The 263,145-nt window shown below is 35.1% G+C and overlaps 8 protein-coding genes, 1 long non-coding RNA gene and 1 pseudogene across 19 annotated transcripts; 5 read left to right on the forward strand and 5 right to left on the reverse strand.

The window, feature by feature from the left end:
* Window positions 1-2,084: 2,084 nt before the first annotated feature.
* Window positions 2,085-17,040, reverse strand: LOC138325596 (uncharacterized). 2 transcript variants are annotated; one of them, XM_069271368.1, is made up of 4 exons: window positions 16,925-17,040; window positions 14,491-14,610; window positions 5,207-5,299; window positions 2,085-3,828 (listed from the first exon to the last, which is right to left on the reverse strand). In XM_069271368.1, exons 1-4 carry the CDS (start codon window positions 17,033-17,035, stop codon window positions 3,664-3,666), a joined length of 489 nt encoding a protein of 162 aa, XP_069127469.1. In that variant the 5' UTR covers window positions 17,036-17,040; the 3' UTR covers window positions 2,085-3,663. The 2 variants fall into 2 exon arrangements, with proteins under 2 accessions (XP_069127469.1, XP_069127468.1); XM_069271367.1 differs by lacking the exon at window positions 16,925-17,040 and having other exon boundaries at window positions 14,491-15,078.
* Window positions 17,041-27,954: 10,914 nt separating this feature from the next.
* LOC138325608 (uncharacterized) lies at window positions 27,955-121,421 on the forward strand. 8 transcript variants are annotated; one of them, XM_069271380.1, is made up of 13 exons: window positions 27,955-28,614; window positions 100,538-100,689; window positions 101,079-101,196; window positions 102,981-102,998; window positions 107,037-107,672; window positions 108,008-108,129; window positions 108,748-108,792; window positions 109,141-109,303; window positions 110,339-110,439; window positions 110,942-111,272; window positions 112,848-112,862; window positions 118,371-118,476; window positions 118,925-121,421. In XM_069271380.1, exons 1-13 carry the CDS (start codon window positions 28,156-28,158, stop codon window positions 119,083-119,085), a joined length of 2,427 nt encoding a protein of 808 aa, XP_069127481.1. In that variant the 5' UTR covers window positions 27,955-28,155; the 3' UTR covers window positions 119,086-121,421. The 8 variants fall into 8 exon arrangements, with proteins under 8 accessions (XP_069127481.1, XP_069127479.1, XP_069127482.1 ...); XM_069271378.1 differs by lacking the exon at window positions 112,848-112,862 and adding an exon at window positions 114,154-114,264 and having other exon boundaries at window positions 27,956-28,614; XM_069271385.1 differs by lacking the exons at window positions 27,955-28,614; window positions 112,848-112,862 and adding exons at window positions 51,523-51,992; window positions 114,154-114,264.
* A 1,512-nt stretch (window positions 121,422-122,933) lies between these two features.
* Window positions 122,934-155,067, reverse strand: LOC138325607 (dihydropyrimidine dehydrogenase [NADP(+)]-like). The gene is made up of 23 exons (XM_069271377.1): window positions 154,749-155,067; window positions 149,315-149,425; window positions 141,930-142,012; window positions 139,869-139,956; window positions 139,534-139,695; window positions 137,729-137,925; window positions 137,305-137,386; window positions 136,977-137,064; window positions 136,474-136,581; window positions 135,835-136,004; window positions 134,878-135,088; window positions 134,105-134,289; window positions 133,500-133,715; window positions 132,782-132,946; window positions 130,563-130,631; window positions 130,043-130,126; window positions 129,445-129,565; window positions 128,905-129,167; window positions 128,148-128,327; window positions 127,436-127,582; window positions 126,370-126,453; window positions 125,999-126,110; window positions 122,934-124,991 (listed from the first exon to the last, which is right to left on the reverse strand). Exons 1-23 carry the CDS (start codon window positions 154,788-154,790, stop codon window positions 124,849-124,851), a joined length of 3,111 nt encoding a protein of 1,036 aa, XP_069127478.1. The 5' UTR covers window positions 154,791-155,067; the 3' UTR covers window positions 122,934-124,848.
* Window positions 144,645-147,402, reverse strand: LOC138325612 (uncharacterized). Its single transcript, XR_011208809.1, has 3 exons — window positions 146,290-147,402; window positions 145,346-145,451; window positions 144,645-144,785 (listed from the first exon to the last, which is right to left on the reverse strand). It is a non-coding gene; the product is annotated as an uncharacterized lncRNA (long non-coding RNA).
* Window positions 155,068-157,677: 2,610 nt separating the features above from the next.
* On the forward strand, window positions 157,678-171,584 carry LOC138325610 (uncharacterized). 3 transcript variants are annotated; one of them, XM_069271387.1, is made up of 6 exons: window positions 157,713-158,154; window positions 160,953-166,205; window positions 166,486-166,784; window positions 167,182-167,316; window positions 167,867-168,062; window positions 168,506-171,584. In XM_069271387.1, exons 2-6 carry the CDS (start codon window positions 166,111-166,113, stop codon window positions 169,026-169,028), a joined length of 1,248 nt encoding a protein of 415 aa, XP_069127488.1. In that variant the 5' UTR covers window positions 157,713-158,154; window positions 160,953-166,110; the 3' UTR covers window positions 169,029-171,584. The 3 variants fall into 3 exon arrangements, with proteins under 3 accessions (XP_069127490.1, XP_069127488.1, XP_069127489.1); XM_069271388.1 differs by having other exon boundaries at window positions 160,957-166,205; XM_069271389.1 differs by lacking the exon at window positions 167,182-167,316 and having other exon boundaries at window positions 157,678-158,154.
* On the forward strand, window positions 163,978-164,796 carry LOC138326450 (uncharacterized). The gene has a single exon (XM_069272556.1). The coding sequence runs from the start codon at window positions 163,978-163,980 to the stop codon at window positions 164,794-164,796; it is 819 nt and encodes a 272-aa protein (XP_069128657.1).
* On the reverse strand, window positions 169,968-172,443 carry LOC138326452 (uncharacterized; annotated as a pseudogene).
* An 8,141-nt stretch (window positions 172,444-180,584) lies between these two features.
* On the forward strand, window positions 180,585-195,161 carry LOC138325597 (GPI mannosyltransferase 3-like). Its single transcript, XM_069271369.1, has 8 exons — window positions 180,585-181,322; window positions 182,149-182,542; window positions 183,676-183,793; window positions 184,271-184,497; window positions 185,688-185,837; window positions 188,298-188,555; window positions 189,061-189,702; window positions 191,610-195,161. The coding sequence occupies exons 2-8, from the start codon at window positions 182,217-182,219 to the stop codon at window positions 191,902-191,904; spliced, it is 2,016 nt and encodes a 671-aa protein (XP_069127470.1). The 5' UTR covers window positions 180,585-181,322; window positions 182,149-182,216; the 3' UTR covers window positions 191,905-195,161.
* An 862-nt stretch (window positions 195,162-196,023) lies between these two features.
* LOC138325598 (DNA excision repair protein ERCC-8-like) lies at window positions 196,024-206,654 on the reverse strand. Its single transcript, XM_069271370.1, has 5 exons — window positions 206,334-206,654; window positions 204,819-205,044; window positions 201,552-201,772; window positions 200,967-201,067; window positions 196,024-200,130 (listed from the first exon to the last, which is right to left on the reverse strand). The coding sequence occupies exons 1-5, from the start codon at window positions 206,501-206,503 to the stop codon at window positions 199,622-199,624; spliced, it is 1,227 nt and encodes a 408-aa protein (XP_069127471.1). The 5' UTR covers window positions 206,504-206,654; the 3' UTR covers window positions 196,024-199,621.
* A 7,016-nt stretch (window positions 206,655-213,670) lies between these two features.
* LOC138325599 (chromosome partition protein Smc-like) lies at window positions 213,671-216,219 on the forward strand. The gene has a single exon (XM_069271371.1). It carries the CDS (start codon window positions 213,976-213,978, stop codon window positions 214,798-214,800), a length of 825 nt encoding a protein of 274 aa, XP_069127472.1. The 5' UTR covers window positions 213,671-213,975; the 3' UTR covers window positions 214,801-216,219.
* Window positions 216,220-263,145: the final 46,926 nt, after the last annotated feature.

Consider the following 263,145-nt stretch of genomic DNA (forward strand, 5'->3'; position numbering starts at 1 on the left):
CGTTTTATTCTTGTTCTGAAATACTTCACTTAAACATATCTTTCTTCTTCCCAATATTCCAGATCTATATGCCAACTTAAATATTTGATGTATTTTGAAAATGAACATTTTTCTTGTAAAAGGAATTCTAAATATTACTAAGAATTTTAAATATTAATGTGAAAAACCTATGATATGATAAATAAAACAAATAAATCAGATTTTAATAATTTAGAAAATCATTATCATAGCAGTATTAACATAAAAAAGCTCGCCTTTGGAAGTTTTTTTTTATTTAATCAGGTTCCTGGTAATTTACCAGATTTTATGAAATATAGAAATGCAATTACATACCTTAATTTTTGAATTATTAAAATCCAGTAATTGGCTCCATTAATTGATTGTCAATACACATCACATAATTATAATTCAAAATTATTGTAGAAATCAACGTCAGTGTGATTGATAACAATGCATGCAACAAAACCTTAGCCTTGCTATTTCGACCCATTGTGCCTCTTGTGATTCTCAAAATTCAGCAGTTTGCTCCTTTAAATGATTGTCCTTACCCATCACAAGAATTATAATTTGAAATCAATAAATTAGTCAATCCATTGTTATTATACTTCACTGAAACCTACCCTTACTCTTTCCAGTATCCAAGACCTAATTGTAAACTAAATATTCTATGTTTTGATAATGGATGTTTTTCTTATAAAAGACACTTTCTATTCTACAACTTCTCTTCCTGTTATCCTGGATTTAGATGGGTGGGATTGGGAGTGGGGGTGACGGTGTTGGAAGGGCAAATGGAAAATATTTATAATGATTTAACAATACCTTTTTATGAGATTTTAATGAATGAGGTCTGCTTATCACAAATGGTCCGGACCTATCACAAATGCCTGCCATTGTTTCACTATCCTGAGTGTGTCACTGACTGACTATTCTGATGGTTGTCACTAACCTTATGGAGACATTATTCTAAGATATTACCCTTTTTGGATTGCCAGCAGGAGTCCCAAACTAAAACTAAAAGTCGAGATTCTCACAGGTCACCAAAAGAGGTCCATATGCTGGAGCTGCCATTGAGGAGAAATAGTGAAAACATTCAGCATGGTGGAAAACATATGATATGCTGATTTAAACCAGGTAATACATAGTTTATCGTTATAATTTCTATCAAATTTGCAGTAAACATTAAAATCCTTGTCTTTGTTACGGAAATAATGTTAACAACAATTGCTCTTGGACAAATTGAAGTTTAATTTTATAATTCAAATAAAACTTTCTATGGTAGTTTTATTGTATATACCTTTTTCAATGAAGCTTGGCTTATTACTATACCGTATTACTAAAGGTCGCTATCAAGGAAGTCTGTTATCTGGCATCGCTGTCATGGTAGCACTATCCTGAAAATAGGAAAATATTTGAAACAATTACGACATCCTGAATTTTTTTTTATTTACGATTTTTTTTTTAATTTTATTTACATTTTTTTTTATTTACATTATTTACATTTTTTTGTTCTTTTTTTTTTTTTTTTTTTTTTTTTTTTTTTTTTTTTTTTTTTTTTTTTTTTTTTTTTTTTTTTTTTTTTTTTTTTTTTTTTTTTTTTTTTTGCTTTTTTTTTTAAGATAAAATGTTTTAATACCCCAGAACATTAGAAGGCTGCCAAGGTTGGGGCCTTGGGGTCAGCCTTTTAAATATAAACAGATGTCCCCTCGCAGGGGGGCTTTCATTCATCACACGTTGTCACTAGAGACTTTCTATCTTTCCTTCGTTCTCTTTTCTTTCTTATTCTCTCTTTCTTTCTTCCTCTTCCTTTCTATCTATCTTTCTTCTATCTCTCTTTCTTTCTTCCTCTTTCTTTCTATAAACAGTTGTCCCCTCGCAGGGGGGCTTTCATTCATCACACATTGTCACTAGAGACTTTCTATCTTTCTGTCTTTCCTTCTTTCTCTTTTCTGTCTTTTTTCTCTCTATCTTTCTTTCTATCTATCTTTCTTCTTTCTCTTTCTTTCTATAAACAGTTGTCCCCTCGCAGGGGGGCTATCATTCATCACACATTGTCACTAGAGACTTTCTATCTTTCCTTCTTTCTCTTTTCTTTCTTTTTTCTCTCTTTCTTTCTTCCTCTTTCTTTCTATCTATCTTTCTTCTTTTTCTCTTTCTTTCTTCCTCTTTCTTTCTATAAACAGTTGTCCCCTCGCAGGGGGGCTTTCATTCATCACACGTGGACACAAGAGACTTTCTCCCTTTCTGTCTTTCTTTCTTTCTTTCTTTATTACTTTCTATCTTTCTTTCTCTTTCTTCCCCTTTCTTTCTATCTATCTTTCTTCTTTCTCTCTTTCTTTCTATAAAGGGATGTACCCTCGCAGGGGACTTTCATTTATCACACTTTGAAACTAGAGACTTTCCGTCTTTCTTTCTATCTTTCTTACTTCTTTCTCTTTTCTTTCTTTCTTTCTTTCCTTTTTTACATTAAATCTTGATTCTACAACTTTTGTCTCTTCCTGTCGTCCTGGATTTAGATGGCATGTGGTGGGGCGGGGCAGGGCGGGGCGGGGCAGGGCGGAGCTGGGCGGGTGCAGGGCAGGGGTGGGGCGGGGGGGGGGGGGGCAGGGGGGGGGAAGGGGTAGGGATGGGGGCTGGGACGGGGAGTGGGGGTTGGGAAGGACAATTTGAACATATTTTAAATGACCACCATCTAAAAGCAAACTTTGAACTTCTTCTTAAGTTCTATCAATACATTTAAGCTAAAATATGTCTGAAATAATCCTTAAATTGTCCTACCCAAGTGTTCTTAAAAACACATTTTGAATTTCAAGGATTGGCGCAAAAGTCACCATCTTGAAAAACGTTTTATTTATAATCTTTTCCCATTTCACTGGTGCTAAAAAGATTGTCCGATGACCATTGATAAGGGGCCATTCAATTTTGGGACTCCATTGCCAGGTAATGACCTATGGTCAGCGCTTTCTTTCCATCTTTAACCCTGACATGTACATAAATGACCCAGGCTGTTATTAAGACATTAATTTAAAATTAATCAAATCAAATCAATTATTTACAATGTTTTTGAACACGTCAACTGTGAGTGTACATGTAGAAAGTAGTTGTTAGAATGTTAAAGATAAATGCATGCTGTGTTTGTGCTAGGGTATATGGGCAGGGTAATATGAGTATTGTTAGGGCCTGGGGGACAAAAAAAACCCTATTGACTACTTTCTGTACACTTCAGTTGAGTCAAAATTATAGCATTGAACACAAGTACTAATTTTAATTGGAACATTACATACACACTGTATGAACCTCAAATAACACCACAGTATCATTGCATGTGTTCATTGTCCCTCAAAACTTAAAGTATGAATTTAATAATTTACACCAAAATCAAAGAAATATGTTAAGAACAGAAAGTGGACTCCAACAGCCATCTTCTCTATCTTGAAAAACCGTTTATGCATACTCCCATGAGTATTCCTGTCAATTTTCTGAAAAATTGCTCAAAACCCTTACAGATATATTGTTTACCTCAAACAACCTCGTAGTAATGTATCACTGCATGTATTTAAGAGTGTACATTTTTGGGATTGGGATTGGGGTTGGGACGATTATTGAGGGGTTACCACTTCCTCAAGCGACATCAGTCCATGGACTTAACAAGGATATTACAGTACATCACATGATGTAATCCTTGTGCCAGACTGGTGCCCTCCTCACACGGCCAGACCTACGGACAGACACAGGGACCGGGGCGGGTGGTGTGGCTGGCTCATCATCGACATCTGCAAGGCTAAGGCTATCCTCCCCTCTGCAGTCAAATGAAGCGGCGAAGTACACAACCTATAAGAACACAAGCTACATTTCAGTAAACAAATAAAGACGCCTAATACATAATATTCGGTAGATATACAAGTGCAAATTTGGCCTAAACAATGATCAGATATGTGAACGTGTTTAACTGATATCACCAATATATATATGATACTAAGATTCTTGAATATGTATTTATATACGTAGGATAAGGAAAAAATGTCATTTTTATTTATCTGCACATCGCATTATATTTCAATACTTACATTTTGTGATCCTGAGTTCAGAATGTCCCTATTCTTCATGTATTCCATACAGTACAGTGTATATGAAAGGGTACATGGTTTCTATCATACCTCGATTGACGTTATTTTTACAGTACATAAATATTATGACATTTTCTAAGAAAACCTGAATCCAAATAAATTCCCCAAACATGAAAATTGTGTTATGTTTTAAACATGAATCCAACTGATTGCCTACTTTACAATAATATCAGATTGGTGTCAAATCAATCTAATTTATATTAGGGCTGGGTATTGGAAGGTCTAAAACGATACGATACGTATTGACAATACACTGAAACAATACACGATACATATTGACGATACAGTGGACCTCTTTTTTCAAATTCAGTTGACCATTGTATTTCGAATATTGTGACAATAAAAGACAATCTTGATAAAATTTTCTATAACCAGGAAAAAAATCTACCAAACATTTGATTCGGTTTATCATCTGTGTTAATTAATTTCTGTCAAGTCGTATTCTTAGTTATGAAAAGGCATTTCTAATCCATCTAGTTGACACAGATGCTTTAAACACTTCCTTTTGATTGAAATGCTGTTACTTGAATGATGTTTTAGAATAAATTTTTTTTGGAATTTCCTATGTCTATAACAAAAACAGTAGGGTGAGTTGTTAAAACGATACAGCGATATACAGCATGTTTGTGTATCGATAGTCGATACACTGCCAAAAACCGATATGTATTGGTATATCGATATATTGATCCAGCCCTAATTAATATACAGATCCTTATAATCACTCTCTTACATAGCAATAGAGAAAATTCACTTTCCAGATTCTGGAAGCAGCAATTTGACAAGTTGAATGGTTACCAGAGCGTGACCCCTACTGGGATGTTGCCAGATCCTTATCAAACGGAGTGAAACATGTAATAAAGATATACATTTTAATTGTATTGGTCTGAAATTGGAGTTCCAATTGTACAGAGAAAACTGTATGGTATACATGTACATTTACAGGGCCCTGACTACATGTATGCTTTAAAGATGACATCATTATCTGTGTAGAAATCTTTTAAGCTACAATATTACAGCTAAGAAAAAAAATCACAGCAGAAAAATAACATATTCTACATAAGAGTTAAAATGTAACATCTTACCACGGCCTCCGAAAGAGACAGACGCTGGCCAGCCGCAACAGCAAGCGATGTTGCCACTCGGCTAACCAGGCTAAGGCCACGGAAGGACACAGCCTACAATAACAAAAGCGACAGAATTTCAGAAACAAATAAAGACACAACACACAATATTCTGCAGATATTTATAAGTATGAATCTAGTTGAACAAATTGATCAGGTATGTTCGCATGACTAAGATTAATTGATATCAGTAAAATAAGACTACCTAGTGGATAGAGAAGTTGGTAATATACGAAATGGTAGCTATATATATATATATGTAGTTTTCTCTTACCTCGATCAACAGTACCAACAGACTTGTTATTTTCATTTTCCTCCAAGATAACCATGTTTATATATGTATATATATGTAATACAGTATAAATCTATAAAGAGATAAATATATATAGAGAGAGACAAATGCTTGTGGTCCAAAACTGATGGCCACTAAAGATGATTAATATGGCACAATTTCTGGCGAAGTGATAAAAAATGTTACACTTTCCATCTAATACAAGCCGATTGATGACCTAGACTGGTACCCTTGTTATATGATTATATGCACCAATATTTAAGCTGCAATTGCTTTGATCAGATTATATGAAGAAACATGAAGATTTTACTTCTGAAAAAACGAAACGAAAAACGAGAAGACCAAAGGGGCCTTAAATGTCAGCTGCCAATTTTTCAAAGTAAGAACAACAAGAGGCCCATGGACCTTAACGATCACCTGAGTTCAGATACAGAATGAAACAAAAACATATAAACACTATATATTGGCCCATCATTGAAGTCAGTCAGTGATTTTATAAATTTGACTTTTTAATCTATGAAGAGTTTTTGGTTCCATCAAATCTGTGAATTCAGAAGAAAGATTTTTGAAATGTTATCCATTTTGACCCCTTTTGGCCCCACCCCTCTGGCCCCTGAGGGTCGGCCAGGACCAATATGGATATGACGTTAAAATGCTATCTCAGGCTAATAATTCTAACTCAGTTTGACTAATTTCCTATGAAAACTCAGGAAATAATGTTCATAAATGTATTTTTCCTATATAAACTATCGTAAATTTGACCCCTCCCCAGGAGAAAATCTGAGATCCCATGGCCATGAAATTCAAAATTTTTGAAAAGGGCCTTAAGACCTAGCTTCCAATCTTTGAAGAGTACCTGGTTCCATCAAATCTGTGAATTCAGAATAAGATTTTTAAAATTTTAACCATTTTGACCCCTTATGGCCCCGCCCCTCTGGCCCCTGGGGGTGGGCCAGAACCAATATGGATATGGTGTTAAAATGCTATTTCAGGCTAATAATTCTAAACCAGTTTGACTAATTTCCTATGATAAATAAGCAAAATATGTTCATAAATATGTTTTTCCAATATAAACTATAGTAAACATGACCCCCTCCCCAGGGGGAAATATGAGACCCCAGGGTCATATAATTCACAATTTTTGCAAAGGACCTTATGACCTTTCCATCTATGAAGAGTATTTGATTCTACCAGTTCCAGAATTTCAGAAGAAGATTTTGGAAATTTTAGCCTATTTGACCCTTTTGGCCTCACCCCTAAGGCCCCCGTGTTAATAGGATTCAATGGCCATCTCATTGGGATAATTCTGACATCATTTGTCTAATTTCCTATTATAAATGACCAAATAATGTTCTACAAGAGGCCCAGAGGGCCTGTATCACTCACCTGGATTGTAATGTCAATTTATGTTTTGAATACAGGTTCATTGTTTCTTTTCTAAAGGAATTTAAATATTGACCTCTATTTCCCCTATCAGTTCCAACCCCTCCTGACCTCTGGAGTTCAGAGTCAAAATTTATACGAACTCTATTCCCCTTCCCCCAAGGATGTTTCTGGCCAAGTTTGGTTACCTTCGATGCAGAACTGTATGACTAGTAGTAATTTAAAGGATTTACCTCTATTTCCCTTTAACTATGTTCCCGTTCCCCAAAGGATGTTTGCAGCCAAATTTGGTTACATTCCATACAGAACTCGATGACAAGTAGTGATTTATATCTTTACCTCTATTTCCCTTATTGGGCCTTGCCCTCCTGCCTCCGGGGGGTCAGTGCCAAAATTTACGCCAACTCTGTTTCCCCTTCTGTAAAGATGCATGTTTTTGGCCAAATTTGGTTACATTCCATGCAGAACTGTATGACTAGTAGTGATTTAAAGGATTTATCTTTATTTCCCCTATTGGGCCTCGCCCCTCCTGCCCCCGAGGAGTCATACTCAAAATTTGTACAAACTATGTTCCCCTTCCCACAAGAATACTTCTGGCCAAGTTTGGTTACATTCCATGCAGAACTCTATGACAAGTAGCGATTTAAACGTTTACCACTATTTCCCTTATTGGGCCCTGCCCCTCCTGCCCCGGGGGGTCAGAGCCAAAATTTACACAAACTATGTTCCCCTTTCCCCAAGAATGTTTGTGTTCAAATTTGGTTACAATCCATATAGAACCCTAGGACTATTAGCGAGTTAAAGGATTAACCTCTATTTCCCCTATTGGGCCCCGCCCTTCCAGCTCCCAAGGGGTCAAACCCAAAATTTATACAAACTATGTTCCCCTTCTCCAAAGGATGTTTCTGGTCAAGTTTGGTTACATTCCATGCAGAACACTATGACAAGTAGCGATTTAAATGTTTACCTCTATTTCCCTTATTTGACCCCACCCCTCCTGCCCCCGGGGGGTCAGAGCCATAATCTATACAAGTTCTGATTCCCTTCCCCCGAGGATGTTTGTGGCCAAATTTGGTCACATTCTATGCAGAACTCTAGGACAAGTGGTAATTTATAGGATTTACCTCTATTTTCCCTATTGGCCCCCCCCCCTGCCCCCAGGGGGTCAGAGCCAAAATTTATATAAGTTCTGTTCCCCCTTCCCCCAAGAATGTTTGTGTTCAAATTTGGTTACAATCCATATAGAACCCTATGACTAGAAGCGATTTAAAAGATTTACCTCTATTTCCCCTATTGGGTCCCAACCCTCCTGCCCCTGTGGGATCAGAGCCAAAATTTATACCAACTCTGCTCCCCTTCCCCTAAGGATGTTTTTGGCCAAATTTGGTAACATTCCATGAAGAACTGTATGACTAGTAGTGATTTAAAGAATTTAACCTTTATTTCCCCTATTGGACCCCGCCCTTCCAGCCCCCAAAGGGTCAAACCCAAAATTTATACAAACTATGTTCCCCTTCTCCAAAGGATGTTTCTGGCCAAGTTTGGTTACATTCCATGCAGAACTCTATGACAAGTAGTGATTTAAATGTTTACCTCTATTTCCCTTATTGGGCCCAACCCCTCCTGGTACCGGAGGGGGGGGGGGGGGGGGGGGGTCAGAGCCAAAAATTTATACAAGTTCTGTTCCCCTTCCCCCCCCCCCCCCCCCCCCCCCCAAGAAAGTTTGTGATCAAATTTGGCTACTATTCATGCAGAACCCGAGGAAAGCATTACCTCTATTTCCCCAAGTTTGTGTCTGGCCAAATTTGGTCACATTCTATGCAGACCTCTAGGACAAGTAGCGATTTATAGGATTTACCTGTAATTCCCCTATAGGGCCCGGCCCCTCCTGCCCCCAGGGGGTCAGAGCCAAAGTTTATACAAACTATGTTCCCCTTCTCCAAAGGATGTTTCTGGCCAAGTTTGGTTACAATCCATGATGAACTCTAGGACAAGTAGCAATTTATAGGATTTACCCCTATTTCTCCTATTGGGCCCTGCCCCTCCTGCCCCCGGGGAGTCATACTCAAAATTTATAACAGTTCTGTTCCCCTTCCCCCAGGGATGTTTATGGCCAAATTTGGTTACATTCCATATAGAACCCTAGGACTAGTAGCAATTTAAAGGATTTACCTCTATTTCCCCTATTGGGCCCTGCCCCTCCTGCGCCCAGGGGGTCAGAGCTAAAATTTATACAAACCCCTAAGGATTTTTCTGGCCAAATTTGGTTACATTCCATGCAGAACTCTATGACAAGTAGCGATTTAAATGTTTACCTCTATTTCCCCTATTGGGCCCCGCCCCTCCTGCCTCCAGGGGTCAGAGCCAAAATTTATACAAACTATGTTCCCCTTCTCCAAAGGATGTTTCTGGCCAAGTTTGGTTACATTCCATGCAGAACTCTAGGACAAGTAGCGATTTATAGGATTTACCTGTAATTCCCCTATAGGGCCCAGCCCCTCCTGCCCCCAGGGGGTCAGAGCCAAAGTTTATACAAACTATGTTCCCCTTCTCCAAAGGATGTTTCTGGCCAAGTTTGGTTACAATCCATGATGAACTATAGGACAAGTAGCGATTTTTAGGATTTACCCCTATTTCTCCTATTGGGCCCTGCCCCTCCTGCCCCCGGGGAGTCATACTCAAAATTTATAACAGTTCTGTTCCCCTTCCGCCAGGGATGTTTGTGGCCAAATTTGGTTACATTCAATATAGAACCCTAGGACTAGTAGCGATTTAAAGGATTTACCTCTATTTCCCCTATTGGGCCCTGCCCCTCCTGCCCCCCGGGGGTCAGAGCTAAAATTTATACAAACCCCCTAAGGATTTTTCTGGTTAAATTTGGTTACATTCCATATAGAACCCTAGGACTAGTAGCAATTTAAAGGATTTACCTCTATTTCCCCTATTGGGCCCTGCCCCTCCTGCGCCCAGGGGGTCAGAGCTAAAATTTATACAAACCCCTAAGGATTTTTCTGGCCAAATTTGGTTACATTCTATGCAGAACTCTATGACAAGTAGCCATTTAAATGTTTACCTCTATTTCCCCTATTGGGCCCCGCCCCTCCTGCCTCCAGGGGTCAGAGCCAAATTTTATACAAACTATGTTCCCCTTCTCCAAAGGATGTTTCTGGCCAAGTTTGGTTACATTCCATGCAGAACTCTAGGACAAGTAGCGATTTATAGGATTTACCTGTAATTCCCCTATAGGGCCCAGCCCCTCCTGCCTCCAGGGGTCAGAGCCAAAATTTATACAAACTATATTCCCCTTCTCCAAAGGATGTTTCTGGCCAAGTTTGGTTACATTCCATGCAGAACTCTAGGACAAGTAGCGATTTATAGGATTTACCTGTAATTCCCCTATAGGGCCCAGCCCCTCCTGCCCCCAGGGGGTCAGAGCCAAAGTTTATACAAACTATGTTCCCCTTCTCCAAAGGATGTTTCTGGCCAAGTTTGGTTACAATCCATGATGAACTATAGGACAAGTAGCGATTTTTAGGATTTACCCCTATTTCTCCTATTGGGCCCTGCCCCTCCTGCCCCCGGGGAGTCATATTCAAAATTTATAACAGTTCTGTTCCCCTTCCGCCAGGGATGTTTGTGGCCAAATTTGGTTACATTCAATATAGAACCCTAGGACTAGTAGCGATTTAAAGGATTTACCTCTATTTCCCCTATTGGGCCCTGCCCCTCCTGCCCCCCGGGGGTCAGAGCTAAAATTTATACAAAACCCCTAAGGATTTTTCTGGTTAAATTTGGTTACATTCCATGCAGAACTCTATGACAAGTAGGGTTTTAAATGTTTACCTCCATTTCCCTTATTTGACACCGCCCCTCCTGCCCCCGGAGGGTGGGGGGGAGGGGGGTCAGAGCCATAATCTATACAAGTTCTGATCCCCTTCCCCCAAGGATGTTTGTGGCCAAATTTGGTCACATTCTATGCAGAACTCTATAACACTATTGGGCCCCGCCCCTCCAGACCCAAAGGGGTCAAACCCAAAATTTATACAAACTATGTTCCCCTTCTCCAAAGAATGTTTCTGGCCAAGTTTGGTTACATTCCATGCAGAAAACTATGACAAGTAGTGATTTAAAAGATTTACCTATATTTCCCCTGTTGGGCCCCGGCCCTCCTGCCCCCGTGGGGTCAGTGCCAAAATTTATACCAGCTCTGTTTCCCTCCCCTAAGGAAGTTTTTGGCCAAATTTGGTTACATTCCATGCATATCTGTATGACTAGTAGTGATTTAAAGGATTTACATTAATTTCCCCTTTTGGGCCCCGCCCCTTCTGCCCCGTGGGGTCATACTCAAAATTTATACAAACTATGTTCCCCTTCCCCAAAGGATGTGTCTGGCCAAGTTTGGTTACATTCCATGTAGAACTCTACGACAAGTAGTGATTTAAATGTTTACCTCTATTTCCCTTATTGGGCCCCACCCCTCCTGCCTCCGGGGGTCAGATCCAAAATTTATACCAACTCTGCTCCCCTTCCCCTAAGGATGTTTTTGGCCAAATTTGGTAACATTCCATGAAGAACTGTATGACTAGTAGTGATTTAAAGAATTTAACCTTTATTTCCCCTATTGGACCCCGCCCTTCCAGCCCCCAAAGGGTCAAAACCAAAATTTATACAAACTATGTTCCCCTTCCCCAAAGGATGTGTCTGGCCAAATTTGGTCACATTCTATGCAGAACTCTAGGACAAGTAGCGATTTATAGGATTTACCTCTATTTTCCCTATTGGGCCCGCCCCCCCCCCTGCCCCCAGGGGGTCAGAGCCAAAATTTATACAAACTCTGTTCCCCTTCCCCCAAGGATTTTTCTGGCCAAATGTTACATTCCATGCAGAACTCTATAACAAGTAGCGATTTAAATGTTTACCTCTATTTCCCTTATTGGGCCCCGCCCCTCCTGCTCCTGTTCCCCTTCCCCCAGGGATGTTTGTGGCCAAATTTGGTTACAATCCATGCAGAACTCTAGGACAAGTAGCGATTTATAGGATTTACCTCAATTTCCCCCTATTGGGCCCTGCCCTCCTTCCCCCAGGGTGTCAGGGCCAAAATTTATACAAGTTCTGTTCCCCTTCCCCCAAGGATGTTTGTGGCCAAATTTGGTTACAATCCATGCAGAACTCTAGGACAAGTAGTGATTTATAGGATTTACCTCAATTTTCCCCTATTGGGCCCTGCCCTCCTTCCCCCAGGGTGTCAGGGCCAAAATTTATACAAGTTCTCTTCCCCTTCACCAAAGGATGTTTGTGGCAAAATTTTGTTACAATCCATGCATAACACTATGACAACTAGCAATTTAAAGGAAATGTTGACGGACGGACGGACGGACAATGGATGACGAACGACTGACGCCACGCCATGACATAGGCTCACCGGCCCTTTTGGCCAGGTGAGCTAAAAATGTGTTTTCTCTATATAAACTATAGTAAACTTAACCCCCTCCCAGGAGGAAACCTTAAACACAAGGGTCATATAATTCACAATTTTCGTAGAGGGCTTTAAGACCTTCCAATCTATGAAGAGTATCTGGTTCCATCAAATCTATGAATTTAGAAGAAGATTTTTAAAAATTCAACCATTTTGACTCCTTTTGGCCCCGCCCCTCTGGTCCCTGGGGGTCAGCCAGGACAAATATGGATATGGTGTTATTTCAGGCTAATAATTCTAACCCTGTTTGACTAATTTCCTATGAAAAATAAGCAAATAATGTTTATAAATGTGTTTTTCCTATATAAACTATAGTTAAATTAACCCCCTCCCTAAGGGGAAACCTGAGACCCAAGGGTCATATAATTCACAAATTTTGTAGAGGGCCTCGAGACCTTTCTATCTATGGAAAGTGTTTGATTCTTCGACATCTGTGAGTGGAGAAGAAGATTGTTGGGGAGTGGGGGTCATATAATTCACATTTTTGATTGGCCTTATGCCTTTGAAGGTTTGTGCAAAATTTCATTGAAATTGCTTCTGCAGTTTTGGAGAAGAAGTCTGTATTTGAGTCATTCTCAGAAAAGTTCCAATTGTTTTCTTCTCTATATATTGTCTTTTTAGAAATATCTTAATAGGAAAAGATTTATGTTTGAGGATTAAAACTGACTATATGGAGCAAAGAAAGCAATTTTAATGCACTTTGTTAAGAAAATGACGTTGATTTTTTTTTTCAATTCAAAAAAGGTCTACCACAGGAAAGGGCTTGTCATCAGAGAAATAACCCAAATTCATATTTGAATAAGATGTCCTCTAAGGCGACACCAATTTTCAAACTTCAACTACAAATTACATATATACAGATATACATAATGTTGTCATTATTTTCAGAAGTGTTCCATACAGAGAAGAGACAAAATCCTGTGCGAGTTATTCCCCTTGTAGTCAGATAAAAGTGAGATTTATAAGTGGGTTTCGTTTACTACCTATAGCAACTTGTAGCATTTTCAGGGGACACTCTTTAATTTCCCCTGCGAACCAGAAGTTGGATAAAACAGTTTGTAGATCAAAATGAAATCCATCGTGTGTATTTTATAAGTTTTCAACATTTTCTCCGCACACCGTTTTCGGAAAATGTGGCGTCAGGTAATAAAATGTATCTAAAGACTTACTGACAGGGAATTTTTGTCAGTTTTACTCTTATGACCTTCAATGAATGTTTAGGTCATTCATTTGATAACCTGGTGTAGCCTTTCATCCAAACATGCTACCAATTCATCTTATTAAATCGCCTGTCAGTGGTCTCGTTTACTATATGTATCGTTTCGACTGGAGCAGAGTAAATTCCGCGATTTTAACCACAGAAAGATATTTTTATCAACCCCAGAAGAAATCCCTTTTTTTCAATCTTTTCCTGCGTGTTTATGCAGAGAGTAACAATTCAACTTTGAACTTAGAATGGATCTAGATTTAGACCCCCAAAATGGCCCCATACAATGTATCCTAAACGAACGTCTTAAAATAGTTAAAGGCCCACTACCTTTCCGGAGGAAAACATAAAGGTTTCTTAAAAGCATTAATAACATCAGAAAAATATATACCAATGGCCTAAGATGAGGTTACAACACCAAACATATGCAAGATTCCCTGCGTAATGTTTGATAACAGTGGAGAGTTATTTCGCTGTTTTACCGTCTGCCGCAGTGATACATGTAGTCAACTACCGCGCGGTATTTAGGACGACGGCGGGAAACATAAGACGACCCGCGTTATGAAAATTAACATTTTATTTATTTTAATCAAATTGTCCAGAATGTGATGACACGTTTAGTATTAACGGTAAGTTAATAACTTTAGCGACTATACAAAAATATCGATCTCGTTTTACTTTCCCATTTTAGAAACAAAAAGCCGTTTCGGAAAGGTAGTGAGCCTATAAGGACACTAATCTTTACTATATATAACAATGTACTATTTGCAAATATTAATTAGCATGTTGATTGGAGAAAGCTTTGTAAGTTGTGGGAACTTATGCCAATCCCATGATTTTCTTGTTCAGACAATAAAAGACTAAAAACAAAAACTTAGATTACATACCTTTCCGCGAACAATAGCCCTGTCTAAGCAATGGAAAATCAATTCCATGGCAATGAAGAGAGCGGTGAAAGACTCCATCTCGGATCGATGCAAAATGCGTGCGTATGGTTGAAAGATTCTCTGAGGAATGGACGGAGATTTGAATTGAAATTCGAAATATGAACCAATGATATCCTTCGTTTCTGTCATGTGACCAGCATAATCGTACAAGGGCACATATCGACAATGAACAGTGATCATCCCACCACTTCACACGTGGACTTGTACCTGTAGTTTATATGAGTCTATATATCTACTTACATTTAAGTTACATGACACACATCCTCGATATTCCAGGGGTTACTATCACAGTTGTTATAATACATATTCACGACAATGAAAGCTAGTAACCCCTAAAGTATCGAGGATGGAGGGTAAAGGTTATATACAAATATATATAAACGTGGTAACTATCACTCAAACAAACGATTCTTTAAATTATCATTAAATATGAGGCTTGTGGAGTTTAAACATAACTTACTTTCTGATTTCTAGTATACGTATTTATTTATGTTTTAATTAATACGACTTGAGCTAGGTCTAATTTATTAATGAATTTTATATGCATGGTCTGTGATACACGCATGGTTACTTATTTACTTCTTTGTAATATCTTGTTTACTTGCCATGTTTTAATTAATCTTACAACTGTATAATGGTGCTACAGCACCCAAGTTAGTGTTGTACATTGTACCACATGCGTTTGGCTCTAGAGCCAAGCGCCTGTAACATTGTACAAGTTTCGTGTATCTTGTAATTAACATTGATTTGGTTCAATTCAGTTTATTTTTCTCTTACCTATGCCTTCACACTTCAAAGTTAAGTTAACTATATCTCTTTATAATAATGAACATTGGTAGAGAAACAAAGACAGGTTTGGGACACTCCCGTATATGTGGGATAGTCCTGTATTAGAGTATACACTCCTGTATTTGAGGGATAAGTTTGTTACGCAAATGCAGGATTGTCTGAAATAAAAATGGATTAAGTCCTTCCGAAAATTGTATTTTTATATAGACATAATTGTACAACCTTTTAAACAGAACTTTTATCATTTTTTTTGTAAATAACATCTTTGAGGAATGAAAGAATTGATTGTTTATTGATTGCAACGGAGAGTTCCACTTGATCCAATAGGAAGGTTTATAAAATTTCTGATCGAATCTTGCAATATGTTTATTCATTAAATTAATATAAAGTAACCATGCCGCTAACTGGCAGCAAAAGTTTGGTCAACATTTCAAGATATTTAAGTTAAACAATTCAGTAAACACAAAAATTCAAACATTTGTGTCTACATGCACGTAAGGTTTAACGTGTAGGGAGCAATTTATGTCCAGTTAAACCATACAACAGTACGTAGCCACCATTAACTCCCGTGTCATACAGCATATATATCCATATAGCCCAAAATGAAGTATGGGTAACATTGTGTATTTAACTAAGGATTGAATCTTGCTTTGCTCGATTCCATGGGGTGATGAATTGAGTTCCTCTTGAAACAAATTGAATGAATAAATTTGTTTCAAGAGGAACTCAATTCATCACCCCATTGGTCGATTTTTTTAATGAATTGAAATATAAGGATTGAACCTTGCTATGTTCGATTTCATGGGTTGATGAATTGAGTTCCTCTTGAAACAAATAAGTTCATTGCAGTTCATTCAATTTGTTTCAAGAGGAACTCAGTTCATCAACCCATGTTCGATTTCATGGGTTGATGAATTGAGTTCCTCTTGAAACAAATAAACTGCTTGCAGTTCATTCAATTTGTTTCAAGAGGAACTCAGTTCATCAACCCATGAAATCGAACATAGCAAGGTTCAATCCTTATATTTCAATTCATTAAAAAAAAATTCCCGTCCTCTGCGGTTATGCAATTTTTTAACGAAATTTAGGATGAAACCCATGCCACTTCATTTTTAAGTGTTCCGTTAATTATACAGTGAGAACAAGTTTCTGTAATAGTCATAAAGATGTGATTAACCATCATCTAACAGATTTTGAATATTTGATACGACTCTTGTCTTCTAATGATCTAAAACTTCTGCAGGATTTAGACCTTAAAAAGTCATTTGAACTGGGGAAAGCTGGCTTGATAAATGTTTAAGTTGTTGTTTTTATTTACTTTGTGTTATGTACATATATGCTTTGCTATCGATCCCTTTTGTAGTGTTTTGTATGGATGTAGGAAGGCAATAAATATAAAGTTTAATTAATTAAAAAGCCTCTGGACTCGTGCAAGTCTACAACGAGAGACATAAGAAAATAGTCTGTCATTATAATACAACGAATTAAAATAAAAAGTGAAATATTCAATGATGGATACTGGAAAAAGTCACTATGTGCTAAGAGTTTGACTTATGTAAAGAATAATATCTCTAAAACCACATACCTGTGTGCATGTACAACAACTCCTGATCCCAATGAAGCCAATGTGACAATCTACTATCATATGTAAACATACTAGCTCCTTTGTTTGATTGTTACTGAAGATATTACCCATTTCAAGGCACGGCGAGCACGCATTACTAACCTGTTTGGAGCGCGTGCGCGAGTCCGTGCATAGCTACGTGTATATGATATAGTAAAGGACCGAGACCACAGGGCCTTGTTATGTCGAAAGTAGAAGCGGGAGATAATGTATTGATGACTTCTCAACATATATGTTATATGCCCGTGATATTGACGGTAAAAAGGAAAGGTAACTATAAACAGACTTAAGAAGTTCTTGTCTGACATTATAATGCATCTATGCAAAAAAAAGAAGCGATTCATTTCGTTTTCATCAATATAAAACAAATCTTTGAATCTAAAATAATTACCTCAGGAAATCACAGCAGTTCTACCACTAGGCTTAGAACATTCAACGTTATTCCAGATCGCATATTGTAGGATTTTGGGAGCAATAAAGAAATAAGACTTTAAAATTATATTTCTTACAACTTTGACTCTACCAAACTGTTGTAAAACATATAGGCCCCATATGGGCTAGGAGGGTCCCATATGCTCCCCTACCTCCGACCCAATATTTTCTGAAAAAAATGTTAACATTTCGTAAATTGGGATGAAATTCTGGTTATGAAGTCATCAAGATGGCCTTCATCTCAAATTTCGCTAAAAGGTAAAAAAAAAAAATAGTCATAACATTGTCATTTTCAACAGAATTAGACAAGTGAGGTATCAAAATAACCACAATAGAACAACAAATATATATCAGGACCAATAATCCAATATATACAGTAATTTCTACGCAGGAAATGAACAAGATCGGATTTTAAGCTTACAAATGGTAATTTTTTAGCATTTTTTTCATATTTGGCCTGACGCAGCAAAATAGTTTCCCAACAGCAAACTCCTCTATCTAATTAGTTATTGGACATCTTATCAATCAGTAAAAATGACACCCTTATATTCCTACGGCCTAATAGTCCAAAGACCCGTTAGTCCGAAGTTCCAATAGTCCGAAGGCCCTATAGTCGGAAAGCCCGTTAGTCCGAAAATAAGTACATATAAGTTATATAGTTGCTATAATTAACGTATTTTGACGAAAACATTTTTCGGCATTGCTGATCTGACAATTTCTATAGACGGCAAGTTTTGCTATTTTGGACCTTTCATTTTGGGATTTTTTTTCGTTACCATTGAAAAATACAGTAATGTACCAAATTACTGTTTCCCTTTGTTTCCGGACTAGAACTCCAAAACCGTTCAACGCTGCTCCTTGAAAATTTCTGTATACATCAGACAAATGCCATAGTTATGCCATTTTCTATTGCGGACCTTCCATTTATGGAATACTTTCCGTTACCATGGAAACACTTAGTCAAAAATACCAAAATTCTGTCGCCTTTTGTTTCCGGACTGTAACTCCAAAACCGTCCAACGCAGCTCCTGGAAATTTTCATAATATATCAGATAAGTGCCCTTGTTGTGCCTTTTGCTATTGCGCACCTTCCATGGTTAGTGTTTTTGTTACCATGGGAACTTAGTAAAAATACCAAATTACTGTTTCTTTTTGTTTTCGGGTTATAATTCCAAAAAAACATTCAATGCAGTTCCATGAAACGTTCTGTATATATCAGACAAGAAAGTGCCCTATTTGTTCCTTTTGCTGTTGCGGACCTTAAATTTTTGAATTTGTTTTCTGTTACCATGGAAACTCAGTCAAAAATACCAAATAATAGTTTATTTGTTACCTACTATTATTCTAATTCAGTTTTACAGTACTCGCATACATTTAAATTTATACTTGAATAATTGTTACTTTGACCATGATATATTTGGGTTTTATTCCAACTGCGGGGCGCGGGGGATAACGTCACGTAACGTTTGCATCGAACACTGTAGTAAACGTTTGTTTCATTTCGAGTACTGTTCCAATATAAATTCCAGTTATATGATCTGTTTTCGGAGTAACGAGCCTTCGAATTATTGGGCCTTCGGACTAACGGGCCTCCGGACTAATGGACCGTAAGGAAATAAGGCGACCAACGTAAAATCGACAACAAAAACATAAAACAATGTTAACATTGCATAAGTTTGGATGACCTTCCGGTTATGACGGCATTATGATTTCCGCCATCTTGATTTTCACAAAAAATGAACAAGTACATTGTATTATATAATTAGCTTTCCAAAAAGCTAAGTGGACTACTCGGAAGCTTAACTCTTTGGTTGGAAATAATATGGAAATTAAACAATGATATGGTGATATTGCTTAGCAATTTTAATTGTTCTGTTGGAAGCCATTTTATAATTTGAGACTAGTACAAACGAACAATTTTATTATACTTTTGTCACCAACAAAATAAAAAAGGGTTTTATGCAGAAATTGCTAAGCTCAGAAAAAAAGACATAAAAAATATTGAACTTTATCTCGTATGTTTCTGTGTTTTCTATGCTCCGTTTCCATTCCCCTTATAGTATGTATTTTTGATATACAGTTAAAGTATGGGGTTGAGGGATATAGCAAGTTTCTGGTTTCCCGAGACTTGGCTATTTCCCGAGGCGGAGCCGAGGGAAATAGGCAAGTTCGAGGGAAACCGGAAACTTGATATATCACTCGATCCCATACTTTAACTGTTTTAATATACCGATACATACAAACGCTATGATAAGACAAAAAATATATTTCTTTCATACGCTAACGTTCTCTCTATTCCTGTCGCGTACGGCAATGGCCATTGGAGATTGAGATAATTTTACATTGTAATCGATCTACGTAATCTTATCTTCAAACATACAAATTATTCTGAGATGATAACTGTGATTCTATGTCCGTTTTGTTTTGCTTCTATTCAAACCGCAGGTTATAATTTGATTCCGCTATGATTTCTCAATATCTTAGCATTTTATACCAGTAGACATACTACTTAATTTATATATTCCGTTAACCACTTACCGGTAGCCTAAAAATGTACATAACAACTGTACGTACATGTACATATTAAAGGTATTGTCCTCTGACCCCATTACATTTTCGCAAGCCTCTCACTTACAAGATAAACATGACGACGTGTTCGGTAACAGTTTCCGATCGATACTAACGTCGTCTGAGTACGTCAACGGAGATGGCGTGATCGGAAACTAGCTCCGTCCAATTGTTACGTCACCTAGCAACTCATGGCGTGGTTGGAAACAAGTCCCGCCCACCTCAAATCTGATTGGTTAAACGGAAATACCCGAGTGCAAGGGTGTGCTAGCTTCCAGGGGTGTGCTAGTTCGATGACTAACACACAGCTGAGAGAGGTTTTTGGAAAAAGCAGGGAGCTAGTAAATTTAACAAAGTATCTTTTATATAGTGTAAATAAAGTAGATGTATATTGTATACTGTCAATCCGCATTCCACAATCTAGTACTCCGTGTTCCGTCAATTAGCCATTCTCGATACCCTAGGGGTTCCGATCACTTACGATCTCTACACTTCTGGACTCATAGTATAACTTAAAGATGCTCAACCGCCGACAGAGCATAAATGATATTCATCATTTGAACAATAATTGGTGTTTAATCGTGCATATATATGTCTAATTAACACAGAAAAGAATATAAAATAATTCATTTTGCCTTTGGTGCATGCGCAATCAGTACTTCATTCCATATAGGATATAGTGCCATGGATTTTTTTCGGGATGCAAATAATTATTTTTCATATGTTTAACTTGAAGTAAAATTAGAAGCTCGACCTTTTCAATGGTGATAATGGTGTAAAGTAAGTATTTTTTGTAACCGAAGAAAAAAACTAAATCGTCTGCTCCTGTTTTAGATAGTGAAAAAACACAATTTGTCAGCGGTGGAGCATCTTTAAGCAGCTTAGAGAGAAAAATCTAATCAAAGGTCAGCAAAAAATTCCTTTGAAGACTACAGAGAGAGCGACGCCCAACTTTAACGCCAGACAGTCAACTACAGTGTTCCGTTATAAGGCTCTTTTGATGTGCATCAAAGGACTAAATTACCTGTTCTGTTCTCTCTAGTTTTACAATGATATACAGTGCTGTCGTCCAGGGGTGTAGAGATCGTAAGTGATCGGAACCCCTGGAGTATTGAGGATGTTAATTAGCATACGCATTGTCTGATATTTATTGTTACACAATGCATGGTGTTCTAAATAAGAAATATGTTGGGCGCTCGCCCATGTGAGGTAGGCTCTGAGTTCTTTACCCTGGCCGAGACGACATACCAAAGTCAATAAAAGTGGTATTTTCTGCTCCTGCTTAGTACTCAGCATACAAGGAGTAGGACGACTGGTTTGCCCGTTGTCAGTATAATGTGAAGTCCTATGTGGGATGTGTTGCTTGGTGTCTTCGGCAGCATGCTTCAGTGATATGGCACTATAAAAAGGGCAAGAGTTTCACTATACAAGAATACATAATACCTCGCACTACATACACACCGCATACATGGGAGACCATCCTTACATGACCCTCGCTGTTAATAGGACGTTAGTTAATCAAACAAACTATAGCATGATCGTAAAAGGCGACTAAATTTATTATCTTCTCTTTTTCTTCCTAACGTACTTCCTAAATTCCTAACCTTTGTTTGGTTGATTGTTTGATTATTTTAACGTCCTATTAACAGCCAGGGTCTTGTAAGGACAGCCTCTCATGTATCCAGTGTGTCGCGTGTGTGAAGTGCAAGGTGCGTGTTTTGGGAAACTGGCATTTTCGTGTTAAATGTATGTCTTCTTGTATAGTGGAATTGTTGCCCTTTTTTAGTGCTATATCACTGAGGCATGCCACCGAAGACACCAAGCAGCACACCCCAGCCGGTCACAGTATACTGACAACGGGCGAACCACTCGTCCCACTCCCTGAATTCGGAGCGCTAAGCAGAAACAGAAAACACCACACTTTTATAGACTTTTATTCGTCTCGGCCAGGAGATAGAGCCCAGAGCCTTCCTCACAGGGGCGAACGCTCAACTCAAGGCCAAAAAGTGAGGTCAGTTAGGAAGAATAGAAAAGATAATATCCTAAATTTAGTCGCCTTTTACGATCATGCAATAGGGGCAGCAGATACAATTCTAACGCCCAACCTGCAGGGCAACATCTCCCTTGACACTACATCATTTTTGGCCTTCAGTTGACCGCTCGGCCTTGTGAGGAAGGCTTTGACACACCATCGTCTATAATTTTTGGTTTATTTATTTTTACGTCCTATTAACAGCCAGGGTCATGTAAGGACGTGCCAGGTTTGTTGGTGGAGGAAAGCCGGAGTACCCGGAGAAAAACCACCGACCAGCTGTCAGTACCTGGCAACTGCCCCACATGGGATTCGAACCCGCATCCCAGAGGTGGAGGGCTTGTGGTAATATGTCGGGACATCTTAACCACTCGGCCACCGCGGCCCCTCATCGTCTATAAAGGTGAAAGTTTCTGCTCCTGCTTAGCGCTCAGCATTAGCGGAGTGAGACGACCGGTTCGCCCGCTGTCAGTATAACACGACCGGGTGGGATGTGTTGCTTGTGTCTTTGGCGGTATGCTTCAGTGATATCACGGTGGGGAATCACGTGGTCTGTAGTTGGTGTGTTACACGAATCAAAATGGCGGCCGCCAGCAGTTTTACTAGAAAAGGAGGTAAATAATTAAAAATACCCTTGATATGGACATTTTATAGTGACGAGCATATGCTATACATAATTCTAGACAAACCGATACCTTAGTTGTGTTGCAACGCTCTGTACTTTTCTGTAACATTCTGACCAAAGTTTTGAATCGGAGCGATTTTGCTCGTAGTAGAATTGGTAGTATACACGAACATACATGCTTTTCGTACGTTTTCTGTGTTTAGACGGGGCCATTCGCTGTAAATGTGATATTGTCTAAATGTTATAGTCTACATTCAATTGCACATCTAACCTTTCTGGCAGAAAGCGTCATGTTCATTGTTAATTCTTTGGTTTTGTAAAAGGATGAGTAAACACGGTCCGTTTTGGACTGATGAGTTGACACGAACTGCTACATATTTCTGTCAGTTTGACTAATCTGGCAAACATTGATAGTGTGTGTTCAAGTATGTAAGATTAACTTATACCAGTTAAAAGTAAGAATAGTATACTTATTTAATTGATTAAACTTTAACACATAACATTGGAAAGTGAGAGGATATACCCGTTTGAAGTTCCGCAATTGACCGGAAGTGGACGTCGTTTGCAGCTTCAGTCAAAATGGCGAATATGTACGTTGCTTTTTTACGACAAATATGCCATACAAAACAACAGGAATCTGTAAAATATGCCGTACAGTCATTATTGGCTTACATCATGTTGATCTCCAGTGACTGCAGTCCAAAGGAATTTAAGCACTGTCGTTGGTTAATATATTGATCAATTACTTTTACTTTTTAGAGTGTTGAATATAACAAATAAGTGATTAATTTCTTAATTGTCTTTGAAATACAAGGGATCCCTGGTGTTATTCCACATACATGTATATGTGTTTGACTATACAACTTCAGAATTTAAGTGAGATATTTTTAGGTCTTATTTCTGAAGGAAACAGTCATGACATTGAGTCTTTCCTTAATTCACAATCTTTATTTCTTTATGCAAAATGACGAGAATAGTTCCCTTTGTTATAACCGTAATTCTAATAAAAAAATTAGACACGGTGCTCACAAGCATTCCCATGTTCCAAATAAAGACGTTCCCTACAAGTTTCGCGAATGTGAAATACACTGTGTGTGGTGTAGCCCATATTCCCTTTTAAAAGCCATTTTACAAATTTTGTATATTATCTGGCCTTCTAGGCCTAATACAGCATATCAACATATAACGATATGATACAAAGAATCACTACGGAACCGAATTGCTAATGAATGTTTGGAAGATCTCATGATTGATAACTAGTATAATTTACGTATATTGTACTTGTTTGTTTATACATTTGTATTTTTAATGTTAAGACTACTGTTTTTAAAATACTCAATAAATACATATTGAATCATGGGTTTCGTTCATTAGTTTTATTAATACTATTCTGTATAGTCCTATTTTAATCCGGTAGTATTCTTGACTGACACACAGGAATCTTTTTGTATGTCAACACGCTAAACATCCCTTCTTTCCGTCGTTCTGATAGGCGTTTTCTTCCAGTCTTGTTAAGTGATCTCTGAAAAATACCAAATGTGTGCTATTGATGTTGTACAAATTACTTGTTTGTTGTTTATAAACTTGTTTGTGATTTTCCCTTTGGATGAATAAAGTTAAGGTAAGTATTATGTCAGCCTAAATTGGTTACGAGAAACCATCAATGTCTTTCTGTGACTAAGTTGTAGGTTCATTCTATAACATATTCATCTATAAAACTGATTAACAAACAAATCTCAGCATTACCAACACTTAAAAGCATTAAACATGTGTGTTAGATACCGTATATATCTATAGTGATCTTCTAGAAATGGACGGACACAGACAAAAAGTGTTATGACATTCCCCAATCTTCCCGTTTGTTTCCATAACCAGATGATATGCATTCATGGCTTTGATGCAGTAGGTTGCGAATGTCCTGGATATTATAACAGTTGTCATAGATATTGAACGATATTCCATTGAACGATAGTTTGTTAACATATTCCGTTAAATTTTAACCGCTCACATACTACATCATGCGGTTGATTCTAACTGGGATAAGTTAATCATGTAAACATACTTGCAACATAATTATTATAATATCATTGTTTGCCAGCTTAGTTAAAGTAACGGACATAGGTAGCAGTTCGTGTCAACTCATCAATCCAAAACGGACCGTGTTTACTCATCCTTTCGTAAAAAAAAAGAATTAACAATAAACATGATGTTTTCTGCCAGAAAGGTTAGATGTGCAATTGAATGTAGACTATAACTTATAGACAATATCACATTTACAGCGAATGGCCCAGTCTAAACACAGAAAACGTACGAAAAGCATATATGTTCGTGTATACTACCAATTCTACTACGAGCAAAATCGCTCCGATTCAAAACTTTGGTCAGAATGTTACAGAAAAGTACAGAGCGTTGCAACACAACTAAGGTATCGGTTTGTCTAGAATTATGTATAGCATATGCTCGTCACTATAAAATGCCGATACAAAGAGTATTTTCAGTGACTTACCTGAATTTTCTGGCAAAACTGCTGGCGGCCGCCATTTTGATTCGTGTAACACCCCCAACTACAGACCATGTGATCCCACGGTGATTCACCCACGGTGAATAACACAGTCTCCAAAACACGCACCACGACTTCCATATAGCACCCTGGAGGTTATAAACATTAATTTATCAAACAAACCCACTGAATGACACCACACACTCACTGGCACCCTGTCACATTATACTGACAACTGATGAACCATCCCCAACTCTCTTGATGCTGAGCGCTACGTAGGATCACCGGGGCTAAACGTACAAACCAGGCTAAGCTATTTACGCTCGTAGAAACGCTTATTTTACATAGAAAAATGACGTCTGGGGAGCGTACGTGATAAATATCTGCTCGGTATTCAACTCGCGGCCAATAATCCAAATATACAAGTTGCCCACGGAACAGTAGAGTGTTTCACCAATACGTAGAAGCAAAATTGATGTTTTATTGTATTGTACTTTGTCCTATATTTCGCGCACACTATAGACAGGTATGTCATATTATGGTTGAAAAGTTTAATTTTTGTCGTATATTCAACCAGAAATATATCTAAACGAGAGACAGAAATAAAACTGGATTTATTTCATAAAATTGTCACAAGTTTCAATGATTTGGTGACCTTTTCTTGTTGAATGTTACTGCTATAACTATTTTTTTTTTTAAATTACTCGTGCGGAAACGCTGCGGACTGGTATAGCTGTACGCACATGGAAGACTTAAAACAATATGCAAGGCAGTAGATATTAGTTCTTAAAATATAATTTCTTCAGTCAAAAGCCATTTCCATGACAACACATATATGTATACATGTGATATTTTATTAGTTAAATTGTTCGAATCTATTTAACCTCTCCTTCCCAGTGAATCCAGCTACCCTGCTGTCTCATACTGACTGCCTTCACCTGCCTAGCCTCCTTATCTATCGACCTGCTCTCTGCTTCTGCCATGTCCCTGCATGTCCGCTGGTTCGCACTTTCCTTTCTTGGCCTTGTGATGGTGCCTTGGCCAAGACGCACTGGTACCATTGTATCAACAATATCCCCGTGCCGTAGTCTTGATTCTGCTTCCTTCAAGGCCTGTTTGGCGTCCCATTTTCTTCTTGCCCATTTGGTGACCCTCGCTTGGACTTGGCTGGTTTGAATTTCATACGGGCCCAAGTGATCATCGCTGCTAGATTCCTCAGGGCCAGTCTGCCTTCTACCACCGTCTTCGTCGTCACCGTCATATCGTCCATAAACGCTCTGGTTAGTGGTTGCCTATTACCTGCTGACATGTGCACACTGTGACAATACCGACTTCCAGTCTGGTTTTTGCCAAGCTGTTGTATAAATCTCTACAGTGAAACGCATCTGGAAACTGTAAAAATAATCTTTAAGAAACATTCTGAATATTCCGGCACGTGATACCGTTCCATGGTCAGTTCTATTAACTTGTGTGATATGGATCCATAGGCGTTGGCTAGGTCTAGCCAGAGCACTGCGATATCAATATCTTGTTCTCCCCTGCTTTCCTGATGATCTGGGTAAGTAGTACGCTGGTATGCTCTAGACATCCAGATACTCCAGGAATGCTTTCCTTCTGAACCGAAATGTCTATATATCTTTGGTCGAACATGTACTTTGTCTTTCGCCTTGCCAGGATGGCTAGCATGACCTTCCCTTCTACACTCAGCAAAGATATGGTCCTGAATTGGCCGATGTCTCTGGAGTTATCTTCTTTTAGTATGAAGCAACCATCTGCTCTATTCCAGTTATCTGCCAAACGCCCTCTCATCCAAACTTTCCGAAGAAGTAGCCACAACTTTCTTAATTATCTGGGACAGTTCTTTTAGGCCCGATAAGGTACTCCGTTGGGTCCCGGGGTAGGTCATGCTCTTGCCTTTCAGATATCATCCCGGACCTCCGATAGCTTTGGCTCGCTCTCATCAAATGCCTCTGACAATTCTTCTATCTCTTTGTGTTCCTCTACTGTATCTTTTTAGCAGTCCAATTGTCCAGATCCCTTGCTTCCTAATCGGTTTGTAACAAATTGAAAAGGATTTGCCACAAAGCTTGCCCTACTCCTGCTCTTTTCTTCAGGTTAAATATAATCACAATACAACCAATTCTCAATATTTCGTGCATCATTTTTGCGATCATTTTACTATCCACAAAATCGTTTTCAATTAAGTTGTTTCAAACTAATGTCCCTACTGGGTAGATCTTATTAGAATTGATTTATATATGCTTATAGGTATAATTAAGGAGCAAAGTCGAGACATGTTTGTTGAAACAAACTATGTTTTATCTTACTAAGATAAATGACGCTTGAAGAAACGATCAACACTTGTCTCTAACAATTAAAAACAAAACACTTCTTGTGAGTGTTAAACTGTATCTGTATACTGTACCGTGTTCAAATTGATTTAAAACAATCGGAGGAAAATCAGTGACGTTATTACGTGTGAAATAAGTGCACACACACGGGCAAGCTGTACGCAATTGTACAACAAGATGTTTATCATCATTTAAAGTCCAGGCTTCTTTACCGACATGCATAAACAATATAAATTGTAAATATATATGAGATAAAGTCGTATTCAAATATTTATTTATACCTATCACTTCAAAGTGTGCTCATAAATTAAATGAATTATTTAAAAGACACAAAGGTGTTTTTTTTCAAAATACAAATAGAATGATAAACTTAACCCCAACACGAAATTTCAGTTTTAGAAGAGGTTTTGATTGTAATGAATGATTAGTAATTGTATTGGATCTTACGGCGGTGTATTGTGACAAATCTTCGGCTGTGTTCGGAGATTGAGTTTCCGATTCACCCGACAATAATAGATTACCTGCCACATAACAAAACTACATGCTGGTATCACACGGGCAATAAGACTTGAGTAGGTACCAAAGGAACCACATACGCTGTCATAACATCGGTATCCATGACAACAGGACATTCGTATTAGTGACGGATTGTGCGAGTGTTCTTTGGTAGTGTAAAATTCGAGAATGGGTGATGGACAAAGAGTAGTGCGAGATGTTTGGCGGTACCATCACTGGCCTCCCCATGGACCCTTTACAGAGAGGGACGGTAGCCCTATCGAATGGCTGGAACGTCCAGTCGAACCATTCCAAGATGAAACCCCAATGAATGCCTGGCGACAGCAGGTACAGAGGGGAGAAATCAAGAAAGGCCTTGACCCAAACTTCATTGGATACGATCCGTCGATCAACCAATATAACAGGGAGAAACTTCGATACCACCACTGGCCAGAGAAAAAGAATTTGAAAAACAAACAGAGACCACAAACGAAACCTCAAACAAAAGAAGAAGAAAAACGTCAACCGGTACAAGATGAAAAGGGGGAGGGGGAAAACTCTAGTGAGAAGAAAGAAGAACAAAAAGGAAATGTTTCTTCTAAAAAATCAACCCCGCAGGAAAAACCGAAGGCGACACCTCGTCCTAAGGTAAGGGAGACCACTCCAATGACTTTGTTATCTATCATGCGTTATTCATATACATGCACTGTCTTTGATTGGCATGTAATACGTTTTGGTGAGAAATGACCTGATATTCGTTAGCTATGATGACCTTATCTGCTTCTCAAAGAATGCCTATTATGTTTTATTTGTTTCATATTTCAAGTTTGCCAATACACTGCATACCGAGTTTGGTAAATGTCAATTGTCTTGAAGACCCCGTGGATTGTACAGACTTATAGGGTCAGGCGTCACGGTATACGTAGTATTCCGTTACACCAATACACAGGGGATCGAGCTAAAACAATGAAATCCTATACTTAGAATTGGCCAGATTTAAATATAATCTTACATTTTGTTCCACACTGCTATCATCTTCTCTACATCGTGTGTTATGTTTCTGCTGATTTTTTTATCTTCCGATATTTATACTTCTCAATCAAAATAAAATCACATTGGTTATTCTTTCTAAAATGGGCTTAATTGGCCTCATAATGAGCGACACACGAGTACAAGTTAAGACAGAAGACAATAAGAGAATGAATATCGAATTCTTCTTCTTTTAATAAGTGTATCGATTTATTTATTAAGTACTCATATGCAATGAACATTTTAATATTTCAAACCAAAGATTGTGGGTTTTTTTCATATTTTTTTGAAAATGAAAAGCGAGCAATGTTATTGTATGCAGTAACTTATGTTTTAATGTTTTAAATATTGTTTGAAACAAACCATGAAGTAACGTTGTATTAAACTATATTATTTGGAGTTATCGTTCTTCTCCTACCATGATAAAGCCATTAATGTCAGTAAAAGTGGGTAAAATAAAAACATAAACGAGAACTGATATGCCTTCTTAGCCTCCTTCACTTACATAAAGCTTACTTCGAAGGTCTTCCGTTGCCTTGGTCGGATATATTATATGTTTTCTAAAATACATAGATTTTATTTTGGCATACATGAAATTGTTAAAATTCATTCGTTTTAATTTTTCTATCTACATGTATATACATGTATTTGCTTTGTAACAGTTTTCTTTAACATGTATCTTCATTCTTTACTTTCCTTTTTGAGGATGCCCCCTGTCTTAACATCACAGCAAACACACAAATAACTCTCTTTGGAAGTGATTTTATATTCGCATTATAATTCTGTACGGTTGCTGCTTCACATCGCAGACATGCTCACACCTTCTCATAGAAACAATAACAATCTAGGTTAGGTTTCCAAAGAACAATTTGTTTTTCGCAACTAAATAGCTATGACACAACCTTATTTAATCCATCAATTAAAACAATGCCACGAGCATAATTGAAATTATAAATATGTTTGATTATGTTTCATATCGTGGCTTCATTACATTACCACAGTTGACCGATTTTGGATTATAGTGATTATTTGGCATTATGTAAGTGTTTTTGTAACGGTGACACCCTTACATCCCTACGGCCTAATAGTCCGAAGGCCCGTTAGTCCGAAGGTCCGAAGGTCCAATAGTCCGAAGGTCCAATAGTCCGAAGGCCCTTCAGTCCGAAGGCCCGTTAGTCCGAAATTTAGTAAATATTGCAAGTTATATAGTTGTTATAATTAACGTACAGTTGTATTTTCACGAATACATTTTTCTGCAGTGCTGATCTGACAATTTATATGGACGATTGGACGGCAAGTTGTCATTTCTTCATGGAGCATTGCGAGTTCAAAATTACATCAAAATAAAAAATTAATGCTTAAACAGGTTTATATGTTATATTTTATAAGATATCTCACAAGCATACAAGCTTTAAAGTTGTCCGATTGTAAGCCTTATGTACACTGTAATTTGATTGTATCAGGGTTAACGTTGCTCCATGAATAAATGTTATATAAAATCAAAATTTACCGAAAAATGACCTTTATTATACCTTATATAAGTTATATTTTACAATATGTACATGTATTTTGCGTTTCCTTCCCCTTTCTTTGACTTGTTTATTCTACCCTTAATGACAGAAATGGTCCGCATAATGATATTTTGGGGGGTGATGTTAAACGTGATTGCATTGTAAATTAAAATGCATATACTCTTCAATATCAGATACGTTTACGTATTTCAAGATTATGCTCTTTTTTAAAATTCGCAACATTTCGTTTTTTTATTATCATTTTTCATCAAATCTATAGTCACATACATGTAAGTATACCTTAGCAAATTTACAACAAATCTTTTGCATCGAAAACCGTAATAAACATTTCGAGTACTGTTCACATATAAATTCCAGTTATATTATTTTTTTTCGGACTATCGGGCCTTCGGACTAACGGGCCTTAGGACTATTGGACCTTCGGACTAACGGGCCTTAGGACTAATGGGCCTTCGGACTATTGGGCCGTAGGGATATAAGGCGGTCACCGTTTTTGTAACTATGTATCGCAAAGATATGAAGAGGCTTATGCCATTATAATAGTGTATAATGTGATAACACAATTCTCTCAAAACGTGTTGGAAATCTTTGATATGGAGTTTACAATAGTAAAATGTAGAATTTACATTTAAAGCATAACACTCCATTTCGTAATAATGTCGAGTTCGGAGGGCAAAACACATTTTAATTTCCGATTTGATATCAAACCTATCGATAAAATATTCGTTATAACACGGTTTCTATACTTAATTATCTAACATTGCGTAGTTAACATGTGTTCTTTAATCAACATAATAACAAAGTCAATTGAAATTTCCGGAAGATTCACACCTGTGATGTGAGGTTCACTGACTTCCAATTTCAAGGACAACAGAGTGTTGATTTCAAGCCTTAGGGCACGATGTATATTTCAATATACAACAAAGTGCTTAACATATTGCCTTATCTTATTAACCGTTAACATTGTACTGATTGCAATAAAAATGTTGTGATAACATCTATTCAATAATGAAATGGAACGGTAGTATTAATTTACAGAGGTGACTCACATTAGTTCTTCGTCTACGTCTATCTCAAGGTAATCAATTCTGTTAAGCTAAAGGAGTGGTAACACATGCTTTAATAGAATTAAAAAGTATACAATCCGTTATTATGTGTCACAAATTTGAGGTTGATTATAATGTACAAAGAAGTGTCATTTGCAAGCTATGACAGTGGCTACTCAAAGTGGCTATACCTCCGATGTTAGTTTTATCTTTTAAAAACAGGAGCAGACGAATAAGTACGTTTCTTCAGTAATAAAAGTACTTACTACACACTATTACCACCATTGAAAATTTTGAGCCTTTTATTTTACATTAAAATAAAAGTATCAAAAATAATTAATAGGCAAAAAAAAAACCAAATGGTTATAAATGTATTTTGTCTTCAATTTCACATTTATACACGATTAAACATTAATTATCGTCCAGATGATAAATATTGAGTATGCTTTGTCGGCAGTCAATTTATCTTTAAATCTTTATATAAAGGCACCTGGGAAAATAGGGAAACACTTCTTCAGGAAAAGCCGTCATCTGCCATACATCCACCACATTTAAAGTTCTATTAAGAAGATATTTCAAGGGTGCTCTCTCTCATGTATACGGTGTGTTGCCTATTATGACTGCTTGTTTCCTTTTAGCGGTACGTTCGTAGTAGAACTATATCACAGAGTCAATTTTATAGTGCTATCTCACTGGAACTTACTGTACAAGACATCTTACAGCACATAAATCAAAAGTTTAAATTAACAGTAGGACATGTCAATCTTCTTTTGAAGTTTAAATTTTTACATGACTGTAAAGCGTATTGTACTTAGGTATCGTAATTACGGCACAATATTGAAATGATTAAAGGCATTTGTTATGATTTTTATTTTGAATGCATCTTCGTTGAATTTGATGTCGATCAGCCTTAATTTTTTCTGTGACAGCCTTCTGTATGACATCGATTGATTCTTCCCCGTAGAAATATAAATGCAATTCATTGCATTATTTCGACAAATAAATTATTGAGTCATTATCTTTCCCTTCAAGACGTATGCATTATTCTCTGGAATGTGTTTTTTCTTTCCGGGGCATTAAATCTTATATAGTTTGGTATACCATGAATATATGAACTATTTATAATTAGCTGTAAAGGATGTGCATATCGTGTACTTTGATCAAATCAACATCGTCAATGAATAGGTATTCAGAAATGACACTATACTACCCGTGAAATCCAGACATGTCAGGTAGTCAATGTTTAAGTACTGTGTTAGGTAAGTACAACAGTAACAAATGGTTCCCTCGTAAATGTCAATTAACTAGCATTACAATAGTATCAATGTAAAGTTCAATATGTCTCTAAAAGTCTATTTGAGTAACAAAAGTCCAGCCTTGATCTAGACAATAGAACTATAATAATAATAGCATTGTCAGCTTCGTGTACGGTAGCTCAAAATTTACAGAGGAACATTTATTCATAATTATGAAAATAAAATTAAGTTTGATTCTGAAAAGCTTTCTGTATGGTACGGAATTGAACTGGCTTGATATGTTAATTAAAACAGAACTAAATTTAACGGACATTAAAATCCGGAACATTCCCGAACAGGGTCACATTAAAGCTTATAAGGTACGGGTAATTTATGTGATAGCATGCCAACAGCGTCACTCAGGGTCAGTTATACCGCGCAGTGTTAATTCACACATCGAATTTGAGCATTGACAGTTAATTAACACAAGTCTAATTAGATCAGTTTACCTGGTCGTCATGGCTACGACCTTAATGTTCAGGAATATATAAGAGTTGTCATTCTTTAAATAAGTAAACGTATCGATTTAGTATACAAATTCAATGAGGACGTGACTGTCATTGAACATCATCAATACATAATTACGAAGAATAGAATAAATCAACTATTATATACAGTACAATGTATTACTATCTTCCTGAAAATGAAGTAACAGTCATGCATAAAAAATTCAAATCAATATATGCAGGTAAATACTGATACAACAAGCCATCAGATAGTAAAAAGTTTATAAATACACGCCAGTCAAAGAAATATGAAAGAACAAAACGATGGTAGCCTTTGATTGGAATACCTGTAGCTGCATACTAATTAAAACCGTATTTCATTAAAACATGTATGCGTATCTCTTGTTAACACATGAAGGTACAATGGAATTGAATTTACGCTGTATTTTAATTCAAAGATCCGTATCTGTGATTACAAATACAATGTATCTGTTCATCTTGAGTGTAGTAAATTTCCATGTTTTTTCTTAAAAGTAGTTCCTAACTAAACAATGTTATTGTAGTGTAATACCATAATTGTGTCCCTTTATTTTGAACGAATTTTATCCATGTGATCACATAAACAACAAGCTAGAATTAATAGCAACAACGAGAAAAAAAATAAAAAATACAATATAGTATTATGTAATAGTATTTTCAATTTTCATTAAACGAGAGAGAGATCAGTATTCATTTCAATTTTCAAAGGAACCTATTGACTGATAAATCTGATCAATATTCGATATACTGATATATTATATAGAAAAATATAATTGAAAAATATGTAATAAGAATATATCATTAAAAGCAGTACACTAATTGGTCGGTTATTGTTGAAAAAGTGCCTGGACGATAGAGCATTTATACATTCACTAACTCTACAGACGTGTTTGAAGTCATCGAAATTCAATAATTAGTATTTACCGAATGTGCTGGAACGTTTAAGTGGCAACAGCCTAGGGTTCTATAGATAGATATTTACAAACTACAGACCATGCTGTTCTGAATTGTGTTCACAAAAGTATATTGTAATGCAAACAAACGCCGAAATTTTTAATGGTATGTTTTATATTTTTATCAGAGTTTTTAATATCTGTGTATATTTTTTATCAGTTGTTTCCATAGGAAGAAGATTGATTTATTTTCCTATAATAAAACTTTTATTCCCACCTACTTTTCGTTTAGAAATGATAATTGCTACGTTTAATCCATATCAACTTTCTAACTACACATTATACCAATAATAGTTTGGTTCAAGCTCCACTGTTAGAGGGTAATTAATAAATGCAGCAAACATATCGCCATGATTGAGTTCTAGCCGTTCTATACCATTATGTATTTACCAATGAAAATATAATTTCAATAAACATGCGCCGTGACTCAAAACCCAGGCGTGTCTATCTCGAAAACCTGAATAGTTGAAGTTGACTAAAACGTTACAAAATTTACTAAGTAATAGCTGTACTGATATACGTATTTAATATAGAAATGGAATGAAAGCCTTTCAGGTACTGCCTCTCTTTATCTTATTAAAGAATTATTAAGATCCTGTTTTGGGTTTCCCTAGTAGAGACCTGCCAATCATTCCTTAACATGTTGAAGTGAGTATCTTTACCTGTACACTAACATAAGCCATCTCGTAACTGTCGCTCTGTATAGAGTTTATTTTACTCCAAAGTATCTTTTATGGCTGGCAATAATCCAAGAACATTTTTGACTCTGACTTGATGAAACATTCATCGTACAAGGTCTGCATATGTTACAAATTATCAAATGTATATGTACGTACATAGTATAATAATGTTTTCGGGGCTTATAGTTATGAATCGATCGTTTTGACAAAAGCAAACATTTGATAAAGTAGTTCCACTCGGTTGATTTCGGTATCATTTGGATGCGAAAACATAAATAATGAAACATCATGTGTGAATTTTAAATGGCACTTGTTCATATTCAATATAAAAAACTATTATTGTCGTTCAGTAATAAACATTTCACAGAAATAAACAAGAATAAAGCTTTTAATATTTATTATTTGAATATAATTCATCCACCACGGAAAACCGAAATGTATTTATGCCATCAAAAATTTGTACTGAATGTCAAATTAGATGGACCATGTAAGGGCCTTACAATAGAACTCATGGTACATTTACATTAAAACACGATTTATTTGATGTCTATTGACGAATCCATATTTCTCTGGCTAAGTTTCGAGTAAAATATATTACAGGTAGATTTAATATTAGTTTTCAGGTTTGTTCCTACCGCCATCGATAGGCTAATATTTGCACTTTTCGATTTTTTTGTGTTTACCTAAATAGTGTAACGGCGATAAGCACTCGATACTATAGTGCTAACGACTAGTTACGTCATGTTTGGGATGTAAATATCATAAGCCGATAAAACAGCCTGTCATTGTGGTGCCGAGCTTCGTTGTCTAAGGGAGCTATACATCACAACACTAAATTGTGTTGATATAGCGAAAGTACTCTATGTAGAAGTCGAACTATTTCACTGGAATTGAGTAGTTATTATTTTACCTTTATATAAGTAATATCATGAGTGTTTTCAAAATATCCTGATAAAGATATTGTACTTCTAACTATACTCTAGGACAACTTCCGTGTTTAACAATCCTTCGTGTAGTGTATAAAACATAGAACGTTAAACCTTTCCTTAAAACATATTGTAGTGGTCTTTTTCTCATAAAAGGAATTCGATTCAATTCATGATTTAGATTAAAGTGTTATAAGGTATAGCAGAATACCTCTTAAACGAAAACATTTACAAATAAAACATTAATTTTAGAAAAAGAAAGAAAAATTAAAGCTTGTTTCCCATTCTTTGAATCTCCATTGACCTTGTTTCGACCTACAGTTGGACGTTGGCTTGTGCATGTGAGTCTGGTTCCGGGTTTGCTCGCTGAAAGAGATATACCACAGTCTGTCCAGAAGTGTCTTCTTCTGTTGTTTAGCGACCAATATAACGGAAGTGCTAGTGATAACGGGTTACACGACTTGTTTGCCCGTTGTCAGTATAATGTGACCGAGTGGGGTATGTTGTTCAGTGGTACAAGTATATTTCAGTAAGATAGCACTTTAATATGGGCATGAGTACCACTATATTGCACGTGCCCATCTCTCAAAAGATACGACACCGCATACATATTGCATATAGAATGGACCTCGGTCCTTAAATGACTTAGTCGTTTATAGGACGTTAAGAAGGATACAGGTATCCTAAACCATGCGTTTCAGAAGAGAAATAATGCATTACTCTACGTTGATATAAGTCATAGAGCGTGGTTAATGTCAAATAGTTCTTAAATGAGATACACATTTGAAGGCTGACAGGAACAAACCGATCAAGTAAAATGATGTTCAACAATGTTTTACAGTTTAAAACCTAGAATTACAACTTAAAACATTGATTTATCCTGTTGGTCACGTCGACAATGTATAGGATACCATTGTATATATAAAATACAAAGATTTCAGGCTTTAGGAAGTAGATGCTTAAACGTATATATTTATAATTAAAAACTCTGAACTGAGAAATAAGATGCCAAGTTCACCATTACGTTGATCATACAGCGCTATTAAAACTTTTAGCTTTGTGATTTTTCATATAACATTTGCTAAACCTTTTCAGTGTGTATGCACCTGTTCCCTTCAAACGAATATACGTACCCGGCCTACCATGCTTTCCGACCGAGTACGACATGATACCTATGAGTGCTAGTGGTGCACTGCCTTAGCGAATACATCTTTATGTTTCTAAAACCAACATTACAATAATTGATAATATCTATCTTACCGTTTGGAAATGCACTACATTTTTCCTTTATAAAGACCGCCATATTTATATCTAACTTAAATCCTGTATATCTCGCCTGGTAGGTAAGGGATATAAAGCTGACTCAATAACACGCACATAAAGGTATAAATAGCCTTTTTCATTTTTTAAAACTCTGCTCCACTAGCAGTGATGGACACCAATTGTAGCTCTGAAGACGACACTAGTATTAGTCTAGAAGTCCTGTGAGCTACAATATTGCAGCTTCTGATCTCTAACCAGTAACTGAATTGTAAATACGAATGATGTAACACCATCTAACAATAGTTAAATTAATTGTTGTAAATCTTTTGATTGGCATTGTAAAGCAAATACTGTATTGTATTCATCACAATACAATGGTAGATTCCGGAATAAATTGTTTGGGATTGTATTCAAAATGCAGACTTCATGTCGATCATGGCCTCCCTTACAATAACCATATCACGTTTTTGTATTGATAATACTATTACCTTGCACTTATCTGCGTGTAATTTGCTATATCAACACAACACAGTAATGTCCTGGTTGAGAACAATACATCATGACGTCAACAAAGCAACATAGGATCAACTTTATTTGTGATAAGGGAATATAAACTTGAATTCTTCTTTTTCTCTCAAATCAGAGCAAACCTTTTCTTTTATTTCCAGGGCACTTCCATTTCTGTTAACGTGAATACTATCACACCAGCAGTTTGTCTGTTTAAAAGCATTCGACACTAAGTAAATAAGCTATTTCATAAAAGGGAATACATTTGCCCTTTAATTGAAATTTTCAATTGAGATGAGATAGTTCTTAACTCATCATGGCCTTTAAATGACTACGTGTACTTTTTCTAACTATCATTTAAACTGCAAATTGTAAGTCTGGTTCATGTATGATTACTGTCGCGGGGTGCTATCTTATTGTGAACTACAATTGTCTTACTTCTTTAACCCGTTGACTTTGACGTCATACCCATTGTTGTAAGCTAGAGTCCTCCTCACACACGGCGATAACCCCCCAAATTCCTTCAACTGATAAAAGCCACATTCTGAAAAAAGATTGAAAGTACCTTCCATGTCGCTATTCAAATAGTCTGTTTAAAAAGCTTTTGATATGTCATTTTTATAAAGTTGTTACATTTGAACTAAAAGTGCTATTCAGTTAATCTTTTGACCGACTTAGTATGACCTTTTTAAAACTGGTACAATTGAACTGAAATTACATTACTATTGGGACTATACTGTCACCTTTTTGGTAATAGATATGCCATACACTGTAACATAGCTGGACTATAACTTTGGTACGGTAGATTAAGCCATGACATAGCTGGACTATAACTTTGGTACGGTAGATTTAGCCATGACATAGCTGGAATATAACTTTGGTACGGTAGATTTAGCCATGACATAGCTGGAATATAACTTTGGTACGGTAGATTTAGCCATGACATAGCTGGACTATAACTTTGGTACGGTAGATTTAGCCATGACATAGCTGGACTATAACTTTGGTACGGTAGATTTAGCCATGACATAGCTGGACTATAACTTTGGTACGGTAGATTTAGCCATGACATAGCTGGACTATAACTTTGGTACGGTAGATTTAGCCATGACATAGCTGGACTATAACTTTGGTACGGTAGATTTAGCCATGACATAGCTGGACTATAACTTTGGTACGGTAGATTTAGCCATGACATAGCTGGACTATAACTTTGGTACGGTAGATTTAGCCATGACATAGCTTGACTATAACTTTGGTACGGTAGATTTAGCCATGACATAGCTGGACTATAACTTTGGTACGGTAGATTAAGCCATGACATAGCTGGACTATAACTTTAATACGGTAGATTAAGCCATGACATAGCTAGACTATAACTTTGGTACGGTAGATTAAGCCATGACATAGCTAGACTATAACTTTGGTACGGTAGATTAAGCCATGACATAGCTGGACTATAACTTTAATACGGTAGATTAAGCCATGACATAGCTGGACTATAACTTTAATACGGTAGATTAAGCCATGACATAGCTGGACTATAACTTTAATACGGTAGATTAAGCCATGACATAGCTGGACTATAACTTTGGTACGGTAGATTTAGCCATGACATAGCTGGACTATAACTTTGGTACGGTAGATTTAGCCATGACATAGCTGGACTATAACTTTGGTACGGTAGATTTAGCCATGACATAGCTGGACTATAACTTTGGTACGGTAGATTTAGCCATGACATAGCTGGACTATAACTTTGGTACGGTAGATTTAGCCATGACATAGCTTGACTATAACTTTGGTACGGTAGATTTAGCCATGACATAGCTTGACTATAACTTTAATACGGTAGATTAAGCCATGACATAGCTGGACTATAACTTTAATACGGTAGATTAAGCCATGACATAGCTGGACTATAACTTTAATACGGTAGATTAAGCCATGACATAGCTGGACTATAACTTTGGTACGGTAGATTTAGCCATGACATAGCTGGACTATAACTTTGGTACGGTAGATTTAGCCATGACATAGCTGGACTATAACTTTGGTACGGTAGATTTAGCCATGACATAGCTGGACTATAACTTTGGTACGGTAGATTTAGCCATGACATAGCTGGACTATAACTTTGGTACGGTAGATTTAGCCATGACATAGCTGGACTATAACTTTGGTACGGTAGATTAAGACATGACATAGCTGGAATATAACTTTGGTACGGTAGATTAAGCCATGACATAGCTGGACTATAACTTTGGTACGGTAGATTTAGCCATGACATAGCTGGACTATAACTTTGGTACGGTAGATTTAGCCATGACATAGCTGGACTATAACTTTGGTACGGTAGATTAAGCCATGACATAGCTGGACTATAACTTTGGTACGGTAGATTAAGCCATGACATAGCTGGAATATAACTTTGGTACGGTAGATTTAGCCATGACATAGCTGGACTATAACTTTGGTACGGTAGATTTAGCCATGACATAGCTGGACTATAACTTTGGTAACGTAGATTTATGACATAGCGGACTATAACTTTGGTACGGTAGATTTAGCCATGACATAGCTGGACTATAACTTTGGTACGGTAGATTAGCTGACATAGAATAATTGACGTAAGCATGACATAGCTGGAATATAACTTTGGTACGGTAGATTAAGACATGACATAGCTGGAATATAACTTTGGTACGGTAGATTAAGCCATGACATAGCTGGACTATAACTTTGGTACGGTAGATTTAGCCATGACATAGCTGGACTATAACTTTGGTACGGTAGATTAAGACATGACATAGCTGGACTATAACTTTGGTACGGTAGATTTAGCCATGACATAGCTGGACTATAACTTTGGTACGGTAGATTTAGCCATGACATAGCTGGAATATAACTTTGGTACGGTAGATTTAGCCATGACATAGCTGGACTATAACTTTGGTACGGTAGATTTAGCCATGACATAGCTGGACTATAACTTTGGTACGGTAGATTTAGCCATGACATAGCTGGACTATAACTTTGGTACGGTAGATTAAGCCATGACATAGCTGGACTATAACTTTGGTACGGTAGATTTAGCCATGACATAGCTGGACTATAACTTTGGTACGGTAGATTTAGCCATGACATAGCTGGACTATAACTTTGGTACGGTAGATTTAGCCATGACATAGCTGGACTATACTTTGGTACGGTAGATTTAGCCATGACATAGCTGGACTATAACTTTGGTACGGTAGATTTAGCCATGACATAGCTGGACTATAACTTTGGTACGGTAGATTTAGCCATGACATAGCTGGACTATAACTTTGGTACGGTAGATTTAGCCATGACATAGCTGGACTATAACTTTGGTACGGTAGATTTAGCCATGACATAGCTGGACTATAACTTTGGTACGGTAGATTTAGCCATGACATAGCTGGACTATAACTTTGGTACGGTAGATTAAGCCATGACATAGCTGGACTATAACTTTGGTACGGTAGATTAAGCCATGACATAGCTGGACTATAACTTTGGTACGGTAGATTTAGCCATGACATAGCTGGACTATAACTTTGGTACGGTAGATTTAGCCATGACATAGCTGATATAACTTTGGTACGGTAGATTAGCCATGACATAGCTGGATATCTTTGGTACGGTAGATTTAGCCATGACATAGCTGGACTATAACTTTGGTACGGTAGATTTAGCCATGACATAGCTGATATTTTGTACGGTAGATTTAGCCATGACATAGCTGGACATATAACTTTGGTACGGTAGATTAGCCATGACATAGCTGGATATAACTTTGGTACGGTAGATTAAGCCATGACATAGCTGGACTATAGCTTTGGTACGGTAGATTTAGCCATGACATAGCTGGAATATAGCTTTGGTACGGTAGATTTAGCCATGACATAGCTGGAATATAGCTTTGGTACGGTAGATTTAGCCATGACAAAGCTGGAATATAGCTTTGGTACGGTAGACTAGCCATGACATAGCTGGCCATGGAATATGGCTTTGGTACGGTAGACTAGCCATGACATAGCTGGACTATAGCTTTGGTACGGTAGATTTAGCCATGACATAGCTGGAATATAGCTTTGGTACGGTAGATTTAGCCATGACATAGCTGGAATATAGCTTTGGTACGGTAGACTAGCCATGACATAGCTGGCCATGGAATATAGCTTTGGTACGGTAGACTAGCCATGACATAGCTGGACTATAGCTTTGGTACGGTAGATTTAGCCATGACATAGCTGGACTATAGCTTTGGTACGGTAGATTTAGCCATGACATAGCTGGAATATAGCTTTGGTACGGTAGACTAGCCATGACATAGCTGGAATATAGCTTTGGTACGGTAGACTAGCCATGACATAGCTGGAATATAGCTTTGGTACGGTAGATTTAGCCATGACATAGCTGGAATATGGCTTTGGTACGGTAGATTTAGCCATGACATAGCTGGCCATGGAATATGGCTTTGGTTCGGTAGACTAGCCATGACATAGATGGAATATAGCTTTGGTACGGTAGATTAAGCCATGACATAGCTGGACTATAGCTTTGGTACGTAGATTAGCCATGACATAGCTGGAATATAGCTTTGGTACGGTAGATTAAGCCATGACATAGCTGGAATATAGCTTTGGTACGGTAGATTTATCCATGACATAGCTGGAATATAGCTTTTGTACGGTAGACTAGCCATGACATAGCTGGCCATGGAATATGGCTTTGGTTCGGTAGACTAGCCATGACATAGCTGGACTATAGCTTTGGTACGGTAGACTAGCCATGACATAGCTGGACTATAGCTTTGGTACGGTAGATTAAGCCATGACATAGCTGGACTATAACTTTGGTACGGTAGATTTAGCCATGACATAGCTGGACTATAACTTTGGTACGGTAGATTAAGCCATGACATAGCTGGACTATAACTTTGGTACGGTAGATTTAGCCATGACATAGCTGGACTATAACTTTGGTACGGTAGATTAAGACATGACATAGCTGGAATATAACTTTGGTACGGTAGATTAAGACATGACATAGCTGGAATATAACTTTGGTACGGTAGATTAAGACATGACATAGCTGGACTATAGCTTTGGTACGGTAGATTTAGCCATGACATAGCTGGACTATAACTTTGGTACGGTAGATTAAGACATGACATAGCTGGAATATAACTTTGGTACGGTAGATTAAGACATGACATAGCTGGAATATAACTTTGGTACGGTAGATTAAGCCATGACATAGCTGGACTATAACTTTGGTACGGTAGATTTAGCCATGACATAGCTGGACTATAACTTTAGTACGGTAGATTTAGCCATGACATAGCTGGACTATAACTTTAGTACGGTAGATTTAGCCATGACATAGCTGGACTATAACTTTAGTACAATAGATTTAGCCATGACATAGCTGGACTATAACTTTGGTACGGTAGATTTAGCCATGACATAGCTGAACTATAACTTTGGTACGGTAGATTTAGCCATGACATAGCTGGACTATAACTTTGGTACGGTAGATTAAGCCATGACATAGCTGGCCATGGAATATGGCTTTGGTACGGTAGATTAAGACATGACATAGCTGGAATATAGGTTTGGTACGGTAGATTTAGCCATGACATAGCTGGAATATAACTTTGGTACGGTAAACTAGCCATGACATAGCTGGTCTATAGCTTTGGTACGGTAGATTAAGCCATGACATAGCTGGACTATAGCTTTGGTATGGTAGACTAGCCATTGACATAGCCGGAATATAACTTTGGTACGGTAGATTTAGCCATGACATAGCTAGAATATAACTTTGGTACGGTAGACTAGCCATGACATAGCTGGGATATGGCTTTGGTACGGTAGATTAGACATGACACAGCTGGACTATAGCTTTGGTACGGTAGATTTAGCCATGACATAGCTGAAATATGGCTTTTGTACGGTAGATTTAGCCATGACATAGCTGGCCATGGAATATGGCTTTGGTTCGGTAGACTAGCCATGACATAGATGGAATATAGCTTTGGTACGGTAGATTAAGCCATGACATAGCTGGAGTATAGCTTTGGTACGTATATTAGCCATGACATAGCTGGAATATAGCTTTGGTACGGTAGATAAAGCCATGACATAGCTGGAATATAGCTTTGGTACGGTAGATTTATCCATGACATAGCTGGAATATAGCTTTGGTACGGTAGACTAGCCATGACATAGCTGGCCATGGAATATGGCTTTGGTTCGGTAGACTAGCCATGACATAGCTGGACTATAGCTTTGGTACGGTAGATTTATCCATGACATAGCTGGAATATAGCTTTGGTACGGTAGATTTATCCATGACATAGCTGGAATATAGCTTTGGTACGGTAGACTAGCCATGACATAGCTGGCCATGGAATATAGCTTTGGTTCGGTAGACTAGCCATGACATAGCTGGACTATACCTTTGGTACGGTAGATTAAGCCATGACATAGCTGGACTATAGCTTTGGTACGATAGATTTAGCCATGACATAGCTGGAATATAGCTTTGGTACGGTAGATTAAGCCATGACATAGCAGGAATATAGCTTTTTTACGGTAGACTAGCCATGACATAGCTGGAATATAACTTTGGTACGGTAGATTTATCCATGACATAGCTGGAATATGGCTTTGGTACGGTAGATTTAGCCATGACATAGCTGGCCATGGAATATGGCTTTGGTTCGGTAGACTAGCCATGACATATATGGAATATAGCTTTGGTACGGTAGATTAAGCTATGACATAGCTGGACTATAGCTTTGGTACGATAGATTAGCCATGACATAGCTGGAATATAGCTTTGGTACGGTAGATTAAGCCATGACATAGCTGGAATATAGCTTTGGTACGGTAGATTATCCATGACATAGCTGGAATATAGCTTTTGTACGGTAGACTAGCCATGACATAGCTGGCCATGGAATATGGTTTGGTTCGGTAGACTAGCCAAGACATAGCTGGACTATAACTTTGGTACGGTAGATTTAGCCATGACATAGCTGGACTATAGCTTTGGTACGGTAGATTTAGCCATGACATAGCTGGACTATAACTTTGGTACGGTAGATTTAGCCATAACATAGCTGGAATATAGCTTTGGTACGGTAGATTAAGCCATGACATAGCTGGACTATAACTTTGGTACGGTAGATTAAGCCATGACATAGCTGGAGTATAACTTTGGTACGGTAGATTTTGCCATGACATAGCTGGACTATAACTTTGGTACGGTAGATTTAGCCATGACGTAGCTGGAATAAAACTTTGGTACTGTAGATTTAGCCATGACATAGCTGGACTATAACTTTGGTACGGTAGATTTAGCCATGACATAGCTGGAATATAACTTTGGTACGGTAGATTTAGCCATGACATAGCTGGAATATAACTTTGGTACGGTAGATTTAGCCATGACATAGCCGGAATATAACTTTGGTACGGTAGACTAGCCATGACATAGCTAGAATATAACTTTGGTACGGTAGATTTAGCCATGACATAGCTGGAATATAACTTTGGTACGGTAGATTTAGCCATGACATAGCTGGACTATAGCTTTGGTACGGTAGATTTAGCCATGACATAGCTGGACTATAGCTTTGGTACGGTAGATTTAGCCATGACATAGCTGGAATATAACTTTGGTACGGTAGACTAGCCATGACATAGCTGGAATATAACTTTGGTACGGTAGATTTAGCCATGACATAGCTGGAATATAACTTTGGTACGGTAGATTTAGCCATGACATAGCCGGAATATAACTTTGGTACGGTAGACTAGCCATGACATAGCTGGAATATAACTTTGGTACAGTAGATTTAGCCATGACATAGCTGGAAAATGGCTTTGGTACGGTAGATTTAGCCATGACATAGCCGGAATATAGCTTTGGTACGGTAGACTAGCCATGACATAGCTGGAATATAACTTTGGTACGGTAGATTTACCCATGACATAGCTGGAATATAACTTTGGTACGGTAGATTTACCCATGACATAGCCGGAATATAACTTTGGTGCGGTAGACTAGACATGACATAGCTGGAATATAACTTTGGTACGGTAGATTTAGCCATGACATACCTGGACTTTAGCTTTGGTACGGTAGATTTAGCCATGACATAGCTGGAATATGGCTTTGGTACGGTAGACTAGCCATGACATAGCTGGACTATAGCTTTGGTACGGTAGATTTAGCCATGACATAGCTGGAATATAGCTTTGGTACGGTAGATTTAGCCATGACATAGCTGGACTATAGCTTTGGTACGGTAGATTTAGCCATGACATAGCTGGAATATAACTTTGGTACGGTAGACTAGCCTTGACATAGCTGGTGTATAGCTTTGGTACGGTAGATTTAGCCATGACATAGCTGGAATATGGCTTTGGTACGGTAGACTAGCCATGACATAGCTGGAATATGGCTTTGGTACGGTAGACTAGACATGACACAGCTGGACTATAGCTTTGGTACGGTAGACTAGCCATGACATAGCCGGAATATAACTTTGGTACGGTAGATTTAGCCATGACATAGCTAGAATATAGCTTTGGTACGGTAGATTTAGCCATGACATAGCTGGAATATAGCTTTGGTACGGTAGACTAGCCATGACATAGCTGGCCATGGAATATGGCTTTGGTTCGGTAGACTAGCCATGACATAGCTGGACTATAGCTTTGGTACGGTAGATTAAGCCATGACATAGCTGGACTATAGCTTTGGTACGATAGATTTAGCCATGACATAGCTGGAATATAGCTTTGGTACGGTAGATTAAGCCATGACATAGCAGGAATATAGCTTTTGTACGGTAGACTAGCCATGACATAGCTGGAATATAACTTTGGTACGGTAGATTTATCCATGACATAGCTGGAATATGGCTTTGGTACGGTAGATTTAGCCATGACATAGCTGGCCATGGAATATGGCTTTGGTTCGGTAGACTAGCCATGACATAGATGGAATATAGCTTTGGTACGGTAGATTAAGCCATGACATAGCTGGACTATAGCTTTGGTACGATAGATTAGCCATGACATAGCTGGAATATAGCTTTGGTACGGTAGATTAAGCCATGACATAGCTGGAATATAGCTTTGGTACGGTAGATTTATCCATGACATAGCTGGAATATAGCTTTTGTACGGTAGACTAGCCATGACATAGCTGGCCATGGAATATGGTTTGGTTCGGTAGACTAGCCATGACATAGCTGGACTATAACTTTGGTACGGTAGATTTAGCCATGACATAGCTGGACTATAGCTTTGGTACGGTAGATTAAGCCATGACATAGCTGGACTATAACTTTGGTACGGTAGATTTAGCCATGACATAGCTGGACTATAACTTTGGTACGGTAGATTTAGCCATAACATAGCTGGAATATTGCTTTGGTACGGTAGATTAAGCCATGACATAGCTGGACTATAACTTTGGTACGGTAGATTAAGCCATGACATAGCTGGAGTATAACTTTGGTACGGTAGATTTTGCCATGACATAGCTGGACTATAACTTTGGTACGGTAGATTTAGCCATGACGTAGCTGGAATAAAACTTTGGTACTGTAGATTTAGCCATGACATAGCTGGACTATAACTTTGGTACGGTAGATTTAGCCATGACATAGCTGGACTATAGGTTTGGTACGGTAGATTTAGCCATAACATAGCTGGAATATAACTTTGGTACGGTAGATTTAGCCATGACATAGCTGGAATATAACTTTGGTACGGTAGATATAGCCATGACATAGCCGGAATATAACTTTGGTACAGTAGACTAGCCATGACATAGCTAGAATATAACTTTGGTACGGTAGATTTAGCCATGACATAGCTGGAATATAACTTTGGTACGGTAGATTTAGCCATGACATAGCCGGAATTTAACTTTGGTACGGTAGACTAGCCATGACATAGCTGGAATATAACTTTGGTACAGTAGATTTAGCCATGACATAGCTGGAAAATGGCTTTGGTACGGTAGATTTAGCCATGACATAGCCGGAATATAGCTTTGGTACGGTAGACTAGCCATGACATAGCTGGAATATAACTTTGGTACGGTAGATTTACCCATGACATAGCTGGAATATAACTTTGGTACGGTAGATTTACCCATGACATAGCCGGAATATAACTTTGGTGCGGTAGACTAGACATGACATAGCTGGACTATAGGTTTGGTACGGTAGATTTAGCCATGACATAGCTGGACTATAGCTTTGGTACGGTAGATTTAGCCATGACATAGCTGGAATATAGCTTTGGTACGGTAGATTTAGCCATGACATAGCTGGACTATAGCTTTGGTACGGTAGATTTAGCCATGACATAGCTGGAATATAGCTTTGGTACGGTAGATTGAGCCATGACATAGCTGGACTATAGCTTTGGTACGGTAGATTTAGCCATGACATAGCTGGAATATAACTTTGGTACGGTAGACTAGCCTTGACATAGCTGGTGTATAGCTTTGGTACGGTAGATTAAGCCATGACATAGCTGGAATATGGCTTTGGTATGGTAGACTAGACATGACACAGCTGGACTATAGCTTTGGTACGGTAGACTAGCCATGACATAGCCGGAATATAACTTTGATACGGTAGATTTAGCCATGACATAGCTAGAATATAGCTTTGGTACGGTAGATTTAGCCATGACATAGCTGGAATATGGCTTTTGTACGGTAGATTTAGCCATGACATAGCTGGCCAAGGAATATGGCTTTGGTTCGGTAGACTAGCCATTACATAGATGGAATATAGCTTTGGTACGGTAGATTAAGCCATGACATAGCTGGAGTATAGCTTTGGTACGTATATTAAGCCATGACATAGCTGGAGTATAGCTTTGGTACGTATATTAGCCATGACATAGCTGGAATATAGCTTTAATACCGTAGATTAAGCCATGACATAGCTGGAATATAGCTTTTGTACGGTAGACTAGCCATGACATAGCTGGAATATAGCTTTTGTACGGTCGACTAGCCATGACATAGCTGGCCATGGAATATGGCTTTGGTTTGGTAGACTAGCCATGACATAGCTGGAATATAGCTTTGGTACGGTAGATTAAGCCATGACATAGCTGGAATATAGCTTTGGTACGGTAGATTTAGCCATGACATAGCAGGAATATAGCTTTTGTACGGTAGACTAGCCATGACATAGCTGGAATATAGCTTTGGTACGGTAGATTTATCCATGACATAGCTAGAATATGGCTTTGGTACGGTAGATTTAGCCATGACATAGCTGGCCATGGAATATGGCTTTGGTTCGGTAGACTAGCCATGACATAGATGGAATATAGCTTTGGTACGGTAGATTAAGCCACGACATAGCTGGACTATAGCTTTGGTACGATAGATTAGCCATGACATAGCTGGAATATAGCTTTGGTACGGTAGATTAAGCCATGACATAGCTGGAATATAGCTTTGGTACGGTAGATTTATCCATGACATAGCTGGAATATAGCTTTTGTACGGTAGACTAGCCATGACATAGCTGGCCATGGAATATGGCTTTAGTTCGGTAGACTAGCCATGACATAGCTGGACTATAACTTTGGTACGGTAGATTAAGCCATGGCATAGCTGGACTATAGCTTTTGTACGGTAGACTAGCCATGACATAGCTGGCCATGGAATATGGCTTTGGTACGGTAGATTAAGCCATGACATAGCTGTAAAATGGCTTTGGTACGGTAGACTAGCCATGACATAGCTGGAATATAGCTTTGGTACGGTAGATTTAGCCATGACATAGCTGGAATATAGCTTTGGTACCGTAGATTAAGCCATGACATAGCTGGAATATAGCTTTTGGTACCGTAGATTAAGCCATGACATAGCTGGACTATAGCTTTTGTACGGTGGATTTAGCCATGACATAGCTGGACTATAGCTTTGGTACGGTAGATTTAGCCATGAAATAGCTGGAATATAGCTTTGGTACGGTAGATTTAGCCATGACATAGCTGGAATATAGCTTTGGTACCGTAGATTAAGCCATGACATAGCTGGACTATAGCTTTGGTACGGCAGATTAAGCCATGACATAGCTGGAATATAGCTTTGGTACGGTAGATTTAGCCATGACATAGCTGGACTATAGCTTTGGTACGGTAGATTTAGCCATGACATAGCTGGACTATAGCTGAGAAAGACCAGTAGCATATTATGGAGAAAAAAAGAACAGGATATACGGTAGTAAGGGTGACAAATTTTGATTCATTTTTACAACAAAAATCTTATAAAAGAGCGAACATTGTGACACACATTTTAAAGAACTGCGGTTGAGTGAAACTTGTACAGATTTATCTGGATAATGAAAGAAGTTGACAAGGCTTTGTGCGCTCTTTGTTCATTTCTCCAGTTCTCAAGATTCTCAAGGAGAAGTATCTTATTTTTAGCATGCATGTTGTACAACGGTGCTAAATGATGATTTAATCGTTCGCAATGTCAATATGTATTCAGCTTCGAATTGCTTTCGAAGTTTTGAATGATGATTTTTTTATGCCTTTATGAGTAGAACGTTGTGATTTTGTAAATTATGTTTTGTCTACGGATATTGCAATGTTATCAATATTTTGTATCACTGTCGAATCTTATCAATAATGTATTGCGATAAATAATAAAAGGTAATGAAGGACTTGTGTGTATTTTGTGCAAACTTTACACTTTTTTTTACAAAACAACAATTAATGCCCCAAAAACATCTTATACATCTGAAGGCTGTCAAGGTTGGATTACAGGGAACAGCCTTCAAAAACATAAACAAATGTCCCCACACAGGAGGGTTCTAAATCACTACAACACTTATACATGGCTCATCTCTTTTATCCTCCTAAATGTATATCACATAAAAATAACATAATTTCCACTCATTCTTTCATAAGAGACCTTAAATTAAAGCTATAACATAGAATCATTAAAGTGTAGTATCTGGCCTGTGATGATACAACTACATGTATATATAGTATTTATTTATATATTCAACATCACCGTATTACTGATAAACTATTATCCGAAATAGAACGAACGTTTATTGAATAAATGTGAATACCCTCCCAGCACATGAGCATTAGGATCAATGTCCATTTAACACAGTGTTTCAGAAGTGGTCACTGATATATAATTGTTCTAAATTATTGATTAAGTCCTCTAACAGCCATAGTGACACTTTCACATCACAGATGTATCACAAAGGTAACCGATTACAATAACTGACGATCGATTAGCGTGTGTTTATCTAAGTAAGTAAAGTAAATACATAACTGTGTATAAAGTTTAGGAAATTGATTGGCATAGACAGAATAATGTTTATACAATCATTTGGTGTAACAAAGTTGTGTTCCGATGTTAATTGTTAATTTTTGCCGTTATGAACGTAATTTAATGGTTTCCATAGAAAGGCATGAGTGAAAAGTTTTGTTTTTACAACTTTTTTCACTGCCATAAAAATGCATGAATGAAAATTTTCCATTTCACAACTTTACACTGTCATCCGAGGTTACACCAACTGTCCTGATTCCTTCCGTTTATCCTCTGATCAAAATAACAGTTGTGGTATGATAATTGTGATATATTTACGTTATATTCGAGTATTCTCCGACTGGTTACCGATACTTGGCAACATTTATTACTTAATGTGACCGAGTTGTGTCCCTTCGGTGCCTCCTTCCAAGCTGAACGCGATATCGGTAGATAACCGTGTTTAGCTGTCAAAGGTTTTGTTTTAGACTATTCCGTCCTGTGTGTGTGGCTCCGAGCGACTAGCACTATGAACTTGTCCCGAGTCAATAGTTGGACTTTAAATGGATCTCGGTTTAAAATTCAAACAAACGAACAGATATCATACGAAAGTGCGGCTAGTAAATTCTGGTGCTACACAGTGACAGTGTAAATAGAAGTGGAGATTGTACGGGTGACTGGCTACGTATAACTGACGAGCTCTAGTCCTTTCAGATGTAAATGGTTTTCTTTACATAGGCGATATACAACGGTAAAGGTAGTGCCGGGCGATAGCGGGTTGGCAACCTAAGTGCTTTTCTATCTGGTTAATAGGCGCTGAGAGCAACACTAAAATAATTTTCATGGTAAAAAGTGATTCTCTCTCGAAATGAGATGAATTAGAAGAATTATATCCACGGATAAAAATAAGGAATTATAATTCTCTGACCGAAAATGCCGAAACTTGGACGAAGGGTAAGTTTATTTTTGAATTTATATTTCTGATTAGTTGATCTGTCGCTAATCTTTGACCCACTGTTAATCTTTATGAGATCGACGGCTAAGGTGTTTTACTGCAGTAAGGACTTTATATCATTTTAATTAAATGCGTGCTTTTCAGATGTTAACGAGAACAAGTTGATCATTTCAAGTCTGAATTGAAAGTGTTATATGTAAATATTTAGAAGACCTAAGCCTTAAGGTATATTTACAGAGCTAACGGATTTAGCCTTTTCAATGTTTAAGACTGGATGTTTAAACAACAATTTGAATAGCAATTCACCTGTATATTCCTACCTGTGTTACCAAGGTATTTGTTGATTTGATTGGCTACTTATTGGGAATTACTTGTTGTGATATACGATAGGAAATAAACAATGGATGAAGGGTAATTAGGGCAATTACAAAAATCTCAAAACTGACAGGGTTCAATTACAGAAGTTAACAATCATTCAGAGCTATTGTTATAAAGTCATAATTTAAACACAAAACCTGACGTAAACATATACAGGTTTTGTGTACATATTGTTGGCTCCTTTCTATAAAAAACACATTTATCATACACGTGCATATATGCTACCCACTTTGATGTTATCAACTTGGCCATACACTATATATGCTGGAACTTTAATGCTGGCAATAAAACCTGTATATTTTGCTTCTGTGATAGTAAATTGGATTTAACAATATCTTGTGTAGTAGCATGCTGGAATATATGTTGGCTGTCGTCTGTTTATTCAGCATGGCCATGGAAACACGATTTACACACCTCCGTACGTCTATCATGGACGGGATTTATGACATGATAGTCAATATATTGAATTTGTATTGTTTTATTTACTCAAGCATATGGGTAATACAGACAATATGATATTGGTTTGATTCACTTTTCATTCAATAAGAGAGATTAGGGAGGACGGTCTCCATAAACACATAGCTCATTTAAATAAAGACTCGACATTCTAGCAGATTCTTTTGCTAATGGTCACTTTGGAAAGACTAAATCATTGAGTTGTCAAGAGCTCTCCAAGGAACAAACAAAGACCAAAGTTTCTCCTGTGAGTCGGCCACTCCAATCTACTTGGACCTGTATTCAACCCCTTGACTTCTGATGATAACATTTGGCCTGTAGAGTTGACACAGTAGAGGCTTATCATCTTTAAACATTTTCATAAAGTAGCAACCACCTAGTCTATAATAGATTAACCTGACATGAAACTTCAAAGCATAAAACCAAACGTTTTGGAAACCGCTTTCATCTGTTTCTTTAGGTCATGTAATTTGTCTTTTTAATTGAGTATTTGAAAACAATACAGCTGAATGAATAACAGGTAGATATAATATTGTTTGGAGCTAACCAGCCAAGACTTCTGGACATTGATATGTCGAGTATGCAGCGTTGATCACATTACCCACTAAGAGTATGTATGTACTGTATACCTCAATACCATGTACGAGGACAACATTATACACTTCAGAGAACCACTGAAGGAATCACTGCAAATTAGTTTACCCAGATCTCCTACAAATCAAACCTCTATCACAGAGCTAATAATTACAAATGTGTATGGTTCATGTACTTCTCCTGGGAAGGGACATTTTGATTCTTTAATATTCTTCCGCATGTCGCGTATTGACTTGGTCGGTAACCATTATAGTGATAGATCTATACATACCGGGATTAATCTGTATAAATTTGTTAGCCTGCTCTGATACTAGATAGCACAAGCGCCACTTTGAAAGCGACACTCTGTAAGTTTTTGACATCTGTCCGCTAACGACCATATCCGTGTTACTATCCAGGCAGGTTGTCATGGAGCCAATCGGAATCCATATTAAATGTGATTTTATACATCAAATGTCAATGATATCTATTTAAAGTTCATATTAAATTAAGTAAAAGCAGAAAATAAGGCTCCAAGTGTGTCAGTCTACCTAGGATAATGTGACCGAGTATCGATCTCAGCCTAACTACCAGGGTCAACATTTCATCGAACACTCAAATATGGTTTAAACTACCCAATTCGCACTTATCTTTTTATTCAAATGGTTAATTTTTTTTTATACAAAGCACATGCTTATGGTCCTTGAGGTCTTTGACAGGTGCGTCTAAAAACTAATCCTTTTCTTACACTCGAGAGGTACAAAAGTATTTAGGATTTCAATAAAACATACATAACCTGGCGGACTTCGTTATGATGAGGCAAAAAGTGTAGCCAAAGGATTATACAAAACACAATTAAGTGATTGACACCTTTAGAAATCAATTGAGTATTAGTACTGTATATTATATTGTATCCCATAGAAAAAAACCGTACTACTGCATCAGCTTGTGTTAGGAGCCAGGACATTTTTTGAAATTTGAGAAATCCGATAAAACTGTGTTGGTAAATGGTTGCTTTCTGTTTCCACTATTATACTATTTCCTCCGTGCCTAAAGTATATGACCCAACAATAATAGGTCGATGGCTTTTATTCGGATACTCCGGTTTTTCTGTGTTATAATGGCATGTTTTTTCTATAGGCCTTAAAGCATAAATTAATAGAATGCCGACCAAATAAGCATAAGGATAGCATAAATCAAACGATAAAGAAAAAGACGAAAGGAATCGTGAACGTTTTGTTATGTGACCTTATGTCGTCTACATTTTTTTCATGAATTGTTGAAAAGTTATAGTTGCTACTATTGGTACTGGAACATTTTTCTATATGCATTTTGTCCCCGTTATCTTTTGTTATTTTAGTAAGTATACAATAAATAGTTCGCAAACGGAAAATATGAGTCTTGGCAGTTAGGATAGAACACAATTACAATCATGTAGATATATGTGTACAATATATAACCGATATGCAATTACATGACTGAATACATTATAATTTACCACTGTCATCTCTACAAGGTGAAACGGGAGCGCTATCTATAACTACCCATCTGTAGTAAGTATACTAAGGTGTTGTCGCCAGTCTGAAGTTTAAAACACCTGGCCATAGCAATGTATAGTACCAAATACAAGTTTTAACTCTCTTCTGTCTCTTCTGTCCTACCTACTGCTACATGTATTCTACATCTCAAGTGGAAACAGCCGAAATTGTCAACACACATAATTTTAAATGTGACAATTTAAATTTGTTTGACTTGTGAACCAAATAACCAATATCCCTGTCGGTAATTCACTTTACATATGTAAGAGATCGTTGAGGGAATTTTATAGTTATTGCATGCAAGTGCTTGAATAAGAGGTTTTTGTACATAGAGATCCATTAAGTGGTGTGACTGTGTGTAGAGTTTGATAGGCCTAATTGTGCCGTATAAACAGGGAACTACTTGAGAATAATTGAAAAGCAAAGCAACAGTAGTTAGATAAGCACTTCGGGAATGGGGCGGGAATGTATGTCAAATGATAATGCGGTGAAATCTAGTTATAGTACCTTATTAGCCTGGTTTTCTGTCACAAAATGATATTAAAGAAACTTGAAGTATTCAGTCGTCGCTTCGTTTGGATTTGCTTTTGTGTATATAAACAATAATACAAACTTTAGTACTACATGACAGAGGTATTTGTAACTTGTTTCCCAGACTCTTAAAAGTATATTTTCAAGTGAAAATGTGTGGTAACGATACTTATATACTATGTGCATCTACAGACAAGTTGGATGAGATATTCCTGATAATAGATAAGTAATTGTTTGCAATTGTAGTGAGTTGTTTGTATATTTATGTGGTGTTGTGAGTGTGTAGGTGCGTTTGTGTTTTGGGAGACTGCAGTATGTTCGTGTTATGTGTGAGTAGGTGCGTGTGTGTTTTTGGAGACTGCAGCATGTTCGTGTTATGTGTGAGTAGGTGCGTGTGTGTTTTGGGAGACTGCAGTATGTTCGTGTTATGTGTGAGTAGGTGCGTGTGTGTTTTGGGAGACTGCAGTATGTTCGTGTTATGTGTGAGTAGGTGCGTGTGTATTTTGGGAGACTGCAGTATGTTCGTGTTATGTGTGAGTAGGTGCGTGTGTGTTTTGGGAGACTGCAGTATGTTCGTGTTATGTGTGAGTAGGTGCGTGTGTGTTTTGGGAGACTGCAGTATGTTCGTGTTATGTGTGAGTAGGTGCGTGTGTGTTTTGGGAGACTGCAGTATGTTCGTGTTATGTGTGAGTAGGTGCGTGTGTGTTTTGGGAGACTGCAGTATGTTCGTGTTATGTGTGAGTAGGTGCGTGTGTGTTTTGGGAGACTGCAGTATGTTCGTGTTATGTGTGAGTAGGTGCGTGTGTGTTTTGGGAGACTGCAGTATGTTCGTGTTATGTGTGAGTAGGTGCGTGTGTGTTTTGGGAGACTGCAGTATGTTCGTGTTATGTGTGAGTAGGTGCGTGTGTGTTTTGGGAGACTGCAGTATGTTCGTGTTATGTGTGAGTAGGTGCGTGTGTGTTTTGGGAGACTGCAGTATGTTCGTGTTATGTGTGAGTAGGTGCGTGTGTGTTTTGGGAGACTGCAGTATGTTCGTGTTATGTGTGAGTAGGTGCGTGTGTGTTTTGGGAGACTGCAGTATGTTCGTGTTATGTGTGAGTAGGTGCGTGTGTGTTTTGGGAGACTGCAGTATGTTCGTGTTATGTGTGAGTAGGTGCGTGTGTGTTTTGGGAGACTGCAGTATGTTCGTGTTATGTGTGAGTAGGTGCGTGTGTGTTTTGGGAGACTGCAGTATGTTCGTGTTATGTGTGAGTAGGTGCGTGTGTGTTTTGGGAGACTGCAGTATGTTCGTGTTATATTTGTGAGTAGGTGCGTGTGTGTTTTGGGAGACTGCAGTATGTTCGTGTTATGTGTGAGTAGGTGCGTGTGTGTTTTGGGAGACTGCAGTATGTTCGTGTTATGTGTGAGTAGGTGCGTGTGTGTTTTGGGAGACTGCAGTATGTTCGTGTTATGTGTGAGTAGGTGCGTGTGTGTTTTGGGAGACTGCAGTATGTTCGTGTTATGTGTGAGTAGGTGCGTGTGTGTTTTGGGAGACTGCAGTATGTTCGTGTTATGTGTGAGTAGGTGCGTGTGTGTTTTGGGAGACTGCAGTATGTTCGTGTTATGTGTGAGTAGGTGCGTGTGTGTTTTGGGAGACTGCAGTATGTTCGTGTTATGTGTGAGTAGGTGCGTGTGTGTTTTGGGAGACTGCAGTATGTTCGTGTTTATGTGTAGTAGGTGTGCGTGTGTGTTTTGGGAGACTGCAGTATGTTCGTGTTATGTGTGAGTAGGTGCGGTGTATTTGGGAGACTGCAGTATGTTCGTGTTATGTGTGAGTAGGTGCGTGTGTTTTGGGAGACTGCAGTATGTTGTGTTATGTGTGAGTGGTGGCGTGTTGTATGTTGTGGTGGTGGGAGTGCATATGTTCGTGTTATGTGTGAGTAGGTGCGTGTGTGTTTTGGGAGACTGCTGAGTTATGTGGCTGTGTTATGTGTGAGTAGGTGCGTGTGTGTTTTGGGAGACTGCAGTATGTTCGTGTTATGTGTGAGTAGGTGCGTGTGTGTTTTGGGAGACTGCAGTATGTTCGTGTTATGTGTGAGTAGGTGCGTGTGTGTTTTGGGAGACTGCAGTATGTTCGTGTTATGTGTGAGTAGGTGCGTGTGTGTGCTAGTGAGTTGTTTGTAGTGAGTATGTCGTGTTATGTGTGAGTAGGTGCGTGTGTGTTTTGGGAGACTGCAGTATGTTCGTGTTATGTGTGAGTAGGTGCGTGTGTGTTTTGGAGACTGCAGTATGTTCGTGTTATGTGTGAGTAGGTGCGTGTGTTTTTTTGGGAGACTGCAGTATGTTCGTGTTATGTGTGAGTAGGTGCGTGTGTGTTTTGGGAGACTGCAGTATGTTCGTGTTATGTGTGAGTAGGTGCGTGTGTGTTTTGGGAGACTGCAGTATGTTCGTGTTATGTGTGAGTAGGTGCGTGTGTGTTTTGGGAGACTGCAGTATGTTCGTGTTATGTGTGAGTAGGTGCGTGTGTGTTTTGGGAGACTGCAGTATGTTCGTGTTATGTGTGAGTAGGTGCGTGTGTGTTTTGGGAGACTGCAGTATGTTCGTGTTATGTGTGAGTAGGTGCGTGTGTGTTTTGGGAGACTGCAGTATGTTCGTGTTATGTGTGAGTAGGTGCGTGTGTGTTTTGGGAGACTGCAGTATGTTCGTGTTATGTGTGAGTAGGTGCGTGTTTGTTTTGGGAGACTGCAGTATGTTCGTGTTATGCCTACTTGTAATAGTATTTCGCTGGCCCCTTTTTATACATTGTAGTACTCTCATCGAAACATACAACCAGAGACACAGAGCATGTACACCCCACCTGGTCATATTATACTGACAAAAGGCAAACCAGTCGTCCCGTCCTCTTTATGCTGAGCACTAAGCAGGAGCAGAAACTACCACTTTCATAAACTATTTTAAATAAAGATAATAATCATGCAATTGGGACAGCAGGTATAATTCTAACACCTTAAATGCTCGTGTTGTAGGTGTTAGTGGAAAAGCAGTTTAACCGAATATATCCTTCTATCCTTGCCCTGCGACTGTGAGCCTTGAAGTGTGTATAGGTCTGTCCACCCCAAATATTGACCATGCTAATCTTGATCGGGTAATCTGAATATGGTATTATATATAGTTATATTGTATGTGTGGTGGTGTGTATTCCCTTTGGATTAGTAAATATGGACCAGTCAGTTCAATTCTGTGGTTATCGGAGAATAAAATCTACTTATTATTTACACTCACATACTATTAATGATATTTAGTTTACCTTCAGGTTAACTAAAAGGGGAAAATAATGAATACTCTGAATACGAAAAACAATGATAAAATTGTATAAATTTCATTAGTATAGGCTTAGTAGTTAAGGAGTCTGACATGCAATCATTAGCCTGATACTTCTTTATTATGATTCCAATGAAAACCTAACACACTTGTCAGGTGGTAGTCGGAGGTCGGTATTGTTTCTCGTGGAATCCCGGCTTTTCACAATCATCAAAGCATAACGCATCTTTAAATCACAACAGCTGTAATAATAGTGCAAAAATACTAAAAGAAAACAATATGTCTAACTTCCTACGCGTATTGTTTCAATTTGTTTCCTAATAGTGCATTTTTATTTTGGATTTTACCAAACCCATTATAACATATAAGCAAAAACATTGTATAACTATTAATCTCATTATATTGGCTTGAGTTTAATTTAACATCTTCGTACATAGAATATAAGCTATGGCGAATACACAGAAAAATGAATTCATTTCATACTCCATTGTCAACAGGAGACTTAACTCTTCCGAAATGTTTGTTAAGTAAATATAAATTTCAAAATACATAGAAATGTAAATATACTTTACAGCATGAAATACAATTAATGGTTTTGGAAATTTCTCATTCTTTTGTTCTAGTTACCAATGTGAGTATAATATAGACAAATGGTCCCCGGCATTGTTCTTTGTACAGTTACATTCTGAATATAGTTGTATTAAAATAAATGATAACGTATTTCTTTTTACCATGTGATCTGAAACCTTTAAAAGGTCGGCAAGATGACATCAAAAGGGTTAATGATATGCAATTAAACGAGGAAAATTTGTGTGTAGTTTAACGGTATTTTAAGAATAATGACTATACATTAATGTAAAAATCTCAATCTATGACATTAATTTCTGTATTGTTCCGTTGCTTTCATTAATAGGTAAAACTTTTATTTTAAAATACCATTATCCGATTTGATTGATAAGTCATGTTTATGTTTTTGACAACTATCACTGTTTAAAGGTAAAAAAAACCCACCTAAAGAAGTACTCAAATATTCACAAAGTTTTCCTTGTGCTGTTGCTGCAGGAAGGTAAACATTTTCACACACGTACTCTACCCGTTATACACATATATAATTTTAATGTAACATCAAAATATCAACTGCAATAATTTCTTTAAAGCACTCGAAAAGTGATAAAACATCTATAAAAATATATTCAGATGACAGCTGTCGTTACTCCAATGACAAATACGATGATTAAACAGATGGTATGTTATGCTATTTCTATGGTAGCTATCTGTTTGTTTGTAAACAACACGCAGGAACACTTCAGATTAAGCCTAACCCTTACTATCCGTTCAATACTTATTCTAAACGGAACAAAATCATATTCATTAGAACATTATTCAGTTTATGATATTAAATTCACTATTTAGTATTTCAAATGATTTAAATCATTTACAATTATTTACTTTGCATCGCATCATTTGTCAAATAAAATTATATTTGATTAGAATAGATTCACTTACATCCGTGTTTTGTATGTGAGAGAGATTATAGTAAACATGGGGAGTTTCTACCAGGCTGACGTTTGACCTTTTTTGGTAACCTAATCTGACTTCTGTCGAATGCATAAGTGTTTCCCGTGACTTTTATATATAGATAAAATATCTAATACCTTTACTGTGTCTACCACAAATGCCTTTAATAATTACCGATCTAGTCCCTTTGCCTTTACTTATAGGTGTCTCTGGTTCGTCATATCAACACTAAATAGGCTAGGAAATAAAAGCCACTAAGTTATAGATCCTCATAAATCACCATTAACTGCTTAGTTAGTTTAACACAACAGGTACTTATAAAACGTAGCTTTCAAGTCATCAAACACACCATTTCGCACTCATACTGGTTCAGTTATGCAACTGTTAATGGCGTCTATAACCAACATTGACTATTTAAATGTAATCTAAAATACAAAAAATAAACAACAACAAAGATTTAACATTTCAGGAAAAAATAATCTTGAACAACCACACAATGGTAACAGATGGTAAAAACAATACTTTCATTATTGTTTTTTATTTCACTTGTAATTGATAATACTGTTAATCAACTTCCTTTTACGGCTTTTTTTTAATTTCGAGACATTTCAAAACAACTTCACGAAGATTTCCTTTCGCGGATTTAAAAAATCATGGAACTACATAATGATATGTTGAGGGAGATATTAATTTGCGGAGGTAAAATTTCGCGAATTTACTTTGATCGCGAAAATCGTAAATGGAAGTTGGTTTATATTGGTCTAAGCGCTGGTGAAATGTTTGGGTTTTGAGATATCGTGACAGTACAATACTGTATGCTGATAGTTCTTTTCGTTGGCGCCGTAGTTTGAACTACGTTTCCCTCGTAGGTAGGCCTACATTTGTAAATCTAACAAAACGTCTTTTGCCATTACCATGTCTGAAGAATGTGAGAAGCGGTCTTATATTTATTATATTTATATTTATCATTTACTGACCGCAAACTTCAGCTTTCGGGCGTCAGCTAGTGTGATAGGTGGGGTAGCAGTAACTCATAAGGACCAATCCGATCTTCAATAACTGCAAGTAGACTGGCTTTATAAGAGTAAACACAGGAGATGTGCAAGTTGTAATCATGGCACACTTTACATAGGTCAGAATCCATAGTCCACAAAATACCTTCGAGGAGGCGTCTTTGAAGTCACAACATGCTGTCAATCCAACAGATTAAATCGATAAATTTTAAAAAGTAAATATTGAAACTATCGAACTTATGGGTATATGCATGATAAGTAGGTGATAAATACGTTTGAGGTTTAAAAAGTATTTCGGTTTGCGGTTGTCGCAATTCCTACGCAGGTCAAGGTCATCGCCATGGCTGCGTGTCCCGGAACCAGCCTCAAAAGGCAAGGCTCACTTATTTTTGTTAATTTGAAGCTATAACGGTTATTTTATAGTGTCACATGGTTTTTTTTATGTCATGGTTACCAAGATATTCGATTGGTATAATTTCTGGTAATTATGGTTGCGAAATATAAGTTTAATACATGTGTTGACATCACATAACAGAAATGTAATCATAACATTGTCGTATCTGACAATATTGTAGCAAGGGTGGTGGCGATAATCATAGTAAATCAATGCAGCATAACCATGTTATGATATTGTTATACTACTAAGTGCAAAAAGTTCATACTAATATAATTCTCGGCAAATTTTGTTTACCTATAATGAAATATATTTTGCTCAATCGATACGCGCATCTTTAAAATGTATTGTTGCTTTGAGGTTTTGCATAATTCACATCAGAAGAGAGATATTATTAAATGCTAAAATTAAAACCAAATTATGCACAATAATTCATCCTAGCAAACACTAAATAACGAGTTGTTACTTGAGGTGTACAAACAGAAGTGGTGATACTAATGTTGCCGGTAGGACTATTTCCCCTAGGGTTTTGTAGGAGATACGATCTCAGGAAAAGGGGTGTCAATATAATTTATTGTTGGAAATGGATCTACCGTGTCTCTCCCGGCAACCAACAAATCCAACAGCGGCTAGGGTTGCTGCCCACAAGGTCACAAAACGGTGTTCATTTCAGTTACATTGAAATACATTCAAAGGAAGTAAAAAGGCACTGTTAGTAATTTGGTAATCCATTCTAATATCTGTTCAAATAAAGAATGCCAATTCAAAAATCCATTTTTGTACGTAAAAACGTGTTATATAGTATTGAATGAAGTACCAAACTTTTCAAATACGCATTGTCATGACCCTGCTAACGACTATTCCGAGTTATGACAATGCATGCTGGCCCATTGAATAAGTTCCTATACTATAACAGCACTTTAAAATGTGTATCCCCAACCCCTCCAGGCAAGAAGGCCTTATTAACAGACAGGTATGTTTTATATTACCCGTCACTGATATATAGGTAGTAATAATTTATTTCTGTCATTTAATAGTCAATTGTCTTGTTTGACCAGAGGTTAAATCAAGCCCGTCACACATGTTGTGTATTGCAACGTTTGGTGTTTGTCTGTTATGTGATGTAATGGGAATGGGCATAATACTTAATTGTATAGTCTGTATAATTAAAATTAAAGTAACATATAAACATCGTATTGTTTTCGCATTTCATATGCCCGAGGTTAGAGGTAAACATTAGACGGATCGTCAGTATCATGCGAACCTTGCAGACAATTCCTGTATTTTCCTGTATCAATCTACTTAGGCATATTCTAGTGTTACAGACATAGCAGAATAAATTGACTGTGTTTTGGCAATTGATTAAAATTTAGGTTCTTGAAGTTTTTAAACTGTACGAGCATTGAAATACATCCAAAGGAAGAGAAACGTCACTGAGAATAATTTGGAAATCCGTTCTTAATACTCGTTCAAATAAAGAATGTCAATTCAAAAATCCCCTAATACGAACATACCACAGGCTTTCAAACCACACTTGTACTCATCTTTCCCCACACAGTGTGTACATTATAACATTACAGATATGTTAATAGGAAGTTCAGCAATTTGAAATAAAGGGGCCGCGGTGGCCCAGTGGTTAAGATGTCCCGACATATTACCACATGCCCTCCACCTCTAGGATGCTGAATCCCAAGTGGGACAGTTGTCAGGTACTGACCGCTGGTTGGTGGTTTTTCTCCGGGTACTCCGGCTTCCTCCTCCAACAGACCTTGCACGTCCTTACATCACCCTGGCTGTTAATAGGACGTTAACCTAATAAAAAAATGAAATTAAACCATTCGTATTATTGACAAGTTTAGACTGATCGATCAAATCGACCAATTTGATATTGGTCAAGGAAGGGTAAACCTAAATTATAATTGTGTAAGTTCATCTTTGCCTAGGTCCTAGTTGGCAGACGTGTATTGAAGTCTGTGATTAGTACTGTTATAAGTCTGCATGGTATTATGACCCCGTGGGAACCTTGCCACTGACTGACACTTGTGCTGCCAAGTCCTCGCCTCGTGGTATGCTCAAGGCTCCAAAATAGTGTCAGGAACTCGGTAACGTATCCAAAGACAAAAGAGGAATTGATTCCGTGAGTTCAATTAATTCGACCAACCGAATCGCATGAATAAATAGTCGTAATTACGAACGTTTAATACAGGGGGAAAATATCAAACATTTAGTACCAGAAGGAATCATTGATAACATAGAGTTTGTAATTTTGAAATTGCAGAAACGTTATTTTGTTATTTCTTACGTTATGGCAGAATGATAGCGCTCTTCTCCTTAGGCCACAAGGGACTTTTGCCGTTACAGCTGTACTCGTTTCTTCATTCAATTATACTGCAGGTTTAATTAAAACTGGCAAAGTAAACATTTTCACCGCAGAAACTAATGACCTTACAAAATTCTGTATATAAGAGCACATAATTATGAATGGATGAAATGTAATTTGTTGATCACACATTTCAGACCTAGCTTGGGAAAATGCATTATAGATGTATATGTATATTAACATATTTGTGGAATTTAAGTATTAACCCTATGGAATGAAAAGTAACTATAAATCTTGTAATCAATAATAGCGTAATATTGTATTGTAGATGTCCTTAACAACGATCCACGTTCAATAAGATTGACATTGTTTTACAAAATCAATATTCATCTTCGCTCTCAAGTATTTATATCAAGATAGTCCAAAATTTTTAAATACTGATATGAAATATGATAAACATGTAGTTTTTAGTTGATATTACCAGAGTATTTATATCAACATCGATAAACTGTCCCCTAACATACTCGTTAAGTGCCATTCTATAAATGGAAGAGTTGGAATGGGTAACAATCACGTTGACAGTTGCAGATTGTATTCGTGTATAGTTTGTGTTGCATGGAGAGTCAAATCTGAAGTATCTTTTTGATTCGTGTCGAGTTTGTTTTTATCATTTCCCTTTATCTTACTTCATTATTAAACTCTTTAAAGAAAATGAATTATTTATGCTTTAAGCTGTACTTCTCGGAAAAGTCATTATTATCTTCAGATTATACTCTGTCCTATTCTGTATATTACCACATACACGGAAGTAAAAGTTCATCTAAAAAGCAGACTGGCGGTATCTATTCTTCATAGATTCTGTCTTTCAGACGTTTGAGGTCACAGTGGCGACTGGACATGTGGTCAGTCTCTGAGAATTTAGATTGAAATTCAATTGGTCTTGTTTTGGGTACTTTGGCGGATTTTCTCCGTCATCATATCAGGGGGTGCATAGAAATGACATGGTATGTTGATTATTACATTTTAGTAACAGCCAAGTTCAATTCGGGACGTCCCAGGTTTAAATCAGAGACAACATATTGACCTATATTCAGTTCCTGGCAGCTACCGCCTAGGCGAGTTTCAAACTCCAGTGGGGGAGATAAGTGGTGATGTGTGGACGGATACCTGAACCATTCGGTCGTCGTGGTTGTGTTGATGGAACTGAAAAGAGAATACATTCTTATAAGTTCTTACATTGACCAAAAGGGCACTAATGGGACTAGAGATTTATAAACAACACAGGGACCCAATCAGCTCAATAGTTCTGAAGTAACCTTTAAGTGTCCTGGTGTGACTTGTACAAATATACAGATATACAGTGTCATATGGCGGGTGTTGTTTGTTTACTTCCTTCTATGTCAATAGTAACGTTATTATCAACCTCAATCTCATCTGATATGAAATCCAATTTCGACAAGTCCATCGTAATTACCTTTGCTGCATAGAGGAGATATGTACTGCCATCCAATCCAATAAATCATTAAATCATTTTCAAATTTTCAAATTTGTTCAAAGTTTGACATATTTCATTTTTTCAGTCGTTAAATTTGTAAGATAAACGGAAACGAATGAGGATGGTATGTCTCGCTACTCAGTAACGAAGGCTATTGAACAAATGGGGGAGTGTTCTGGCACCTGATTTAAACATATTTATATTATTAAATTGTACATAATGAAAGTATTGTGACTTATCTGAAATAAACCTGAATTGATCATTAGTGAATTGATTCAACAATTTTTAACTTATAAAGGAGCGTTTTGCTATGGTTCCAGCCGATCTTACTGGTGTATTGAATCAGTTCTTTATATCGTGAAATATGTCAGTCGTTTTGAGACTGAACTCCTCCATAGAAACAGAGAGATATCTAACAAATACTACTACTATATATAGTGCCTAGTTATTTTGCTGTATAGCTTGGCTATTCGACAAGCACTGTTAAAGTATTGGTACAGATATCGGTTGTTGCGAATACTTCCCGATATCCTTTAAAACGTCGTTACAAATCGTGTAGAAATAAAGTAGACACATAACCTGCTGTAGTGTAGCCATTGGTTAATGTGCACTTGTTGCGTATGAAAGTGACATATTTAAACCCATTTCTTATGTGATACCGTCGTACCTGTTACCTTCTGTCCCCTAAACGTCCCTCGGAGGGGTAGAGACGGAGGTATACACTGACGCGTTAATGCTAAAGCTAATGCGTTTTCAATGCTGATTAATACGTGTTAAAAGTATTCTGTTGTAAATCCATTATGTGATTGTAATAATGGGAAATAGGCAGGAAAGGTCGGACAATGGAATCGGATAGGTTTTTACTTAACCACGGTCTCTGTGGGAAAACTATCTACATTTATCATTCACCCCTTTGTATGTAAAGTCACATTATTTTGTTATATATTCTACTTTGACATCCCAAATCGTGTCAAAATTCAATATCAGCTAAGCAAGAGAATAGTAATACATCTAGCAAGCGTATAATACTTTATTAGTAGACAATAACAAAATTGTGAATGAATAATTTCAAAAGCACTTGAAGTGTCAATTACAGTGAAACAATACACTGTGACATTGATTACATGTTGTTTACCAGTATGTTTTCCCGTACTATTAAAGTTCACATATTTCGCAGGCGGTTGGAAGCCGTAAAAATATAGTAATGGACCTGTTCTTAGTGTCGGTATAGAGTGGAACTGCATGAATCTAAATCTCGATATTAAATCGTCACGAAAAAAGTCAATAAGCATAATAACGCGCAATTAAATTACCACAAAAATAGGTTGGTTTAGAGAATATGCTTTTGAAATAAAAACTATACAAAGTCTTAAAACTGAGTATTTAGGTTGATATAAAAAGGTTGGCTTGACCATAAAGAAGAGTGCTTTTAGTTCATAGAACATGCTTTCCTTCCCGCCAAATCCTATTAACTAGTGATTTCTTGTTTACGACTGAAGTGACAACTGTTCTCTATTAGGAAAACTAGCTTTATATTTCGATAATATTCCTTTCTATATTTCATAGAAATGTTTATGATAAGAAATTATGATACGATGTATATGGGTCGTGTTACCCAACAGAGGCAGAGTAATCTGGAACTGCTGGTCTTATTTGTGTTCATATAATGTAATAGGTATTAATTTTATAAGTTCAGTCGTTCACCTGTAAGATATGTTTTAATATGTGTTTTTTTGCTTTTATTGTGTGTTAATGTTATCGACGATTGTAGTCTCCTTGCATGTAACTACTATCAACTTAATACTCTAAATAAAAGGTCTTGACTGAATTAAAAACAAACCTTGACATGTTATGGTTGAATCTATTACGTAATCAACGACAAATCAAATTATAAGTAGTTTTACCAAATATCTCTAGGTCTGTCATGTTCGCCTTAGTTACGTTATTCAGACACGAGTACTGTTCTTACCTCCTGTGGCAATGCCAACCCGGACCATTGTACTACGACCTTCTTCAAGGATGACCCTTGACCTTGGACCACTAGCGCTTAATCACTGTATACCCCTGGGTATATTACATTACTTGTGCGATATATAGTATCAAGGTTGTCTTTACTCTCCTGATAGTCCTTCTACGTCATGTTAGACATAAAGGAAAGAGTTACAAGAGGACTCCAAGACACTCTCAAGTAGTTCCAACAATGGTGGAGATCTGTGTTTGATAGACCTGACGGTGGGTACATTGTGGAACCCCACGGACTAGTACGTGACCTTCACATATATCACCTCCAGTCAACACGGTGACACAGCAGTACTGTGATAATAACAAAAGTGGGTTATTGTAATAAAGCACCAATGGTCCAAATTTGAAATTTATTTGTGATCAAGCGTTGATTAAGTGTTTGATGAAAAAACTAACTAAAATATCAAATTGAAAGCTTCAAAATACTATTCATATAGATTAATTTTTACATTTCCCGCAGAAGACGTTTATTACATTATTCTAGAGCTCACGTGTAATATTAATTGGGGTACATGCTTTAAATGTGGCTTCATAACGGAGCTTCAAATCACTGTCAATAAAATTTGTAATTCGTCTTATTTTTAAGGTATCACCGAAATAGTTGTATTTAAAAATGGGACGACGAAAAGAAAATAACAAAGATTACAGAACAGTTGAGATGGTTTAGAACAAAACATTTTATTTTAACATCGAAAACTGAAATAAAACATTCCATATGTAGTAACACCTACAGTGAGTGAATTTCCACTATCACAAAAGGACACAAAATGAATATACCATAGTCTCCCAAAAACAATCACATAGAATTGTCAGATCGAATAAAGCTGCATGTATATATCCATTAAAATTTCTGACTTTGATTGTGTAATTGAAAGAGGCATATTGTTGGACTTTACAACTTGAAACATTTTTATACGAAAATTAAATTTTGGTTGTCGTTTGTACAATGACTTTTAAAATTGAACTTGTGGATTATCATTGTTAGGATGCTGAAACTTCTGTGTTTTGTTATTAAATTTTACATACTTGTTTTTATTTAAATTCAAATTGAACAACCTAATTAAACCTTATCTGTACAACATGTATCATTGTTGCTAGTGATAGTTAACCTTGTACTCGTTTCTGTAATTCGTCCAAGCATTAGATTCCGGCACTCCACCTTTATGTGCCTACATTTTAATGGCAATAGATTATATTGAGTGTTCCATATTGTATGACTTTTCGTCGTCATGGCTATAACATCGACCTGTACCCATGACTATTAGACTGTACTGGTCATTGCTATACTAGCTCCCTATTGTTACAGTGTAGATACATGGCACCTATATCCAAACTCTGTCAGTTGTTAGTAATTGATTTCTAACCGTAGAACGGGCTACGAACAGACTTCGTTCATTGGACTAGCAAATCAACTATCGTTATGTATTACCGAATATCTATTTGACACACTACGAAACAACTATTTATTGAAAATGACTTTATTAATAAATATTTCTTTAAAGGTCCGATCATTGGCCCATATAATGTTTCTTGGCTGAATAGCCACGCGCTGAATTCGACACTTATTATTTTGTTTTCTGGTGTTTGTAGAATTCGAACTCTTTACACGAAAATCGATAAAGAACTTGTTAAGATGTATGCTAGACAGGAAGAAGTGTGAATTTTCTTTCTTATACAATTAGCATATTCATTTTCGTTTTGTCCTTGAAGATCCAAAAGTTGCTTAACACAGGGTGCGCAACGACGATATAAAGAAAATCTTTTGTGTATCCTCGTGACTAGGTAGAAATACTGACATGCTTATCCTGAAATTTAAAAGATTATAATGAATCGTTTTAAAACGACGAGTGCTTGTTGTAAAGATAGGCATGGGGTAAATATTGGGTCAAACCTGTTCAGAGCACCCGAAAAGGAATTTATTTATTACTTTTTAGTTATTCATTTACTTCTGTAACTGCACATTTGTCTATCAACCCTGAAATATCATATATTAGTTATTCTGTTCAAAACGTGGGGAGAGTTAATCTGAATGGTATTGGCTTAATGGTAGAATGCTTACTGCAAGCAAACGCAGTATCATGTAAAGCTATTTCTTTACAATACATTGGCGGTTCGATGGCTAATGACAGACAGTGCACTCCTTTTGAAGGGGTTCTTGCTGCAGCTGTCAATGTTTCATATTAACCCATTGTAAGCAAGTTTACAGCGTTGTTTTCTATCAGGATTGATCTATACATCAAGTCACGACCAGAAAACGGCCATACTAACTACAATATCTGTTCTAGAAAACGCCATCTCCACACGTATATTTTACCTGTGACAAGAAATTTTGTTTACATGATAAACACAACACGCGTGCTCACAACTAAATACTGCTAATTATAAATGAAATTAAATGTTCTCCAGTCTGGGGAGGTTTTCACATGTACGAACGAACACTTAACATTCCCATACTACCATCATTCCCTTCAAAACACCAGATCCAAATCATCCCAAGGAGTAGAAATCCAATATCCAACCAAGTCTCGACTTATCTTGGAGTTGGATCTTTAATCACTTATAAAATGAAACTTGTCGTCAATACACATGTAAGTTTCTTTTATTCGTCTGTCACAGGATGATTTTGGGCGAAATGATAAATATGTAAGGGTTCATGTTCAGGGGTATTCGACTCGGTTAATTAGCTTTGTGATGTCGGTCGTGTTACACTGGGTGGACGATAACTGGTTTGACGGTCATACCCTGTCAAAGCTTCACCGATCTGTTATCACGGGATCGCTTACTTTGATCCCGGTACTGTATAACACATTATAGGTATAAAAAATATATTAATCTGATCCCTTCTCTCATAATTAAACTCAATTAACAATGATTAGTTTTGATACTGGATTTCACTTACGATGTTATCATGAACTAATGCTATCATTTTTATATCTTCAAAACAAAATTAACTAATCCAAATAACGTTAAAACTTATATTTCTTTGTCTTGTCTTAGTGTTTAATCGAGCACGCTTACATAACTGCTTTTAAGAAGATAATATTGGGCCTTTCATGATTTTGATTTGATACAGAGGGATTCTTTTATATCATATAAAAAATCAATCACCCTAATTGATCGCAAAGATTAACAATATACAATTTACTACAATAATTACGGTTGATGAGTTTATGAATATATTATGCAGACTTTTTATTCTTTTGGCGCCACTCAGAATAAAATAAAAATTAAAACATACATTGTAAGTATATAAGAAGTGCACATCCCAACTATTTTCTCAGTACTCAGTAGGACAAAGTAGAGTTGTATAGGCCTACTATGAAATGTAAGTTGATTTTAGTTTGTTCATCAAATTCATTAGTTGCATCGAAAATGTACAATTTCATATAGATGAAAGTACTGTTTGAAAACTTACGGCTACCAATAAGAGATCAGTATTGTGATTCTCCACGATCTTCAGGGATGTTACAAAACGTGAAATGATCAACATTCTGTTTGATTTTATATTGGCGACAATTAGAGCTATCATCATATTAGGTGATAACGGATGTAATGGATATATACATACATATATATATATATGCAGCTTTATTCGATCTGACAATTCTTTGTAAATGTTTTTGGGAGACTATGGTATATTCATTTTGTGTCCTTTTGTGCTAGTGGAAATTCACCAACTGTATAGTGCTTTCTCACTTAAACATACAGGTAAAGATTTAAAGCTAAATTGTAGTCTAGTCCTACTTCGATAATCTAGACACTATGCACAAACATTAACTATATGAAGTACCATTTCTCTAGTAGCTGCTGTTTCTCGGTAAGGAACAACACGGAAACACCATTGGTTACGTTACATAGAACACCCTATAAAGAAACCGGGGGCATTTTTTACTTACTTTACCACCTGTACAACTAAAAGTCTGATATCATTTAGTGATTACGATATGTTAAGGTCATGGATGCTGATATGAAGTAATAACGTTCCCCTCCTTACATTACAAACTTGCCAAATTCTAATTAAAAAATAATTTTTAATAAAAGCAAGAAATTTGAACCATGCCACTTATTTCGGTCAGCAATTTAAAAGGCTGAAAATTAAACCGTTCTTCCCAATATAGCTCAAATAGCCTGTAATATTACATCCTGTGTGTTGTTGATATTAGTTATTGTACATTTAAAATGTAAATATAACCAAAGAACCACAATAGTGGTTTAATCCGGCCCACATTACATGACCGACAGCTCTACTGACTGTAATCCAACCTCGACATAGTTCCCTTTAAAGGATTAACCAAATCTATTTCACGATTTTAAGCTGCTTTGGAAATGCTGAAACACCTAGCTTACAATATATTACTTGAAGTAAGTTGTTATTCCACTCGACTACACAGAGATAGGTCGGAGAATGTCGCTCAACACTCACTTTAGACCGACAGGCATCGTGGCGTTCACATAACTAGTCATTTAAAAATCCCATTAATAATATATAGAGATAGGACATATTAATGTGTCAGTTAATTTAACTGTGTGGTGATAATGGGGGGATTATACCCCTGGAAACATCATCAGATACATCATAATTCCGGAATAAACAATACAGTTCTTTCTCGGGGGTCCTTGTAGCAAGCAAAACGGATTATTACGGTGATCTGCGGGGATAAATATAATAATTACCCAATTAATGTTCTGTTCCGGAAAGGGCGTCCTGATGCTACCTAAACAGTACATGAATTTTCAATAACAGACGAATTCGCCAAGGCTGAATGTAAAACACTATTTAGCTGATGTCGGTACCATGGAAACAGTCAATATTGGTTATAAATGGATGTGATATGCATGATATGACAGATATGTATACAGTATGAATCCTATGTATAATAGTAACTAGGATTAGTGTGTTAAAACAATAATGTCTCTATATGTCACTTCAATGATTTGATGCAGGGAAAAAAGTTTTTTTTATAAACACGAGAAAAGTTATTTCGTAACAGGAAAAGAAACGAATCAAAAATTATTAAGACTTTAAAAGAAACTAGCTACGGACTCTTAGAATTAGCATAGAAACACCTCTTCATCAACAAATAACAGAGAAAAAAACGGATTAAGAAAGAAATATCTGTACTTATTTTAAAATTATGTAATCGGTAATCGTCATTTCAAAGCATGACATTCTTAAAATAAATAGCTCCAACATTTTCTTTTTTGATGTTGAGATTCCCAAAACCTATCATGACTCATTTTCGAAAATAAAATGACTGTCATGAATCGACGACTTAAGGGCATCTATTTGGAAAAATATCACGTATTGCCTTTATAGTCAAGTTATTCATAAACATGGATTTGTGCTGCTTTTGTATACTCAACTGTCTGTCGAATTAGTATAAATATCTTTTTACATCGCGCAGCGCTGCTCATCTGGCTCATTCTCAGTCATACAAAAAAGGTTGTACAGGTGAAACAGGCGTGAAAGACCTGAGAGAGTTTACGAGCACTTCTGTCAGTTATTGCCATTTATGTATCGACTTATATTTTTAAAACCTACAGGCGTCGAAATCAACAGAGAAATGTTTTGTAGCGATGAACCGCTCACAAGGACTACAATCAATGGAATCACCATAAGGCTTGAGATCACATTCAAGTATATGGCAACAACTATCGATATCTTCCATGACGACCAGAATTCAATTCGTCCCTAGAATCACCCCACGTGCCAACATTCCATTTGAGCTTCCGTTTCACTCACACGTTATTACATGAAGTCTGACAAAATTTAACTACAACACTGTTTGCGGTCTATGTGGGTTTTTTTTAAATATCATCATTTATTCAGCGATCTATCTGCAAAGATATAACAAAAATATATATTTTATTAATTGACACAAGTTTGTTGGTGTGCAATTCCAACTGATTAAATGTCGTATTACTACATTGTTAGCCATAGCAACCTACACTCGTAAACTGAACAGTGGTTTGTAACCATTGGTAACATTATTCGGGGTATTATTAACCGATCAATGTTTATTGTAGATTTTATTAATAAATCAATATATAAATGACTCGTTGTTTTACAGGGGGTTTCCTGTAAAGTAATCAGCATGAACGCTTTAATTTCCGATGATATGGGAAATCATTACATTTAGATATAGTTCCTTCCTTTTATAAAAGGGCGATAATGTTGAATATCAACGGTCATTTAACAGAGGCAAGATATCAACGCTCCCGGAGATAGAATTGAATTATCATAATTCGGAACGCCTTTTTATATATTGATAATAGAGGATTTGTTACAATCGCACATCCTACATAATCTTCTACAGCTAAAAATAAGTATTATTGAAATACAAAGGATTATGCTATTGTTTAAATATTGACATAAAATTGGCATCAATGGACAAGGCAAACATATGCAAATACAACTTTAAAAAAATTTACAACTACATTTAATAGGCGTTATTAATGGCGCATTCGGTTAATATAGCATTCTGTTACTATAATAAGAAATTACAGAATTACATCAAAATGATAATGATGATAAAAATATTTTAAAAAAGTATTAGGATACATTAGCTATTAAACTTCACAATGCACAGCATTTCCCTTCCTGTAGGACTGGTCAATCATGTTAGAGTCAAAACATAATAGGTTAAAAATATGGGAAGAAGTCAGAGTATAAGTAGTAAATAGTTTGAAAATTATGTTTAAATCTGATATTTTTATTTTTCACTTTAATTAAATTTTTCATCTATTACAATAATATCCTTTTATGGGATTTTGTGTCTAAAGACACATATCCAGTCATGGAACCATCTTATAGCAAGTTAATTGAATAAATAAACCATTAGGTCACATTAACCTTCGATATTTTTATCTGTAACTGTGTTGACGTGAAGGCCATTTCAGAGAATATCGCAATGTCGTAGACATTAAGAAGCAATGTGAATATTTCGCCCTAATTTAGTGGTAGAGATTTCTTAAGTGGTTCCCCAGTGGTAAATTTGGCAATTTTATGACGTTTATCTTTTAAATGTAAAAAAATTGTAAAACTATATTACATATGGTGAACACACTTCATTGACTGCTGCCAAGAGTAAACTCGGTGGTGAAATGGAATTTTATTTTTTCATCGCCTACAGTCGAGTAAATATATATATGTATTTACTACAGATATTTATTACAGTTGTCAAGTTCATGCAAACATTTTACAACAATTTTCAAGTTCATGTATGATTTGAAAAAAATATTGCATATATAAGTATGTTTCTATTACTTGTGCTGGTATACGTACGATGGAGTTAAAGGTGGTACGCTGAAAGTGGTCATTTATGTTATCGATGATACCTTAAAGACAGCAGCTAACCATAGCTTCTAGTATGACAGTATGACTTAAAGAGAGCAGCTAACCATAGCTTCTAGTATGACAGTATGACTTAAAGAGAGCAGCTAACCATAGCTTCTTGTATGACAGTATGACTTAAAGAGAGCAGCTAACCATAGCTTCTAGTATGACAGTATGACTTAAAGACAGCAGCTAACCATAGCTTCTAGTATGACAGTATGACTTAAAGAGAGCAGCTAACCATAGCTTCTTGTATGACAGTATGACTTAAAGAGAGCAGCTAACCATAGCTTCTAGTATGACAGTATGACTTAAAGAGAGCAGCTAACCATAGCTTCTAGTATGACAGTATGACTTAAAGAGAGCAGCTAACCATAGCTTCTTGTATGACAGTATGACTTAAAGAGAGCAGCTAACCATAGCTTCTTGTATGACAGTATGACTTAAAGAGAGCAGCTAACCATAGCTTCTTGTATGACAGTATGACTTAAAGAGAGCAGCTAACCATAGCTTCTAGTATGACAGTATGACTTAAAGAGAGCAGCTAACCATAGCTTCTAGTATGACAGTATGACTTAAAGAGAGCAGCTAACCATAGCTTCTAGTATGACAGTATGACTTAAAGAGAGCAGCTAACCATAGCTTCTTGTATGACAGTATGACTTAAAGATACTTCATAAGGGTAAGCGTTGTCTTGAATTAGAAATTCTCCTATTATCTTATCTCTGGTAAGAACCCATTGAACATTATATGAAAACAACCCTTAGATATATACATGATGTCTGTAAACATTCTGGCATGTCATGTTTCCAGTACAATACGTTATAAACTTTGCGTTCGCAATACCTGAATGGGGGAATTAAGTCTAAGCGTGCATTCGAACAAACAAAAATATGTGTGTTTTATTTGGTAATAGAGAATATCAGAAATCAACCAGTGTTAATTAATGTTGGAGACGTTCGTATAGCCAACTTGTAACCGTAATTGGCATCAAAATGAATTTCCAATGTTATAACTTACACTGTTTTGCCAGATTTGTTCGATATAACGCATAGCGCGCTTATTGTCCTGAAACCCCTGGTTTGTGTCCTGTAATGTTTTCTATGGTATCTTGCCCCGATTGCTAACCGCCAACTTCAGTCATATAATGATATAACTTAATTTAAAATGTATGACTTACGTATGATTTCGTTTATTATTAAGTAGGGACCTTTTTCGAAAAATGAGGGCCTAAACGTCATTTGATTTGATTTCCTTTCTCTCCTATTCAATATTGTGTGTTTTAATCTCTAAATACTTGTCGCGGTACGCGTTCTTTTGAGATACATTACAGAGGTTATTTTTTGTTATAAGTTTTGAAAATAAATCCTCCGGGTCACGGTGTTATTTTGAAAGTAACCAATTAATTTGACAACTCTGTATGAAGTTTTCTTATCCCTTAGACAAGCAGATATACATTATTAGCTCTGCTTCTTCATATGTCTGACCTTGAAGCGATCCTATATCCTTTATGGTGAATTCTACATTCCATTTCCTCGACTTCCACACACAACACCACTATACAGAAATGACCATGACAAGTACAGGTGAGTTAATATATATACAAAGTAAAACTTCTATATTAGATCAAACGTCAATACGTGACCAGTCAGAAATTAATGATATGATATGGTAATTGGGTACAGAGGTTTGTCTCTTGTGAATGGCAGGTTTTTATCAATCGATGATCAGTGGGAGACGAACAAAAGGGTTCCCGGTACCGATTGAAATGTTTGTGGTGAAAAGTTACTAGATATCCATTTAGTCGCTATATAACGCCTGGGTATTCAAGGATGGTTTAACCTCGGAATAAAGTCATTATCAAAAGTTCTTCTATTAATTTGAAATATTAACATGTCATATCAGTAAGGCGATATTTAAACTGTACTTTGATACAGTTTTGGGTCGCCAACGAAATGCGTTACACTCCTCAACGTCAATGGAGTCTGATGATTTAAGAATGTTTAAATAAAATATCTGATAAAATGTGTAACCTCTATCCAGGAACGAGTTTGTATTAGTTCATAAATGTCTTCAAAAAATAGGACAAAACATTATAAAAGAATTGAACCCAAGACAGGGGTTAAAGGAGCCAATCGTAAAAACAACCAACACGACATTTAATTATCGAAATGAAAACTTCATATGTTGTAACATGTTATACGAGTAAGGAGTAAATGTTTTCCCTTACGACTAAGACCATATGTCTCTGTAGGTATGCTCACCTTAGGTGGACTGTTTAACACCCAACACTGACACGAGTCCCCACTATCATATTACATTGTGACAGCGTGTGTGTTCACAGCCATACTATTTCAACGGGTGGATTATGATACGACCTTCCGACACCAGAGGAACAATATTAATATTTGCAAGCGTGATTCCATAAGCTCACCAGTTAGCTGCAGGAGAAGCGAATGGTTTGCATTATATAAAAAGTCTTTAAACCATTAATTTTGTCCTTCTTGCTCTAGTAAGTAATGTATCAGTGCTTTATCTCTAGTAAGTAATGTATCAGTGCTTTATCTTAGAGCCATCAGACAGTTTGCGCTTACTGGTAGTGCTCGTCTGTGGTGTTAGAGTAAAGTTGTTTTGTCCTTCTAGGAATCGTCAGTAATGTTGAAGCATGAATAAATTTTCTTCATCCTTGAGCCCCTCAATGATGTTCAAGGTCACAAAAAAAATTTTGGTGGCAACCAAATCGAAAATCTTACTAACTGCTTTATAGTAATAATAGTTTAAATTTTGTGATTAAAAATGCAAAAAAGAAACAATCAACAAATTAAAACAGAATTCAATGACTAACTTCTTGTACAATTACACATGGAACCTATGACATCAGTATGTAAACAATACCACGAAACTGATATTACCTAATAGACATTACCTAACATTACTCCACTAGTCACTTGACTTGAAGAGGCACTTCATCCAATTTGTAATGTGTGTTTGATGTATTGGTAAAATAAATGTGCTGTATACATGTCATCAATGGTATGTTCCACTTCAGTCTTGGTTCCTCGAGTGGTGTTTACATGACTTTAATAGTCAATGACTCCAATTCGTGTCTCCTCAAGGCGTGCTCTACACCCAGGTAAACGAACCAAATGTGCCGCCGTATGTTTTCAACCACTCGAGTTCATGACGCCGAATGAGCAAAAAGCTGTAAAATGTCTTTGATTTGAATACTTCCCTACAACACACACTGTTCAAATAGAATAAACGTGTGGAACTGTTAGGACCCTCATGGTAAGGTAAAGAGACATGCTGGACGTAAATATAAGTCGGTCAACATTGCCAAATGTACTACTTCATGTTCGTAATAGATTTGTACTAACGTAAGAGATGGTGCCCTAACTTAACACTTAAACACATTGGTATGACATTTTCTCTGCTTTTTGCATTACCAGTTATATAAGACATGGCATGGAAATTTAACTTTGTAACTCGCCTTTGTTATTTATAGGAAGCATAGAAGATATGGTAATAAATAACTACTACAAATGTACTTTGATAATGTAATTTTATAGGTTACTTATTCAGTATATCTTTTAAGTTACCTTTACTCAGATTTAATGAAACTCATTTGCATAAATACGTGAACCTGTACAAAACTGATTGCCATGTTGCTTGAAAGTTGTGATATGTGTTAAAATCGTTACAGGATTTGCTCATCACGTCAATCTAGATCTCCACTTAAAATCTTAACTTGCCACGTCATGACAGGGGTTTGCTACATGCATGCTCACTATACTACCATGGCGTCTGTTTATTCTTTTATCGGCACACATACTGCACTTTCTCTTGATCTTAAACTGATGACGTCTTTGACCTTTGACGGCTTCCAGTGACGTTCTGACGTCATCCGACAGAGATTAACCACATAACATGTCACGTGACTTAGCCTAGATTATCTACAACCTGTCATGCTATGTTGCCTGCTGACAGAGATCGAAACCTGGGGCACAGACAAATCGGATGTGATGGCGTCTAATAAAGATCTTATACTACATCATCACCTTCTTATGAATCTTCTCAGAATATGTCTTTATTCAAACATTTCCAACAACGACATTTTGAATTACCTTGAGGAATGACCTTATCGATTGACGTGTAAAACTCGATACTATTTTTCGGTAACAGCTGCATTGTCATGATTATTACAGATGTTCCATATGCACCGTATACAAAAGAAGTGTCCATGACGTTTTGTAAAATTAGAAAACAATTTTACTAAGACGTATTTCCATACACCTGTATGTATTCGCTATGTTGGGTATATTGATCGCCAGCTTTTAGAAGCATAAAGCGACTTAACTTTGAGGATAAAACCTCTTTCTGCATTGATTGATATCCGGTGAGAAGTCGATTCCCGGACTAGTGCAGATGTATGACAGCCATTTGGGGTTAAGGTTATGGTCTGGCATCAGAAGGTACCGAATGACCTTTAGAATCGATGGAATTCCCTTATTGACTGGTGTAATACTTGTAATACCTAAGGTGGGGTCCAATCGACACCTAGTCCATTCGTCAATAACCCCCCTATTGGCGGCCTGCTGATTTGCCATTTTCAGGGAGATATCCCCGTAATCCGTTGAAGGGCAAGTATTTAAAATTAAGGGCAGGTGAACTTTTACGGTACCATATACCATGTAACAACAAGTTAATGTTGGTCTATAGTGTAACATCTCAGCATATCGGCGTATTGTACACATGTACCTTACAATACACATGCAATGAACAATATGTCGACTAGCAATGCATGTACAGGGATGCAAGGTACGATATATCAGATTTCCATTATGATTAAAATGTGAAAGTAAAGTTTGGAAGGGATAGTTGATGTTTGAAAGTAAACCTATAAGATGTTTAACTTTATCAGCATAAAATGTAGAAATGCACGTACAATTAATAGTGTATTCTACAATTAATAGTGTATTCTACCATTGACCACCAGACCAGCATCGCTAATGATACATGTAGTTATTTAATGCACTAGGTTGTGAAGAAATCGGAAAAAAAATATTACGTTACAATAAAATCATTAAAATATATAATCAAGTATGAAAAACGATCTATAGATGTTCTCCTCCGTTTGTTTCCAGCATAGCAGGTTTATAGAAATGACAATAGGATTGATAATGAATATCGAACACAACAGGAAGGTTTTTTTCTGTATGTATTACCTGTCTATCAATGAGGGCCACAGTGATACTTGATAGCTGTTGTTAGGTCCCTGTTAAAATAGACTAGTACATAAATTACTAAATACACGGTTTTATTCTGTTTGACAATAGAACGACAATCACTTATTAGAATTATATATATATATATATATATATATATATATAGCAATAAATTACGAATGATTGTGATGAAGAAATCCTTTGGCTAGCGGATTCTACGAAGTCTTAAACTGGAAGGCAACTATCTAGAACCAGAAAGACAACTATCTAGAACCGGAAAGACAACTATCTAGAACCAGAAAGACAACTATCTAGAACCAGAAAGACAACTATCTAGAACAAGATAGACAACTATCTAGAACCAGAAAGACAACTATCTAGAACCGGAAAGACAACTATCTAGAACCAGTTTCAGTTGAGAGTTTAGTTAAACAAGACGAGTCTGTCTTGTTCTCCTTATAATAGAAAATATGTCCATATTACTTGATTTTCTTTGCCACTCCTTGATTGTCAAATTAAAATGATACAGATACCCCCCAAAACACCGATACCATACTGAATACCATGGCTAAATGGCCCGGTCCCACTGGCGTTAAGGAAGTTTTGCGAATGTATTGCGCACAAAATTGGTTGATAATAGTTGAACATAAGCAATATTCGTAAATCGTACTTGTATCTATCGCCTAACATCCGTACACGTCCAAAATTTTGATTGCGGAAATCATTCGCATTATATACGCTATTCGTACCCAATATATCAATACTCAATACATACTTGTACAGCCGTCTCATGTTTACAATTGTGGAGAAAAACGTAGTTTTAGGATAAAAAACCGACCGACGGTTTGAACTGTCCTAGCTAGGAAAATCAAACTCATTACCAAGGAAATAGAAGATGACGTGGTATAGGATATCATGCATCTTACCCACCCGACCACAAACATCTCCAGGTGGAAGGCGTCAGAATGCCAGACACATTACATGTAAGCACTAAGACGCCGTGATAATGTTATTGGAATATTAGTATATGATGTATAGAATCACAATTTACAAGCAAATTAATGAGAATTCTCTGTAGAGATCAATGATTATACCAGTAATATCCATAAATTGTTTGTCAAATATTGGATTAAATGGACGGTACGACCAATTTAACACCTTATACCTGCATATCGCATAACTATTTACTCTAGTAGATGTTTAAATGACCGATATCAATTTTTGCGTTGTATATTTTTAAACAAATATTTGATTTATCTTTTTTATATCCACGACTGCACTATAATTTGACATGACAATTGAAGCGATAATTTGCTGGTCTGTCTCTCGTGTGTGGTATGATTAATTAAATATCTATTAGAGATCAGTTTTCTATCATGGTGTTTTGCTAGGCAATAAGCGTGTACCCAACACTTAAGATATGGAGTTGATTGTTAAACATTTCACGGCTTTTAGGCGGGTAAACGTATATACATAGCACTTGATGTATCTAGAATCTTTAATTTGCATTAGCACCTTCAGCGCACTACACACTTCATTACGAAATTTGATCGTATATCGAATACTAATGTAGGTGTATTCGGTATACTAACTTTTACTTTAGTAGTAAGTATTTTGTATAGGTAGTAGTCTTTTATAAAGAGTATAAGCGCTTAGTGCAAACTATTTAATGTGTGTATGAGTGTCGTCTATAGCTGAGGAATAGTTTTTTTTTCCTGACAAGTACATAGGGAAGATGTTGCATTAACTCCATGGTCATATAAACCATCATCGTCAGTAACCCACGAGTCACACTTTCTTAAAACGTTGTCCGTTATCCACATTCCGTGAAAAACATAACTCTGTATATCTATTTGAAACCCATTCCTTTCCTTGAGAATCATTCAACCTATTGGTAATCGTGTGTTGTTAGATTTCATTTCCACATGAGAGAAAGAAATCAATCAATTAACTGGAGCATTGTCTAGGTTAACTTCAATAAATATTTTCTACAATATATAGGACAGTAAAGAATTAGATAGAGGTTCATTATAACTTATATAATAGGTATATTACCATACAAGGCTAGTCCCTATGCACTGTCTCCATTTTGGGACATATGATAAGTATGCGTTTTGTATGGTAATCGTTTGTTAAGAAAGTGGAGTAAAATGGTGAAAATCTCGTACAAAGGGTTTGTTGATAAAAGGTTAATTATACGTCGTATTGTGGGTTAGTATGTAATTTGTAGTGCTCAATTTGCCACCTGCCAAATATTTCCTAACTGCACAGGTAAAGTGCTTAGTGTGTATTACCCAGGTGAGTGCAATTAGACTGGGCGATTTAAATGTACACAACGATAAGTCGTTGAGAGACGTAAGAATTGTCTCCCCTCCTTAGTACAGGCTCCAGATGTTCATCGGCTCAAGGCCTTTAGTACATGTGTATAAAGACGATAGAACGACTGAAAATACGGTGGTATTTGGCATATGTTTCGTTCGATTTCACAAAGTACACAATCAATGTTCTACAACATGATTTTAATATAAATATTGATTATGACAATTGAAATACAACATACACGTATTTATTTAACTGAAAAAGGCAGCGTCCACTGAAATTTCCATAAACTCTTTGTTTGTCTGGTTTGTTGTTAGCTTTGAGATGTACACAGGTACAAAGTTGTAATTTAAGGAAGCAATTAATCCAATATATTAGACGTCGACATATTGAGAAACTTCTGATGGGCTACCCGACGTAATGATCAAATGTGTCTTGTCGTGCTACATGTATGCCTTTAACATTGATGGAATAGGAAGCAACACATTGATTTAGTCAATGTTAAGTTTCAGAATGCATCTGTAGATAGATTATATATCTTTGTGTTATAGTCATATTTAAGCAGAAATTCAATCAAAATGACTTTATTAATGATGTAGAGAATAGAAGAAAATAGATTTTCCGGCCTGTTTGTACAGCTTGAGGGCCAGGCGGGAAAATACAAGAGTTAAAAAGAGTGATCGTCCTTGATAAACAGAAGATTGCCAGACTTGGATACGGTAACTTGTTTAAAAATATATGAGACCACGTGCATGATATACATGTGTAAAAGATCCATGGATACTGTAGGTCTACTCACTTAGGGTGAGAATTTGTGAATAGATCCATTTCTTTTTATCAATTACTAGATACAAACGCACAAAATTGAACATGATTTCATTATGGGGCTGTTTACAATATATTGATGAGATTGTTGTAGAAAGACTTCTCGGCCTCTAATTATAAGTCCCCAATACTGAATAGAATCTCTCTCTTTATCCATACAATGTACACATTGTACAATTTTCTGCTAGACAGAAATTAGTTTGCCTGTCCTACTATTTAATAAGGTTATTTGTAAAAGAACTGAATATTTATAAAGAAAAAATATCGAAATTGAGTAATTGCGTGCAAGCAGTTATCCAGTAGGCTCTTTCTGAAGAAATTTATCAATATTGTTATTATTTGTCTTCATTTGTTCACTCCAATTGCACCATTTTAACTACATGTACTTTATGGCATAGTATACACAAAGTTCAAATGATAATATTTACCAGAAAGATTACATTGAGAATATTACATGTACATGCAGACACTACATCTACATATACATTGTACTTCAATTTGCTCATACATACATGCAGTAAAGATCTACCATGAAGCTAGCATTCAAGTATCCTTGAAACATTTGTAGATATACAGGAAAGTCAAACATAGATTTTATACTGGTAACAAATCTAAAAATATTTTACACATATTGTTCATGCATGTTGTTCCAAAATCTCCAAATATGTAGACTGTAACTTTTTAGTGCAATGTAGAGGTAAAGGACTTGGTTTAAGGTAGAGATTAGCATATTTTAAAAGAAAACTGTCTTCAGATTTTCTGTTTTGATTGTTACATTCATCTGGATCAATGTGGGGTGGACCCTGTGCTTTGGCTGTCACTAAAACATAGATCGTCTGACATGAACTATGATATGTGATAGTCCTATATTGGAAACCAAGATGAAGACAATCTCTACAGATTTGACCCTAAAGGTTAAACTGTAATCCTCTAATACCTTCTTAACAAAATAAACTCATGATCAAATATTTGACCATTAAGTGTTGTGTAGCAATATGGCCCTATCTCTTGGATAAATCACCCAAGTGTCATGTCTGTAGATTTTATCTGGGATTAAGGGCAGGTCTCTTCTAGATGTTGTCACTTTAGAATTGTGTATCTGTATGTAGCCCTATAATGTATACAGATGGGTTCTGATTTAGAATGTGGTTTGAACCCCAATGGGAGGTATAGATATGTTCACCTGGTGGTCAGGTGGCTCAGTGCTAACACATGTACACTCCAACTTTTTATAGAGCCAGCTAGATGTAAAGGGTTCTTCTGTTTTGAGACATATTTCATGAAAAATAGTTCCTCATTAACACATCCATGTACAATATCTTTTTATAGAGCCAGCTAGATATATAGGAATATTTGCAACCCCTGTGCAGCACTGCATTGTACGTTTGTCGCCCTGACCTTATAGTCAAGAGGCAAAGTCGATTGTTATTTTTCTAACAATTCTTTTCCAAGCTTAAATTTTGAACCATCACAGATAAAGTGATGAATCTGTCACATCTGTATTCCCTGTATAGACAACAACTAGGATAAAGGCGTATTGTCAAAGGTGAATCTATTGTCCCCCTGCTCACTAAAGCTTAAAAGTTTTTAAAAGTTCTTTAACACACAAAAAAAAATGTTGCTTTATAAGTATGGTATAACACTTGTTGAAGTCATAGTGGAGTGATCCTGGATATTGATAAATATTGATAATGTTTGGTCATTGTATGTATGTCTATCTTTTCCCTAAAGACCAACACTTCAGAGTTTTCTTCTCCCTAATGCCTCCCTTGACACCACCTCACTTTTGGCTTTGATATGAACTCTTGTCCTTGTCAGGAAGTCTATGGTTTAGTCCCCTGACTGAGCCACCATTGTCAATAGCAGTGGTAGTTTCTGCTGGTGTAATGTGACCAGCTGGTGGGGTGTGGTGATCAGTGTCTTTGACAGTATGCTTCAGTGAGATAGCACTATAAAAAAGAAAAGAGTGAGACTATTGCAGGGAGACACAACATGAATATACCACAGGTCCCTAAAATACAACATTCACACACACAACATATTGTGAGGCAATCATTAAATGACCATAGCTGTTAATGGCGAACTTCGAGAGTCAAATACAATGGAATAGACTACTGATCGAATAAGTTATGTGGATTTTTGTTAGAATAACCTTATTGACAGTTGACAATTGGCCATATGTGTTTGAATATCAGACTACAATGAACATGTACATGTATACTATACAGTCAGTTTTAAAGAAGGCTGGGCGTTATTAGAGATAGTAGAGAATATTTAGATTTGAAATATTTGTGTTGTATATGTCATCTCACACTTCAGATCAAAGAAATATTAAATTCCATAGTAGATTTTATCTTCGATATTCATTAATATTTATGATTTCACACCCCCCTTACTTCATTGAAAATGTTTACGTTCAGAGTCAGGAATTTGATATAGATCTTTAATTGATTAAAAAGTAATAACAAACCATATGCTGGGCGCAATATGTAAGTACAGTTTCCTTGTTATCTGGATAGCTAAAAACGTATGGTATGGGAGATTAAGTATAATGAAACATATTGGTTTACATTGAATTTCCATTAATATGTCTCATTAATCTTAGCAGTTACTGGAAGTTAAGGTTCATCTGTTGCTTCTTATACAGTTCATTCTCATAATTGCTGACTTAATTAAGCATTGTGTACCTCTTGAATATTGGTGGATAAGGAAACTTGCAGTTTGAACTTGTATCGGTGATGTGCAGTGTACATGTAATAATAAGCTTGGCTAATGTCACTACACTGACTTAAAGTCCAGTAAAAATACCTAACCTCCAAATAATTGCAACAGAATATGTTTTCTGCTTTTTGATTTGGAGGATCTTAGTATTTTACCATGAAAAAAGTTGCCAAAAATCATATGTTCGGAAAGTCCTTTTTTCAACACCCGAAAAATAAGAAAATATAAAGAAATCACACTTTTGACCACTTTTAAAGTCCAATATCTGCTATTTTTGCAATACTTAAAATATGAAATCGGTTATATAGTAAGCAAACTTTAGGTTAGTACAAATAAGTTGAAATGATACAATAATTTCAGTCAATCCAAGGAATAAAAATGGCAAAAAAGGATGAAAATGGCTCAAAACCATTTGGATTTAGCTAGCATTACCATTTTTGTTCTTTTTAGATGCAAACTTTTATAAAATAATACCCTGAACAATATTAGTTTATGTTTTATGTCTTAAAGGATTACTTTTTCTTTGATATTAATGCATGATCGATAAAACATTAGTTAGAAAAAACTAAATATTAACCTGTCAAGTTGACTGATTGTGCCAATTTGAAGTGTTTTTTATACTTAGATTTTTAGGTTACCTGAGACGAAGTCTCAAGTGACCTATTCTTATCGCCTTTTGTCCGTCGTCGTGCGTCGTCCATCGTGTGTTCCTAAACAATTTACATTTTCGACTTCTTCTCAAAAACTACTCTAGCAATTTCAATGAAATTTTGCACAAATCTTCTAAGGCATTAGGCCAATCAACATTGTGAATTACATGACCTCCACCTCCCAGAGGGCTGTGGGAGGTGCCAAAAGGGGTAAAATTGACTGAAATTTCAAAAATCTTCTTCTCCACTCACAGATGTGGTAGAATCAAATACCTTCATAGATAGAATGGTCTTAAGGTCCTTTACAAAAATTGTGAATTATATGACCCTGGGGTCTCGTGTTTCCCCCTGGGGAGGGAATCAAGTTTACTATAGTTTATATAGGAAAAACACATTTATGAACGTTATTTGCTTATTTTTCATAGGAAATTAGTCAAACTGGGTTAGAATTATTAGCCTGAGATAGCATTTTATCGTCATATCCATATTTGTGCTGGCTGACCCCCAGAGGCCTTAGGGGCGGGCCAAAAGCGGTCAAATTGGCTAAAACTTCAAAAATCTTCTTCTGAATTCACAGATTTTATTGAACCAGATTATGCTCTTCGCAGATTGGAAGGTCTTAAAGCCCTTTACAAAAAATGTGAATTTCAGGACTCTGGGATCTTAGATTTTCCTCTAGGGAGGGGGTCAAATTTACTAAAGTTTATATAGGAAAAATAAATTTATGAACATTATTTGCTTTGTTTTCAAAGGAAATTAGTCAAACTGGGTTAGAATTATTAGCCTGAAATAGGGACCAGAGGGGCGGGGCCAAAAGGGGTCAAATTTGAAAAATCTTTCTTCTGAATTCACAGGTTTGATGGAACCAAATAATTTTCATAGATTAAAAAGTGAAATTTATAAAATCACTGACACTGACTGACTTCTAGTTTGGTTTTGTTGATTAACGTTGGCAAAGCAAATTGAAATTTTAAGTATAAGGTTTGGTAACATAATACAATACCTATCAAAATGAAAAACAAAAAATAAAAATTCTAATAGGAAGGTTCAACTTCAAATTTTATTGTCATTCGTAAATACTTTTTACAAATTTGAACCAACTTTGCAATGCTCTTTCTGTGTCAGCACTCAGGTGACCGCCAAGGCCTCTTGGGCCTCTTTTTGGCAAAACACCTATTTCGGTAGATAATATTTAGGAAAATAAAAAAAAAACACTTGTTATTTTGATCATTTGTTGTTAAAATGGTATAAATATGGACATCTTATTTAGTAGTAAAAACTACCTATCATGTTAATTTGGCTGAATATCAAAATATGTCTAAGTCCATAAATCTGCAGTACCAAAGTCTTATATATGCTTTATTTGTTTGTCATAAAATTTTGCCAGTAAGTAAATCAGAACTGTGATGATTGTCAGCTATAGAATTTAAATTAAACTCTTATTTTATTTCTGCATCTCATTGAAAATTGTGTAACCCCCAACCGGTTCCATTATGGAAAAATGAAAAACTGACCTATTCAAATATTTGATTAAAAAAAAACAACCTTCAATCTCGCTTTTTAAAGAACACTCCATTATGGTGATAATATCTGCCAAAGGATTTTGCAATCTGATTAGTCACAAAATAGATATTCACATTTTTGATATTTCAACTTAAGGACTTAACCAATTTGATAAGTTTACTCAAATTGGCACTAAATGAGGATTTAATCGAACTCGCGTCTTTTGTATTTGTGGATATTTTGATATAGTTGTCTCTTTTAGGTGAGAATAGCCTACATAGAATCTGAATTAATAACTATCTAAACACTTGAGATGGTACTTACTGAATAATTCTTGAATAAAAAAGACATATTATTCAATTTTGACTTAAAAACATCATTGGAAAAGGCCAAAACCAACTTTGAGCAACCATGTTATCTCAGGTAGTAAAAGTAATTTTTTTTTACTTTTAAAGCCTTTAATCAACAAGTTTTATTTAAAAAGATTCCACCAAAATGAGTATCAATGGTTTTGTTGATAATAACAATTTTTTATCTTAACTATCCAACAAAAGCATTTTCCCTGTGTTGATTTCAACTTATGTTTTTGGCATTCTGTGCTATATCCATATAACATTCTTGCCATACAGTAGATTTTCTAAAAAGTTTATATTTGGCTTCAAAAAAGGCAAATTATGCAAATATCCCTATTTTCTGATTTTTTGGGGTCAAGAAAAACACTTTCCCAAACTTTCATTTGTGGCGACTTTTTTTCTTGTATAAAGTCAGATCTGTATGAAAAACACAGAAAAAATTCTGTTGCAATTATTTTGGGGTAACACCCTATCCTTACTACACTTTTAGTGACCTTGACCAAGAGCATGTAAACATAACTATTCAGTAGTTGGAGAGTCCCAATTTGATTTGTGCTCTTCTTTGAAGAAAAGTCTTCTCAGGAGATCTTCCAGAAAATCTCTGAAGTTATTCTAGAAGTATAAAAAGACAAACAGAATTGGGCTCAGGGGATAATTTGATTTGATAATCTGATAATTGAAAATTATGAAACTTTTTCAATATGCTGAATCACCAACATATGCATTCCATTGTCATACTACATGGTTTTGACTCTTAAGATAGGAAAAATCTTTTGTAAGTATACCTGTTCGACCCGTTATATGACCTTTAACCCAACAGGTGATATGTGAAAGTGGCCTGATTGATGGACATGTGTAAATTGGACTTTTCATGGATTTAGATAAAATATGTATTAATAGGACACCCAACATTGATTTGCCAATCTGTCTTCTGACCCTCCCCTGTGTTCTGGTCATGATTTATGTGATCAGTGTTTGACACTGGTATCACAGTGTTCTTTGACCTTCACCTACCTAAAGGATCATGGATGTAGAACAGACAACAATGATATAAGCAATGGCCAATTTTCATGTTTTTCTATGAAACATTGCTAGTCACCTTTTTACTGACCATGATGTTTAGGATGTTTGTAGCACAAATCTTACCGTGCAAATGTATTTTGTGACTGCGAACTTGACCTTGAAAAAGTTGCTCACATATAGCCAGATTTCCTTACAGATTGTCATGTATACTATAATAATATCACATATAGCCAGATTTCCTTACAGATTGTCATGTATACTATAATAATATCACATATAGCCAGATTTCCTTACAGATTGTCATGTATACTATAATATATCACATATAGCCAGATTTCCTTCAGATTGTCATGTATACTATAATAATATCACATATAGCCAGATTTCCTCAGATTGTCATGTATACTATAATGATATCACATATAGCCAGATTTCCTTACAGATTGTCATGTATACTATAATGATATCACATATAGCCAGATTTCCTTACAGATTGTCATGTATACTATAATAATATCACATATAGCCAGATTTCCTTACAGATTGTCATGTATACTATAATAATAATATCACATATAGCCAGATTTCCTTACAGATTGTCATGTATACTATAATGATATCACATATAGCCAGATTTCCTTGCAGATTGTCATGTATACTATAATAATATCACATATAGCAGATTTCCTTCAGATTGTCATGTATACTATAATGATATCACATATAGCCAGATTTCCTTCAGATTGTCATGATATCACATATAGCCAGATTTCCTTACAGATTGTCATGTATACTATAATAATATCACATATAGCCAGATTTCCTTGCAGATTGTCATGTATACTATAATAATATCACATATAGCCAGATTTCCTTACAGATTGTCATGTATACTATAATGATATCACACACACAGTTGCCCATTTCACAACCTCTACATTGAATATAGTGCTAAGATGTTGATATTGTAAATTGTCTCATTTTATTACCTTGACATTTAAAGGATGTCAAGCAAGCTGTGAAGTAAATTATGCCCTTGATTTATTCAAACACTGACATATTATGTGACCTTAACAAAATACATGGATACGTTCAGACTATGACCTTGACATTGAGATTGTAATATACACAATGGTTATCTCTGTGACCTTGTGCTGGGTGTATAAGATATGTCACTTTGACCCTGTTGACTGTTAACATAAAGAAGGCTTTACAATGTAGAAAGAAATTTTGTTTCGCTAAACCAGCAACGACTCTTACCTGTTTCATTCAGGTAAATATTTATATATATCCCAATGTACAGATGTCATAATTACTAATAGTTAAGAGGTTAATGGGGTATAAAATGATAAATCAATAATTGAGCTTAAGAAAGGTGTGAGCTCCAAACAGGCCACTTGAACCTTTTGTTAGCTAAACAATATTATTGTACAGGTGATGAATGGCCTAATTGAATTACAATGATTTATTTATAGTGAAATCAACATCATTATTAACGATTAACTACAGCTTTAAATTGAATTGTGAAATATGACATTTGTAAAAACATAGCTCCCATTAAGTTGTTGAGACCATTTTCCTCAGGAATGATGCAATGCGGTTAATTGATTTTGTTGATGTTGGTAGCTGTTTAGCAAATCACTGTTGAAATGAGAATGGCACGCCATGGAGTTTCTGTAACTTTGAAACCCTGGAAGATAACCTTATATACCAGGTAGTAGGTCCCTGTACAGCCTAAAACTCAGGCCAGAGAAACGGGACAGGACACGAAGTAGAGATACCCATACCTTTCAGAATTTAAATGGCATATGTTGGTGTGTTGTAACTCCCACTAATACTTTACTCAAATGTAATCGATGATAAATTTCTTCCGCTGAATGAAACATGTCATTATTGATGGTATTGGAGAGGGATGTTAATCTTTCGTCGCCATGAGGACCATGGAGGTTAGGTTCAAGTTCCTTGTATATGTTCGTATAGGGTTTAAGGGGGTTTTTGTAGACAACCAATAGATATCAGCTAGCCACATAAATATTGCACTATGTATAACAGTTATTGAATTCAAAGCGCGGCCTGCATGGGTTATTTTTCTTTCACCAAAATCAATCGGTCTGACAATCTGATGAATCTAGTGTTTATTGTTGGATAGGCTTTATAGTGTATGGTGTTAAGAATAACGGAAGGTGTAGATTTGTATGTAACTATTTATATATACACGGACAGGCAGTACGGTGGTGCCCGCACCAACAACACCTACTTGAATGTTTGTCAAAGACTAAAGTTTGTCAACATCTCTACATGCCAGTAGAGTAAGGGAAGACTTACCATTCGCCTTTATAAAGTTTACATTTCAACAGTCCACCTAAGATAGCCAACCAAAGGCCAGAGGGATCTGTGGTTGCTATAGCGCATTTCAAGCGTTTGAGTTTTAATAAAAATGGTGTAACTGAGAAGGACTTGGCTACAGTGTGATACAATCTGTGGGAGCTAGGGACGTATACCTGTGTCACTAGCCAGGGAGGAAGGTTTAACTGACGTGGGAGTATCTTGTCCATCGGTATACTGACCTAAATATGGCCTGGGTGTGGCCGGAGGAACGTCTTCCGGGGGAGGGGAGGCAGAGGAGACCAGGAAAACAGAATATAAATAATCAACCACCGAGACAGCCAGAACCTGCACCATCATTCTCCAAAAAGAAGGTACCAGTAGTCTGTTCACTGTGGGTCCAATCTAAGGCTCACAGATGTTGTTTATAGAGGTTCTAAAGGCCAGGTTAATTTTATATCTACAGCATTGTCTGATAAAGCTTTGTCTTAAGGATGCATTGTCAAGTCACAGGTATTGTTTACAAGTAAACATAAAAATCCTCAAAACAGGTAATGACTTTAATCTGGAGAACAAAACAGGTTTTTGAAGATGTATAACCTTATACCTGACATGATCCAAGTTAATTAAAGGTACTTCCATGTATGCATGGTTCAGATGACCAGAGTTGTCTCCCCATTGGAGGATGAAACAATGGAAATTTTAAATTCAATGTCTACATGGCAGTCTTGATGGTTTTATATGTTTCAATAAACATTTTAAAAGTCCAGGGTTTGTCACGGAATGTAATAAGGCTATTGGGCAGGTTTTTACGTAGTTGTCACGACGATGAGTTTGTTTTTCACTACAATGGATTGACATCCCTGGTTTGGTCTCCATAACAATCATGCCTTTGCCGCTTTATTCTTTGGATAAAGTTTATCCTGGACAAAAAACGGGCCGCCGGGTGAGTGATAATATACCTGATCAACCCCATTTTTTCTGTATTAATACCTATGTGCCTATTCCTGGTAAAGAACAGCAAAAGAACCCGCTAGGAAATATTTACAGTCTACATATAGTTGGACTAGTCCTGTACAACATTTCTGATTCAAATTTCACAAAAAGAATATCTAAGCTTAATTTTGATACATGAACCACTAAAATGTCTGAAAATGTATAACACATATATCAATGTACACTTTTTACTGAAGTTTTAATCTTGATCTTATTCTATAAGCATTTGGAAGGTCCAAAGAATGTAGATTTACTTAATTTTCTGGTCACTGTGGACAACAATGGTCAGATTTATGTCAATTTAATATTCATAAATAGGGCTGTATGTACTGTACAAAGATGGCTATATATTTACCTCTGGTAATAATGCAAGTCTTTGGGATTTCAGTGGTGTACTGATGTTATCATCATTAAAGATGCTCCACCGCTGACAAATGGCATTTTTTCACTATCAAAAACAAACAGTAGCAACGATTTAGTATTTTTCTTCATTTACAAAAGTTGCTTACTTTACACCATTACCACCATTGAAAAGTTTGAGCTTTAATTTTACATTAAGTTAAAAATATGAAAAATAATTAATTGCATCCCGAAAAAATTCCGTGTCACTATATCCTATATGGAATGAAATACTGATTGCGCATGCAATTAAGGCAAAATAAATTATTTTATGATATTTTTTGTGTTAATTAGACATATATAAACACGATTAAACACCAATTATTGTTCAAATGATGAATGTCATTTATGCTCTGTTGAAGGTGGAGCATCTTTAAACTGACTGTGTAATGAAATAACAATGACAGGCTGTAATATTATTTGTCAAATATTTGTCCTGCAGATAGAAAAAATATATATATATATATATATAGATATATGTTATTTTGTATTTTAGTTTCTTTGTTCTTGAAATTTCATAGTTGCTAATCAAAATAACTTGTACTTTGTATATGTTCAAATTTGTCTATGCGTTCCATGGTTACTGAAATGGTCTTACATGCTTATTTGATAATATGTCACCATTTCTGTCTATAAAATGTCTCTGATGAATCTATTTTAGATTCAATGTCCGTACTATGGCGTTTTGTTCTGTTACTGATATATTATTGATTTCTACACTCAAGTACGTTTTGGTGGAGTCACAGATACTTTCATATAATGTCAACTGTTAAGTTTATGTGTTGAATTTCTTGGTAGTTTTTAATGGTCACATAAGCTAAGGAATACAACAAATGATCAAAGTAAACGTTTGCTTTCGAAATTCAATTACAAACATATGAGGCATTTCATAAATCTCTCAAATGTACACCCAAAAATTGATTTGCCGCACTTGATATTGAGCCCACAGAATTTTCATGATAATATCAATTTCATGTAGATAACAAACCTGAATGATCTGACTGATACCAGACGGGTTTCACCATTAACATCTCATATTTTTAACTCTAAAATATGATAGCATGATGCATAAAACATGGTCAGGTAATCCCCCCTCAATGTGGTGTACTTGCACAGCCAGGTAATGGTATTCATCATATATAGATACATGCACATTGAGAAGTCAATATAACAGGATGTTTTCAATTGTAACAATTTCAATTTCAATTCAAATTCAGATATTCCGTTTTGAACAGCTTTTAACATATTATCTACATGTACATCACTGTTTGTACTATGTACAAGTGGATGTCAAAGTTTCATAAACAGAGGGTCACACAATGTGATAATAACAAAGGCTTGCCTTGGGTTTTATAACATTTTGTAATTCTGGTTTGTTAATTTGCTGATTTGTAAATTACACAAATAATTAAAACTTGTCAAGAAAATCATTTTTAGATTTAATCAAAAGACAAAAATCTCCTGATGTTGTATGGTTATATAAAATATATATCAGGAAGTATGTAAGATTAGTGAAAAAACTATGAATCTGAAGTCATAAATTAAAGCTCAAATATTCTTGTCTCACTAATGTTACGGTTCTGGATTGGATCGATCACCAGTGACCAGGTAGTCCAACTGGTAGAGTTAATTAGCAAGTCTTCCGAGGTGACGTTGTCAAGTCCCTATCAGGCCATGCATTTTTCTGTTCCTTGCATTCCAGCACTTACCACTTAATTGGTACACTACATTAAGAAGTACAAAAATGTCATGATAATTGTTCAATATAATTTGTTTTTAAAAAGAAATTTACAAAAAGTTGACATACATACATATTACCTGGAATTAAAAATTTGGCTGTTGACAGTATGTATTGATACAGTTCTTTTGACCTGGAACAATATTGACATGGATTTATAAATTCTACTGGGTGGCTATTGAAATTTGTAAAGAATCCATCTTTTCTTTGATCAAACTGTCATTTCTTTAAAAGACTTCACACTAGATGATATATACTCGACTTTTATGTCAACACTCGTGACATACACTGATAAACACGAAGTGGAACTCTTCGCTGTCAAAGACTGTTGTCCTCTAGCTAACATCAAATATTTGTTGTCAGAACACACATCTTGTACAAGGTGTGCATTAATAGGTTAATTAATAGTTAAATGAAATGCTCAACATTTACATAAGTAAATTTGAACCACTGAAAGGCTTACAACATGGCCTTTTCTTGTTGTTGTCCGGAGGTGATAAGGAAACCACTATGTATCCATTTGTAACTAAGACATACGCCGTAAGACTGTAGACGACATTTAAAGGTTAAATGTCTGCGAGTAATACACTATAAAGCGTGTGTGATTAGTCAACCAGTTACTACAGGACACTGCAAACATAAACTCTAATAGGATAGGACACAACAAATTTGTACAGGAACTATTTTCATTTGTGGACAATAACTTCCCGTTTGTAAACCCAAGAAAACGTCTGACTTGGAATCCTATTGACAAATACTAGACAACACGCTTGGTGATTTGACATTCACTTAATATTGTCTTCATCAACTGTCGACATTTGAATGAATAATGGTAAATTTTCTAGATTATGTTTGTGCTTGTATGAGTTTATTTTCTTATGGTTTTGCTTGAAATAATATTTCTGTATGTGAGCGAAAAACTTTATCTTTCCAAGTACAAACTGCGATTTGTAATTTAATTGTTACATTTTCAGTCTGCTTCTGATCAAACAGATTATTTTTACATTATAAAATACAGAAATATAAGTAATAATATGTTTATACCTCTGCAATATGTAGTTAGTTTTTATGTGGGACCTTTATGTTTTTCCATGGCTATATTAATGTGTAACATTTACTGTCTTTACCTATGTGAAGAGCTAGCTATGCATTTCACAATGTTTTTTTATTGATTTTTTATGCATTTTTCCCTACATTTAAATTTGAATTCAAGAGCTGACAAAGAAAAGATATAAAATCAATACTGAACAAACAGACTACAAATAGGTCAGGGAAACTGAACGAAACATGTCTTCTATGACCTGACAAATGGGTCATTCAGTGTATGTGATATCATCTGTCATATTTCTTCAGTTTGAGGCTGAAGCTGTCTTGGTATGTTCAAAACTCATATTCATGTCATATTCTATGGAATTCCGCTTGTGTCCTTATTGCCCCAGTGTCCTAGCTATGGTATTCCTCAGTCTGAATTCCACTTGTGTCCTTATTGCCCCAGTGTTCTAGCTATGGTATTCCTCAGTCTGAATTCCACTTGTGTCCTTATTGCCCCAGTGTTCTAGCTATGGTATTCCTCAATCTGAATTCCACTTGTGTCCTTATTGCCCCAGTGTTCTAGCTATGGTATTCCTCATCTGAATTCCACTTGTGTCCTTATTGCCCCAGTGTGTCCTAGCTATGGTATTCCTCAGTCTGAATTCTGCTTGTGTCCTTATTGCCCCAGTGTTCTAGCTATGGTATTCCTCGATCTGAATTCCACTTGTGTCCTTATTGCCCCAGTGTCCTAGCTATGGTATTCCTCAGTCTGAATTCTGCTTGTGTCCTTATTGCCCCAGTGTTCTAGCTATGGTATTCCTCGCTCTGAATTCTGCTTGTGTCCTTATTGCCCCAGTGTTCTAGCTATGGTATTCCTCGCTCTGAATTCTACTTGTGTCCTTATTGCCCCAGTGTCCTAGCTATGGTATTCCTTGCTCTGAATTCCGCTTGTGTCCTTATTGCCCCAGTGTTCTAGCTATGGTATTTCTCGCTCTGAATTCTACTTGTGTCCTTATTGCCCCAGTGTCCTAGCTATGGTATTCCTCAGTCTGAATTCCACTTGTGTCCTTATTGCCCCAGTGTCCTAGCTATGGTATTCCTTGCTCTTCTGTCTATTGCTTATACCATGTAGATCTATAGATATGTCAGGATGGCACTACAGATAGCCAGGTTCACCAGTCTAGTGGTGCCACATGGGTACAGAATGTACCATGTAGTACCAACTTTGTGTGTAATAAACATGCTGGCCTTGACAAATTGGTCGGCCTATACGCTGGGTACATAATAATAACAACAATGTACATTTAATGTTAGAGATAGAAAGATAAACATTCAACACAAGCTCATCATTATTAATTACTGATATAGACTGTGAGGAATTCCAAATTGTTTGATTTTTTGCCAGTTAATTTTTCAGAGGATATATCTTTAATTTCTATGTGTGTCATCTTCAAATGGCTGAGTGGTTAAAATATCTTACACATTAGCACTTAATCTTCAGTAGTGGGTCCGAAATCTTAATGTGGGGCAAAATATACGAGGTACTGTGCATCAGTGACTATCAGTCATTGTTTTAATTCTCTGGATATTCCAGTTTGTCTGTGATCTATTCAAGTACAAAGTTTATAAAGATAAGTGGAAATATACATACTCAGTTATATACATATATAGCTGTGCTCATTCCTAAAATGTACTGATATTTTTTGTCTGAATATTTAACTTTCAAAGTTTATCTTAATTAGATTATACTTGCATCATCTAAAGCCAATGTACAGGATAGGTAACTATTCATGGTTAAAGGGTAAAAAAGGGCTTTTAAAAGATTTTAAAAATATTCACCAATCATGGTTTTTTGTTTATATTTCAAAATATATTCCCTCAAAATAAAGAAGAACTTGGCATATTATTAAATAATATTGAAATGTTCCACAATATCTTTTAACTACAGTTTTAAACCATTAGAAAGATGGAATATCAACACATGTAAATAATCTGTATATTTGTTACAGTTATTAAACCATTGTATACATGCAGTATTGACTATTCCATGTTAAATGTTTAGGTATACATGTATAAGAAAGTTCTGGTAAAGTTATTGATTAACTCAAAGACAGGTAAAATCAACATCATTGGAATCGTTGGCTGCATATGATGCTCTCGGTTAATTTTGGTAGCTGTAGCATGTTTGTTACTAGAACATACCGTATTCAACCCAATAAGCGCCCAGGGCGTTTAAAAAATTGAAAAAAAATGACAAGGTGCTAATAAGACGAAATAATTGCAAATCTAGACAGTATTATGTAGCTTTGGTCATTATAATTTATGTGTGGACAATTGAAATTGCGGCCTCAAAAAGGGGGAGGACGCTTATAGGGACATGGGCGCTTATTGGGTCGGATACGGTAATCCTAAACTTTAAATTTGTCAAGTAACTGTGTAAGTATGATGTACATTACACAGCTGTTGGATTGGTTGTGGTTTGTAAATACGACCGACATCGACCACGTATTTATTACCTGTGGTATAGAACAATGAACTATGTTGGAATGGTCTGTACCTGGTAATTGTTCTAACATTTGTAGATATACAGGACTATAGTTTAAATCACCATTGATATGAGGTTCAAGTATATGAGATCTAGTTTTAAGTACGTAGATCTGTGTGTGGGGGTGTACACATATGTATCTATATGCTCTTTATATTGTCTATATGTATGTGTAATATAAATGAACTCTCATTCATACTTATACAAATATAATTTCTAATTAAACAAATGAATTGCATGTTTAAATAGGGGAAAAAAATATCTCTCTATGGGAAATGTGATCAAAAATGTATGTGATACAACAAACTGTCTACCTTTACAAACATGCTTGATGTATGTTATATACAATGTAGGTATATACTGAAGGATGAATAGATTGTCTCCCCTTGTTCCTGAAATGGTGACTATATCAATCAACATATATTGGGTCTTTCCAAATTCCTGGAAAATAATTTAGAGGTTGATAGAGAGTGCAACCTTCCATATATAGCCTATACTTAAAGAATCTGAGTAAATTAAACAGAACCATATGCCACTGTACTGAATTTAAGCATATTCAGGTCTGGTTTCTAAACATGTATTATTTAAAATATATAGGTATGTAAAGGTTCTTGAAAATTATTAACCTGGTAGGTAGACACATCTGAACTCTTCTGATTCAAAAGCTGGTCGAGCTAATTATAAATGTTCAGGCTCGGAAATAAGAGTCTAACAAAAGCAGGAGAGTAATACATGCTTATTGAGTGATCAGTTTTAGTCATTTATACATTATACTCAATATTATTAGGCTATTATTAGACAGTTAAAATAAAATATTATACAATTGAAAAAAAATAAGACAATGTAAAATGATTCACTAAAAAAGGATTATGTAATCACCATATAAGTTGAATATTTAAAGGTTGTTTGACATGTTTATTTTGCTGTACAAGTTACAAAATTAGCCAAGATCTTGTTGACTTGGAATTGTTCCCGTGACGATAAATCTCGCTGTAAAACTCGGTTCCATTACATCTTTGGAATGTCATGTTAGTAAATCTTTATGTTTGCCAAGGTATATATTGAACCCTTTTATACTTTCTCGATCCACAATGTAAACACCGCTGTGATTTTCTATCGTCAGTCGCCAGGCTTAATCACATTTTGTTAGAAAACAAATTAAACACTGATGATTAGACTATTGTGAAACTGTGTAGCTACTGATACAACTCGATTTTTTATCTTCTACGGACGATTACAGGCGGGCTTGGTTTGCGTTGACCTTATTGTGTATGAGTGTAGTGTAATTTAGTTCGGAGAATTGTCCAATACATATAAAATTAAAGCCAAAACATACATTTTAAATACACTGACATATGAGTATATACATTTATATCAAAGTTAGATGGCTTTTGAAATGATATATTACGTAGAAATTAATTATGACTGAGTTATACATACCATTGTCCATTTAATCATGAGGATCATAGTACTGACAACTTTTCTGATAAGAGTATTATGGTGCCAAATCCAGTCTGATGTGAACTTTCTTTGTTGATATATATGTTCAAAGGATCCAGAAATATATCTTTAATACTTGAATAAATAACTAATATAAGATAGCACTTTGAAAGGTTTTACCTTTAATTCTAAAACAAATCACATGTTAGCTGCTTTTGACAACAGAACACAACTTTTTATATAGCTAACCAATTAAAGCAAATTTGGGAATGGTAAAGGAAAATGTACCAGTAGCTTAGTTTTCAGGAAAGCTAACAAAGCTTGTGTCTATAACATAAGGGACTGAGAAAGTTATAACTCAATCGATATTTCTTTCCCTCTCAAACTTTTAGATTGGGAAAAATTCTGATAATATAATATATAATAGTTTATACTTTCTTGACATACAAAAATTTGTTCCAGGGTATATGTTTTTTTCGTAGTTGTTCCAATGAATTACACTCAAATTGTAATCACTAGATAGATATGTGCCATGTTAGAATTTTAAAAATCATGTTAATTTTTTATTTATTCCAGAGTGAGCAGGGTGGAATAGACTTCCAAACCTATGAGAATCTAACCACGCTGACGGCACCTTTCGGAACCAACAACACTCCAGTGCTTGGAACTAAAATTATCGGTGGCCAAGCAGTTACTGTATTGGAACATCTATCTCCTAAACATGATCAGTAAGTTTTTCTACAGACGTATTTATCAGAGACGTTTATCACAAATATAAATATAAGTAAATTTACATTCAAATGCAGTTAGTAAGCTATAATTCATCTACCCGTAATTGTAATTCCTCAAATACAAATTCATCTACCCGTAATTGTAATTCCTCAAATACAAATTTCTCTGTACAAATATGAGTCTTTTATGGGTGTAGGTAGCATATTTGCATACTAAAGTTATGGTTACGTATTACTGAAATGAAAATGATCTCTCAAATATTATCACTGATAATATGCTTGGTGAGTTTTCTTCCAGACTTCCAAAACTGCATGTCCCTCAAAAATGATGATTTCTCACACACATGATCAGTATTGTAAACTGATGTTCACTTGATGTGTTACAGATACAATGGAAATGGAGGATTCAGTATCACAAAGCTCAATGATATCACAGACAAACCCAACAATGTCAATCCAGATCTTCTGAGGCGCGGTGCCCGCACGTATTTCAGCACACAGCAGGTTAGTAGAGATCAGAGCAACAGGTTCTCAGGTATCTAACTGACCATGCTGTACTACTATTCCTATGGAGGGAAAGTGGATTGCATGCATGGTGATGGATACCATGGAAATTCATACATGATTATTTCAGTTATTGAATTAAGTTATCTGAATTCATTGATATGTCAATTCTCCTGAAAAGTTTTATTATTGTTGATTGGATTTTTTTAATAATTGTATATGACCTTAAATGTAAGAATTTTGTAAGAGAATTACAGTTACAAATACAGTTATCTACCATTATAATCTAAATGTGGTTGTCTACCATGATACGAGATCTAAATGCAGTTGTCTACCCATGATACAAGATCTAAATGTAGTTGTCTACCCATGATACAAGATCTACATGTGTTTGTCTACCCCTGATACAAGATCTTAATGCAGTTGTCTACCCCTGATACAAGATCTGAATGTAGTTGTCTACATCTGATACAAGATCTAAATGTAGTTATCTACCATTATAATCTAAATGTGGTTGTCTACCCCTGATACAAGATCTTAATGCAGTTGTCTACCTCTGATACAAGATCTAAATGTAGTTGTCTACCCCTGATACAAGATCTAAATGTAGTTGTCTATCCCTGAAACAAGATCTTAATGCAGTTGTCTACCCCTGATACAAGATCTGAATGTAGTTGTCTACATCTGATACAAGAGCTAAATGTAGTTGTCTATTTTGAAACAAATACTAGTAAGAAGTAACTTCAGTTGTATGAAACAAGATGAAATGGGCCCTATTTCAACATCCCTTATTCATTTCAAGATATTCCTTTCAATTTAAAATTCTTCATAGGAAAGCATTCTAGATGTAAGGAAAGTTCCTTATCTGAACATTTTTTCATTAACTTCTGTAATGATTTTCTATGGAAAATTTCATGTTGAGGAATTCCTTACATTTAAGGAATATTGGCAAAGTGGGGGCTGGAATTCATCTACCTTTAATGGAGTTACATACCTTTAACGGAGTTATGTACCTTTAATGGAGTTACATACCTTTAATTGAGTTATGTACCTTTAATGGAGTTATGTACCTTTAATTGAATTATCTACCTTTATTTACCTTGATGAAAACCTTAGTTCTATTTTTTAGTAGTTTATCAATGGATGTCTATTGAGACTTTTATTGAATATCAACAAAGTTAATTTCTTCTTAATATCTTGCAATTGCTGTGATAGGTAATCCATGTGCCATGGCATTTCATGTACATTTATCACCTGCATCATTAATATATATGGCTCATTCACTACAAAAGTCATGTAAAATCATGTAACACATGTAATAGTGCAGATCAAGTCTTATTCATAAGCTGCCTTAACTAAACCTTCATCAATAGCTACAACTCATATATTTAATTCATTTTGATGAAGAGATTTGGGGACAAGTGTTGAAAATGAAGTAAAGGAGATTAAAAAAGGATACTTCGAAATCTTTAGAATTAATTTGCAGAATTTAGAATTTGAGGTTGGCTGTACAATATCAGTCCTTTATGATTATATGCTTAGTCTTTTCGACTCTTAATTTGAACCATGATTGTTTAATTACCATAATATTACTTGAGTCTCCATAATATATTGATGAAATTTGAAAATTGAGTTTAAACTCTTATTATTCAAACAAGTAAATTCACATACAAAATATTATAACTTTAAAGGTATGCATGTACTCAACATGTACGTGTTTTGGGTTATTTAGGTATAGGGAAAAAAATCTTGATGTTTATGCCGACTCATTTATATATCCACAGAAAGATGACTTTGACCAGGTAGGCTGTCGGCTGATTGGCCAGAGATTTGTAGACTTCATTTAATTAAAACCCTTTCACTGATCCAATCAAAATTCAGAATTTAGGCTTCTATAACATTTTAAAAGATCCAATCAGAATTCACATTTTGTGTTTTGATAACTTTCAAAGAACAAATGCCTGATTGAGACACTATTTTGTTTACATTATCCAACACATATTGCTTGTTTATGCTTAAAACCAAATCAAAATGGTAGAATTTTATGAAAGTGTGTCTAATTTTGATGAATTATTAGAAAAAATATTAGAAGGAGTGACTCTTGCTAGTTCTTATGCCAAACTTCTTATTTTTGATCAGTGAAAGAGTTTTTTTGGTTTTTCATATTGGTCCTTCCAGTTCCTGTTGTCCTTGACATTGATTACTTTAATAACTCTCCGTCTCCATGACAACATTCTCTGTAACCCAATCACTTGCATGCATTGTCATCCAGAACAAAAGTGTTGTTTCATTTCAAATTTTGCATTTTTTACATGCTGAAAACTTGGAATTTGCCAGGATGTAAGTGAACATATAGGGTCTTTCTTAAGTTACTGTACACTGGTGAAATTCCAGTGAAACTTATAATACTTCTGTAAATGACAACACATTATAGCTGTTCAAATGCATTGCTTGTGTGGAAATGAACGTTGCTGTTTGTTTTTGTTGCTTGGGCTTAATTTTCTTGTGCTGATTCATTACCTTACAAGTTACATGTATGGCCTAATAAGGAGCAGCTAGAGTGATTGGTGCACATGTCCACTTATTAAGCCATATATGTTAATCACATTCATGTAATATACCTGAATATACATAATATTTCACAAAAGGTTTGGTGGGTTCTCATTTCTAAAGGAGCTGTGATATTAGATTTTAACCCTCATTTCTATACAAATCAGATCCATTTGTCTAATGAATTCCTGCTGCATCATTATTTGTTGTGCTTTTGTTTAAAAACATTTCTCATTTAAGTCCGTCCTCTGAGTTACACGTACTAAATATCTGAAATTTAACTTTTTGATTTCTGAATTGTTAAAAGAAAGTCCCATACCAAGGATATTGATGTGCCCCTGTTTGATTTGTAGTTCTAATTTTTTACATTAATTATTTTTCATCATATCGACCAAAAAATCTAAGTTAAAAAATATCACATTAAATAATAATACAAGTAATTAACTGACTCACCCATGAGCATATCGTCAGAGAGGACTTTAAACTAAAATTTTCATGCGAATACTAAACATCACTGTGTCTTAAGCAGTTACATTTTCATGGTCCTAATTCAGACATTAGGAAAAGGGCATACTTTTACCAATGAAATGAAATGTATCAAAATATGCCCGTCTATTTAAGATATTGTATGAATTAAAGGAGAAGAATTCGATCTATTGGGACTTCAGACTGATCGTTGTATAGTGGCTGCTAATTTATCTATTTATTGTAGTTATCATTTTTCTGTGAATTGCTTATACTTTTTACAATATTTTCAATCATTAAGCTTTTTTGGTCTTGCCTACCTCAATAAATAGTAAATAAGTAAATAGTATTAGCAATATGTCAATCAAGAACTTGATTTGGCTTTTTTACATTACTATAAGGAACCTCATTCCTTTAATCTGAATTGGGTAAGTACTGATGGATTCAGATGATGTCACAAACTCTTCACTTCACAGAGTTAGAGAGAGTTGTCTCCCTTTTGTAGATGTCACAGGTTTTATAATGCACTGTCACTTATTATGCACTAGTAATTCTTCTTTTCACAAAAAAAGGATTTAGAAAAAAATAATCACAGACTTCACGATGTTGTTTGCTGTATTCAAAGTTTGATAGATCTGCTTGTTTTTTAAATGATAGCTGTTGTTACTTAAAGCAAATCTAAAATAAAAATCTTCTCTAGTATTTTATATTTGCCTATATAATGCTGAGTTATTGTATGTTCTGGGAAGTATATTCTGTATTTGCATATTACAGAGTTATCTGCCCTTGTGGCTAGGTATTAATTGTGGCGTCATGTATTTGCAAGACAACATCATGGTCTTTTCGGAGAAAACAAAGTGAATTTTACTCACATAATAAATACGTCATAATGGATACCTACCCTCAAGGGAGGCAACTCTGTAACCTGCAAAGACAGAATAGTTATTGATTGTTTTATACGTCAGTTGCATGTCAAATCTTTGTGAGTGTTTAATGCCATATTTTTCAGGGAAAAAATGCATTTTTTTTCACACGCAAACTGTTAACATATTTAAAAATCCTCTGAAGAGTTAAAATTCATAGTTATATGGAAATGCAAATATAAGAGCAGAAATAATGTCAAAAAATTGTTCACACAAGAGAAGATAACTCTATTCAACAAAATGACAGAAAATCACACAGAAACTCTGTCATTGACTGCCTGCTTAGAATTTTTGAGTTTCTTTTTAGACATAATCTTATCCTACAATAATATTGTGCACTGAAGGTTTGCTTTTTACTGCTGTTGTTTACTCATCCAATCTTTGTTTCCATTCACTGTAGTCCTGTTTTATACCTAAGTTTTCAGTAATCTGTATTAATGACTATTCTGTATTTGCAGATTACAGAGTTATCTGCCCTTGTGGGTAGATATTGATTGTGATGCCATGTGTTAGCAAGTGCAACATCATACTTGACAGAGAAAATGATGAGAGTTTCGTTTGAAAATAATGACTTCACCATGGATACCTATCTGCAAGGGCAGATAACTCTGTAATATGCAAATATAAAACAGTTGTCTTTGGTCAGTCAGAACCAGCTGATTTAATTCAATTGTAAACTATTAAAAAGATCAAAATGATTTTGTACCATAAATCTAAGTCTGTACATACAGCTGTCATTAGTTCATTGATTGAGGTCACTGATCAATGAAACAAGATCAATGTCTTTGTTGGTAATTAGGATTAAAGTTAAAAAGTTAATCAAAGTGTCCTGAATGAAAATTATAAATTCCATAAGGTTAAAACTGACATCACAGAATTATTTACTTTCTCCGAGATCACAAAACAATTATTGTCTTATTGTTTAAACATGTACCAAACTTAATATAAATGTTCTTAAATTTTTGTGATAACTCACTAAAAGCATTAGATCAAATCATAAAATCGAGAAACTTAATTAATTTAATTCATTAGTACCAGTAATTCTTAATTGGATTTCTTCTTTTAATAGATATCACATATTTTCATGGTGAATTCACTTATTCTAGTTTTAAAGTAGGTGATATAATATCAAAACTAATTAGTAGTTATAGACTATTGACTAGGCCAGTAAAATGGCATACAATCTGATATACATATAGGAAAAGTAAAGTGTGCTGTGGTGTAATTAAGGTTCTGGGATTAACTTAATTAAGCCAATTGGTTTTTTGTGTAAGTGTGTTGGAATGTATTTTAATGGAGAAAAATTTATCACTGTAAATAAATAGTTTCAATCACAGGTAAATTAGGACCTTTACATGCAAGGGCACCAATTCTAAACAATTCAGGATTTTTGCCTATAAAATGTTAAATCAGGTTACCTGAAAATTGTTAGACTATCCCCCCATGCAAAAATTAAGTATGGGTAAATGTTAAAATATGGCAGTTTATAGCAAACATGATATGAAATGTTCTGGTATCATTACTTAACTTGTGAGCAATTCATACTTATTTCATCAAATGCTTCAAATAACTAAATGATAGTTTACTATTGTTTGACAATTTGGCATCGTTTGATAATTTGGCATCGTTTGATAATTTGGCATCGTTTGATAATTTGGCATCGTTTGATAATTTGGTGTCATTTGATAATTTGGCATTGTTTGATAATTTGGACAGTGATCATTAACCTTGAGCTACATCTGATTCTTTGTGGAGTCCAGATTTATCATATTTTGTTTCTAATATGTCTTGCTAATTGTCAGTTTGTGTATACATAAACATATATATCATATCACTGCTAGATTCAGTTATTAAGCACTAGGTACAGCTAGAATACTTATGATGAGTTTCATTTATTTGTAGGACAATTTCCAATCACACCTTCATGGTAAGCCAACCTATATTGGAAGAAATCGTCCAGATTCAAAATCTTTATCACGGGGATTGAAGTTAGACCCGCTCCAAACCAACAAAAATAAGAACCAACTGTCCACCATATTTGAACCCGAAATAGGGAACCCCAACGCTTTACAATTGGAAACGGAGTACGGGGACAAATTTGTGAAAGACACAGACTATGAACGGCCAGTTAGTGATCAAAACCGTATGAAATCCAATGGACAGTATGAGTCTGCCAACTACCCCAAAGCTCTGAGTGATATAGGACCTGTGTCTAGAGACAAATATAGCCAGCCTCCTGCCAAAGATGCATACTCTCACAATGACTTCAGTGAACAGACACCTCGTACAGTGCTAAACGAGGAGCGAAATAAGCTATTAAAGTATTTATGGAGCTCAAACCCTGGAGCTCTCCCTCAGAGGAAAATCGAGCTCTCCTTACTGGAGGAGGAGAAGCTGGGTCACATTGTCAGCGTAGAGCTGGATGGAATACCACGTAAACGCCTCGACAAAGTTCACGCAGAGGTCATTTCATCAGATTGGGCACAGAATGGAACATGTGCCCTTGTGGCGATGAAGAAAGCTCTAGAAGCCAATCAGGTTGGTTGTTATAACTTATTATGTTCTTATAATGATACACAATATAGAAAGTTTGTTTATCTTAAAATCATAGTTATCTCCCCTGTAAAATCATAGTTATATCCCCTGTAAAATAAGTTACATAGTTATATCCCCTGAATCATACTTATTTCAACTTGAAATCATAGTTATCTCCCTTGTAAAATCATAGTTATCTCCACTGTAAAATCATAGTTATCTCCACTGTGAAATCATAGTTATCTCCCTTGTAAAATCATAGTTATCTCCCCTGTAACATCATAGTTATCTCCACCGGACTAAATATAATACTTATACTTGTGTATTTTCATTTTCAGATACGTTTAGACCCTGATACTGTACGATTGGTAGCAGCTAAATTTGTTGATCATAATCAGAATGGATGGATATTTTATCGTGATTTTGTTAGATATCTAAAGAAATTTTTGCCTAAGGAACAGTAAGTATCTGAAGTTGTCACTTGTCTATTTTTTCAAAACACATTCATCAGATTGATTTTATCAATTATTATTGAATGGTTCCACACCTTTCCATGCCATATTCTTTGTATAGAATGTGCATGGGCTGAGAATTATATACATTGTACCAATCAACATCATGAGTTCTATATAAAGGTGAAGTATGGATTCTTCAAGTACTGTATCCATTCTTAAGTTCTGAAATTTATCCTTTGAGTGCCTTGCTTGAAAGAATTCAACATATTTCAGCAATACTAAGTTTCCACCTCACATAATGATCAATTGGCTAAGATACAGGGTATCTGAAATTCTACATTTGTACATCTAGTCTACCACCTCTTGAATGAATGGTCATGATACTGACCATTTAGTTTTTTGCTGTATGTTCTTTCAACCAATGTCTTCGGCTTTATGACGGTAAAACGTACCTAGCTAGTTCATTCGCCAAGAAGAAGTTTGCACAAGGCAAATTGACATGGTGGAAAACTATATGCAATATATCTTCTAACCTTGCTACACCTATAAATTGTATACCCATATGTTCCCTGTTGTTATTTGTAAGATGTAAAACCTTACCAATATGTCCACTTCCTTTCCAGACAAAGTAGTACTGACCATCGACACCAGAGCCTACCACACTCACCGTAAGTACTGCATGGGTTCATTGGAATCAAACTTTGAATGTATTTATCTGCAATGACTTCATTTGGGCCCAAAGAAAGGCCCCTTCCTCTATATACACAAATTGCTGTATTTTCACAATTTCATATGAATGATTTACCAATGCTAGAAAAAAAGTTTGAAATACAGTTCGTCGTGTCTATAATGACCACTGAAGGGGAGACAGAAAAAATGTCACTATAGACAGGTGCCTTTATAAACATATATTGTTTAATATTAAGGGAGAAAAAATATACTATTTTTCCTATACATAAGGTCCTACAAGCCCTGAAATTACTGATCTGAAATCTGATTTGTTTCCTTTTCACCAGGATGGATGACCTGAATCCACAGCTCCACCGGACCCTTGGAAAGACGTTACAGATAGCTAAACAACAACTGGACGACAAACACATCAAACTTAACATGTCTGCAATCAGGAGGGATTTCGAATCAAAGGACAAACCCCACACTGGACGACTGAATGAATATGATGTATGGGCTGTTTGTATATATAATTCTGAAAAGTTTAAAAACAGTTGCTATTAACTACAACACAATAACTTGTACATGAAATATTGAAATTTTATCTTAAATGACCAGGAATTTATAGGTGACTTGATGAGATAGCAGAAACATGCCTTCCTCCCTGTCATCTAACCCGAAGGGTCTGCTTACCTATAGTCATCATGCTTCGTCCGCCATCGTCCACCGTCAGTTAACTTTTTACATTTTGAACTTCTTCTAGTTCTACTGGTGCGATTAGGCTGAAACTTGCCTGAAATGATTCTGACATGGTCCAGACAAAGTGTTGTTATTTTTTGAGTCAATCCAAAATCCAAGATGGCAGCCACAGCCACTATCTTGAAAACACATTTTGAACTTCTCAAGTTCTACTGGTGCTATTAGGCTGAAACTTGCCTGAAATGATTCTGACATGGTCCAGACAAAGTGTTGTTATTTTTCGGGCCGATTCCAAATCCAAGATGGCCGCCACAGCCACCATCTTGAAAACATATTTTGGGATTTCTCAGTCTTCTCAAGTTCTCAAATCGAAGATGGCTGCCATAACATGGCTCACATATCTTATTAATTCCTATAAGACAATTGCCAAGGTAGTCAGATGACTGTTAAGGCATATTATTTAGCTCTCCAGCTTCCGTGCTTCATTACAGGGAATCCCTCACATCCATCGTGATACTTGAATTAAGAGGGGGAATTTTTTCCATGTGTGATTTATTTTCACATTTGGTGGGTGATAGGAAATTAGAGAAATAAATTGAAGAGAAATAATTTCAAATACAAGTCAAGTAGAATCATAAGTGTGCAAAATTAAATTGTCATGAATAAGTGGTTTGGGAGAAAAAGTTGAAATAAAGTCCCTACAAAATTACTTAGTTGACCATAGTATCTTCAGAAATTGAATTTATTGTTACAGCCCAGAAAATGAATCTCTATAATGATATCTTGTCTCTTGAACAGAGCTTTGATGTAATGTATAAAATGTAATGATAACTTACTCTTGAACAGATCTTTGATGTAATGTACAAAAATGGTGTGACGCTGCCCAGTAATGTATTTAAGGACCTTCTATACATGAAAAGACGACCTCCACCCGATGGCCTGCATGAGTAAGTTAAAAATATTTGTTATAATCTATATAAACATTTCTCTCATAACGCACGTACAGAGAATATAGTGAGTTTTATCCTGTTCAGAGAATATAGTAGTTTTTATCCTAGAACTATTGTACTAGCAGAAAATCTTCATTTGTTTTATCAATAAAAGGAGCAATGCACTGGTCTGTGCTGACAGAAATTATCCCGTGTCTTTATCTCTGAGCACATACGTTACAGGCTTGCCACATATGTGAAAATACCACCATTTAATGAAATAATTATGATCCACACACTTAAAAAATGTAATTTTTTGATTTATTGATTGGTTAACAATTTCTTTTTTAATCTGAAGTCAGTCTCTTTGAAATTTTTAAAATTTCTTACAATACATACACCTAATTTGTATTTTATTTCATGGTTTTAGAATATACCTGTGTCTGAGTACTTGGTTCTAATTGTCCGAGAAGACTGCTTGTTGTTTCCTTCTGTAGGAGATAGTTGCTTTATTTTACAGCTGGGAGGCATTCCTTAGTGTACTTGAGATGCTACAACCGGACGCCACAGGTCTGGAACTCCCACGCAGTAAGCGTCCATTAGAGTATGCCAAACCCACACTGGAGATGTATGATACATGGCCGACGAGATCTCCTCGCCGTGACAACCCGCCCTATGATGGTTACCGACAGCAATCAGACCATCCACAAGAGGAACACTGGCAGCGCAATGGCTACCAACCTTCTTTTAGCAACGGAGACGCATATAACCAAGGTTACAATGGCAGCCAGTCCTACAGGCGGGAACCATCACCAAGTCGCGCTCAACAGATGTCTTATCGGGGCGATAATGTAAGGATGCCCCACCTCTAACCAAATATATTGTAGTTTATATTTAGTTTTGTTTGTCCTTCCCTGGCTGCTACTCTCTTCTTCTGTTGTTTATCATCTCTTCCCCTGGCTCTCTGTCAACATTATATACACACACTACTAACACACAGATTAACAAAAATACTCAGTTACAGACGATGCACATTATTATGTACTACACTGAACAAGTTTCCCCATCATAGGACTTTATAGTTAGAAATAAAGTCCTATAGTATTATCTTTTATAAACGCTATCAAATCACAATCATTTTTGATTGGAGACTTTGAAGACTATATTATACTGTCAAGATCCTACTTATTCCAATTTGTGTTTTATAAGATCAATGCACACTGTTAAACATCAACATTGTAGATGTTATTAGAAGACACATCTTATAATGAAATAGCACTGAAATACTGTTAAGGGGAGATAATTACATTACTATTTTGTATATATAGCCATACAGAATATGTCTGTTTTATATATACACAACACATATAAGCAAAATACCATGGCCACACTTTTTATAATCTGATAATTAGCAGAATGTTATGACAAGGATTATAGTCTATTTCAGAGAAGTAAACCTGGATTTACCTGTGTTTTACCTGTGAATTTCACCTGTGCTACTGTACTTATTCCATAAGGGTATCATTTATGCATAACATGTACATGCATGAAAATTTTATTACATGGAAACATCTATTCATATGTTACTCTTTTTGTAATCTCAGTTATGTTCTTGATGTCTGTTTTATATATACACAACACATATAAGTAAAATACCATGGCCACACTTGATATAGAAATAACAAGGTCCATCCTTGGTTTTTATACTTTCCCTTGTGTGATATCCGCTGTGTGTTTTAGTCACCGGCTAGACTGCAGCCACACCAGGGACCACTTCATTGTGTGTGTATAGAGTGGGATCTGTGATCGTAGAAAAATGGTTCGTTTGGTTGCTAAAGTTTTTTCTTTGAACATCCAGGGTTGTTTTGAGAAGAACATTTCTTGTAGTAGATTGTGGCTATTTAAGTTTTATGTTGCATTCAAAGTACGTAATCAGGATAAAATGTCTCCAAACCACATCCACAACAGCACGGACCATTCTCTTACTTAGAACCCCTCTCCACCCATCAAAAAAAACCGAAAACTTATGAAATGTTCATAGAGAATAACAACTACAATTCATTCATAAAATGCAAAAAGAAATGAGGAAAACGTTCCTGAATAATCTGATAACAACTTCACCTTTATTCTAGTCGCACAACTAATGTACACCACAGTTAGATTGTCTATACATCATCCAAACACAGCATAACATTAATATCTTCTTTGTTTAGCTAGCATGTTGTAAGTCCATAAATTTTGTTCCTATTGAGTCCTTGAGTTTTGAAAAAAAAATATCAAGATTGTTTCATTTCTTGATTAAGGTCTATGTATATCTATGTTAACTGAAAATTAAATATTAAGTTATCAATTATCTAAATTTAACTACATGTATAACTTGAAATATATTAATATAAATGAATGGATTTTTTTATTCATTCCAAAAGGGTAAAAGAAATCAGGTGGGCAAATGTTGTATCACTATAAGATATGAATTACCAACTACTCTGTATAAATTAATTTTATCGATTAAATTTTGCACGCTCCACTTTCTGAACTTAACCTGAATTAAACTTTATATCATAAAGCATGCTTTTAAAGTATGGTTAATTAATGAACTGCAATTAATTTACACTACCAGCTAAAAAGATCAAGTAACTCTGAGCTTCATTCACATCAGAACAAAACTGATGAAATTTAGACAACCATTCTGATCTATCAGATGTAGAGTTACTTCCCTTCTTTTCACACCAGCAGTGATATAGGGCTAGATATACTGATAACATATAGAACTATGGAAAGGTTTCAACTCATTCACTTCTGGAGACACATTTAGGATCTTCCAAATCAATGACTAGACCAGTCCATTATGAAATTTCAGGGTTGAATATGTTGACTGGTTAATGGTATACAGTGTCTCTCATTTCCATTAGCCTTTAGATGATGTAAACATATTAGATAATATCCTTAATCCTTATTTTATCATTGATAATAAGCGTAAGTGATAGATTCAAATCACTCTTTGAATATCAACATGTATAAAAAACTCATGCAAACCATGATTACACTGGAATGCAAAGTGAAATTATGAACACTGGAATACAATGTGAAATTATGAATACATAAGAAAATTTATTGATTATTTGGAGAAATAACACGAGATATTTGTTTTACTTTATCATTAAAATGAAGGTCATTATGAGTATACCTAAGCATATAGATCTAATTGAGTTATTGATAGTTATATCATTAATTTTGGTGATCAAAACTCTCCCAGAATTCGTAGATTATGGTCCCTTGTTCACCTCGGTCAACGCTTCACAGAATGACCCTGACCTCTTAAACTCTGCATTTTTATTGTTACCTCATCAGTTTATGCCCAAACATTTACGTAAAAATAGGACGTTATGCTCACAAAATTTTTAACAATCACAAGGGCAAATAATTTTGTGCCATACAATGGGGGAATATTCTTTGGCAGAACTAGTAGTGATGGTCTTCAGTAAATAGAAGCGAGAGAAAAAAATGTAATAAATTGAATGTTCCTTGTTTCTTGATGAAAATATAACTGGTATTCATCAAGAAACAGGGAATATCCTCTATTTAATTATAATGCATCTCAAATCTTGAAACTCCTTTGAGCCGTTGACAGAGGTGAAACTTAGTAAAAGGAAAGACAACTCTGGTAGAGAAAAAGAATTAGACTTTGGGTGTGGAACGTCATAGTAACGAGCATCGTTGTCTAACACACAGGTGAGATACCCACCTTTAGACAATTTCCCCCAACCACAGTCTCCCAGACAGTTGCAGGATGAGATAACCAAGATGGAAAATGAAATTAAGGCATTGCAAGAACGAAATGAGGTAATTCTCTCATGGAGTTAGTGGGTTTCTAAATAATCTGGTTTTGACATACTTCATACATGTACTTTGTTTTCTCTAATTGAAGAGTTCCTAGAGGTTGTTTTTTATGTTGACTGTCCTAAAATATTTTAAATTCAGATTGGTTTTCAATGAGTTTGGTGATTTAGATGACTCAGAGATTTTTTTCTACATACTAATTAGAATGCATGATGTTAAAATGAAAGTGTGACTGCAATATGCTAACAACTAATTAAATGTCTGCATTTAAAATTAATGATTAAAAAACAGTTATATAGCACTTTTGTTTTCATTGAAATTTTCTTTTGAATGAAAAATAACATTATAATTAGTATTGAAAAACTTTAATTACATGTAATTCAAAGATTTTTTTATCAGTCAAGTGTATTCTTGATTGTGCCCAAATGTTACAAAAATATTGAACTAGATTATAGTTAATTATTAATTTGTTGAAAAGTCAAGGTCATCATCAGAGACATTGAATAATTGATCAAGGTCATAAGATCAAATACTGTAAAAACATATATCTATATATTGTGATTTTGCCATAAGAAATTTGATTCAGATGTTATTTATTAGTAACAGTGCTTTATGGATAATAATAGATTTTAGAATCAATAATCGAGAATGAAGATAAAGAGTCATCTCCCTTCAACGCGACCTTAAGCTTTTAACAGTGTGTTTTTTGTTGTGTATGTGTGTATTTGATTTTGTCACTCACTTAGGATTGAATTGTTGCTATTTTATTTCATAATTATCGGTTTATAAGGAGATTGTGAGTATATATTTATAGTGTAATGTGTATTATGTGTGTCACAAAAGGAACTCTTTCTTAACATCTTCTGGGTTAATGGGTTTCTTCAATATATTTTCTGTATACTTTTGCTTGCTATCTAACAGTGATAAACAGTTTCTGGAAAGTGGTGGTTTTATGTGAAATTCTTGAATAAAAAACCAGCAATGAAGTTAATGGATTATTGAAACAACGTATGGGAGAACACATGTCATGAACAAGAATTTCAAATGAAACATGGCTAGCATATAGAGGTTTTATACTAATTTGATTTTCAAATCTACATTATGCATATTTAGGGTTCAATTATCCAACAACATTTACTGATCAAATACTGTACATGTAATGCTTACTATCAGAAAATGCTCTGGTAAAATATCACTAGTAGTAGTAAGCATTACATGTGTTTTCCCTACAATTCAGAAAGAAGTTTTTCTTTTCTTTTGAAAATGATATATATATTTTAATAAAGGAGGACATTATCCTATGATTAGGACATAATCCTATGATTAGGACATAATCCTATGATTAGGACATTATCCTATGATTAGGACATTATCCTATGATTAGGACATTATCCTATGATTAGGACATTATCCTATGATTAGGACATAATCCTATGATTAGGACATAATCCTATGATTAGGACATTATCCTATGATTAGGACATTAGGACATAATCCTATGATTAGGACATTATCCTATGATTAGGACATTATCCTATGATTAGGACATTATCCTATGATTAGGACATTATCCTATGATTAGGACATTATCCTATGATTAGGACATTATCCTATGATTAGGACATTATCCTATGATTAGGACATTATCCTATGATTAGGACATTATCCTATGATTAGGACATTATCCTATGATTAGGACATTATCCTATGATTAGGACATTATCCTATGATTAGGACATTATCCTATGATTAGGACATAATCCTATGATTAGGACATAATCCTATGATTAGGACATAATCCTATGATTAGGACATAATCCTATGATTAGGACATTATCCTATGATTAGGACATTATCCTATGATTAGGACATTATCCTATGATTAGGACATAATCCTATGATTAGGACATTAGGACATTATCCTATGATTAGGACATTATCCTATGATTAGGACATTATCCTATGATTAGGACATTATCCTATGATTAGGACATTATCCTATGATTAGGACATTATCCTATGATTAGGACATTATCCTATGATTAGGACATTATCCTATGATTAGGACATTAATCCTATGATTAGGACATTATCCTATGATTAGGACATACATTATCCTATGATTAGGACATTATCCTATGATTAGGACATTATCCTATGATTAGGACATTATCCTATGATTAGGACATAATCCTATGATTAGGACATAATCCTATGATTAGGACATTATCCTATGATTAGGACATTATCCTATGATTAGGACATTATCCTATGATTAGGACATTATCCTATGATTAGGACATTATCCTATGATTAGGACATTATCCTATGATTAGGACATAATCCTATGATTAGGACATTATCCTATGATTAGGACATTATCCTATGATTAGGACATTATCCTATGATTAGGACATTATCCTATGATTAGGACATTATCCTATGATTAGGACATTAGGACATTATCCTATGATTAGGACATTATCCTATGATTAGGACATTATCCTATGATTAGGACATTATCCTATGATTAGGACATTATCCTATGATTAGGACATTATCCTATGATTAGGACATTATCCTATGATTAGGACATTATCCTATGATTAGGACATTATCCTATGATTAGGACATAATCCTATGATTAGGACATTATCCTATGATTAGGACATTATCCTATGATTAGGACATTATCCTATGATTAGGACATTATCCTATGATTAGGACATTATCCTATGATTAGGACATTATCCTATGATTAGGACATTATCCTATGATTAGGACATTATCCTATGATTAGGACATTATCCTATGATTAGGACATTATCCTATGATTAGGACATAATCCTATGATTAGGACATTAGGACATTATCCTATGATTAGGACATTATCCTATGATTAGGACATTATCCTATGATTAGGACATTATCCTATGATTAGGACATTATCCTATGATTAGGACATTATCCTATGATTAGGACATTATCCTATGATTAGGACATTATCCTATGATTAGGACATTATCCTATGATTAGGACATTATCCTATGATTAGGACATTATCCTATGATTAGGACATTATCCTATGATTAGGACATTATCCTATGATTAGGACATTATCCTATGATTAGGACATTATCCTATGATTAGGACATTATCCTATGATTAGGACATTATCCTATGATTAAGATATAGATTTTCTGACTTTCGTCAAATAATAAATTCAACATTCAGATGCAACATATAATTATTCTATCATTCACATAATTAAGACGTCATGTTCTAGCTGTCAACTTTTCATATCACGTCTATTGTAAGGTTTCTTATCAGATTCAGTTAATAAACTTATATTATGTATTTGCATATTACAGAGAGTTCTTTTTTTGTTTTGTATTTGTCCTTGCGGGTAGTCATTGTGATGTCATGTGTTTGTGAGCGTAGTGTCATTACTATACCTTATCAGAGAAATTGACATGAGTTTAGCTCACAAAATAATGATGTCACAATGAATACCTATACCCGCAAGGGAAGTAACTCTGTAATATGTAGATATGGAATAATGCTATCATTTGATCCTCATGTAGTTTGTTGACTTTTTCTCTCATAGATCCTAGCAACATGAAATACCCAGGTATTAGTAATTGTTAATCGATATATTGCTGAGTGACCTTCGACCTCTTGCAAGATAACACTGGTTGATATGTCCACTTTGGTGTTAGATATCAGACTGCAGTTCTATACAGTAAACCCATGAAATGTTTATATAGATCATGTATGTTGTATTTGTAATTACTAGTAGTCAAAATTTCCTTTAACAATCAATCTTAAACACATCTTTAATCATTATCAATGTAAAATTATTTTCTTGCCATCATGATCATCATCAATTTGTAAATATCATCTTTTCTATTCAACAAATTGAAGTTTACCTATGTACTCACACCTATAGTATACTAGCTATTACACTAATACAGGAACACACAGACTACAGACAAAAAATAGCCTGCATTGACATCTACAAGATTCTTGTTATGAAACATAAACATGAGTGTGTAGCAATTAATATTTGACAATATGAAATATTAAATTTACCTTTTTTATTCATTTAGGAACTGATGCGCAATAAACGTGAGGAAAGGCAGGCCGTTTTATCCACGGTCACAAATCTAGGAAAGAGTCTGTACGGGATTGATGAAAGGAGCTATCGATCATCAGGTTTGTCTAGTATAGTATCTGGTATGGTCTATAAATAGTATCCTGTGAGGTTAACTTATGCATCCCTGAAGACACATTTAAATTATTCCAAAACTGGAACAGTTCATTATAATATTTCAGGGGTGATTAAATTAAATGACATGAATAGTAAACATGTATTGTTTGTCAACAGGCTTATGTCAGTTATACATCTACATAAAAAAAACTCATTAAAACAATTGGTACCAACACCATCAAGAAAATATTGTAAATGAAATGAAGCGGTTTTAAAGTGTACAGGATTGTGGTAAACTTATAAGCTTAGACTTATCCATCAGTTTTGTTAAGTGAGATACAGTGCAAAGTGTGAAATCAAGGGAAGTAAATGTGGTGGGTCAGAATGACTATAGAATCAAAACATGATATATATGCTCCACAGTACAACGAATATTTAATCTCTGATCTCCAGGCCGAGTCCATATCTCCGAACTGATAGAGGAATCGCTCAAACACAAAATCCCACTCCGCAGGGAATACATGGAGGACGCTGCCAACCAATGCAGAAACTCCAAGGGAATGGTAGACATTGAGAGGTACCTGGACCTGCTAAAAACACTGGTTCTTAACTAATCAGGGGTTACCATGGAGATCAGTCTCCATAGCAACAAACACTCATTATTGAAGATCTGTGATATATCTCTTCTCCGTCCACTAATCATGAGGCCAGGATGGCTGACCAACCTCACATTGTACTAAAAGTGCATAGTTAATTTATTTTAAATGTATGTAGTGAGATATTTATATACATCTTATAATCAGCAGTCTTAGTGAAGATTACAGTCGACTTGTAATGATGGAAAACCATAGAATTGAGGAAGCATAGAGGTGTACAGCAAACTTTACAGACAAAAGGAAAAGCTCAACATTTACTGAGAAATCTATAGTCTTTTTCTGTTGTAAATTATTATTATTATATTTATAGATCAAAGGTCAAGTCTTGGCTGACCTCTGGTTTAAATTTGTATGACCTCTGACCTGTAGTTATGGCCCCTGTTTTCTACTACCTGTGATTTTCTCTCTAAAGATCCTATTTATGTAGAATGGGAGTGCATATGTAGAGATTTGCTGAAATTTTCCAATACAGTTTACTTAAAACAAGGAAATATACCAAGAAGATGCATTCATAGTGCTATGAATAGACACTTTTTTCAAAATCTGACATAAACATATTATTCAGATGTCTTTAAGTAAGTACATATCAATAGATATTAAATGTCTCATCAATGCCGTATCCGATACAACTTATACCTACATACAATGTGATATCATAGAGAAGTGCTAGTAAATTGCCTCCTAAACCCCCGTTCTACTGTGTCTCTAATTATTGTGCCATCGGTATACTTCTGTGTTAAAAATAACACTAATAGGTTTGTTTAACATCAGATTTCTCTAAATAATCAACTAAACATTGACACAAAATGTCATGCTGTATTCTGATATATCAGAATGACTTTCCTTCATTTCACTCCATCCATCATTTAACCAACAGAGTGAACCAAAGGGAAGTCACTCTAATAGGTTAGAATGATTTTGTTGCAAAATGCTGTAAACATTCCATTGAAATTGATAGGACTCATAATTAATGTTTCTGAATTTATGTTGTTACTTTCACATGTTACATATTACTCTTAACTATATATAGTTTACTATATCATTTTTTCATGATCTGTTGTTTATTTAATTTTACATAAGTTGTAAATTTAGTTCATTTTTTGAACATGATTATTATGCACATTTGTTTCAAATGTATATGAGAACCTCTGTGAGTTTTGTTCAGATGAATCCTCATTATATAGCTAAGGTTATTCGTGAATCATTACATGTTTTTAGTTTTGCAGTAATCTATTTGGATTAATTAGATGTATTGATTGTTATGTTATATCAGCTGTTTGGAAAGCATCATCTGGGAGGAATAATTAATGCTCAAATTATTTTCTTCTGAAAAACTTAAAAAACTTTAAAAGGTAGAGTGGAAATTGCCTTTTCTGAGGGACCCCGATATATGCCTAGAGTTTTTTCTACCTACCCAACAACAGCTATTGACACATAATTATCTAATCGTGATATATGTGACAAATGAAAGTCTATTAATGTATAGATTGTGAACTACTAAATGTATTTTACATTAAGGTACAAATTCTACAGAATGTAGATATATTACAAGTATCTCGGAGGAGTCTTGAGTGTCCCAATCTAATATACAGCTTAAAATTAATTCTAAATCAGGTATAAGAAATTAAATTCTTCATTTCATAAAATATATTAATATCATGCCTTTTTGACCTATCTTATCAAGGTGATTACATGTACTAAGAAAATAAAGTTAGAAACAACTGTGGTAGTATTTGATAGGTATACCTATGAGCTGGCTTTTGTGTATTTCATATGTGCAAACATATTTCGATAAAGCTAACATAGATGGACCTGTAAAGATGGAGATTATTAATAAGTAAAACATACACAAGGATATGAAATTGTTAAATATTGTGCTTTTGAGAAAATTTCATTTGTTGTTTGTACAAAGCTGAATCATACTTTGTGACTTATTCTAAATCTCATTGTAAAACTTTTAAAAATTGGGTATATTTAATGTGTATTATATCTGTGATCAATATTTATTTTTACACATCACACATGCATGACATAGGGTAGAAATCATTGTGTATATATATACATGTAGATTTCATAAATCATTTATCAGAAAAAATATAGATGATGGTTCAATTTAGATCCCTTTAATCAAAATTCACAAAGATGCCTTTAGTCAAGAAATTACCTCTCCTTTTCAGTAGAAGATCAAATATCTCCCCTAATTATTATTATTATTATTTTTTTTCAAATAAATTAATGGATTGATTTTGGCTGATTTGATTTGGAAACAGTTTATGCCTGTTCATCAGGTAAAAGAGAATATTTAATTGCCAGGAAGTATGTTCTAGTACTGGAAAGTGTAGTATTTCCCAGATTAAGATATTATTGATCTTCTGAATAAGAGTTATCTGCCCTTGTGAGAAAATATTCATCGTTAAGGTTTCAGTAGGAAAATTACTTATCAAAAGTTGATGACATAGCCCTTAAAGATATATTGCATTGAATTGCAAGTATATCATGCATGCACCAATTGCAAGGGCAGACAACTCTAGATAAATCATAATTGTCATCTTTAATTAGATTTTAATGATAGTGATAGTGAATATTGTGTCATACATGACAAATAAAAATCCATTTCGAGAATACATTTTTTAATATACTTTAACCAAAGTATTTAGTATTCCTCAATCATTGAAATACTTAATGGTATTTGGCCTAATTTCCTTGCAAAGTGACGTAACCTGAGTTAGATTTCCTTATCTTATGCTTTTCCCTTGGAAATTTGGAGAACGTTATCTTAAGAAGGGATTTTGTCATAAAAATGTCCTACATTGTGTACCATTGATAAGATAACATGATTTTTTTTAAACTATATGATGCAGATTTTAACTTGAGTAATTTTTCATATTGATCACTATCAGCTGCTAGTGATATTTGTCTTACTTTTATTTTCCCGATACTCATAGTGATACCTGTGTTTAGTCTGTTTACGTTTAATACATTACTAGCTATACTGGATGTTTTAATTTATATAACATCATCTAGAAAGGCCTGTGATATTTACATCGAACTATTTACCAATTAATAAAGATTTAGATTTGTCATAAAAGTGTTTGTCTTTTTGTCATCCTTGATACTCCAGGGTTTACTATCACTGCCTCTTATATCTACCCCTGTACTTTGTCATAGCAAAACTGAAGGCTACATCTCACACACAGGTAATTTCAACTGAATTTGGTCCTGTGATGTAAATCAAAAAGAATCTGTAATCAGCAAAGGAAGTCTCTGCAGGCCTGTTATTGGTCAATTTTTTTTCTCCTGAGCTGCCAACAGTTTCACTACGAGATATATATCAGGGATAGTAACTCCTGGAGTATCGAGGATACTGTCCTGCTTTCTTTGAGTGGTTTAAGATCTCTTGACATATTGCAATACCACCAGCCCTCCACTTCTGGGTTTTAAGTCTAAATACCATATGGTGTGTGGGGCATAAGTTTTGCAGGTTAAAGGTTTTTTTCTCAGTGTACTAGTTTCCAATCGTTGGTTACCCACATTTAATCAGCCTGGAGCGTAGTGGAGTTTAAACACTGGGTTTCCGAGGGTGCAGTTTTCCTCCACCTCCTAAACCTAGCATGTCCTTAAATGACACTAGCTGTTAATAGGACATTAAACTAAAGAAATCAAAGCTATTTCCATGACTTATTGGTGAAGAAATGTCACCATAATCTTATATGTATGGAAGTTTTGACCCGTCTGCCAACTTTCAATGTGGAAATATTAGATCATATATCGATCTGATCATAGCACTCAACAACAAAACTCAAAGGCCAACTAGCAGCTACTTTATTATCGATTAAATTGTGTATATTTTTCCAAAAATGAACAATTTGATATATATCATTCACATCACATTCTTTATGTGTAAAACTGATATACAATATGTGTGATTGTCTGACTGCCTGATAATACATTTGGATGTTCTGGATAATAAACTTAATAATGCATGCAAGGGAGACACCACAAAAATACAGCCCTGACTTAGATAACATTTACAGAACATGACTAGAAGAATATGAAATAGAAGTTTCAAAATTAAAAAAAATAACCATAACATTCATTTTGATCAGAAAAATAATGGAACTTTGACGAAGAATACATGAATGTTGATATGATTTGATTTTGTTTGAAACTAATACGTCACTTACTGCAACAAAAATACACAAATTCAACAGTTTAATACAAACTCTAGAGATATCTTCACAACATTAAAATGTAATGACATTAAGAAAAATATAATGGCACATTTTGATATCATTTTACCCCATTTTAACACTGAGACAGGAAACCTTTGGAAACTTTCAAATACCGAAATAAGCAAAATTAAAGGCATTTCTTTTCTGAAGCTACATGTATAATAGTAAGTCACATGATATTCAGCAATAAATCATGATTAAATATCTCACTTGTAAAGCTAGAGTTAAAAGATGCTTTAATAAATGATAGGAAATATTAAAACAATATTTTGAATATATATTGATTGACAAAAATAGGGTATAATTCTGTCTCTACATTTTACTGAGTTATCTGCTCTTGGATACAGGTAAAGATTGTGACGTCTTTAATAAAAGTACATGCATGTCTTTTTCTCAAAAAAATGTAATGTTTCACTCACAAAAACCTAGTATATGTCACAAATGCATACCTACCTATATTATGACATAAGGACAGATAACACTGTAATATACATACACCCAAAGCTAGTTCACATATTTACATGTATATATCATAGCAAAAACACTTGTCACATCAATTGATTGTTTGCTGTTTATTTTAATGCTTTTGATTATCTTCTATGAAGTACATGTACATAGAATACAATAAAACTTTGTACATTATACATGTGAATGCAACTGAATACAATGTTCCAAAACAACTAATTAATATTATACAAAAGTTGTAGATGTACATGTAGGTATATGTTCATTTAAAATTAACCATATTAGGTTACAATATGGTTCTTACTCACTAAAGTGTATAATGTATAGCATTTCAAAATTTTTTTGAGAACATTCTTTTTTTTTTTTTTTTTTTTTCTCCATTAAAATAATTATAAAATTTAGCTGGTAATTAATTAAGATAAGAGAATAATGGCATTTTACAACATTATTGTCAAAACAAAACCTTTAATCTCCTGGTCCCCTTTCATGACACAAAAGATATTGATTTCTAAATCTATGTTTAGTAATTCTGTCTCGTATATCACAGAGTTATCTGCCCCTGAAAGTAGAAATTGATGCTGCATCATTTAGATCGTGACTAAAAATAAAATTGTTTTCTGTAGAAAATAATTTTTTCACTCACAAATTTGGGACCAAGCAAAAAGTTCATATAATTGAGGTTTGATTGTACATGATGTAACAATTAATATCTAGATATTTATGTAAATTGTCGCTGATTAAACTGGCATTCCTAGTATAAGGGACATAACTCTTGCCTATCCCATAGTCAACTATCAGAGTCATGCTAAACTACTCTCACAGTAGCATTCTCCCTTGTAGTTCTCTAAGATCCTCTCATACAGAGTTGTGTCCCTTGTTGAGATGGATCCTTAAAAAAACCTTGAGTATTACACTCAGTCTTTAGGAGAACACCTGGCGAGGTGCTACATCCTTTGATAAGAGAGACGTATCTTTCACAAACTCAAAATCCAGAGAGGAAGACCTCTATCTAAAGCTCAATTTCCTAGTTGGTCTCCATAAGGACCCCTGGCATAGTGTTGTGTCCAGTGTTGAGTGGGATTCCACGTTTGGGTATGTAAGGTTCTGTACGCTTCACCATGGAGATACAATCGATGATAGGACACACAGACAGACACAGGGTACATCCTGGAGAAAATGGAAAAGACTTAATTAACAAAGTGTATACCAGGCTTCACACAACGTCATGAATAAGAAACCTAAACCATGCTGCCTTTACATGTGGGGCCAATGGACACAAATCTAAGTTTTAAAATTCATACTGATAGTTACATGGTATAAATATCTTTGACCTCTATGACCTTGTCAGAGGTCAAGGTCATTGAGATGATTAAACAATATTCAACTGTAATTCCTTAATAGCACCGATTCTATTTTATTGTAATGAGCATCTTTAAACCTAAACCATGCTGCCTTTACATGTGGGGCCAATGGACACAAATCTAAGTTTTAAAATTCATACTGATAGTTACATGGTATAAATATCTTTGACCTCTATGACCTTGTCAGAGGTCAAGGTCATTGCGATAATTAAACAATATTCAACTGTAATTCCTTAATAGCACCGATTCCATTTTATTGTAATGAGCATCTTTAAAATGGAGGAATTAGAAGTTGAAAATGTGACTATAGCCGAAAAGGGACAAAACCATCTCTTAAAGTCATCTGAGACTTCATCACAAGTGACATCAATACCATGAGCATCTCGATACTCCAGGGGTTCCAATCACTTACAATCTATACACCCCTGGACTATCTCATAGTAAAACTGGAAGCAACAGAACAGAACAGATAATTTAATCATTTGATGTACATCAAAAGAGCCGTATAACAGTACACTGTGGTTGGCTGTGCAGCTTTGATGTTGGGTGTCTCTCTCTCTGTAGTCTTGGAAAGAAATAATCTTTGCAGGCCTGTGATATTTTCCATTGAGCAGCCTCCATTTGTACTATGAGATAATCCAGACGTGTTGAGATCGAAAGTGATTGGAACCCCTGGCGTATCGAGGATACACCAAGAGTTGATCAACTAAGATTAAGCCTAACAGAATATGGCAGATACAGCTTGCTACACTTTTCATGCAATGCTAGAATACAGTCATAGTATTCAACAATTTTAAGGAGCAATGTTCATACCTGTACAGTCCTGTGTGACATGTGGAAGGTGAGTCTGGGGGTCAAATTTGATGGCTTGGTATCCCGAGTCATTACACGTCATGTAACATTTACCACAGTTGATACACATGTCCTGTAAATACAAAATAAATGCAGATTTTACAAAGATACCAGGTTCGAATACAAAGTGTTTCTAACAGCACATCATGACATAAAATTTTAAAATACAAGAAAAGACATTTTATGCAGTAAATGACTACTAAACAAATGTCACAATTTTTTGGTTACAATCTAAAACATAATTGTAGCATATATTCAGTGTTTATAGAGTTTCTAATTCCATTTTATGATTTACAATATCATTTATAAGTGATAATGTCAATATATCTTACCTCATCTATAAGGGCCACCACTTGTTCCTTGTTGTTCAGATCACCATACGATCCAATCATAGGCAGGGCTTTACCAATGACCTCCTGTAATGGTCAAGGTCATACACATTATCAAGGTCATTTACAAGTTCAAGGTTATATACATGTATACATATTATGGCAAAGTTATACAGAAAATCAAAGCAATACAGATCTAGATTGACAGGGTCATATATATGGACAATATCATATACATTAAACTTTGTGATACACAGATTAAAACTTATACACACTATAAAGCATATAACATTGTCAAGGTCATAGTCTAAATAGGTTCATAATATAGATAAGCTAGGTCAAACACATGGACAAGGTCATACACATGGACAAGGTCATACACATGGACAAGGTCATACATATGGACAAGGTCATACACATGGACAAGTCATACACATGGACAAGGTCATACACATGGACAAGGTCATACACATGGACAAGGCCATACACATGGACAAGGTCATACACATGGACAAAGTCATACACATGGACAAGGTCATACACATGGACAAGGTCATACACATGGACAAGGCCATACACATGGACAAGGTCATACACATTCAGCATTGTTAAACGGAGAGTCAAAGATACCGGTAAGGCTGTATACATTAGCTTGGTGCTATTATATACAAAATCAAGACAATATCTGTAGGAAAGGTCATGAGTCAAGGTCATGTATATTCCATATCATATGTAATGCCACAGACGTTTGTGACAGCTAATCATTTTGAAACAAAGGGGAATTATTCTGAAAGGGGAGTATCTTTTCCAATTTAGAATACATACATCTACATTGTGTAAGGATTATTGCCCCCAAGTTTGGTTGTAAGCCTTAGGAGGAGTAAGTTGATCGTTGTGTCTACAGGCAGACAACCTGAATATCCAGTATACTCCCACCCATAACTTTGTGTATTACAGTTTACATGTAAACAGGAAGGGAACCGACTGCCCTAAGATTTTAAGGAATTTTCCAAATAGACAATATGTTATACTAGGAATGTGTCTATCATATGACATCCTGATGACCCACCTGGATACTAGGTACAGGTTTCTTTGGTGTGTTGGCTGGACGGATTGGAGCAGGCTGGAAATCTTCTCCTAGGATGTCTGTGTCTTTTAAATGTTTGGCCAGAATTTCTGCTCTCTTTTGTGCATATGGACCAAAAGAAGGCAGTTTCTGAAAGATATGTTTATTCACATTTAAAAACCAAAGTTCCTGACCAAAAACCACCAACTTACCACTAGCTAGCTATACCAGCTGACAACATGCTCAAACTAAATCAGGTAACTCAAGCTATGATGGAGGATCAGTGATCATGAAATAGAGAATGATAATAATCACTGGCCACCACAATACCGTGAGCTATTCTGTCTTCGCACATTACAGAGTTATCTCCCCTTGTGGGAGATATTGATTGTGAGGTCATGTGTATATGAGCATGACATCATATTTAAGTGAAAACTATGTGAGTTTTGCTAAAAAAAGAAACAACATCTACCAGCAAGGGAAGATAATGTTACATATACAAAGACAAAATAAGTTCTTTGTGCTAATTCAAATCAGTAAGATTCAATTGTTCAGTGAGATATGTTTTTTTCTTTATTTAACTGAATTAAATTAAAATGCAATATGACTGAGATAAGTCAAATGAGGAAGTTATGAAATTCTACAAATACACAAAAAAGCTTGAACACCTAACTTTTATAGATCACTCCTCGCTCCCTATGTCTTACTAATTTACCTGTCCTACAAGATCTGCTAGTTTGACGACAGGTTTCCCATTCTGGTGTCGCTCTGTAGGGGGACTCTGGCCCTCCCAGTTAGACAGATCCTCCAGACTGTTGAGGTAGAGAAGTGTTTTAAGTCCCAGTACATAGTCCTCGATTAGAGTGAAGTCCTGGTTCTGTACAGCACTACACACCTGTAATTAACATATATCAGAAATTTAAGTATCAACCGATCATCAATTATCTTTGTTTATGAAATGCCAATAAACTTAAAACTCATCCTTGAACAAACTTTCTATAATGTCAGTAAATAAAAAGTGTGTTAATCTATTATAAAGTAGACCAAACAAGATGTTAATTTTTATCTTTGATTTATTTATATATACATTGTATTTTGTATGGTTACCAAAGCCACTAAAGCTGCGATATTTGCTTTAACACTTTCTTTTGAAATTCAACAGATTATAGGGCTGAAGTCAGGGAGCCAACCATATAAATAGCCCTCTGCATTGATTTCATACAATACCTACATAAGTTTAAGATAAATTAAACACTGATAAAAGAGCCTATATTTGTGATACATGAGGAAAAATTATGTAGCGGCCAGATCGGTGTTCAAACTCTGAACCCTAACCAAATGCTTTACTGATTTAGCTACCTAAAATTTCCGATGATCGGTCCAGACCAGTCCCACTACATATATACAACAGAATTGGTTTTTATAAACATTTTTACTTATCATTAAGAACTGAATATTCATGAGACACTAACTTGTAACACTGAGGCACCAGCCTGCAGGAACTGAAGCCCCGCCTCAGCAGAATCTATTCCTCCTGTAGCTAGAATGGGGAACCCTGGGATAGCATTAGCGATGGCTGACACAGCACGCAGGGCAATCGGACGGATCGCATTACCAGAGACCCCACCGTATGTGGTACGGTGAGACTTGCCGATGTTTGGCCAGGCAGCTCCGCCTGACTTGAGTCCCATCAGTCCAGACACAGTGTTTGTAGCTGTTACTCCATCAGCCTTACCTACACAGCAAAATAGGATAGTGTTTAGTACAAATGTCAGATAGAGAGTTTGTTAGCAAAAATTCTCATGAAAAGTGTCATTTTTTATTTTTATATTTCTGAACTCTTAGGAAAAACTGATTATTTTACAACTGACCTCTAAATTTTACTTGCTAAAAATTGGCTTATAAATTCAACTTTGACTCACTTTTGTGACACAAATATTTCTATTTTGATGCCTTATCTTTAAACCTTTTGATTGAAGAAAGTTAAAGAATGTGAAAAGATGTTTGTTTACCTTCGTATGCGGCCTTTGCTATATGGACAATGTTGGTAACGTTTGGTGTTAATTTGGCAAAGAAAGGGATCTTAATGGCATCTCGTACCCAGCGACAGATATTTCTCACCATCTCTGGATCCTGTTAGAAAATTTATAATATAATGGCAAGTTACCTTCCCTCTATGCAAACTTTAAGCTCTACTGTCTTAATGTAGAGAGAGTTTTGATTATCATGAATTACCTCCCTTTCAACCTCAAATGTTTTTTAAAATGCATTATCTCAAATTGATTAGAGCTAGAGTTTCTAAATAACATAATGGTAATGAGTTATCTTCCCTTTAACTGAACTAGTGAGTAACTCCCCTTTATACAAACTTGAAGCTTTAAAATTATTATCATGAATTACCTCCACTTCAACCTCAACTCTTTTAATACATCCTATTATATTGTTTTATTAATGCAAATAAATGTGAGCTTAAGTTTCCAAATGATATTGTAGTTATGAGTTATCTCCCCTTAAACTGAACTAAACAGAGAGAAACCTTAACCATTTTATTAGCCAGAAACCCCCCCCCCCACCCCACCCCACTGGAAACTTAGACATCTATTAACATACCTGTCCACAGGCCAGACCCATTCCTCTCTCCCCCATACCGTGGGGACACGATAAGTTCAGTTCAAGGGCATCAGCTCCAGAGGCCTGTTTCAAAAAAAAATATGTGAATGAACTTGTACAGTATTTCATAGAAGGTGCACAAAATGCATTATATTCTTATTTATACTCAAATTAACATATTTTGATGAAAACATTTTAATGAAAAACCATGAACGATAAACGATACCATTGTTTACCTAAAACAATAATATAATTTATTTGTTTTTGTAAGTAGTAATGAAAGTGTAATATAAAATATAATACATCTGATGATGACTCTCGTCTGTTCTTATAAATGATAATAATAACTACTTTTTGTAATCTAAATTAAATTATGTTATAATGCAAGTTGTATGCAATATGTATACAATGCATATATACAATGTTGTACTGATGGATCATTGACCCAAAGTCAATAAAATATTGAATTGAATTGAACCAGCTGCTTCTCATGAAATATAAAGGTTGATGATCGACTTACCTCTGCCATCTTTGCGAGTTCCATCCAGTCGTCTTTACTATAAGCACACATGATACTGGCTATTACGATCTGTTGGTGATGAAAGGAATAATCACATCAATCACCCTCATAACAGGATAGATGATGGTAACACTGCTGGTCCCCACCCTCATAACAGGGTGGATGATGGTAGCACTGCGGGTCCCCACCCTCATAACAGGATGGATGATGGTAACACTGCGGGTCCCCACCCTCATAACAGGATGGATGATGGTAACACTGCAGGTCCCCACCCTCATAACAGGATGGATGATGGTCACACTGCTGGTACCCACCCTCATAACAGAATGGACCATGCTAACACTGCGGGTCCCCACCCTCATGACAGGATTGACCATGGTAACACTGCGGGTCCCTACCCTCATAACAGGATAGATGATGGTAACACTGCAGGTCCCCACCCTCATAACATGTTGGACGATGGTAACACTGCAGGTCCCCACCCTCATGACAGGATGGATGATGGTAACACTGCGGGTCCCCACCCTCATAACAGGATGGATGATGGTAACACTGCAGGTCCCCACCCTCATAACAGGATGGATGATGGTAACACTGCAGGTCCCCACCCTCATAACAGGATGGATGATGGTAACACTGCGGGTCCCCACCCTCATAACAGGATGGATGATGGTAACACTGCGGGTCCCCACCCTCATAACAGGATGGATGATGGTAACACTGCAGGTCCCCACCCTCATAACAGGATGGATGATGGTAACACTGCAGGTCCCCACCCTCATAACAGGATGGATGATGGTAACACTGCAGGTCCCCACCCTCATAACAGGATGGATGATGGTAACACTGCAGGTCCCCACCCTCATAACAGGATGGACCATGGTAACACTGCAGGTCCCCACCCTCACAACAGGATGGACCATGGTCACACTGCGGCTCCCCAACCTCATAACAGGATGGATGATGGTAACACTGCAGGTCCCCACCCTCATAATAGGACGGACAATGGTAACACTGCAGGTCCCTACCCTCATAACAGGACAGACAATGGTAGCACTGTGGGTCCCCTCCCTCCTAACAGGATGGATGATGGTAACACTGCAGGTCCCCATCCTCCTAACCGGCTGGACCATGGTCACACTGCTGGTCCCCACCCTCATAACAGGACGGACCATGGTCACACTGTGGGTCCCCACCCTCATAACAGGACGGACAATGGTAACACTGCAGGTCCCCACCCTCATAACAGGATGGACCATGGTCACACTGCGGGTCCCCACCCTCATAACAGGATGGATGATGGTAACACTGCAGGTCCCCACCCTCATAATAGGATGGACCATGGTAACACTGCAGGTCCACACCCTCATAACAGGATGGACCATGGTGACACTGCGGGTCCCCACCCTCATAACAGGACGGACGATGGTGACACTGCAGGTCCCCACCCTCATAACAGGATGGACCATGGTAACACTGCAGGTCCTCACCCTCATAACAGGACGGACGATGGTAACACTGCGGGTCCCGACCCTCATAACAGGACGGACGATGGTAACACTGCGGGTCTCCACCCTTATAACAGGATGGACCATGGTAACACTGCAGGTCCTCACCCTCATAACAAGACGGACGATGGTAACACTGCGGGTCCCCACCCTCATAACAGGATGGATGATGGTAACACTGCGGGTCCCCACCCTCATAACAGGATGGACGATGGTGACACTGCATGTCCCCACCCTCATAACAAGATGGACGATGGTGACACTGCGGGTCCCCACCCTCATAACAGGACGGACGATGGTGACACTGCAGGTCCCCACCCTCATAACAGGATAGATGATGGTAACATTGCCGGTCCCCTTTACAAGGTTTATGTGAAAATTTGGAATTGTCAAACAAAATCCCTTTTCACTTCGATTACATTCTTACAGTTACATCTGTACTTGGTTGAAAGTTAGAAGTACATATTTACCTAAGTTTTGGATTGTGTATGTTTCTAGGCAATTTTTTTTCAGTTTGCTTTATACTTGTCCTGTACTTGTTTAAAGTAAGAAGTTTATAAGCCATTTCAGGAAAATCCCACTTCACTTTGGCTTAATCAGTTTAACACCTTTACAAGGTTAATAATTTGAGTTTAAATTGTCTACCTTAGTGAAATCCTTTTTTCATGTTAGACACACTTTACAGGGTTTAAAGTAAGTTTTTCTACCTACCTTTTCAGGGAAATCCCTCTTTAGTTCGGTCACACTTTTACACCAGTAGGCAGCAGTTTTCTCACTGATTAGCTCAATGTTAAGGAAGGCTCCCTGGCCAGGACCAAACAGGTGTCCAGAGGTTGTCCCTCGTACAATTCGTGGGGAGACGTTGGTTACAATGTCCTGTAATAATAACATATTTCCAGTAGTATGAAATAAAGAGAACAACATTCTGATTTTTTTCTTATTAAGAACCTATTTTAAGTGGTGGTTGAAATTATGACTTTTCTGAGAACAAGCATCAATTAACCTAAGCACTTGAAAAATACCAATTGTTAGTCTCAAACTTACAAAAGAAGTCAGTTATACAACAGAAGATCCTATTGAGTACCTTTACATTGCTTACAGCTAATTCCCATTCAGTACTTAGTAAAAACAATAATACGTTTAATAAAATTGCATGTGTGATATTTATAAATCAGTCTCAATCCCAAATCTGCTTCAGACGACACATAAAAAAATTTGCATAATACAGTCTGACAAACAGTAAAACCTATTTTTACAATCTCCTTTGTATGAAGATCTGTTTGATAAGACGGCTTTTCAAAGGTCCCAAATGACCATTTTAAACACAATTCAACCTATGTTTAAAGACCACCTGGTTATAAAGACCATTTTTCCACCGTTCCTATGGTGATCGTTATAGAAAGGTTTGACTGTATGTTTAACTGATTACCTTGTCCAGTGCGAAGGTTTTGGTGAGAGCAAAGCCCCACCCTTGTTCAAAGCTGCGGCGTATCATGGCACTACTGGTGGTCGGTGGGGCACTAGCCAGACCATACGGGTTAGGGAACTTCAGACCACACACTTCTACGGAAATGTCCACGTTGTCGATGGCCGTGAAGAACTTTGGCAGGGTGGGGACTGGAGGGATGGGAAGGCCATGGAGGGACTGTCAATATATATAGTGTGAAAACATGTAGTAAGGACTATCAAAATATAGGGCTAGCATAGTTAATGTAGTATATATACTAAAAGTATATCTAAATGTTATATGATATTGTTGCATGTAGCTTGGAAGAGATTGAATTGTAATTTTTAATGTCATTCGCTCAAAGTGATTTCTAATTTTCGTTTAGTATAATTATCTTTTTTTCCCATTTTTCCTATATATCTGTGAGATTTCAAAGAATCTTCTATTGAAAAAAAAATGAAACATGTTTTAAAGTCTAAGGGAGATCTATTGTCTGCTATCTTATTGTATTAGTGTATTCATATGATTATAGGGTAGCAGATTTTGACATCTTTCAAAACTACTAGTGTATACACTTAAGTACCTACTTGTAGATATTTGTGGATGTACCAGGAAGCAGTTTTACCATCGTTGACAGACTCCACGGTCGTCTGAGCTACCCCGGCCAAGTCTCCTCCACAAAATACCCACGGTTCACTGGTCGTCATGGTGTCCGTATTCACCTCTGGTAATCCCCATTTGTTCATCTTGATAGGTTTCATGGCGTCCACCACTACAAGTCACAAATACTGTTATATATATAGGCGTCATGATGTCCCCCTCAAACTCTAACTATGTGTTGGATACCAGGAACCAGTTTCACAAACATTCAATAACTTAAAGGAATTCCTTAACTTAAAATTCTTCATAGGAAAGCATTACAGATTTTAAAGAAGGCTCCTTCACTTAAGCAGATTTTTTCCTTATATTTTGCAATGCTTTCCTGTGGAATTTTAAGTTAAGGAATTCCTTAAAGTTAAGGATTGTTTTTGAAACTGGGCCCAGGAATTATAGTGTTCACCACATAAGTGAAGTAATACACGTACATACAAATATCAATCACTTGTTGCGTACCAAGTAAGTGTATTTTACTAAAGGTGTTATTCAATAATTACACTTAAAAACTGACATCCCTCAGAAAGAGTCTTTCTACAGTGATCCAATACAGAAGTGATTTCTAGACCCCTTAAAGCTACAGCCATGGTATTCAGTGTCCTCAAGAACCCCTGTACACTGCTTTTCATTAAAATTGGTTGTCTTCTAAAAAAAGAGATCATGACTGTCCACAAGACGAACATGGTGATTACTAAACAATACCCACCATCTGACTCAGACAGTCCAGATCCAAACGCAGAGATGACATAATCTGCCTTGATCCTGATCGTCTCCTCTTCGTCCTCAATCCAGTTGCCGTCGTCGTCCTGTTCTGTTCGTACAAACTCCATCCCTGACACTCGTCCTCCTTTCTTCATCACCTGACGTGGTGACATGAATGGAAGGAACTCACATTTCTCTTCCTTAGCTAGCTCCATCTGAAAACAGATTGTACGTCATTGGAGGATCAGCCTGTGTAATTGTAAAAAATATTGTATTGAGTGCTGTAAAAACAATAATTTTAGCAGTCAAATTTTAGCGTATATACGAAAAAATATAAATTATGATTTATTAGCGAAGATATAACTTTTCAATGGTTCAATAGTAAAAATACCATTTACAATATTTAGCACTGTACATGAATTAGCTCTTCAAAAACAGCAGGAAAACCGCTCAAATGAAAATACTACTAAAATATGTATATTTACAGTGTATTTGAAAATTATAAAATTGTGATTGCAAAAGGCATCAAGAATATTGCTGAGTAGTCACCCATCAAAGAGCTGATCGATCCTGCGTGTTATATTGCTTAATTTTGGTGAATCAACAAATTATCAGTTCATATAATCAAAAAAGCTAGCTGTCTGTATCAGCACAGAGATACAATTCTACAGTAAAACCTGACTAAACAACCACCTCTGTTACAGACCACCTCCTTAATTAGACCACTCACTCAACGTACCACATGGTCAAAGTCAAAACAACATAAAAGACAACACAGCTATAAACACCACTTTTTGTTTGACTATACAGACCACACAGAACCTGTTGTTTACACAAAGAAAATGTCGTTTACACACAGAAGTTGTCGTTTACACCCAGAAATTGTCATTTACACACAGAAGCTGTTGTTTACATATATACAAAAGCTGTTGTTTACACACAGAAGCTGTCGTTTACAAACCTCCTCAGGTACGGCCCTGATGTTGGTGAACCCCTTCCTAAACACCACATACACTTTCTTGGCCCCACATCGTAAGGCAGATGTAGCACAATCAAACGCTGTATCACCAGCACCAAGGACGATGACCTTGCCCTTCACGGCTGGTAACTGGGACTTACAGGCACACATACCTAAAGGATACAGAATGTGATTCAAGTTTGTTTTTGTTCAATGGAGTGAAAATCTAAAAGGTTATTTATGTCAATATGGATCTGGGTGTCTTATACAGCTTTAAATTAATACAAGAGCCAAGGTGTTTAATGCTCGAAAATACTACAGTAGCTAGGTGTTTAATAACATAGTAATGTTAAATACTTAAAGTAGTAGTGATTTTTTTTTCTAAAATGCTGTGCATGTATTTCCTTGTACTCCAAAATTTAATCCACATTTACGAGATAAAATTCGACGGAATTGACATTAGTCAAGAAAGTATTATATATGAAACAACAATATAACCGTGAGTGTTAGTAACAAAACATTCAAAAGGTAAAACCAAATTAGAAGTACAGATCAATTTGAAATTGATATCTATTATGACAATGAACAGAATTTGACATTTTTTGTTAGCCTCACTCTGTATCTAATATTTATAATACATACCCGCCTTGCTGGCTTTGGCTACTTTTGGGAGAAAATCTTTTGAAGTATAAAATCCCATTTCTTCTGTCAGGTCTTCGAAGATTGGAATTCTTTTGGAGTCTGGGAGACCTGTGGATTCAAAGATACAAATCGTTAATTCAAGATTTGAAATCTGTTTTAATTTCATCATGTGAATATGGCAATATCAATGTTGTATCTTTATGTTAAACAACTTTTCACAATGATTTAATTTCCAAATTTTTATTCAGACGGTTTTACTTTATATGTACAGCGTATTTCAACTACATTTGTATTTGTATTAATAATATTGTCACATTTTCTTGCTCATACCCGCGCTATTCACGAAATCTAACCACATACAAAAACAAGATGATTTAGGTAAAGTATGTCAATAAAGTACACTTTGGCAAATGTTTCTTCTAGCAAATATAATTTATGGCACTCTGATACATAAACATTACACTTATAAACAGTTCAACGAGCAGAAATCACCAGGAACCTACCAATGCCAAGGAATACAGCTTCGTACCCCTGCCCCTTCAGTCCCTCCAGGGTAAGATCTTTGGTTGAGAGGGCTTTACCATTTACAACCTGAATTCAGAATCAAAATTACCTGACATGTTTATGTTCACAGAATGTGAACTATATTCAGTCTCCATTAAAGATTTTCAATCAAACAGTTTTAAATTTCAATATTGCAGACTTAATTTGCAAAGATCTGACATTGACCCAAAAATGAAGTTGATAATGTTTCAGCACACTATCAAATGAACTTGACCTCAACATCCATTCATTAGTGACCTTAACATTACAAGCCCATAAGACACTGACCTTGACCCCAAGATCCTTCATCAGCTCCACTTCAAAGTTAACAACACTGTAGGGCAGACGGTACTGAGGAATCTCAGAGGAACTAAACAAAAAAGACATTAATTGATAAATATTCTTATCTTAACATATATTTCACATTTTAATACTTTTGAGATATGAATCTTCCCATATATTTTTGATTGACAAGTGTTTTAGCAAATCAACAAATTTCATTATTTCAAAGGTTTTTCCATATCCCGCAAGCACAACAAAATAATTAATTCATGACTGGTTGGATTTTCTTCCTTCTAAACTTTCCATGTATTTTATCGCATCGATTCTATTGCAAAACCTATAATATTTTATATATTGTACTAGTGTAAGAAGGTTTAGACTTACAGATATTTAGGAATTTTTAATAAAACCTAACACACATATCGCTTACCTAAGGCCTCCAATGTAGTCGTTTTTCTCAAACACTGTGAGATTGGTGTAGCCAAGCCGGGCCAGGAAGGTGGCACAACTAATACTGGCCGGACCACAACCTACCAGCGCCACCTTGGCCTGAAAACTCTCAGGCAGCTCGTCCAGGGGAGCCAACCCTGGGTCACGGATCTGGGGAATCTTCATAGCTTTGAATACCTGATGAAGAAGGTTATACCACTATTTGATATAACTTCTACTGGTATATATATCTAAAAGTATTTTACACTGTTCTTTTCGAATATTCTAAAAAAAAAAATCTGCTTTTTTGCTGACTTGAAAACAGAACAAGTCTATATAGATCCCAGAGGGATCTTGGCGCCCACCAAAGAATGATCTATGTCTGACAATGGAAAGAGGGATCTTTTCTCTGCTTTTCAAACTTTTGCAAACATACTACATATAAAATTTGAGACAGATCGCTTCAGTACTTTCTGAGAAATAGCAGTAACAAACTTCAACTATCAAAATCCAAGATGGCTCCTTGGCGGCCATCTTGTAAATCGATCGGTCCCAAATCGAAATATGCACAACTAGGGCCATAGAGGAACCTATATATGAAATTTGAGACAGATTCATTCAATACTTTCTGAGAAATAGTGATAACAAACTTTAACTATCAAATTCCAAGATGGCAGCCTGGCGGCCATTTTGTTGACCGATCGATCCAAAAACGCATTATGCACAACAAGAGCCCTAGGGAAACCTACATATGAAATATGAGAAAGATCCCTTCAGTACTTTGTGAGAAATAGCGATATTAATCTTTAACTATCAAAATCCAAGATGGCTGCCTGGTGGCCATTTTGTTGACCGATCGATCCAAAAACGCATTATGCACAACTAGGGCCCTAGGGGAACCTACATATGAAATTTGAGAAAGATCCCTTCAGTACTTTCTGAGAAATAGCGATAACAAACTTTAAGTATTAAAATCCAAGATGGCTGCCTGGCGGCCATCTTGTTAACCGATTGGTCCCAAAATGCAATATGCACAACTAGGGCCCTAGGGGAACCTACATATGAAATTTGAGAAAGATCCCTTTAGTACTTTCTGAGAAATAGCGATAACAAACTTTAAGTATTAAAATCCAAGATGGCTGCCTGGCGGCCATCTTGTTAACCGATTGGTCCCAAAATGCAATATGCACAACTAGGGCCCTAGGGGAACCTACATATGAAATTTGAGAAAGATCCCTTCAGTACTTTCTGAGAAATAGCGATAACAAACTTTAAGTATCAAAATCCAAGATGGCTGCCTGGCGGCCATCTTGTTAACCGATTGGTCCCAAAATGCAATATGCACAACTAGGGCCCTAGGGGAACCTACATATGAAATTTGAGAAAGATCTCTTCAGTACTTTCTGAGAAATAGCGATAACAAACTTTAAGTATCAAAATCCAAGATGGCTGCCTGGCGGCCATCTTGTTAACCGATTGGTCCCAAAATGCAATATGCACAACTAGGGCCCTAGGGGAACCTACATATGAAATTTGAGAAAGATCCCTTCAGTGCTTTCTGAGAAATAGCGATAACAAGAATTGTTAACGGACGGACGGACGGAAGGACGGACGGAAGGACGGACGGACCACGGACAAAAAGCGATTTGAATAGCCCACCATCTGATGATGGTGGGCTAAAAAGTCTTTATAGTTCCGGACTGTTATACATATAGACTCACTACACAGGGGCCCTAGATACTGTAATTTGGTGTGATGTGGGGCCTTAATTACTCTATTTCTCTATGATGCAGACCAGGTTCTTACTTCTGTAGCATACTGCTGTAATCCTCCAATGTTGATTGGTCCTTCCTCTGAGGCGTAAAGGTTACATCCGCCCACACAGAGGTCAGAGGTCGGACAGACCATTCCACAGGTCAGACCCAGGGGGTTGTCAGACAGAATCGCCTTGGCGGCTCCATAGTAGTTCTACAATGTAACATTATACTTTATATTTAGTGTACTTCGTAGCTTTATTATTCAGGCATCCATTCAGTTGCTTCACCAATCTTCAGCAGTTAAGAAACAATATGTTGTGATAAGACTGGTGTTCAGTAACTGACCACTATACTTCATGAGAACATTAGGTACAAACAACAGACCTTGTTGGCTATACTTGTGATGAATGTCTTGATGTCCAGTTGTGTAGGACAACTTTTCTGACACGGAGCATCTGCACATTTTAGACATCTGTAAAATAATTAAGGCTTGTTTTAGATATCAAGCGTAAGTGTTTTTCAAAATTCAAAATCTTATTATGACAGAATTCATCCACAGACGTACTCCTTTGAAATGTTGGAGTAAAGTTGTTAATGAAGCTCAAACTACATGTATTTACATGTACTAAGCAGTCAAGCTGAAAGTAATTCCTACACTAATTCTTACCATAGATTATCTCCCCCTAGTTTGAAACACAGACAGGATATAACCTCATCACCTGTATCTATTGTAGAATTGTTCAGCTTCATGTAAGCACTATAATTATAACCATTATCGCCCCCTAGTTAACAACAGGTCTTGGCTGGAAGACCTCTGCAATACTTCAGAAGGTTATAGTGAAAAGTCTACTAGTGGGATTAACTAAAAGCAACTTTTAGTATCACAAACAGAACACATGTATAGAAGAGTGTCAAATCAACATATATCCGGTACAACAGTAAGGGTATTATAGGTAATGTGTTCTGGCCTATCTGTATCTCCCTTTTGATCTTTTTTTACAGTGACATTTTGGAACACAGTCACTTTGAATAACTGGTGTCTATAATATATATTGCTACCTACTCCACTACAGCAAAGACTGGTCTGTTTCTCATGAGAAAGCACTGATTCAAGAATTCACAATTGATAGATAAGTGAGAGCTAGTAGTGCAACTCCAAATAAAAGGTTCCTAATCAAAATTGTTGCAAATTATGTAAGGTCTTCAAATTATTCAAATTTCACAAAACTAGGAATTTCTGTAAGGCAATATAAAATGCCCCATCATCCAAATTAAGTCTGGATCAGCGACATGCCAAAGAACAGGAAAGGAAACCAAGGTCAAAAATACAATGGTTACACTATCAATGTACGTCCTCATTCAATGAGGGGACATAAGATTGAATTACTAAATGACCTTGAGTAGTTCTCAGAAAGAACCTCAGAAAGTTTAGGTTGAGTATTTCTTAAAACCTAAGAAAGTTTAGATTGTGATTATTAAAAGTGTTACCACTTTCATTCACTATACATATAACAGTGACAAAGATTTGTTCCTTTATCTAAATCTTATAGACATCTCACATATTTTTAATTTCAGTATTTTAATCCTATGCATCTTGTGCACTTTAACAAATATATTCACCCCTGGAGACACATTTAGACTCTACTAAATCAAAGATTAATCCAGGAATGAATGAATTTAGTTTAATTCAGATTTTTTTCAGAAATATTTGTTTATATGAAAAATTTCTAAATATATTCAAAATGAAATTTCAGAAACGTCCAGGTGAGGCCAATAAAGAAGACATGAAACTGCATACACACAGGTATATGTGTACCACCCACAAAACCATAAGGATAATACAAACTCATAAATAATTCATAAATGTCCTGATATATATAAAACCTAACATAACATCACAACTGGTTAACAGGTGATTTTGAAATAAATATAAATATTTATACAGGTAAATATAGAGCTTGTGATGCAGATCGTGTGAAAGACACTGGTAACTTTGTTATCAAGAAATTTTTATCCATTGAATTTTATTACTCTATATCTCGATCAGTCATTTGCTTTGACAGTGCAGTGTGTATGATAGCACAACGATCTCAAGTATAAAATCATTTAAATTTATAACACGAGTTTTCCTTTTCATGATATTGCCAGTGCCAGTAACTCAGTTACTACATGTATAATGTAAGTGACAGATGTTCTCATAAAGGTAAGCAATAACACAATTTTTCAAGATGCGTTTTCCAAAAGAGAAAAACATGTTAACGCTGCTTTCAAAATTTGTATACTAATCTCAGTTATGTTGAACTGTAAATGGATCAAAATTAATAAACTCATTGTAAAAGTTTATCAATTATCTTAATCACCATATATAACAGGGTAGCTGAAGGATAGAGGGAAAGAAGAAATAGTGATTGTGATAGAAAGAAGGATTAAGGGAGAAATACCTACCTTGCCGCCTCTCTTAAAGCCCCTCTCTCACTCAGAGTTGTGTGTTTGATATCAGAAAAATTATTCTCCTTGGACTCACAAGACTGAAAATGAAATTTGAAATATTTCAAGCTGATAATCACTTTCGATAAGAAATTTATCTCTAACTGAGTTTAATATATGTATGTATATTTCATATAATTGAATATTTCCTTCAACCTTCATATCAAAGGTTTATTCATAACATTTAATTACATCAAAAATACGTATGTACAGGGCTAGTGTCTCTGGTAGTAATGGAATGTAATTCTTTGCGATGTTCCTTCTGAAATGACATTAGCGCGGTATATCTTCTTGTGATGTCATTACACCATCAATAGAAACAATAGTCCAGCACATACATTATCAGGTATCACATGGTATGTGAAATTTGGTGATATGTATCAAAACCCCTTTAACCCCTTAACTCCCAAGAATTTTTAGCAGAGTTCCCGAAAATCCGACATTTTCTTTCAAAGTGATTTTTCACCCTTTTGCATCAACAATTTTGGTAATCAACCCATATATATTTAGAAACTTTAGATCACAACCTTTTCAAATTTTGTAAGAAAAATAATGTTTTCACATTAATTATGTTACCATGGCAACCGAAACTTTGGAATCTGACAAAAAAGTTAAAGTTTCCTACATTTATCACTCTTAAGATAACGAAACTTATTTAAATGTCCATTCTTCAACCTGATCATCAAGTATATTATTGCAGAAGGGTTGAACATTTTATTGAATGCCATAATTTCAATTTAATTTTTAATGTTACCATGGTAACCAACAACATTTAAAACCGAAGATTTATGAAAATGTTAAAATCAGTGTTTTACCTGTCTTGCTTCGACTACAGAAAGTTTAATTTATATATCAGGCTTATATATATAATTAGTAATCTTTTAACTTTCATATTAATTTCAAAAGAGGACGTGGCCAGAATGAGTATCAAATCATTATTTTTTTGCGTAAAAAATGTTACCATGGCAACCAAAATATAAACTACGAAAAAATGCAGTTTTGCGCTGATAGAACCATTTCCATGGGTTTCAGTCGAATAACACATCGAAAAAAATGTATTGTGTTGCAAAATTGTTTGTTTGACATGTTACTGTTTACAACATTAAATATTTATATTCATACTCAGATCAATTCATTTTTTTTGGAACGCCAACAATCACCAGTATAACATTATTTCATATCAATCATTTCCTTTGTCATCGTAGCAAGACGACTTACAAATAGGTATGCGTGTGTTCTCCCAAATCAAGATGTTTAGATAAGATGTCTAAATATATATGTACTCGATGTACGAAAAAATGCAATGCAAGACATACCTATACTGCAGTAATTTTAAGTTAACAAGGCAACTATTTATCCATTTATATAGTGTCAGTTTCTTTAATTTATCCACACAAAAGTATCAATATCCATCAACAAAATAAATCAATTCAGATTTAAAAGACAAGTAGACAAGTGTGCTTTCATGGACATAAATTGTGTATTTTACTTTTACATGCACTCATGATAATTTGCATGTACATATCTTATATTGATAGGAAAAAACCCATCTCTATTCATCATTTATTATCTGTGTGTTCTATGTCCGGTCCTATATTGCTTCATAACCAAAAAGACAAGTTTATATGGTAGAAACCCCCACTTTCCCCCAAATATACATGGATGCATTTACAAACAAAATGCAGCGTGCATATTCGTGTGTATATGTGTGATATACTTTGCCATTATTGTAGACACCATGTAATACATGTACCATATTATAGATCCATTGCATGCAGTGTCTACAAACATGTATCTTTACCATATTACATTGTATACATTGTCTACAAACATGTATGTGTTATGTCTTTACCTTATTGTAGATACACTGCAGTATCTATACAAGTATGTTTTATGTATAGTCCATATTGTAGATACACTGCAGTATCTATACAAGTATGTTTTATGTATAGTCCATATTGTAGATACACTGCAGTATCTATACAAGTATGTTTTATGTATAGTCCATATTGTAGATACACTGCAGTATCTATACAAGTATGTTTTATGTATAGTCCATATTGTAGATACACTGCAGTATCTATACAAGTATGTTTTATGTATGGTCCATATTGTAGATACACTGCAGTATCTATACATCTATATACTACATATACATGTCCATTGTAATTTATAGGACAGGAGCCCCCATCCACTAAATCCCCATATACATGTATACAAATGTACATACATGTACTGTGATATGTCTTGTTTAGTTTGTAGACACTGCACCATATATATATGTCTTGTCCATTTCATAGATACACTGCTGTATTTACAAACATATACATGTACATGTATGTTGTCTTGATCATATTGCAGATATATATATATATATTTATATATGGCGTCTACCACAGGCCTTAGACACCTCTTTTTACGGGCAATACTAGTACTGTATTACATTATGAGGTGTCCGTATATCTATACATGCACATGTGTGTTGTGACTTGTCAGAATTGTAGACACATACATATATCTTGTATCTTTGGCCTTTGGTTGCATTATGTATGTATAGAATATCCATGTGCATGTATCTATATATTGTGTCTGTCATGTTTTATTTTTTTAACACAGTAACTTGTAAAAGTTCACAACTGTATGAATTAAATCAGAAAGAACTCAAAAGTCAGATACAGGTATGGTATTTTTAATAATGCAGATTGGAAAATGGTGATGAACTGGCTGAGTTTCAGTTTCATAACAGGAAATTGGTTATCTTCCTAAGGTTGTCACCCACTGATGTCCATATACATGTAGTCCAAACTGATGTACCTGTAAGTTTTCAATAAAACAAACATTGTAAAAAACATCCAGAACCATAAAATCATTTGAATGGCAGTCCCTGGTTGTACAAACATCAAATGAAATGTATGGTACACTCTAAGTAACTAAGTATAAATACATGTGTACACATGTTATATGTATGTAATTAAATACCTTTTTAAAAAAAAATCTTGCTCATATTGAATACACTACAGCTTAGAAAGTTACACTTAAAAATAGATCTTAGACTAATAAAGATAAAACTTTTGGTATAAATTCCAAGGTGTGATAATGAATATAAGAAATGGTGAAAGCACCTTTTTATATATATATATATAAAATTATCCAAAATAAGTTTCCAACCCCCCCCCCCCCCCAAAAAAAAAAAAAAAAAAAAAAACAACTCTTGACACAGGGACCTGGTACGGATTGTTTTTTACCCAACAGACTGAGTATACCTATTTATGATAATATAATTTATATATGTATACTGTTGGTTAAAAATTTTGTGCCAAGGCCCTGTGATCCATTACTGATTAATTGAACTTAAGAAATATGTTTGCTCTTACCTTTGCAGTAATACAATCTAGCAATCAATCTTTTCACTAATCTTCCATTAAAACTTCTGGTTGGCAGTATAATTCGATAATTGATCATTACAGGTAAGAAAAAATTCTGAAAAGAAGATGAAATATTCATGTCAGATTTGATTTTTTTTACATTACTCTCATTTCAAAAGGCTTGGACATATTAGAGACTGAAAAACATAATACAGTATGAATAATCATATTCAGCTATTGCAGATGCATTGGTGTTTTTAATCTGGTCAGGTATTCCATCCATATAATTATATAAAGTTCAGGTACAGAATCTCTTACAATGTTTCAAATTAAAAATAAAATCACCATTCCAGTTTCCATCTGCATAACAAGATTATTCTGGTTCCAATGACTCTAGATCTATTGCCAGGCTAAGTGAAGTGACAAATCATACTATAGAATGGCTATTATGTGGTGTTAGAGTTGGAAGAAACTCTGGTTACTCTGAGCATCAGGTGCAGATTACATGTATTTTAATTTTATCTTTTTCTTCACAATTTAACTAATGTAATATAACATGTTTTTCTTGCACATAAATCCTCTGGGTATCAATTTCTGGTATTCTATAGTAAATAATGAAGAGACAGATCATTGAAGTACATGTATGTAAACCTTGAACTGAGGGATTGATCAACTTCAAGTTTGAATACCGCCTACAAATGTATACATGGTCCATGTACACAGTACTTATACATCTTACCAGTTATACATAAAATATAACTGAAACCATTTACAATTGTGTGTGTGTTGGGGGGGGGGGGGGGTGTACCTATATTTATAATATGAAACATGCTATACTTTATATACAATGAATGATATCACAGTGCAGTTCATGCTTATGAATTTTGCTCTAGAATTACAACCTGATAATGCATTTTGTATATTTTTGTAAAGAGAAATTCAAATATACTTACTCAACATAAATGTGCCTTGGAATCCTTGGTGCAGTTACAGTATAATTCAGCTGTCAATGTAAGTTCATAACAACTGTTATGTAGGCTTGTATCATCAATAACGTCGATATCACTTCAAAGTTTGTTTGTTGAATATCCTAAACAGAAGGTTGGTCATGTTTTTTTTGGTAACGATTTAGGTAAAATGTCCACATACATTTGCACATGGCCCGTGTTGTAAATCGAAAGTGGCTGTCCTGGTCAGGAAATACCCTACTACTATAAATAGATATCGCTGTCGTCAGCATCATATAATTCTTGTTCTTCGTCAAACAATGTTTTAAAATTCATTATTCTAATGATAAATTTAATATATTTCTTGTGTAAATTTTATCTTATATTTATATCGTTTGAAAAAATCAACTCAGAATCGATGCCCATCTTCCTCGCACAGGTGCTTGTTTTGTACCGATGACGTCAACATATTAGAAATTGTACCGGACCGCGATTTTCGTCGAAACTACTAGCAGATTTGTAGAGGCAATAGAAAACTTATTTCGGCATGTAATGAATTAAAAATTTGTGTATTTTGACCAGTGGTTTCTCGGCTTTCTTGGTATGTATGGTAAATAGACATTTTGCTTATTTTGTATTAGGATTTCGTCGAAGTTTACTGTGTAGTACACATGGTACTTATTACATGTACTAATGCTACGAGAAAAAATAATGTTAGAACGAATTTCTTTCAATATAATTAGTCACACATAAAATTGACATTATCAACTACAAAATCCGTGAAATACAAGTATTATTTCTTGCTACTTGTTGCATAATTCGAGATACAATGTCGAATCTTCGCTCCGGCGATTACGCCGTCTGACACACGACGTCAACAATTTAAAAATGCTCGGAATTAAGTTGGCATGAATTTTTAACTCATTGAAAGAGAAAAAAGACGATGCCATATGATTTTTTTCTCAGAACAAAAGTTGTCGGCTATTTTCTGTAGTTTTACAGGATGTAAACAGTATCCCGATAGCTCAACAAATAAGGGAGATATTGCGATTTTTCTAACACCGACACGAAAATGCGTAGAAATGCGTAGTTGGGAGTTAAGGGGTTAAATGACCTTGGCTGTTAATAGGACGTTAAACAAATAAAACAAAAAAGGGTTAATGTAGAAGGCGCCGTAGTCCTAATTATGGTCCATGTCAAACTTTACCTTCAAGAGAAGAACTAGTCTGACGATAGAAGACACTATCTTATAGTGATTGATCGTCTAATGGTATGTTGGTGATGATGTATGTATTTCCCTACCAGGGTTGATATGGCGCATTGTTTCCATATATTGTATACATACGAAAAGGATGCATCGTTAAATTAAATGGGCAATTTTGTTCCGTCTGACATGTTTGCATTTTCACTTTTTATCTATATTTATTCTGTATTCAGAAACCTCAAATTCTATTGGTTTTTGTGAAAGCTGTTGCCTTTAGATCGAAAAGGGCTTATTTGTGAATTTATCCCATTATATCTTATGGACAAATATAATCCTCATGCTTCTGTCCGTGAAAAAAATACATGCAGAAAATTTTTGAAATTTAAAGTTATTTTTAATAGAATTAACGGATCAATAAAAATATTTTTATCACAACAACAGGCCTTCCTTTGCAGATTACAAAGAGAACGACGTATATATATTTCTCACATAATCCTCCTGATATCCAGTGATTTTGCCCGTGTAATATTTTTGCATATGTCACTAGTGTAATATGACCTGTAGAGATTTTCATTGACTGGAAATTCATTGTGACGTCAGACAGAAACAATTAAATGACGTCAGGAAAAATTACGTGACGTCAAGATTACGAGGACGACGGGACAAAATGGCGGCCTCTGCTGGATATTCGGAATACAATGTACATCTTGGCGTAAATTCTTTTGTATGCAGGTATTTGTAGTTATGTGATAAAAAGTATTTTAAATTTGTGTTCATTTCATGGCTGGCAAAAATAAAACTTCTTAGACTCATTACATAAAATCTCATATGAAATGAACACTCGTGTAAGATCTTTTAGGTATTGATAGAACATGGAGTTATGAAAGTAAAGAACAAGAGAGGGATCTAGGCGCCCACCAAAGAATGATTTATGTTTGACAATGGAAAGAGGGAACTTTTCCCTGCTTTTCAAACTTTTTCAAACACACGACATATAAAATTTGAGACAGATCGCTATAGCACTTTCTAAGAAATAGTGGTAACAAACTTCAACAATGAAATCTAAGATGGCGGCCGGTTGGCCATCTTGTTTACCGATCAGTCCCGAAAGGCATTATGCATCAGTCCTAAAAGGTACTATGCACAACTAGGGTACAAGGGGAACATACACATAAAATTTGAGAAAGATCCCTTCATTACTTTCTGAGAAATTGCGGTAACAAACTTTAAAAATCAAAATACAATATGGCCGTCGGTCGGCCATCTTGTTTTAATATAACAATATGCACAACTAGGGTCCTTGGGGAACCTTCATATGAAATTTGTGAACGATATCTTCAGTACTTTTTGAGAAATAGCGGTTACAAACTTTAATTATCAAAATCCAAGATGGCCACCTGTCGTCCATCTTGATGACCGATCGGTCCCAAAATGCAATATGCACAACTAGGGCCCTAGGGGAACCTACATATGAAATTTGAGAAAGATCCCTTCAGTACTTTCTGAGAAATAGCGGTAACAAGAATTGTTAACGGACGGACGGAAGGACGGACGGACGACAGACCACGGACGAAAGGCGATTTGAATAGCCCACCATCTGATGATGGTGGGCTAAAAAACTCTTTACATCATCCAGGGATCTGAGTAAAGTGGTCTTCTTTTAATCAATATTCAATGAAATTTTACTCGTTCAGAGTACTCATTAAATTAAGTTATGAGTTGTGCAATGTTGGGCAAGGATAATGAAATATCTTGAATTCAACATGCTTTTTGAGACATTCTTGAGTTAAAGAATTTAACATTTTGATACATTACATAACCCCCTACCGAGCATCCTTTCTCGTTGTTCCTTTTCCAGTGTTTCTTGTTCTTCTTAGTAACAGCACTTGGTACTACACTTGCACTGTGAAGGACTCTTGGGTTCAAGGCCAAGATATTCTGTAACATCAAGGTCAAGGTCGCACTAATTACTAGAACAGCAAAGAAAGATCTAAAGCTAAAGTTTAATTATTATCTCAGAGTGAAATTGAAATGTCAGTTCAAATGTATGGATCAATATCTTTCTATTTCTTCTGATGAATTAGAAGTGTATTCTAGTCCTTATTTCAACTCTAGTCGAAAGTGATCTTAAATTATTTAAATTGTTTTCACTGAAATATACCAGATTATCTTCTCTGTTTTTATGAATGATTTTACACCTATTTCACATAATCATATCAGATTTAACACTTGAATCCTATAATCATAACAGATTGTCTCCCCTTGTTTACATGTTTTAACACTTGTATCATATAATCATAACAAATTGTCTCCCCTTGTTTACATGTTTTAACAATTGTATCACATAATCATAACAAATTGTCTCCCCTTGTTTACATGTTTTAACACTTGTATCATAAAATCATAACAGATTGTCTCCTCTTATTTACATGTTTAAACACTTGTATCGTATAATCATAACAAATTGTCTCCCCTTGTTTACATGTTTTAACACTTGTATCACAAAATGATAACAGATTGTCTCCCTTTGTTTACATGTTTTAACACTTGTATCATATAATCATAACAGATTGTCTCCTCTTATTTACATGTTTAAACACTTGTATCATATAATCATAACAAATTGTCTCCCCTTGTTTACATGTTTTAACACTTGTTTCACAAAATGATAACAGATTGTCTCCCTTTGTTTACATGTTTTAACACTTGTATCATATAATCATAGCAGATTGTCTCCCCTTGTTTACATGTTTTAACACTTGTATCATATAATCATAACAAATTGTCTCCCCTTGTTTACATGTTTTAACACTTGTATCATAAAATCATAACAGATTGTCTCCCCTAGTTTACATGTTTTAACACTTGTATCATATAATCATAACAAATTGTCTCCCCTTGTTTACATGTTTTAACACTTGTATCATATAATCATAACAAATTGTCTCCCCTTGTTTACATGTTTTAACACTTGTATCATATAATCATAACAAATTGTCTCCCCTTGTTTACATGTTTTAACACTTGTATCATATAATCATTACAAATTGTCTCCCCTTTTTTTTACATGTTTAACACTTGTTTCACAAAATCAAAGAAATTGTCTCCCGCATAGGTTTTTTTTGTTTCATTTATGATTTAAAAGTTATTCTAGATTGTCTCCTTTTGTTTAATGTTTATTTTTATTTTCTTCCCTGGTTTAAATGCATATGATTAAACACTGATTTCACTGAATAACCAACTAAAATATCATTATTATTATCTGTATGATTGAATATTGATTTAGAAATGTATACAGATGTACCAGATTATCATTTCTTGTATATTTCACATTACATGTGTATTTGTGTAGTAAACATTAATTTAAAAAAAAAGACAATGATGCAAATGGATCGAAGTCTAATAAGCAAACTCACAAATTCTATTATTTCTCAACAGAAATCATTTGTATATGAACACACATTTTGGGCTTCTTTTGTAATATTGAATATATGAGACTTTATGTAACAACATATATACAAGTACCAGCTCATATAAATAACAGCAACCACATACAAGTCTCTACAACATTAGTACTGTCTGATTTATTACCAAACACTGGTCTGTATGGGTGGTATATAACATTCAGACATATCCCTGAGACCTGAGGGTAAGGAGGTTGGTGGGAGGTAGAAGGAGGAGGGGGGTGGTGGAGTGAAGATGGCGACCAGGCTGGGGATGAAATTGTAATGTAAGAGTTGAAGATGGCGACCAGGCTGGGGATGAAATTGTAATGTAAGAGTTGGTTACATAAGTGATTTTTCTGACCTCCATTTAGAAAAGACATTAAATGGACAGTAATGGAAAGATATTGTACTTTCTTTCTAGAAGAATTTGAGAAACAAAACTTACAAAATCAAAACAAAAACACTGTGTTTGAAGGACTAGGTCACTCGTTTTGAACATCAGAAGGTCACACTTGTTTTGGAGCAGAGAAAGAGGGTGGTACTGCGCTTTGCTTTAACTTTTTCACCTTGAACTTTATAGCCAATAACAAGTTGATATATTTACATCATTTATTTACCCTCATTATCACTTTGGATTATGTACAATAAATCCTATCTGGGAGCTTAGGGACCTAGTTGATTAGAATGAATGCATGTTTCCCTCCTGAAAAGCTGAGTCTTATCAGATCTAACCCAAATAGTAGCAACAACACATCTGGCATGGCATCAACAGCAGTGAAACTTACACAGTGAGGGTCTACAGGGGCTTAACTAATAAGTTAGAAATGACCTTCAACAAGTCTGGATAAAACCAGCTGAAAAGTAGGAAATTGAAGAACAGGGGTGTAAATGGGAATTTTTCAGTGGATGATAGACTAAAATACATTGATGATTAAAACTTATATCATCTCATTAAAAAATATTTTGAACAGCAGGGTAAATACTACATGTGTATGGCCTTCATAAAAGATTACAGCAACATTGAGATATAAAATAACAACAATGTAATTTGAGCTGCAACAAGGTCATGTAATTGACTTTTCTTAAGAAATACTCCAAGCTATTTAATTTCGATATTAATTACTGAATCAAAATTGAAACAATATATTTTAGAAGAGTGTGCGTATGTAATTTGAGGAGCAAATTGGGTGTCAGTTACTTGACACTAGACAAATTTAACAACGGGTTGAATTATCATATTACAGATATACATTTAAAAATTTGAATTCCACACTGAAATGATGCTACTACAGATTGTCTGGTATACAACAAACAATGTATTTCATATAAAAAAATGACCTAGGGTATATATGGAAATAGGTTGGTAAACAATTCTCCCCTATTTATACTACCAGGAACTCAGAATTTAGGTTCTGGTTAATTGATAGTAGGTCATGTTGCACTCGGCCTAACTATGATAGATGAGACACATGTTGGCTAGAATCTAGTGCTATGAGGTCAGTATTTGTCTAGGGCATTGTGTTATATACTGTCATCAGATTATTTCAGTGATAGTTTTATTTTAATGCTTTTCGCCCCGTCTTAATTTGGAGTGCTTCAAGAACAGCACTAAATTGTAAACAGGTATTTCCGGTATAATGAATTACTGTACTGGATTGCACTAATTTATATCAGCCCTAACAAATCATAATTTACATTTGTTTGCATTTGCGCTGAAATTTGAAAAGACTACTTCAAATAAGTATGTTTACTGACAGCTTAATTGTTGATGGTTTTCTTCTAGAACTCAGAGGTAAAGGACAAAGTCTAAAGGTAGAACAGGATGTTTACTAAAACACAACCCATCCTTATCACCTGGTGGTTTTTTACTGTATTACAGTAGGACACTGTAAACATATCAAAGTCTGATTTATGGGTGTATATTAGAATCAATACTTGTTTTATACATTGTGTGAAAATTTAGCTTAACCAGGGTCCAATCCTAAGCCATCAGGATGACAAGTAAGGATATATGACACATGCTCACATCCTGTTGATTGGTCAAAATATCATACGACAGAAGATGTTAACCTCAATATTCAAATAAACACAATTAGACACTCAAATGTTAAGGCATGAAGAAACTATTGAAACAATTTCTTACTGTTGAGTACAATGCATCAATGGTATTTTATAATATACTATCTCTAATAGTTAATTCAAAATCAAGCTTCTCAATATCTCAGAATCAAAAAGAAGAGATATCCATAAGTCTGTCACAGTAAGGCAGTAGATATCCTCAAGTCTGTCATAGTAAGGCAGTAGATATCCTCAAGTCTGTCACAGTTAGACAGTAGATATCCTCAAGTCTGTCATAGTAAGGCAGTAGATATCCTCAAGTCTGTCACAGTTAGACAGTAGATATCCTCAAGTCTGTCACAGTAAGGCAGTAGATATCCTCAAGTCTGTCACAGTAAGACAGTAGATATCCTCAAGTCTGTCACAGTAAGGCAGTAGATATCCTCAAGTCTGTAACAGTTAGACAGTAGATATCCCTAAGTCTTTCACAGAAAGGCAGTAGATATCCTCAAGTCTGTCATAGTAAGGCAGTTGATATCCTCAAGTCTGTCACAGTAAGGCAGTAGATATCCTCAAGTCTGTCATAGTAAGGCAGTAGATAACCTCAAGTCTGTCATAGTAAGGCAGTAGATATCCTCAAGTCTGTCATAGTAAGGCAGTAGATATCCTCAAGTCTGTCATAGTAAGGCAGTAGATATCCTTAAGTCTGTCATAGTAAGACAGTAGATATCCTCAAGTCTGTCATAGTAAGGCAGTAGATATCCTCAAGTCTGTCATAGTAAGGCAGTAGATATCCTCAAGTCTGTCATAGTAAGGCAGTAGATATCCTCAAGTCTGTCATAGTAAGGCAGTAGATATCCTCAAGTCTGTCACAGTAAGGCAGTAGATATCCTCAAGTCTGTAACAGTTAGACAGTAGATATCCCTAAGTCTTTCACAGAAAGGCAGTAGATATCCTCAAGTCTGTAGCAGTTAGACAGTAGATATCCTCAAGTCTGTCACAGAAAGGCAGTAGATATCCTCAAGTCTGTCACAGTAAGGCAGTAGATATCCTCAAGTCTGTCACATTTAGACAGTAGATATCCCTAAGTCTTTCACAGAAAGGCAGTAGATATCCTCAAGTCTGTCATAAAAAGGCAGTAGATATCCTCAAGTATGTCATAGTAAGGCAGTAGATATCCTCAAGTCTGTCATAGTAAGGCAGTAGATATCCTCAAGTCTGTCACAGTTAGACAGTAGATATCCCTAAGTCTTTCACAGAAAGGCAGTAGATATCCTCAAGTCTGTCATAGTAAGGCAGAAGATTTTCTCATTAATTAGTAAAGATCTTCAAGCCTGTCATAAATCAAGTTGACTAGTAGATATCGAGCTCTGCTAACATTCTGAGATACATGTATCGGATCCTCTATAGACAGCATAACAAAGCGATATTCCATACTTCATTTTATGTAAGACAGTATGCATGCATACCCTAACGATACATATTCAGCCTTACATTATAATTACCATAAAGTGAAGAGGAAAAATATCCGACTAAAATAATGTGATACTGTGTCATGAAGTTTATTTCTATTATCTCCTATTAAATTACACACAACCCGCAGTATCTGACTGGATCTACTTTTGAAGTGTTAGAAAACCCATTAACTATTTGACAAATTAAACATAAAATTTCATCTTTGATATTGTATACATTTGTATAAGAAGCATGGCTATAAATAATTAGGATGCTGAACAGTGGAGACTTCGGAGACTTACCTCAATATCGGGTATATCCCTGCTAACGTCTGCAGCAGCCATTGTTGAAGTGTTTACAGAAAGGCTGGCCCGGGGGTCAGTACCAACTCTAATCTGTGATAAACTGGGCTGGCCTGCCTCTTAGTTCGGCAAGGCAATGTACACACATGTTTTCTGTATGTGGGGCTCTATATGGGGTATGGTACAGTCAACAGATAAACGTGGTCAAGTATAAGTGTACATGTGTAGATACATGTAGGCGCTCATCGTGAGCCATAAGGCATTCCAGGGCAACTGGCCATGATGGTTATGAGATAGAAAATATCGTTTGATTTTGTCAAAGAATTTAATTCCTGTTATCGTGTTACAATTATCCGGATTTTAATGGTTTATAAAACAAGCTAGCTAGTATTTATACAGCTACATATATATAGGTCACACTGATAATTTTGTTTATCTGACGAAAACAGAATCGTCGCCTATTGAACACTGTTTAAGTATTCATGTACATGTAGGATTCACCTTCATTTAACATTTTTTACAAACCACTCTCTCCCTTATTAATATACTTGTATGGTCAGGCCTTTGAATGTGACTTTAAAATCAGAAGGAGAAGAACGTTCATCATCTTATCACGTCGCCTTTACCAGCCGATAAAAGGGAAATGACGTTGCCGTTTGAAAGGTCGTTTCTGATTGGCTGATTCATATATATTAACGGCATCTTCGATACCCCAGAGGTTACTTTCATTTTCGTTATAATCACCCCTGGACTATCTCATTGTAAAACTGAAGGCAGCCTAGCAGGAAAAACCTTGAACTGACCAACAATTAAACAGGCCTTCCTTTGGCGATCACAAACAGAGTGACGTATATATCCAGTGATTTTGCCCTTGTAATATTTTTGCGTATGTCACTAGTGTAATATGACCTGGAGCGAATTTCATTGGCTGGAATTTAATCGTGTCGTCAGATGGAAACAATAAAATAACGCCAAGAAAATGACGTGACGTCAGGATTACAATGACGGCGGGGCAAAATGGCGGCCTCTGCTAGATTTTCGGAATACATTTCTTGACGTGAAATATTTGTTTAGTAGGTATTTGCTGTTTTGTGATAAAAAGTATCTTAAATTTGTGTTCATTTCATATGAGATTAATTTTTGCTCGTCAAGGCTCGGAAAAACAAAAACTTCTTTGAATTGTTTCATAACACCTCATATGGAATGAACACTCATGTAAGATCCTATATCTATATGATTTATTCTCTCATACCTACACGTGTAATACTGGCTGGTCTAGGGCAATACACCCATCATGCAACAAAGCCTTTTGACGTCACAACATCAACAAAATTACTATTTTCTAGGCACAATTTTAACATTTTTTTAAAAAAGTAAGCTGGATTCACTTTAAAAGATACAAAAAACGGGATCTGCGTTGAAAACATCACGCAATTTTTATGTAGGGAGATTTGACTTGCAGTAGCGAGAAAACGTCGAGGTATGAGAGAAAAATACTCTTTCGTACGTGGATCACAGGTGTTCGTTTCTAATATAAGTATAATTATAATACTGGGTCTTATACTTATACTTATATTAGAAACGAACACCTGTGCGTGGATATAAAGGATAGGGATATTCAACCCTCAGGATCACAAAATGTTGTAAAACCCTCAGCAAGCCTCGGGTTTTACAACTTTTGTGACCCTCGGGTAGAATATCCCTATCCTTTATATACACGTATGAAAGAGTCTTATACAACATAGTAATGCCAAGGTAGTTTAATGAGTTCATTAAGGTTTTATTTTTGCCATTAGAAGTCTTTTAGAATGACTTGCTTGATACTATATATTTTGATTAATTTTTAGTAGAGGCAGTGTTTCCTGGCAAGGTACTTTATTGAAATTGGAAATATATTGTATAAATTTGATAGTAATTATATAAGGCTTTTGGTTTCATCTAGATTTTATCTGTCTTAGGGGAGAAAACAAAATATCATGAAGTAGGTTAGAGTGAGTCGGAACCGAATTATCAACCTTCTAGACGATTAATTGTTTTAGGGTCGACAACAAAGCTTTCGATCGCCCTTTCTAGTACAGATCTGGTGTCATTGACCATTCTAAGGAGATGTTATGAGATATTCCGTCTTTGTATATCACAGAGTTACATATATCTCTATTGCAGAAAGGCATCCCATTGTGGCGCCATTATTTTGTGAGTGAAACTCGGTGAACGTATATTTCTATGAAATAAATATGATGTCACCCCCACAAACGCATGACATCATAATTAATTCGTACCCGCAAGGTCAGATAAGTCTTTTACATGCAAAGTCAATATAGCTTAAGGTCATGTCGGCAATTCCAAGGGAAAAGTCAACAGAAGATCAAGGAGTATTCCGATGACGTATAACTGAACCTAAAATTTTATCGTATCGGCCATTTGAAGAGAAAAGACAAAAAAATAGTTTGCGTGGAGTGAAGTATAATCGATTCTAGAATGAGGTCGTGTTGATCATTCCAAGGGAAAGGACAATAGAAAATGCTTTCCAGTAAAGTATAACCGATTCTAGTATGTGAACGTCTTGCGAGACAAAGAAGATTAAGGTGCTTTACTTCGAAGTATACTACACTTAGACTTGGGTCATCTTAGCCATACTTAGAGAAAAGATGATAGAAGATTATAGTGCTTTAGCTTTCTTCGTTCTGGTCATTCCAAGAGAAACGAGAATAGATGATTTAGCATCGTCGGAGACCCACGGGTGATCGCACTACACTACGCTACACGAATACCCACGGGTGATCGCACTACACTACGCTACACATATCATAAGTGTTAAGTGTAGCGTAGTGTAGTGCGATCACCCGTGGGTCTCCGACGATGATGATTTAGATGCTTTCTTCGTTCTGGTCATTCCAAGAGAAACGAGGATAAATGATGTAAGTGTTTTCCAGTGAAATATAACCGAACCTAGGCTGAAGTTGTGATGGTCATTCCAAGGGGAAAACTGCGCTCGACTTTTGGGACAACAGACTTTATATTAGATTAATTTTAGGAACGACTTACATCTGTTCTCACATTTTTCACCAAAAGGTAGGATGCTTGCCTTTTTGAACGTCTTTATAAATCATTCTGTTCGCGTCGACTCGAACATATCAATTCGTTCTACTGCGGAATGTCATCAAATGCCTTTTTAGCGGGAGATATTTAGAAGGTAGTTCACCTTGATGACAAGCCGTTGATATACAGGCTACCCAGTCAGGTGTGAGAGGGACGTATAATAGGGTGCCTATTCACAGAAATCACTAAACCGGAAATCTACTTTACAGTTTACCTGGTTATTCTATAGGAAGTGGAGGAAGGCTTCTTGTTTACATCTTTGTGTTAAGTCGTAATAAGGATTTCTGGAAACTACATACACAGGCAGGTGAGTTAAACATTGTTAAAACGTAAATAATTTAGAATTTACTAATTATTGTAACAATTAGATATGCATCCCACGATCGCGACCTTGGCCGTTGCATGAAACTGTATTTTTGCGTTGTACTTCCATCGAGTCTAGAGGGTCTACCTCGATTCAAACAAATGTATATATTTTGTTATATTTCGTTCACTCCATGTTCCTATTGACATCGTTTTGATAAATGCTATGTACAAAAACTTCAGCACCAAGTATCCTCCGACTCGTCTGGTTCATCAGGATAGACGGAGATACATCTGTACCTATATGGCTCACCATAATATATAAATGCTTTCTCGACCACTTTGATGAAATTATGAAGGCGCAGTCAGATTTACGTTGTAGATGAAACATCAGACATACTGATGTAAGATATAGAGGATGTTATTTGATGCAGGAGAAGAAAGAACAAGGCATTGATAACTACACACGAATGTACCATGACCTACATGCATGTGACCTTATTTCACAATCTCACGAAAATTTACTGGGACGTTGTCAGACGATAACGTTTTCGAAGAAACATTAGATTTTTGATGATGACTTTAGCATATAAATGCTGTACATGTTGATTGGCTTTTAGAGTGCATTCAGAATGTTGAGAAACAATGTATTTTAGGATTTGAATATTTTCTTGTTTTGGATCAAAATGGCTAGTCTAAAAACAGTGCTCGTGACAGTAACCGTGTATACGGTAATGTTGAAACAGTAATAGTATGAAATGAAAGTTTATTTGAAAACACAATCTTCAAATAATTGCATTAACCCATCGGGCGTCCAACTGCGATAATGGCGGAAACAATTTACTGAAACTGGTTAAGATTTCACGTCACGAAATAAAAACAAAAAGGTCAATTGTCAAATTGCCATGGTAACGTTGTAGAAATAACCAGTAATGGCTGTAACAGTATACCCGAATGTAGGAATCACCATAGTCACACGACGGTCCCGGCCGATTGAAAAGACCTGGAGAGGTCATCGCCCGTTGACATTTAACATTGCCGTTGTCATTGAATTTAACTCCTGAAACATATAATAATTATACCCCTTTATCATTCTACATTTTTACCTCGCTCGAACAGTACTAGTCTCTCCGTCAAACCCTGTTTATTCTTTTTACAGTATATCAATGTCTGCATTGTGAGATTTGTACACCTTTCATTTTTTTGAAATCTCGACAAAAGTGGTTTATTCTTTAAAGGCTCACTACCTTTCCGCAACAAAAATCAAACGTTTCTTAAAAACATAAGAAAATGTATAAAAATGGCAGAAGATGGGATTACGCCACCAAACAAATGCAAGATTCCTACGTAATCCATGTAAACAGTGAAGAGTCATTTCACTGTTTCGACGTCTGGAGCAGAGATATTATGTCGCTACTGCGCAGTAATTAGGACGACGGCGTGAAATATTTATAAGACGACCCGCGTTCATCCTCGATACTCCAGGGGTTCCGATCACTTACGATCTCTACACCCCTGGACTATCTCATAGTAAAACTGGAGGCAACAGAACAGGTAATTTTGTCGTTTGATGTACATCAAAAGAGCCGTATAACGGTACACTGTGGTTGACTGTGTGGCTTTGGTGTTAGGCGTCACTCTCTCTGTCTTCAAAGGAAATCTTTGCTAGCCTGTGATTGGTCAAATGTTTTCAGCTGAGCTGCCTTCAATTTCACTTTGAGATAGTCCAGGGGTGTAGAGATCGTAAGTGATCGGAACCCCTGGAATATCGAGGATGACCCGCGTTATGAAGTTGATATATAATTTGTTAATCAGTTGATGATAACTGTAGTGTTAACGGTAAGCCAATAACTTTACAATCTCGTTTTATATTCCTATTTAGAAAAAAAATAATGTACCGTTGACATGCTCCGATAATTACACAGACTAAAATATACCCATGCTATCGTCCATTGTTATTATCACTGAGGTACAATTTCAATAAACACAGCGACAGATACACATTAGTAATGTCCTATACATACAAATAGTTGGTTAGTTGGTTGATTACGCGTGACATCTTATTAATATACGGGGCAGCGGTGGCCGAGTAGTCCCGACATATTACCACAAGCCCTCCACCTCTGGGATGCGGGTTCGAGTCCCATGTGGGGTAGTTGCCAGGTACTGACCGCTGGACGGTGTTTTTTCTCCGGGTACTCCGGCTTTCCTCCATCAACAAACCTGGCACGTCCTTACAGGACCCTGGCTGTTAATAGGACGTTAAACTAACAAAACCAATCTTATTAATAGCTCAGACCTCCCCTGTATGTGTTGTGTGTGGTGTATGAATGTCTGTATATTTTGGGAGATTGCGGAACATCCGTATTGTCTTTCCTTGTGATTATGGGACTCATGTTTTTATAGTGTTATTTGTCAAAGACACAGAACACCACACTTCACTCATCTCTTTAGTTACATGCGTATAATATATCATTGTAGATCTACATGTTGTATTGAATGTGCTGAAAACCTGCTTTTCCAATTGTGCCCTGAAAGGAATTGCTCTGGAAGGATGGCTTGCAATAATTCCTTTATTTTCAGCCAATCAAAGTATGTTTTGATGCTACCGATAGATAGTCTGTCTTTGCATATTACAGAGCTTTATGTGTTTGCGAACGTAACGTCAGAGAAAACGACGTGAGTTTCACTTACAAAATAATGACGTCACAAATAACACCTACAACAGAGATCACTCTTGTAATATGCAGCAAGACGGTATGGTTGCATATGTGTTTCAACAATGATTTATTTTCGTTTCAGAAAGAATACAGCTATCGTAGAACAGTCGATGACCTAACAACATGCATCAGTCACGTCCTCGCAACAAGAGGAAGCCAGAATCGCCTCGGTCTAAATCGGCCTCAGGGAACTACAACACTGGCAACATGCAGGCCTTCGACCCCGGCCAGAACGTGCATCTGTGGACAATGTGGCGCATTGCTGTCACAGAACACGTGATCAAAAATACAAAGCTCCAACAGAGACTCAGGAGCGAAGGCAGAAAGACCAAAAAGCCCGACACACTCACCAGTCCGCCATTATCGCAATACATTCACGTCACAGCAGCCACTCACGCACGTGCAAACGCCATGATGGGTCCTTGGGATAATGCCAGTTCAAGTGACTTGTTGACAAAGCAGTTTATTTACTATGGTCTGCCACGCGTAAACATACGACCAGACAACGCGTCTGCTGTTTCACATCATCCACCGTACTGATATCGCCATTTCACGTTTGAAGCGGTCACCTGGATGAATTTTTGTTTGAGTTTTGGCGGGTTGTAACTTGTGATACAGTTTGTGGCAGCTAATGCTACTCCACTCATGGATAACTAGTGTTCTGGGACATTCCAGTAGTCCGAATTATTCTATCGTTCTATCGTCTTTATCAAATATGTCTTGGACAAATGGACAAGGCACAAACTTTCTGGAACTGGCTTCCCCTTCCCCTCTTGTAGTGACCTGTGAACTTCACTATACCACCAGTCCATGTAAAGTTCTTCGAGCCAATGCCTAGGTACAAAGACGATATAACGGCAAAAACTTTCAGAGCAACATTCCAGTAGTTGTATCAAAACATAGCCCGAATAGATGCAATCGGGGATTTTTCGGCCAGACTGGGTAATCAAAATATGCGTATTAGAATAATCCAACATATCGGGCTATACATTTCGTCAAAATACTCCAGCTCAACATAATTTGATAACAGTGTCAGTCTTAATAAGGAAAAGTGATAGTGAATATCAATTGGACATTTCCTGGTCGCAATACACGTCCGAAAAGTGAGACGAGAGTCTGTATTAACCTATTTACCCATTGATTTAATACCGGTAATGTGTTGTATAAACCTCAGAAGTAGAAGAGTTCAATTAAGTTTTAAGGGGTGTACGAGTTAAATGTTTTATTTTCCATGATGTTGATGACGTCACGCATTGTCTTCCGTTACACCAAACGTGTTCATGAATATGCTAGTGGAGTTTTAACAACTTGACAGATCTTCTATAAAAATACATTTGTACCAGTGTTTTACTTCGTAATCTATTGTTGTAGAAGCGAAGCATGTTGTCGTGCTATTTAGAACTGTGTTATAGGATGATTATAGTTGTACACTTTGCCTCAAATGAAACGTTGGGTGGGGTACCATCAAATGAAGTGTAGCTTCAATATGTAGTCCTTTATTTCCCTATAATATTACCTTTTACGATATCTATTTCATTTATTATTTTTTTTTATAAAATTGGCCATTCTACATTGCAGATAACCTGATTATATACACTTGTAACGTTAACGCTTCTTGAAGATCTTTTTTTACTTGCAGAGGATCTAGTGTTGAATTCCGTATGTTCTCAGGTGAACCACAGAAACAGTAGACTTTTCACCTACTATTCCCCAAGAATGAGCCAGCTATTGAATTACATGTTTTTATATATATTTTTCAATTGATATGATGAATGGTTTGTCATCAAAGTAGCAATTTAGACTCTTTCCCAGTACAAGGAAAGTCAAGTCAACTGACAGTGTTAATAAAAATTTATTTTCATTCTACAAATTCTGCCATTGTTGTGTTTTGTTTAATTGTTAAATCTGGGATAATTATTTTTTGGGTTTAATTTTTCAATTGACATACATTTTGCAAAAAAAAAATATTCATTTTAGACTGTGTTCCTGTAGTAATTTTTGTTTTGATCTAAAGATTGCCATATACTATTGTGCAAATAAAGTGTTACATACATTGTATATATGTATACTTGATATATAATATACATACATGTATTTGACAAAATATTTTGCATATCATTCTTTAAAATGTATAACATTATGGTGTATGATTATACAGTATATAAATATACCTGTATTGAGTTCTTGATATTTTACATATCCATATGATTATGATTTACATTTCATTACTTCTAACTGTTCTATTATTTTGTACTTGAATGACAAATTCTATATAAATGTATAATATGAGCTAATGTGCAAGGATAACCTTTGTGCCTTGCCACATGATAATAAGGGATTGTTGGCTTTCTGGGTTTTTTTTGTAACTTCTTTCTGTAGATATTCACCAACCAAAAACCATTTATAAGTATTTATAATAAAGTATTATGAAATTAAAAACCTAAAGAAAGCGGTTGTTTTTGTGATGCATGTCGACCGCTTGCTATATAGGTCAACACATTGGTCATACATGTTCTTTATATATGTCACTCATCGAGTTTAGAAGACCGAAATTAGTATAGATTAAAAAACAAGCCGAGGCTACATTTGTGATCTTTTTTTTCTAAATGTGTTTGCGTGCTGGTTGGTCTGAGACCTCAAGTGTTAAAACCCAGGCATTTTCCTGGAATTTTTCAAAATAAGACATATGCAACAGGGAAAATAATGCTAATAATGTATAATTACTACTACTATCAAAGAAATAAAATCTCAATAAAGGATAAGGTCAAGGTCACGCGGACCTGTGCGGACACACGAATTTTTGCTCTGACGAAGTTGGATTATATCCGAGTTTTTAGCAAATGACCAGTCTCAATTTTTGGTCTGTGTGTGGACTACGTACATGTGCTTCAAACTATTGCAAAATTTAGATGGTTTTACGTCTAAAAGTGTGTTTTATAGACATTGAAAATCTAACAATGGGCTATATGTAGTTCCTATACCGCGTGACAACCATTCACCGCTCGCCCGCCGACTATTTGCACGGACTTAGCCTGTGTATACGTGTTTACTACGTGTACGTGGAATCATCATATCATTATATAAACTGTTGTGAATCTTTTGTAATCATGCCACCACCCATTGGAAAACATTCGAAATCTTCTATTTCCATTGGAACGAGATCAACTGATGATCGGCTTGATGAAATTAGTGCTCAGGTGGGGAATCTTATAACAAAGCCTGAGATGGACAAGAGAATGACCAGATTTACAGAAAGATTGGAGGATAAGTTTGAAAAGCTACAAAATGACTTAAAGAGAGAAAACAGAGAGCTCATTGAGGTTTTGGAGGGACGGATTTTCGATCTTGAAAAGGATAACATTTCTCTCCGGAAAACTGTGACAGAGTTACAGGATCGCTACACCGAACTACAGAAATCCCAACAATGGTCTGAAGAGAAATATAATGACCTAGAACAGCATGGACGGAAGAACTCAATCAGAATTTTCGGCCTAGAAGATACATCAGAGAAAGAGACTGTTCAGGAATGTAAGGAGAAAGTAGTATCTCTGGTGAACTCCAAATTGAAGGTTGCATTACGAGGTGATGAAATAGACATAACGCATAGACTGGGAAAATTTGTGCACGGGAAAAAACGAAATGTGATTGTAAAGTTTACCCATAGGACTAAAAAGCACGAAATCTTGAGAGCAAGGAAGATCCTGAAAGGGACGGGAATTTCTGTATTTGAAGACCTCACCAAATATAACCAGGACAGACTAAAGGAAGCGTATCATGTCAACTGTGTGCAAAACTCGTACAGTATCGATGGAAAACTTTTCGTTATTCTCAAGGATGGTAGGAAACGTAGACTTCTATATGACACGCCACTAACTGAGGAATTCTTACTCAGAGATGAAAACTTCACGCGAACGCGAGTTGGTTGAGCTATCCATTTCCGATATCGGTAGAGGACATTTCGGGGATCATTCCTGGACTACCGATCACATATTAACTTCAATCTTTGTGGTTTTTCTTGTGTTAATAATAGGAAATCTCTTCATTTGTAAGTGCGTACGTGAAAGTGTTTTTTTTTTTTTTTTTTCGATGTTTGGGATCTAAAATTATTCCATAGTGTAAGGTGAGTAAAATACCCCAGATTTTTTAACTCGTTTTTCTAATGGGGTTCTTTACCTCCAAATACTTTATATTCTATTAATTCTTATAACTGTATTGCATATTTCTATGTTACATATATAAAGATATTACTGAAATAACAATTCACCACATTTATTAGTGGTTGATCATGGTATGTTATTTTCCGGACAAAACCAACAGGCATTATAGTCTACATTTAGTATAGTACTTCCGGTTTTTATCAATTTCCGGTTTTATTTCATAGCAAGTACTGAAGTGCATATAGTTCGTTTCGGGTTAAATATGGCGCATGCGCAGAAACCACTTTGGGGGACAAACGTCATCTGGGCGTCCTTTGTTTATAGCAACCAAGATGGCGTCGCGGGAATTACAAAATTCTTTTGTTGACAGCATCGCGCTCCCGTCAGGTTTTCCACCTTATAACTCGGTAGCATATGCTTCGATTTTTCAAAGTAAGGTTCCAAACATAAATTTTCAAGTCATTTATGACTTCATGGTCAATAGAAAGCGGCCAGTTGGGGAGTCAGGCGACGGATGTCATCAGCTGACTTCTGTCAAATCGTACCGATCGATGGATAGAGCTGTCGCACATTACCAGGCAGGGGATGTCCAGCAGATTATTTTGTGGAGGTATTGATGTTTTTAATAGAAACTTATGTAATTTATATTTAATCGTTAGATATATTCGATAATTAAAATTCAAGCGGGCCTAGATTCAGTCGTACGGTGGCCAAGGCTACAGTAGGCCTACACGGTGACCTAATTTTCGGCGATGTTATTGCATTTGTCAATGATGTCAATCTAATTCAAAAGCAAAATTTCAAACCCCATCATTGGTAACAAAGAATATGTATAAAAATTATAAACACAAACTGCTTCAAATGTCTTTAAAAAGCATGTCAAAAGAAAAAAAAATACTATGAAAAGGCGCCACAGACAGTGAAGTAGACTAGTCAAGTAATTAACCAAGAGTTATCTTTCTTTCTTCATGATTTGCACTGACAGGATTGGGGAAAAGTTGCATCTATGAAATAAATAATAGTGTTTTTTCATCTATTGTTTTCTTTTTATAGGTTGATACTGATCTAATTTATGTGACAGCAATGGTACTTGCGTCAATGAATAAAACAAAATATTCTGTCAACATCGCCTTCAAGAATGAAATACCCATTCATGCTTATTGCCAGTGTCCTATCGGGTAAGACCACAGTCATTATACATTTTGTAAAGCAGACAAATGAAAACAAATTTTAGGTTGAAAATTATCCTTTTTTTTAATTTTTTTTTTCAAATTATAAATACCGCATAAATGCATTCAGTCTGTCCATAAAATCATTTATTATTTATCTATTTTTCAATTAATTAATTCATAAAATTCTGTCCTCAAGTCTGTTTATTTATTTAGATTAATTAGTTTATTATTAATTTAGATTAATCAATATATTTATGTATCCATTTGTTTTTTATTAATTTTACAGTTTGGCCCAATGCTGCAGCCATGTTGGGGCATTATTATTCGCCATCAATGGGTACCATTTAGAAAAAGATAAAGAAAATTCTCAAATCCCATGTACATCAAGAAAATGTGAATGGAATGTACCAAGAAAACTCCATATGGATCCGCAACCTCTAAACAATATGCATTTTGGAAAGAGATCTGAATGTGACAAGCAAAGTGTCTTGAATTTTGATCCACGACACTCCTCCGACAGAATTTATGATCAAGACCACTACACCAATATGATGATGGAATTAAAGGCAGTTTTTCCAAAATCAGGTTTGTAAATTACCTTCAGATATTTCAGTTTTCTGATATATACATGTATTACCATCAATGAATCAAAAAGATAAAATACTATGATATCTAAACTTTCAGACATGTATTACCATCATAAATTTAAAAAAAAAATGCAAAAATCTTGGGATTTTATAAATGAATTTTTTATAACCCAGTGATTGTTAAAATTTCTTTCAAAACCACAATCACTATTTTACCTTCAAATACTAGTTCTCCAGAGGGAGAATATATATAAACATTCAATAGTATAAATATCCCTTCCACAAATTTTCGGCCTCTTGGCCATCTTCAGGTACATAGAAACACAACAAAAGCTAGGTGAAATCCATCTTGAACATTTCATACTATTTTACCAGCAATGTTTTTATATTGGCAGGTATGTCACACTTAGCCATCATTCCTGATGTCACACCACCTGTCCAGAGAGAAGAAGTTGTATTGACAGCCATAGAATCTAATCCAATGGGAAAAAGGGCACATGAACTGGTGTACAAGCCAAATAGCAGCACTGGTACATAAATTGTAATTAAAAAAAAAAAACAAAAAAAAACACACATACAAAAAAAAACAGCATTTCTTCCAGATAAATGTGATTTATTACAATGTTCTGAATTTAGATGATAGTAATGACACAACATTGATTTTACAAAATCTGTACATGTATTATTTATTACACAAAACAACTACCGTATTTGACCCAATAAGCACCCAGGGCGCTTAAAAAATTGATAAAAATAAAAAGGTGCTAATAAGTCGCAAATCTATACCGTTTTGTGTAATTTTGGTCCTTATTTATGCATGGGCAATTGAAATTGAGGCCTCAAAAAGGGGGAGGGGCGCTTATAGGAACATGGGCGCTTATTGGGTCCAATACAGTACATGTAATCACATTAACGATTCATCCATAAAATAACATGCATAATGGAAATATTCACACTTTATATTTAATACAGACAAATTTACATTTAATTTATTACAATTACTGTTTGCATTTAATCAACACAAATGGAATTTGTTTTACAGCTGCAGTAACATTATAATTGTTTTGTCATATATTTCAGTTCATCTCCTAGCACCAATCGATCCCTCTTTAAGCCAATATATAGAAGAAAAAACAAGAGGTCAACGGGAAAGTGTATTGTGGCAAGATTTGCATAAAGGTAGAATTACCAGCTCCGTGTTTGGGGACATACTTCGGGCAGGTGGTAAACCTTTATCCCTGATAGATCGCATTATGCATGGATCTGGTTTAGAAAGGTAGGTATTTGATCTGAATTAAAATTATAGATGACAAATTAAAAATTCATATAATGTACATACATGACAACACTTCAGTTCTCATCAGCTTTACTTGATCTGTATGCATGTAATACACATGTACACCTACCAAAATATTTACATGTACATATATATATAGATTGTATCATTTGATTTTGTATGTTTAATGTCCTACTAACAGCTGGGGTCATTTAAGGATGTGTTAGGTTTGTTGGTGGAGGAAAGTCAGAGTATACAAATACACGGAGAAAAACCATCGATCAGTGGTCACACATGGGATTCCAACTCGCAACCCTGAGGTCAAGGGCTTGTGGTAAAATTTATGTTCTGTACATGTATATAAAAAGTATATGCATCTATACTAGTATACATTGTAGCCAATTACTAATTTTAAACTGAAACAGGTGTTTTCTCAATTTTAGGTACAGCACTTTACCCAAACCGATTCAGTGGGGAATCGACCATGAAAGGGAAGCTGTGGGTGACTATATAAAGCTCCAGAACCGGGTTACATCTCTGAGTGTTAGTGAGACAGGTCTTACTCTTCTCCCTTCTCATCCCTTTATTGGCGCGTCTGGGGATGGTAAGATTATTGATACCTCCATGCCCCAAGAAAACAATATTGGAGTTTTAGAGATAAAGTGTCCATATTCTGTAAACGGCCAGCTTGTAAATGAAATGCAAGTGCATGAAATAGTAGAAATGGGATCAAACGACTTTTGTTTACAAAAGACAGAAGAGGGAACCAGACTGAGAAGGAGTCACTGTTACTACGCACAAGTGCAAGGCGAAATGGCGGTTATCACATGGTGTGATTTTGTGGTTTGGACCAGTGCAGTACACGGAAACTGTTTTATAGAAAGAGTGTATTTTGATCGTGACTTTGTCTCAAACATGATGCCTCGTTTAGTGGAATTCTATGTGAAACATATTTTACACGATTGAATTCCTATTTCCAACAAACTTTAATTCATATGACTTTATATCAGATATACCAATATGTCATTGTGTTGGATTGCTGTTGTAGGAGAAATAATTATAAAATTAAAAGGTTCTATCTTATTTGCTGAGATCTTAGCTTCATCAGTATGTATGAATTAAGTACATGTATCAGCAAGTATATCTATGTTTGTAAAAAAATATGTACATTGCAATAGTTCATCTGATTAACTGGTATTAATTAAGAACATGTACATGTATACATTATTTTTATTTGCCATCATTGAACCCTCATTGTGTTGACAAAAACATACCATTTCTAATGGAAGATTTCATTCTCCATGGAGTTACTTCCCTTTACTAGCTCCAGATGTTGCAAATGCCATATATATACAGGCAGTCTGCTTTGTTTATACCTGTTCTCATAAGATATGTTTACAAAAAAAAAATAAAAGTAAGGAGGGAAGAGAATATAAATAACTATGTGTGATACAGTAAAAAGGTTCAAGCAAGTTTATTGGGAATAAAATTGATTTAAATTTTTTAAGTTTCAACTTTGAAAATGTTTTCTGAGCAATATATCTTTCAATATTTTTAAGCAACAACAATTTAATATCTTGACTGTCTAAATCTTTCATATTTGTTTTTGGTTCTTTTTCATACAATATCCAATTATCAATTATTGTTTTACACAAAAGAAACAGTTTGTGATCCATTAAACATTAACCTTGTACACAGACAAGGGGTATTCTATATTCATGTCTTCTTGTCGTCATTACATTATATATATACCTTGTAAATTCATATATTTACAAGTTAAGTATATATATATATACTGTGCATGAGTAGTACTTAGATTAAATTTTAAAAAATCACATATTCAACATCAGGTACAAGTTGAATTGATACTATTGTTATTTCACTCTAGGAAAAATGGGTAATTGCTTATACAATAGGCACATCGAGGTTGGTCAACCAGCAAGCAACCTTAAAACATTTTGAAGCAATAGGTGCCAAAGTTAAGGGCAACACACCATCAAATAAATGAAACTTTTTCACTCGACCAATGCTTCTTTCAACATGAATTCTCACTTTTGCAATTGATTGTGTCGCAAAAACCTCTTCAACAGTGAACTGTGAATTACCTCGTTTAAAGGGTGGTATATTTAATGAACACTTTCTCTCTCTGAGTAAATCTGAAATAGTAAAACCTTTATCAGCCATAACATTATCTCCTGGCTCTAATAAATCCAAAAAACCACTCTCCATAACAATACGGCGGTCAGATACTTTTCCACCCCAAGCATCTGATACATATGAAATAACACCTGAAGGTGTAATACCAATTAAAAATTTCAAAGTCGCATGATGTTTGTAATTTGAATACAACAAATTCTGGTTCACAAGACTTGATGACCTCTGTACAAAAATTTCTGTACAGTCTACTATAATTCTTAAATTTGGGAAGGATTTGAACGCTTCAGGCATGTTCTGGTTTACTAACTCTCGGGAAGGATACACATTAATTAATTTCAACTCTTCATATAAAAGACAGATCCATGACACAAATAAATTTGAAAAAGTACTACAAGAAATATCAAAGCGATCACAATGTCCTGCACAAACAGACCCAACTACAGTCTCATCAATACTGCAAGCAGTTGATTAGGCAATGAAATGGAAAGTTTCATAGGTCTTTTCCTGTCTCCTGGAGTGTTCTGTCCATCCCAGAAAGTCATATCCTGTGCTTTAATTTTGAGGAAGTTGAATAACCATAAAAAAACTCCAAAAGTGGGTAAACCAGTATAAAAACGAGTTGCCTTATCATTCTCTTTGATTTTTTCCACAGAAAAAGTCAGTTTTCTTTCTTTCTCTCTGAGAATGATGTTCTCCTCCCTCAAACTGATGTTCTCCTCCAAGACAGGATCACACTCGTATTGAATACCTGTATTTACATAATTTTTGACGTCTTCTGTCTTATCAGTGACAATGGCATAGTCATGATGGGCCATGGACAGTCTGAGCATTCCGTCTTCTCTTTCCTTTTGCCTCCGAGCTGCTTCCTCAAATGTCTAAAATGTTCAACAAGATATACAGCATATTAAACATACATTTTAAGAATATGAATAATAATTACATAAACTGTACATGTACTGCATGCATGTTGAAAATAGTGTGAAGTTTTAGTTTGGATTATTTTCCTTGGATTATACCCCTTTGGTTTGTGTATGTACTGGTAATTTTGGGATCCTGATGAATCCTTAAATTTGAAATAATATACATGTATCTTAAGATACATGATATTTGTATTTGTACAAGATATTTGTATTTTAAATAGAGATCTGTATAATTCAAATTTGAATATCTGAAATGATGTTGTAAAAATCATATGCACATCCATTTTAGAGACTTTAGTCAGGTGCCAGAAACTCTCTATTAAATGTCCATGAATTTATTCATTTGAAGTACATTAACTGTATGAACAGCTAGTACATTTACAGTATAATATTGGGTACTGGAAGCTTTGAATTCAAATAATTGAAAAAAAAAACAAAAAAAACACTATCATAGAATATCTTACAATATTTGTTGTAATTGGGAAACAAAATAGATAAATAAGCTAGCTCTACAAAATAATCATAGCATTTAACAATACGATTAATTTTTAGAAAACCGTGTGTATTTGTTTACACTTAATTAGGCCTAAAAGGAAACGTACATTGTAGGTACATTTTTTGTACAATGCCATTTTGAATGTACTTGACTTTCATCTAATTCGGTCTTAATTTTAAAAGCCATACAGTTACCTACTTTACTTAAATTTCGTCGGAATGCCCGATTTGATCTACCTGGGCTGACTGGTTTCTTCTTATAATGGAAGACTGTCGGCGTGTAGTCCACCTCGGATCTATCGTAAGCGTGCCAGCCGCTGACAAAATGGTCAGAGCACACAAACGAATTTGACGTAGGCTGCCAGAAATCTATATATTCGCACAATGCAACTGTTCCTAGACTGGGCGTGTAAGTTGAATGGTTGTCTTTTGATTGATTTGACCTAAATGAAAACTTTTTACATGTTTTCTTTATTTTCCTTTTTCTTCTTCTTATTCTTTCTCTCCCGTTTGTTTCCGTTACTTGCCCTGTGTTGGATGTCACTGCCGCTTTCTCTCGTTTGATATATTTTTTTTCAGGTTATCTCATAACCTATGAATGAAATCAATGTTCTATCAGCAAATTGTCAGGGTTTAGGTGAGAAGTTCAAAAGAAAAGACGTTTTCTCATATTTGAAAGATAAAAGATACAGTATTTTTTGTTTACAAGATACCCATTTCACACAGGAACATGAAGACTTTTTGAGAAATGAATGGGGATATAATGCGTACTTTAGCTCTTTTAAATCAAACTCGCGTGGTGTTGCCATCCTACTAAATAACAATTTTGAATCTAAGGTACACAGAGAGAAAAAGGATAGAAATGGCAATTTTCTTGCGCTTGATATTAATATTGATGGGTTAAGGACAACTCTAATATCACTCTATGGCCCGAATCAAGATACTCCAGATTTTTATGATGTAATACAAGAAACCATACATGATTTTAACAATGACCATATTATAATTTGTGGTGATTTTAATCTTGTTTTGAACCCGTCGGTAGACTATGATAGTAACTATAAACATGTAAATAATCCTGCAGCGAGGAATAAGGTTCTTGAAATAATAGAAAACAATAATCTTATTGATATTTTTAGAGAACACCACCCTGATATTAGACGATATACTTGGCGTAGGGTTAATCCTGTAAAACAAGCCAGATTGGACTTTTTTCTTGTTTCTGAATCTTTGCTATCAAGTGTAAATAAATCAAAAATTGAACCAGGCTACAAATCTGATCATTCTACCCCTATAATATCCCTGTCAGTAAATGAATTTAGGAAAGGAAAAGGACTATGGAAATTAAATAATTCCCTACTCAATGATACATCTTATATTGAAATAGTAAAAACTTGCATCAAAGATACAAAACGACAATATTGTTTACCTGTTTATAATATTGACACAATTGAAAACATTCCTGAGGATGACTTACAGTTTATGATAAATGATCAATTATTCTTAGAAACATTACTAATGGAAATTAGAGGAAAATCTATCTCTTATGCATCATTCAAGAAAAAACAAAGAAGTCAACAAGAAGAAAAGTTAAAGAAGGAAATTTTGATACTAGAAGCAGAAACTAATATTGATCTTGTAAAATTAACTCGTCTGAAGAAAGAGTTAGAGGATAGTAGAGCAAAAAGGATAAGAGGAAGTCTCATTAGATCTAAAGCAAAATGGGTTCATGAGGGAGAAAAACCAACTTCTTATTTTCTTAACCTAGAAAACAGAAACTTTACTTCTAAAATAATTCCTAACATCCAGAAGGAAAATGGCGAATTTATCACTGATCAGGTTGAAATATTAAATGAGGTTAGTGACTTTTATGAAAATTTGTATAGAGATAGGGTTGTAGATAATGTTGATTTAGAAACACACCTACATAACTGTAATGTACCAAAACTAACTAACTCCGAGGCTCATAAGTTAGAGGGAAATATTAATAACACAGAAGCAGGAAAAACACTCTATAGTATGAAAAATAATAAGAGTCCGGGGTCGGATGGTTTTACTACAGAATTTTTTAAATTTTTTTGGAAAAATCTTGGAAACTTTATTGTTCGCTCTTTAAACTATGGATTTTCTTCTGGTCAGTTATCTGTTACACAAAGACATGGTGTTATTGTATGTATACCAAAGGGAGATAAGCCGCGCCAGTTTTTAAAAAATTGGAGACCAATTACTTTATTGAATATTATATATAAAATTGCATCTGGTGTTATAGCCAATAGAATAAAAAGAGTTTTGGATAGGTTAATAAGCGAAGACCAGACTGGTTTTTTGTCAGGAAGGTATATAGGAGAAAATATTAGAACAGTTTATGACATAATGAAATATTTAGATGATGCTGATATCCCTGGCATGCTAATGTTAATTGATTTTGAAAAAGCTTTCGATTCAGTTTCTTGGGATTTTATTGATAAAGTTTTAAAATATTTTAATTTTGGAAAGGATATTCAAAATTGGATAAAAGTTTTTCTTTGTAATACATATGCTTCAATTAATCAAGGCGGCAATATCTCTAAGAAAATTGACATCAAAAGAGGATGCCGTCAAGGTGATCCAATCTCGCCATATATCTTTATACTTTGTGCCGAAGTCCTCGCTGCAAGAATAAGAACAAATGATAAAATTACAGGCATAAATTTACCAGTTGATAACATACCTATTTTGAATGTTCAATATGCAGATGACACTGGCCTTATATTAGATGGTTCAGAGACATCACTAAGCGAGTCAGTCTCTGAATTAAGTTACTATGCCAAAATTTCTGGTCTTAATATCAATACTAATAAAACACAAGTGATCTGGTTAGGGAGTTACAAATATAGCAACATAGAATATCGTCCGGACCTAAATTTACAATGGGGGAAGAACAATTTCACTTTCTTGGGTATAGATTTCTCTGTTGATTTAGATATGATACCAAAAATGAACTTTGACAAGAAAATTGTGAAGCTTAAGGCAATAATAACCTCATGGAAAAGAAGAAATCTGACTCCAATAGGAAAAATTCATATTATAAAATCACTCTTGATTTCGCAACTAAACTATTTATTTATTACCCTTCCGAATCCTTCGGAAAAATACATTTCCCAGTTAAATTCTATCATATATAACTTTTTATGGAATGGTAATAGACATCAAATTAAGAAGGATGTTGTTGTACAGAAATATATAAATGGGGGTTTTAAAATGATTGATTTGTTATGTTTTATCAACTCCCTTAAGCTAGGGTGGATAAGGAGATTAACTAGTGCATCTGGTAAATGGACATCCATATTGAAGCTAGATATTGATTTCAATAAATTTTATCAATGTGGAGAAGAATATGTGAATTTATGTATTTTAAACTGTAAAAATAAATTTTGGACAGATGTTTTCAAAGCCTGGAAATTGCTAAATAATTCTGAAAATATGAAACAGCACAAAAAGGAAAATTTTCTTAAATCTCCACTTTGGTACAACAATGAAATTCAAATAAATAGGAAATTTGTCTTCTTCCAGAGCTGGTACCTAAAAGGCATTTATATGATAAATGATCTTATAAAGGATACTGATTTTAACAACTTAAATTTCCTATCATTTGAGGATTTTTCACAAAAGTTTAATGTTAATTGTAATTTCTTACAATATCATGGAATGATAATGGCAATTAAACAATATCTAAGAAATATTGTTAAAGATACAGAAAAATTACCGCTTCCTAATATACCATTAAATTTAGAGTTGGTCATTAAAAGTAAAAGAGGGTGTAAAGACTTTTATAATTGTATGTTAGTAACACCACCGAGGCCTACTGGCACTACAAAATGGAATAGAGAGTTTGACTTTGACGATGATAAATGGAAAAAAATTCATAAATTGCCCTTTTCAGTTACTAATAACTCAAAGCTTATATGGTTTCAGGCAAGAATTAATCACCATATTTTGGTGACAAACACATTTCTATTTAAGATCAATTTGATACCTAGTTCATTGTGTACTTTTTGTAATTTGGAGAATGAATCAATGATACACAGTTTATGGGAGTGTAATGAGATTCAAACATTATTACAACAATTTGAATCTTTGCTGGATGTACTTTTTATTCCATTTGCTTATAATAAAGAAACTTTCCTCTTTGGAATTGTTGAACAAAAATGTAGTAAGGTTGATAATGAAATATTGATAATTATTAAACAATATATGTACAAAACAAGATGTCTTTATAAATCATTGAGTATAAATGCCTTAATTAATAATATTAAGGATAATTATAATGTTCAAAAGTATAATATATCTTATCAGAGTGAAAATAAGATAAAAATGTTTGAGATGGAATGGAGAAAATGGAAACCTTTACTGGATCTTTAATAAATTTTTTGATTGATTGGTGCCCCTCATAAAGATTACATATTATGTATATAGTAAACAGTTTGTTTGTCTAGCGATATGTATACTGGCCGCCCTACGGTGTGTCAAATGCATACCATGTCTTTATATTATGTTACAATGTCAACCCTGATTTTTTTGCAATAATCTATAATAATATGCTGTTCCTTCATTAAACCAAATTATAATACACAGTGCATCCAACACCCCCCCCCTCCCTCTACTTCTTTTAACCCCCCCTCCCCTTCATTTTTCTTTTATTCCAATCTTCTCTTTTCTTTCTATTTCTTTCTCCTACACAATGACTTTATTCATGTCCTGATTTTTGTTTTATTTTTTTTTTTTTTTGTATTTTGGGTTTTTTTTTTTTCTTTCATCAATGGTATACGCATACTATGTCCAATAATGCAATGATTTATATATCCCAAAAAGTACAAAAAAATCATAAATCTACATCACTTATTTTCAATATATTAAAATAATTATGCTTTGTATATTAGATATTCTAAGTGGTCTATAACTATTTGTGTGTGAAGTTTAAACTTTGTAGCATTTATTGGACATAGTATGTTTTATTGTAATCATGTTTCTAATTGTATATGTCTGTGTGTGAATGTGAGTGTGTGTGTGTATGTGAGATAGTTACATATTGGTGTATAAAAATAGAACAATGTGAATGTATATTTCTATGTGAAATCCTATGTATGAAATACATGTATGTGTGTGAGTGTACGTTTTTGTGCATGTAATTGTGTGTAGATGTGGTCATCTGCTGATGTGTAATATAGATATATACATTTTTGATATATATTTCTATTCTGTGTACATGCGTGTGAGTAAGAATGTGTGAGTGTAAATGGCTGTTGGATGTGTATACAAATATAAATATAATGACTATGCTATGTGTGTGTGGATTTGAGAGTGAGTCTCTTTAGTGAGGGTATATGTGTGCGGTGTTATATATGTTTTGTCATGATATATGTCTAATGAAAACTTGAAAAATAAAAAAATTACAAAAAAAAAAAATCTCAATAAAATCAAACTCTGCTCTAAATTTCATCATTTCGGTAATGAAAACAAAATGAATTAATGGTCACAGCAGGTACCAATTTTAATATATCAAAGCTTTAGAGGAACTTTCTGTTTTTTGTCTTGCGTGTTATTATTTCTATCTTTTTTATGGTATGTTTAAAAAATCATCAAAAAGGCACAAAACAGAAACAAAACAGTCCTAAAGCTATATAGCATAAGAATACACAAAACAAAAAACAGCCCTATAGCTATATAGCATTAGAATACACAAAACAAAAAAACAGCCCTATAGCTATGTAGCATTAGAATACACAAAACAAAAAACAGCCCTATAGCTATATAGCATTAGAATACACAAAACAAAAAATAGCCCTATAGCTATATAGCATTAGAATACACAAAACAAAAAATAGCCCTATAGCTATATAGCATTAGAATACACAAAACAAAAAACAGTCCTATAGCTATATAGCATTAGAATACACAAAACAAAAAAAATAACCCTATAGCTATATAGCATTAGAATACACAAAACAAAAAACAGCCCTATAGCTATATAGCATTAGAATACACAAAACAAAAAATAGCCCTATAGCTATATAGCATTAGAATACACAAAACAAAAAACAGCCCTATAACTATATAGCATTAGAATACACAAAACAAAAAACAGCCCTATAGCTATATAGCATTAGAATACACAAAACAAAAAATAGCCCTTATAACTATATAGCATTAGAATACACAAAACAAAAAACAGCCCTATATCTATATAGCATTAGAATACACAAAACAAAAAATAGCTATATAGCATTAGAATACACAAAACAAAAAACAGCCCTATAGCTATATAGCATTAGAATACACAAAACAAAAAATAGCCCTATAGCTATATAGCATTAGAATACACAAAACAAAAAAACAGCCCTATAGCTATATAGCATTAGATTACACAAAACAAAAAATAGCCCTATAGCTATATAGCATTAGAATACACAAAACAAAAAATAGCCCTATAGCTATATAGCATTAGAATACACAAAACAAAAAACAGTCCTATAGCTATATAGCATTAGAATACACAAAACAAAAAAACAGTCCAAAACACCAAGCAAGCAGAATTCGTTTACAAACCTAAGGTCAAATAAATAATATGTCTGTTTATTTTAAGAGTAAAAGCAAGAGTTATATCCCTTTCGCGGCACTCATTTATACAGACTAAATAGATCAGAGATATGTAATATGACCCCTTGTGCGTTATTTTTCATTTAATTTCCATACACGTATGCACCGTATACATGTACATTTATATGCATAGCGCATATTTTGGAGAATTATCACGAGTTATCATGGTCCTTTTCGTCTCTCATTTCATCTGCAACATCCCTTAAGGTGTTGCCCCACTAGTAATATGTCTGTTTACGGTTACCCAACCGACCCAATCTAATTAGATTGCCAACCGACCCTAATTTTTTACCCCCGACCCTAATTTTTTTTTCCGCACTTTTCTACGAAAATAAAATAAAAGTCGATATTTCAATCTCAGTCTCTAGTTTCGGTCATTATTTTAGAGTGAAAGACACTAAAAAATGGAATAAAAAAATCCTCCCGACCCACCGACCCTATTTTTTGGCCAATGTAACCCTAAGCAGACATTTTTTTTGCCGAAAGTAGTATCTTAAAAATATTTTTTGGTTTTATGAAATACATTCGTTCATATTTTCTTGTATAATTAAGCTAGCTTGCATTTTCAGAAACTGACCATGTACATCAATGTCACACGTTCGAACCTATAGATACTAATTTAGTGTACATGCAGTCGGTGTATATGGTGTAAAATGTGGCTATGTTTCTGATACAAACTATTTTTTAATGAGAAAGGAAATGGAATAAAAATTATTTTACTACTCAGCATAAAATTGGGAGCAATATATTATGCCAATAATATGTGTCAACTCTTTTGAACAAGTGCAATCTGATTAAAATACAGATCCTTATATAACCACTCCGTTCAATAGAACATCCCATAAGGGGTCATGTTCGGATGACCTTTTTACCACGTGTACTTCAGATCATATACATTTTCTACACATTGTTTCGTCAACTTATAACGCCTATTCGTCCCAGTATACAAAACATTTTGCTTCCTTGTGCTCTTTGGGCGAGATGACTACGTACACGAAATAATTCGGACAGCTTTTTCAAACTATTTCGTGCCCAGTCAAGATTCTGGCAGTGCCAATTTGATTGGCCATTTCCAAAGGTCTTCTGGACGTGACGCCTACTGGGATGTTGTCAGATCCTCTTATTAAACGTAGTGATAATAAGGATCTGTATTTTAATAAGATTGGAACAAGTGGGTCATATATGTATCTACAATCACGTGTAAAAACAATATAGAACACGCTTTTGTAGTTAATCGAGTGCTACAAAACTTCGCATGTAACCTTTATACATGTACCCCACTGTGTATATCGGGAACCTACCATTGACAGAGACGCACCCGGTTCAAACTGATACTATAACAGCTACAATATCTGTATGTATTATGCATGATCAGAACTGCGCGCTGGGCGCCAATGATAAGAAAGTTTTGAATCGTGTTTTCTCCAACTTCGCTAGCAAAGGGCCCAAGGGTCACCGACGATACTGTCTTTGACTCGTACTGGATTACCCATGGCTATAATATTAGGTGTTAATATATATACTAGGCAAAAATGAAAATAAAAAAAGCCTAATAATATAGGCAGGTTAAGCGGACTAATCCATGGCTAGCGAAGTTGTGTTTTTTTTGTCGACAGGGATCCGAAAATTAGTTACAGTTTATATAATGATGGACCCACCAGAGTGCCCCAAGACCATTTTTATAAATAGACGTTTTAGAGGTCTAGATAAAAAACGATAAAAATCATACTCTACATATGGTACTATCGTATATATTAAGCACTATGTAGAGTTTGATTTTTATCGTTTTTAATCTACTACCTCTAAAACGTCTGAAAATGGTCTTAGGGCACTCTGGCGGGTCCATGATTATATAATCTGTAACTTATTCTCAGATCCGTGTGACCGATATCAATGGATAAACAATGAATCCGTCAAAGTAATCACTACTAATGAAAGAAACAATATATTATATTAACATGTAAATCCACGATTATATAAATAATGGAGGTACATGTATAATATGCATTGTCTCGCGAAGATATTTAATCAGCTGATTTAATTTAATAAATCTATAATGTTTTTGTCCATTTTCTTTATATGCAAAGAGTGCAGTAATAAATTGTGGTTTCGTTTTAAAAGTTTATAATGTAAATAAAAAGTACTGGAATTCGATCTAAATAATTTCAAAAGTTTTTCCAATAGAGTGGTGCATGATTGAAATACATTACCTAACAAAGTGGTGGAAGCAAAAAAATCAAATAGTTTCAAAAGCAGTTTGAATGATCGATGGAAGAACCTGGAGCTGAAATTCAATTCTTATTGTTATTAGTCAACTACAACTGGATCAACATAGTTTATTACAAGAACAAAAGAACTTCTAGAGATTTAGTGGGGTTACCTCGCTAATCTTGATTTACGATTATAGCATTATATAGTGATGTGAGGATTTAGTAGGGTTATCTTGCTAATCCTTACAAAAGAAGAATTGAAAGCTCATCTTAGGACTGGATTTGTATGCCATATAAATATACACGTAATAGGAAGGAAATTAACGGAATAAAAAGGATAGGCTTTTTTTTTATCATTTTATTGTTTTTAATAACTCTCTTTTCATGCGCAAACCAGAAAGTGAACAATGGAAATTTATTAAGGTCAGTCATATTAGCATGAAGCTATCATCAAGACTGGATAAACAGTGCGAACATTGCGAATAAGTTCTATATTAACTCGCCAACTTAAAACAGTAAACTATCGTAGAGACAAGGGAATTAACTGAGGAGGGGACACTTGTCCAAAAAACGTTAATCCAGATCGAGTTAACCCCCTTTCAATATCACTCTTCAAATGTCTAGGTCATACGAGCGTTTACATGAAAGAGATTGAACGCACGAGACTGATGTATCAAATTGACACCGAGAAGATTAGACGATCGATTGTTGCGTACTTTGGTACAGAACATGTTTGGCAGTTTTTCATTGGTCTGATGGAACAATGCTGATTAAATATTGATCGATAAGAACTATATACCTGGATCTATCAGTAGAGGAAGAGACATGCAGCAGTCAACCAGGTAAGAAAAATAATGCCGGAATTATGTTTCAACAAATGAAAAAGCCCTTTTTTGGTGACTGGACCCATTTTTTGCTTGTACTGTATCTACCACATAGTACTACTGTTTAGTAATTGGATTGGAACAATGGGATAGTTTATACTTTATACTCACCACAGTAAAGTAAGAGTTCAACGTTTTGATATGCATGAACATCGATGAACGTTAAATAATTCTAATGGGTCAGTTGTCGTATTTGGATTGAACATGTATATGATTTATGCAAATTCTTTAGCCAATATCAAAAGGCGACAACTGTCTATAAAGATGATTTATTACATTAATGTTTAGATATATATATATATATCATGGACCTGGGCGAGAGTAGTGTGCCGCGAGCTGGGCTCGAACCCTCGACCCCCGACTTACTGGTCCACCTCTCTGCCGACTGAGCTGAAGGGAAATTCCCCCTAGCATGAAGCTAGAAGGCGACCATATCACTATGTACAATTAAAACCTGATACACTACTTGCCCATTTCAAATGGTCCCAAACACAGACCAAATCAGGTTCTATCCCCACAAAAACCTCTCAATCTCGTATAGCTTTTACTTGGAGTGGTCTATGGCACCAAATGTAACTACGAGATAATTGTGCCGAACCAGAGATTGAACCAGAGATCCCGGACTTACTAGTTCGCCACTCTATCGACTGAGCTAAAGGGAAATTCCCCTAGCGCAAAGCTAGAAGGCATCACTATTTACAATTAAAACCTATGTATGTGCTTTTCATATGACCATTGGTTTGTTATTTCACAATTTCAATAATGCTAAATGGTCACATTTTAGGTTGCCATTGAACATTCAATTAGAGCCCATGTCCAGAAAATAGCTTGGGAAGACCAACTGTCGCCAATATGCCAAAGGAAGGAAAAGGAGCAGCCACCATTCGTAGGCGAAAGCTCAAGCACAACCAGGATGCTCGAGACCGTGTGAAAAGTTCATGTCCTATGTCACCTATTCATTCAGATGATGAACAGGAAATAGACGAGGAAGAAGAAGGATATCTTTTCCAAGAAGAAGTTCTGGGTCCATTAATTGTGAAAAAACTAATGGCAACTGAAAAGACCATCCTCCTTGGGTTGATAGCTTTAAGGGTTTGCAATGCATTGATGATACAGACCTATTTTGTTCCTGACGAGTATTGGCAGTCACTGGAGGTGGCACACAAGATAGTATTTGAGTATCCTTTTTGTATATAATCCGGGGTTTCAATGTCAGGCAGTATTCTTAATTTTTTGCCGGTTAAACCTGGCTGTGGTACCACTTGATTTGGGCTAAATTACATTAGATAGCATACAGATGGTATAGAAAAGTAACCCCTGAAATTGCAATTGTACCATTAGTATAATCGTGTTTATATGTGTCTAATTAACACAAAAATGCATATAAAACAATCTATTTTGCTTTTGGTGGATTTGAAGTATCGGTAACTATAAGTGAAATTGAAGCCAAAAAAAAGAGGGAGGGGTGCTTATAGGGATTGGGCAATTATTGGGTCGTGTATGGTATAACAAATATATGAGAGTATTTAGGCATCAGTAAGTACACTACCATGTCTAGTTTCTGTTTTAAACAATCCATTATTACAGATGCTGATATTCTGTTGCATGGTTAACTGCAAAATTTCAATTTAAAACAAAATTTTCTTAAAGGGACAATTCAGTCTAAGAGAACATTAAAATTTGTACATATATCGGAAAAAACCAGTTCTAATGGAAATTAGATCAGTCGGTTTAACTGTGATATGCCTGAAAAGCCGATGGTTGTGACATGTGTGTAGATGTTCAAACTCGCTTCGCTGTCCGCCATTACACATTGTGATTGAACTTCTTGTATGCCGAACCCTGTCCCTTGTTCGTAGAGTAATACAACTTTTGTCTAGAACTGCTCAAATCGCTCTGACAGTAGTGTGTTTACCTTATTAGGTGAATTGTTTTGCCTAAAAATCATTTTATCACCTTCTCAGTGGTTATGTAGTTTATTTGTTTAACGTGCGTGAATTTGGCTCGGGTATGGGTACAGCGTTCATATTGTACCCGCTTAATCGTATTGATCAACGATTTGATATTTCAACGATATTAATTAAAATACTAAACAATAACGTGGAATTTGTCAATATTTTATGTTATATGTTTCATAAGAAATGTAGAACAATACATTTATGCCATATTTTGCCTCTTGGTTATGCAAAAGAATTAGCCTGAGTGAATTGTCCCTTTAAACTAATTAAAATGAAGTAAACTTGAAAGGATAAGCGTAATGAACCAGTGCTTTTTAAAATGATAGAAATGTTTGGCCTTACCTCAGTAATAGTTATGGTTACCTGACATGGGAATGGAGACAGGGAATCCGCAGTTACTTCTACCCTACAATCTTCGCCTTTCTCTACAAGATCCTGGCAGTCATTGGATTAGATCATCGACTTCTGTTGGTGAGAGCATTTTAGCTGCATTGTTTATCGATTATAGACTTTAGACATGGGTCTAGATATCTGTTCAGGTATTGCTTATATCTTTTGTAATTAATGACATCCCTAACATGCATATATACACTACCTTCCTGATGATAAAACAAATTGAGACAAATTTTCTTATTGATTTGAGATGATTGGACTGAAGCATTCATAATCACCATATCAATAGTATTATATCAGAAATCTGGAATGACAATATTCAAATTAAAGTCCTTCGATTTGTAAATGAAAACTGCTGCAAAGAATTGTGTCTCATAGATATACAATTTATCTTATATTTTATTCATTTTATTTTCCAAAAATGATTTTTCAAACTTCTATGCGGAACCACAATAGCAATAATTACTGTTGACGTACAAATATATTTTCTTTCAATAAAGTATTTGTGAAAAAAAAAAAAATATTTAAAAGATTTATTTCCATTTTCCTCTGTAGATAAAATTACCACGTATTGTTCAAGGAGTAATTGCAGCGCTGGGAGATCTGTACCTGTTTAAACTGTCCTGGAAGCTGAGTGATCGAGCTACTGCCCAGTGGACCTTACTCTGTCAAATCTTATCCTGGTTTACTCTCTATTGCTGTACTCGCACACTCTCTAACTGTATGGAGACTGTCCTTGTCACCATGGCGCTATACTACTTTCCCTGGCCAAACATCAAAGGGTTGGTGATTAGATGTCTGATATCAAATCTTCATATTCAATTAAAACATTATCATTATCTTTTCAATAGCTGTAAACTTTTCTAAGTTATTAGTGTTGTACTGTGTTGTACAGTACAGTTGGAGCTGCCATATAAGTATATATTCTGTCTTTGTATATTACAGAGTTAGCTCCCTTTCGGATAGGTATCTATTGTTACATCATTATTTTGTGAGCGCCATTCACCTTGTTTTCTCCGAAAAATATGACATTATGTTCCCAAACACATGAGGTCTCAATAAATATCTACCAGCAAGGGCAGGTAACTCTGTAATATACAAATACAGAATATGGTAGCTGTATAGTTTTTCCAAACAGTTAAAAGGCATTATTGACTTATATTTACATTCTGAGTGTTTTGTCACTATATGGATCAACCAACTGATGAAAATAAACATTTGCCTATGAAAACACTATGAATACACAATGAATACAACCATTCTCGTGCACAGATCAACTGATTTCAAACATTACGCCAGTTCCATATCAATAAAAAATAGTCCCCCACAATATTTTAATGTATGATCTTTAATATGTTGTTTCTTGATGTAGAATCAACTACGGTTTACTGTAATAAGTCAATCAAATCTTATTTTAAATATATTTCTTGTTTTTTTGTTCTTTATCGTTTGTCATTTGCCAAAAACGGTCTACCGGAAGGCGGAAGCTTTAAAACGCTACGTTGAGGACTTTGTCATGCAGCTCTTCCATTAATCTTGTTTCTCGTCGTATATAGCTGTCATAATTTTAAATATAATATAAAAACCTTTCAATTATTTTTATTTTCATAAATAAATCTAATGTTAATACATGGATTGAATGTATTTTGCTAATTTTCATAGCGACTATTAATAGCAGAAGCTATCTACATATCTTCCGAGGAGTTCTAACGCACTCCAGGGGATAGCTTCTGCTATTCATAGCCACTATGAAAATTAGAAAAAGACATTAATTGACTAGTGAATGATACAGCAGCTTGTGTCACAAACAATATTTAGTGAAAAAGCTACTGTGGTATGTACCCTATAATTATACTGAAGTGATTTTGTGATAAAATTAAAGCATTTTGAAAATCTAAATTGCTATTATTATCATGTTTGCTAATTTTGTTTGATTTATACAGTTGTTAATGATATGTTATGTGTTTCACAGATCTTCAGTACCAAAATTTGTGGCCCTGGCTTCCATGTCTGTCCTCATTCGGCCAACTGCTGTTGTCATTTGGATCCTGATGTGTTCCTGGCATCTACAAACCAACCAGCATACTCTCTACAGGGATCTAAAACATTACTTCATTATTGGGTAACTATTACACTCCAGCGGGATCTCAAGCATTACTTCATCCTTGGGTTACTATTACACTCCAGGGGGATCTCAAACATTACTTCATCATTGGGTAACTATTTCACTCCAGTGGGATCTCAAACATTACTTCATCCTTGGGTTACTATTACACTCCAGGGGGATCTCAAACATTACTTCATTATTGGGTAACTATTACACTCCAGCAGGATCTAAAACATTACTTCATCATTGGGTAACTATTACACTCCAGCGGGATCTCAAACATTACTTCATCATTGGGTAACTATTACACTCCAGCGGGATCTAAAACATTACTTCATCATTGGGTAACTATTACACTCCACAGGGATCTCAAACATTACTTCATTATTGGGTAACTATTACACTCCAGTGGGATCTCAAGCATTATTTCATCATTGGGTAACTATTACACTCCAGCAGGATCTAAAACACTACTTCATCATTGGGTAACTATTACACTCCTGCGGGATCTCAAGCATTACTTCATTATTAGGTAACTATTTCATTAAAGCGGGATCTAAAACATTTCTTCATCATTGGGTAACTATTACACTCCAGCAGGATCTAAAACATTACTTCATCATTGGGTAAATATTACACTCCACAGGGATCTCAAACATTACTCCATCCTTGGGTAACTATTACATTAAAGCGGGATCTAAAACATTACTTCATCATTGGGTAACTATTACACTCCAGCGGGATCTAAAACATTACTTCATCATTGGGTAACTATTACACTCCACAGGGATCTCAAACATTACTTCATCCTTGGGTTACTATTACACTCCAGCAGGATCTCAAGCATTACTTCATTATTGGGTAACTATTACACTCCAGCGGGATCTAAAACATTACTTCATCCTTGGGTAACTATTACACTCCAGCGGGATCTCAAACATTACTTCATCATTGGGTAACTATTACACTCCAGCGGGATCTAAAACATTACTTCATCATTGGGTAACTACATGTATTACACTACAGCGGGATCTAAAACATTACTTCATCCTTGGGTAACTATTACACTCCAGCGGGATCTCAAACATTACTTCATCATTGGGTAACTATTACACTCCAGCGGGATCTCAAACATTACTTCATCCTTGGGTAACTATTACACTCCAGCGGGATCTCAAGCATTACTTCATCATTGGGTAACTATTACACTCCACAGGGATCTCAAACATTACTTCATCATTGGGTAACTATTACACTCCAGCGGGATCTCAAACATTACTTCATCATTGGGTAACTATTACATTCTAGTGGGATCTCAAACATTATTTCATCCTTGGGTTACTATTACACTCCAGTGGGATCTCAAGCATTACTTCATCATTGGGTAACTACATGTATTACACTCCAGTGGGATCTAAAACATTACTTCATCATTGGGTAACTATTACACTCCACAGGGATCTCAAACATTACTTCATCATTGGGTAACTACATGTATTACACTACAGCGGGATCTAAAACATTACTTCATCCTTGGGTAACTATTACACTCCAGCGGGATCTCAAGCATTACTTCATCATTGGGTAAGTATTACACTCGACAGGGATCTCAAACATTATTTCATCATTGGTTAACTACATGTATTACACTACAGCGGGATCTAAAACATTACTTCAACCTGGGGTAACTATTACACTCCAGCGGGATCTCAAGCATTACTTCATCATTGGGTAACTATTACACTCCAGTGGGATCTCAAGCATTACTTCATTATTGGGTAACTATTACACTCCAGCAGGATCTCAAACATTACTTCATCATTGGGTAACTATTACACTCCAGCGGGATCTCAAACATTACTTCATCATTGGGTAACTATTACACTTCAGTGGGATCTCAAACATTACTTCATCATTGGGTAACTATTACACTCCAGCGGGATCTCAAACATTACTTCATCATTGGGTAACTATTACACTCCAGTGGGATCTCAAACATTACTTCATCATTGGGTAACTATTACACTCCAGCGGGATCTCAAACATTACTTCATCATTGGGTAACTATTACACTCCAGCGGGATCTCAAACATTACTTCATCATTGGGTAACTACTTTACTTTAAAGAGTTAAATACAGTTGATTTTATCGCTTAAATTGCAACCTATTTATTAGAGAAATCAACTAATTATGAAAGATCTTGGGAAATTATGTATTTTATTTTGCAGCCAAAATAAAAACAGCATAGTACAATATATCCTTGCATAACATATCTTTTACATCCATACAAGTATTATGAATACATTTGTACTGTATTACTTGTTTTTGCCGGGTATTACTTGTTTTTGCCGGGTACCCTTGACTTTCCCCCACCATCTAACCTTTGCGCATCCTTAAATGACTTTGGCTGTTAATAGAACTATAAAACAAATACAAAAATCTATGAATTGGACTTATGACTGGTTTGTACTCCAGGTCTGTGTGTTTCCTGATCTCCACTTTCCTGGACAGTGCCTACCACGGCGACTGGATCCTCGTCCACTATAACTTCCTCCAGTTTAATGTGCTACATGGGGGAGGCTCGATCTACGGTACACACCCATGGCATTGGTACATCACTCAGGGCTACCCAGTCCTCATGACCACACATCTCCTTCCCTTCATCCTTGGAGCTTATAAGGCTAAAAATAAAGTGCTATTGTTTCTCATCATCTGGACAATATTTGCATACAGGTAAACTTTAGCCCTTAAAACTTAGACATACTCTCTTAAAGGTATAATCTATTCATTTTGAATATATGGCAAAACAAGTTGTTTAACTTTTATCAATCACTTTTGATGGCCCAAATATAAGCATATAAGTAGGAACAAAACACCTGAAGCATTTATAACCAGGATAAAGGTTCTTTGTTCTTATGATGATATTGACAGCCTTGCTCCAAAGTTTTAATTTGTAAACAGTGTCAAAATAAATAGACTTGTTAACAACATCTACATGTATATATTGACTCTCTGTCTAAGTTTGGCACATGACCTGAGGAATAAGAATTGGAAACGAACCTCTTAATAATTCCTAACTCTAAGATTAATTTGAAAATTTGATAAAAATTGTCAAAGTTATTTTATCACTTTTCATGCTGTCTTTTATTGCAAGAATTATCTGTATTAAACTATTGCTATGAACAGAATTTAAGTTTAACAATGAAAGATGTAACGACTTACTTTTTTAACATTTCAGTTTTATTGCCCACAAGGAGTTCCGTTTTCTAATGCCAATATTACCTTTATCAATGCATTATTGTGGTGTGTATTTCCAAACATTGTGTCGAAAACCACGATTGAAGAGAAGAAAAGTTAAGAAACAGAATGGACTGTTAACAGAGGAAGAGGCTGCCAGTCGCTATAGTAGCTGTGATAGTCTGGTGAGCTCTACAAGTACAGGTAGCTCTGTCAGTACAGCTAGTACCGGGATTTCAGCAGACACGGCAAGTACAGGAGTCAGCGCGGACAGTACACACAGCCTTAGTAAGGGAGACAAAGACGCACACTCGTCAGACAAGGAAGCTACAGACATTGATCAGCCATTAGAGGGAGCCAGCAGTTCCTCACCAGGGGGCAGTAAAGTACAGCAAGGGGACACAACTGTGAAAGAGGAGTTAGATCCTGTCGTTGTGCAAAAGACGCAGCATCGATTTAATCTAATGAAGGCAAAGATATTTGTGATGATCCTTGTGGTCGTTAACATTCCCGCGGCTCTGTATTTTGGTTTGATACACCAGAGAGGGACGGTTGTGGTGATGAAATATTTATATGACCAGAGTTTGGACAAGAGTATGGATGTTCTATTCCTCACGCCCTGTCATTCCACACCATACTATAGGTAAGTGTCACCTGTAATGACAATGATATGGCTACACATGTGACTTGGAAATTCAAATGCAGGGGCATTGATTACCATTTGGATAGAGTGTCCAAAATACTTTCAGGCTCCACTCATCCTCTGTCTTAAATTTGATGCATACATGGGTAAAACTGTCTGTTCAATTTACCTACGATATCATAGTGAATCAATTTATACTAAATATTCCAATTATCTATTCTGTCTTTGCATATTTTAGAGTTATCTGTCCTTGTGGGTAGATATTAATTGTGATGTCACGTGTCTTCTTGCGAGCGCAATCTCATACTTTATTTAAGCATTGGTTGTCATCTTTTTGACATGCATTGGTGTGTAACATACATTGGGTGTTCTAGCATAGCCAATGGTGCTTTTTAGGGCACCATGATAGATATGCTAGAACACCCAATGTATGTTACACACCAATGCATTTCAAAAATATGACAACCAATGCTTATATTTACATTTATATAGTCATTCCGGTTATAAAAAGAAAAAAATGATGACAAATAAAGTATTGAATAAAGCTTGTATAGTGAAAAATATCATTTGATGTAACAGCCATTGATTTGGTGGGAAAGAGTTGAGTTTGACTAACTTCCGGCGTGTTGCCATGGACAACTAACTAAACAATAACAGTAGATGAAATAGTCTCCTCTATAAAATGGGATATACAACGATTAGTACAGCATTTCAAACCATTTAAAATTTTTGTAAGAATATATATTCTATGTTCTTCAGTGAATTATCATACTGACGTAAAACCCAGTCATTTCTTGGCCTTTTGAACTCTGATGGTAGTATTAGTACGCCAGAGCCTAACTGCCAATGTTAATACTGGAAAATATCATAGATTGGGCATAGTAGCAACATATAGGTACTGTGCAGTGGCAATGTAAATATATAGAAAATGACATGAGTCACCAAACAATGATGTCACAATAAATACTTACCTGCAAGGGGGAAATATGGTAAGGTAATATGCAAAGACAGAATATACTATCTGTTGGTTTAAACATATATGTAATAGTGTTGAATACACAAAATTTAATTATTGACTGTACACTATCTATTCCAGTTACATACATCTAAACATAGTCATAGACTGTATAGTCTATTCCATTTAGCTACATATGAACATAGTCAATGATTGTATACTATCTATTCCAGTTACTTACTTCTGAACATACAGTACATATCTATAGTGACTCATTGTATACAATTTGTACCAGTTACCTACATCTGAACATAGTCTTTGACCGTATAATATCTGTTTCAGTTACCTACACCAGAACATAACAATTAACTGTATACTATCTATTCCAGTTACCTACACCAGAACAAAACAATTAACTGTATACTATCTATTCCAGTTACCTACACCAGAACATAACAATTAATTATATACTATCTATTCCAGTTACCTACACCAGAACATAACAATTAATTATATACTATCTATTCCAGTTACCTACACCAGAACATAACAATTAATTATATACTATCTATTCCAGTTACCTACACCAGAACATAACAATTAATTATATACTATCTATTCCAGTTACCTACACCAGAACAAAACAATTAACTGTATACTATCTATTCCAGTTACCTACACCAGAACATAACAATTAATTATATACTATCTATTCCAGTTACCTACACCAGAACAAAACAATTAACTGTATACTTTCTATTCCAGTTACCTACACCAGAACATAACAATTAATTATATACTATCTATTCCAGTTACCTACACCAGAACATAACAATTAATTATATACTATCTATTCCAGTTACCTACACCAGAACAAAACAATTAACTGTATACTTTCTATTCCAGTTACCTACACCAGAGCATAACAATTAATGTATACTTTCTATTCCAGTTACCTACACCAGAACATCAGTATGAGGATGCTGACATGTGAACCCAATCTGTCTCAGAAGAAGAATTATACAGATGAGGCAGACCAATTTTACAACGACCCAGTCCGATGGCTAAAACAGGAGTACAAGGTCAAGCTTACACCATTGCCAAGTCATATTGTGTATTTCAACAACTTACAAACTAACATTTCAGAGTTTCTTACTCAAAGTGGATATAAAAAATGTGCAAGTTTCTTTCATACCCATTTTACTGAAGGTCGGATTGGTAGTCATATCAAGGTCAGCTGTAGATAACACAAAGCATTCTAGGTCATATCAGATCATAGACAGGCAGCAACGTACAGAAACAAACTACATGTATTAGAGAATCTGATGAATGGTAGTGTGCAGGAATATCACAATCCGGAAATGGGAATTACCGATATTCTAAATATGGAAACACTAGTACTGTACCAGTATTTAAAAAATGTTTTAAACAAAAATTAAAGTGATCAAATGATACAGCACTAAGTAGTGTTGATGTAGATGACTTTGTTAGTATGTTAAAGATGCTCCATCGCCGACAGAACATGAATGATATTTATTATTCGAACAATAATTAGTGTTTAATCGTGTATATATGTGCCTAATTAACACAAAAAATAAGATAGAATAATTTATTTAGCCTTTGGAGCATGCGCAGTCATTACTTCATTCAATATAGGATATAGTGCTACGGATTTTTTTCGGGATGCAATTAATTATTTTTCATATTTTTAACTTGAAGTAAAATTAGAAGCTCAAACTTTTCAATGATGGTAATGGTGTAAAGTAAGTAACTTTTGTAACTGAAGAAAAATACTAAATCGTCTGCTCCTGTTTTTGAAAGTGAAAAAATACCATTTGTCAGCGGTGTAGCATCTTTAAGAAAATTTATAGATGATTGAATTTTGTTTCATGAAAGAAGTAATATTATAAGAGTGTTGTGTTAGTGATAGGAAATGTGTATGAAGATATTTAGGGGATATTTTAAGTCCTTTAAGTTATATTTATGTTCACTGATTAATTAGTTATATGTGCAATAAATATGTTTGTTGTATTTGTATCCCCCGCAAATGCATTTTGTATTGTTTTGGATTCTGTCCGTCCGTCCGAGATTCTTTTCCGGGCTTTAACTCTAAAACTGTTCAATACAGCTCCTTGAAACTTTCTGTATACATCAAACAAGTGCTCTAGTTGTGCCTTTTGCTATTGCGGGCCTTCAATTTAAAAAAAAAATCGTTACCATGGAAACTTAGTCAAAAATACCAAATTACTGCTTCTTTTTGTGTCTGGCCTATAGAAGAAATCTGCTTGATACAAATTTTTGCTTATTCCAAAGTAAAAATCAGATCCCCAGTGTTGATTCCTCTTTATAATACTTCTTTGAGAAATGTAAAACAAATTTGCTTATAACCAATTACCTTTTAACACAAAGTGATTTTGTGGTCCTGGCAAGCAAGTTTTTGCTTTATAACAAATTTTTCCAGAATTTTGTTCTGAAAGTACTGAATGTAGCCTTGTTTTAAAGTGAAAAATGGGGTTAAAAAAGGAAATCAAATGATCAAAAAAGAAATCTGCCAAAGAAAACATTATTGTAGACTTTGAAATTTGTGAGTTAACTTGGTAATAACATTGATTCAGGGTTCAATAGGCCAATGACTTTAATTAATTTAAAGTATCAGAAACTTTATAGCAAATTTCTGTAATAACAATTGGCTTTTTCTGGTATCATGGGATTCGTTATAGCAAAGTTTTACTGTAATTGTGATATCCATATCATAATTAGCAAAGATATGCCAGTATCTTGTTATTTTGATTTTAAACTGCTGAATATAATTTATTTAATTATGTACTTACATAAATGAATTTAATTATATACTTAGATAAGTAAATCATATTTTTTTTCAATTTTCTGCTGAACATGAGAAACTTGTTGTTTAATTGATAAGACAAATTTAATTTGGTACAAAACGAGAGAGAAAAATAATAGAACAAAGCAAAAACTTCTTTATCTAAAAACTCATATAACATGTCTAGATCAACTTTTGTATTTCCTGTAGCAAAATTAATCACCATTACTTGGTCTACTTGTGTATACTTTATAGTCAATTCTCAGTGATAAATAAGACATAAATTATAGTAAAAACATAAATTTTGGTCCCTCTTTCTACTTTTCTGATCCATTCATTCATGCATATCTGATTGTGCCATTGTCATTACATGAACATTTCAACATCGAACATTAGATGATATCTTTTAGAAGAATGGTTGACTTCTGGAACTGTTGGTAATTTTTATTCTTGAGATTAGTGAGATATATGTGTGAGTAAGAATACTTGCTATAGCGAGTGCATTACACTGTATGGACATATTTGTAGAACTGTACGTTTCCTAGAGCATAAAATAAAGTAGCTGTCACTATGTGATGATGATCAAGTTTCCGTCCAAAATAATTTGTGTGTGTAAATTATTTTAACTGATCATGAAAGTCAGGTCAAATGTTCATGTTTATTCGACTGGGAAAATACTTCATTGAAGTAGCGATCAAAATATTTCTGTATTGAATTGTTCTTTATACAAATTGCATGTACAAAAGCACATGTTTCAATGTTCGACATAGATGAGCCAGCGTACAAAATATCTGAAAACTGATCATGAAAGTCAGGTCAAATGTTCATGTTTTTTCCACTGGGAAAATATTTCATTGAAGTAGTGATCAAAATATTTCTGTCTTGAATTGTTCTATATACAAATTGCATGTACATAAGCACATGTTTAAACGTTCGACATAGATAGGCAAGTGTACAAAATACAATGTTTAGGTTCCTCATAATATTTCATCAATTAAGAGAAATCCATTGAAGGAATCAGTACCTCATTCCATAAAGGACAGTGCCAGGTTTTTTTGTTTTTTTGTGAGATGCAATGAATTATTTTAAATAAGTGTTCTTTTATTCTGAAGTATTTACTTGTTTGTCTACCAGAGAGAGTGGTTACCATCAGGCAATCCACTATACACATCCAGAGAAAATCAGCCAGATGTACTCAATGAGTGCTGTCCCTTAACCAAGGGGAGATAATTTTCTGATGTAGTAACAAAGTAGTGGTGCAAAAATGATTACCTGGTATTTGTTAGTGCAAATGTAATTTATCATTCTTCAGTGTTTTTCATTTTTTTACCTTTTTAGAACAATTTATAGCATATTGTGTTTGTAGGTAAACATGTCAATGACTAATTAGGTATATAATGTAGGATAGAATAAATACACACCATGTACGTATGCAAAGTTTTTAAGGTCCCAGATAGAGTTACAGATGTTAGAATCACTGAATGTAATACAATTTATAATGTGATTAAGATCACTAGCTGTTATATCTATATTATGTGACGGCCTATGTGTCATGTGACACATCAGGTGACATGTTATGGTATCACCATTGTATATGTTGTAACATTGTTATAGATGAGCCTGTGGATTTGTGTACTTTATGTGAATTAGACACACAAATAAATATTTTATTATATTGAGTATACTTTGCTTGTTTTTAATAAACTTTTTTTGTAATAACCTTAACAAATTTGTTAAATTTCAAAAACATTAAACAACTTATTGAAACCTTACCAGGAAATTGTCCGTGAGTCCTGCTTGATGATATGTAGGAATTAGACAGGCTGTTGTTCCAACATGGACATTACTATTGACCTTTCACCTCTTGGATTCAAATTCAAATCCCACTTTGGGCAGTAGCAAGATACTGACTCGGTTGGTGGTAGTTTTGCTCCGAGTTCTCCTGCTTTCATCCACCATGTAAATCTGGCATGTCCTTAAATGACACCAACTTTTAAAAGGATATAACAAAAACAAACAAAACAAATATTGGAAATAGAACCTAGAAAATCTGTTGTTTGATGTAGTTGAAATGTCAACATTCAGCTCTGCATATTGCATATGTCCCCATGTAGCACAGTACCTATTTCAACCCATGATACTCCAACATGAATTTTCATCATAAAGTTTATGAGAAAGAGCCCAATATTTATTTTCCCGAATCAACAGAGAGGAGAACTGTAATTTTGTGTAATGTTAATTGTATTTGTCCTTTTACCCTCCTAAGTGTCTGTGCTTTATCTTCGGCACAGCACTAGTTATACTTAGGATACTGCAGGTTCACAAAAAATTGATAAAATAATAAAAAAAATTCTGTTCATAAATAGCTAGAGGTAAAAAAGGAAACTGTTCAGAAATATCGAATAACTGTCAACAATTTTTTAAGATCTATGATGTCTACCTGAATATAAATCCTTCCTTCTGAAATGAGATACATTTGAGTGGACACTTTTACTATTTAGAATTTATGGTAAGTGTACAAAAGAAGAACAAAAGCTGTATGTATTTGACAGATTTTATTATGAAATCACTATAGACTGATGAGATTTTCGAAAAAACAACCAGACAGCATAATAATTTAAAGTGTCTTAGACACATCTATCACTCCTGTCTGTGAAGATTTTAATTGATAAACTGATCACGATTTTGTGTTTAATAGCCTATACATACATAACTTATTTTATATAATTCAATCTTTATTCTTCCTTTTCCTAATAGTGCAGGGGGAATGCATTAATTGGTGGAAAGTTAAACACTAGACCACTGTGCCTATCATATAGACACATTCTATATGTTCGAAAGTCGTCCATAAAAAAGAAAACCCGTAAATATGAATTGAAAGTACAGCAAATCCTGCTTTAGTTACCATCTGCTTGATGAGACCAGTTTTCTAGGATCCCAAATGACCAATATCAACCTAATTTAATCTGTGTATAAAGTCCACCTTGCTATAAAGACCATCCTCTGTCCCTTGACTGGTCTTTATAGACAGGATAATTATTTTATCATAACCACTCTTTTACACAAATACAAATTGTATGGTTTTAAAGCGAACCATGCTAAGCTGCTTCAGAAATAGCATATCTGCTGGTTTGTGATCGAGAGATAAATGTCTGTAGAGATCAACACAAAAACAAAAACAATGAAATGCCTTTCCGTCTTTAAAGATGCTCCTCTGCCGACAGAACATAAAAGGTATTCATTATTTGAACAAAAATTAATGTTTAATCGTGTATATATATGTCTGATTAACACAAAAATACATATTTAATATAATTTATTTTGCTTTTTGTGCAGTCACAATCAGTACTTAAATCAATATAGGCCATAGTGCTATGGATTATTTTCAGGACACAATTAATTATTTTTAATATTTTTATCTTGAAGTAAAATAAGAACCTCAAACTTTGCAATGGTGGTAATAGTGTAAATTAAGTAACTTGTGTTACTGAAGAAAAATACTACTGTTTTTGATAGAGAAAAATTCCCATTTTTTGGCGGTGGAGCATCTTTAAATATAAAGGGACAAAAACAGAAATATGTGAAAAATGTCAGCTGTTACATAGCTATATTACATTTTTTTCAACTACATGTACATTACATTCAATAGACATTGATAACCTTGATCAAGTTAAACTTGTATCATGAAAATAAATTATAGACAAATATGCCCCATTTGTAACATTGGTTTTATGTATGACACAGCTATTATATAAAGGCGTAGACAATATATCACTTGATTGTGGTAACAACCTACTGTGTATAATGCCATTCCCACTTTATCACACAAAATTAGCAGTAGATAAAAGGTGGCATTATACATATGGGAACTACTGCAGCAAGAACTTATATTTATCAGTCATGACTAATGTGAAAGGTTAAGATTTATCATCCATTTAAGGTTTACCATCCATTTAAGGTTTACCATCCATTTAAGGTTTACCATCCATTTAAGGTTTACCATCCATTTAAGGTTTACTATCCATTTAAGGTTTACCATCCATTTAAGATTTATCATCCATTTAAGGTTTACCATCCATTTACCATCCATTTAAGGTTTACCATCCATTTAAGGTTTACTATCCATTTAAGGTTTACTATTCATTTAAGGTTTACCATCCATTTAAGGTTTACCATCCATTTATCATCCATTTAAGGTTTATCATCCATTTAAGGTTTACCATCCATTTAAGGTTTACCATCCATTTATCATCCATTTGAGGTTTACCATCCATTTAAGGTTTACCATCCATTTAAGGTTTACCATCCATTTAAGGTTTACCATCCATTTAAGGTTTACCATCCATTTAAGGTTTACCATCCATTTAAGGTTTACCATCCATTTAAGGTTTACCATCCATTTAAGGTTTACCATCCATTTAAGGTTTACCATCCATTTATCATCCATTTAAGGTTTATCATCCATTTAAGGTTTACCATCCATTTAAGGTTTACCATCCATTTAAGGTTTACCATCCATTTAAGGTTTACCATCCATTTAAGGTTTACCATCCATTTAAGGTTTACCATCCATTTAAGGTTTACCATCCGTTTAAGGTTTATCATCCATTTAAGGTTTACCATCCGTTTAAGGTTTATCATCCATTTAGGTTTATCATCCATTTAAGGTTTATCATCCATGTAAGGTTTACCATCCATTTATCATCCATTTAAGGTTTATCATCCATTTAAGGTTTACCATCCGTTTAAGGTTTATCATCCATTTAAGGTTTACCATTCATTTAAGGTTTACCATCCATGTAAGGTTTATCATCCATTTATCATCCATTTAAGGTTTATCATTCATTTAAGGTTTACCATCCATGTAAGGTTTACCATCCATTTATCATCCATTTAAGGTTTATCATCCATTTAAGGTTTACCATCCATTTAAGGTTTATCATCCATTTAAAGTTTACCATCCGTTTAAGGTTTATCATCCATTTAAGGTTTACCATCCATTTAAGGTTTGCCATCCAATGCCATCCATTTAAGGTTTACCATCCATTTTGAAAATTCGAATTCAAACAAGAATAAGAGTTAACGTACATGTACAAAACATGTTCTAGTGACATATGTGTATGGCATATGCAAATTAGCATGATCCACATGCACATATTTAAATAGCAAATCCAATTCTACTTTATATTCTCTGTCCATAAAATATGAACAATGCTCCTTCCTTTTGAAGATTCCAGCAAAATAAAACATTTACATGTATATATCTGGTTTGGAAGTTACTTATACATGTATGATCTTACACAAATAAAGACAACAATTACAATTAAACCTTGGGCTTTTTTGGCAATACATAAATTTGTACAAAAATTTATCAGTCTTTAAATACCCAAGATTTTTTTTTTTATGATAAGTTACAGGTATGATTAAGCAATACAAAACAAAACTATCCATGAATAAAAGTGAAATATTTGGCAGTATTTGGAGTAGATGTTTTATTGGAATAGTTCTGAATGATTCATAATACCCGGTATGATAAGATTAAACGTGAATGTGATCTGGTAAAATGTCATACTGGACTGTAGGAGTTACCACTCCCCTCCCCCCCCCCCCACTAATATTGGGCTCAATATTTAGGTGTTGAAAGCAATACTCTTTATTGCAAACCTATACAGCATTTGACAAGGGACGGGTATGCAATTAAATGCATAATTTTTTTTAACAAAACAGAAATGAATCCAACGATACTTTCGTGAGTTGTTCCATGTCTTAAATTTCACATTATGATTTTGTAGGAAAACATTACAACATGTAAATGTATATCACACTGAAACTTTCAGATCATGGCACTTTGTATTTTGTAACATCTTTTTATGAAGACTTTAAAAACTGCTTCATCCATAATCTGAATCAATAATTTCAAAAGAATTTAAAACTAATTTCTGTCACCTTATGAATCAGACCAAATATTTCACACAATTGCACTACAAGTTTTTTTTTAAAGTTTTAACATATCATGTTTAACTTTAATGAACACATAATTATCGTTTCTGAAAAGCTGATAAACAAAATGAAAATGACTTGTGGAATTTGATATAAATATAATGGAATAGTATGTGTTTGTAACACACGGTGTACACCTGTCAGCTATCTTCGTCACTGCTCCATGTATCAGCTGTGGCAGATACTGACCGAGCTACAACACCAGCTATCCTTGCCACTTGCTCTTTTTCTGCATCATGTTTTTCCTTAAGATGGTCCTCATAAGCAGATTCAGTATCTGGGGTCCACACTAAAATGTTTCTGTCACTACCACCAGAGTACAGTTCCTGATAGTGAGGGTGGGAAATACAACAGTTCACACGCATGTAATGACCGCGTAAAATATCAATCTGGCTGCCTCTGTAAATGTCCAGCATTTCTATATTGGTACCGTTCGGTACAAATAATACGTCAGGACTACATCCTTGGGTAATCCCAATATCAATGTTCTTTTTCCATTCGTTATTAACTTTACCATAGTTGACCATTGTATTCTTCCCGGAGGCCACATTCCATAGTCGAATACGATCGTCTGTCCCAAAGGTGACAAGGTGAAGGCCATCTGAGGTGAAGGTCATTCCGTTGACGCATCCACTGTGTGCAGTTTTAGCTGAAATAAAACAAGAGGCCCATGGGCCTTAACGGTCACATGAGTTTAGATATAGAATGAAACAAAGACATATAAACACTATATACTGGCCCTTGAAGTTGGTCAGTGATTATATAAATTTGACCTTTTAATCTATGAAGAGTATTTGCTCCCATCAAACCTGATCTCAAGTTTATAATTCTAACCAAGTTTGACTCATTTCCTATGAAAATAATGTTCATAAATGTGTTTTTCCGGAATTTCAGAAGAAGATTTTTGATGTTTTAGCCTATTTGAGCCCTTTTGACCTCGCTCCTAAGACCCCTGGGGGTAAGTTATGGAAAATTTGTTAAAATGATTCAATGGCCATCTCATACTGATAATTCTGACAACATTCGACTCATTTCCTATAACAAATGACCAAATAATGTTCAAAAATGTGTTTTCCCTAGTAGATCTCTAGATTTAACCTTATATTGTACCTGTATAGTGGTTTTGAGTAGATGTACCTTATATTGAACCTGTAGAATGGTTTTGAGTAGATTTACCTTTATATTGTACCTGTATAGTGGTTTTGAGTAGATTTGCTCTATGTTGTACCTGTATTGTGGTTTTGAGTAGATCTCTTGATTTGCCCTTATATTGTTCCTGCATATAGTGGTTTTGAGTAGATCTCTAGATTTGCCCTGATATTGGACTTGTATAATGGTTTTGAGTAGATTTGCCATTATATTGTAAATGTATAGTGGTTTTGAGTAGATTTACCCTTATATTGTAACTGTATAGTGGTTTTGAGTAGATCTGCTCTTAAATTGTACCTGTATAATGATTTTGAGTAGATTTGCCCTATATTGTACCTGTATAGTGGTTTTCAGCAGTCTTGCCATTATACTGGTCCAGGGATTTAAGCGCTCCCTTGGCACTCCTTATGTCCCATAGTAACACTTGATTGTCCTGACTAGAAACATAAATATTTTGGTAGGTAAATAAATTACATGTACTTAAAAATATTTAAATGTTCACAAAAGATTTAATATCAATCACTTAATCTAAGGTCTTCAATTCTTTCTTTTAGATCAAGTTGTCATTTAATTTAGTCTTTAGCTGTATGTAATACTCTATAAAAAAAAATAAGGAATTAAATTAAATAAATATTTTGAACCATATAAAATATCATCTGTACAAAGTGTAAAAGTTTCTATGGTCACAAGTTTGGAACATTTTGATTATCCAAGGATTTCTTTAAGATGGAAATTAATCCAAAAAAGGATATAATTGCAATTGGTACAAAGCAGAACTTCTTTAACACTTTTTCAACTGAACTCAAACGTTTTAACCCTGATATCTTAAATATAATTAATAATACTTTAACACTTTTAGGTGTTCTTTCCTATCAAACTCTAGAGCTACAATAACCAGTGTTTCCCAGCTAATATTCTCACCCTCCTGATGCCAGTAGGAATTCATCCCTTGTTGACCACTTGGTGCAGAAAACAGCAGTAGTTTTATGACCTTTAAGGGTGTGTGTGGCTGATCCTGACTTTAGGTCTACCAGCTTCAGCGTGGAGCTCTGACAGGCCACAGAGATGAGACAGTGCTTTGTGGCAACTGAGGACATCGCATGACAGTAGATTATACCACTGAACTCAAATTCATCTGCTGGCTTCAACAAAAAATAAACACATTTGCATTGTCTAGTATGAAGATGAGAAATACTATTTCAGATGGATAGCACTTCCCAGCTGAAGTCAAATGGCTACAGTAATACAGACTTGAAATACAAGCCCTTACATCTTGCATTACATGTATACATAAGAAAAGAATTTTTTATATAAATGAAAACATAATTCTTTTCTTCTAATGCAATTTGATATCATTTAATAACTATAATTAAAACACAAATGATCTAAAATCAAATCTGGATCTTTATTAGGGCACTTTTAAAAATATCTTTGGCCCATATCTGTGTTCGAGTTATAAAGGACTGTTTGTGAAACTTGGTCCTGATACAATTTTGTAAGTAAAACACAAATTATATTAACTGAAACTGAAATGTATTGGAAAGGAATTTATATAAGCTTTGAGGTTTTTTTTACCAAGAATGTAGATGAGAAGGATAAGTCACTCAGGGTTTTGGACAAATACGTTACAAGCACAACCTTTGATGTAGCTTGTTGGTGCGAGGGTTCACCATCTTACTTTCTGAAGTGGGCTGTCATTTCATGAGATATATTTTTTTAATGACAATTTATGATATTTCTTCTAAATTTTACGTCCTTTTATTCCAGGTTCTTAGGTGTCTCGCGAGGTGTTTAGTAGTGTAAAGAGACAGTGACAAATCCTTCTCACTTATTGCTACGCCGCTTGAGGCGTAGCAGTTAGAATCGGATGCAAATCATGCCATCTTGCAGGATAGCCATGTAGCAAGAACGCTTGAATCGGATGGATGTTCGGTGTGTTACAAGCACTGCCTGTTGAAATAATATTAAAACGAATTACGGAAAGAGACTTAATCTGTCCCGATTCGGACGCCATCTTCCTGATAAAGCATGGTCACATGTGCCCTTGCATCCGTTAATTAGATTTCGGTGTAGAACAAGTATTCGTGGTAAAAGTATTCTGAATAAGGATTTTCTAGAAATTAATCCGGCATTTTAATTAAAGGTAGGTTTCGCCCAATGAAATATAAAGACTACCAAATTGAAATTTATCCTGTACATAGATATAATCTTCAGATCATTTTCAATGCATACAGCGAACAATATGGGTGGTCAGTTGCCTAGCTTGACCAGGAAAATACTCCTCTAAAATTAGTGCGAAGTCAAGCGTTACATAGAACATGACGTATTTTTTCCCAAAACGAGGCCGCAGCAACAAACGGAAGCGTGCAACAAAAGTCAGATGGCAGTGACAGTTTATCACGGCATGTTTAGTTGAAAAACAAAAAAAAACAAGAACAAATCGAAGTACGATGGACTGTTTATTCATATAATATATGCTAAAACACTTCACATGTTACTTACATACGCTCGCTAGCTTAGTACACCAAACAAACATGTAGTTAGTTTGCGGCTGTATGTGCGCAGGCATATGTGTTGAAATTTAACTCACCACATGCAACGCCGTTACACGAGTCCCAACAGATCCAGGCATGTTCTGCTTGAGATTTGGCTTCTGTTTCTTCTATCGCTACATGCCATCTCTGAATTTAATTTCCTATAAATATCCTAGGGTGCTACCGATTCCATTATAATTTCCTCCACTTTGTTGCCGATTCAGATATATTTTTTTTTATTTCACACACTTTCGTTCAGCCATTTTGTTTACGTTTAGTGCGTAACAATGCGCATGCGCAAAACTTCGACTACACAATCCATCGCAGCTACATTTGCATACTATTTTGTCTGACGGACACCGTAATAAATCAAGGATTTCCTTCAAATTTGTATTCAAGACACATTTGTTCAATCTCAAACGTATAAAGAAATTAAATTGAGTTATTTTTGATATGTTTTTTCATCTTTTCTTCCATTTATCGGATTTTACAAAAAAAATATTTATTTGGTTGGGCGAAACCTACCTTTAAATCTGGTTCTATTTACAGATGGAACAAATATATCTGTAGTAGTATACCATGTTCGAGACATTACTTTTATATTTCTTATTTAATTTAGATCACCATCGTGTAACATTAATAATCAGATATATTATTAACGGGACACTGAACATACTAAAATGCGGGATGACAGTACATACTAAAAGCGGAAGGAAAACGGACCATAGAAAAATATAGAAACATATTAGATTAAGTTCAATATTTTCTTTGCCTTTTCTCTGAGCATAGCAATCTCTGCATAAAACCCTTTTTAATTTGTTGGAAGCAAAAGTATTGTTAAAACTGTTCGCCTGTACTAGACCTGGCTACCTTGCACTAACACAAGCTCACAAATCATAAAATGGCTTTCAACAGAACAATTAAAATTGCTAAACAATATCATCATACTATTGTTTAATTTCCATATTTTGTCCAATCAAAGAGTTAAAGGGACAATTCGGTCTAAGAACACATTAAAACTTGCACATATTTCGGAAACAAACCAGTTCTAATGGAAATTAGATTAGTTGGTTTAACTGTGATATGTCAGAAAAGCCCACTGTAATCAAATGTATGTGAAATGTTCAATCGCCATTACACATAGCCTTGTATGCCGAACCCTTACCCTTGCCTGTGTAGTAAAGAATTTTTTGTCTAGAACTACTCAAAACGCTGTTACAGTTGTGTTAACATTATTAGATGCATGTTCTTGTCTAAAAATATTTTCATCAACTCCTCAGTGTTTATGTATTGCATTTGTTTAACGTTTATTCGTTTGACTCGGGTAAGGGTACTGTGTACATGTTGTACCTGCTTAATCGTATTGATCAACGAATTGGAATTTCAATAGTATTAATCAAAATAATTAATAATGTTGTGGACTTTGTCACTATTTCATGTATTATGTTTCATAAGGAATGTGGAACAATACATTTATGTCATATTTTGCTTCGTGGTTATGTAACGAATTAGCCTCACTGAATTGTCCCTTTAAGCTTCCATCCCATAGCCCACCTAGCTTCTTGTTTTTAATCAATTCTATATATTTCATACTGTACAAAGAGAGATAACTCTTGCAATCCTGCTGGATTTTCTCTTTCTAATCTGAACTTACCACTAGTGTATTTGTGTCCCAAACTTTGAGAAGCTTGTCCGTTCCACTGGATATGAACATCCCTGTGTCCAATGGATACCAAATGACTGTCTCCACTGTGTGCTTGTGTCGATGACGACTACCCCTCCCGGCAAAGCTCACCGATTTGGAAGTATATTTAACATTTCCAGTGAAATTCTCAAGATCATGAACAGCAACAGACCCATCAGAACTTCCTGATAACAAGCTGTAACAAAATAAAAAATCTATTAAATATATTATGATCTAAGTTCAAGCTGTTCAAATGAAAAAAAAAACATATATTATTAATTTATCATATACTGTACATTGTATCTTCAAGTTAAAGCAATACATATATAGATTGATAATGTTAATAATAATTATCATTAGGGCTTATAATAGCATTGGCATCTGCATCCGTTTTTTAATAAAACAATTGTATGTGACACACAGTGTAAATGTAAAGATGACTGTATATTATAATCACATTATTATACAATACAATCATAACACAAACATATATAAAAATACATCATATATATTCTATATATATATATAGCTCCTTTGCATACACCGTACCATACTATGTTATCGTTTTCGTTTTGTATGCATGATAAAGGGGTAGATCGGCTTGAAAATTTGAAATTTTTTTGTCCACATGGTTGAAATTACTTCTTTGTCCCATATATGTGTATACATGTACAGCACTTTACATGATGACTGGTAAGAGCAAATGCAGTTCTCTATGCGGCTGAAGGCTTGGTAGAGCTAACCATATAACACATGTGTGAGTACAATATAGATAGAGAATGCATAGTTAGTATAAATATGCTGGTCAAAAGATATACTCCAGGTGTTCTCATAATTATAAGCGCACAGCACGGTCAGCAGTGATGTCACGAAAACTGATGCCAAATATGACAGTACAGATTGCCATACATTTTTAATAACAATTCTGCCTTTGATAGATACCAGATAGATACCAAACTGAAGTAAATTAAACTATTCCTGTTGAGTTATTTCGAATTATTTTTAATTCAATGAAAAATATACAGTAATCTTGTAGAAAAAATGTGGACACAAAATGGAAAGAAGAAATCATAATGGAAAAGTACATTTACAGAGTTTGGGCTCCACCCTGAGATAGAAAAATTGTGCGTTTCTCCAAGAGTGATGTTTCCGTGCGAGGATAAATTTGATGAATTTGGATTGATATATGTACTATGTCTAAATGCATATATCAAATGTAAAACATTTCCCACACGGTTTAATTGAACAAGAATCATCTATGTAGAAGAATCCAAACTGAAGTTATTAATTCCAATCAATATTCAAGATATGGACATAAAGGCAATTGTTTTGCCTGTGTTCATAAATTACTTATTGCTAGACACATGGCTGCATGAAATTCAGAGGTTATAAATTTAAACCTGTATTTACATATATATATGTATTTTGTATAGTTGCACTCTTCATAGGCTTCTATTTGTTCGGTCACAATACAAAACTACTCACTATCTTGCCTCTACTGGATCGATGTCAAGAGAGTTGATGCCACCCAAATGAACAACCTCAAAATCGCGTCGCTTACTCAAATCGAGAGCGTATGACCGGCGAGTCGTTTCGGCTCTCCTCAGGACCAACGGATCCACGCCGGACTGTCTATCAGCCAGGAATTTTAACATTTTCAATGCTTTCAGTATCTACTGATTGTAAATACATATTCGCGTCTCCATAATCATAATGCTGTGTTCGGTTTACGCGTTTTTGCTGACAAACCGAAAACAAACCTCTCGATGTGATGTCAACATAAGAAATCTTTTAGTCTGGATCAATGACACACTTTTTATTACTTGGCGAAAAGTACGAGAGAATCAAACGTCGGGCTGATTAAGCTGGCAAAGAATATCTAGCCTACCGCAGTTTCGTACATATAGAAAAAAATCATTTCTTAATTACAATATGAAATAAAAATGATAATAAAAAAAACTCAAATACAGATGAAATGCAAAACAATTCTTATTTCTGCTTAGATAGAATAGAAAACTAACATGATCGCTCTGTCTTCGAGTTGTCTCCATTTTAACAGATATGCTTAGGCCTATATGTTCGAAGAAGTGGGTGAGGTATTCCGATTGAGAAAGGCCTGCAGGGCCGTTTTCGTTTAGGAACAGCCGGTTCGACATTTCAAGTATAAATCCTGACGGACCTGCAGTTTTTGATACAGCCCTGTGAGGGCTTTGTCAAGGCTCGTCTGAAAACGATATAAAATCACCAGGTCCGTCTTAAATTAATAAAGGAACAACTAGGTCCAACCGAAAAAAAACCGCATAATCGAAAACGGCCCTGCAGGTGCACGCAGATCATAAAACGTTTTCATTTATGACAAGCCGTTTTGATATTTAATACATAATAGCTTAAATTAAAAAGTTATTTAGCTTAAGTTAAAAAGATTTTTTTTTTAACTTTGATTATGTGAGATTTTTTATCTTAAGTTAATAACGTGATAATGCAAAATACGCTTTTCTAACTTAAGTTGAGAAGATAGTTGCACTATGATAATACCAAGGATTTATACATATACGTCCTTGGATAATACAAAAAAGAATTTGTCTTAAGTTAGATATCTCAATTTTGCATTAACATTTATTTTAACTTAAGTGTAAAAATATATTGATCGCATTTCCATCGAAATTGTGATCATGCAAAAAAAAAAAAAAAAAAAAAAAAAAATCAACCGTGAAATCGCCTTTGGACTATAGTCACAGTCGCCGTTTCGAAACTGCTTTGCGTGCTATGTCAATTTGTTTGTTTGTTTGTTTGATTAATTAACGTCCTATTAACAGCTATGGTCATGTAAGGACGGCCTCCCATGTATGCGGTGTGTTGCGTGTATGTTGTGCGAGGTCCGTGTTTCGGGAGACTGCGGTATATTCATGCTGTGTCTTCTTGTATAGTGGAACTTTCGCCCTTTTCATAGTGCTATATCACTGAAGCATGCCGCCGAAGACACCAAGCAACACACCCCACCCGGTCACATTATACTGACAACGGGCGAACCAGTCGTCCCACTCCTTTTTTGCTGAGCGCTAAGCAGGAGCAGAAACTACCATTTTTACAGACTTTGGTGTGTCTCGGCCAGGGGACAGAACCCAGAGCCTTCCTCACAGGGACGAACGCTCAACATATGTCAACTGCCTAACTTGAAGATGGCGGCATATTTATATGCCGAGTACCCATTGCACGTTGCATTTTATGTTAACTGTTAAGTCACATGTTCATTAAACATATTCACCTGTTGCTCATCTAAAATATTGCATTTGTTAAAAAGTCAAATTAGACCAGCTACAATTAATCACAACCAAGCTGAAAAGTTTTTTTTAACTTAAGCTGAAAAGTTTTTTTTAATTTAAGCAGAACAGTTTTTAAACTTAGCTGAAAAGTTTTTTTTACTTAAGCTGAAAAGATTATTTAATATAAACCAGGTTTTTTTTAACGAAAAATTATTTCTAAGGCATTATTCAAATCCAACACCTTTATTTTCTTACTAGCAAGTTGGCTATCTTGAAAAATAATGGAAGGCGCCATATTTACAATGTCTTCTAAGCAGAAAACATTTCTTGTTGGGGTTACCTTGAAGTAGTTGATTAGATACCGGTCAAATATTTATCTGAATTGCTGATAGCACGTCGTCGGCCATTTTGCAATATGGCTGTTCAAGCTTGTCGGGAACACCTACAAATGGTCTAGCCTAACCCATTATAAATATAAGGGGATGGCAGGTGGAATATTGGAAAACGATTTACTTATCTACAACCGGATGTTTTTAGCTAAAGTTGAATAAGGTTTATTTGCATTATCACTTTTTTCAGCTTAAGTCAAAAAGATTTCAACTTATTTTTTGACTTAAGTGAAAAAAAAGTGATTATGCAAAAAAACTTTTTTTAACTTAAGTTGAAATCTTTTTAGCTTAAGCTAAACATTTTTGAACTTAAGCTAAATAACTTTTTAACTTAAGCTATTATGTTTTAAATATCAAAACGGCTTGCCATATATAAAAATGATAAACATAAATACAATATAAATTATAAAATATTAAAGTATTAAAAGATGGATCAGACAACAGGCAAAGCCTACACAAATCCTTTCCAACGATTTATAAGTCTCGATCATCTACGTCCTAGTATTTTCCATAAAGTATAACTTTTTGATAAATAAAGTATATGAAATATAAACATAAAACATATATTCCTTGTTTCTTGATGAATAACAGCTATATTTCATCGTGTGAGGTGGGATTATTTTTCACGAGTGCCAATCGAAGAACGAGTGAAATATATCAAAGATTACACTTCACAATATACAAATTTTCTTTAAAAAAACCACCTCTGTAATAGTTACATGTAGCATCAAGAAACAATATATATATTCATATATTCTATTTATTTGGCTTCTTTTCCCACATCTCTTCTAGTTCTTAACATGTAGCTGCAATTTTGCCACCTACTACTGAATAGTTTCACACAGATGGGACAATTTCGAGGGAAATAATGCTACGCAATTATGCTTCAACAATTAGAATTAAAAACAATAGGAATGATGCAGGTATTCCTGCCAAAACGGTATTTTCATTGCAAATGCTGCGTTCGGATTGGTCAGTATTGATTAAAAATACCAAAAGTGAAAAAAATAACTCAAAACTGGTGTTTTCACTCGGGTGAAAAATACCACATATGTTTTCACCATAAAACCTTATAAACTGTATGTTACTCTAAGACAATGTAACAGATTTAGGTTAATCCCCTTAGTTCGATTATTTAACCTGTAATATTCCACTATATAGGTGAACTCTTTTCTCTTAGAAATCACTATACATCATCCAATCAAATGCGACGCTATAAACGACGTCATCATTTACGCTATTGGCTAATACTGTGTTTTTAAGCCAATGAAAATGCTATTGCAAGCAAAATAAATATATAACTATTCAAAATAGTTTAGTTTCGCATTCCATCATTAAAACTTTGTCATCATCTCAAAACGTAAAATTTAAGATACACAACATGACGTAACAAAGTAGTCTTTAAATAGACTTATACGTAATCAAGGATTAATCAAAGCGTACTCTATATATTATTATGATATACCAGAGTTACTTCCCTTCGTTTAACCCCGTCCATAAATCGCTTTTGCTTGCGGTTTTAGATAACACTTGTTTTTTTGGTCATATCTCCATAGCATAAAAATGCTCGTTATTGAAAGCAAGCTTAAAATCGTGAAGAAATCGTGTTTAATTGATCTACCACATACAATTAAGGGAGTCACCTACTTCTATCGAAACCAGAAACTTAAATACATGTACATACGTATATTTATATGTACCATGCATAATCATGATAATGGTTATTAATATCATTGTCGAAATGTGTCGATGGAATTCGAAGCTACTGACATATATCTTCACAAAGAGCAGAATGAATGGGTCGAATTATTACTGATAGTTTGATATCTGTCCTCCACACCTCCCTGTCACGAGTGGAACCTTTACCCATTTTATAGTACGATCTCGCTGAATTCCACACTACCGCCGAATTCACCGATTCAACCGCATGCGCTTTACGTCTATATAACATCTCAAAAATACTTCTGGTGTACTTCTTTCTTACGTCCAGTGTTCGGCTTAACTCTGCTTCTTGCTATAGACCAAACTCAAATTCAGAATCCGATCTATCAGAGTTAACGTTACTTCCATTCGCTTTACTCCGTCATCGACCAGAGTGAAATGAAGGCTCTTTAGATCAGAATCAGTTACTATGACCACATATCAGGAGATGTGGGGATAGGTACATATGTATATTGTCACATTTACTAGCTAGGTGTTTGTAGAAATGATGTAACGTTAACGTTGATATTATTTTTTAGATAAAATCCCACGACCCCTACTATCCGATACAAAACCCTGCCTACCACGTCGATATATAGTATTTGTGGTCTTCGATTGATCGATCGAGGGACTCAATTAATGTCCTTCTTCCGGTTATAGCCAAACAAACGGAACGCAGGACACAACTTGATGGTTACATATCATGATCACTCAGTATAGTGACTGCGGAAGTATAATATATAAAATCTGTACCCACATGTTCCGATCGGTAACTGACACAGTCATGTACGCCCTCTGATTCTGCTTTGTGAAGCAATGGAATGAATCACAAACTATACTTAAATTTATAATTATAGATTAATCATTTAGAACAAAAAGAAAAAAATGTAAGAACAACCCTTACAGATTATAAATACATGTATTAATGTTCATGGTGACGATTCATAGTATTCTTGTTTACAGTACCCTACATATCTACTTAATTAGCATGTCTTACTTAATTTCATTTAAAAATGAGTCAAACAACGAATAAAATACTGTACGAATATAAATTTCCAATTTCTAATATTGTGATTGTAATAATGAGGTCATGATCAAACGTCTGAGAAAATGTTAATTTACATACCGGTATTTAATATTGGAAATTAAAAGCGTTTTATAACGTTTCCAAAGGAACAAACTCCGTCTCAAACATTATCACAGGTTTTATTGACTCTCTGAGACTTTCATCACATTACAACCCCGTGTAGTGTCCCCACCTTGTAAATATAATCCTAGAAATGCTGTTTTGTTTGAGAGATAAAATGGTGAATTAATAGAAGGGAATGTTGTCTTAACACATTGCTTTACATCTGTATAGAATTTGTATCAAAATCGACAAAATTTTAGATTAGTTTTAAGCCAATATTACAATGTAACTGGACCATTTTCTAATGTTGCATGAGGACCAGTTTTTGCAACTTTTGTCTTTCTTAACATTTGCCAAAATAAAACTTAGAACACTTATAATGTATTCTCTATTACGTACGAATATGATGTGTTGGTCATGCACTTGGGGGATAGTGAATCACTTTATATAGAAAATAAATTCATGAATCAAACACTTCAATTTAATTGCTTTTATTCCGTGGACCTTAGGTCCATAAGTGCAAATTACAACATGTCAAATATACTACTTATACTACAAAAGAGATGGAGAGATACCATAAACATTAAGTTTCCAGCCAAATGTTAGTAAACTTTTGATCTTTTCTGACTTATTATTAAAAGCAAAATGAACAAATTTTGCCGGTATTTTTGTAATTATTTAACTTTGTTAACACTTAACAATTTAACTTATTTGAAAACACTTGGTCTTTTGTAATAATATTTTTAAACATAATTTTGGCGCGAATCAATAAATTGGAAACAAATATCATCAATTGAATGTTTATACAGTATACCCCATGTTGTGTTATTTGCATTTTTCATAACCTCTTGTCTATGTACCTCATTAATTCTATTCTCAATAATTTTAAATGTATAACAGTCAGCGTAACTTTCATAGCTTTGCTAGTTCATTTTTAATGTTGATTATCGACTCATCTAATCATATTATCTAAACATTATTTTAAAATATAGTTAGAGGTACCGTTTCGTTTTATCAAATAATTCAAAATTCTTATTCTTTTTCAGGTTAAACACAAAGGTAATATTCCTAGTTCTAAATAGACAAAATCATTACATGTTGTTTTATTTACTCCAAGAACATGGTATTGCAAAAAATAGTGTGCACCTTTTCTACATTAGGAGCTTTATGATGTCCCCAAATTTACCATGCATATTGCAAAATAGAGAGCAATGGGTCGAAATATTAAAAGCATGATTTTTCAACTTACTACCACTTATGGAAAAAAAAGCTGCTTACCTTCATTTGTAATTTGAATTTGAATTTTCTTATTTCTTTTTTATTTATTTGTCATTGTAATAAAATAACATTCCAAAATAATTTAATCCGTCGACTACATCAATATTAACATGTATTATAAGTCCAATTTTCAGTTTTCCTCAGTCTATCCCGTTTATGAAAATCAGTATTTTTGTCTTGTAAACATTTAGAGTCAACTTACAATCGTTATTATATTTATATAACGTATCAATCAATTTGTTGCAGAGACTTGGGCGACTCAGCGAGCAGAACTATATATATCATATGCATACATAATTAAAAACAAGTATAATCGAACCAATTTCTATGGATGGACTGTTCTCTTTTATAAAACACATTTCACAATCAATGACATATAAACTGTGCAAATTCGGTGATACATAAATGTAGTATTTCGCCTTGGAATAGACGGATCGTGTTTATATAGTATTCAGAAAAAAATCCATTATAATGCAATATTTAATATTTGGATACAGCGATTGAATGATTTTTAACATGTTTCTTCTATCGTTCCCTGATTTATAACTTTATTCCATCAAATACTTCTACCAATTAGATCAAATACTTTCTTTTGATCTGTAAAGCCTTTTAAAAAAAGTTTTGTACATTGTATATCAATTTTGTAAAACGAAATTTGTACCAATTGTGGAACATCCAGGCTTAATGAAAATTGGGCATCTGTTATTACATTATACTTGTGATCTCATTTCATCAGCCTTTTATTCACTCTCAAAGTGTATAATTCACCCATACAACTAATTGATGTCAACCCCTTGTAATTCTTTGAGTAATTGATATCACTTTTTTTGTAAATTGGTACTATACAACCTTTTGACCACGACTCTGGAAAAAAACAAGACTGGAGTATATTATTGAAAACATTAGCAAGACACGACAGTAGTTCATTCGAACAGTCTTTAAAAAACTCATTCAAAATATTATCTTCACTACAGTTGTTGCCCCTAGAATTGACTGTAGTTGATACTACCTGCTTAGAAATATTCTGATACAACTTTCCAAGATATGATACGTGAGGAGGTGACGTCACGTAGCGAGTGGACAGTCGAAGATTTTTTTGCTCTGCAAAAACTATAACAAAACACCTTTTCGAGATGGCTTCAAAAGTTCATGTTTGGCTCGGTTTTGTTATGTAGAACAGACTTTCGGAATATTGGATTTGTTTTGGAAGTGATATTCTAAAAAGTGTAATTTGAAGCAACTAACTTTTTGAATATGGACTAAATCGCTACGGTGACTACTACTCACCTCATGTACATGTAGCTACAAAGATTTACCTGGATCTCTATATACCTGTAAAGTTGTTTTGGAGTATTGTCAGCTTAACCATGCCACTACCTACTCAAGAAAAAGCTGCAGGAATGACGACGAGGGGAGGTTCTACAAGTAAACCTGAAAAACGCCAAAGTGGATGTGGTGGCGAAGTGAAAGATAGACGAACAGTAGAAGATAGACTTGATGAACTTCTTTCCTCTATGCTTACACGAGACTACCTTGATAGGCAGATCAAACAACTAAAAATGGACATACACGCAGAAAACAAAGAAATCACTGAACGTCTAGAAGGAAGAATTTACGAGTTAGAAACGGACAATGAAGATCTCCGGAAGACAGTGGGCAGTCTAGAGAAAGAAATAGAAAGTCTACATGCAGCGAGAGATAAGACAGAAATCAAGCTTAACGACCTGGAGCAGCATGGAAGAAAAGATTCACTTAGAATTATTGGACTAGAGGATAAATCAGAAAATGAATCCGTAGAAGAATGTGTCGAGAAAATAGTAAGATTTGTGACGGACAAATTGGAAGTCAGTCTGAATAAGAATGACATTAATATCGCGCACAGACTGGGAAATTTCACCCGAACGAAGCCCAGGAACATAATTGTGAAATTCACGTCACGAAGGAAAAAACATGACATTATACGTGCACGGAAGAAACTTCGGGGTAGTGGGCAAGTCATATTTGAGGATCTTACGAGGAATAACCAACAGATACTGAAAGACGCGTTTCGTCTGAAGTGTGTCAAAAATACATACAGTATTGATGGGAAATTATTTGCGGTACTAACTAACGGGAAAAAACGCAGACTGTTTATGGACACACCATTGAGCGAGGAATACCTCATGAACGATGGAAATTTTAGGAGACTGTGATTGTGTTTTCAAGATAATTAACTGGCTTTTGAAGAAGGTTGGTAAAGACATTTAAAGGCACTTCGAGGTGCCGCCAACCCGTGTACATTGAACATCATAGTTTCTTTTCATATCGGATAATTCATATATTAAACGTGTTCTTTTCTTGTGAGATAGTGATTTATTCATATGGATTAATTATGGAAATTCTCTGACGCAACCGGTAAGTGTACAGGTTTACGTACATTTCATTAATGTATTCTCAATACGGTACTGTATTCTTATTTATTTATTGATTTATTGTATTGTTTCTTAGGATACTGTACAGTATATTGTATAATTTGACTGCTTAGTGGTCAGCGTTTATGTTGCTCCCCTTCATATTGTTAAGTATATATATATGAATCAGAATATTTTTCTTAATACAGCGTAATATCCTCATATATAAAAATCAATGTAAAGGGATAAAATGCTCAATTACGGTAAGACTAAGTGATACGTTCATATTGTCTTCTTTATGTTATCTTAAATCGATGCTATATAGTTACCTTTTTATCAATCGAAATACTTATTTACTGTTAATTAAATTACCTAGTTAAAAATTACTTAACTTGTCTAACCATATACTCCATTGATTGATGATTTCTTTATGGTCTTATTTATTTATCAGTTTATATATTTATATTTTTATTAAGCTCTCATATACTTTTGCCGCTTCGGCTGGTATGTGTCTGAAAAATATATTTTTTTCTATTATATTTCCTAGTCTTTTGCTAAATAAGTTATTATTGTGTAAAACATTTATTTGCGAAACGAGCTTTGGTTTCCTCTTTTACATTGAAAAATCCGGAACTTTTATTTCTTTCGGAACTAAGCCACATATGCGTATGTATGTTGTAAACCTCAGTGGTTCCGAATGGCCAATCTCTTTTTTTAGTTAACGGTTTCCGGTTTCAATCGCATGTTGATTGATGGTAGCGAGATCCTTACTCTGAACCAGTAATTTATGTACGTATTTGAGTAGTAGTCCAAGACCTTATCCTATTTAATGTCTTTTGTTTCTTTAGCTCTACTTTATTTTATCTCCTTTCTTGACTTTTTCTATTTTCAAACCTTTCCTATCTTATGTATTGGGTCCGAGATGGTACAACTAAAAAACTTCTCTTCGATTGATAAGTGGAAGGTATAATGCTCATATCGGCTAATGTGCAAGGGTTATCTAGCAGAGAAAAACGTAAGGATGTATTCTCATATCTAAGAGATACGAACCATAATATTTACTGTTTACAAGACACGCATTTTACACAAGACAAGGAAGAGTTTATCAGAAACGAATGGGGTTATAATGCATATTTTTCGTCTTTTCGTGGAAATTCACGTGGAGTAGCTATTCTTTTTAAAAATAATTTTGAGTTTAAAGTTCTTAGGGAAAAGACAGACAATACAGGTAATTTCATAGCTTTAGAATTAGAAATTGAAGGTTCACATATTACTCTTGTAAATATTTATGGACCTAACCACGATAGTCCTGACTTTTATGATAATATTTCAGATACGATTGAAGAATTTAATTGTACTCATGTAATTATATGTGGGGATTTTAATCTTGTTTTAAACCCTGATCTTGATTATGACAAATCATATAAGAATGTAAATAATCCTAAGGCTAGAGATAAAGTTCTGGAGATAATTGAAAATTTTGGTCTTATTGATGTATTCAGGGAGCAACATGAAAACATTAGGAGATTTACATGGAGAAAAAAGAATCCAATTAAACAGGCACGTTTAGATTATTTTATTATTTCGGAAAGTTTACTACCCAGCATTAATTATTCAGGTATAGACCCCAGTTATAGATCGGACCACTCATTTCCAAAAATACTAATTAAGTTGAATGAATTCAAAAGAGGTAAAGGAACATGGAAATTTAATAATTCACTTCTTCATGATTTGGACTACTTAAAAACAGTAAATGATTGTATTGATGAAGTTAAGAAACAGTATTCTTTACCTGTTTATAATCTGAATAGCATTGAAACTATTTCAAATTCGGAAATTCAATTTACGATATCTGAGCAGCTATTTTTGGAAACACTACTTATGGAAATCAGAGGAAAAACAATATCATTCTCATCTTATAAGAAAAAACAACAGAACTCTCAAGAAGATTCTCTTAATAAAGAAATAAAAGAACTCGAGGAACAAGATAGTGTTAACTTGGATGAACTACATGAGAAAAAAAATGAGTTAGAGAAAATAAGATCGCATAAAATCAAGGGAAGTATTATAAGATCAAGGGCAAAATGGGCAGAGGAAGGAGAAAAACCTACAAGTTATTTTTTTAATTTAGAAAACCGAAATTACACCTCGAAAATTATTCCGAAATTACAAATTGATAATGGCAACATTATATCTAAACAGGAAGTAATTTTACAAGAAGTGCATTCTTTCTATAAAAAATTATATGATGTTTCAAACACAATTGATACTCAGAATGTCAACTTAAAACATTATCTCAATAATTATAATATACCAAAACTATCTGAAAATGAGTCTGATAATTTAGAAGGGGAAATTTCACTTAAAGAGGCAGGAAATACTTTGAAATCGATGAAGAATAATAAAAGTCCCGGATCAGATGGGTTCACAACAGAATTTTTTAAATGTTTTTGGGGAAAATTAGGGGAATTTGTAATAAGATCAATCAATTTTGGTTATCAAACAGGACAATTATCTATAACACAGAGACAAGGAATAATAACATGTATTCCTAAAGCAGATAAACCAAGACATTTTATTAAAAACTGGAGACCAATTTCACTTTTGAATATTGTATACAAAATTGCATCTGGATCTATAGCTAATAGGATAAAAACTGTTCTCAATAAATTAATAAGTGATGATCAAACTGGTTTTATTTCAGGTCGTTATATTGGTGTGAACACACGATTAATATATGATATTATGCAATTTACTGAAGAAAATGAGATACCTGGCATGTTATTAATGATCGATTTCGAAAAAGCGTTTGATTCTGTTTCGTGGATATTTATTGAAAAAGTTCTTCTTCTCTTCGGCTTTGGTAAAAGTATAATAAACTGGTTTAAAACGTTACATAACAATGTTCATTCTGCTATAAATCAGGGAGGAAACTTATCTTCATTTTTTGATATCAAGAGGGGCTGTAGACAGGGGGACCCATTAGCACCATATCTATTTATTCTCTGTGCAGAAGTGTTAGCTACAAAATTAAGAAATAATGAAAATATAAATGGTGTAAATATTGATAACTGTCCAATTTTATTATCACAGTATGCTGATGACACTTCACTCATACTGGATGGAACAGAGAGGTCATTAAAGGAAGCAGTATGTGAACTCAAAGAATATGCTAAAATTTCAGGTTTAAAAATGAATGTAGAAAAAACTCAAGTTATATGGATTGGGAGTAGAAAGTATAGTCAGGATTATTATTTACCTGAGCTAAATCTTCAGTGGGGAAAAGAAAAATTTACATTGTTAGGAATAGAATTTAGTGTAAATCTTCATGAGATCCCTAAACTTAATTTTGACAAAAAGCTAACTAAACTCAAATCACTGATTAAGATTTGGAATAGGAGGTCATTAACACCTATCGGAAAAATTAATATTATCAAATCTCTACTCATATCTCAATTTAACCACCTATTTATATCACTTCCTAACCCTGATGATAAATTTATTAAGAAACTTAACACACTTTTATATGAATTTCTGTGGAATGGAAAACCAGATAAGATTAAAAGGGAAGTAATTGTTCAGAATTATTGTAATGGTGGCTTGAAAATGACCAATATTAGTGCTTTTATTAACTCTCTAAAACTCACTTGGATTAGAAGACTCTTTAAGAGACTAAGAGTAATGAGAAATGGCTGATTATATTAAAAACTTTTGTTGATTTAGACCGTCTTGCAAACTGTGGTTCAGAATATATTCAGGTGTGTATAAACAGGTGTTCAAATAAATTCTGGATAGATGTTTTCAAATCGTGGTACATGCTAAATACAAAATATCATGATAATTTCTTACAAGAAAATATATTGAAAGTTCCTATTTGGTATAATAATAAAATTAAAATTGGTGGAAAAGATATTTTCTATAGGGCCTACTATCAGAAAAACATCTGCATTGTGAATGATATTTTAAAAGACGTAAGCACAGGCGAATTTTATTCATTTGCTGATTTTATTCAAAAATATCAAGTGAACACAAATTATTTACAATACCATGGTCTTATTTCCGCAGTGAAACATTTCCTTTCAGCATATGATGTCTCTATTTATAAGATTTCTTATCCTTATGTACCAATTAATCTACACTTCATTCTCAAAGACAAGAAAGGTTCTAAACTTTTTTATAATATCATTATAAAATCAGATATAGTACCATCTGGTACCAAAAAGTGGAATAATATTTTTGAGAACATTGATACAATAGCTTGGTGCAAAATCTACAAAATTCCTTTCTGGGTAACAAGAAACACAAAACTCCAGTGGTTTCAGTATAGAGTGATTCATCACATTCTTACTACTAACTCATTTTTGTACAAAATTGGAGTAGTTACTTCCCCTTTATGTATTCTGTGTAACACTGAACCTGAAACCATAACCCATCTATTATGGGAATGCAAAGAAACACAAAAATTACTAGAGAGTCTTGAAACTTTATTGGCAGCCTTATATATTCCATTTTCATTTAATAAAAAAACTTTCCTTTTCGGTATCCTTCATCAGAATTCTTTACCTAGTAACAGAGTAGATAATGAAATTATAATCATTATAAAACAGTATATTTATAGAGTGAGATGTTTACATAATTCACTTAGTATTAACTCTCTCATAAACATTATTAAAGACAACTACATAATCCAGAAATTCGTTTCTACATGTAAGGATGAAAACGCTAAACTTAAATTTGAAGGGGAATGGAAAAAATGGGACAAATTAGTTACGCTCTAGGCATTGGGATAAATAATACCTCATTGATTAACACTATTATTATAAGATATATGATTATGTAAAATATTTTGAGATTTATTAAATAAATGTTATATGTTTTATTTAATATTTATTCTCATATATATATATATATGTGTGTGTGTGTGTGTGTATTTTCCCCCTTCTCTAATAAATACTTATTCCTCAGATAATCAGATTTGAGTGAATTATCTCCCCTGATAACTGTATTCTGGTATATAGCCCCTCACAAAGCCAATATACTATTTCCAGTTTTATAAAAGAATGTTTTTGCATTAACATGTTTGCTTTATGTTTTACCATCCTACCCAATTTGTTCTAAAATAACATTCTCCTTTTTTTTCTCTCACTCTTCTTCTTCTCCTTTTTCCTCTTTCTTTTCTCATCTTTCTATCTATCATAATTTCTCTCTTTCCTATAATCAATACATAGTACTGTTACACGTCATATTGACCAAATTATAAACTGTAATTAAAGCAAATGAATACAAAGATTTTTTCTTTTCTTTTCAATATTTGCTGTTTTAATATAAACTTGTTTATTGTACCCTTACAAAATGACATCACTTGTATACTGTATATACACTGTATATATCTGTAACAGATATGAATTTGTAAATAATTACAATAACACTTAAGCCTTATGCAACCTTATCAATTAAGAAAGTAATGTGTGGGAATGTAAGTTTTGAAATTTAGAAAGTATTCTGCGGGAATGTAAGTGCAATGTGATATGTGAATTTAAATGTATGTATGAATAAAAATTAGATATAAACTAAGTAAGAAAGTGCTTTATGTTGATGTAAATGTATGAATAGATAAAATGTTATACTTAAAAATTAGAAAGTACTGTGGATATGTATGCAAGTTTAATTGACCAGGAAAGAATCTAAGCAAGTAAGAAGAGTGTTTTGTGTATGTATATTGATAATCTATACAGCATGAGAAAAAGCTATGCACGAGTGTAAGGGTACATGTATGATTACACACGTGGGAAAGAGTAAATATATATGATGTATGTATGATGATCATTGATCACAGTTATCTTGTGTACTTTACATGTATTGATGAAAAAACTGAATAAAATGTAAATTATAAAAAAAAAAGATATGATACGTGCAAGCATTATCAAATAGCATTAAACATTTTTGGTCGCCTTAGATATGTTCAGATACAGTATTGTGATCCTAATCAGGTTGTTGCAATTTCATTAAAAACATACTGTAGTATTTATCCGACACTAAATGCAATAACCTAACGTTCCAGCTGTGTATAAAGCACAATGCTAGCTTTTCCAGTTATAGCTTGGTCTGTCAGTCATATGCCGAACTGTGTCTGGAGTGGAGTGGAGTGGTGTCGACATTGGCTCATACGATATATTGGTATTGGAGCGTCAAGGTCAAGGTTGCTACAGATATTGACCTACTGCTTTTAGAGTCTGTAAAGCTATAAAGAACCGATAATTTGTATCCTCAGAATTATTTCCATTGTTATCAAATTAAAAGGCAATATTGCCAGACTAATGTGTTAGTTGTTTTCGAGCTTGGATGGGGGGAAGAAACCATCATGGCATTTACACCTACACAACACAGGAGACAAACAGTAAGCGCTGAAGCCTAACAGTTGCCACCATGTTATATTCGACCGGGCTAATTAAAACATGCAAGCTTGTAGCATGTGTTTCTAGGAAAACCTGTCTTTTAAATTTACTTAATCGTTCCAGGAGTACTATAACTTATTCTTCCCAGTCAGAAAATCGATCGTGTATCAGAGACGAGAAGGCATAAAAAGGCAAACCTGGAAACATGTCACTAGACTGTTCAACCAGCGTGAGAAATGTCGGCTTACTGTGGCTCAATGTTAGGTAACATCACAGACAAGTGGAAAGACTTAGGGGATTAGGTATAACGTATTTGTATTTACCAACACTTTAAGTGATAAAGGGATCTACTCTCTTTAACCCCTAGTTGATCTGTAAAATCCGTCAGCCATTTTCGTCTCGATGTAAATGGAGTGTAATCGATTGAGCTAAAAATCCATCTTTATTATGTCAATACATGTTGTTCGTCCGCCTATTTATCTATCTGCTTTAACTTAACATCTAGATCTAAAGCCCGGAACCTGCTTATCCGGATATATACTACACGTTCCCTGTTAGGGTGACCACGACTAAGGCAATGTGTAATCTGTGTTCCCCGTCTGGTTGACTGATGTGTCTCCATGTTTAGGAATGTCGATGAGCTTCCAATTTACACAGAGTAGCTCATGTCGACTTAATTATGCCTTTGCAGGGAATGTCTGTTGTCTTCTTATTTTATAATTAGGTAGAACTGTTTTTGGTCCTACATAAATAATGCAATTATTTTTCACATGAAGTTATTTATTTTTCGGTCGATTACTGGAAGCGGTATTCACCTTTTTGGTTAAAAAGTCTCAAAAATTACTAGCCAAGTCTCTGGTCCTATATATCGCAAAGGAAGAAAGGAATTCACTATTGTATCAATCTGAGAATCAAATTCATCTTTCGATATGTCCGACAAATTTCCCTGACTATTTTCCAAAATAAATAAATAAAAATAAAAATGACGGTACCGCTTTCGTATTCATGTCATACATGTTTCTCACCGTGACAAACATGAAATATTTAAAAACTAATTTCGTTTTTCTGCGGGGACTATTTGTTTTTTGCATTGAATATGTGTTGATGCTTTCGCGAGTCTTTGGGTAAATTGGTCACTTGTGTTATACTTAAAGTCAAACTTAAACTGCTGGCCTTCTGGTTTCTATGCTCCTCGTGCGTTGTATTTTCAGGTATAAAATATATATTCCATTGGGCCTAATCCTGACTTTATCATTAATCTAATACTTGATGTCTTTGTCAAAATATTATTACATGGCATTGAAGATAACCCCGATTCATCAAACAAAAATATTTGACCCTATTTTAGAATATATCATCGACTCAAAAAGATTTTAAATCGTTATTTTTGTACACCAACAACCCCCTACCCCCTTCACATTATCTTTCTATTCCACTTTCTCTCTCTCTCTCACACACACACACACACTCTCTCCCTCCCTCTCTATCCCCCACACTCTCTCTTGTGGTGGAATGTTTGTACGAGTGAGATTGTATGTGTTATTCTAATGTATTGTCTTGTATATAATGCATTGTCATATGTGTTGAGGTGACTCTAGGACTGTTTGCAATCCTCGTAAAGCAAATAAAGAATTAGAACAATTACATTGCTATACTTAAGAAGAATTGTTACACAAGTATATTTACACTTGCTACGCTTGTTCACTATACGCAAATACTAGCCGAGTTTGTTTACCATAGCTGCATAATGACGCGCTTCATTGCCACAATGTTCTGAGTATGTCTGCGATAGCTTAAAACTATATTTTCCATTGTCATATTTTTCTTTAAAATTACTTGTAGGTTTCGCAGCGTTACAGATTTGAATCATTGCCCGAAATGAAACTTTGATCAAATGACCTAAATTTGTTAAAAATGACAATTGCTATCGATCGGCTGCTTCGCCTACATGCAAAATTTGAGAACATCAAAGTTAATTTTATTTTTCACTGCAAATACATGTATGATGTTCATGTATACAGAAAGCAACTTTTCGAAAAGCAAAATAAATACAACTTTGCTTCAGCAAAACTTTTTTTCAGTTCGTTTACAAAAAGTTGTTTTGAGCTGAGAATAGCATAGAGTAATATGTAGAGAAAGCAGTATTTATTTTTATACTCATATGAATTAAGTGTGTTGTTCTTGTTGCCTTTGTATTTTTTTTTCAAAGATAACGCCAACTTGAATTTGACTGTTTCGGTTGCATACCAGTTTGGTAAATCAGTTTAACGTTATGTAACTCGGCTATATGATAATGAAGATAAATCCGTGTACCGACACAAAACTAAATCAATACTCCAGACCATGGTACCACCTCTATCAAAGGTATCTTGACGCGTTGGTTATTACATAATATACAGACTCTAGCATACTGTGTGGGAGTTTAGTATCGACCAATACATGTGTTGGCATCGAAAAAAAGGACAGGGGCTCCAATACGCCAAATGTATGTCAAAGACACATACAAGAATGGAACCTAGCTTGTAGTCGCCAGCCCTTTTGATGGATCTAGGTCATACATGCACTGACTGTAACATACGTTCAAAACTCTGGATATTCAACAAACAGAACATGCAATATTGTTCGAAGATTGCAAATTATTGCGTATTTTCCCAAAACTCCACTGCATTAAATGATGTCAATGGACAATGTAATAATGATATGAAAAGACGTTTATGTGTTTATCCTATAATAGAACTAGTGACTGGAAGTATAAACAAACAAACAGGGCTGCAGCCATATTGGAATGACCTAACTAGTTATTGATGTCGAGCATTTAAAATGGACGAATTTGGAAAAGTATTACTTTGGGCCTTTTATGACCACGCAGAGATAAGCAAAATTAATGAAGACACAAGAGGGTCAGCTGCGTTTTGTTTGATATGGTTAGTATTCGGAACATTCGACCTTTTCCGGGTTCATGGTGATTTCAGCTGTCAAAGGTCAAAGGATGAAAATAAGATGTTTTCAATGTTATTTTCAGAGAAATGCACTTTCATACTTTACAATAAATAATTAATACATGCCTTTTTTGGCTGGGGCATGAGATAAAGATACTATATTTAGCTGCTTTTTACGATCATGCAATGTGACCGCAGGCGCCATTCCCACATCCTACCTTCAGTGCACCCTCGATGCTCCATGGGTTACTATCACTGAAGTTATATCCACTCCTGGACTAGCGCATCGTAAAAGAGGAGGCAACAGAACAGAACAGGTAATTTGTTCCTATGCATCAAAAGAGCCGTATATTTGAAGTTGGGCGTCGCTCTCTCTAATCTTTCAAAGGAAATCTTTGCAGGTCAGGATCAGATTTTTTCTCCTGAAGTGACTTCAGATTTACTTTAAGATAGTTAAGAGGTGGACATAACGTCAGTTATATCAATACTTACATTAATATGACCTAATTTATACCCTTAATTAACTCAGCCTGGGTTACACCCTAGGGTGGTATTAATCGCCTAAAGCAGGTAGTATCAAGACCAACATGAAATGCCAAGCTAGCAATTAGTTAAACAATTTAAAAAAAAATGGAAATATTTCGATTTAGATATCCGCGAAATGAAGATACCAAAATTTATGAAACATGTATGAGATATGACGATGACGATGATGATGACGAATGTGGTGATGATGATGATGAAGATGATGAATGAATGAATGATGACGGTATGGGTACGATGTTGTGAATGAGTAAGATTGTAATGGTACGTCGGTATGTAGCTGCAATATTGTAGCTCAAAAGACTTTTTGACAGAAAATGATGTCGTCTTTAGAGCTACTATTGGTACCTATTACTGCTAATGGAGCAAAGCAATGATTATGCAAACCATTATAAAACATTTGTTTGCATTTTTTTTACATAATTTATACGGAAATTTATACGGCAAGTCCACAAATTGTGAATTTGACGTCTTGTAAGCGGTACGGTAGATATTAAGAATGGTAGTTATATTTGTTTTGGACAAAAATAATATGTAAATGCATGTATACGCGTAAAATAATTAGAAACCTACAAAAAAGTATAGAAAACTATGCCCGAGTGATTTTCTGAGGCAGTGCTCCACTACGACACATAGGGACCAATTTATAATAGGCCGGGTACGTATATTCGTTCTAGTCGGTATGGAGAGTCGTGTATTCTGGTTTATCAAAAAATGTTAACGATCAATTTGATAACTTTCAGCTGATTAATTACATTTCTTTCAAATTATAAATGTAATTATAACAGAATCTAAATAGTATTTTTCCAGCCCTGTGGCGTCATTCATATGTGTTTATGCTGTCATAACGTGATTGTAGGGGCACTACTTGATCTGATTGTGAAGATATGACGAGGAGACTAAGTCTATATACACCACGTGCATTTTCTCTGTGCTCCCTCAAGTATCTATGATGCATTACGTCATAGCGCACTTTGGCGGCTGTGCAAGCTGTGCACTTGACTCTTTTTAACCATCATTATCACTTCGCTCATGCTATTCTCGGAATTCTGGATAACAAAATGCCAATAGATTCATACATATGTCGGGAGAGATAAAAAGAGACTTGATTATGGCACCGATTTTTTCCGTGTAAATGCACAGGGGCTAGATACGTTTCTACACATTCTAAATATTACATATTTATTCAGGCCATGTGTCACGGGGACAGGCGATAATTTTTCTCTGGGTAATGAAAACATTAAAATGGATCAGGTACAGAAGGTTAAAACCTTCCGATCTTAGTTTTAAAGAAAATATGTGGGCGTCAATATTTTGATATCGGTATCGGAATTTATCTAGTAAAACGGTTAGATTTTTATTTAAGTATTGCAATTTAACTATGTAATGTGGAATCATTATGCATTGTAATGTAGTAAAGTAATAAGATATACAATATGTAGTATGATTATTATACTGCCTTAAAGATGCTCCACCGCCGACATAGCATAAATGATATTCATCATTTGAACAATAATTGGTGTTTACTCGTGTATATATATGTCTAATTAACACAAAAAATAATATAAAATAATTTATTTTGCCTTTGGTGCATGCGCAATCAGTACTTTATTCCATAAAGGATTAGTGACATGGAATTTTTTCGGGACGCAATTAATTATTTTTCATATTTTTAACTTGAAGTAAAATTAGAAGCTGAAATTTCCAATGGTGGTAATGGTGTAAAGTAAGTAACTTTTGTACCTGAAGAAAAATACTAAATCGTCTGCTCATGTTTTTGATAGTGAAAAAATACCATTTGTCAGCGGTGGAGCATCTTTAAATTTGATGTAATGTATCGATATATATCCTTTCGACTTCCGGCAGGATTCGAACTTGACTCAAATTTGATAGAAAGTTTATAACAAATGCCATCTATGAAAGCAGTTTGCATCTATATTTTGGTTTGATGCCATTTTCACGATGATAACAAAGAGTATACAATACAAACACACACACAACCTGAACGACATCGGGCATTACACTTCCCTTGGTAAAACAGTCACCGGAAGTCCCCTAAAATGTCACCACGCACGGGTCATGAGAGGCAGAAACCTGCGCGTGGGACTTTTTTTTTTTTTTTTTTAAATCGGTGCTATTTTCCCCTTCCTTTTCCCTTTCTCTCTATTTTCTCTTACGTTGATATCTCTTCTATCGTTTAAGACCATCTGTATGTCTGTATCTTGATAATAAGGCTCACAACGACAGGTTTCCGGGCACACACTAAAATCCGGGTTTCAAACCTCAATTTTTGACTTATTTGGGCATGTTCAAAGGTGATTTGTGACGTCACTAATGCAATGACCGAATTGATATTGGCATACTATATAGGGATGAACACCTCCTTTTCAAAAAAACTAGTATTTAGTTTTCAAGGGTCTCAGTGGGGCTCCAGAAGGGTACATGAAATAGGGCAAAAAATAGTGTAGACACATTTTATGAAATAAAAATAGGTTTCTAGTCGATTTTGAGTTATTCTGTATATAACGTGGAAGAAAGTAGGTATGGTGTACAGCATTAATGTGATGCATTGTAACAATCTAATATCCAATGTAAAACAGATGTATTGTACTTATGTCTATTTTAATATATATGTGTGGATTATCTAATGAGAATTATGTAATTTATATTATATCATCTTAAATGTATGTGTTTGATTGGCCTCCTGTTATACACGGTCTGTGTGTCTGGAGAGAATAAATTGATTAGATTTGATTTCTGCATTGGCCCTGCAGGTAGGGCGTTAGAATTGTACCTGCTGCCCCTATTGCATGATCGTAAAAGGCGACTAAATTTAGGATCTTATCTTTTCTCTTCTTCCTAACTGACTTTAATCTTTCCTAATGCCTCCCTTGGCACCGCCTCACTTTTGGCCTTGGGTTGAGCGTTCGCCCCTGTGAGGAAGGCTCTGGGTCCTGTCCCCAGGCCGAGACACACCAAAGTCTGTAAAAGTAGTAGTTTCTGCTCCTGCTTAACGCTCAGCATACAGGGAGTGGGACGACTGGTTCGCCCGTTGTCAGTATAATGTGACTGGGTGGGGTGTGTTGCTTGGTGTCTTCGGCGGCATGCTTCAGTGATATAGCACTATAAAAAGGGCAAAAGTTCCACTATACAAGAAGACACAACATGAATATACCGCAGTCTCTCAAAACACCCACCTCACACAACATTCACGCAACACACCGCATACATGGGAGGCCGTCCTTACATGACCATAGCTGTTAATAGGACGTTAATTAATCAAACAAACAAACAAACAAAAAAAAGATTTCTGCATCTCTTTTGAACCGTCACATGTTTGACACTGTAATTCAAACAATATCACATTCAAATACACTTTCATACTACCCCAAATACCACAAATTATTATCAAAAGAATCAGAAAAAAGGCTCTAAAATAATATGAATTCATCTCCAAGATGATGAATACACTGTATACATGTACTCGTGGTATATGTATTTTGATGACCTTTGGCGATACCTAAAAAAAACTTGTGTGTTTTATCCAAGCTCACCAGAAATTGGTGAAACTTATTAAATCAAATCAAATGTCTGTTATTGACGTAGAAGACTAAAATAGACACTTCCAATATGAAATACGTTTCTTTATCGCATGATCAAAACTGTTTTAGCTTTGTGAATAATTTAGCTTTATGAATATTGAATAATCTAACTATATTAAGTTTTTATATCCGAATCATAGAACACAACAAAATGGCATGCCTACAGATATACTATGAAAAGAAAAGAAAATAGAAATTGTTCTTTCATCCGAGTTTCAAAAAAAATTACCATTCTGTTAAAAAATCGAGGAAATTATAAAATGCATGTGCATCTGTTACTTTAATGCATAAATAATGACCGTTGTGATTCATTCTCCGATAAAAGCATGTCACGCCAAAACACTATTGTCGCTCTACCATCAACCACCCCAATGAAATATTCACGATTTTCAATTTGTTCCAGGCATGAACTGTGCACAAAGGCCTTGGTTATATTATGTGATCGATAAGATATTTGTTCTGTCGGTACTTGATACTTGTTCCTGTGTCGTTTGAAAAATCTCGGGTCCCTGTGGTATTGAATAATTTTTGTGGACTGGCCATTTAGGCGCGTGTCTAATTGATAATCAATGAGTGATCGTGATTGATCGATCGATTTATCGATAGATAACCTGATTGTTTGATTGATTGGTTGTAGGTGTCAAAACTCGGAAGTATATTTGAGGGAGCTAGCCGGAATCCGTTGAATAAAGTTGAGCCGTGATATATTGACTGAATTGATAATTTCGTATTTATATAAAACCTTTCTATTTATGACAGTGTTGACTGATCTGATATAATCCATCGCGCAGGATATCGATAATAATGGCGTCCATTAAAAGTGACCGCTCAGGAAATCGATATCCAGGTGTGTTTACATGTACGGTAAGTGTGTGCCACAGAGCTTTAAACATAGGTCACATTTAAATAGACTCCTCTGGCTAAAGAATGTGTTTTGTACTTTATTTTTAGATAGTGTACATAAAGCACAAGAGGGAAACGTATTAACCTCGTGGTCAGGTGTAAAAGTAATCAAGGTAATTAGCGGAATAGTTCTGCTGTAACGGTACGCCGATCGACAGGTACCACGCGTGCTGACAAATGTGTTTCGAGACTTAGAGCTTTCTTTGTGAGGGCGTTCTGAGTCAGGATTTATAGATAACTGGCGGTGTTTGTTCGTCGTCACGGTAGTGATTTTGTAGTAGGTGTCTGTGACGCGTGTCATCATTTGATCAGGTGTCGTCTCTCGGTTTTGGTCAGAATCCGTTTAGCTCCACACACGACGAGACGACTCGCATATGTGTACTAGTACACGTGCTCGGCTGTACTCGTCTGTAGCAGACGACTGAGAGAGCGAGGGACACACCGCCAGGGACACGGCACAACATTATTGCATACTTCCGTTTTCCTTGAATGACTGGTATGATAAATTTTGTGTACCAAATACGAATTGGACTAATTCTACAATTTATTAGTTGGTCATAAATGGCTATATCCGAGAAGAGTTTAGACGTGTGTTTGTTTTCCTCGAACGGCGTGTCTACTCACACACGCAGTGAAGTGTTAGGAGAAATACCAGATCCCATTCATTCATGGCCAGACGGAGAACCGTGTTCTTTGTTGACAGTACGATATGGATGATACTTTTCTTTATTGTGATTTCCCTACTTAAGAACGCCACAGGTATGTAATTATATGTATTAAATATTTAATAATATTCTATCAATATTATGTATTCAGTTATGTATTTTAACGAAGAAAAAAGATTTGATAATATTACGTAGGTGCTATATTTACACAAAAATCAACACCAATAGCAAAAATTGTTTAAATGGTATCATACCGCCACTTGATTTCAGCGTTGCATTATTGATACACGGTTTTTCAGTGTGTTTATAATTATTTGGCCTGCTTCCATTCTCCAGTTTGTCACTATAATCTACAGATCTCCCTCTGGGCTTAAATCAATATTGAACGAACCTGGTTACGTAACCAAATCGTTGGGAGTGAGAACGCGAACAGAATCACAGCAATGATTGTTATCATTATACCTTCGTGTGTTTTGCTCGGATATCGAATGACATTAATTTTACTGGGTGAACTCAGTGCAGCATTCTACATACATGTATTAAAAAAACAGGACTAGACTCGACTAGCTAGCTTTTAGCATGGTATCATCTACCATTTGAGTATATTTATGACATTGGCCTAAGTTGTTGGAAGATAAATCGTTTTTACAATTGCGTCAATTTTAGGTCATACATGTATCATGACATCATGCAATTAGATATGTTGTCAGAAATTTATTAGATATAAATTTATACATGTTTCTGATATTTCACAGTTCCTAAAATATTTATTGTAAGTGCTTGCGCTCGATAAAAAAACACCTAAAATAGAAGTATAACAGCGAAAATTGGTCCTATTGCCAGCTGGGTTCTAATTGATACTTGGCCCACAGAAGTTTGACGTTCTGTCAATAATATATGGTATAAATATATAAAAAAATACTCCTATATACTATATAGATATATAGGGGTATTTTTTATATATATATTTATACTATATATTATTGACAGAACGTCAAACACCTGTGTTTGGCCAAACGAAATCACTGGCGTTTTGTGTGTTAAAAACATACAATATCGTTAATTTCTGATGTGCTCACTGTATAATTGAATTAAAATTAAAGCTAGGCTTACGTCTGGTTTATCACAGTTTTAACACCTTTATGTAGAGTCATTCTGCTTAATTTTGCGTATTAAATGAGTACCACGCAGTCGTATAATACCAAACGAAGTAATTAGTATTCATTGTATGGGTTAAATCAGAAACTGACATCGTTACAAGGGTTATTGATTATAAACAGGGGTTATAAATGTTTGGATTTTATGTGTAATTATTAACGTAAGCTTTATATTGAAGCATCAAGGAACTAACAAGTCACGCGGAAAAAGTTAAATATCAATGCCCATAATTATACCCGGTTAATTAAATAACGGACATTGTCAACAAAGAGAATCCGTAATACCGTGATAGCCATGCATATTAACTGACCATAACTGACCGATAGGATGGTCAGTTCGGCTTTAAACCGGACCTCCGAGACGGTCATTTGATTGAATCAATATTCATTGAGCGAACCTGTAACTGAATTAGACTACCCTGTGTATAATCATTATTAGGGCAGGCTATTGCCCCCTCCAGGTAAACACAGAGGGTTATCATAATAAGCCTTTGTTATCAAACAGGTTGTCTCATTTACGTGACATATCCAAGTTTGACACTCGTTGGTGAAATGGCCGGTACTACTGATCATATCGACGAATTATTAATTAGGGAAATACTTCGCTAGCCTCGAGTGAGACTATAGTCGCCAGTTGGAGTAGGAGAAATAACAACTAACAATAAAAAAAATAACCCAAAGGACTAATAAACGGAATTGGAATACATGTTTCCCAGAACAAACGTGTAGAAGTTACTGTTTGTGTATTCAGGTCATGAACTAGTTCGGTACAAGTATACTTTAGTGATTAAAGCTTAGGGTCGCGCCCAGATCAAAGCTTCTATATGTTATAGATTGTGATTCACAGGGGTCTGAGAAATAAGTCAGTTTGTATATATTTCAACTTTTAGCACATGGTGCCATGAACCACTAAATCCACAGGGACATGGCAGGAACTTATAACCTACGATCAATACAAATTGTAAATATATATATGTATTGTAGTTAACCGTTGGTTGGACATTCGTGCCAAGTCCCTGTGACTGAAACGACTGCTTATCCTCCATGAACATAAGTTACATAACGATAGGTCTAAATGTATGCTAACTCTCTCAGACTCCTGTGTTGGGAGTGTGTTTGTGTCTTGTTTGGTTACGATGAATTCTCTGAGCTATTTTACGGTTAGGAAGAGGGTTTTGATACTTGGTAATAAAAAGTATTGATTTTGTAAAGGCAGTTACGATACCCACTGGTACCATCGGTTATGTATGAGAGTAGGCTTTTCACCATTTTACTTTTTACATTATAACATACCAATTGTTGACTTGTTGGAGAGATATTTTGCCGCAATTTTTTATTGGATAATATGCTTAATCAATCTAATCTGAAAGAATACGGGGTTAAGCCAAATAATATTCTGAATTAAGCATACTTGTTGGTTATATAATTAAGGAAAGTTTATATGAAACATTTTCTTGAAGGCGACACGTCTATAATGACTATTTATTGAGTGTAACTTCCTCCCGATGCAGTATGTTAATATTGGAGTATTTGTCTTCAGAATATCGTTCCATTTCCTGCTAAACGTTTGATCATAGTGTTGTATAATATAACGGGATATGGAAACGATTAAAGTCATTAAACTCGATTAAAGGTGCTAAAAGGTATTCAGCAATTTTTGTGTCGAGTCACATTACAGCGGATGTAATAATGTGTCATTTGCGGATGTTTTCTGATACACTTGTATGTACCCGTTTTTAGGACACTTATCACATTATACAGCGATGTGTAATATAAATTTGTTATTCGCCATAACGAAAAGTTAGAAAGTTCAATTGGTGCTCGGCAGGGATATATACATGTAGTATATACTTGAATATGCATAGCGATTCTGTGTAATCGAATAGAGTAAAAATAATAAAGGATTTTTATAGGTACGTCAATGAGTCTCATACACGTCCTTGGGTACGTGTACATGTGTCAAGGGTTAATCATTACAGTAGTCTCAGAACTATCATCCTCGATATTCCGGCGGTTACTATCACTGTTGTGAGATCCACCCCTGGACTACGTCATAGCAAAATTGAAGGATCTGTGTGGGACAACAAATAGCACGGTTAGAGATTGGCTCTTTGGTGTAAAGTTAGATTAATAAAGAAACTGATAAACCGATGTACATCAAAAGCATCGAATAACGGTGTAATTAACGATAGTGATAGTAACCCCTGGAGTATTGAGAATGTTATTTACCGCTTGTGTTATTGTTTGTTTGTTTGTTTGATTGATTATTTTAATGTGCTATTAACAGTCGGGGTCATGTAAGGACGACCTCCCGTTGTGTTATTGTAAACCAGATATACATATATATAAAATGTAGGTTAGTATCGATTGTACTCTAGCTGTAAACCAACAAGAATATGAAAAATGAGACATATGTGGGTTTTATTACCTTTTCGTATTCTGTACATTTCCGGTTTGGTACAGGAGTGTTGCCAATCCTCTCGATAACGAGGAACAATATGTCTACATTTACTTACAAATTACGTAATCTTATAGATGTAATGAATACCTCGGATAGTCTCTTTACCTGTCTGTAGTTAAGACGTTTTGTACTAATTTCTAGTGTGTCCAGGTACGCTGAATCATATCAGGTAAGACGATCAGTATTTATAAACAAAGGGTTGGTAGACAATGCATGGTTAACTATATATAACTATAACGATATATCAAATATCCGTAGAGGTGAATACGGAAATACAGAAATGCACTAGGTGGGTATTCGTATACATATAAAAAGGGATAGGCACTGCAAAGTGTAGGCGAATGACAAAGCGACTTACCTGTGATAGAGATTTATTACGGGGGCATTAAAAAGGTAAACAAGCCAGCTCAAAGATTCTTGTGTAGTAGATACGAAACCCTCACAGTGACGCACAAAAGATCACCACCTTGACTATTAAGTCATAGAAAAAGTTCAGTTACCTGTGACCATTATATATCATATAGGTATCTGTTTTTACTAAACATTATCGTAGGCAAATGCTATATGTGCAAACTATCTTTTTTGATTATATGTCGTCATAGCCTTAGAATAAGGTCATATATTTTGACCGTCATTATCAAACATTTGAAAATCTGACGTTTTTTTTTTATTAATCTTTGTTAAATGTGCCAACCAGGATGACAAGCGTTAATTGCTAACATTACACACATTAAGATATACAATTCGCACGTCGAAGTAAAGTTGTAGATTTAGATCTGATATGAGATTTCCATGTTCAGAATCGATATGTCATGCGCATGCGATTATCTCGTCGAAAGCAGACAGGGAGAGTATCGCCTTTGTGTAATACAGATAAATGTTACCACCTAGAGCGAGCAAACTACAAGTTGGGTTTTGTGGTGTAATTCAGCTTTAACAGGACATTTATATTTTAAATGTCATATTCGTGTTGGAATGTCTGTATGTATATTGTATGTTGTCAAGATGTCGATACAAACCGTTAACATTCGTTTTTACCACTGTAGATCAATGATATACATATATACTGGATATACATCAGTTCAGAAGGCATAGTTTATTATAGCATTGTCAGCTTTATTTTTTTGTTATATAAAGTGGTAGAACTATACAATATCTGGACCTTAAAACACGATATCAAAATGAAGTTGAATGCAGATTTAGTAATCCGCAATATAAACATCCTGTATAAAATACTAGTATATAATCCATTTAACCACCTGAAGCAGGGAATTTCTTTTTCTGTAGGTTTGTGTTTAAGTTAGCACAATTCATCATTTGTTGGACGAAAAAGTTAAACCAGGTTTTGTAAGCGTGATTTTTTCTGCATATATTTGGTGGTTGTGGGAGTGTTATGGCTGCTTGAGTAAGTTTTAATCGGTTTTAGTCTGGACATATTTGAAATATTGGCCTTTGATTCGTCTGGTGTTTAATGAACCTTAAACCATACTCGTAAGCAGGAAACACTTGGCCGTTTTTGCCCCCCGGGGGATGCCGTCTTAGGGATGATAAATGTAGTTAGTTCTGCATTAAAACCCTTAAAGGTGCTCGCGATAGGGTGTGCCTGAGGATCCTATTGCGTAATAATCTATTAGGGCGGAAAGGAAGGGACAGACGACATACATACAAATTAACTTACACGATTAAATGGAACTATTCCCAATGCTACATTAAAAGGAGATTATTTGAATGTACCTGTTATCAATTATTACAAGCCATTTTCTATTCTGAACAGTGTGAAAAGAGGAAAGACTATATAGCTAAAGCTTAATGATTACACAAAACTTTATATAAAGAAACAAAATTTGCAGAACGTAAGATCTTATTGTTGGAAACAGAACGGACACATACATGTCTTAATTAAGGTAAAACTAATATTAAAGGTTACAAATACAACATAGACAAGCTACACAGAATACTGGTAGTCCTTTGTGCACAGATATGTATGTTATATGCCTTGAGACAGATTTGCTCATTTGCCGAATATACAGATACAGAGATGCTCCTTAGTGATTTGTCTTAAGTCACCTGTGGTATACTTTGTGGGTCATTCTTTACTTCAAAGCTACATGTCACATAGCAGCACGAACTCACTTATATATGAACGTTCACCTTTTCTGTTTCTCCTGGGCTACACGCTTCTCCACTAAAAGTCTGAAATAGCAAAATGACACGAGTAACAAAACCTATCTTTACGATCATCTGGTCATTTTATATCTCTCAATAATTATAGTTTTAAAGTAATAACGCCCGTATATGTTTCGAGATACTCGGCGTCGTCCTTTGTCCATCACGCCATTCTGCTTGTACGTGTGTCATTCCCTTTGTGTTTTCATATAAAGCCAGTGTCCGGTGTCTGCTCAGACCACATATAGAAGGTCAACAGAAGTAAGTAGGAAAGCCGTACAGACACTGGGAATAGCCTAGTATTGTGGACATTATATTGATTCAGGCGTAAAGCGCGCCAATTGTTGCTCCTAAAACTGCTTCTTTGATCCGTGACATTTGTCAGATGTTGGCCTTAGACAGTTTCTATATCCGACGACCTTGTACATGTAGCATTCCGATGCTTTCTATTGAATTGTCCAATGTATCCTCTATGGTATGGCCACACGTCGCTGTTTCTTGTATATGATTTTTTTTGGCGTTTGATACTTCATGTATTTGTGAACTGGTACCTTTGTCGTAATTCAATACTTTGCTTCGACTTTTATTTTCGGTAAGACCGATTGTTTCATTTGGTCACCACCATTTGTTGTACGAAGGATGTTGTTCCGGGTCAATGTCATTGTCAGATGACCTTGAATGTTCGAAGGATGTTGTTCCGGGTCAATGTCATTGTCATATGATCTTGAATGTTCGAAGGATGTTGTTCCGGGTCAATGTCATTGTCAGATGACCTTGAATGTTCGAAGGATGCTGTTTCTGGTCAATTTTGTTGTCAGATGACATTGAATGTTCGAAGGATGCTGTTTCAGGTCAATTTTGTTGTCAGATGACATTGAATGTTCGAAGGATGCTGTTTTAGGTCAATTTTGTTGTCAGATGACATTGAATGTTCGAAGGATGCTGTTTCAGGTCAATTTTGTTGTCAGATGACATTGAATGTTCGAAAGATGTTGTTCCGGGTCAATTTTGTTGTCAGATGAACTTGGATGTTCGAAGGATGTTGTTCCGGGTCAATTTTGTTGTCAAATGACCTTGAATGTTCGAAGGATGCTGTTTCTGGTCAATTTTGTTGTCAGATGACATTGAATGTTCGAAGGATGCTGTTTCAGGTCAATTTTGTTGTCAGATGACATTGAATGTTCGAAGGATGCTGTTTTAGGTCAATTTTGTTGTCAGATGACATTGAATGTTCGAAGGATGCTGTTTCAGGTCAATTTTGTTGTCAGATGACATTGAATGTTCGAAAGATGTTGTTCCGGGTCAATTTTGTTGTCAGATGAACTTGGATGTTCGAAGGATGTTGTTCCGGGTCAATTTTGTTGTCAAATGACCTTGGATGTTTGAAGTATGCTGTTCCAAGTCATTTTTGTTGTCAGATGACCTTGGATGTACGAAGGATCTTGTTTCAGCTCAATGTCTTTGTCATATGAAATTGTTTGGATAAAGGATGTTGTGCAATGTCAATGGCGTTCAGTATTGCTGTCGGGTGATCTCGTCTGTTTGTAGGTCAAGTTCGCTACATTGCTCCAGCAGATTCATTTTTAACTTGCCTATTCGAAGAATAGGGGGAGCTAATGTTGTCACCCCGGCGTCGGCGTCAGCGTCAGCGTTGGCGTCCCATTTCACGTTAAAGTTTTTTGAGCAAGTTTCTGTTTTGTCAATTGTTTAAGCTTAAGTCATCATAAATGTTTATGATTTTATTTTCCTAATGTGTATGGATGCTGACGTGATAATACAACCAATATGGGGCCCTTTAGTTTTTTTTTTGAGTCTGTTAATTTGTCACATTTCCATGTTTAAATAGTAAATACTTGAACATCAACTTCTTCTGAATAGGCGAGCTTTGCTGTTCTTCTGTTCTTGCAATGCACCAACATACGGGAAATTCTGTGATTCAGATGGTGTAATGTACAATTAATACGGCTTCCGAAGTATGGCTTGTGATCGGATCTGATTCATTTAGCAACATTGTTTCTAGAATTTTTGAAAATATAATACAGTGTGTCACGATACTATGAAACAGAACCCCTTTTGTTCGTCGTTTTGTTGTTCAATAGTGTTGACAGTGATATAGAATTAGTGTTAGGACGACGCCAAACACGATTTGATAGTGATTTTATTTGATCATTGTCGTTATATTACTCTCATAGAGTTTCCATTGTGAAATAATATAGTCATAGAAACCTTATCCCACGCAGCAGGCTGCTTTGAAATTGAATCACGTACTGGTATATTCTTGACATAAATCGTTGTATTGTATCTCTTGTGTACTAAAATACATTTGAACGAACTGTGGGTGGCCAGGGTTTAGACGTCTCAAATGGTTTGGCAGCGTGACATATTTTGAGAATCTAGAAAACTATTTATATCAAACAAATAAAAGGTTTCTGTATCCTTGTGGTAAACGTATGTTATGAAGATGGGGACAAACGTCTTGGATGACTTACCCTATCGGGTAGGAACAAAGGGCACTTGAAGGTCGGTAGAGAGGCGGGTAGTTCATGATTTTACAGGTGGTTAGTTAGGTACAAGCAGAAACATCATCAAACCGCCCATGTGTGACGATGCCTCGTTATGCTAATAATCCGTGTAATCGCCATGAGCATCTACTTTCAGATTGATATTCAGGGTCAACAAGTACACTTCAATGATTTGTACTCAAGTTTATGTTGGCTGCATATTGACATGATGGGATGCATATTTCTATATAGTTTATACTCATAATACATTTCAATAATGGGAAGTCTGATAAGACCGAAAGATAAAGTATGCACATCTATAGTTTTCCACTCATATACATGTAGGTACTAACTGAACAAATAAAAACCCTCAGTATTTGCTAAATAAATGTGTCTGCTTAGTACTTAGTGCTGAATATAGCAGATATTCATCACGTGCGAGTTGGTCAACACATAAGAGCTGTTGGGATGGAGTAAGAAAAGTCGATTAATGAATTTCAAACAGCACACATCACAGACTTTGTTTTTGTCTTACAGCTGTACCATCTCCACATGCGTAGCTTCTGATTGTGTTATTTTAGTTACGCGCTGTCGTTGAGGTTTTTCAGAGACAACTCGTTGATATATTGATTTAGTTATGCAACAACAATTTTTGTTTTATGATAAAATGTTAAAAATACACATGTATGAAGAGTAGATAACTTTGCCTTTGGGTAGGGGACTTCGATTTTTAGCTCACCTGACCCAAAGGGCCGGTGAGCTTATGTCATGGCGCGGCGTCCGTCGTCCGTCCGTCCGTCCGTCAACATTTCCTTTAAATTGCTACTAGTCATAGAGTTCTGGATGGATTGTAACCAAATTTGGCCAGAAACATCCTTGGGGGAAGGGGAACAGAACTTGTATAAATTTTGGCTCTGACCCCCCGGGGGCAGGAGGGGCGGGGCCCAATAGGGGAAATAGAGGTAAATCCTATAAATCGCTACTTGTCCTAGAGTTCTGCATGGATTGTAACCAAATTTGGCCAGAAACATCCTTGGGGGAAGGGGAACAGAACTTGTATAAATTTTGGCTCTGACCCCCGGGGGCATGAGGGGCGGGGCCCGATAAGGGAAATAGAGGTAAATCCTAAAAATTGCTACTTGTCCTAGAGTTCTGCATGGATTGTACCACCCAAGTTTGGCCAGAAACATCCTTGGGGTTAACAGAATTCGTATAAATTTTGGCTTTGACCCCCTGGAGCAGAAAAAGTGGGGCCCAATAGGGGAATTAGAGGTTAATATTCAAATTCCTTCAGAAAATAAACAACGAACTTGTATTCAGAACATTACTTGGCATTACAAACCAGGTGATCGATACAGGCCCTCTGGGCCTCTTGTATTATACTAACTCTAAATCAATGGCAGTCATTACCCCTATACCACTCACTGTGTATGGATACGGTTAGCGCGTCCACATGTGCATGTGTCTTTGTTTTATCGAACATTTTATCCATAAACCCACATGACTTTATTTACAAATTTTATTCAGAATTTATACGGGGGAAAGTAGTGTGTTCTTGTCGGAACATTAGACATTCGACATTCTGCATGTCGATCAAGAACAATATTCCAGTTATGAACGGTGATGGCCTTATGCCGAGGTTTTGGCCGATTTCAGAACACAATTTTGAGTGTTTTAATAATTTAATAAGGTATTAGATTTCCAATTATATCATAAATATTATTGGTACAGTGGGTTCGCATTTTCACGTGTAATCTGACTCTCACAATTGCCAATGGGCGCATTCACACAAACGCCCCCACCACACAACACATACACAAACACTCATTCATAAACCTTCAACATAGCTCTATCACCAAGCAACACAGACACATTTCTTCAGTTTTATGGCCTCGCCTTTTGCTTTACGATTAAAACACACATATATATATTACATTGCAACACTACGCGAAAGCAACATGTTAGGCTGAAGATATAGTAATAATATTTTTGTCAGATAAAAAGGCGTTTTATAATGAATTATTGTGTATATGATTTAGCTTACATCATATAAAAAGCAATTACAAGATAATTGTCTTTTGTAAATAAGGAGTATTTTTCATACATTGATTTGAAAATGGGGTTTAAGATACTGATGCTTTTCACTGGCTTCTAAAGACCAATCGGAGTAAATGGTTTGTTTGACTATAACTACTATGACACAATTTAAATTGAAATATAAATTGATAAGATATACATACACCCCGGAACTTGTTTCATGATAATGGCGTATCACAGACTCAAACAAAAACATGTCCATCTATTATCTAGGATAGCCCATAAAACCAATGTAATATAATGTATAATATAATCCATACATGTGTGTGTATGTGTGTGATTACAAATTGAAATTGAAATTGATCAAGGTGTATGATATGTGTTAGGTTTTATCATATTAATGTCCCATTTTAATCGGCCATTTAGGAAAGACAGTACCGGGATGATACTTATATTTGATTTAGATAGGGAAGTTATTGTTTTTGTTATATAAAATCGAAGATTTATCTTGTAAATCTGAATATGTTTTGTGTGACTTAACAGCCGCATACTCCCATGAGACTCGTCTTCTGTTTCACATTTTAGCTCCACACTCGAGCCTATTTATGATTATTATTGTACAATAGCTGTCCTTATCTATAAGTACTTGTTTGCCACCCTTGTTGATGTCGCCAACGCTCGTAGACTAATGTGTAAAGGATTCGTGCAATGTTAGCAAATGAATGTTTGAATACATTGCAATCGATTGCAAATATTTTACGACATAACTGGTTGACTCCTCCGAGTGCTTTTACTACTGCCCAACATTACACAAATACACGGTGATTTTTCGCATAATGTTCTAAAAGTGAACAATATACTAATCGATTGTTAAACACGTCGCCTTCCGTTTCCAAGCTCCGTATTTTGATGAAATTGATTTATGCAGTAATATCAGCTGTACCATATGAAATTAAATAAAATTACAATGATCTAGATCTATAATTACTAGTATCAAGATTTCATGGCTAAGTTTCACGAACATCCCTTACATCTTTATGGAATTCTTTAACTTAAATTATCCCATAGAAACGCATTACAAAAGTTAAGGAAAGACATGTTAAGTTCAAGATGACCCATCTCCAACAGAGCAAAAATGATACTCACCATTTGAACGATACCTGATGTAAATTGTGTGTATATGTGTCTTTTTGTTTGTTTGTTTGTTTGATTAATTAAGTCCTGTATGTGTCTAATTTACGGAAAATCACATATAAATAATTCTTCTTGTTTTTTATGCAGCGTAATCAGTACTTTATTTTCCATCTAGAGCATTGCACCATGGAGTTTTTTTGGGGCGCAATTAAATGAAGAAAAATCCTAAATCGTCCGCGTCTGTTTTTGATTGAGAAAAATAGAATTCGTCAGCGTTGTAGCTGACTGTAGCATCTTTAAGGAGCCTACCTTAAAACCTGTAATGATTTCTTATGGAGAATCTTAAGTTACGGGGTTCCTTATTAAGGAATGATCGTTGGCCCAGGCATTCTATTAGACTATCACCATCCTTTTAACCCCCCCCCCCTCCCCCCATAGTAACCGGGGATTATAGCTTTACGTCTTGTTTGTTTGTCCGTCAGTCCAACCTTGTCTGGACTCATATCTCCTATCTATAAAGTAATGGAACCTCCTACTATACTTGGTATGTGAGTCCACCTAGGTGGAACGACAACCGGGTCACTTTGACATATACTTTCACATTTGACCTCAATTTATATATATAAAAAAATCATACTTGAAGAGATTCTCTCCTCATTGTTATGAGGCACTAACGTATCATCTAGGTAAGGGGATACACACTTATGGAAAATACGGACTAGGACCTCTGCTAATTAGCTTGTTTTATCATGTTCTTAATTTTGAAACTAGTGTAATTTCCACTGATGCATATCCATCCTATTCTTCAGATACATACATGATCTAAGAATCGAACCATACCGTGCATCTATTAATATTCACTAATAAGTTTCCTTTATAAGTTTCCTTTATATGTTGCAGCTTGCCGCGGCTCTTGTTCCGACCAAGGCTGTGATTCGGACGGTAGATGCTACGAGTGCGAAGAACAATTTTACGGCGAGGATTGCAACAAGTTTTGTCCTAATTCTTGTTCTTTCACCAGAATCGATGGCAACAGTTACAAACTATGTGATAGAGAAACCGGCGCATGTAAGGAGCCGTGCAGCTAGGAATGCGGTTACATTATGGCTACTTCAATCAGCGATATCGGACTCAATATGTGTGTTTTTAAAGGGACATCACCAATTTTGTTAAAAGTGAATGGTCTGTTTGCTGGAAGAAAAGGACCAACATAAGTTAATCAGAGAGGACTGTATAATTACGGATGTATCCTTGATTGATATATATATATTCAAGAAAAGGACAGTATAAGGTAATATTTGTTTGTACATGTATGTTTAATTGGGCCTGATGCTAAAATCCACATTGGTCAGCGGTTGGTTTTTTTAATTTGGATTTTATCTACAAGAATAAAGTATTGAACTAGACGTATACAATTTGGTTTGTCCAGTCTGGTCATATACATTTCTATTCCATGTTTTTGGCATAGTATGGAAGTACAACAACATTCATTGAAAAAAACAAATAAGTCGTTTGTTTGTACTTTTAGAGTTTTAATTATAAATTCGACATTTCCCGAATAGATGACCATTTAGAACTGCATGGCTACATGTCATTGTACACCCCGGATCTGTCACACGACATAAGTCGACACAGGTCGGTTCGTCCACCTGTTCACAACCGACCTCACCAATCTCGGATTTACACAGGCACACTGTCAACAAATACTGACAAATCTATACTCCTTCTGTTTTAAGTTGCCTACTCACCTCCTTTACGCTAATCTCAATCGGAACACCTCGCCCACTTCTTCGAACATAGGCTCGGACCTAACTGTATGAATACACATGAAAATGATGTATTTTGTGATCCGCCGGACATCGGCCAAATTACCGCTACCCGTAGGACTATATCATAGAGGGTTACCTCCCTTGTGAAACATACAGCGTTATTTTTGTCTGCTTCAAAATCTCTATATGTACCACAAAGAAGAACTTAAAAAAAAACTCCCTGATTTATACTATCTAAATTTGTGTTTTACAAGACGTATGAGATATATATTTATTGGAATGAACATGAATGCTCGAACAAGAAACTATGAAGTGTTTTAGAAAATTTATCCAACGTTAACCTTTTATGAATGGAATATATGACTTAATACATTATACTTCTTTGAAGAATGTTCATAAATTGTACCTTAGTTCGTGCGTTATTTATACCATTAAAACCGCCGACCAATGGTATTTTTTTCTATAGTATAAAAAACAGGAGCGGACGAATCAAGTTTTTTTTTCAGTTTCAAAAGTTACATACTTTACACCATTACCGTCATTGAAAAGTTTGAGCTTCTAATTTTACTTCAAAATAAAAAATGTCAAAAATAATTAATTGCTTTCCAAAAAAGTCCATAGCACTATGTCCTATATGGAATAAAGTACTGATCACGCATGCACCATTTAGTAAAATATACTATTTTACATATTTTTGTGTTAGTAAGACATACATTTACATGAGTAAGCACCATTTTTTTCAAATGATGAGTATTGATTATTCTCTGTCGGCGATGGAGCATCTTAAAACACATTTGTACCGAAATATCCATTTATTTGTGTGGTGACTGTTCCAACTTGAAGACCTGATAAGATACATTTTTTCATATGAAAACGATATAGACAATAATCTAATTTGTTTACATACTTCATCCGTGATTCCGGTCGCGTGGCATTATCAGTTCAATTAATATATCATTAAAAATTTAATTCCCCATAGTTAAAACTTTTATTCCTCGAATAAGAGATACAGAAAATGAGATATAAATACAATGTATATATCTATATATATACATGTGAACATATATACAATCAAGGAAACATTATTGTAATTATTACAAACTCCTCTTCTGATTTTACTTATCAGCATTATAATCATACATGTACAAACAAATTTACTAATACTGCAGCTATTAATATACCGCTAATTTCATTAGTTTGTAATCATGGTTTTAAAGAAGTTCATAGAATATTCAAAACCTTTTGAATGATATCCTTAATCATCATTTTAATAATACGTAAAGATAATACAATTACATGATACAAGACATTCACTTTTAACAAAATTGGTGATGTCCATTAAAAACACATTTTGAGTCCGATATCGCTGTTTGAAGTAGCCACATGTACCCCATTCCTAGCATTAATGTACCATAAAGACGCTAATTGATTACCACTTCGTGTTTGGTTTTAGCTTTGTGTGGCTAAGTCATATTAAATCTAGAAATATACCTGTCTCTCATATCCCTACGGCCCAATAGTCCGAAGGCCAGTTAGTCCTAAGGCCCGTTAGTCCGAAGGTCCGATAGTCCCAGAACAGATAATGTATCTGGAATTTATGCGAACACGGTACTCAAAATAAGACAAAATACTATGTAGTTAACTTGCTAAGATATAAGAGACACGGAAAATGCTATTGAAAAACGAAATGTAGCGAATTTTAAAAATTGCGAAAAAGATCATAATCTTGAAATACGTTAACGTTTATGATGTTAAAGAGTATATACATGTACATTGCAATCACGTTTAACATTTTCCGAGAAAGTAATATTTTGGAACAATTTTCATCATTTAGATAAATCAAAGAAAGGGGGAATGAGACGAAAATAAAAGTCATTAGTCGTTAAATTGTACAATATAGCGACGTACAGTAACTTTCAAGAGCGGGACGCGTGGCAGAACGGACTTGTGTGTAAAAAAAAAAAAAAACACACACACACAAAAAAAAAAAACCCAAACATACCGGCCCCTCCTTAAATCAAAAAGGTTATCTATATATGTTGCAATTGATGGTTCACAAGATCAATTGCATTTATGATTTAACTTTTTTTTCTTATTTTACAATAACTCATCTTCGTTACCACAAGAAATTTGAAGACATTACAACTATCGGACACTATATTCAAAGTAGGGATACGTAATGAAAAAAAAACTTTTTATAGCATATTTTCTCTACCATTACTCCTAGGGTAGATTTTTTAAAGAGACTGTGCAAAAATTTGATTAATTTGTTCACAGGATCCCCTCCAATATGCTAAATTATCATACTATACTACCGCTAGATATATACTTTTTGATAGTATAGGTTTGAAATATTGAACGTAAACGGTTGAAAAATGAATAAACAACAAAGTCGTAAAATTTTTCTTGAATTTTAATTTTTACATTGATGACTCTAAATAACGGAACTGTTTTCACTGGGACCTTTTGAATCAAGGCCTGCTGTTTGACCGTACACCGCCAAAAGGGAGCGACTGAGTCATTATAAAAAATGAGGCAATTAATCAAATTTCTAGTTGTAATCTATATACAAAATCAAAGATACCATCATCTATAACTCATGTACAGTAGATATAGATGCAGTCGAGGAATAAATACCTCTTATAGCCAACTGATTACGTTGAAGCGTGCTACCATGGGCGCCGCCATTTTTTCCGAAAGTAGTTCAAAATGGTTACTACTTAGGTCCGAGTCTAGTTTCGGAGAAAATGACGAGGTGATCCGATTGAGGCTCGGACCTAACTGTATGAAGACAGTGAGTGAGGTATTCCGATTGAGAAAGGCCTGCAGGGCCGTTTTCGTTTAGGAACAGCCGGTTCGGCATTTCAAGTATAAATCCTGACGGACCTGCAGTTTTTGATACAGCTCTGTGAGGGCTTTGTCAAGGCTCGTCTGAAAACGATATAAAATCACCAGGTCCGTCTTAAATTAATAAAGGAACAACTAGGTCCAACCGAAAAAAAACCGCATAATCGAAAACGGCCCTGCAGGTGCACGCAGATCATAAAACGTTTTCATTTATGACAAGCCGTTTTGATATTTAATACATAATAGCTTAAATTAAAAAGTTATTTAGCTTAAGTTAAAAAGATTTTTTTTTAAACTTTGATTATGTGAGATTTTTTAACTTAAGTTGATATCTTTTCAGCTTAAAGCTGACAATGCAAGTTAAAAAATGTACATTTGAGATTTTAAAAAAAAATCCAAAATTTGTTTCTGAGACAGCCCATTGCGTTTCTATGGACGGGCGGACGCCATTTTTGTTTGAACTCTGCTTGGATACGTGACGCCTACCGACCCTATATAAAGCGCGTGAATCGACACACGTGCGTTCAGTCATGTCATGTACATAAACACCTAGAAGTTGTCCACTGTGTATCACCTACTAATACATAAACAAAACCCCTTACCTGTAAATATGTGTAGGGCTTGTTTTAGCAAGCAAACGTCAACTCTTCTAAGCTGTCATTTAGATGTTTCACAAATTTAACTTTCCACACAAATGAATAGAAATCCTAATAATAATCCGTCCACATATCTCCACGTATACTATCGTACCCGATGTACTCGACTGGCCACGTGCACGTGACCACCTGTCCCGAACAAGTGACGCTTCCATATGAAACTACCGAAGGCACACACGTGTACATGTGCGTGTAATATCTAATGTATATTGAAGTGTTTTATTAGCTCGTTTTTGACATATTTTGGTTGAGACAATATTACTTCAATGAACACTTGTCAGGTGAATGCAGTGTTTATTTTTAGTTTGCAAATGTTATCTGCCATTAGAATGTCGCACGTGTGTTACAGTATGTTACACCTTGAACGGCGAGCGTTCGACTGATCGCACGTGTGTGTGGTTCACGCGCTTTATATAGGGGTCGGTACCCGGTGATGTATCCAAGCAGAGTTAAAACAAAATGGCGACTGCCCGTCCTTAGAAACGCAAGGGGGTTGTCTCAGAAACGAATTTTGAAAAAAAAAATACTGAATTTAATTTTTTTTTTTTATCTCAAATGTATACTTTTTAACTTGCATTGTCAGCTTTAAGCTAAAATCTTTTTAACTTAAGTTAATAACGTGATAATGCAAAATACGCTTTTCTAACTTAAGTTGAAAAGATAGTTGCACTATGATAATACAAAAAAGAATTTGTCTTAAGTTAGATATCTCATTAAGTCACATGTTCATTAAGCATATTCACCTGTTGCTCATCTAAAATATTGCATTTGTTAAAAAGTCAAATTAGACCAGCTACAATTAATCACAACCAAGCTGAAAAGTTTTTTTAACTTAAGCTGAAAAGTTTTGTTTTTTTTTTTAATTTAAGCAGAACGGTTTTAAAACTTAAGCTGAAAAGGTTTTTTACTTAAGCTGAAAAGATTATTTAATATAAACCAGGTTTTTTTAACGAAAAATTATTTCTAAGGCATTATTCAAATCCAACACCTTTATTTTCTTACTAGCAAGTTGGCTATCTTTAAAAATAATGGAAGGCGCCATATTTACAATGTCTTCTAAGCAGAAAACATTTCTTGTTGGGGTTACCTTGAAGTAGTTGATTAGATACCGGTCAAATATTTATCTGAATTGCTGATAGCACGTCGTCGGCCATTTTGCAATATGGCTGTTCAAGCTTGTCGGGAACACCTACAAATGGTCTAGCCTAACCCATTATAAATATAAGGGGATGGCAGGTGGAATATTGGAAAACGATTTACTTATCTACAACCGGATTTTTTTAGCTAAAGTTGAATAAGGTTTATTTGCATTATCACTTTTTTCAGCTTAAGTCAAAAAGATTTCAACTTAAGTCAAAAAGATTTTTTTGACTTAAAGAGACAATTCACTCAGGCAAATTCTTTTACATAACCAATAAGCAAAATATAGCATAAATGTATTGTTCTACATTTCTTATGAAACATATAACGTAAAACATTGACAAATTCCACGACATTGTTAAGTATTTTAATTAATATCGTTGAAATATCAAATCGTTGATCAATACGATTAAGCAGGTACAATATTAACTCTGTACCCATACCCGAGCCAAAGTCACGCACGTTAAACAAATGAACTACATAACCACTGAGAAGGTGATAAAATGATTTTTAGGCAAGACAATTCACCTAATAAGGTAAACACACTACTGTCAGAGCGATTTGAGCAGTTCTAGCCAAAAGTTGCATTACTTTACGAGCAAGGGACAGGGTTCGGCATACAAGAAGTTCGACCACAGTGTGTAATGGCGGACAGCGAGCAAAATTGAATATTTCACACACGTGTCACCACCATAGGCGTTTCAGGCATATCACAGTAAAACTGACTGATCTAATTTCCATTAGAACTTGTTTTATCTGATATATATACAAATTTTAATGTTCTCTTAGACTGAATTGTCCCTTTAGTGAAAAAAAAGTGATTATGCAAAAAAACTTTTTTAATTTAAGTTGAAATCTTTTTAGCTTAAGCTAAAATCTTTTGAACTTAAGCTAAATAACTTTTTAACTTAAGCTATTATGTTTTAAATATCAAAACGGCTTGCCATATATAAAAATGATAAACATAAATACAATATAAATTATAAAATATTAAAGTATTAAAAGATGGATCAGACAACAGGCAAAGCCTACACAAATCTTTTCCAACGATTTATAAGTCTCGATCATCTACGTCCTAGTATTTTCCATAAAGTATAACTTTTTGATAAATAAAGTATATGAAATATAAACATAAAACATATATTCCTTGTTTCTTGATGAATAACAGCTATATTTCATCGTGTGAGGTGGGATTATTTTTCACGAGTGCGAATCGAAGAACGAGTGAAATATATCAAAGATTACACTTCACAAGATACAAATTTTCTTTAAAAAAAACACCTCTGTAATAGTTACATGTAGCATCAAGAAACAATATATATATTCATATATTCTATTTATTTGGCTTCTTTTCCCACATCTCTTCTAGTTCTAAACATGTAGCTGCAATTTTGCCACCTACTACTGAATAGTTTCACACAGATGGGACAAATTTCGAGGGAAATAATGCTACGCAATTATGCTTCAACAATTAGAATTAAAACAATAGGGAAGATGCAGGTATTCCTGCCAAAACGGTATTTTCATTGCAAATGCTGCGTTCGGATTGGTCAGTATTGATTAAAAATATCAAAAGTGAAAATAACTCAAAACTGGTGTTTTCACTCGGGTGAAAAATACCACATATGTTTTCACCATAAAACCTTATAAACTGTATGTTACTCTAAGACAATGTAACAGATTTAGGTTAATCCCCTTAGTTCGATTATTTTACCTGTAATATTCCACTATATAGGTGAACTCTTTTCTCTTAGAAATCACTATACATCATCCAATCAAATGCGACGCTATAAACGACGTCATCATTTACGCTATTGGCTAATACTGTGTTTTTAAGCCAATAAAAATGCTATTGCAAGCAAAATAAATATATAACTATTCAAAATAGTTTAGTTTCGCATTCCATCATTAAAACTTTGTCATTACTCAAAACGTAAAATTTAGATACACATGTATGACGTTGCCTCGGATTCGCCGATAACATGACGTAACAAAGTAGTCTTTAAATAGACTTATTCGTAATCAAGTTATTATGATATACCAGAGTTACTTCCCTTCGTTTAACCCCGTCCATAAATCGCTTTTGCTTGCGGTTTTAGATAACACTTGTTTTTTTGGTCATATCTACATAGCATAAAAATGCTCGTTATTGAAAGCAAGCTTAAAATCGTGAAGAAATCGTGTTTAATTGATCTACCACATACAATTAAGGGAGTCACCTACTTCTATCGAAACCAGAAACTTAAATACATGCACATACGTATATTTATATGTACCATGCATAATCATGATAATGGTTATTAATATCATTGTCGAAATGTGTCGATGGAATTCGAAGCTACTGACATATATCTTCACAAAGAGCAGAATGAATGGGTCGAATTATTACTGATAGTTTGATATCTGTCCTCCACACCTCCCTGTCACGAGTGGAACCTTTACCCATTTTATAGTACGATCTCGCTGAATTCCACACTACCGCCGAATTCACCGATTCAACCGCATGCGCTTTACGTCTATATAACATCTCAAAAATACTTTTGGTGTACTTCTTTCTTACGTCCAGTGTTCGGCTTAACTCTGCTTCTTGCTATAGACCAAACTCAAATTCAGAATCCGATCTATCAGAGTTAACGTTACTTCCATTCGCTTTACTCCGTCATCGACCAGAGTGAAATGAAGGCTCTTTAGATCAGAATCAGTTACTATGATCCACATATCAGGAGATGTGGGGATAGGTACATATGTATATTGTCACATTTACTAGCTAGGTGTTAGTAGAAATGATGTAACGTTAACGTTGATATTATTTTTTAGATAAAATCCCACGACCCCTACTATCCGATACAAAACCCTGCCTACCACGTCGATATATAGTATTTGTGGTCTTCGATTGATCGATCGAGGGACTCAATTAATGTCCTTCTTCCGGTTATAGCCAAACAAACGGAACGCAGGACACAACTTGATGGTTTCATATCATGATCACTCAGTATAGTGACTGCGGAAGTATAATATATAAAATCTGTACCCACATGTTCCGATCGGTAACTGACACAGTCATGTACGCCCTCTGATTCTGCTTTGTGAGGCAATGGAATGAATCACAAACTATACTTAAATTTATAATTATAGATTAATCATTTAGAACAAAAAAGAAAAAAATGTAAGAACAACTCTTACAGATTTCAAAGAAATACATGTATTAATGTTCATGGTGACGATTCATAGGATTCTTGTTTACAGTACCCTACATATCTACTTAAAGGATTTGTGCAGTCAAAAATGATAATTTCAGTTTATGCTGGAAATGGCTTTACTAGTACGTGTAGAAACCTCTCCGTTCCGCGCGCGACCGGAATAACCTGTAAACCGTCGATATCGAGGTCCAAACTTCTGACCGCCCGATTATGCATATTTTCTAGCTCTAAACCGTGTGACGTCACCATAGTCCGTGGCTTATAGCTGTTACTATAACTGATATGCTATCACTTACATCGACGGTTACAGGAAAAGCCGATCAACGATTTTTTGTAATTAACATTTTGAGTGAAGTTAATCGTACAATAACTTTGGCTCGAATGTAAATAACTAAAAGAGTGAAATTCGATGTTTCAAATACTCTTATTTATGCTCTAATAGCAGGTATCTTCGTGTAATTATGAAAGAAAGTCCACACAGAAATAAAAGTTTTTGATTTTTTGTCGAGGAGTTCAGCAACGAATAAGCTTTAATTAGATTAATGTTTTCCTGTAGTCTGTAATCATTGATACATTGTGAATTACAAAGTTTGTGACTGTAAAATGAAATTTACGTAACAATTTACGAAATCCTTGATTAAAAGTACAATTGACGTACATACCAGAACACATATTTAACATATATGTATGTATTGATTCTGTACAAACACACCGAATGACATTGATCATTACAAAACATTGTGTTGTGTGGTTGCTAAATCCAGAATTAAATGGACGATGTGAGAGTCAACATTTGATAGATATAGAATCATATATTTCATGATATTATATAAAGATCCAAATAATGAAGTTAGTTAAACAAAACACAACTATATTTTATACAGACCCAGTCGGCGCTTTCATATTTTTAATCGATAGAACCAATAGATACTTCGAATGTAAATATATTAATAGCCATGCCTTTGGTTTTGTGTTGTTATGTAATAACCTGGACCAGGATGTTGGTTTACCTGCGTTACAACCACGCCATACATCCGAAACGCACCTGTAATTACCATGCCGGCAGAGGCAGTTTCGCTATTCGGTGGGCTATATCGGGTATTTGCTATTGTCTTACTGTCAATCAGGTTATGACATCCGTTATTTGAATTGTGATTTGAATTATGGAAACCCCGTACATCTATGCTCTAGATTTTTTTTATTGTCACCTCCATGTAAAAGCAAATGGAAGTAAAATATCCCTGATCATACCTAGGAATATATATTAAATATATACATAATATATATACATATATGTCGTATACAGGTAAAACAATAATGGAAGTTGACTTATTCTGAAACAAAAATGGTTCTAAGAACTATTTCAACTAAATATTTAACCTTAAAAATAATTCCAGTCTAGTACTGTAATTACGGAATCTCGGCATACCCGTAATTTCTAAGGTATTAGTAAAAATTCTAAGCATGTATTTTCACCGTTTCGAATCTACAAGTATAGTCATACAAGAAGGGTTACAGCATTACCACACTAAATATACTTATTTAAATATCACTAAGTATATTTTTGAAAAGGTACAAGATATTATATCTATTTATAATACCTGTATACAAGTAATTTCATTTTTCATTTGAACACTATATGTGGTTACTTTTTGGATTATACGAATCTCGGCATGGTATACAAAAGGATCAACAATGAATATACTATTTTAATGATTTAGTATAATTTTGAAATAGTGAATTTAAATCTACACTTATACTGTAATTTAAAAAACATATATCAGAAATATCATTGATGTATTTCTGCTTTTTAGTAAACGTTATGGATAAAGTTCCAAAGGCAACTATAGATATACATATTATTTTCGGTATAAGTTCGGTATTGTTACTCCAATATCACGTAACTGATAACCGTCAACATTTTATTTTTACTCAAAAACTGTGCCGTGTTTGCATCGTTATGGCAGAAGTTTGAAATAAAAAAAACGGATTCTAGATATAGTCATGCTAAATTTGAGGATTTTAATCGTAAAAAGATAGTGTTACATTATACTGTTTTTTATTACACCGAAATTTACATAATATGCTATCTTAATCTCAGTCCAGACTGATCCGAACATCATTTTGATATCGCTATCAAATTGGACTGATTAATTAATCTAAAGTTAGATATACGCTTGTTTGAATGTTTGAAATGGGTGTAAATTGAATGTTTTGAAACTGAAAATATCTACATCATAAAGCTAGAATAACCATTTACTCGAAAAACTCAAATTGTAGATCTAACGTAAACGTGTATGTGCTGTATAGATGTATGGTACTAGGCTTACCTTGTGTAGCCGCGGACTACTGTGACATCACAAGACCACGTGACCGCCTAGCTCATTATCTCTGAACCGTAGTCGACACTACCCGTAAATCACGACCAAAACCAACCGATAGCGCTAAAAGCTAGGCGATTCGTTGGGTGGGACTTAATTTTTCATCCATCCAAAGCAATATCCTGACGTATTATCAAAAAAAAATTTTGGCTGCACAAATCCTTTAATTAGCATGTCTTACTTAATTTCATTTAAAAATGAGTCAAACAACGAATAAAAATACTGTACGAATATAAATTTCCATATTTCTAAATATGTGTGCATTTACCTTATTAAATAGAGGTAATGATCAAACCTGTTACTGGAGAATTGTTCTAATCGTACATCACTAAAATTTAAATAATTTATAATATTCTCAACACGGCTATTTAATATTGCGATATTAAAAGCGTATTAAATAACGTTTCACATACAGAACTAAAATCCCGCTCCGCAAAAACATCTTACTACACAGTTATTCGACTATCTGAATACTTCAATCACATTACAACCCCCTGTCTTCTAGTAGTTCCACTACCTTGTTAACTTATAATTCCTTAGAAATGCTGGTGTTTGATTTGAGAGATAAAATGGTGCATTTAATGAAACGTCGTGATTTCTGATCCCTTAACACATTGCCTTATTAGCAGAACGCTATGCGATCACGTGTAGAACGCACGCTTCCGTATCAAAATCGACAAAATTTTAGATTAGTTTTAAGCCAATATTACAATGTAACTGGACCATTTTCTAATGTTGCATGAGGACCAGTTTTCGCAACTTTTGTCTTTCTTAACATTTGCCAAAATAAAACTTAGAACACTTATAATGTATTCTCTATTACGTACGAATATGATGTGTTGGTCATGCACTTGGGGGATAGTGAATCACTTTATATAGAAAATAAATTCATGAATCAAACACTTTAATTTAATTGTTTTTATTCCGTGGACCTTAGGTCCATAAGTGCAAATTACAACATGTCAAATATACTACTTATATTACAAAAGAGATGGAGAGATACCATAAACATTAAGTTTCCAGCCAAATGTTAGTAAACTTTTGATCTTTTCTGACTTATTATTAAAAGCAAAATGAATAAATTTTGCCGGTATTTTTGTAATTATTTAACTTTGTTAACACTTAACAATTTAACTTATTTGAAAACACTTGGTCTTTTGTAATAATATTTTTAAACATAATTTTGGCGTGAATCAACAAATTGGAAACAGATATCATCAATTAAATGTTTATACAGTATACCCCATGTTGTGTTATTTGCATTTTTCATAACCTCTTGTCTATGTACCTCATTAATTCTATTCTCAATAATTTTAAATGTATAACAGTCAGCGCATCCTCGATACTCCAGGACTTCCGATCACTTACGATCTCTACACCCCTGGACTATCTCATAGTAAAACTGGAGGCAACAGAATAGAACAGGTAATTTAGTCCTGTAATGTACATCAAAAGAGCCGTATAACGGTACACTGTGGTTGACTCTGTGGCTTTGATGTTAGGCGTCGCTCTCTCTGTAATCTTCAAATGAAATATTTGCTAGCCATGAGCTGCCTTCAATTTCACTATGAGATAGTCCAGGGGTGTAGAGATCGTAAGTGATCGGAACCCCTGGAATATCGAGGATGCAGTCAGCGTAACTTTCATAGCTTTGCTACTTCATTTTTAATGTTGATTATCGACTCATCTAATCATATTATCTAAACATTATTTTAAAATATAGTTAGAGGTACCGTTTCGTTTTATCCAATAATTCAAAATTCTTATTCTTTTTCAGGTTATACACAAAGGTAATATTCCTAGTTCTAAATAGACAAAATCATTACATGTTGTTTTATTTACTCCAAGAACATGGTATTGCAAAAATAGTGTGCACTTTTTCTACATTAGGAGCTTTATGATGTCCCCAAATTTATCATGCATATTGCAAAATAGAGAGCAATGGGTCGAAATATTAAAAGCATGATTTTTCAACTTACTACCACTTATGGAAAAAAAGCTTTTTTACCTTCATTTGTAATTTGAATTTGAATTTTCTTATTTCTTTTTTATTTATTTGTCATTGTAATAAGATAACATTCCAAAATAATTTAATCCGTCGACTACATCAATATTAACATGTATTATAAGTCCAATTTTCAGTTTTCCTCAGTCTATCCCGTTTATGAAAATCAGTATTTTTGTCTTGTAAACATTAAGAGTCAACTTACAATCGTTATTATATTTATATAACGTATCAATCAATTTGTTGCAAAGACTTGGGCGACTCAGCGAGCAGAACTATATATATCATATGCATACATAATTAAAAACAAGTATAATCGAACCAATTTCTATGGATGGACTGTTCTCTTTTATAAGACACATTTCACAATCAATGACATATCAACTGTGCAAATTCGGTGATAGTATTTCGCCTTGGAATAGACGGATCGTGTGTTTATATAGTATTCAGAAAAAAAATCCATTATAATGCAATATTTAATATTTGGATACAGCGATTGAATGATTTTTAACATGTTTCTTCTATCGTTCCCTGATTTATAACTTTATTCCATCAAATACTTCTACCAATTAGATCAAATGCTTTCTTTTGATCTGTAAAGCCCTTTAAAAAAAGTTTTGTACATTGTATATCAATTTTGTAAAACGAAATTTGTACCAATTGTGGAACATCCAGGCTTAATGAAAATTGGGCATCTGTTATTACATTATACTTGTGATCTGATCTCATTTCATCAGCCTTTTATTCACTCTCAAAGTGTATAATTCACCCATACAACTAATTGATGTCAACCCCTTGTAATTCTTTGAGTAATTGATATCACTTTTTTTGTAAATTGGTACTATACAACCTAGAATTGACTGTAGTTGATACTACCCGCTTAGAAATATTCTGATACAACTTTCCAAGATATGATACGTGCAAGCATTATCAAATAGCATTAAACATTTTTGGTCGCCTTAGATATGTTCAGATACAGTATTGTGATCCTAATCAGGTTGTTGCAATTTCATTAAAAAACATACTGTAGTATTTATCCCGACACTAAATGCAATAACCTAACGTTCCAGCTGTGTATAAAGCACAATGCTAGCTTTTCCAGTTGTAGCTTGGTCTGTCAGTCATATGCCGAACTGTGTCTGGAGTGGAGTGGAGTGGTGTCGACATTGGCTCATACGATATATTGGTATTGGAGCGTCAAGGTCAAGGTTGCTACAGATATTGACCTACTGCTTTTAGAGTCTGTAAAGCTATAAAGAACCGATAATTTGTATCCTCAGAATAATTTCCATTGTTATCAAATTAAAAGGCAATATTGCCAGACTAATGTGTTAGTTGTTTTTGAGCTTGGATGGGGGAAAGAAACCATCATGGCATTTACACCTACACAACACAGGAGACAAACAGTAAGCGCTGAAGCCTAACAGTTGCCACCATGTTATATTCGACCGGGCTAATTAAAACATGAAGCTTGTAGCATGTGTTTCTAGGAAAACCTGTCTTTTAAATTCACTTAATCGTTCCAGGAGTACTATAACTTATTCTTCCCAGTCAGAAAATCGATCGTGTATCAGAGACGAGAAGGCATAAAAAGGCAAACCTGGAAACATGTCACTAGACTGTTCAACCAGCGTGAGAAATGTCGGCTTACTGTGGCTCAATGTTAGGTAACATCACAGACAAGTGGAAAGACTTAGGGGATTAGGTATAACGTATTTGTATTTACCAACACTTTAAGTGATAAAGGGATCTACTCTCTTTAACCCCTAGTTGATCTGTAAAATCCGTCAGCCATTTTCGTCTCGATGTAAATGGAGTGTAATCGATTGAGCTAAAAAATCCATCTTTATTATGTCAATACATGTTGTTCGTCCGCCTATTTATCTATCTGCTTTAACTTAACATCTAGATCTAAAGCCTGGAACCTGCTTATCCGGATATATACTACACGTTCCCTGTTAGGGTGACCACGACTAAGGCAATGTGTAATCTGTGTTCCCCGTCTGGTTGACTGATGTGTCTCCATGTTTAGGAATGTCGATGAGCTTCCAATTTACACAGAGTAGCTCATGTCGACTTAATTATGCCTTTGCAGGGAATGTCTGTTGTCTTCTTATTTTATAATTAGGTAGAACTGTTTTTGGTCCTAAATAAATAATGCAATTATTTTTCACATGAAGTTATTTATTTTTCGGTCGATTACTGGAAGCGGTATTCACCTTTTTGGTTAAAAAGTCTCAAAAATTACTAGCCAAGTCTCTGGTCCTATATATCGCAAAGGAAGAAAGGAATTCACTATTGTATCAATCTGAGAATCAAATTCATCTTTCGATATGTCGACAAATTTCCCTGACTATTTTCCAAAATAAATAATGAAAATAAAAATGACAGTACCTCTTTCGTATTCATGTCATACATGTTTCTCACCGTGACAAACATAAAATATTTAAAGACTAATTTCGTTTTGCTGCGGGGACTATTTGGTTTTTGCATTGAATATGTGTTGATGCTTTCGCGAGTCTTTGGGTAAATTGGTCACTTGTGTTATACTTAAAGTCAAACTTAAACTGCTGGCCTTCTGGTTTCTATGCTCTTCGTGCGTTGTATTTTCAGGGTATAAAGTATATATTCCATTGGGCCTAATCCTGACTTTATCATTAATCTAATACTTGATGTCTTTGTCAAAATATTATTACATGGCATTGAAGATAACCCCGATTCATCAAACAAAAATATTTTGACCCCATTTTAGAATATATCATCGACCCAAAAAGATTTTAAATCGTCATTTTTTGTACACCACAACAACCCCCATCCCCCTTCACATTATCTTTCTATTCCTCTCTCTCTCTCTCTCTCTCTCTCTCTCTCACACACACACACACACACTCTCCCTCTCTCTCCCCCACACTCTCTCTTGTTGTGGAATGTTTGTACGAGTGAGATTGTATGTGTTATTCTAATGTATTGTCTTGTATATAATGCATTGTCATATGTGTTGAGGTGACTCTAGGACTGTTTGCAATCCTCGTAAACACAAATAAAGAATTAGAACAAATACATTGCTCTACTTAAGAAGCATTGTTACACATGTACACTTGCCACGCTTATTCATTATACGCAAATACTAGCCGAGTTTGTTTACCATAACTGCATAATGACGCGCTTCATCGTCACAATGTTCTGAGTATGTCTGCGATAGCTTAGCTCTTAACTATATTTTCCATTATTGTCGTATTTTTTCTTTAAAATTACTTGTAGGTTTCGCAGCGTTACAAATTTGAATCATTGCCCGAAATGAAACTTTGATCAAATGACCTAAATTTGTTAAAAATGACAATTGCTATCGATCGGCTGCTTCGCCTACATGCAAAAATTTGAGAACATCAAAGTTAATTTTATTTTTTCACTGCAAAATACATGTATAATGTTCATGTATACAAAAGCAACTTTTCGAAAAGCAAAATAAATACAACTTTGCTTCAGCAAAACTTTTTTTCCAGTTCGTTTACAAAAAGTTGTTTTGAGCTGAGAATAGCATAGAGTAATATGTAGAGAAAAGCAGTATTTATTTTTATACTCATCTGAAATTAAGTGTGTTATTTCCTGTTTTCCTTTGTATATTATTTTTCACAAGAGATACGCCAAATAGCTATGAATTCGACACTGTTTTCGGTTGGAATACAACGAGTTGGGAGTTAAATAATTATTAACTGTTAATTAGACTCGGATAACTTGATCATGAGAGATAAAATCGATGTTTAACTCGACACGAAAACTAAATACAAATTCTCCGATACAATGGGTTAGACCGACCCTCATACAAAGGTATCTAAGTCCTCTTAGGAACTAGGCCACAGCCAAACCCGCCACGATCAGCCACTTATAGTGTTAGTAACCGAAACTAAACTGGCCCCCACCCATGTATTAAGTTCTCCTGCCCCCCTGCCATTTTCACCCAACCTTGCCAAAATTATATAGAATCCAATTATGAAAAATGTTGATATTTAAATACAAGTGATACCCCGTGCCGGCACCATTACAAATCTAGTAATGACTCCAGCACTTGTTTTTGATTTTTAACAGATGTTCAAACCGATGCCACATGGACATTCCGCCACCTAACGTTTCAACAACGACAGGATAATACAGACAAACGCGAATAAGCAGCAACATGTAACTGTCCGTAGATTGTGCATAATGATTTGGGTAATTTATTACCCCCACAAACAACCCAATTGCAATTAAACAGTGCAGTTGTCAATGGCCGAATTTGAAATGAATGAAAAGATAAAAGACTGTATATAGTGGTACTATAATTCCAATGCTCACAGAAAAAGTGGACTGGAAGAATAAAACAAACAACCAGGGCTAGCAGCCAAAATTGGCAAGACCTAACATTCAAGTAATTGATGTCGAGACAAGTTAAATGGGTAAAAGAATTATGGTAAATGTATCACTTTGGGCCTTTTATGACCCACCACAGAGATAAGCAAAATTAATGAAGACACAATAGGGTCAGCTGCGTTTTGTTTGATATTGTTAGTATTCGGAAACATTCGACCTTTTCCGGCGTTCATGGTGATTTCTGATGTCAAAGGTCAAAGGATGAAAAATTAAAGATGTTTGTGTTCAATGTTATTTTCAGAGAAATGCTCGACTTTTCATACGATTTACAATAAATATTGAATACATGCACTTTTTTAGGCTGGGGCATGAGATAAAGATACTATATTTAGCTGCTTTTTACGATCACGTAATGTGACCGCAGGCGTCATTCCCAAATTCCCTAACCTTCAGTGCACCCTCGATTACTCCACTGGGTTACTATCCACTGAAGTTATATCCACTCATGGCACTTGCCATCTGTAAAAGAGGATCAGAGCGGCAACAGAACAGAACAGGTAATTTGTTCCTTTGCATCAAAAGAGCCGTATATTTGAAGTTGGGCGTCGCTCTCTCTAATCTTTCAAAGGAAATCTTTGCAGGCCAGGATCAGATTTTTTCTCCTGAAGTGACTTCAGATTTACTTTAAGATAGTTAAGAGGTGGACATAACGTCAGTTATATCAATACTTACATTAATATGACCTAATTTATACCCTTAATTAACTCCGCCTAGGTTACACCCTAGGGTGGTATTAATCGCCTAAAGCAGGTAGTATCAAGACCAACATGAAATGCCAAGCTAGCAATTAGTTAAACAATTTAAAAAAAATGGAAATATTTCGATTTAGATATCCGCGAAATGAAGATACCAAAATTTATGAAACATGTATGAGATGACGATGACGATGATGATGACGAATGTGGTGATGATGATGATGAAGATGATGAATGAATGAATGATGACGGTATGGGTACGATGTTGTGAATGAGTAAGATTGTAATGGTACGTCGGTATGTAGCTGCAATATTGTAGCTCAAAAGACTTTTTGACAGAAAATGATGTCGTCTTTAGAGCTACAATTGGTACCTATTACTGCTAATGGAGCAAAGTAATGATTATGCAAACCATTATAAAACATTTGTTTGCATTTTTTTTTTACATAATTTATACGGAAATTTATACGGCAAGTCCACAAATTGTGAATTTGACGTCTTGTAAGCGGTACGGTAGATATTAAGAATGGTAGTTATATTTGTTTTGGACAAAAATAATATGTAAATGCATGTATACGCGTAAAATAATTAGAAACCTACAAAAAAGTATAGAAAACTATGCCCGAGTGATTTTCTGAGGCAGTGCTCCACTACGACACATAGGGACCAATTTATAATAGGCCGGGTACGTATATTCGTTCTAGTCGGTATGGAGAGTCGTGTATTCTGGTTTATCAAAAAATGTTAACGATCAATTTGATAACTTTCAGCTGATTAATTACATTTCTTTCAAATTATAAATGTAATTATAACAGAATCTAAATAGTATTTTTCCAGCCCTGTGGCGTCATTCATATGTGTTTATGCTGTCATAACGTGATTGTAGGGGCACTACTTGATCTGATTGTGAAGATATGACGAGGAGACTAAGTCTATATACACCACGTGCATTTTCTCTGTGCTCCCTCAAGTATCTATGATGCATTACGTCATAGCGCACTTTGGCGGCTGTGCAAGCTGTGCACTTGACTCTTTTTAACCATCATTATCACTTCGCTCATGCTATTCTCGGAATTCTGGATAACAAAATGCCAATAGATTCATACATATGGCGGGAGAGATAAAAAGAGACTTGATTATGGCACCGATTTTTTCCGTGTAAATGCACAGGGGCTAGATACGTTTCTACACATTCTAAATATTACATATTTATTCAGGCCATGTGTCACGGGGACAGGCGATAATTTTTCTCTGGGTAATGAAAACATTAAAATGGATCAGGTACAGGAGGTTAAAACCTTCCGATCTTAGTTTTAAAGAAAATATGTGGGCGTCAATATTTTGATATCGGTATCGGAATTTATCTAGTAAAACGGTTAGATTTTTATTTAAGTATTGCAATTTAACTATGTAATGTGGAATCATTATGCATTGTAATGTAGTAAAGTAATAAGATATACAATATGTAGTATGATTATTATACTGCCTTAAAGATGCTCCACCGCCGATATAGCATAAATGATATTCATCATTTGAACAATAATTGGTGTTTACTCGTGTATATATATGTCTAATTAACACAAAAAACAATATAAAATAATTTATTTTGCCTTTGGTGCATGCGCAATCAGTACTTTATTCCATAAAGGATTAGTGACATGGAATTTTTTCGGGACGCAATTAATTATTTTTCATATTTTTAACTTGAAGTAAAATTAGAAGCTGAAATTTCCAATGGTGGTAATGGTGTAAAGTAAGTAACTTTTGTACCTGAAGAAAAATACTAAATCGTCTGCTCATGTTTTTGATAGTGAAAAAATACCATTTGTCAGCGGTGGAGCATCTTTAAATTTGATGTAATGTATCGATATATATCCTTTCGACTTCCGGCAGGATTCGAACTTGACTCAAATTTGATAGAAAGTTTATAACAAATGCCATCTATGAAAGCAGTTTGCATCTAGATTTTGGTTTGATGCCATTTTCACGATGATAACAAAGAGTACACAATACAAACACACACACAACCTGAACGACATCGGGCATTACACTTCCCTTGGTAAAACAGTCACCGGAAGTCCCCTAAAATGTCACCACGCACGGGTCATGAGAGGCAGAAACCTGCGCGTGGGACTTTTTTTTTTTTTTTTTTTAATCGGTGCTATTTTCCCCTTCCTTTTCCCTTTCTCTCTATTTTCTCTTACGTTGATATCTCTTCTATCGTTTAAGACCATCTGTATGTCTGTATCTTGATAATAAGGCTCACAACGACAGGTTTCCGGGCACACACTAAAATCCGGGTTTCAAACCTCAATTTTTGACTTATTTGGGCATGTTCAAAGGTGATTTGTGACGTCACTAATGCAATAAATTGTGAAATGATTGGGGCACGTCGCTAGATTTTCAGATTTTATTAATACACTCTGGGCACACCTTTGTGTGCCACAAGAGGTCAATTTATACAAAACATACATGACAGACAGGGTAATTGATAGTACAGTGTGAACATAATACACTCAAGCGTACATATCGGTGTATGAAATA

This window comes from Argopecten irradians, chromosome 6 (genome assembly GCF_041381155.1).
Source record: "Argopecten irradians isolate NY chromosome 6, Ai_NY, whole genome shotgun sequence".
NCBI classification, from domain to species: Eukaryota; Metazoa; Mollusca; class Bivalvia; order Pectinida; family Pectinidae; genus Argopecten; species Argopecten irradians.

Coding starts and splice junctions, on each gene's coding strand:
- LOC138325596 (XM_069271367.1), bottom strand. CDS start 14,730: ATGATCACTGTTCATTGTCGATATGTGCCCTTGTACGATTATGCTGGT. Junction 5,300..14,490: donor GGGCTATTGTTCGCGGAAAG/GTATGTAATCTA, acceptor TTGTTATTGTAG/GCTGTGTCCTTCCGTGGCCT. Junction 3,829..5,206: donor TGTCTCTTTCGGAGGCCGTG/GTAAGATGTTAC, acceptor GTGTTCTTATAG/GTTGTGTACTTCGCCGCTTC.
- LOC138325608 (XM_069271378.1), top strand. CDS start 28,156: ATGGGTGATGGACAAAGAGTAGTGCGAGATGTTTGGCGGTACCATCAC. Junction 28,615..100,537: donor AGGCGACACCTCGTCCTAAG/GTAAGGGAGACC, acceptor TATTTATTCCAG/AGTGAGCAGGGTGGAATAGA. Junction 107,673..108,007: donor AAGCTCTAGAAGCCAATCAG/GTTGGTTGTTAT, acceptor TTTCATTTTCAG/ATACGTTTAGACCCTGATAC.
- LOC138325607 (XM_069271377.1), bottom strand. CDS start 154,790: ATGGCTGCTGCAGACGTTAGCAGGGATATACCCGATATTGAG. Junction 137,926..139,533: donor TACAGCAGTATGCTACAGAA/GTAAGAACCTGG, acceptor CTTCTTCATCAG/GTATTCAAAGCTATGAAGAT. Junction 137,065..137,304: donor TGAAGGATCTTGGGGTCAAG/GTCAGTGTCTTA, acceptor TTCTGAATTCAG/GTTGTAAATGGTAAAGCCCT.
- LOC138326450 (XM_069272556.1), top strand. CDS start 163,978: ATGCCACCACCCATTGGAAAACATTCGAAATCTTCTATTTCCATTGGA.
- LOC138325610 (XM_069271387.1), top strand. CDS start 166,111: ATGGTACTTGCGTCAATGAATAAAACAAAATATTCTGTCAACATCGCC. Junction 166,206..166,485: donor TATTGCCAGTGTCCTATCGG/GTAAGACCACAG, acceptor TTAATTTTACAG/TTTGGCCCAATGCTGCAGCC. Junction 166,785..167,181: donor GGCAGTTTTTCCAAAATCAG/GTTTGTAAATTA, acceptor TTATATTGGCAG/GTATGTCACACTTAGCCATC.
- LOC138325597 (XM_069271369.1), top strand. CDS start 182,217: ATGCCAAAGGAAGGAAAAGGAGCAGCCACCATTCGTAGGCGAAAGCTC. Junction 185,838..188,297: donor AAACATTACTTCATTATTGG/GTAACTATTACA, acceptor TTTGTACTCCAG/GTCTGTGTGTTTCCTGATCT. Junction 188,556..189,060: donor TGGACAATATTTGCATACAG/GTAAACTTTAGC, acceptor TTAACATTTCAG/TTTTATTGCCCACAAGGAGT.
- LOC138325598 (XM_069271370.1), bottom strand. CDS start 206,503: ATGTTAAAATTCCTGGCTGATAGACAGTCCGGCGTGGATCCGTTGGTC. Junction 201,773..204,818: donor GGGACACAAATACACTAGTG/GTAAGTTCAGAT, acceptor TTTTTGTTGAAG/CCAGCAGATGAATTTGAGTT. Junction 200,131..200,966: donor TGCTGAAAACCACTATACAG/GTACAATATAGG, acceptor GTTTTATTTCAG/CTAAAACTGCACACAGTGGA.
- LOC138325599 (XM_069271371.1), top strand. CDS start 213,976: ATGCCACTACCTACTCAAGAAAAAGCTGCAGGAATGACGACGAGGGGA.